At 48.4% G+C, this 286,759-nt stretch overlaps 2 protein-coding genes across 3 annotated transcripts; one reads left to right on the top strand and one right to left on the bottom strand.

Annotated features, from left to right (window-relative positions):
• Positions 1 to 61,788: 61,788 nt before the first annotated feature.
• Positions 61,789 to 233,665, top strand: TOX2 (TOX high mobility group box family member 2). Its single transcript, XM_058814981.1, has 9 exons — positions 61,789 to 61,925; positions 128,448 to 128,513; positions 159,808 to 160,053; positions 203,441 to 203,680; positions 209,396 to 209,623; positions 221,983 to 222,063; positions 223,989 to 224,396; positions 226,191 to 226,325; positions 233,603 to 233,665. The coding sequence occupies exons 1-9, from the start codon at positions 61,824 to 61,826 to the stop codon at positions 233,663 to 233,665; spliced, it is 1,569 nt and encodes a 522-aa protein (XP_058670964.1). The 5' UTR covers positions 61,789 to 61,823.
• Positions 233,666 to 271,048: 37,383 nt separating this feature from the next.
• On the bottom strand, positions 271,049 to 283,827 carry SNTA1 (syntrophin alpha 1). 2 transcript variants are annotated; one of them, XM_058814714.1, is made up of 8 exons: positions 283,563 to 283,827; positions 281,182 to 281,367; positions 274,099 to 274,297; positions 273,808 to 274,015; positions 273,611 to 273,741; positions 272,393 to 272,589; positions 272,132 to 272,319; positions 271,049 to 271,890 (listed from the first exon to the last, which is right to left on the bottom strand). In XM_058814714.1, exons 1-8 carry the CDS (start codon positions 283,825 to 283,827, stop codon positions 271,798 to 271,800), a joined length of 1,467 nt encoding a protein of 488 aa, XP_058670697.1. In that variant the 3' UTR covers positions 271,049 to 271,797. The 2 variants fall into 2 exon arrangements, with proteins under 2 accessions (XP_058670697.1, XP_058670698.1); XM_058814715.1 differs by lacking the exon at positions 272,393 to 272,589 and having other exon boundaries at positions 272,132 to 272,249.
• Between the last annotated feature and the right edge of the window lie 2,932 nt (positions 283,828 to 286,759).

Raw genomic sequence — 286,759 nt, 5'->3', positions numbered from 1 at the left:
CAGCCTCACAAATGTAAACTCTTCATTCTCCCAAACACTTCCCTCTCTGAGATCAGATATTGTCATGCATGATGTCCTGTGCTCATTTTTCTCTCATTATTTTCCAGCAGGAGCCATGTATTTGTGGAAGAGAAAAACTCCTAAGTGGCAGTGTTCTCACTGTCTCTGGCCATGTTTTGGGGTCATCATAGATCTGATTTGCTCTGAGGAAGGAATACATCAAATTGTCCAGTTTGGGACAGGAATTAACTCCTTGGCTCTGGGCTGGCCTGTTATAAAATCATGGAATATCCTTGGAGGAAAGGGATCCACAGGGATTATCCACTCCAGCTCCTGGCCATGTGCAGGCACCCCAAAATTCCCTCCCTCTGTCACAGAGCATTGCCCAAACACTTCTGGAGCTCTGTCAGCCTTGGGGCTGTGACTGCATCATACTCACCCCCAAATTTCCTGACCTGTGTGGAAAGGCCCCTTCCAGGTGAGTTTGTTTGCCCCAGAAAAGGAAAAATCCCAGGATTTCAATACCATAAGGCTGCAACATTGACCCCAGCCCTCACTGACAACACAGGCTTGGCACTTCCATTCACCTATCTGTCAAAGTTTTGGGGCTGTTTCTCTTCCAATCAATCAGCTCCAAAAGGCTGGGGAGAAAAGTGGTGACACCCTGACCTTTTAGGTTGGAGGAAAGGCAAAATATGTTTTTTGCAGACCACAAAAAGCAAAATTTGGCTTTTCCAGTGCCTCTTCATCCTGTATTTTATACCAAATGAGAGGTAATGGGAAAGAACTAAAGAAACAGTGGATTTCAGCGGGGGAAAGGTTTGGTGCTGGTGCAAACAAAGCAAAGTAGAAGGGATGTACAACAGGAGTGTACCTGGAAAAAGCAAGGGGAGTTCCCCAGTGCTGGTGGATCCCCAGGAGTCCTTTGTTGTCCAGAAAAGTCGAGGAGAGACTAAAAGAGAGCTTATATTGGATCCCTGGAATGGACAGATTAAAAAAAAAATTTGGGAAAAGTGTAAAAACAGAGATTATTTGCTCTGCACCTGTACCCCCTTGTTGCTAGCAAAAGATCACCCAAGCCTTTTGAGAGAAATCCAAGGGCTGTTGCTTGTACTCAGACTAATATTTGACAGTTGGAGAATAATAAATACTCAGCTTTCAGACAAGCAAAATGTTATTGTTTTACAAAATCCTAACTTGAGTGTGGTAATTAAAAGCATTTTCATCAGGCATTGCCAATTCCGCCTACACGTCAGCGCTCACAACAACTTGTCATCCGTGTGGGAATGGATCCCAAACAAGGAAAGGGCTTTTACAAATGGTTTTTCCCTATTATTTTTAGACTGTTTTCTACAGTTTTCTGGGCTGTGGGGGAACCATAAACCTGCAGCTGATTAAACCTGTCTAAGGAGAGGAAAAACAGGGAAAATGTTCCTCAAGTAAAGAGTTGGGAAGAGGAAAATGACTGACTCTGGTGGTGGAGAGAGCTGAATACAGAGGGCTTCTCTCATGCTGGGAAGGGTCAGGAATGCAGGCAGGAATTAAGAAAAAATGGCTTTTGACTCCAAGGATTTTTGGGGCTCTTAAGACAAAGGAGGAATTGATGAATTTGACTCCATGTTTTTAGAAGGAGAAGGCTTAACAAGACATTAATTAAAAACTTGTGACTTCTTCCAGAGTTCTGACACAGCTGGACAGTGATTGGTCATTAAGTAAAAACAATTCACATGAAACCAATCAAACAATCACCTGTTGGATAAACAATCTCCAGACCACATTTTAAAGCAGCAAACACAAAAGAAGCAATGAGATAATATTATTTTCCTTTTTCTCTGAAGCTTCTTAGCTTCCCAGGAGAAGAAATCCTGGCAAAAGGATTTTACCAGAAAATATAACAGTAACACAAGGATAGTGAAGCACTGGGGTGGATCAGCCAGCAGGGCTGGGGAGGGGGGGAAGACGATATGAACAGGAGGATCCATTACTGAACTTTACAAGAAATAGATTTTTTTAGGTTCCTGTCAGAAAGAGCAAATATGAAGGTAATATTGTTTGGGATTCACTTTGTGAGGTCCCTTCTAGTCCTAATTTTTGGGGTTTTTGCTAGTAGGTAAATTTGTGTGACCAGGTATTATGTACCTGATTCAGGGCACTGCTCCTCTTACTCAGCTCACTCCTTACACCTGATAGGCAAGCTCTGGATTCTGGAATAACAAAACCTGCTGAACCTTTTGGCTTTGCCATGTGCAGAAGACCCCACAACCTGCACTGGTGCCTGGTGCCCACCTTTAAAATGCAGGGAAATTGCACTGGCAGGGCTGGCATGTCCTGTGCAGGTCTGTGAGGGCAGGCAGGGCAGGCAGGAGCTGAGCTGCTGCATATGGAAAGCTGAAATCCCTGAGGGCTGGCTCAGTGTGTCACACAGTGCTCACAGAAACACTTGCCATTTGAGTCTAATTTATGATTATCCCACTCACTTCAGAAAATCCTGTTTATTTTTCCGAGACATTAATTTTTCTGACCGCAGAGTAATTTTTAACCCCGTTTGTAGTCAGATGCCTGGAATGCTGCTGCTGCTGCTGCCTGTGGAGCACACTGCTCCTGGTGAGCACTTGGCACTTGTGGGACACAGGAGGATGAGGACACAAGGACAAGCTCCCACCAAGCCACCTGCTCCCCTCTGTTCTGCCTGATCTGTTCCATCTCTCAGGGTCTCCATCCCTGTGCTTTTAGTGGAAAAATTTCCCATCATATAAGAGCTTTGTGTTGAAGTGGTGCCTCTTAGGAGAGAGAAGAGGGACAGATCACTTTGCTGGTTACTGTCCCTTGTCACAGAAGCTCTGGTGGCACCACTCTGGGCTATCTGACCATCCTGTCTGACTCTCAGTTTAAGCCCCTGAGGGCTTTGCCTTCCAGAGCAGTACAGTGCAGTACACCCACAATGATATTCCAACAGGCATTGCCTTGTTCCCAAATCCCTGTGTTCATCCTGCACCAAGAGCAAGGTCACTTGGAGCAAGCCTGGATTCACCATGAGCCTTTTCAAGCCAACCTGAGGAAGGTTTTAAACTTCCAGGTGCAGTACATTTTGCTATGAATACTCTTTTTTTGTATGAAAACTTTAATAGTTGACTGTTCTCCCCTCTGTCAGGAGATCAGCATTATAACCTTTGTATAATTTATGTTTTCATACCAGAAGGAGATGAATAGAAGAGGTCACATGTAGGTAACATTCCCATCACCACTGCCACTTTCACACTGCAGCCTCAGCACTGGAAAACAATTGCAGCCATCCTGGGCATTTCCTGATAATCAATTTAACCTCCTTTAATTAAAGCAGAAGATGGATCATCAAGCACCCATAACCTGCTATGAAAGCATATTTAAAAGATCCCTTCTAATCACTTTTTTGGGCTAATAAACTTAAATTTTTTCGTTTGGGAAGATATTATTCCACAATTCCACACCACCTGTGGGGTCAGGCTGGGATTTTAACAAGAGCTGGTTGCAGTGCTCTCTCTGTGCCATGATTTCTGTGCCAGTTTGTGTTGCTGGCAGAGCTGAAGGCAATGGCATTGCTTTTGAGAAATATTTTCAGCAGCTGAATATTTTATTTTGAAAAGTCTGTTATTGTTGTTAATACCAGTTTTTAGCTGCAGAGAGCAGGCATATTTTTCCATCTCAGGGGAGATGAAGAACCAGCCTTTGGGTGCAGTTTGGGAAATGCTGATGTTTGCCCTCACCCCTTACTGGCTCTTGCAGGTGTGTGACCTCTGTAGCAGATCAGCCCAATATCCAGTTTTCAGAACATTTTATTAGGCTGGAAAACACTCAACAGTGAATCCTGCAGGGAGCTGCCTGGAAGCCACACTGGGCTAAGGAATAAGGACATCCTAGGACACTGGTTTAATCCATGGATTGTAATCCAGTCCTTCTGGGCTGCTTTGAGGACAGGACTCCTCCTTTGCTGGGGTGGGGGAAAGAGATACCACAGCCCTCCCCTCCTGGGGCTGCAGGTCTGGACGCTGGGCACTGCCCAGCACTTCCTTCCCTGCCAGAAGAGAGAAAAATCTCTTAATTCCAGAGAGAGATAATTATCCCTGAGCAAGTCCTCAGTCTCTAATCTGCAAACAGCTGCCAGTACATAATCACCCAGCTCATTAAAAGTGACAGTGCTCCAGCTCCTTGCTTCACCCACATCCTCTCCTCCTGTACTGACATTCCCTCTCATCTCCTCCTGCTCCTGAGTGAGCTGATCCCTCTACAGCAGCACCACGGACAGGGAGAAGTGGAGATGGCTCATCCTTCTCGTGCCCTTTCTGGGAAATGAAGGCAGAGCTGCACCCATCAACCTCAGATCATCTCTGGCTGCCCCTTGCTGCCGTTTGGACCCAATCCTAATTCCCAACTGCTCCCCCATACACAAATGCTCCTCACTGGATCCCAGTGCCACAGCTGTTATCAAGGCCATCATGGCCAAAAGGATGGAATGTTTATCAAGGCCATCATGGCCAAAAGGATGGAATGTTTCTGTGAGTAATGACAAAATTCACTACAGGGGAGTGAAGTTCTCCTGCTGTTGGGACTGGAGCAGAGTGCTCAGAGCAGAAGCACTGGGAACATATAAGAATATTGGGGCCAGGAAGCCTCTGGTGTGTTGAAATTTAGGATATCCCTCTGGTGCCAAGACCCCTGCCAGGAGGCTCAGAGACCCTGGCACAGAGCCCCAGATGCCTGTGGTTTTGATCATGACCCATGGAGCAAATTACCAACCTTATATGAAGATCTGCAAGCCACGACAGTTTAAGTAGAATTATAATGAATCTATCACGGGGTGAAAAATAGATTTTTGGGGGTTTTAGAATGGCAGTTCAAGGGGCAAGATGGAGGGATCTGGGCATGTCCAGCCTTTCTCCTTCTTCTTCTTGGCCTCCATCTTCTGCTGTGATGTTGGCACTTTTGGATTGGTTTAGAGTAGAAGCTCACTGTCTAACATAGGTGATGGGTATTGGAAAGTAATTGTAAATATTGTATAAGTAGTTTTTAGTATAAAAAAGATAACACTGCCCTGGGGGCAGCCAGAGTGCCTCTGTCTGACCTCGGGTGGACAGGAGAAAGAATTTTATAGATAAGAAACAATAAACAAACTTGAGAACGAGAACTGAAGGGTTCTGACTCCTTCTTCGAGCGCTAGACTGGGAAAAGAGACTTTCTAATACATCTGGGGTCACTCTGAGCAGCAGAGACCCCAAGACTGGTGTCTCTGTGGCATTGGGACTGTCTCAGCCCTTCTTCCTCTGAACCTGCTCCTGCAGACACTGCTCAGACACAAAATGTGTGGGCATCTCTCCTCTTCTACTTTTACTCAGCAATACCTAAAGGAGTTGTTCATGTGGGGTGTGTCCCAGCCCCTCTGTCAGCACAGTCCCTGTCTGGCACAGGCTGAAACAGCAGCCAGCACTGATATCTCCCAATAAGCCTGTCTAAATTGCCCTGTTTATTTTGCAGATGTTCCCATGTTATTCTGAATTTAATGAGACACCAATTTTCTTTTTGGAGCAGGTTGATTTCTCAATCTGCCTGTTCCTTTTGGAGAAGAAACTAAAAAAAAAGCCCCACCTGCTGAATGGCAAAAACACCTCACTCTGTCTGTGTCTCAGGCAGAACTCTGTGTGCACGTGTGTGTGTGTGTGTGTGTAAAGCTATGTGAACTCCACTTGCCAAGGTGGAAATGATGACAGAAAGCCAGAGAAAGGTCTCATTGGCTCTAAAACTTAAGGTACCTGCAGGACTCTTGCATGTATTCCCATGGGAAGTGGGTTTTGAAGTCTCTGTGGACAATTTTAAGGTCTGAGTTTGGAGCAGCTCCAGGCTGTGTGGGAAAGGCTGCTGGAGCTGTCTCTGTCTGCTCTCCCTCATCCCTTCTGGGGCCAGTGCTGGGCCTGACATCCTAACAGCTGCACCATCCAGCTAATCCCATCTCACCAGTGAAATGGCCCTAAATCATCCCTGTCTGATTCTGGACTCCAAAGAGACATTTCATGGGTGATTATGAGTGATACAGTGTGTGGTAATGGATGTATTTAAATGGGATTTATGGGTGACACCTGTCACATAGAGCCTTCCATCAGTGACAGGCTGCAGAGATTTACACAGTGACACTGAGATGTGAGCTGCTGGAAGAGCTCCCTCGGCACTGTTGGAGCCTTACAGGGTTTGTCAGGAGCACAAACTGGGCTCCTTTGGCCACTGGCTGGGACAGCACCACACAAAATCTGTGCCAAAGGCTTGAGTGCATTTGGCATCTGTCCATAGAGGATTTCCTTAGCCCCAAAGCTCTGTTTGCCTTTTCCTCAAACATTGTGGGAGGTGTTTCGGTGAGTCTTTGGTCACAAGAACTTCACAGGGGCAAGCAGTATCCCAGAATAGCCCCACCACATGATTCCTCCTCCCTCCCATATGCTTCCCACAGTTCATAATGTCCTAGAATGGAAGGGACTTCAAAACTCATCCAGTCCCACTCCCTGCCATGGCAGGGACACCTTCCAACATCCTGGTCTGCTCCAAACCCCATCTCACCTGGCCTTGGGCACTGCCAGGGATCCAGGGGCAGCCACAGCTGCTCTGGGCACCCTGTGCCAGGGCCTGCCCACCCTCACAGGGAACAATTCCTTCCCAATTTCCAAGGTGAATCTTCCCTCTTTCACCTTAAACCATTCTCCCTCGTTCTATCACTGCTTGCCCTGGAAAAAAGTCCCTCTCTAGCTTTCCTGTAAGTTCCCTCCAGGTACAGGAAGGCTGTTCCTATTTGCTGATGACACCCCTCAGCTGTGCCAGGCTTCTCTTCCATTCCTGCACAGACCTCTCAGCCCATTCCTCAGCTTCCCTCTCCCCGTTCCTCCAGGATCCACCCTTATCCCTGGATCTCCAAGCTGTAGCTCCAAACACTCTCCTCACCTCCTGATTTCCTCCATCTCCAGCAGACATCCCTGCCAGCCCCATCCAGGAGATCCTTCCTGCCCTTCCTGTGGAGGATTGGTGGGGGTGTCTGCTGTGAGATTATTTCCAGGAGACTTCTGCCAGGGCCTGATGTTAACTCAAGGTGTCAGCTCTGCTCAGGCACAGCCGGGCTGTGCTGAGGTTCCAGCAGGATTTCCATTGTTTCTCATTTTATTTGGGGGCAGGGAGGCCTGGGAGATTGATTTTGTTTTTTCCTCATTGTTTTTTTCCCCAAGATCTGTCTTTGGCTGTTTACATGAGCGTCCTAGGGTGATGTTATGATGCTTGTATCCCCATTTGTGTGTTCTGTTCATGCTGGATATCATGTTCTATGCCTTCACAACTGGCTCTGAAGAGTGAAAGTTTTGTTTTGCTTTTGTTACCAGCCACTCCCCCACGGCTGGTGGGACACAGAGACAGGGCAGTACATGGTGCTGCTTTTGCTTTTTGCTTGGCTTTTCTCTTTGCTCTTGGTCTTGTTTCTGCTTTGCTCCTGCTTTGCTCTTGCTTTTACTTCTGCTCATTAGTTAGTTTAGCTAAGCAGTCTGAATTTCCCTGGACGGTTTTTCCTTTCCCTTTCTTAGAACCCCTTGAGCCTGCTCCAGACTGGGCCACTTTGGGGCCTACCGGGGCCTACTCTGGGCAGCAGCCAGAGGGACTGAGAACAGACCGACCACCCCCAAGAGAGACTTTCTGAATTTGTCATCTTTTTCAGAGCAGTGACAGAGTGGTGTCGCCTGGTACTGTTCATTTTGTGTGCTGGGGGTGCTGTGCCTGTTAAATAAACAGGTTCTTTCCACTTCTCTCTGAGGAATCCTTCCCAAACCGGTTGTGGGCAGGGGCTGTGTGGGTTTGCTTTCTGGAGGATTTCTCCCAGATTTGCCCTAAAGCAGGACAGTGAGGCAGTTCATATCTCAGCACTCCCAGACACACATACACAGGCACGGATCAAACAGCTGAAATCACCCACCAGTCTAAACATGCTCAATATTCACAATATTTTGCTCCCTGAGCTATCAGAGGTGGCTGGATACTACCTTGAATTGACCTGTGGGAGTTGACTGTGTGAGAACATTTTCTCAGCAGCAACATGATACATTTCTTGCTTCTTGGGCTTTTGGTTTTTTTTAATCTATATCTTTATAATTCTGCTGTAAGGCAGCCTTGGATTTGTAAAATTAGCCTGTCATAACAAATTTATGTCCTCATCAAAGGCTGCTGTTGTGCTTCCTCCCAGACTGGAGCATTCACAGACTAAAGCTGCATTATCACAGTAATTTCAAAGTTCAATAGTGTATTTTCAAAAGCAATTGCTTTTAAATGCAGTTTGTTACATAACAGCAAATTTAGACTTACACTTTTCCTCAAAACGAAAATTAAATTCTTTAAATAGTAAGTCAGGTCCTGTTCACTCTTGTCTTTGCTTTTCTTATTCTAAAATGATCCAGCTATGCTTGGTGCCCCTGAAAGTGCAAGGTTAGAAGGACTATATAAAGTCTTTTTATTAGAAAAAAATGGCATTTTTAAGCCCAGAGAAAACTGGATTCCATATTTTAAATCTCTCAAAATTCTCAAAAGTCTCTCACATGACTCTCTGGCCTGAATGAGAACCTTTTGTGCAGAGAGGTCCAGGGCTGACTGGGATTGAGAGTCATGGATGGCTGTGCTGGAGGCTGGGGTTGATGAGAAGGGGATATTGATGGAAACATCTCTGATCAGAAAGCAACCACTCAGCAACCCAAACCCCCTCCTCCTTTTGATACACGACACCACCTTTATTCTTCTGGATGAATCACAGCCCTCTCTTGTCAGGGTGGAACAAGTTCATCTCCTTCAAATCTTGTCTGCTTGCATTTCCTTGTTGGGATTTTCTCCTGGCCCCACAGCTCCTCTTTCATGGCATTGCTCAGGACACTGCTCCTTCCATGGGGTATCCATGGGGGTGCCCACTTTGGGCATTTTTTGCCCAACCTTTCCTTCCCCACCCACACACCACATCCATCTTTCTGCTTTGGATGGTCTTGCCTGAGATCCATCCCATTTTTTTGAGAGGTGCAGAGTTTGGATGCATGCAACCCAGTGACCATCCCTAGCTGGCAAGAGAAAGGAAGACCTTGAGAATCACAATTAACTTGACCTCTCTGTTTTATGTAATTGTCTTCAGAAATATCCTTAAAACCACCTCAATATCATTCTGCAAATCCATGCTGAAGACTTTCCTTTCCCCTGGCAGGCACCCACAGGTCCTGGGTGCATTAAAAGCACCATCTATCACATTGACCAATAAAATCAGGCTGTTTGGTTGTATTCCCTTCTCTTTCTGTACCCCCTATTTCAGTTTCCTTTGATTTGTGGTTAAATTGTAAGTTTTGGAGGTGCTGTCTTTTAATCAAATTCCTAAAAATAATAACAATTATAATAATAATTTGACAATACACATTTCTAATTAGTTGGGACAGATTTTGATTGGTGAATCTACACAGGAGGATGCTGGTTAATAAATGTTTATGTTACATCCCACTGGAATCTCGAGGAGATTTCCCTTTCTTTTCCACAGGTGCTGCCTTGTCTTGTAATATAATTTGGAGGCACAAGCACTGAGCTCAGTTACTGCTGAATCAACACAGCCATGTCCATTGTTATTTCTGAGAGCTGTGGCCTAAATTGTCAGCTCTGGGAGCCTGAAGGCTCCTTAACTCAAGATGCTGATCATCCCGAACCACCATCCATGTGCAAAAACAAATAATAATTTATATGAATGTGAGCTGAAAAGCTGCAGGAATTTGAGCCTGTAAGTCCAATACTTACTCTGCTATTAATTAAGGTTATCTCTTTATTAGTAATTTCCCTTGTGAGGGCTCAGACAGCAGCAGTCCTAGTGAATAGAAGATGCTCTTAACCTTGCTTTTTTTGGCAGTTTGGGAAATTAGAATTTATTGATTGTAAAGGAATTCTTACCAGCTGAATTATATGGGTAAAGAAATGAACTGAAGCAGATCTGGAGCTCTCAGGTCTCTCTGTGTGCTGGGGACAGATTTTATCCAGTCCCTCCCCATAAAATATGGTGAATAATCAGCAGAGATAATGTGAGAAGTAGCAGATGTGCTTTCCCAAGGAGCAGGCAGACAGCATGATCATGTGGGGCTTGGAAAGGGTGGCTGTGGAGCAGCAAGGAAAAGAACAGAAACAGGAGCTCACTTTTGAACAGTGATTTCTGGGCTTGGATGCTCAGAGGTGGCAAGGTGCTCCTAGTTCAAATCTGCAGTGGGCAGTGGGAACAGTGTAAAAAACAGAGGTGAAAAGGGTAAAAGTGGTTCCTGAGGTCACCATCACCCAACACCACTTGACTCTCGTGTAACGGTGCTCTCTCCCAAAAATGTGCTTGCAAACACAGGGAAATTGCCCAAGAGGCTCCCGTGTCCAAGGAGGACTGGTTGCTGTGGTTTGGAAATGGAGAAGGCTGAGAGCACCCATGGGTTCGCCACCAGAGTCATCAAGTTGGCTTCTTGTGACAGAATGACAACTTGGCCATTCAGAGAAAGTTCAGGGGCCTCTCAAGTTTTATATCTTTGCTAAAGGCTGATTCAATCACAGAAGAAATACAGTTTTGGCTCTTGGCTGTCTGTCATTCCTTGCTTAGTCATCTCAGCATCCAGACACACTGGAGCACCTGTGCTACAAGACAGAGGTGGACCAAGACCATGTGAGTAATGAGGAGCAAAGAGTGGAAGCAAAAGGCTGAGAATCTCAGCATAAAGTTCCCAGGATGAATAAATGCATGACTTTCATAGAGAAATAAGAACTATACTCTCCAAGGAGATTACTCACAATGAACAATTCGATCTGCTCCAGCCTGAAGAAAAGAAAAGGGAAAGAATAAATAGTCTTTCTCCAAAAGGAAAGGCTATTAATACTGCAGTGTCTTAATGGCTCACATGAGGACCATTGTTATCAAGTGTATTTATTAATAGCCTGGATGCCTGAACATTCATCTCAGTGCATGGGCAGTGAAAAGAAAATTTGTGGATAAATATGAAACTACGTGAAATGGTCAAGTCTTGAAAGCTCAGGGAGGAAATTCCACGAGTTCCATGATGGGGCAGTGCAGTGGCTGAACGAATTTGGTGCATAAAAGGCAAAGTAATGGGAATTGGAAGGGACAATCTGGACTATTTGTGTCCATTAATGGGTTCTAAATTGACTGTAACTGCCCAATAAAAGCTCATCATCAATGTGAAATTCAATGGGAACATATGCCTGGTGTGGTGTGCAGAAGCTGTCAAAGAGCAAACAACAATTCTGAGCTAAGAAAGGGAACAAGAAGACATGAAATGAAGCAAGGTCCAGGAGGGTCACAGTGCCAGAGACCTCTGTGCTTGGATGCTCATCCCCAGCCCCAGAGCACTGCAAACCCACTGCTGTCACCTTCCCAGCTCAGAACTGCAGGAGCTTAGAGAAGACAACCCCTAAACTTTCCAAACCTGAAAAAAGCTTTTCCTAATCTTTCCAAACTTGAAAACTTTCAAAACCTCAGTCCACCAGTATCTGGGAGACATCCCTGTTTTCCAGTCCTGACACAAGCATGTAATCTCTGCCATAAGGTCAGATCCCATCCTGCACAGGGGTATTATTCATAGAATCATTTAGGCTGGAAAAGACCTACAAAATCATTGATTTCAGCCATTAACCGGTGCTGCCAAGCCCACCACTATCCCATGACCCCTGGTGCCACATCTGCTCCTGGTGTTTCCCACCCTGACCTTCCATAAAAGAGTTCAGGACAGCAGCCATCAGCCCTGTGCACTGTTTGTACCAAAACAGCAGCCAGCACAGAGGGAACTGCCCCAAAACCTCTTCCAAAACTGCCCCAGAACCTTCCAGAGCTGGAGGTTCTTCCCTCCCTCTTGCCACAGGCCCTGGGACCCAGCAATGTCCTTCAGCAATCCAGGTTCCTTGTCTTCCTCTAACAGCATTAATTACCTGCTCACACATTGCACTGAACCATTTTAATGTTTTAATCCCACTTCCCCAGGCTCCTTCCTTTGGAAAATGAATACCCATTGTGAGGAGGGAATTTTGGGATTCCTGCATGAACATCCCTCCCTGTGCAGCAGCAAATCCCAGGCAGCAGCATGGATCTTGTATCTCACTCCTTTCCATGGATTCCTCCATCACTTGGTCTGCTGCTGTGTCTGTCTCCAGTGTTTTCAGAAGTCTTTTCTTGCCCTCACCTCAGTCAACAATAAATATTTCACATTTTCTGTAGGAGAAGAGGCTCTTCCCTCACCTGCCCTGACCCCTGATTGCCCTTGGGTTGCTTTCACACCCATGAGATGTGTTTGATTTGGGTGTTAGGGGATTTGGAATATAAAACTTTACATACAATTTCATCCAACCCTGAACTCAGTGCTGGCTTTCTGTGCTGGCTCTTTGAGCACCTATCAGAAGTTTCCTTCTCCAAATTTCCTACTTCAAAACCTTCCCTTACCCTAAGCCCACCATGGTGGACATGGATGTTTGGCAGAGTATTTTCCTTGGAGTACAACTTGTCTTCAAACCCCATCCTCATAGTGCAGCACTTAATCCACATCATGTAGCTCTCTTCTTTTCCAGCTGCTCCATGCACCAAGTTAAAATCCAATCTCATGCCCATTCCATAAACAAATTTCCAGCTAGAATTCTCTCCCTAATGTCCTCTATTCCCTGCCTGGGCACTTAAAATCTTCCATTACTCTGCTCTTTCTACATATTTTATTGTTTGTTCCTATCACCTCCCAGTTCAGTCTTTTTCTCCTGTAGAGAAAAGGAGAGATGATTTTCCCATCACCCCATTTATTGTGTTTTTATCTCATGAAGTCTGTCGCTAAGCAAATGCTCATGGTCAAATCTTTCAATAAAATGGATGTATATAAAATATTGTACAAGCAGCAGTAATAACTCCATTAAGGAAAGCCCCAAATCTGTATAATTCCACTGGCTTCACTGGAGTAGGTCTTCATAGGAACCATGGTAGATGGAAAGTGTTTCCAGCACTGGCCACATTAGAAATTGCTATTTTCAGGTTCTATTTAAAAGCTTGCAAAATGTTGTCCTTTGGGTTGAAATTGCCTATAATCAGCACCTATCCCACAGTGATTTCTCCCTTGTTTTGAAAGTTTGTGCAGAATTAGGAGATCTGCTTTTGAATACAGTAAAGAAGAAAATATCTTCTTTTTTAAAAGTCTTTCTGACCTTTTTCTTGGCAGCTCTACAGCTGAATTGGCTGTGGTTTGAAAGATGCAATTTGGCAGGAAAATAGCCCTCACTGGGGAGCAGTGCAGGGCTTTGTATTGCAGGAAATTGGGTTTGATTTGCCCATGCTAGAAGTATTCAAAAATTGCAATCTGACCATATGCAGTGGAGGGCTTTTGCTAAGCTGATTAGAGGACATGGAGACCAGGGAATAGGAGTCTGCATGAGGAAAAGGGAGTTCCTGAGGGATGGACAGGGGGACACAGTGTGGTGGAGAGGGATGCTCAGCTCCTTCCACCTTCAGCACAGGATCCCAGGGTGGGTCAGGTGGGAAGGGACCATGGTGGGCTCATCTGGCGGCACTCCCTGCTCAGGCAGGGCCATCCCAGAGCCCAGGGCACAGCAGTGTCCGTGTGGCTCTGGTATATCCCAGGGAGGAGCCCCCAGAGCCTCTCTGGGCTCTGCTCAGGGCTGGCTCTGCCCAGGGCAGCAGCTCTGCCTTGGGGCAGGGGAATGGCTGAGATCAGCCCTGCCCGGGGCTCTGGGGACATGACTGGGGTTGGGGACACAGGGATAGACAGGGACAGACAGACAGGGACAGACAGGGACAGACAGACTGGGCTGGGCTCAGCCCTGCCCGGGGCTCTGGGGACATGGCTGGGCCTGGGGCACACAGGGATGCACAGGGACAGACAGACAGGGACAGACAGACAGGGACAGACTGGGCTTGGCTCAGCCCTGCCCGGGGCTCTGGGGACATGGCTGGGCCTGGGGAACACAGGGATGGACAGGGACAGACAGACAGGGATGCACAGAGACAGACAGACAGGGACAGACTGGGCTGGGCTCAGGCCCTGCCCGGGGCTCTGGGACCATGGCTGGGCCTGGGGCACACAGGGATGGACAGGGACAGACAAACGGACACACAGGGATGGACAGGGACGGACAGACAAGGATGGACAGACAGGGATGGACAGAGACAGACTGGGACAGACAGACAGGGACAGACAGACTGGGATAGACAGGGACAGACTGGGCTGGGCTCAGCCCTGCCTGGGGCTCTGGGGCCATGGCTGGGCCTGGGGCAGGGCCTGGGCCTGCTCTGAGCTCTGCACACAGGGACAGACAAGGACAGACTGGGACAGACAGACAGGACAGACAGGGACAGACAGACGGGGATGGACAGGGACACCCAGGGCCACCAAGGGCCAGCCAGGGCTGAGGCCCCTCTCTCTCCCTGGGCTCCTCTCCAGCCAAGCAGCCCCAGCTCCCTCAGCCTTTCCTGGGCACGGAGCTGCTCCAGGCCCTGCCCCAGCTCCAGGAGCTGCTGGCCCTGCTGTGCTGAGGGGCCAGAGCTGGGCACAGCACCCAGAGGTGTCCCCAGAGCTGGACACAGCACCCAGAGGTGCCCCCAGGGCTGGACACAGCACCCAGAGGTGCCCCCAGAGCTGGACACAGCACCCAGAGGTGCCTCCTTTGATTTTCTGGGTTGAACAGTTCAGTTTCTGCACCCCAATGCTTGCACAAACATATTATTGCCATGCACAGCAGCCATCCTGCTATTTTCAGTGGCTTTTTCCTGGTTATTTGAGACCTTGTAGGATTAGATCCATACTGCATGATGAAATAATTTTTTTCCCTAGGCTTCATTGAACACTGGGAAAACTGAGTCTGCAGCAATAAACAGAATCCATATTTCTAATCCATTTTAAACCAGAAAGGAGATTTTTTCACAAACTTCCTCAGCTCTTCAAATCCTCTTCAGTCCCTTTAAATATTAAATCATTCTCATGCACACACCAGGCATAGCCCATCTCAAAAAGCAGGAATACCAGCAAATCATATTCACATGCACATTCTTTGGAGCAGTTGTTAAACTTGTGGGTGAGCTGACTGAATTAGTGGAACAGAATATTTGAGTAAAATAAAAATATCTTTGGGCCTGACAACTGGAAATCAGTTTGCTACAGTGATTTCTGATAGACAGTTGTACTGCATGAGCAAATTCCATGCTTGGGGAAAAAAGATCAAGAGACAGGATAAATAAGAGGTATAGTTAATAATAACTAAGGATTGAAAAATTATCCCAATGGTGCTGGCCATCCTGGACTGCTCTGCTCTCTCTGACCCACAACTGTGTTTTCCTAGCAGAAGTAATTAGGTTTTAATTCAGATGTAGTTTCAACACCCTTCTTTCAAGCTGGTTTGTAGCTTACTCTGAAAATCTCCCAGCTGAAACCAAAGTGTGGGGATAAACTAATGAGGGACCACATAAATATATCCCCAGAGAGGGAGGATTTGATTAACCTGAGCTCTTTGCATTACAAACACTGTGATTTGCCAGGGAGATGAGGATGAGTTGTTGCAGGATGAGTTTATCTGCTCCATGCCCTACCCACGGCCTTCATCCTTCATGGCCACTCACTAACATGTGCAATTCATCCTTTTTTTCATCCTGCTTACCAATACTTCCCTCCTTCTTCACAGCAGGAGACCACACAGAGCACAAAGAGGGGGGCAGTGCTATTCCTGCCCTGCACTGCAGCACAAAACCCTTTAATTGCACTTTTGGCAGTGAAGCCCAATGAGGTATGTGCATATAGGGCTCAAAGCTGTTTAAATATGCAGGAAATGTTCCCCTAACAAGCCTTCACTACTTGGGAGCTGCTCTGCAAAGTTCCAGTGGCAGAGGAGTGGCTTTTCTGAATTCAGTGTCATTGGGATGGGTGATTGTGCTTGGGGCAAAGGTAGCAGCAGCTGGTTCAGGCATGTGAGGGCTGGGGCTGCTTTTTAACCCAGTCCTGAGGAAATCCTGCACCTCCAGGAGTACTGAATATGGTAGCAAGGAGGATAATGATATGCAGCTTGATATAACTCAATGAAAAACCCATAGCAGGGCACCCTGAGATTAAACAGGTGCTCTTTGAGCCCCTCATGTCAATGCTCCATGGCTTTGCTGGATGGCTGCACTTCGAATAGCACCTCACAGTGAATCATATCGATGTCTTTCTCCCTTTCTCCCTCCTCCTCCATGACAGTGGAGACAAAGCCATGGCATGATTTCCTGCCTCTCCACCTATGTCACAGAATTCCAGAATCACAGAATAATGAGGTTGGAAGAGACCTCTAAGATCATCGAGTCCAACCTACACCCTACCACCTCAACCAGACTACAGCACCAAGTGCCATGTCCAGTCTTTGTTTAAACACATCCAGAGATGGTGATTCCACCACCTCCCTGGGAAGAGCATTCCAGTATAATTGGTTATTCTTTCAGTGAAAAATTTCTTCCTAATATCCAACCTACACCTTCCCTGACACAGCTTGAGACTGTGTCCTTTAATTTGGACCTAAAGTTGTTTTTTACTGCCTGTCCTCAGTTCTCAGGGCACAGCTGAAGAGCCCTGGGCTGGGTTTCAGGGTGAGGGGAGGTAACTGGTGCACCCAGCAAGCAGAGAGGAGCTCAGGGTCACCCAGTCCAGCTTTCCATGGCCAAGTTGTTCTTTGGGATCCAGGTGTATTAAACAGAAGGTGGGCTCAGGAATGAGACAGCAGCTCTCAGGAAAAGCTAATCCAGGTTGTATCCAATTCAGAAATGGCTGCTGATCCAGAGGAACTGGAAAGAAGAGCCCTTAAGAGAGTGAATTTATATTCTGAGCTTTTGCTTCTCACTCACAGCTGTCTGGAAAACATCACTCCCTCCCCCTCCCACCCTGAGCTACTCAATGAGAAGAGCACAAGGAGAAGGAACAGCTCAGATCTGGATGGGCTGTTTGTCAGGTATGAATTCTCTCATCCAGCCACTCTCACTTCTATTCAGCACATGTAATGAATGTCTGAAAAATCTGGAAATTTATGTTCAGATCAATGGGAGCTGATTAATTACCTAAGATGTATTCAGATAACAGAGTTGAGAGGAAAAGCAAAGGCAATGCTTTCAAAAATGCTCAATGAAGTAAACCAAGTACATTGGGAATGTGTTTAAAGGATAAGTGCAAAGACGACCCAGGCAAGCGAGGTATCAAAGAAAGGAGACATCCAAAAGCCAGTCTTACAATCAACAACATAGACATGAAGGAGAAAAGAAATCTCTAAAGCTATTAAAAATCTGGAAACCTATTAAAAATGGATTTAAAAAGGTACAAGGAAATCAAATCAAGAGACGTGGAGTGGCGCTTGCGAAAGAAACCTTAAACAGAGTGGAAAAATTACTCTGTGATCCAAGTGAATTTGAATAGTGGCTCCAGCCATGATGGAGAGCAGCACTTTCTTATTTCACAGATGGGATGTAGATGTGCCTCCAGTCCACAGCAGCACTCCAGGGGGTTCATCCTGCCTGTCCAGCTGTGGTTTCCCCACCTCAGGTGACCAATGACTCCAGAAATGGTTAAAAATCCAGGCTCTGCTCTGCCTCCTGCTCCAGCAGCACATCAGCAAACCCTGCCCGTGTCTCAGAGGTGTCTTTGGAGTGGGAAGAGCACAGGACAGCCAGAGCAAGGGAAGAGCTGAGCCTGTCTCCCAACTCCCTGCACAATTAACCCTCTCAACACCAGAAGCTGCCAGGGGCCCTACAGAGAGGTTGTGCCCGGCCTGCACTGCTGGACACAGCTCAGCACTGTGAGGATTTAATCTCTTTGTCAATGGAGCAGACTCTGAGCCATGGGCATGGCCATGAAAGCCATGAAAGCTGAGCTAATATTCACACAGAGGAAGCTCATGGGTTGATGTCCAGTCTCAAAGCACAGCCCTTCGACAAAGAACTAACATTTTATCCAGTATGTGATGGGGAATCTCTTCTACTGCAGCCTTCTAGAAACACCACAGCCAAGCACCAATACCTGGGCTGAAAGCAGGTGCTTGTGGAGATGAGAATGGACTTTCCAGCTCTGCCCCTTCCAGATAAATATTAACCAGATCTGCCTTTCTTGTCTCTCCCAGATGAAAATCGACTGGCAGCTCTAATTTCCCCACTTTCTCACTTCCAGTTTTATTTTGTCTGTACAAACATCAACACTAACACCCAAACATTACTTCAGTGGCAAAGGAATAATAAAGTTCCACAAACCAGGTGATTTTCCTAAGAGAATCATGTGAAAGGTTGAACATTCAGTGATACCAGAAGCACTTAGTGCTGGCCATCATTGCTGCACCTCCAGGAGAAGCAACCAGGCAAGTCTGGCTGTGCTGCAGGAATGCTGAGCCACACCCTTCACCTCCTGCCCATCCCCTTTTCTCACCTCACCCTCCCCAGCCAGAGGATGAGAAAACACCTCCAGCACCCACACCACAGCCCACCAGCAATGTCTCCATCTCTTCTCCAAGCCAAGGTTTAGTTTCTTCCTTCCCCTCATCTTCAGGAGACTTTCCCAGACCATTACTGCTCTTGTGTTAAAAATCTCCTCATAACTCCCTGAATGCTTTCATGGCCTGCATGCTGCATTTGTTCTTGTTCCAAGACAGTCCTTTAGCTTGAGTAGTTTCCTTACTCCTCTCTGTTTATTCCCCCTTCTCTCATTGCACTCAGGTCTTTTTTTGGTCGTTGTTTGCTCCTCCTGCACCAGCCAAGCTCTGGGCAGATAAGCTCAGCCCCTTCCAGAGCCTTTCCCTGCCCCTTCAAGGGGGGAAAGGTCTGCATATCTCCTGGCAGTGCTCACGCCTGGGCAGGGACACAGTTCCCACCCTCACCCATTCCCAATGGGATAAACATTGCCTAGGATCAGCCTTTTCCAGAGCTGCTCCATGCTGGCAGCTCCCCATCCCCTGTGACAGAGGAGTGGAAACAGCTCTCTCTCTTTCTCTCCTATTCTGCCATTTCCAAGTGATGAGGCCCAAGCTCCAAGCAGAAATTTGTGTTATTACTCCCAGCGTGCACAGCTCTGCACTTTGTACTATTACATTTCATTCTGCTTCTATTACTTCCCTTGTCAGGATCATCCAAGTGTTTTATTTGTTATATTTGATCCGATTTTCCATTTACCTTCGGGTCTTTAATTATTCTTTCCTTGCAAATTTATTCTGAGCTTTGCATACCGTTGATGTCTCCAGTTGCCTGGATCCTTTATTTCTTTTTTAAAACTGGCTTGTCATTTTTCTGCTTGACTTATGTATTAAAAATCCTGGAGAGTGGACTCATGATTTCATGTGCCAGTTCTTTTAGGAGTCTGGGTTGGATTATTTGTTCCCCCTGGCTTCAGTGCATTAAAGCTCTTTCAGTTTTGCTTTCACCTTGGATGAGAAATTTCCATTTTTATAAATCTCATGCCCATTAGTGATCGTCCCTGTGCCCTTGTGTCCTGCAGCAGCCTCTTTCTTGAAAATTGAAGCAAAACACTAATTTTTTTTGTTTTTTATTTCCTCCATCTTGCTTTCTTTTTTGTCTGTGTGATCTGGGATTCTTTAATTTAAAATAAATTTGCAAGTTGTAACTCCCCTTGAGTTTTGGGAACTTCTGCCATAAATTTGATGGAACAACCTTTGTTCCAGGGTCTGCAGATGACCACAGGCCCTTCCCCATAAGAATACTCTAAACACTACTTTTAACATTACTGGGCAGCTGAAGAAAAAGTAGTCAGATTCCCTTCTTCTGCTCTTATTTTGTAGCAATAAGAACAACCTTGTTCACCTGCTCACCTAACAGCAAAATCTGATGGCAATAATAAAGTAAGAACCGAAACAAGAAACCTTTCTGAGAAATCAGCAGCCTTTTCCCCTGCACACGTGGTTCCTGTGGTTGGATTTTTATTTAAAAGAGCTGAGGTTACTGATATTGCAATTTAGATCTGACAAAAAAAAACACCTCTCTGCAAAAAACTGAGGTTTGTGCTCTTCATTTCTTCTACTTGAACATTCCTCAGGTGCCTAAAAGTGTCTCTGGATGGCTTCTAAATAGCCCAACCAAGCAAAGAAAAAGCAGTTTTAAGGGGAGCCAGTGTTAGAGAAGAGAGCCTGGAGAGATTTGATCCACACAAAGATAATCTGCAGCAAAATAGGACATCCTGCATCAGCCTTTCCCATCCTCTCTTTTGTTTGTGTGTTTCTCATCTGGTTTGTGCTGTTCATTTTTTGGGTTTTGTTTTTGGTTGGTTGATTTGATTTGGTTTGGTTTTAGTGAGATTAATTCTTTCACTGAAATATTAAGTCTAGGGTGAGACAACAGGATCCACTCATTTTTAGTGTCCAGTGGAAAGCATTTCTCATCCCAGTGAAAAGTGCTGACACATCAAAGACTTTCCCAATTTATACTGAGATTAAACCATTTTAAAAACCAAAAAGAAGATAACATTATATCCCTGAGTTTAGGGCCACACAAACCTGGACCCAGGTCTGGCTTTTCCTTGAGCTAATCCAGCACCTCATGTCCAACCCAGTCCTGTGTTCCTTCAGGATTGTGCTGTCCCCAACACTTTTGGGATGTTCCAGGAGGGACAGGAGTCTCCTTGTGCCACACAGAGCTGGAGGTGAAACCAAGGAAAGAGGGAATTCCAGTGGGTGTAGGACTGGGGTGGATGGGAGAAGGCATCTCAGGGGGAAGGGGAGGCTGTGGGAGCAGCAGAAAGGGATGGCTGAAAGGCAGGGGAGGATCCTATCAATAGAGAAACACGTGAACTCACCATCTCTGGTGGTCAGAGATTCCCCAGCTCATGGTTTTCCACATGGGGCATCCTCACTGAGGAGTTATTGTGGGGGGCCCAGTCCAACCCCAGCTCTGCTGATGGTCCTGAGGGTCCTGCCAGGTACATCCTGCAGGTGCCACTGGGGTTTCCCAAATGCTGTCCAAGCCATGACACAAAGCTGTTAGGACATAAATCTGTGTCTTTGGAGCTCCTCCAGCTCTGCTGCAAAAGGAAACAAGGACAGAGATGAGTTCTTGAAAAGCATTTGGTCAAGAAAAGAGTTCTAGTTTTTGTCTGAACTGCTAACTTCCTTCACAGTGAAATAATTCCTTTACTAATGAGGTCCAGCCCAGCTTAGGAAAGTGAGTTAAATCAGCATTTGTTACTCCTCTGATTAACCAAAAATGTGATTTTAGGCAGTGATTTTTCCCTATCAGACCTCCCAGATGTGATTATTTGCCATGCAATAAAAGCTTTTTCTAATGAAATCCAACGTGCACTAATAAAGACTAACTTGGCCTTGACAATGCCACCTTTTGCTCCAATTCATGCAAAAGCTACCAGGGAATGATCTTAGGAGCACAGGGAAGTTCTGTGGGTGCTGTTATTGGAGCTCCCTTTGTGTGGGATTTTCCACAGGCTGCATTAGTGGGACTGAGCCAGCACAAAGGCTCCATCTGAGAGCTCATCACACACTCATTTACTGCAGGTCCTGCTATAAATAATGCATCCAGTGGGGAGCTGAACAGCCCTTCATGGAGTAATGCACTCAGGCTTCTTCCTCCCACAGAGGCCAAACCCCGTGTGTGTGCTGGGATCACAGGAGAACGTTCCCAAATCACCTCGGGGACTTGGGCTCAGGACAGGAAAACCTCTGGGATTCAGATCTTACATCTCAGTCAAGGTGTTTATATGTCTGTCAGGCTATTCCTTCCTTTATTGTCAGGAAATGCTGGCTGAACAGCAGAAAGCAGGCAAAGATCTGTTTGGATATTCCATAGGGATGAGAGTGTGTGTTCCCTGTGGGATTTTTCAGTCACTCCAGGGAGGGCCAGCAGTGGAAGGGAGGACAAGAATGGTCACAGCCACACTGTCCCCAGAGACCCTCAGGCTGCTCTTGGCAGGGATGGGGATGAGGAGGATGAGGACTCATCACAGCCTTAGTCCAACACCTGCAAAATGAGAAAATTATTGGTAAAATTGACTATGAGAAATGAGGTCAAAAGTTTTTCTGAAAATCCTTTTTTTTTTGCCATCCAAGAGGAGGATCCAGTTGATCCAGTCTTCCTGCTCTAGACCTGCCTGTGTGGTGAGGATGGAACCTGGAGCTGCTCCCACAGAGCTCTGCAGTCTGTGCCTCTCCAGGTTTCCAGCACAGGGGCGGTTTTAGTGACAGACTGGATATTTTTGGTTTCTCTTCCACCTCTTCTCTCTCAAGAATCTGAAGAGATCTCGGCTGACACCTTCCCTGCCTTGTGTGTTGTTTTGCTTTTTCCCCCCCCTCTTTATTCTTCCATTTAACCCCCTCTTGTGTCCCCTTACAAAACCCTGAGGGAGCTTTGGCCTCTCTACCCACAAACATGCCACAGCTGTGTGAGGTTTGTACCATTCAACATGAATCATGGAGATTCCTTGGAGTTTTCATGCTTTTCCTTCCCTTCACTAGCATTTCAACGGTGCCACAATTTTCTTGCAGCCTTCCAGTCTCTGACACAAGGAGCTCTCTTGCTGCCTGTTTCACTGGGGGCTGGTTTGGCTTCAAGTCCCCTCACATCCTTCACCAGGGTGGTTTCTTCTCTCTGTTCATGAAGTTTTTTTAGAACAGGAGAGGCATTTCCCCAGGACAGGGATCAGTTGTGGATGTGAGATCCTAACACAGAGTGTCCCCAAGGTGTGGAGGCTTCTCCTGGGCAGTGAGCTGAAAAAGCAAATAAAGAGAGATCTGTTCCCTGCTCTACTTTGCCTCCACCCTGGAAGGGTGTTGTGTACGTGCCTGGGTATGGAACAGAATGTGTTGGTGCAGGTGCAGGTGAAGGTAGCACACACCCAGGGATGGTGCTGATGCCTTTCTTGGGCAGAGATCCTCAATCCAGAACCACTTTTGCCCAGCATGGAGTGCAGGGGTGAAACAAAGCCATGCCCACACCTAGTGAGGGTGGCCTGAAGGCCAGTCAGACATTCAGAAGCTGATGTTTGCCAGCTACCATGAAGAAAACCCTTCAAACCCTCCTAAAAACCACCATAAAATTGATGTAGCTCTGTGGGACCCTTGAGATGTGTTCTGTTTGTACAACAGTGAGTTCAACAACAGCACATCCACAGGCCCTGAGCAACAGCCTCAGGTTGTCCTTGGGGTGCAGTTTGAGCTGCAGACACATCAGGGCACCCTCAGCTGCCCTGACACTGCCCCTGCCCCCTCCAGACCAATGTGGAGATTGTTTATCCAACAGGTGATTGTTTGATTGGTTTCATGTGAGTTGTTTTTACTTAATGACCAATCGCAGCCAGCTGTGTCAGGACTCTGGCAGAGAGTTATGAGTTTTCATCATCATCCTTTGTAGCCTTCTGTCTGTATCCTTCCTCTACTCTTTAGTATAGTTTAGTATAGTATTCTTTAACATAATATCATATAAAATAATAAATTAGCCTTCTAAGAGCATGGAGTCAGATTCCATCCATCCATCCATCCATCCATCCATCCATCCATCCATCCATCCATCCATCCATCCTCCATCCATCATCTGGGGCACCTCACAAATACCACATAAACCTGCTGGGATATCTGGGGAAAAGCCTAGCAGAGGCATCTGGAGTGGGCTCAGAGACAGGAGTGATTGTTTGTAAAGCTGTTAAACTGTCAACAACACAAGAATACACCACAACAGCTTAATCCGAAGCCCCCACCTTGCCCGTGGCTCCTCCTGCCCCACACACTGCCCATCCCCAAGGCTGAGCCTACAAGAGGCCCTGGGGCTGCAGGACAGGGTCCCACTCTGGGCAGCCTCCACCCCCAACTGGGATCAAAATTCATCCACTGGGAACTTGGGTTGGAATCAAATCCCTAGTTACACCATGAGAGTCCCCAGCTTATTAAGCAGGGAAGCATCAGCCCAGCTTTGTTTGAGAAGGGATTTAGGAAATGTAACAAGCTGTTTTGCTGTTAGATGCTGAAAGGGGAAGAACACAGCAGTAGTAGTTGTGTTTGTTGGTTGTTTCTTTTTTTTTTCTCAGTCCCTTTTTATCTTTTGGCAGCCCTTTGTACAATTAAATAGCTCCACAGGGATGCCATATGTTGCCAATAGTTTTACACTTCTCAGTAGTGGGAGGCTGGAACACTTTCCAAATTGACATGATAGGAACCCATTACAAAATTCTTCTCTAAGAGGAACAGCTAAATGTTCTGTCAAGGAACTGAATTAAAAATAGACCAACTGCTATTGTTATCTCCCCTGAAGAATGCACTTGGCATCACCCACAGTGTGGTACAGCTGGTGGTACATCTCTGCTCCTGGGAGCCCCAGCAGGAGCCTGCAGGGCTCTGAGGGGTGAGGGCAGGGCTGGGGCCATACCCAGGGCCAGAGGGGTGGGTTTGGGACCTGCCTTCCTCTCGGGTTGCTGTTGATAATTGCTGCCCCAAGATGTGCAGGATGTCTCTGCGCGGGCCCACGCAACTGAAGAACAAGTCTGGACTCTTCACCTTTCAGTCTTGAGGTTGTTTATTAATTCTTGTCTATAAAATTTTCTTTCTGCACAGCCGAGATCTGCTCAGCAGGGCAGCCACAGGCACTCTGACCGCCCCCAAGGCGGTGTTGTCCTTTTATACTACAAACTACATATAACATATTTACACTTAATTCCCAATACCTATCACCTATGTTAGACAGTGCACTTCTACTCCAAACCAATCCCAAAGTGCCAACATCACTGCAGAAAATGGAGAACAAGAAAAAGAAAGAAGAAGGGCTAGACACGCCCTGATTCCTCCATCTTGTCCCCATAACCCCCATACCAAAAAATCCTAAAATCTACATTTTCACCCTCTGATCATTTTGTTATTACATTATTCAAACCTGTGTGACTTTCAGGTCCTCATACAAAACTGGTATTTTGCTCCAAGGGTTATAATCAAATCCCCAGGTGTTCTGAGCTGTGTGCCAGGGTCTCTGAGCCCCCCGGCGGGGTCCTCAGGGATGTACTGAGTTCCGACACCTTCCCTTCCCCACATCAGCTGAACAACATGGTCCCACCAAACCCACTGCCCTGGGCAAGGTGCTGTCACAGCCTGTCCCTGCCTGCCACCACAGAGGACACCCAGGAGGATCTCACACGGCTGTCTGCCTTGCCTAAGCTCCAGCATCTCCTAGATGAGCTTTTCCTGGTGTGCTGGAGCACAGTGTCACCCAAGTGCTCCTTGGGTCAAAGCTGGGAAGTGTCAAATCCACTTCAGTGCTGTCTGCTCGTCCAGCACACAAAACCTGCTCCAGATGGATTTTACTTCTCTGTGAGGGTGGGGAGACCCTGGCACAGGGTGCCCACATAAGCTGTGGATCCCTGGAAGTGTCCAAGGCCAGACTGGACAGGGCTTGGAGCAGCCTGGGTGTCCCTCCCCATGGTATTTATGGTCCCTTCCAACCCACACCACTCTGTGATTCTACAATTCTATGAATTTATTTCCTAACAATCTCATGTCTTCATGAAAATATACATTTTTTGCCCTGCCCCATCTCGCCCTTATCTCTGACTGCCTTGTTCTTTACTTGTTTGCTCAGTGACTCCTCCTGGAGGGCTGGTTGTGCTGTGGGACCCATGGTGACACATCCAGCACAGTGCTGTGGGTGGTGCAAGGGGGATCTCTTAATAGCCTGATAACAGCTATTAGGTAAATACCACATACTGGAACAAAATGCTTCGTTTCAACCTCAAACAGGGTGGGGTTAACTACCAGAACTGAGTTGTTTACCTTGGGCTGAAATGCCTGAATGGGGGGACTTTGAAAATCTGCTCCCATTAATTATTGGTTTCCACAAGGGCTTCTCTTCTATGGTAGTGACAGCTTAAAGAAGCAGAAGGATTTTCTTTTCTGTCACAGTTATGCCTCTCCTACAATCCCAGAGCATCATTCACACAATCAAAAATTGCCAGTGTGCCAGGTACTACAATTGCAGTCAGAGCTGCCCCTTTATTTACTCTGATGCTGTGCTGACACTGAGTTAGTTTAAAAAAAATCAGATTAAAAAAAGCCTCTGTGATTCTTTTGAAGTTTGCACTAAGAAACAATAAACCAGCAGCAAAATAACCAGGTGGCAACGTTGGGTCAGGGTGAATTGATCTGGTTTTGGTTGTCTGGCCCTGCAGTGAGCCATGCCAGAGGATCCCTGGGATGAACCTGCCCTGGGGCCGTGTTTGTGGAGCTGTGCTGAGAGGAAAGGTGTGTTAACCTCACTGCACCCCACCTGAATGGGGTCTGCACACCTCTGTGAGCCCAGGGAACGTGTGTCTGTGCTTGCAGAATCTGCAGGTCTCTCTGGAGCCATGTCCAGGGGCCAGAGATGTTGCAGTGGTGTAAAACATAACCAGCGTCATATAATGCAGTAATTCAGACACCTGGGCTATCAGAGGGTCAGCTCCCAAAACAAGGGATTTCTCATGTGTCTGCCAAAAACCTCTCAGAGGTCAGTACCTAGTGGGTTCTGTGTTGTGTGGGTACAGCTATGAAAGATGCATTGTAGTAGTAGGACTCATGAGGGGGGATTTTAGATGATTTGCTTTAAGGCATTTACAGCATGGTGTAGCTAAAGCTGATAGGCCAAGAAACACTGATAGTGTATTGTAATTAAGAAATAGTTGGCTTCTGGTTGTGATGGTGTGAGTTAGAACATCTGTACTGTCTCACCCTTCACATGAGACTAAAAATAGAATAAAAGGTTTTAAAATGCCTCTCAGTTACCCCATCTCTGAATCAGAAAAGAATCTAATCCAACAGTAGAGCATATCCAGAACTATGCCATAGCAATGCCACTTTGATAAATTAAAACTCAGATGATAACATACTCCAATTGTTTTTTCCTTTTTGCCATTGGGGTCACTTGATCAAACACTGTTGGAATTCAGGACATCCCTCTGGCTGTCCTGGACTGCCAGGACGCTCAGAGACCCTGCCACAGAGCCCAAGATGCCCCTGTGGTTTTGATTATGACCCACAGAAAAAGTTACCAACCTTATATGAGGATCTGCAAGCCACGACAGTTTAAGTAGAATGATAGCGAAGTTATCACGGGGTGAAAAAGTAGATTTTGGAGTTTTTAGAATGGAGGTTCATGGGGCAAGATGGAGGAATCTGGGCATGTCCAGCCTTTCTCCTTCTTTTTCTTGGCCTCCATTTTCTGCTGTGATGGTGGCATTTTTAGATTGGTTTAGAGTAGAAGCTCACTGTCTAACATAGGTGATAGGTACTGGGAAGTTATGGTAAATCATGTACATGTAGATTTTAGTATAGAAAGATAACACCACCCCAGGGGCAGACCGAGTGCCTCTGATTGTCTTGCTGAACGGACCTCAGCTGGACAGGAGAAAGAATTTTATAGATAAGAAACAATAAACAACCTTGAGAACGAGAACTGAAGAGTTCTGACTCCTTTTTCAAGTGCCAGGTTGGGAAAAGAGACTTTCTAACACATCTGGGAGTCACTGTGAGCAGCAGAATCCCAAGAAAACACCATCTCAGCTCAGTCTCTTCCCTGCATCCCACCATGACACCCACAGCTCCAGGGAGGGCTGTCTCCAGCCTCTCCCCTTCTGAAGCTCACCAGAGAGCCTCTGAGCTCTCTGGAGGCCTCTGGGTCACCCATTTTGGGGGGGATGCTGCAAACCCGCCATGCCTTTAATGGGAGCAGGTATGGACCGCATGGAGGAGCTGTGGGGGAAACCTGAGCTGTGTCTGTGCAGGAGCTCAGGCTGGATCATCGAGCTCTGTCTGCTCTGAAGCTCAATGAATCTAGAAAACCATCTCCCCTTGTCATCTGTGCTGAGAGATTCACAGCACCTGCACAAAAGTGCTTTTATGTCTGCTTCATGCATATTGAGAGTTGACATTAAAAGAGGGGGAAAGAAAGAACGATCCATTAGGCTCTGTGCACTAAATCCTAGATTTCAAACTGACACATCTAAAAATACCTGTGATATGAAAGCAGATACAGCATGATAATTATATACTGCAGGTCTGTTGTACCATTGTGTTCTATATGGGATTCCAGGAGCAAACCAGCCGGGTTCAAATGGGGAACCTTGCTGCTGGATGGATTAATATCAGCAGCATCTCAAAATGCTCCAGACCCTGGACCAGGGCTCCTCAGTGCTGGGAGTTGGCACTGGGTGGCTCTTCCTTGCCCAGGTTTGATGGATTTCTTTGAAAAGTCTTTTGGTAGCTGGCCTGAAACCAGTTTCTTGTGAGAAGTGGCGAGCACCTGTGCCTTCCTAATTTCTGGAGAGATTTCTCATGTCCTCAGATGTGGTAGAAAGAATGGGTCATTAAACTACTGCCCTCAGGTTGGCATGGGGGAGCCACCCAGGCTCTCAATCATTTAACCATGGCAAAGGATGAATTTTGTGTGTTTCTGGCAATTTCCTGTAGTTAAAAACATCAGTGAAAATTAAGATTAAATTGTAGTCTCATTAGCTAATGATTTAATTTTATATAAATAGACCCAGTAAATCATGTTCATCATTGCATAATAACACAATAATGTGTTTGTTTGTGCTGAAAATGATCTCCAGAAGATGCACCATCCATATCCCTGCATACAAACCATCTCCCAGCTTTCCCACTCTGACTCAGTGACAACACAAAGACAGACTTGCCTAAAAATCAAGCCTGCTGCTAGAATTCTGCTTCCTGCCTGAGAAAACAAGAAATATCCCCTTCATCCAGGTGAAACAGAAACAGAGTGGTTTGGAAACAGCTATTGAGGGAGCAGGGTCGAGGACAGACCCACGCTGCAAAGTCCCTGGGGCTGGGATCTGTGCTGGCATTTTGCAGCTTGCAATGATTCTGAAAAGTCCTGGTTGGGTGGGGTTGGTGAAGGTCCCATTTCCTTGCTAAAGGTTTTTTGGGAACCTCTGGCTGGCTCTGCCAGCCTCACCTTCCACGTGGCCGTGTCACTGAAGGCAGCTGGGATCCCCCAGATGAAAGACTCTATAAAAAGTCAAGATTTTCCCTATATTTTAAAAGTATTGCCAACCCCAACTGTTAAAAACTTCTGAAGTTCCCAAAACCACGAAACCAGCCAAACTGTCACAAGGTTTTCACTTTTAATTGGAACTCCTCCTTATTTTCCTTCTGGTTTTTGAGCCTGGCTTTGGGACCTGCTCTCATTTGCAGGGAAAAGTCACGACGAAGCACAAAATCTCTGGGTTTCAGAAGTGAAACCCAAATATCTCTCCATCACGTGTGTCTCTCTTAGAAATGGGGTTTCTAAAATGTCAAAGAGGGGGGAGCATCCTGACAAGAGCCCAGAGAGGAACAGGTGCCTCTTTGCTTCCCATGCGTGGCTCCCCAGCTCTGCCGCTCCCAGAGGGGAACACAGACCCCCAAGGCAGCTTTGTCCTTTCACAGGGAGAGCCAGGGCAGCTCTGTGGGAGGAAATCACTCCTGCTGCTCTCTGAGAACAGCACCTGCATTGAAGTGGGTCAGAGAGAGCTGTGAAGTTCACACGTCCCTGCTGTGAGAGCAGGGGACGTGTGACAGGGAGGGTGCGGATCTCACCTCTGCTGCTGAGCTCTGCTGCCAGCAGAGGTGGCCAGCACAGGGCATGTGATTGATACTGGTGCTCAATGCCAGAATTGCTAGAAAACCCCTTGGGAAGAGCCCCAGAGGGAGGTGATTTGTTTTTGTAATTGCTTGTTGCCTAACAGGGATGGTCTCCCCAGCCTCTCCTGGCAGTGAGTTCTCTGTGTTTTAGGGGCACTGAAGCAAACACCACCCAACCACAGTGTTTCAGAGCTGAGGTTTGAGCCTCTTTGTGTCTCTTCCTGTGCTCAAACCACAGGTCAGGCTCTCTCTCAGCTGTGCTTCTGGAGGCAAGCAGAGTTTTGCTCCCACAGACGTACCAGGTGGCACATACAAGCAAGGGTTACAGTTCCTTGCCATGGGACAGAGCTTGGCTCGTGTCCCTTTCCTCAGGAAATGAGGGAAAACAGGTCCCAGGTGTCCTAAATCCTTGTCTCTAGCAGTAACTCCTGCAGAAGGCACGGCCATGAGTCTGGGATGAGCACATGGTGGGAGCAGGAGTGGAAAATGAGACCTTCATGGGCTGAGATGGGCCGTGCCCACTCCCAGTGATGGAGGGGCTGGAATGGCATCCCCCAAGGTGCTGTGGAAAAAGCTGCACCTCTGTGCCTCAGCTTCCCCCCCTGCTGCTTCTGGAGACAGGCATTCCTGGGAAAGGCAGGATTAGCAAACCCCAGGGGACAGAGCAAGACCAGATTTGCTCAGGAACGCCCCCGGCAGCACCAGGACCTGCAGAAAGATCTCTGAGGCAGACAGTCACGGCCCTGGGGATGGGATGCCTCAGCCTTTGGGGCTGCTTTATCATTATAGCTCTTTCTGTCAGGCTGCTTCAGCATCTGCCCAGAGCAATGAGGCTTTTCCCCAGCAGAGACCCCTTCTCTTAGCACTTACAAGACCCAGGCCTTGAAGAAGGAGTCATGGAGCAAAAGGCCATGAGGTGGGTGAAGGCAAAACACAATTTCAGTGACTGTGTAACCCTGCCTCTCTCCATATGTGCTTTTTCTTGCTTTTCCTCCCAGCTTTCAAGATTCTGTCACAACAGTTTTCTGCTGAAACACCTCTCCTGGCAGAAACCTGACTTCAGATACCATTATTTGTACAATTTCCTGAGAACACATGCTGCTGTAAGGACTTCCCTACTTGTTTAAGGTCACTCACCCTGCAGTGCATCTCCCTATCAGTGCCAGGTGTGTGTGTAACACAGAAATTCTCAGTGAAATCAGTTCTACAAGGAAATTAGGACAAAGGGAGATACTACACCTTCCCTTGTTATTTTGCAGAGAGAGAAAAAAGTTGTAAAGCAGGAAGAGAAAGGGGGTTGTGTGAGTGGCAGAAAAGGAAAAAAAAAAGAAAAAAAAAAAAAGAAAAAATGGCATAGAGAAGGAAAAAAAACAGGGGTAAAGGTGGGGGAAGGCAAAGCCACCTGTCCCATGGGCGGTGCCTGGGCTCCGTTACTGCATGGCTCTGCAGCAGGTGCTGCTTTGATCCCACATCCTGCCCTGCTCAGTGATAACAGCCCACAGGACCCCTGCCAAGGGCCTCATCCCAGAGTTTATGGCTCTGTCCTGTCCCCAGAGAATCTCTAGGTGGGCAGCCATGGTATTTGTCAACCACGTGTGAGGACAGAGCTGTACCGTTCTCCTCTGCTCGGCCTGGCTGAAGAGGGAAAGGAGGGAAATTTGGGAGATAAATGGAATAAAAATGCCCTGTGGGTAAACTCCAGAAATCCCATGTAGCTTGGCTTGCTTTTTATAGGATTAGCTATTCCTCTGCATCATCACACAGGGATAGATGTGTCAAAGCAGCAGAGATTACTGTCGCTATTAAGGTCACCTGCGGGAGCTACTCCGGATTCCCTCTGATAGCACCAACCCCGAGTCTATTCAAGCAACATAAAGTCAGACAGGCTGTGACAAATTTCTAAGCTACTTCCCCAGTGCTTATCCTGCCTCAGCCATGAATCCCCAGCGTTGGTGTGCTGAGCACAGGGAGCAGGGGCTGCTATGGTGGGCATGGCCAACGTTCAGGAAAATCCGGCGGCTTCGGTGTTTGCCGACAGGAATGGGAATGATATTTGTTTTCTGATAAAAAGGTTGGTACTTTGCACTTTTGCAAGGTGTTTTTAAAAGCAGGTACTCTAGGGAGGGATTTAACTCCTTCCAATAAGCTCTGTCCCTTCCCCTGCCTGCAGAGATTGTCATAAAACCTCGTGAAGTTCCTGAATACTCAAAGACATCCAGAAGAAAGGTCCATCCCAAATGAAAGTCCATCCCAAAGGAAAGCCATTACAGCTGAAGCTTTTAGGGTTCTGGCAATGACTGTGCCTCACAAAGCATCTCATCCCTGAGAAAAGTGCTGTTGGGCCTGGTGCCTCTCTCTGCTCTCACATCTCCCTGGTGGGAGAAAGAACCTGGAAGGACTATTTGGGATGAGAAGCCCATCCCCACATGGGGACTGATTCCCTGGTGATTCACGTGCTGTGGGAGGAGTGGTGGTGCCCAACCACCTCCTTTGGCTGAGGCATGAACTAGTTAATGAGAGAAAGTCAGCTAGGAAACAATTATATTGGTGAGCACTCTTTGCCAAGTGACAGAAAAAAGATTGGTGATTCATTTCAGGGGGTAACTGTAGTTCAAAGCTCCTCAGAGAAGGTTAACTACTTGTGACAATATGCCCAGAAATAAATTATTTGGCAGCAGATGAGAAAAGATTAAAAAAATAAAAAAGTTGAATAAACTATTTTTGGATAGTGCTGGACAGCCAGGACCGAGGAGCAGAACATAAGGATGGGTCTGTGCAGCCAAACCCCAATGGGGTGGTGGGTCCCACACACACCTGCACCCACAGAGCATTGCAGGGACAAGGAGGAGCTGGTCCTGCTTGGATCCTGTCCCTGGAGTGCCCAGCCCTGTCTCCCTCCCACCCTCCTGAGTTTCCATACTCCGTGGTGGGCACTGGGCCAATTTGCTGGAGGAGCCTTGCAGAAAGAAACCTTTGGTCAAGGGGTAAAATTCCTTGGGAGTGAGAGCTGCCATGCCAGGCAGCAGCAGAGCCAGAGCAAGAACCCCCTGATTAGTATTCCTAGAGCTCTGCACTTTTTCAGGAGAGAAGCACCTACATTTAGCAGGCAGAGTAAATATCAGGCCTTAATATTGTGTGTTAATAGACTCGCTTCTGCAGCTACTGATGAGTGTAGTTTTGGAAAATTTATTGTTGCTATAAAACGAGTCTCTCTCTCTCTCTCCTCCCTCTCCCTCTCTCTTCTGCTAATTGACAAAGAGGCCCAGTAATTAAAGGACAATAAAAGTTTTCCAGTAATTAGTTTCTGTTGTTTGGTTACAGGCCATCAATTGTTCTTTAATAATACCAATCGTTAGCATGCAGTAGTCAGTGGGCTCTCAAAGGCTTCTGGGGCACAACCACTTACCAACACTACACATTCCATTCCCATGACTGCATCCTGCATCCAGCGGGAGATTAACCCTCTCCTAGGATGAAGCACTCCTACCCTGCCTTCGTGTTTTGGGGTAAACAGCTCACATAGCTAATCACCAGGAGATGGCAATTAGGGGAAGGGAATTATCTGTACCTGGGGAGGAGCAGGGGGCAGGGCTCTGGCAGCGCTCCTCTCTTGGGAGGCTGCCCTTCAGCACTGCCCTGCTAAAATTCAGGGCAAAATATTTTTTCAGGGTCTGATTTTGCAGAGGGGCATTCCCACTGATTTCGGTAGGGTTAAAGGATGAAGTACTTGTCGGGGTTCTATAAGAAAGATGAGGACAGTTTTTTGGCAGGGGCTGTTGAAGTAGGACAAGAAGAAATGGTTTTAAACTAAAAGAGGGTCAATTTAAACTGCATATATGGTAGATTGTTTTTTGTTTTTTTGTTTTTCTGTTTTTTTTTCACAGTGAGAGTGGTAAAACACTGGCCCAGGGTGCCCAGAGAAGCTGTGGCTGCCCCATCCCTGGAAGTGTCCAACGCCAGTTTGGATAAGATTTGCAGCCACCTGGGACAGTGGAAGGTGTCCCTGCCCATGGCAGGGGTGAAATGAGATGAATTTTAAACTTAAAATCAGACTTAAAAATAGATGCCAAGGATTCTCTAACGGTGGAAGATCCCACATCCAGGAGATGTTGCCCCTGAGCTCCAAGATCCCACATCCAGGAGATGTTGCCCCTGATAGCTCCAAGATCCCACATCCAGGAGATGTTGCTCCTGACACCTCCTCCCTACTGATGGTGCAGGTATCTCAGCAGGCCTGGGTATCCAGCCTGGACTGAGATCCCAACCCAGCCAAGCTCCCTCCCACCCACCTGCCTAATTTTGGGACAAATGGATTTGAGGGAAGTATTTAACAGGCAAAGAAAAAAGCAAATCCTTCCCCTCCACAAGGTTTTTCACAGGCACCTTATTTATACACCTGGCTCACAGTTCATTTGGAAGTTGTCTCTCAAATGAAATCCTTTTTGGTTCTGTGAGTGCTGACAATCTCCACTGGTGTTGCTGATTTTTTCATCACAGGAGTCCTTAGGAAGCTGTGGCTCCTGGAGCTGGGCCCTGCTCAGAAGTGTCAGCCACCAATCAAAAAAAAAAAAAAAAAAATTGAATCTCAGCATTGCAGAGAAAAGGTTTAAAATATGGTCTTCAAAATTCAGCAAGAAAATTTAAAGCCCCTTCCCATCCTTTATTCACACTGAGATACAGATAAATACTAATGGATTGTTTTTGTAAAGCAGAGACCCAGTTTGGGGAGATACAACTCCCAGTTTCTGAATCCTCAGGGCTGCAGCGGAGGAAAATTTTGCACCACCGCCTCAAGCTGCAGCTTTTCCCTAACATTCACAGCAAGCTGATTTTTTAGTTTGTTCTCATATTTAATTTTCTCCTCCCTGGCTCCCACAGAAGGTCCAATGGGAGCTGGGAAAAGTTGTTCAGTGGTGTGATCCTCAAACTCACCTTCCTGATGGAGCTTTTATGGACAACTGCTCCCAGGGATGTGTCACCATGATATTTTCTGAAAAATCCCTTCACCAGGATTTTTCTCCTGAGAAGCTGAGAAGCCTCAGAAAAGAAATGTCAACAATAATGATCTGATTGCTTGGAATGTGGTCTGGAGGTTGCTTACCAACAGGTGCATCTTTGATTGTGCCATGTGAATTGTTTTTAAATAATGACCAATCCCAGTCCAGCTGTGTCGGACTCTCTGGTCAGTGATGGGTTTTTATTATTCATTCTTGTTAAGCCTTCTGATGTATCCTTTCTCTTTCTATAGTATAGTTTAAGTATAGCATTTTCATATAATACAATACAATACAATATAATATATCAGCCTTCTGAGAACTTGGAGTCAAATTCTCATCTCTCACCTCGTCCTGGGGACCCTCAACAACACCACAACAGGGATGGGGTTGAACATCAATGGAATTCAGTGGAAGCTGTTCCCAGGGGGCTAAAAGGATCCCTGCTCCCAAGCTGGAGTCCCTGCTGGTCAGGAGGAGCTCCTCTCTGTGTTTAACAAAGCCTGGATGTGGCACTGGGTGCCAGGGTTTACTTGAGGGGTTGGGGCTGGGTTGGACTTGATGATCTTGGAGGTCTCTTCCAACCTGGTCATTCTGTGATTCTCTCCTGCAGGCAGCTCCTGCCCTGCCTTGGCCTGTCTCTGCTTTCCATCACAGGTTCCTCACGTGCCACAGCTGAACAGCTTGGGAGGCTCCTGTGAAAAAACCTTGATTTTGCCTAATCAGAATTTTCTGACATTTCCTGGAAGATTCCCAAAGAGCATTCAAAGCCTTGAGGAGCCTGGATGCTGGACATGATTCCTGTCCATAAATAGCCATGCTGAATTCAGTTAAACAATCATGGCATCCAACTGTGTGGGCCCTGCCAGAGCTTGGCACGGGCTTGTCCCCCTGAGCCAAGCCCAGGGAGTTGTGCTGGGCTGTCTCAGCCTTCCCTTGCTCCCTCTGGCCACCATTTCTGCCCAGCTCCTCTTCTTCATCGTGTCCTTTGGCTCCTCTATCTCCTCCTGGGCACACCCTTGCCCCAGGAGGTGCTAAGGGACCTCAGCCCAGATTTCCCCCAGTGCTCCAAGGCTTGGGGAGGAGCTGTGGAGCTGCAGAGGAGGATGAGGGGCTCCAAGGTCTGCAGGGAGGTGATGAAGTGCGGACAAGTGCCAGGAAAGGCTCCCAAGGCTGGTTCGTCGTGCTGCAGGGCAGGAGGGAGATGCTGCTGGTGCACACAGGGGTGTCCTTGGGGCACAGGCACACCCCTGCAGTGCAAAGGAATTCTCAGCAAAACCCATCTCCCACACAGAGCCCAAAACCTCTTCCATGCACTCCTTGGCAATGGATTTGCCTGCAGTGAGTCCAGCTGGAGCTGCAGGACTGCCAGAGAGATCTGGTCCATAAAAGCTCGTTTCAAATTTAATTACAGCTTCTCCCCTTCTCGTTTCAGGCTTCCCTTGGTGCCCACCTTGGCACAATTTTCTGAGGGACCTGCTGGTGTCCCCAGGGCTCTGGGCACCTGTCCCAGCCTGGAGACCACATCCAGGTGGAGCTCTCTGGAAGGAGCCTCCAGAAATGAGCCCAGGGCACTGCAGGGGACCCTTCATCATCCCTTCCTGCTCCAGCCCAGAGAGTGCAGAGGTCTTACTGACACCTCCAAGGGATTGAGCTGCTCTCCTTCAGCCATGGGAGACTCTTCCAGGTCCTCTTTAAGTACCTGCTTTCCCATCTGTCTCCTACCTATTCTGGATTAGAGAGGGGCTGAAAATCATCAGCAGAGAAACAACTCTTTCGGAGCATCATTCCTCCTCTTTCTCAGCCTTCAACAGCTGGGAACAGAGGCTCAGAAAGAGGAGAAATGATGTTCCTCTTTCTTGATTTTTTCAAGGAATCAGTCTAGCTCCATCACAGCTGGTGCTGAGGCATGGAGCACACCCAGCACGAGGGATAAATCTGGAATGTGCCCTCCCTTGTGCTGACATGGATCAACCCAGAAAGACTTTTGCTCTGTTTGTCACTGTTTTCCTCTGTGGCATCAGATGTTGGGCCTCTTCCAGCAGTTCACTAATGGAAAAGATATAAATGCAAGGGAACATGTATAATGAACTGATGTCTCTGCTTTCACCTGCCTCCCTAAAGGCTCCCTGGGAGGGAGCTCATCAGAATTGGGGTTGCAGATTCTCCTTCAGACATCTTAGCAGCAACATCCTCTTCTTCTATAACTACACAGGTACCTGCTTGAGCAAAATGCTCAGCAGCCTCAAATCCTGCTGCAACCAGGCAGGATGGGAGCAACAACTTCTGCTGCCCAAGACAGGGCCCTACATGAAGCCAAGCACTGCCATCACTTCTATTTTTTTCAGCAAAGGAATGAGTGTTATCAGACAAGTTTTGTCAAGAAAATTGCCCAGTTCTGTGTCTGGTGAGGTGGGGAGATCTTAGAGACACAGGATGAATTCTTCTCTCCATCCACCTGATGCAGCCCTGGCTTTGAATCTGTACCCCATCCTTGGCTTCAGGGATTGCAGAGTGAAAGAAGAGTTGCCCATGTGTCTAAAGAAATAATTCTCTATTACCTGCCAGTCTGGATGGTGGGACATCTTCCTGTGGGCAGGGTTCAGTCTGTGCACTCCTCCCTTTATAAAATCTTTATAGAATTATTTTAATCTTCCTGTGGGCAGGGTTCAGTCCATGAACTCCTTCCTTTATAAAATCTTTATAGAATTATTTTAACCTCTGCTAATCTGAGGGGAGCAGGTTGAAAGGAAAAAAAAACTTTGGTGCATGCAAGTTATTATTTTACATAATAATGGAGTGTCCTGAGCTGGGAGGGACCCCCAGGATCAGCCAGGGCAGCCCCAGCCCTGCACAGACACCCCAACAGCCCCACCCTGGGCATCCCTGGCATCCCTGGCAGCTCCTGGAGCTCTGGCAGCCTCGGGGCCGTGCCCATTCCCTGGGGAGCCTGGGCAGTGCCAGCACCTCTGGGGAAGAGCCTTTCCCTGGTATCTACCCTGATATTTGTCAATATGACAAAGTGATAACTACCAAAATGCTGTGGGAAAAGCTGTCAGGGCAATCAGGGCATGAGAAGCTGCTGGCTCAGTGGTGGGGGGCTGCAAAGGATTAAATAAAGATTGGCTTTCCCCGTTCTCCCTGCTCAAATGAGCTTCCCAAAGTCTGGGTTTGGCCCTGCTGCTGGAGCCCTCCAAAAAGGCTGGACACATCCTCAGACTGCACAGATGTGGTGGAAAGCCAGGGGAGGAATGTTTTTGGCAAAACCTGAAGCATATCAGACAATCCATTTCTGAGACATGGGTCTTAGGGAAAATAAGTGTAATTCAGAGTGTTTGAAGCATCTCCTAATGCTTTTTCATGTCATAGCTCAGAAATGGCTTGGCCTAGAAACTTCAGATTTGTTTAATTCAAGAGCCCTTGACGTAATCTAGCACAGATGAGGGCTTCTGAGAGGCTGCAGTGCTTATTTGGAGTTATTCTCTTCTGAATTAAAAATATATTAGTGTTTCACCAGCTGTGACAGTGAAAAGTTAAGACAGGCTTTCCAGACTTTGTAAAGCAACCTTGGAGGCCTTTTCCAGGATCCCTGTGCCAGACTTGTTTCACCCACACAAAGGGTGCAGCAAGGCCTGCTGAAAAGGACTGGAAACCAAAGGCAGCCCTGGTGTCTTCATCTGCCAGACCTCCTCAAACCTGATTTTTTCCTCAGCTTGCAGGGAATTCCTTTCTCCTGCCTTCAGTGCCCCACTCTGTGTCACTGCTCTCTTGCCAGGTGCACCCACAGCATCACCCCAGAATGATGTGGGGTGAAGAGACCTTAAAAATTCATCTTGTTCCACTCCTGCCATGGGCAGGTGTAGGAGTGTTGGGGGTAGCATGGTCAGGACAGACGGACAGGAGAGATCTCTGCAGCCAGGGCTGGAACTTGGGGTTTATTGCAAAGGGCCTGGGGGCAGGGCCCTGCTGGGAGCTGCCAGACACAGCTCAGGGCAGGCTGAGAGAGGAGAGGGGAGAGAGGGTGAGAGGGTGAGAGAGTAAAAGCATAAGAGAGTAAAAGGGGGTAAGAGTGTAAAGGGGTAAGAGAGCAAAGTTCCCGTTCCAAACCAATAAATCTTCTGTGCTGAATATTCTGATTCTCACTAACCAATCTAGTACAAGATACAAATCCTACAGCATTTACATACAGCCTATAAGAATCATTTCATTACCATACTGTGTTACATTTAAAACCCTAAAAACTCCTCTTTAGGCCCCTTCTGCCAAGCTGCAGGGTCTGCTCTGAGCCTTGGGCCTGTCTGCAAGCAGAGGGTGTTGTTCCATCAAAAGGGGATCACCTTCAGCTGGCCACACCATTGTTTTCCAGTTGTTCAGTAACTGAGATATCTCAAAGCTTGCTTTCATTTCAATCTTGTTTATAGTTTCCATATTCTCAAAATCTTTGGCCAGACAATCATATTTATGAGGCTTTCCTGTTTCATCTTCCCCAACAGGCAGGGACACCTTCAACTGTCCCAGGCTGCTCCAATCCCTGTCCAGCCTGGCCTTGGGCACTGCCAGGGATCCAGGGGCAGCCACAGCTGCTCTGGGCACCCTGTGCCAGGGCCTCAGCACCCTCACAGGGAACAATTCCATCCCAATATCCCATCCAACCCTCTGGCAGTGTGGATCCCATCCCTGCAGGCCAGGGAATGCTGTTATGTTCATGTTCAATGCTCAGGCAGAACCTAATTCCCCTCCTCCCAAATGCCCTCAGGAGCCCTTCCCTGGGATTGCCCCCCTCTACCCCCCTGCCAAGCCTGTGCCACCTTCCCTTTGTGGCCAAGAGTGGGCTGAGTTTCCACTCGTCACCCACATCCCATTCCAGCCAAACCTAAATAAAACTAAAAAGTGTCAGACAACTCCTGGCACAATTCATCTTAGAGAAGGAAGAGTGAGCCAGCATGAAGTTTGGGAAGAGATCTATTTGTAGTAATAAAACTGGGGAAAAAAAAACCCCAATCCCTACTGAAATTCATTTCCTCTCTAATGTCTGGGGTGGCCTGGATTTTTTTAGTTTTCTTTTTTTTTTTTTTAAATAATTATCAGAGCTAAGGAGAGATGTTGCAGACAGGGTGTTAATTAGACCTGATATAGTTGGGTATGTTGCATTTCATTAGGAGAGTAAATAACCCCAGCAGATTTTAATCCTGCTGGCTGTTGGCCAAGTGCTGCAGAGGGATTATCTTGGGGGGTTCAAAGTAGGCCAAAGAGCTAAAAGCACCCTTTCACCAAAGAAGAAGGCCAAGAATCCAGGTTAGGAGTGGAAGGCCAAAGCTCTGGGATAATCAGATTGAATTCCTCAGCAGAAAGTACACTGAAAAGGAGATAAATCCCAATTGACTTTCTGGGGGGAGCAGGGGGGAGGCCAATCTGGGCACTTTCTCCAGCTGGAAGGGAAACGTGGCCTGGTGTTGTTTGTTTATCAGCCCCAGGCTGATGGAGCTGCTGAGGGTGATCCAGCAGCACTGCCACGGCGTCCTGAGGGCAGCAGAGACCCCACAGCTGAGGGGACAATGGTCTTGGGGTGCCACAGCACCTCTGAGCAGAGGGAAGTGACATTCCCATGGAGAGGCCACCCCAAAGCCTTCTGGTGCCTCACAGCTGTCACACATCTGTGGAGGTCCCAGTTGTGGGTTTCTCTGGGTCTGGACTGAAGGCACTTGAGGCAGTAATTCATGTTGGGACTCAGGTGTTTATTATTCCTTATCAGAAAAACAGTCTCACTACTGAGAGTTCTGCAGCTTTTCATTAGAAGGCACTAAATGGCCAACAATCTCTTGTTACAAGGTCTTTTAAGACTAAACTACCCAATTAAGGACTGACACCTGGATTATTTTCCCTTTTAACCCAGTAACTGATCCCAAAGAGCCCCCAGTGTGGACTTTTCTGCCCAGTTACAAAATGCCACCCAAACCCATGGAGAAGCATGAAGAAGAAACCCAGGATGACACCTTGTGCCCTCCATCTTGCTTCCATCCACAACACACTAAAAATCCACTGCTGCTGTCCACACTGAGGTGAAAACTTGTGTGAAACAACATGAAACACTCCCATCTTCAGCTCAACCAAGCATGCAATGGGCTTCCCTTTTTCCTCAGGAGCTGGTTTCACTGTTCAGGGCTGTTGGGGTTCCAGTTGTTGGTTTCCTGATCTCTGAGCCTCAGGCTGGGCCCTCCCTGGGGGCTCCCCTGTTGGGGGAGACCCTCCTGGGGTGGTTCTGTGTCAGGAAAGAGACACACTGGATATATTCCATCTTCAGGCTCTTGTTTATTGTTCTTATCTAGAGTTTTGCACACTGTCCACACCAGGCTCAGTACACTGGAAAAGTGAGCCACAAAATGGCCAACAATCTCTTGGTACAAGATCTTTTAAAGCTAAACTATCCAATTAAGGACTGACACCTGGATCACTTTCCCTTTTAACCCAATAACTGATCCCACAGAGCCTGCAATGTGGAATTTTCTGTCCAATTAGAGAACATCACCCAAACCCATGAAGAAGGAGGAAGAAGAAGCATGAAGAAGAAACCCAGGATGACACCCTGTGTCCTCCATCTTGCTTCCATCCACAACACACTGAAAATCCCAAAACCTCAATTTCTCACCAAGTGATACACCTACACTACTCTCTATAATCTATTGCACACTTTTGTGGGTTCCAGTCTGTCTTGAAGTCTGGGAAACTTTCTCCATGGATGAGGGTCAGAGTCAGTGCTCCCCTGGGGGTCAGGGCACCCCAGAGCAGACAGGGAAATATTCCCAGTGCCCTGGGTTCCCACACACACTGTTTGTGACCCCAAAAGGGTGACAGTCATTCACTGGGGAGGTGACACTCAGGGCAGAGGAGCAGAGTGACCCTGCTTTGCTTTGCGTGGGATTTTGGGGCAGCACTGACCAGCCAGCATTCACCCCACAGGGATTTAGTTACTGCTGAGCTTCTCTTGTAAAGGCACAGGTGGAAATGAAACCCAGAGATGAGGTTTTAAATTGACAGGGAAAAGTTCCCAGTCCTGCCTGGGTGCAATTGCTCAGAAATTAGGGGAGCTGACCCTGTGCTCCTCCAGGATTTAGCCCAGAATCACAGAATGGTGTCTGGTGAATCCAAAAAAAGTGTCAATCCCTCCTCTGGATATTCCTGTGCAATTATCCCCAGTCTCTGAAGAGGAATCTGGGTCCCTTCTCAACATTCAAGTGCATTTTAATTGAATTAAGCTCTGTCACAGCAATCCAGCCATCCTATCACCAAACTCCAGGAGCTTAAAAAACTCATCTTGTTCCACCTCTTGCCATGGGGAGGGACACCTTCTACTAGACCAGGCTGTTCCATCTTTTTTACTGCAGCTGCTGCTCAGGAGAGATTGATGGACTGAAAATCAATGGAAAAGGTGCAAATAAAAGCTAAAAATGAGACATTCTCTGAGCCTTCAGGAAGCAAAAGAGCTGAAGGAAGGGAAGAGGGCCTGCCTCTGGGCGAATGGCCATGTCCCACTCTTCATCTGCCTCCTTACTGCTGGCAAGTTTTGAATGTAGCAAATCACTGCTGAAAAAAATCAAGTTTTGAAACTTTTCAGCCTGGAAATGAAGGAGAAATTAATATTTGTCCTTTTCACTTGGGAGCATGACTTGTAAATCACTCGGAGAGCTATTTCAGGGCAAGGCTGGAGTTCAGTGATAGGATGGCTGGATTGCTGTGACAGAGCTTAATTCAATTAAAATGCAGTTGAGTGCTGAGAAGGGACCCAGATTCCTCACCAGTGACTGCAGAGAGCTGCACAGAAGTAGCCACAGGAGAGAATGACATGACATTCCATTCCATTCCATTCCGTCCCATCCCATTCCAGATCTCAGCTGTGAGTAAAGCTGCTCTAACCCTCCTGTGCCCACAGGTCATGACAGTGCTGGTCCCACAAGGATGCCTTGGTTGGAGAAACCATGGGAAAAGCAGTTTGCTTAACAAGTCCAAGAGCTGGAGAAGAACACAAACATCTAAACATCTCCATCCACTGCAGTGGGGATGAGAGGAGCTCACTGGGAAATGAGTCTCAGTGGCAGCTTTGGTGTCTGTGGTTCTTAACTGGGCTGGAAATCCTGCTCATGGGTCCTAGACTTTAATATTTAAACCAACACTTCCAGTCTGGATCTTCGCCATGTCTAATGTAGTGATCCTTTGGAAATGAGAGGGGAATGAAGCCAACCCAAAGGGAGGAGCAAATCCCCAGGATGAGTTTTGCATTTATTGAGGGATCAAGCCTAGGAAATTGCTTCCTTCCCACATGGCTGCTGATAATTCCCCTTTGGAGACACTGCTCATTAATGCCTAAGAGGCTTCAGGGCTGTAGGTGGATGTGAAAGAACAGCAGAGCATCTGTTAGGAGGTCTCAAAATACCTTATGCTTCCATATAATTATTTCTTCTTCCATATAATAATTTCTTCTGAAGCTGAACAGCAATTTGGAATGTTAAAACTTGGGAAAATAAATAAAATCTAGCTTCAGCTATGGGAAAGGACTAAAGGAAGAGGACTCCTATACTGTGCCTAAGAGTATGGCTGATCAAGTTTATTATTTAATCATAGGAGGCAATATTGCTAGAAAAAAAGGATTCTATTTATTTCTTTACATCTGTTAATTTAATTTATTTCATATATTTATTTGTATTTTATTCATATGTTCAGATATAAAAATATCTATTTACATTTATTTATAACATTGCTAGAAACAAAATCTTCTCCTGTGTCATACCTGTTACATCTCTTATTCAGATAACAATCCTATACAAAACTTGATTTTCATGATAGTTTTCTGAAATCACCACGATTTAATCACAACCTTAAAATTAAGAATATTGAAGTGTTTTCCTGTGCCACAGGGAGCAGCTCTTGGTGCTAAGTGGGGCTAAAAATGAGAAAGCAACACAGCTTAAATGACAAAAATATTTTTAATTATCTACAAGGGACTAAACTATTCATCTAATAAAGCTGTTCCTAAAAGCCCCAAACTGAGGTAAAGAGGTGATGGATGATGAAGCACAGAAAAGAATAGGAAGCAAACAGCAAAAAGGAAATTTAGGGGCTTTTATGAGTGGATTACTCAAAACTTTTTTCACCTGTGAGCTCTGACTCAGCTGCTGCTGGGGAATACTGGGTGGGTACAGTCCCAGGCAGGGTCTGAAAACAAGGATTTTAGCAGTGTCCATGTGGTGGGGGATTAGGTGTTTTATTGGTCAGTGTTTTAAAAAGGCTCCATATTCTAAAATATAAAGGAAAAATATATAAAGTATTAAAGGGGTTAGGTCTCCAGCTTTGTCAGGTGTGTGTGATTCCCTCTCTTGGATACCAGGTAGGTGTAAGCTACTGATTGTCTGTGGTTTTGGGACTATTTTACATATTCTGGGTTTGAGGTGGTAATACGTGGTCCAGAGAAGGGAAAATCAGGCTGCCATGTGTCATTAAAAAAGAAAAAATTTGGGAGATGGAGCATTAAGTTTGAGAGCAGAGAGCTGAGGGGATAACTTGTCCAGTAAAATGGCCATGGAAGGAAAGAGGGCCCTGAAGAATATCAGGAATGTTTATTCCCTGAAGTGTCTGGGTTGGAAGAATTCCTGCAGCAAGCATGGAAAGCTCTCTCTGCTGTCACTGTCAGCCACACATCAGGCTGCTACTGAATAATTTGTATTGTTTGCAGGTAATTCAAGAGTAGAAAAAGTTCTCCTAATTGAGGAACTTGGGGCATCTATTTAGAGGAACAAAACGAATTCCATGTGGTTGAGGTGGCCAGTCATAAAGCTCTTGAAAACAGTCAGAGAAATTCCCACAATGACCAGGTTGGAAGAGACCTCCAAGATCATCGAGTCCAACCCAGCCCCAACCCCTCACCCAAACCCTGGCCCCCAGTGCCCCATCCAGGCTTTGTTAAACACACCCAGGGATGGGGACTCCACCACCTCCCTGGGCAGCCATTCCACAACTTTATCACCCTTTCTGTAAAAGCTTTTTCCCAACATCCAGCCTGTGTTTCCCTTGGTGCAGCCTGAGGCTGTGTGCTCTGGCTGTGTCAGTGCTGCTGCAGACAGAGCCCAGCCCCAGCTGAGCACAGGCACCTTTCAGGAGCTGTGAGAGTGATGGGGGCAGCCCTGAGTCTCCTTTTCTCCAGGCTGAGCACCCCCAGCTCCCTCAGGGCTTCCTCACAGGGTTTGTGTTCCCAGCCCCTCTCCAGCCTCATTTTCTCCTCTGGGTGTGCTCCAGCCCCTCAAGGTCCTTCCCAAACTGAGGGGCCAGAGCGGGACACAGCACTCAGGTGTGCCCTCACCAGTGCTGAGCACAGGGGCAGAATGAGCTCCCTGCTCCTCTGGCCACACCACTCCTGATCCAGGCCAGGAGCCCTTGGCCTTCTTGGTCCCCAGAGCACTCTGCTGGCTCATGTCCAGCTGTCTGTCCATCAGTAGCCTCAGGTCCCTTTGTGCCAGGGCACTGTCCAGCCACACCATCCCCAGCCTGCAGCCTGACCCCAGCTGAGGCTGTATTAGTGCATTTGGGTGTGTTCAGCCAAGCCCTCCTGTTTGGTTCATGTCCAAATGGCCTCTGACCAAACCAGGGTCACACAAGTGTCCTCAGATCAGGGCCCACCTGATGCCAGGAAGGTTTGAAGCTTTGCTCAGTGGTAGAAAATTCCTCCTGTGGCCTGACTTGGGTTGGTACTTGGGGCGTGCTGTGGCAGTTGGGCTAAAATTGAGTTTTCCCATAATAATCTATTTGAAAAAGATGCTCAGGAGGAGATGCCAGTGGCTGTTGGAGATGAACAGGAATGGGCTAGGACAGGAGACAATTTGGTGCCCAGCTTTGCTCAGGAATCAACCCCACTTTGTCTCCATTAGCTTTGGGATGCAAATGAACAAAACTGAAGGCAGCTTTCAGGTTCCTGGGGATGGATGTCATTCATTCACTCTGGCATTCAGCTATTTCTGTTGTTTACATTTGATGCCTCTCATAAATACACTGTTTCTGATTAAGGAGAAATATTTTTCTAAAGGTCTGCTTAATTTTTCACTTCAAAGTCAATCTTTAAAAACCTCTCTGCCATTATCAAGCCTGCAATGGTTTCATCCTAATCCCTCTTACTCTCTCCATTCTTATCCTTTGCTGAAGGGAAATGATAAAAATTTTTCTGACACGGAACTCGGATCCAGTGCTGAGAGATAAGCTGTTTCAAAATAAAATCATGGATTTCAAGCATTGGTTAATATTGCCATTTTTATAGATCCTTTCCTACTGCAGATTGAACAAAGCATATTAGCTAAAAGGCCTTCTCCTGAAATAAGAGCTCATACTTTTCTAACCCTCCTTTTTCATTCTAAGTTTCCACTTCTAAGCATTGTCTTTCTATAGTAATGAACATCTAGACATCAAACTCAGCTTAATAATTATAAATTCAATCAAAAGTAGGGAAACTGGGAAGCTTCCAGTGGGTGAGAAAGCTTTAGGTGAACTTAGGTTTAATTGGTAGCTGGGTTTGTTCTAAGACTATTTTTAAGGTACTTAAAGCCTCCTTGTCTTAAAAACTGGCACTTAGATTTTGTCAGACACACTGACAAAAAGAGATTTAAAAAGGATGCACAAGTGGCCTTGAGCACTTTTCTTTGCAAATTTCACTGTCTTTCAGTATAGTTTGTATTGGAGTAAAGGCTGGGAGTGCTTCCAGGTAACCTCCAAAAAGCTCTGCCCAAGAGTTCAAAAGAAATTGTCTTGTGTATATTGGAGTGAACGGGCCCAGTGTAGTTTTTTTGGGGTTTTTTATGGGTATGACATGGAATATTTTCACAAGAGTCAATAGCATCACCAGCTGGGAGTGCTGAAGCAAAAATCATATGAAAATATGGGTTATAACACAGATTTAGTTAAATGTGCATGTTCTGATAGAACCAGAGGGTGGGAAGGTCTGCTCTGGCGTACACACACCAGCCATGAGCTGGCCTACAGGGTAGCATACATGGATTAATATAAAATACTAAGTTTTCTGCATCATTAATAACATCAGGGAAGTGTTAACCCAAGGAGGCAAAGGTAGTTCTTGGGGTTCCACTTTCCCTCACCTATCACAGACATGTTTTCTGAAAAATCCTTTTGCTAGGATTTTTCTCCTGAGAAGCTGAGAGGCCTCAGAAATGAAATGTAAACAATGATTATCTGCTGCTGTGGAATGCAACAGGTGCATCTGTGATTGGTCTCATGTGGATTGTTTCTACTTGATGACCAATCACAGTCCAGCTGTGTTGGGACTCTGGTCAGTCACAAGATTTTATCATTTCATTCCTTTCTTTTGCTAGCCTTCTGATGAAATCCTTTCTTCTTTTCTTTAATATAGATTAATATATCATTTTCTTTTAATATAATATATATCATAAAATAATAAATCAGCCTTCTGAAACATGGAGTCAGATTCTCATCTCTTCCCTTGTCCTGACATCTCCACACTATCTCTCCATTCCCTAATGGACACTAAGATGGAATTAGAGCCTGCAAAGAGCCAGAGACAAACCCACTGCCTCTGGGCTGCTGGTACCTTGTTCAACAGGCAAAAAACCTCAGCAGAGGTTTCCCTGAAGTTCTCGTGGCCCTGTTTGGATGGCAGCAGGGCCATGCCAAACCATAGACTGCCATGAACAGCCCCACAGTCACTGCCATGGCATCCTGCCCACCTAGAGCCATGGGACATCCTGAGCTGGGAGTGTGTCTTGGTTTGGAAAGCCAGGCGTCTGCTAAGGAAGGCAGGAGCCTCCCTGAAATGGAGAATGTAAACCCTCCCCACCCCTCCGAATTGCTATAAATTTTAAATTAAGGGGCTCTCAGGCAACAAAAAATATGGGATCGGGAAATAACAGTTCTTTATTAGGGAAGAAAATAAAAGGATAAAATAAACAATGCAGTAAACTAAACCAACACTGACTGTGACAGAACCCAACCTGACACCCTGTGGGTCAGGGCGTTGGCAGCAGTGCCATTGGAATTGTGGCTCAGCCCTCCTGCAGTGTCAGGGTTGGTTCTGCTGCAGCAGGGATCCTGCAGAAAGGTGCAGTCTCTTCCTCTGAAGACACCTTTGGGCCAGGGCTTGCAGGAGTGATTTGTGTAGGACAACCCTGTTCTGGGGGCTTGGCCTGACCCATGTGCCTGCAATGCTGCTCCATGATCTTACTTAGTGAACCGACCACAGCATAAGTATCTTTATATGGTTTTGGATGAGCTCTGGTGCAAACATTTCTCAGTTATTAATGAACAACCACAGCACTCACTGATAACTATGAAATTTGTAGTTTTTATAGCACTTTCCCCCATTCCTCACTCAGCACCTGTTTTCTTGTCATATTGAAGCCAGAGCTTGCTGAAGTTGATCACCTTGCAATCTGGAGACACCACCACCACCATGGATGGATCCAGAGGAGGAGCAGAACTTTCACAGGATCACTCCTTTCAACAGGACTGCAATCACCACTTGATAGGGCTGTGACCAGCCCCTAACCAACAGGGCTGTACTCTGAATTTTTGAGCTCAAGCCAGTTTCTTGTATCACTGTATTTATTGTAATCTTTCTATTAAATTGTAACTCTGACCTGAAATCTCTCTCAAGGTGTTTGTGTGGGTACATTTCTCCCCCCCAGTTTATTTTCAAAGCAGCACAAACATCTTTACCGGCATTTTCAGGTTTAGCAATGCTGAGGTAGGCAAAGACTAACCCTCAGACCCCAGAAAAATCCTATATTCAGGTGCCTGACCAGGAACTTGGACCCATGTGATGGACAGAGCAGATGCATGAAGGACTGTGGCGTTGCTGGGTGCAGCTTTTCCTATGGAACTTTATTTTCAGCAGAGGTAAATCCTGGTGGAATGTCAGGACTTTCAGCAGCTGGTGTGGAAAATAAAATGTTAAGACACAGAGACATTGAAGGGCTTATTTATTAAGTGGGGGTGCTTGTACAAGAGATAGGGGTGGAACATGAAGAGCCCCCTTGTCCCATATTCCAGTGTCTGTCGTCACCCAACATCATTCATGCTGTGTGTTCCTGTCTTTGATCCAAATTTTCACTGCTGATCAGATAAACCTTTTCCCAAGCAAATTTTTGCCAGAATCAATACATTCCTAGCATTTAGATGAATCCTAAATGTTTGATTTTTAAGAAGTGCCATCCAGAACCCCAGACCCAGGCCCAGCCTGATGTTAATGAGACCTGAATTGTTGCTTTCAAGGCGTGAAATTGGTGCTGATATCTCCAGACTGAAAATGATACACAGGCATCAACCCTGTTTAGTTTGAGAGGGGGGTTATGTTTCACAGCATTGAGGGGTCTTATTTGCTGTGTTTTGTACATAAAACCTCTTTACCCTTTAATGACACCAGGAGGGGTTTGTCCTCTTGGGTGACTTTTGGGTTTAGGGTTTGTAACCATCAGTTCCCGCCACGCTCCATGTTTTCTAGTAACCTTTGGAAATTGTTCACTTCAATTTTATTCAGCAGAGACAAAAATGCTAATCTGCTGGCACTTCACATGGTGAGGGAGAGAAGGAGGGGAAGAAAGGAAGACCTGTGTGATCTATTCATTCATTATTCCACGGTGCATGGGAAGTCATCTCTTTACATGATTGACCTGCCTGGGTTTGATTACAACACACAGCTAACCTTTTCCAAATCTGCTTGTGTCATACAAGAGAAGGGTTGAAGGCTGTTGCCATGGCATTGAGGTATCTCTTGAGAAAGAGGAAGGGGGGAAAAAAGAGAGAGAGGAAATGATGCTTCTTTACTTCCTAGCCAAGTATAAACAAGAAACACACGCACATGTTTTTGTTTTGAAAGGGCTTTCACCTTCTTATCCAGCCTCATCTCTGTGTTTCCTTGGGAAGGGAAGGAGGAATTGTCTGTTTTGCAGATCAGTGGGAGGGGGGGATGACAATTGGAGGGAGGAAAAAAAAAAGAAGAAATCAGTCTTGCCACCATTCATGATTTATTCATGAGACACGTGAGTTTTGCATTTAAATGTGACATTCTCATGATCTCAATATTGTATATGCAAATCTAAAGATTTCTGCATCTCTCCACATGCCCAGCTTAAGTCTCGCCTCAGATCCACAGCTCTGCAAATGTAAAACCAGAGAGGTTCACGCAGCTTCTGCTTCTCTCCCTGCTTGTTCTGTGCCTCAAAGACTGGGAGCAACACCAAACTGCTCTTAATAGCAGAGCTGTAATTTAGATGTCATTATTTTTTAATTTTTTTTTTTCCTCATAGTGAACGCTCACAGTCAGGAAATTACCTGTAGGCTCATGAATGGTTTAACTTTCTGAGTTGCCTTGCCTGAGCTTTCCCTTTCCTCCTAAGGCAGATCACTTGGGATTAGCACAGAGCAGGGCTGAGCCACCCTGAACAAAGAACTTACACCCTGAGCAGTGCCTGCTTCAGTGCTCCAACAAAAACCTGTCACTTGTCACTCAATAAATAAGGGCAATGACCTTGTCTGTGGGTTTTTAATTAAGATAGAGTGTTTTAATTGATAGAGTAAAACAGAAGTACCAACTCAGGGCCATGTGATGAGGCTTTGAGCACCCTGGTCTAGTGGAAGGTGTCTGTGGCAGGGGGCTGGAATGAGATAAGCTTTGAGATCTCTTCCAAACCAGACCATCCTGTGGCTCTGTGAAATGTGCTGATGTAGAGGGGACAGGCTCAGTTTGGGACAGAACCTGACCCTTGGTGACATCTCTGTCCCCAGCCAAGGCTCTGATCCACACATCAGCAGGAGGGGTGTGAAGGCAGGGCTCTGCAGAGCCACACAAACCCTGCTCCCAGCCAGCCCAGGGTGTCCCAGCCCTGCCCAGGAGAGACCTTTGGGCCAGGGCTTGCAGGAGAGATTTGTGGAGGGACAGCCCTGTTCTGGGGGCTTGGCCTCATCCATGTGCCTGCAACGCTGCTCTGTGATCTTTCTTAGTGAACCAACCACAGCATAAATACCTTTATATGGTTTTGAATGAGCTCTGGTGCAAACATTTCTCAGTTATTAATGAACAACCACGGCACTCACTGATAACAATGAAATTTGTAGTTTTTATAGCACTTTAGCCCATTCCTCGCTCAGCACCTGTTTTCTTGTCATATTGGAGCCAGAACTTGCTGAAGTTGATCACCTTGTGTTCGATTTCTGAGGTCAGGGCCCATATCAGCAAAGTTATTCCTATTGGTTTGATTATTTTAAAGCCATAAATGTTTTCTAGCTATCCATATAGCCTAATATCCCATCTCCAACAATGACTGCTTCAGGAAACTGGAAAGGAGACAGAGCTTGTAATGAATGACATTTCACAAGGGTTTAGGAAAATCTGGATATAGAGACTTCCTGATGTCATGTATTCAGGTTTAATTAATTGCTTTCAAGAGCTTGTCCCTTTCAAACCCAGCTGCATATTTGCTCCCCCAGCATGGCAATGGGTGTCAAAATTTAATTTTCTATGGGGTGGACAACTACTTAACTTTAGTAAATTTAATGCTCTTGATGCCTACTGTTTTATCCACTACAAGAGTTAATAAAATAGTTGTTACTGAGCATCCTTCTCCATGCTGCTCATGATTTTAGGAGCTTGTGTCAGAACTCCCTGCACAGTCTCATCCCCAAGCAAATATTCTTATGTATCTCCCTACCCTATTAGGAGCTGCTCCTATGGAAGCTGCTTACAACTCTGATGCTTTAAACCTGTCTCTATAAATTTTCCAGTTCTCTAACATCCTTTCTGAAAGGGAACATTAGGGCTGCCTGCAATATTTACGAAGATGGTGCAGCAGGAATTTATGCACTGGCAAAATGACTTTTTCTGTTCAGTGTCTCACCCCACAAACTCTGGCATTTGTGTTACATTTCTGACCATCCCTGATTGCTGAGCTGATGAGGGTTTTGGAGAACTGAGATCTTGGTGACACAAACAGCCCCAGCCTGTCTCAGGGCTGGGTTGCTGTGCTCTCATTTGCAGTACATGGAATTTCTTGCCTCTGAATTCCCTCTGCTGCTGCATCTGGCTTGGTCATTCGGGTGTCTGTCTGTCCCACAACATCCCCTCCAGCAGCAAAGCTGCTCTAGGGAAATACCTGGATACTTTGACTTGTGTGCAAACATCTTTGTTGTGTGTAATTGATCTTCTTTTCAAACCACACAGACCCCAGCCCTGTGGGGTTCCACCTCTTGCTCAGGTGAGACCATCCCCTTTTTCCTGTCTTTGTTTCCCATCTCTAAACACATTATTTATCTCCACAAGGCAACCTGCTCCTAGTTCATGACACTGGCTCAGAGCCCACAGTGGGACTGTGTTTTCCTCTCCCAATGATCTCAAACTTGCATTCAGCAGAAAGACAGGGAAAGATTAGCAGGGGAGGAAAAATGTCTGGACTTGAATATTTTTTTAATTTTTTTTTTCCCCCATCATTCTCACATCCTCTTATGCCATGTCTTCAATACTGCTACAAGCACCTGAAATAGCACAATTCATGACTGGCCAGACTGGGAGCAGTTTTAGCAGGCAGGGAAAAGAAACTCCTGCAGGAACTCCATTGTTATTTAAAGATACATTATCAGTTTTAGCTCCTATTTAAAAGCCGAGAGAGAAAAATATTTCTTTGCAAAGAAAAAACCCTAAACATGTGTTATCCTAAATTCAGACTGAGTTTCTTCATTTATTCTTGTTTAGCCTGGATTTAGTGGCTGGGGTCTGCAGCCACGGTCAGTGGGCTGAAACAGAGTGGTTTATTCCTGGAAACGCCCCAGTGATGCATTTTCTCCTGCCCAGGGCTCTCTGCCCTGGGGAATGTGAGAGCCTGTGTGCTGAGGGAACACCTTTGGGCATCATTTGGGGCTGCATTTGTGAAGAATCATGACACCCCAGAATGGTTTGGGTTGGAAGGGCCATTAAAGCCCATCTCATCCAGCCCTCTGCCATGGGCAGGAGCACCTTCCACTCAACCGGTTTGCTCAGAGCAAGGATGGAAGGGCAGGGGGCAAAAGCAGAGCTCACACTGATTTAATCCATGCAGGTGGGATTCACCTTGCTAAAGCCTCCTCATGCCTGCATTCACGTGGAGCAGGGGAGTGTTCTTCCCACACGTGAAGAATGCTCTGCCTTGCAGACCTTGCTTTCTGCAAACGTGGCCCCTGTGAATGTAATCAACGTTGTGCAGAGCTGCTAAAACTGAAAACAAAGCCAGAACGGTCATTGTGCTAAGTTTGGGTTCCTCATTGTTCATTGAATTACATCAGTGTTTTCTTTAGTTGCACAGTCAGCTGGCAGAGGGTTGTTTGAAATCTCGAGGCTCTCCCCTTTCAGGGAAAAACGTGAATTTCCGGAGATGTGGGCTCTGCTCTGCATCACAGCCTGGGGCTGCCCTGGCCCAGGACACAGCCCAGGCACACAGGGGGCTCAGCCAGCCCTCAGCCCTGAAAATGCAGCCACAGGAAAAAGATTTCTACTTCTTTTTCTTTGTATTTAGCTTAATCTAATCTGCTTAAAAAGAAAAAAAAAAAAAGTAGTGAATAAAATTTATTTTGTAGAGGATCCCTCTCCCCAGCGCATGGCCAGTGTTTTGTTTCATTTTGTTAAGGTGATCCCATGGGCTAAAAATCTTGCTTTCTCCAAAATTTTGGAGGCAGAGAGCCAGAAACACGTCCCCCCTGGGGCCATGCCTGGTGAGATGGTGAGTGGCAGTTGTGTCACTGTAATGTGGGAACCCCTGAAATTCCCCCAGGAATATCAGGATGGGAATCAGAGAGTGGTTTGGGTTGAAAGACACACTAAAGATTATTCAGTTTCAGTCCTCTGCCATGGCAGGGACATCTTCCACCATCCCAGGTTGCTCCCAGCCCTGTCCAGCCTGGTCTTGGGCACTGCCAGGGATTGAACAGCCCCAGCTGCTCTGGGCACCCTGTGCCAGGGCCTGCCCACCCTCACAGGGAAGAATTTCTTCCCAAAATCCCATCCAACCCTAAACTCTGTCAGTGGGAAGCCATTCCCTGTGTCCTGTCCCTCCAGGTCCTGGCCAAAGTCCCTCCCAGCTCTCCTGGAGTCCCTTTAGGCACTGAAGGGCTCTGAGGTCTCAGTGGATCCCTCTCTTACCCAGGTGAACACCCCCAGCTCCATTGCTCATTTGCATTTAAATAAATTTCCCTCTAAAATTCTGATTTTCATCACCCACACCCTAACTTCTCCCAGAATCACAGCCCATTCTGTCAGAGCAAACTCTTCTGGAAGGTGAAGTTGCCAGAAGAAGAGCTGCTGAGTGGTGGGGTTTGGCTTTCTGAAAGTTCTATTTTTCTTTGATCCAAAGGAGACCCTGAGGGGCTCAGCCTGCACAGCCCAGCTGATTGGAATCTCTTTGCCTTGCTCAGGGATGGGTTTCTTGCCTTTTTAACCTGTGGAGGAAAATAGTGATAAAAAGGCACAATCTGGGATGAAGTTCATTAAGAATCAAAGCAAAAATCCATCTTGGAGGAAGCTGTACAGCATCAGCGTTGTACAAGTTTCCTAAGAAACATGCAGAATTTATGAAACTCAGAAAGAAACTTTGTCAGGAGTTGTGATGCTGCTTCTGTTTGGGGGGGAGATCTTGTATAAAAACATAGAGAAGCTGGAACTGCAGCTTGGAAGACCAAGGAGAGGAGGCAGGAGTAAAAGGCAGGATGGAGAAGAGGGCAGTAAGGGCAGTGAGTAGGGGAAGAAAACCAGGAGCAGAAACTGAGAGGAGGAGTGTGGGTTGTGTTTCACCAGGGTGCCCAGAGCTGGGGACTGAGGTCTCCTCAGCTGGGCCTGAACAAGACAAAGCTCATCCTGCACCACTGATGGGAGGAGGCACCTTTGTAGTGAAATCTGAACTTACCAAGGTTAACCAGTTGTAATTTGTATTAATTTTGCAACTTCTTTCTGTAGAGAAAGAGAGGTGCAGCAAACAAATTGAGAATATTCACAATATCTCATTTCACATTTTAAAAATGAACCATTTTCAGTTTCCACTTGGAAAGAAGGCCTCTGTCTCCTCAGCAATGCAATTATTTCATGCCAGAGAGGCAGAAGTAACCTGAAACTGAGCTGCAAGTGCTCTGTCAGACAGGGACATTTTGGGGTTAACCCGTGATAATTCCCCACACCCTCCCTGGCATTGCTGGAGTCTTTAGTTCTGCCATTGAAATGAAAATCCATTATTTGTGCAGCTCAACTAATAACACCAACCAGCATTTCCATGGGCAGCAGAAACCCTGGAGGAAGGCTGCCAAAAGCCCAGAGAGTCGGAGTTCCTTTTCATGTTCAAAGCTTCAGCTCTGAAATGCTTTAGCAATGCCATTACCAATGCCTAATGTCAGACCTGGGCCCAGCCTCTCCTCTCCCTCACTCCATTAGCCCTGCAAGGATGATGACAAACCATCTGAGGAAGCAGGAGTCATCCCAGGTCAGGCTGAAGCACAGAAAAACCTCTGTTAATCTCCAGGTTCATTAACATTTTTGTTTTTAAAAAGGTAACTTTCTGTCACTAGGAATGTATAATAGATATATATAGAGCAAGTGGAAGCTGGGATGTAATTTTAGCCTTGATTCTTGAGGCTGTTGAGCAGGGGTGCAGCCTGTCTTTATGTGTGGGAATACATGCAAAACCATTTTTAAAGTGTACTACACGTGCTGTACTTCAGCTCAGAGGTTACCCTGGGAAATTCCCACCCTGCCCCAAAATGCCCAGTGATGATTTGTTGGGTGAAAGCAAAAGCAGAGACTTGGAAACACAAGAAAAAACCACAGCGATGAAACGGAGCTAAAATGCATTTTGACATTTAATCCTAGATCAATTGGCAAATCTCACAATAGATTTTTTTTTCTTGTCACCTTGGCAAGGCAGAGCCATAGGCAACTAACTTAAAAAAAATAAAAGAATTAATTTTGAAGATCAGCTGCCAATCTTCTCCCTGGGCTGAGACTGAGCATGGGAACTCTGCTGCACTGTCAAAATATTGAGTGCATTTAGAGAAAACCCAACTATTTCAAGCTCAGGACATCATTTATAAAACAAAAGCCACTCTCTTCTGCATTGAGAGCTGCTCTGAGACAGATTAATTCTCTGGGTAGAGAAGGGGAGCTTGGCTTCACCCCCAGAATGAACCTAGAGGATGATTCAATTGCTTCACTTTCCGAGCGCGAGCCCGAGATGCTCACGCAGAGCGTGGTGATAAGAAATGACTCCTTTACTTCAGGGGGAAGAAACTGAAGAAACTGTTAAACTTGGTCACAGTATGTGACATCCTTGAAATCAAAAGCAATACTTCTTCTCAGCGACTGCACAGTAAAATTAAAGATACGAAGCCAAATTCGTCTCTGGAGTAATTCTCTTGCCAGTGGCTGGGGTGGCACCTGGGATTAATTTCCTCTATTATGCAAGTGGCACAAGACCCTGACAAATTATTTTGGATGTTTTTTGTAGCACTTAGTTAACAGAAACCTTATTCACTATGTGTCCCACGCCTGGGAAATGGAGTGGCTCTGAATTTGCCTGGCTGAGGATGGGATGTGGGGTGGAGTGCAGATCCCACCCCCTTCACGAGGGCAGGAAATGGGAGGCCCATTTGTGAATTTACTGATTTCTCACAAAGTAAAAATGCTCCATGGGGAAACAGGTGATCAAGGAGGGCATGTGTGCCTTGGGGAAGGGACAGTCTTAGGCTGGATTGTTGCTCTTGCCCCAAACTCCTGGGTTGTCCCATGGCACCTTCCCCAAGGGTGACAGAGCTCACTCACCTCTCTATTCCTGCAATCCTTCTGTTTGTCTTTGGGGTAGACCTTGCAAACTCTGTGTGATATGCATTTCTGCTCCTGGACATACATTCCCATTCTCGGCTTACATTTTCTCTGTGAAAAGTTATGTTTTCCTGGAGGAATTCTGAACAGCACCGTGGTGTGCCAGTGCTCAGTGCGCCAAGGTGAGAGCTGGGGCAATGCTCTCCCAAAATTACCCCCAGATGGGTCCAGCCTTCATCTCCAAACAGTCCAGGGTCCTCCCTCCTCCCCAGAATGCAAACTCCTCTCTCCTCTGCAGCCATCCTTAATTTGCTGTCCCAAATTTGGAGGATCATCCCAGGCCAGGTCTGGTTTAAACAAGCACAAACCATTCAGAGTTTTTCCTTGCCATGGAGCAGAACAAGGAAGGAGGGAAGCTGTTACACTCCCCTGGGACATGAGGATCCCAGGCAAATAATGTCCAAAGTCAAATGCAAACTCAGGACACATGTGAGCACAGAGCCCAAGGTCAGGGTTTCAGGGAAGCCACCTGCAGCTGCCTCCCAAGGCTGCTGCTGGCAAGAAAATTCATTTTCAACATGTCTGGGAGGCTTTGAAAATTCAGGAATGGCTCTGGGTATGGGTTTAAGGAGGTGAGGTTAAGGACAAGGTCTCCATTGTCTCATGTGTTGAAACCGTGGGCAGCAGAAGTGAATAATGTGACTTTTGAGAAGATCCTGAAGGTCAGGAGGAAGGTTGCCCAAGGACTTTGTGGTTGCCCCATCCCTGGGAGTGTTCAAGGCCAGGTTGGATGGGGCTTGGAGCAACCTGAGATGGTGGAATGTGTCCCTGCCCATGGCAGGGGGTGAAATAAGATGCTTTTAAAGGTTTTTTCCAACCCAAAGCATTCCATGATTCTATGAAGAATGGTCCCAAGGTTTGATGCATCAAGCCCTTGCATCCTCTTGAACACAAGAAGGAACTTGCTGATATATTTTACAGTATTGGGACCTTGTGTCATTAGCATATTCCTGCTAATGAAGATGTTTTTGGAGGAGGAAATTATTTGCTTATATGCAGAGCCATGTTGGTGTTTGACCAAAGGTGAGATGTTTTCCCTTAGGCAGAAGAAAATTGTCAGTTGATGTTGTGAGTGTCCTTAATACTTCCCTGTCATGTTTGAGCTTGTTTTGTTTTGTTGTATTTGGGTTTCTGGAATGTTTTATCCTATCAATGACATTAATTATGGAGTAATTGCCTTAGTAGCATGTAACAACTCTCTTCCTTTTTTTTTTTCAAAGAGATTTTCACACAATGTGTAAACTTTGCTGTACATGTGCTACGTTTCTTGTGTCATGAAATAACGTGTAGACAAAATAATGTTTTTCCTGTCAGAAATTCAATGGGCATCTAAAGCATAGTGACAGGTGGTTAAATAGCTGCATTTAAAGGATGTCAAGAAGATTTTTTGGACAGGTACCAAAACCCAATGCCAAAAAGAAGGCCTAATACCATCTGTTTTGTTAGCAGAGAGATGCAATTTTACATTAGATTTTAAACGACACGGAATGCCAAATTCATAACCTTGATTTGTGGGTCAGATCTAGCTTATCTAGATTGTGAATGTTTCTATTTACCAGCACAGTTCCTGACCCAGAGCCCACACAGGTAAATGATGATGTTTTCAATCAGCCCCATTTTAAAGTCACAGGAAGCTCTTGAGCTGCATTTAATTTTGTTTTGTATTACATGTAAATCCAGATGCAATGTGGATTTAATTAATCCAATTTCACTGCATTTAAATGTACACATTTGCATTGTGTTTATTGGCAATTGGCTTTATCCATTTGTTCAGCATTTTTTATGACCACTGAAACTATTGAATATTTAGAGATCCCTCTACTTCCAAGTAGGAATGAGGAGTGTATCTCTGAATTAAATAATTCTCAGACATAAACTGGGGATAAGACTAAAATGTCAAAATATAGCTGCATAATACAGTGGGGAAAATGATATCAGTATTTTAAAGTAATAAATTGCACTGTGCTAAATTATTTTAAAAATTGTTCAGCAGGCTTTTTAGATGGTTTGTTGAGAGGAGGAGGACTACTTTGAAACAAATAATGAAACTGATAGATTTGAAGGCTTTTTCCTGCTTCTGAAAGGTGCCTTTGAAATTACGATTGTTCAGGTTTAGCCTAATATTTAGAAATACTTTTCCCTTCTTTGTGAGGAGTCCGTGTGGCTTAAATGGGATTGCTGAGATAATCACACTCTGCTCTTTCTGTTCCAGAGCTAATGTTAGCCATGAAATGTGACTTGTCATGTTGGGAGCTCCTTTTTCAGCTGCCCAGCCAAAGCAACTGCAAACATCCTGGGGTTTTGGGGGTCTCTGGGACAAGGAAGGGAAAGGTCCTGGTGTTTGCAGCCTGTTTGGCTGCTTGGCTCAGCCCTGATGGGGATTCTGCAGCTCCAGTGGTGTTGCTGGCTCCCTTCAGCCATCCCAGAGCACTCCTGTCACCTGTGCACACCCAAAGGCTTGACCTGTTGTGGTATCACAGCAAGCCCTGACAACAATAGACCTGTCCTAATCTTTCTTACAGGGTCCCTTCAGCACTGGAAAGAGCTCTAAATTCTCCCTGGAGCCTTCTCGCCTCCAGCTCTCCCAGCCTGGCTCCAGAACAAATGTCCTCAGCCCTGGGAGCACCTCCATGGTGCACTGTTGATCCTACATGGAGAGGGGCTGGAGGGGAGCAGGAGTCCCTACAAATCTGCATTGCCTAGTGGGAGCAGGAGTTCCCACAAATCTGCATCCCCTGTGAGAGCAGGAGTTCCCACAAATCTGCATCCCCTGGCAGACCCACATCTACACATCTACTCAACGAACAGCAAAGTGCCACCAGGACAGAACACAGGGAAAAACAGGAAAAACCAGGCTGGAGGAGGATTCAGCAGCAGGCACAAGTTGGAGACTTCCTTGGGCAGAGAACCCTGGAGGGAGGCTGGAGGCACCCATGGCTACCCAGGGCTGAGGCTCAGCTCCACTGTGTTGTCTTCTTCTGACAGCCTGGAGACACGAGGCGAGCTGTGAGAACATTGCTCTGATGAGGAGCATTCCCTCTGCCAGCTTCCCTTGGCATATATATGTATATAAATATATATACACAAATATATAAATATATATATATAAAAGCATTCTGGCTATTAATAGAAATAATTCTGTGGCACTGGGTGTCTCAGATCAGTCTCTAACAAAGGCAGATGAATTGGCAAAGATGGACAGGGCTGAGCTGTGTAAATCTGAGAAAATGGGGCTTCATTGGGGAAAAAATGAGCTTTGAGAGGGTCTGAAAGGGAGCAATGGGGTGGGTCAGGCGCTGCAAATAAATTGGATTGTATCAGCCAGGGAGGTGCTGCATGTTTGGTGATGAAATGTGTTCATTTTTGTAGGAAACAACAGAATTAAATCCTGCTTTTAGTGGGAAAGTCAATTCCACCTTAACTGCAAAGCCACTAGCAATGACTCCACAATATAAGAAATATAATTATGATAATTAATAAAGATAATAATACAGTCAAACCTTGCTAATGACTCAGAGGCTGCTTACTAAATACTGACTTTGTGGATAAACAAGCCAGAATAATGCATCATAAAATACACTTTGTTCCATTATTTTGACATCTCTATTATTTTAATTATTTATACTTCGTAATATACCAGTCACTCTACTTGGGAAGGTTTTACAAAAATAATGAAGCTCTAATAATGTGACATGTCAGTTCTGTATTTGCTGAAACAGGGAGACAGGAAAAGCAGTCCTTTCAGGGGGTGTGTAAATCAGGAAGGGCACAGATCAGTGGAGCTCAGATATTCAAAGTTTTAATGCAAAATATTAGACATCTCTATTATGCCTCTGACTGGGAGCCCTTGGAGCAGCTTCCCTGGTGCAGAACTCCTGAAGCCAAACATGCTTCCCTGCTAAATGCAAAAGGATCAATGCTGATTCTCCAGAAAAAAAAAAAAAAAACAGTTTGAAAAATAATAATACATGTGAAGTAGTTTTTGTGCCCAAGTCAATTTTTATCCTTAAATCAATTTTTTCCACCACCACAACAGCTGAAATCTTGTTTTTAATTTAAATGAGATCTGCAATTTTTACATAATCACTTGATTCCTGGAGCTGGCATTCCCTCGAAACCCCAGCCCGCCTCCTGCTCCCTGAATTTGGCAGGAATTGGCCCCACTCTCACAAGGAAAGACACTGGAGGAAGAACTCAGCATTTATTTAGCTCAGCTTTCCAGCTCCAGAGAGTCCTGAAGGGTGCATGTTAGAAATAAGCCTTCAGAGTCAGTCAGAAGGGGTTTTTCTAAGAAAATAAAAAAAAACTAGGCAATTTATCTTGGAGATTTGCCAGCAAACTGACTCCACCACCCTGTCCCAGCTCTTTGCCAGCCTATGGACCGGTTGTTGCAACTTTGAAGCGTTTCCCCCTGCCTGGGGATGGGATAACGTGCTGCAAAACCGCTCTGTACATAACATTCTCTCCACGGGCTGCTTTTCCACAGGGATCTGCTGGAAGGGAGCGGGAGAGAGCGGGAAGGGAGGGAGGGAGAGAGGGGGAGCCCTGCCCGCCCATCCTGCTCACCTCCGAGCATCCTCCCTGCCCTCGGACACCTTTGGGTTTTCCATGCGCTGTGCCCTGAACATCCCGGCCCGTGGGGGCCGCAGGGGTATGGTCATGGATGGAGCTGCCTTCCAGCCGCGGGAATTATAAAAATACATGGATGGGATGTGTGGGGGGACAATGGGGGTGCCCTGGGGAGCAGGAAGGCAATGCCAGGTGCAGGGGTTGAGCCTGGCCGTTCTCTCCAGGCTGGGAGAGAAACAGGGCGCAGTTAGGGCTTCTAAACGGGGCACCGCTTTGGGGTCCCTATGAGGGTGGATCAGCGCGCTGGACAGCATCCTTCACCAGCGGCTGGGCACCAGGAGCGGAGGGAAACGAAGCTGCCGGGCACCGTCCCGTGTCGGGACCGGGCTGTAGGGCACGGCAGTGTCCCCAGCGGGCAGGAGAACCGGCGGGCGGCTGTGTCAGCCTTCCCCTGACCGGGGATGGGGGCTGAGCAGCGCTCGGGGCTCCTCCAGCGGCGCTGCCCGCCGTGCCCGAGCCCCCGGCGCTGGAGGAGCCGCCCGGCCCCGCCGCGAACAATAGCGGCCCCGGCGCGGGGCGGTGCGGAGCGGGGCGGGCCGGGGCCGCCGCCGCCCCCCCGCCCGCCCTCTCCCCGCCCTCTCCCCGCGCCACAGGCACCGCCGCCGCCGCAGCCGGGTCCATGCCCGCTGGAGCCCCCGCCTGCCGCCGCCCGCAGCCCCGGCATGGACGTTCGGTTCTACCCTTCCGCCCCGCCCGCCGTGGGCTCGCTGCCCGGCGCGGACCCCACTTGCCTGGGCCCGCTGGATTATTATCACTGCAACAAGGTACCGCCGGCAAGGGGGGACCCCGGGCTCGGCGAGTCCCGCGCGGCTCCGCGGGGACGGGAACGGGGATGGGGACAGGGACAGGGACAGGGAAGGAAAGTGGCGGCGGCGCCGGTGCTGCGGGAGGGAATTTTGAAAGTGGTCTGGAAGCGGAGCGGGGGGAGCCGTCGGGTGTCCGGGCCGCCCGCAGCGGGCGGGGGGAGCCCGAGCCCGGGCAATACTCGGCGGGGCGGGCCGGCAGCGGAGCGCCGTGTCCGTGTGTCCGTGCGGTGTCCGTGCGGTGTCCGTGCGGGGCTGGTTTAACCTCCTCCGCTCCGGGAGCGGAACGCAGTGTCCGTGTGTCTGTGCGGGGCTGGTTTAACCTCCTCCGCTCCACTCCGGGAGCGCGATGTCCGTGTGTCCGTGCGGTATCCTTGTGTCCGTGCGGTGTCCGTGCGGGGCTGGTTTAACCTCCGCCGCTCCGGGAGCGGAACGCGGTGTCTGTGTGTCCGTGCGGTGTCCGTGTGTCCGTGCGGTGTCCGTGTGTCCGTGCGGGCTTGGTTTAACCTCCTCCGCCCCGCTCCGGGAGCGCTCGGCCCGGAGCGATGTGCGGTGTTGGGGGGGTTGTTGTTGCGGTTGTTGTCGGGTACTTTTTTCCCTGTTGTTCTTGGCCGTGTTGTTGTTTTGTACCTTCTTCACGAGCCGCGGAACCGCCGGGCCGGGTTGCGGCTCCTCCCGAGCGGGGTCCGGCCCCGTCCCGAGCCTCCGAGCCTCACCCGCCGAGGGGACACCCAGCTCCGGGCTGGGGGTGTCCTGTGCCCCCAGATCCCCAGCACGGCGGGGAAACCTCCATCACTGACATTTCCCCCGCTCGCTGCAGCTGCGAGGCGAAGCAGCCTGCACTTGTAACGGGAGCGGGATGCGCAGGGGATATTTGAGAGCGCGGAGGTGCTCTAGGAAATTTCCCTCATCCTGCAGAAAGCCAAACGAAGGGGATAGATGCTACTTCAGGGATAAGGAGTTTTCTGCCTTGCTCGCTGTGGGTAAACAGCGCTGATGTTTCAGCTGCAAAGCCCTGGGATCCAGATCTCTTTGGAGGGAAGGGGATCATCCCAGACGTAATGCTTGCTGCCTTCCGGGCCAAATTCGGGTAATTGCGTCGAAAAAAGTTAATAAAAGGAGAAAATGCTCTCCTGCGTTGGTACAGCAGCTCAGGATGCTCTCGGCTCACCTCACTGTTGTGATACTTTGGGATCAAACTCTTAAAACACAAGCAGAGGGAAATGCGTGCGGCTTCCCAGACGTGGCAAATTAATCTTAATGTATCAAGAGATGCATTTAACTGTTTTTCTGTCAGTGGGTTATTTATCTCTTTTTATTAAGTCGTAGCAAACCGAATAGCTCTCGTTTATTTTGAGATGCCGGATTATACTGAAAGGAAACAACTTTCGTTGTTTTCGCCTCTATCTGCGTACTGCGCCTGTATCTGCTGCCTTCAAAGTGTTTTATTTTCATTGCCGTTGCTCTTAAAACACTAAATAAGCTCTTAAAATACTGACGAGAGCCGGATCACCTGGGAGCAGGACATTTGTCCTGCTGGAACACCCGCCCGTCGTATGCGAGAGCAGAAACCTGGGATCGTGTAAGCCACTGGCAACTGCGGCTGCCCCCAAACCCTTCTGGCTTTCGGAACTCGCTTTTACCCAGAAGTTGTCGGATGCCAACACGATTCACTTTGCCTTGCGGTGTTCTGTGCGGGAGCTGGGGCTGGTGGCCTGCCAGCCTTGGGGCTGCGCGGTGCCCGTGTCCCCCCGAGCCTTGGGGCGCGGGGCCCCTCGTCCTCAGCTCATCCGTGGCCTGAATCCCTGAGATTAGTCCCGGATTAGGCGCTGGCCATTGATCCGCGGCTCCGGGGCTGCGGGAATCGCCTCCTCTGGGGGTGCAGCGAGGCGAGAGGGTGCGATGGGCGCTGCTGCTGCTGCTGGTCCTGCCCTGGGCGGATGGGACAGCGGAGAGGAGCGCCCCAGGTACTGACCACTGCCACCAGATGCTGCTGTTGTCACTGCTAGCGAGCATCTGAAGGCAGCGGCAGAAGAAAGGAAGTGACTTACCCTTTGCTGGGTGCTTTTTCCATCCCCCCCCCCCCCCCCTTTTCTTTTCTGAGTTATCAAATGACATTTTCTTATGCACAGCCGTGCACGTTTGTCTGTGGCATGTGGCTGGGATGAAGGCAGGGATGGAATGGGCTGACTCAGTTTCCCTGGCAGGCTGCAGGTGTAGCAGCTGTAACTTCAGCACCAAACCGTGGCCAGGAGAGGGGCAGGAGGAGCTGGCTCTGCTGCTTTTCCTTCGGAGAACTCCGGGCTGGGATCCGGCCGAGCATCACCAGCAGCGTGCTGTTCTCTCATTCTCATGTTCTCTGCCATGGAGCAAGGGTTCTCCTGCTTCCTGGTGCCACATGGGAGTCTCTGGGAAACTCCAGAGCCTCACACCAATCCCAACCCCGCTGCTCCTGGCCAAATCCCAAACTCATCGCTCCTGGCCAAATCCCAATCCCATCGCTCCTGGCCAAATCCCAATCCCATCACTCCCGGCCAAATCCCAACCCCACTGCTCCTGTCTGGTGCTGGTGGCTCAGCCCAGGGCTGGCTGACACAGTGTCTGCCTCAAAGCATTTCCATTTTAAAAAAGCTTCAGAGGAGGGTAGGGTGGACTGAAAAAATCAGAATTCTCCCACTGTAAAATGGATAAAAAATCCATCTCTGGGAAGGACCTGAGCAAGGAGCACTTACAGGCTCTTTGCTGTCCTCCTGCTTTGCTGAGTTCACGGAGATGCTCTAAAGCCATTTGACTTAAAAGGCTTGTTTTGTTCAGGGTATTTTTGTTTGGTTTGGGGTTTTTTTCTCCCTTTATTTATTTATTTCTTGAGGGGGAGGCAGCAAAGCTGGGCTGTGCAGTGTCACTGTGCATAAATAACTCGCTGGGAGCACGGCAGAGATGCCTTAGCCCAGAGCAGCCTGAAATGTTAATGGAATTGTTTTGTGCACTTACTGGACATGATATTGTTACCAGGAGGTCTCCAATCTCGCCTGCACGCTGCAGTCAGCCACAATTCCTCTCTGCAGCTATGCAGGGGCCTATTGCACATCAGCATTTCCATTTCTGAAAGGACAAGGGATGTTTAGAGGGATAATGAAATGGGAGTTTGTGCTCAGCCCAGGCCTCCCCAGAAAGGGGCAATTTGTACCCTTCCTTTAACTGCTTCCACAGCATCCCTGTTTTCCCTGGAAGGGCTGGCCACTGGCAGGGATGGGGAAGGTGGTGAGGGGCTGGACACCCACAAGTGGATAATGAGAGCCTTCCTGCCCTATCAGGCAGGGTGAGAATGAGTCCTTTTTGCTGCTGACTGTGTTTGGTGAGCCGTTCTAATGGATCAGGAGTACTGGTGGCATCAAAGCTGGGGAAAAGGGCTCCTTGTGTAAACCAGTCCCTGTTACTGGTGATCCTGCATGGAGCAGCCTGCCATGGCAGCTGGGGAGAGGAGCCAGCCCCAAACCCCCTGGTGCCCAGGGAGCTGCTGCTCACAGCCTGATGCTCCTTGGCAGGATTTTTAGGGCTGTAGAGTGCTCAGCCCAAGGTGTTGAGGAGCCACCTGAGAGGACAAGCTGCAACGAGCATTTCCCACTGTGGAGTACAGCCCCCCATCCTGTGGGCTGGATCCAGGACCTGCTCCACCTCTGGGATAGCAGGAACCCCTCTGGTGTCTGCACAGTGTCCACGAGGGACTGGGGAGGTTCAGCTCAAAGTGTGAGGAGCCCTCATCCCAACCTGTGACACCCATCCCTGTCATCGGCCACCTGAGCACTGCTAAAGGAAACACCTCTGGTTTGGATTCCTTGTTTAAACTTAGGTCTAAACCCCTTTTCCTGTCCTCTCTGGCCATTTTCCTGGTTCCTGCTGCATTCCCCTTCCTGCTCACTTGCCAGGAAAGCTTTCACAGGGCTCTGAGCTGCCCGTGTGTGGTGCTGGTGTTTTGGGGAGAGCAGCGTGTTCCTGCGCCACCTAAGGGGGTGTTGGTCCCTCCACCCTCCAATTGCTTTGAGAAAATCTGGGGATTTTTCCCACTTGAGTTCTAGGGAGATTCTTCAGCTCTATTTCACAATAAGTAAACCACAGTACAGTAAAAAAATGTGCATTTTAGTAACAGCAAGGCTTGTTCTGCTCTTAGCAGAGCTTTAGTGACAGGATCTGGTGTGCTGGCTGACACAGCAGCATGGAAGGGTTTTCTTCTAGATCCTCAATTGTGTGTGTGGGTCCACGAAGCTCAGGAGGGAGTTTTTCCTTCTCAGCCCAAGCAAAATTGCCTTGGCAAGGAAACACCTCTGGTTTGGATTTCTTGTTTCAATTTGGGTCTAAACCCCTTTTCCTGTCCCCTCTGGCCATTTTCCTGGTTCCTGCTGCATTCCCTTCCTGCTCACTTGCCAGGAAAGCTTTCACAGGGCTCTGAGCTGCCCGTGTGTGGTGCTGGTGTTTTGGGGAGAGCAGCGTGTTCCTGCGCCACCTAAGGGGGTGTTGGTCCCTCCACCCTCCAATTGCTTTGAGAAAATCTGGGGATTTTTCCCACTTGAGTTCTAGGGAGATTCTTCAGCTCTATTTCACAATAAATAAACCACGGTATGGTAAAAAATGTGCATTTTAGTAAGAGCGAGGCTCGTTCTGCTCTTAGCAGAGCTTTAGTGACAGGATCTGGTGTGCTGGCTGACACAGCAGCATGGAAGGGTTCTTTTCTAGATCCTCAATTGTGTGTGTGGCTCTACGAAGCTCAGGAGGGAGTTTTTCCTGCTCAGCCCAAGCAAAATTGCCTTGGCAAGGGAGGTCTGGGAGAGGAATCCTGCCAGAGCACGATACCCTGAGCTCTTTCATGCAGGGTGTGCAGGGATGCTGGAGGAGTGATCCTGCTCCCCAGGGGCATCTTTGGGGAGTGAATTATCATCTCTATTCTTCCTGCAGAAATAAATTTAAATAGAAATTCTGCCTGCTTGCTTCAGGTGCTACAATGGTCAGACTGGGTTAGCACGATGCCCAATTTGGAGCCAGTGGAATTGATGGGGATTGATGAGGATGATGATGATGATGATGAGGAGAACTCAGCCTGGAAATACCAAATCCACACTGCTGTGAGATTCTGGGAGTGCCTGTGGTCCTCAGGAATCCCCATGCTGGGAGTTCTGTTATTAACCCTGCAGGATTTCTGTAGGATTCGTCAGCACCATCAAACCTTTTCCCGAATTTTCCTTGCAGGATCCTGTGGCTTTGCCTCTCCAAACACAGCCTCTCTCTTGCCTTTTGGGCTGATAAATTGACAAAAGCTATTTTACCAATACACCATTAATATCTGCTAGTTATGTGATGGGTGTTAGTCTGCAACCAATGTTCTCTTCTTTTAAGAACCCTTCAGAAATGGGATCTGAGCTGGTACGAGCCCGAGTCGATGCAGCAAATGCATTTCTGTGAAATGTTCTGTTTTGATTTTTACAATAAATTGTACATTGCAGTGATAAACATGGTCCCTTTTTCCTTGTTCCAGCACTGCTTTGCCATTCTGGAAGATAAAATACATTCTTTCCCTTCCTACTTCCGAAGCCAACTCTGTTTTGAAGTAGCATAAATCTTTCTTTGGAGATGGAGGATTTTGGATGCAGAACAAAGTCCAGCAGATTTTTAATTTGGGGCCCATTTCATTCTCATTTGGCCAGCAGCTCCTGTTGATTTGCAAATGTAGATTTTTAAAATATTTTTTTTCTTTTAGGCCCTGAATATGGGCAAGGGCTTCCTCTGAGAAGTAGTTGAGTTACTCAGTGGGACAACCCTGCCTTCTCCAGAGTGGTCTTTGATGGGTTGCACAGCAGAGAGTGTTTGAAGCTCCTTTTTTTTTTTTTTTTTTTGCCTTGGGCTTTAAGTCAGGGATTGGGAGATAAATAATGAATGTCCATCCATTCATAGAAAATGTTGTTCTCTCTGCATGCACAGAGGGGAGGCTTTAATCTGGTTGTTTTGGGAACAATGGGAGATGTTTGGAAGATCAGTCTGACTTGTGTGTAACAACATGTTTGTTTGGGCTGCTTCTGAATAACCTTGTCAAGGACCTCATCCGTGGAAGTCCTTGTAGCAGAGGAGACATCAAGAAACAAAAAATTCAGGATCAAAACTGTGCAAGTTTCTCTGATTTATTTATGATTCTTCAAATCAATGACTGTCCCCTGAATTGGTGTTCCAGAGGTGTGGGTGTTACACCACCCTAACTGCAGAGGAAATCCCTGCAACAGGGACCAGGATCAGTTTGTGCATCCATAACAGAGAAAACATTCTGTTAATAAACTGTATTTTCTTGTACAAACCAGAGCACTCAATAGTTTGGAGGGTACATGGCTGATCCTGGTGCCAGGGCAGTGGGAGAGCACCTGGAACCCTGCAGAGCTCTTCCAGCTTTTCCTCCTTGTCAGGACAGGCCCTGCCAGCTCCTTTCCTGGGGGTCGTTGCTAACATTGTGATCTTCCTGCAGCATTTGCAGAAAAATCTCTGTTTTCATGCTGCCTTCACTTTGCATCTCCTTCCTGCTGGCTACAAGGAGCAGGAGGTGAGGATGCTCCACCACCACACACTGGCCCCACTGGGAGGGGGGAGCATTTTCCCCTCGAGGTGCAATTTTCCCCTATTACCTTTGTACTCCTCTGTTGTTTTTTTTTACAAAATGAGCTCTAAATGCTTTTACCATAAGTTGGGTTATATCTGGCAGTATAAATGAAGCATATAATTGTGTTTTCCTAACAGCTCCACATTAAAAATAAGTTATTGTGTTGCTAATGTGTTTTTCCTGACAATTTTCCATCCGGTGAGTGCAAGGCTTCTGTCTGAACTGTCGTGTAGCAGCACCTCTGCCTCCTCTTGAGATCTTATTCAGTATTCCTCAAGTCAGGCTGAAGTGTTAGTGTGATTAGAGCTTTCAAACTATTAATTCCTAATTGAAGGTTTGAGCTCTAATGTTCCACCTTTGTGATTTTACACTCGTTTTAATATAATTAAATAATGCATAATGTATGTTCTATAATATTACACATAAATTATAGATGGCATATACTATATTCTATGGTGTACATAAATTATCCATTATCTAATATATGATAGAAATTATATTATGCATTATATATGATATATTATATATAATTATAGTAATTGGGGATGCACAGCTCAGCTTCAGCAGGAAGAAATCTCTCAACAAAACTTACTGAACAAGCACTGATGACACCACTCTTTAAAAAATAATAAGAATAAAAAAGATAGAAAACAGCATTAAATCACCTGATTTTATAGCTGTATGACCAGACTTAAATATCTTAATTATCTGCCTTCCCCCCCACCTTTTCCTATTGTTTCCTTGTGGAGGTTTTGTTCTGATGGATGCCACTTCTTCCCTGAAAAATGGCCCTGGCTGCCGTGGTGCTGCAGGCAGAATCTCTGCCTTGTGCCACAGAACCTCTCCCCACCTCCCCCATCTTTTGCATGGATTGCTTGACCTCTGCAGATATAATTAAATCTCTTCCTGACGACTGTGAGATTGCAGCTCGGCTCCGTGGCGAAGGGAGCTGGGAGGGAAGTGTTAAACGGGGCCTGAGCCAGGAATTGCTCTTGTGGGGAGATTGTTGGGCTGTGTTGGTCACTGCACGTGGCTTCAGAACAGCCTGATCTGCAGAAATCAGCCCAGCCTTGGTCCCAGGCAGCTTATTCACCTCTGATTCTGGGCTGGACCTGGGCACAGGAGAATTTTGCCAGTGGTTAAAATGTAGAAGATTTAACTTTTTCTGCTGGTTTGAGGGCTTAGCCCCTTGCTCCCATGCTGCCTTTTTTTCCCTGGGTTTCTAAGGATCTCATGACTTAGCAGCTGATAGGAAAGGGGGAAAGGGGGGTGACATTTAAAGACCAGGTGGCAGAAATTGCTGCACTCTGCTCTGAGCCTTTTCTCCCCATTCCCAACGAGCATCATCTTCCCCAGCAGAGCCCCCAGCCTGGAGGGAAGGTCTGGGGCAGCCCTGGCACTGTGGTGCTCAGGGGAGGTGGAGCACGAGCCCAGGCACATGCCACCCTCCCCTCTGGTCACTGTCACCCATGCTGTGTTTTCCCCACAGCCCCATGGATCCTGTTCCATTCCTAGGGCAAGGAGCCCTTTTTATCAGATGAGCAGGATCATATCACCAGGTTTCTCTTCCCACAAAACCTGCTGGTGAGTCAGAGTTTCCATCCCCATCTGGGCTCCTCAGGGAGGCTCCATCCCCTTTCTTCCCAGCTGCCTGCATGTGCATGGTGCTTTTCCTCTCCACTTTAGAGAAAACAATCACCTTCCTCTCCATCTCTGCTCTTGCCAGTGGCCAAGCTTGGGAGATAAGAGCTGTGTCATGGCTCTGCCTTTTATCCTCTCCGGGAACTGGCCAAGCTCTCCCTCTCCAGCTCATTTCAGGGCCCCCCAGACATGTGGGGGTTATTTTAGGAATAATTTGAGGCACCCTGAGCACTGAGGACCCATTGCAGGAGATCCAGGCACATGGAGAAGTGCAAGCAGAGCCTGGGACATCTGAAAGGATTCTCTCTTCCATAGATGTGGATCTCCACATTCATACCCATGAAGGAAGTTCCACCTTTCCAGCCAGGTTCACCAAGTGTTTATTCCTGAACATCTCCCTGTCCCTGGGAAGGTGGTAGGGCTGTGCAGGCTCTTTAGGAGTTCTCAAGCCTTTTGAAAACCCTCAAATGCAACAGTTTTAGTGTGAAGGATGATGCTGGGAAGGGGAAGGGATTGTCATGGAGAGCTGGGCCTCGTGTGGAGCTGGTTGAGATCAGCCCTGTTCCAGCAGTGCAGGCTGAGCTCCCTTCTCCCCTGAGAGCAAACCCTTGGCTGAGGATGAGCTGTTTGATTCCATTCCTTTATTCCACCTTCACCTCTCCTTTATGCAGAGGGGAAGATGCTCCCAGGGATCTCTGTGGTGCTCGGAGGGCACAGGGTGGGTGGCTGAAGGCCCCCAACATGAGAAGGACCTGGAGCTGCTGGAGAGAGCCCAGAGGAGGCCATGGAGACCCTCCAAGGGCTGGAGCCCCTCTGCTCTGAGCCAGGCTGGGAGAGCTGGGGGTGCTCACCTGGAGAACAGAAGGATCCAGGGAGAGCTCAGAGCCCTTCCAGGGCCTACAGGAGCTCCAGGAGAGCTGGAGAGGGACTGGGGACAAGGGATGGAGGGACAGGACACAGGGAATGACTCCCACTGCCAGAGGGCAGGGATGGATGGGATATTGGGAATTAGGAATTGTTCCCTGTGAGGGTGGGCAGGCCCTGGCACAGGGTGCCCAGAGCAGCTGTGGCTGCCCCTGGATCCCTGGCAGTGCCCAAGGCCAGGCTGGACAGAGCTTGGAACAACCTGGGACAGTGGCAGGTGTCCCTGCCCATGTCATGAAGTCCAACCCAAACCATTCTGTGATTTTGTTGCATCATTTACAGTTACTAAACCCTAACGTTTTTATTTCTTTTTTGTCAATAAATAACAATTCCCTGTTTCTTTCCCATTCTTTGTTTCTTAGTTTTCTTGGGTGCCTCTTTGAACAGAGGGGTTTTATACATGGAGCCATCTCAGAACATTGTGCCTGAGGTGGAAGAATGATGTATTTTTAGGGAATTAGATCAGTTGTCCCTACTGTCAGAAGAGGGGCAGTGTACCCTGGAGTCCTCAACAAAAAGAAGAGAAATTTTGACAGCATGGAAATGAAATGTATGAAAACCTTAGTGAATTCTAGCTGAATGATATTGGTTTATTTCAGCTTATGCAATGGCCCAAAAAAGCATTAGAATATCACATAAAGAAGAAAAAGCAGAAATACTGGGAGGGGGGACACAAAGAACAGAAACTGGGGCTTGTGGCAATGGAAAATGTTCCCCCCCATCAGATCCTGCTCTGTTTGTTCATGCTCAACCCAGGGAGGCAACTTTTCCCCTGCCACATTATCTTGTCTCTAAATAGCGTTCAAAGGAGAAGAAGAATGTGCTGTTAAAAATATCAAACTTTTGGGAATGGCTGGCAGACTTTAGCACTGATAAGCATTGTTGATTGAAGATCAAACAGCCCTGGAAGAAAAAACCTTCCAGCAAGCACCGTGGGCCCAGCCCTGCAGCCAGACAGTGAGGTCAGCCTTCAATCCAGGGATATTTAGGGACTGACACTGGAATTATGGTCTGGGCTCTCTACCCCAGACGGATGTTGGTGACACTGTGGTTTCATCTTGATAAATCTGTTCAAGCTGAGACCAGCATTTATTCCGTGCCAAGAGTTTGCATTAGTAGGTGGTAGCTTTATATATCTATATTTTCCTTCATTTAAGATAAAGAGGGAAGGCTGCAGGTTATAATGTGAACTGAAGACTGCTGGCATTTGTTTTTTAATTAATTGACAACCTGCATTTCTGTGTCAAGGTTGCAAATTAATAGTGGGTGGCCATCTGTTTGCAAAGCAGATAGTTCTGGCTGTGCCAAACATGTGGAGTATTTAACCATTTGATTTAAATCAGAATGGTGGCTTTTTGAACACTCTATTAAGTTGGGTTTTCCATTTAAGAGTTGGCCTGTGAAAAGCATTGAAATGGTCTTTTTAGTTCATAAACTTGCAGGCCTTTAAGTGAATTGTTTGGCATATTTGGCCTCTTTTAAAGAAAGGCCAAATCCTGGTGGGAATAGCAACATGGAGCTTCAATCACCTGTGGAAATGGGGTACCAAATTTTGTGAGAGCACCAAAGAAACAAATACATGTTGAAAATCATAAAGTAACTCAGGCTGGAAGGGACCTCTGAAAGTGTATTTGAACTAATTTCAACAGCACCTTCTGGGATTGAGATGGCAGGAAAGAAAAATATCAATAGATTTTCTGCTCTAATACAGTGAGAGTCTCAGTGGTGGTGGCTGCAATCAAATGCTAAATAGAAAGTTTGCAATAAAAAGGGCTTTAGTTAGAATTAATAAAATGTGAAATGCCTCGTTCTTTGGAAAACATGTGGTATTGACTGAGATTTAGAATATGTCCTGGGAGCAGGGATCTGGACTGCAGGCTCTAGAGCTGACTCTGGCATCCTTTCCCTGCGTGCACTAATATTATTCATTTATTTATTACATTTTTTTATATTTTATTTTTTGCCTGGAAAGGTCACGGTGTGCCAGTTGGAGAGGAAATAAGCGAAGAGCTGGAATCAAGGGCAGCCTTGCACAAAATTATCATCCTCTTTTCCCACTCCTTCACCTTCCTGTGCTGTGCATGGCAGGGAGATGATCTTTAAGGTCCCTTCCAACCCAAACTGGATTCTAAACCAGGTTCCCTGTATCACAGGCACATCCAAGTTTATCATGGAAACTTTCCTGATAAGTTTGATTTTTAGTCCTGCTATCCAGAAGCTGCACGTGAAGCCACAGGTAGTTTCCATTTCCAGGAAAGCACTGCTGAATTCTCTGGGAAATGTGGACTGTAACATCCTCTTGTTTTGAGGAATTGTCTTAGGATGTTCTGAAGTTCAACTGGAGCTTCTCATTTGCCGCCAGAGCTGGAAATCTTGGCTGGCTCAGAGGCAGGAAGGGCCTGGTGCTGGATGTGGGGCTGGAGCTTGTGTCACTGTCATCGTGCCATGAGCACGGGGACGGTGCCAGCTTGGAAGGGACGCTCTGCTTGGCACAGAAAGGTCTGGAGAACAGGCTTGGCACACATACAGCAGGGAGGCTGCAGCACCCACAGGCTCCTGGAGAGCTGCTGGGGCTCTCCTCATCACTGAGACACCAGGCCATGGTCCTTAGGAGCTGTGAGATAGGGCTGGTGGCTGCTGTGCTGCTCTAAATCACAGAGATGTGATGCCTGGGGATGTGGTTTAATCCTGGCCTTGGCAGTGCTGAGTTGGTGCTTGGACTCTGTGATCTTGAAGGTGTTTCCCACCTTTAGGATTCCCTCAATTGCTGGTGGCAGTGTGGGACACAGAGTAGGACAGAGGCAAGCTGGGCCACATGAAACTCATCCCTTTGGCCATTGTGGAACCACTCACGAGGCTGGTGGGCAATCCAGTCTTCTCTGGGGCTTTTTCTGGATTTGCTTTGGGATTCTTGGGGCTGTCCCATGCCACGCCAGGACCTGGACTTTGATCATCCTTTTGGGTCACTTCCAACTCAGAATATTCTGTGATAAACATAATTTACCAGAGTGAAACCCAGCAGCACCAGGCCAAGTTGAGATAAAAATGAAGAAGTTTGTGTGACTGAAGGTTTTGGAGCATGGTGCAGTGATGGAGCCAGGCTCTGCAGGGTGGGCTGGCCACTGAACTCCATGCCTTTGGGACCCTGTGAGGCTCCATCCTTCTGGAGTCCTTTGAGGCTCAACTTTCCCTTGGTCATTACTGAGTGTGGCAGGCACGACTGGAGCACCTTGCTGAAGCACAAAGCTCGGTCCCATGGGGGTGGGAAGAAGGTGACAACAAAAAGTTTAATTCCCTGCTGGTCTCAGCCACAATTCAGGCTTGGTTTCCCTCTGTGGAGGCTTCCTCTCTCTCTCTCTGCTGTCCAAGTGTTGCTTCTTTTGCATTTGTTATTTATTTTCTTCCTAGCCCGAGGGCTGCTGCGAGAGGTGTCTCTTTGCTCTGCCGGCTGTTCCTGATGCTTCCTTTCCCTTGCTAATACCAATTGTTCCTGCCAAAAGCTCTCGCTGGTGTTATGTAAACCTCGAATCTCACGCTAACACTCCCAGCTCCCATCGGGGGCTCCCAGAGGCGCTGCCTGGGATTCGCCCCCGCTCTGGCTCCGCTGCCACCAGCCCTGTGCTCTGCCAGGGGTCCCTGGGCTGCTGAGCCAGCTGTCACAGCTTTAGTGAGGGCAGGAAGAATATATTGGTATATTCCAATAGGTACTGCACCCACAAACAGCACCCTGGTGCCGTTTGTGGGTGCAGTACCTATTGGAATATACCAATATATTCTTCGGGATGTGCCTGAGCTTGTCTGGCCCTTGGTGCTGAACCAAATAATGGCAATTGTAATGTTTCACCCCACAGACACTTTTGGCTGGCTGGGTGTGTGGTGTTTCACCCCACAGACCCTTTTGGCTGGCTGGGTGTGTGGTGTTTCACCCCACAGACACTTTGGGCTGGCTGGGTGCTGCACTGGGCCCATGGGGACAAGTCCAGGCCTGCAGGAGCTCTGGTGGTGCTGGGATGGAGCTTCCCCCATAACAGGGGCTGCTCCTCAGGTTTCCCTCTGCCAGGGAAGCTTTGAGGCGATGGTGAAGGAAAGGAGTCAGTTCTGATGGAGGGTTTGGATCCAGAGCTTTATTCTGGCCCTCCGAATGCAGCACCAGCTCCAACAGAACTCCCTGAGCCCGTGGTTGCTGCTCCTTTAACCCCGGGGAGAGGGGCAGGGAAGGGGCAGGGAGCCACCAGCCAGGGACAGGAGGGGAGGGACAAAGGGACAAAGGACACCTGGATGGCCCAATGCCCCCAGGGGTAGAGGGCATCCTGTGAATCTGCCAATCACTCGATGCCTTCTGGAATGCCAGGACTGACAGACAGTGCTGGGAGGGGAAAGGAGAGGGGACTGACACACCTGGGAGGGAATGATCAGGGGAGGGACCTGAGGTTCTGAGGTAAACCCTGAAATCACAACAGAACAGGTACCCATGGAGCAAAGCTGCGTTTTGGGCACATGTTGTGTCTTTTGTAGTGGTGTTGGTGGATGCTGTGGGGAGGGTTCTGCTACCCCTTGGTGCATCTCCACCCCACCCCTGCCCTCAGTACAGAGCAGAGCCTGCCTGAGCATTCCCTGAGCTTGTTGGTGCGATTGGAGCTCCTGGAGCATCTTCATGGAGACACTGTGTTCCTCCAAGGCTGCTGGGTGGGCACCTCTTCTCCTCAGCCAGGTGGTGTTCTGTCCCAACCAGTTATTTACCTGGAAAGTGATATTAACAAAATCCTAATGAATTTCCGAGTGCTGCTTTGTGTGATTTGGCAGCCAGGATTCACTCAAAAAAGAAATAAAATATAAGAGAGAAAGAGAGAGAGAGATCCACCATTGCTGTGTGCCCAACCTCTTCCCCATCCACTCCACTGCTTTTGAGAGATTAAAAAGAGATTAAATCCTGCTGAGCTGGCAGGTGATGTTGATGAGTGTTTGGAGGGGATTAGGGTAAATCCATTCCTCCTTGTGATTTAGCTCAAGATTTGAACTCATTGATAAAATTTGTCCAGGTTTTACCTCTGAAGCCTCCTTTGAGCTGGTGAAGGTGTAAATGAAGGCAGAGCTTGTTTTTGGAGCAGAAAGGATAATGAATTAGCCTTTGTAAGGCTGATGAAGGCTTAAGATTGCTGTGCATCTACAACTGATGCAGTGTCCAGTTAATCCTCACTGCTGCAGAATTAGAGGATGCCCAGGCTGGCTCCTTGGCTGGGGGAGTCTGGTCTGAAGGTCCTGCTGCAATGCAGCACAGCTGTGAGATGCTCTGCCACAACCAACCTGCCTGTGGAGGACACTGTTTCCATGTGGGACCCGAGTTCCCACCAAAAAATGCCATTTCTTAAACTAGGGATGGCATGGAATGGACACAGCTGTGGACTGGGGCTCAGGGGTTTCATCCAGCCAAAGCTGTCCTGGTGTTCTGGCACGGTTTGGGTTCTGTGGCGGAGGTAAACAGGATGTTCTGGCAGCCTCCAGCAGCTCTGGGACCTTCTGGTCCTCCATGCATCCTACAGCGCGGGAGCAGGGATGGTGGGACTCCAGAGGGTGTTCCTGGCAGGTGTCCCAGCATCCAGTAGATGGTCCTCAGAGTGTCTTGGTTTGGAAAGACAGGTGTCTGCTAAGGAAAGCAGGAGCCTCCCCTGAAATGGAGAATGTAAACCCTCCCCACCCCTCTGAATTGCTATAAATTTTAAATTAGGGGGCTCTCAGGCAAAAATATGGGAGCAGGAAATAACAGTTCTTTAATAGGGAAGAAAATAAAAAGATAAAATAAACAATGCAGTAAACCGAAACGACACTGCCAGAGTCAGAACCCAGCCTAACACCCTGTGGGTCAGGGTGTTGGCAGCAGTCCCATTGGAATTGTGGCTCAGCCCTCCTGCAGTGTCAGGGCTGGTTCTGCTGGAGCAGGGATCCTGGAGAAAGGTGCAGTCTCTTCCTCTGAAGATCCAGTGGGAGAGGCAGCTGCTGTTCCTCTGGGGAATCCAGTGGAGAAGCTGTGCTGGTGTTCCAGAACCTCCAGATTATATCCAGGTAGGAATGCTTGGCTCCTCCCTCTGGGCTCACATCTCCCAATGGGATGCTGTAGTTCTTATCAGCCAGGCAGGGACATTCAATAGCTGTTATCAGCAGGTGTCTCCCCTGAGGGAGGTGTGAATGTGGTCACTCAAAGAGAGAGATAAGGCAAACTGCCCACTTGACAAAAGATAATCTGCCATACAGATGGTAATAATAGAAAACATCTTGCATTGCAATCTGGAACACAGAGGAGCACTGGGACCTGCAGTGCTGCCCTTTGGGCTGGGGAGCAGAGCTGGGACTGGCAGCAGCAGCAGCCTGTGCTGGGTGTGCTGCTGGGGCTGCAGGAGAGGATTCTACTTCCAAGGACATACTTGGAGCAAGGCTCAGCATCAGCCCTGAGTGACTCTCCTGGTGCTGGGAGGAACAATCCTCACTGCTCTGTGCTGCTCATGGTCAGATGAAGTCCTTGAGGTGCTGGAAGATCTGCTGGCAGGTCAGGAGTGCAGTGTGGAGCCTCCAGCCTGGGCAGGGCATTGCTGCCAGAGCTCTGCACTGCCCGTGGCATCCTTGGCAAGGCACAGGGGGAGAAGCTCTGTGCAGAACCACTTGGGGTGGTTTTGGGGAAGAGCTCCCACTACTGCCCCATGTGGAATCTTCCCCTGAGACTGCTCATTCCAGAGGGCATGGCTTGGTCACCTCAGCATTCCATCCACCCTGTGCCCAGCTCAGCTCTGAGCTTCCTGCATGTGATAACTTCGGGAGAGCTGTCACCCTGCTTTTTAAAGTTTTTTTAAGTTTTTAAAGTTTTTTTTTAAGATTTTTGATGTTTACATTTTTATAACGAACTTTTTAATGTACTTTATGTAAATAATTCATTGTTTTGGATTCTTTTATGGAAGAAGAGAAATTTGATGGACTGTTGGTTTGTCCAGTGTCATTGGGAAGATAGCACTGTCATCCTCCAATTCACTGTCACTTTTAAAAGTCTATAAATGTTAAAGTCAAAATTAAACCTTCCCTCTTCTTTACCTTGGAGAATCCAGCATCCACATCATTTTATTTCATGTCCTGGAACAACAGAGAGCAGCTTTGCAGGTCTCCCTGTGCTGCTCAACAAAACTGACATTTAGAAACCCCCTGGGTACAGGTGAAGGTGCCAGGTGGCTGCTGCTGAGTGTGACCTGGAGCTCAGGCTCTCTGAAACAGGGCTGAAGTCAGGGATGGTCTGAAGAAGCAGATTTGTGGCAGGGAGGACACCAGGATCAGGCTTGATCCCTGTGGAGCAAATCCTGTGAGCTGCTTTGGATTTATGCAGTGATAGCAGCAAACACAGCCCCCTCCCAGCCCTTAAGGATGCTGCTGGGGTGGGTAGGAAGCCTGAGAATGTCACAGAAAACTGGGAATACTTTCAAGAACATAACTGGGAACAATTTAGAAATAATTTCAAATGAAAGTTTTTTTTTTTTCACTGTGTCATTGGAATGTATGCTTTTCTAGAAAGTAGGAGGAAAGAGAGCTTGAAATTAAATGTATTATTAAACAGACCTTTCTTAACTCTCATTAAGGAAGAGGATTTGGAGGGAAGCGTTTTACAATTTCTTAATCATGTTGCTGCACAAGCTGGTGTTTGCCAGGCTGGTATTCTTGACTCCTTCAGGAAGAGCAAAAATGAACCTTAAATTCCTTGTGTATTGGAAAAGAATATTTGGTATCCATTGTTTGTGATGCTGGTAGTCTGTTTAAAATAAAGTTACCTTTGTATTTGCTTAGTTTGACTCTAAACAGGAAAATAATGGCTTTTGTAATGTCTCTAATAGAGGAGTATTGTTTGAAAGCACTTTGGGCTTACATTAGTTGAGTGCAAAATGAATTCCAGCTCTGGAGCAAATAAACCCCAGTGGGGCTGGATGCTGGGAGCTGCCAGTGTGATGTGGGGATGTGCATCACAGAGGCCTCTGGGGGCCAGTTCTTGATGTAATTCTTCATGCTCCTCGTCTTCCCTTCTCCCTTCACTCACCCAGTGATGCAGCACTCACTCCAACAAACTGGTTTCACATTACAGCTGAAACTGGGGGCACTGGGCAGCATGAAGAGGGGGCCAAAAAGCTTTTCAGTGCTTTAAATAAAGCTTCTCCACGTGTCAGCATGTGAGTAAACAGACTTTGCTGAAATATCTTTAATTTTATCATCTGAACACCAAAAAACACTTGCAGTTTGGGGGATTTCTTGACTTTCTTTTTTTCCTAACTGTGATGGGAAAACGGGAAGCAGTAGGAAAGTGCTCACTGGTGGTGCTGGGTGTGCCAGGAATTGCAGAGGAGCTCTGGGGTGTGTGAGGTGCCTTGCACAAGCACCAGAGGCAGCTCCCAGAGCTGCAGATGCACACACAAGGTGTGAGCTGAGGCTGCTGGAACCTCAGCACAGTTTGGATATCCAGCAGTTCCCAATGATGTGGCTGCCCCTGGATCCCTGGCAGTGCCCAAAGCCAGGCTGGGGGGGGATTGGAGCACCCTGGGACAGTGGAAGGTGTCCCTGCCATGGCAGGGGGTGGGATGGGATGAGTTTTAAGTTCTTTCCAACCCAATCCATTCTGGGATGGATGCAGCAGGAATTAAGAGCACAGCATCTGGGGGCTCTGCTGTTCCCATGTCCACTGCAAGCAGCTGCTCAGACCTCAGTTTCAGTTTAGTCACATAGCAGCATGGCAGGGGACACATGACACATGAAATCAGGACCACCTGCTTGCCTCCTTTCACAGAAAATAATGAGGATGTTTTCATAAAAAGCAGCTAAATGCATTAGAAAGAGAAGCCAAAATCTCTCTGTGCAAAGGTGTTAATGCTTTTATTTTTTTATTATTATTATTTTAAGCTGAATGTTTATTCAGTTTGTTATCTACTGCTGTATTTGTGAGGTGCCTCGTGGCAGGGAGGAATGATGAATCTGACTCCATGTTCTCAGAAGGCCAATTTATTATTTTATAATACTATATTATATTAAAAAATACTATACTAAACTATATGAAAGAATACAGAAAGGATAGAGACAGAAGGTTAAAAAGATAATAACGAAAACTCGTGACTCTCTCCAGAGCCTGGACACAGTTTGGCCCTGATTGGCCAATAAGTCAAAACAATTCACATGAAACCAAGGAAACAATCATCTGTGAGTAAACAATGTTCAACCACATTCCAAAGCAGCAAAACACAGGAGAAGCAAATCAGATAATTATTGTTTTCATTTTTCACTGAGGCTTTTCGGCTTCCCAAGAGCAAAATCCTGGGCAAAGGAATTTTTCAGCAGATCTGACTGCCACAATCTCCAAATTATAAAATGTGGATGGGGATAACACTGATATACAGGAGGGATTAGAGCAGGAGGTGTTTTCTGTGCAGAGCTGGTGGGATGTGCTGCTGGGGCAGCTCTGGGCTCTGGAGCTCTGTCCCAGTGTTGGCTGTGGCAATGCCCCTTTCCTGTTCCAAAGCAAAACAGAGCTCCTGGCTGGTGGGAAGCTGTGAATTTGGAGGATAAAATGATGTGCAAGCTCCTGCTCTTCCATATTCAGTTCTTAAAGGGGTCAGTAAAGATGGGGACAAACTTTTTAGGCAGGGCCTGTTGCTACAGGACAAGGGGTGAGTGTTTTAAACTAAAAGAGGGTCAAATTAAAGTGGATATAAGGAAGGGGTTTTTGGTTGTTACAATGACAGCAAAATGTCAGACTATGCCCTTTTCTGACCCAGAGATGGGGCAACTGAGAGGCATTTAAAAAACTTTTATTCTATTTTCAGTCTTATGTCAAGAGTGAGACAATACAGATCTTATAATTCACACAATACAGATGTTATAATTCATACAAATGAGTTACAGATCTTATAATTTTTCTACAAATCCATTTCCTACAGTAAAACACTGGCACAGGCTGCCCAGAGAAGGTGTGGGTGCCCCATCCATGGGCATGTTCAAGGCCAAGTTGTGGCTTGGAGCAACCTGGGATAGTGGAAGGTCCCTGCCCATGGTAGAGGAGTGAAACTGGAGGGGCTTTAAGGTCCTTTAAGGTCCTTTTAAGGTCCTAGATGGGCTTAAGGTCCTTTCCAACCCAAACCATTTTTCCTGGCAAGGATGTGCCCAGAGGATGCCAACCTCCCTGGCAATGATGTGTGGCCAGCAGAGTTTTGAGGCCACAGCTGAAAAATGTCCTGCTGGGCACCTAAGAAAGGATGGTCCCTAAAAATTATAGCTGAGGTGGGCAAAGGGTGTGGATATGTGGGTGTGTACGGGACAGAAATCATACTGCTACCAGGGAATTTATCTCCAGGGTTATTTTTCAGAAGAAGCTGAAAAATATGGGTTCTGCAAATATTGGTTCTGCATTAGCAGTGAGTGTGACACATGGTGCCCCAGAGCAGAGCAGGGCCCTGCCCTGTGTGCTGAGAGAGGTGTCTGACCCCAGCCTGCTCCTCCCTGTCCTGCTGCCAGGGAAATCCGTGTCCTTGCAAGCCATGGGCTTGGTGGGATTGCAGAAATGTGGCCTCTCCCTCTGCTGTGATGAGGAGTTTGGCCTCTGGGCAATCATTAGGTAAGCACAAGAAAGCACAGGGGTGATGCAGGTGAGAAAATGTGGTTTAAGCTCAGCTCTAGTTCCAGAAGACCTCTGGGAACATCAATGCCATCAGCTGTGTCACCCAGGGACTGCTGCAGCCACCAGAGGTTTGCAGCATGCAGCAGCACTGACCTTGGGAGAGGCTCTGAAACAAATGGCACTGGTCAGACATCCCTGGTGGGCTGCCAAAAATGCGACTTCAGACATCAAAGAGTCAATTCCACCTCAGAATCCCTGGGCACTGTGGTTGATTAATTTGTGCAGTGGGTTCCTGGAGTGTGCTGAGGCACGTGGCTTTGGTTTCACCCAAATCAACAAAGCTGAAAAATTCAGCAATCCTATTCCTTCCTCCCAGTGACCACACACTTGGCAGAATTCCCACATTTTTCCTTCCTCTTTCTCTGTGTGTGAGGCGTGCCACCTTCCCACATGAAGGGCTGCAGGGATGAGGGTGCTGCCTGTGCTGTGGGAGGCTTGGACACTGCTCTGAACCACAACAGAATGGAGCTCCAGCTCTCCAGGATGCTCCCTGTTCAGCATCTTGCCTGGTTCTTTTCCTATTGGAAAACCGGGGGAAAAAATAGTAAAAGAGGAACTTACCCATTTTCAGGCTCTTGCCCTGCTCCAGTGGTGAGAGGATTAATGGAGAGGTGAGTAGCCATGATATTTTATGGGAAATCTTTTCCTTAGGATTTTTCCTCCTGAGAAGCTGAGAGGCCTCAGGAACAAAATGTAAACAATGGTTATCTGCTGCTGTGGAATGCAACAGGTAGATCTTTAATTGGCCCATGTGGTTATTTCTAATTAATGGCCAATCACAGTGAGCTGGCTCAGACTCTGTCCAAGCCATAAACTTTTGTTATCATTCCTTCTTTTTCTATTCTTAGCTAGCCTTCTGATGAAATCCTTTCTTCTATTCTTTTAGTACAGTTTTAATATATATCAAAAAATAATAAATCAGCCTTCTGAAACATGGAGTCAGATCCTCGTCTCTTCCCTCATCCTCAAACCCCTGTGAAATGGTCACAGAAGTGGCCACTGGAGTGGTCACCACTGTCCCCATGGGTTTTGCTGAGTTGCCAGCAATGGATTTCAGAGCTGGACTGGGATCCATGTTGTCAGTGAAGATCATGGGTTGCACAGCTGCCCTGTGCCCATAAAATGTAGTTTAGGAGGGAAAGCTGGTGCTGATAGAGGGAATTTCCCCAGTGACTGCTGAGTGGTGGATCAGAGGAGGCTCCCTGGAGCCCCACAGGGGCCAAACCTGGGTGTTGGCTTGGTGTCTCTGCATCTGTCTGGGGATGAGGGAGCCATGGAGGAAGAGGTTAAATCAGCACAGCTTGTCCAACAGGAGCAAGGACCTGGCTGGGCAGAGAGACTCTTCTGATGCATTGTGCCCTTCCCAGACAAAGATCAACCATGGAGCAGAGCAGAGCCCCCACTCCTGTGCCCCAGATCCATCCCCACGCCTGGGTCTGGTCCTTAAAGCCTTCTCTGATGCTCTGGGTCTCCAGCTTCCCTTCATTGATCCTGAGCACCAAGGAAAGTGTGAATGGGAAGGAAAGCAGTTCTAATTTACCACATTTGTAAATTTGATATGAGAAGGCTTTAATAATGAAAAAAAACCCAACAAAAACAACCAAAGAAAATCTTCTAGCACGAAGCCCACGAGATAGGTGGATTTAAGTGTTATTAAGGGATTACTGGTAATGCCCAGCTGTGTGTGTTGGTTCAGCTGCCTGGCAGCAGCAGCAGCACAGCCTCATTCTTCTTTCAAGTGCAGCTCATCCCTGAGCTGTGGAGCCCCATCTCTTCTTAGCAAAGTTCCTCTGGTGTCCCCATCTCTCTCTTTTCCTTTTTGCTTGTCCCAGCAGGGTCCATGAGCCCTCCAGCAGCATCCACAGGGATGGCAAGGAAGGTTTCCCTGGGATGTCCATTCTTTGGTCAAGATTCCCTGAGATGTCCGCTCTTTGGCCACTTGCTGTTGGACATGGACCCTGAGCCCCAGAGCTCCTGGTTCTGAGCAGTGAAACAGCTCCTGGCACTGCTCCTACAAGTGCCAGGCCTGAGGTCAGGGTGAGGAGCCTCAGCTGGAGGGTTTGTGTGCACTGGCTTTAGTTCAATCCCCTCACATTTCCCATCACAGCCCCTTGATGATGATGATGATGATGATGATGATGATGAGAGCTTCTCTCTCTTTTGGTGCTGAATTAAATCATGGCATCCCCCCCACCCCCTTTCCAGTATTCAGTGCTCTGAGCTAAATTAGAATAGGAGCCTTTTCAAACCATTCCCTTAATAAAAGTATTTAGTTAATAGATGATGCATAGCTCACAAAGCTTGCAAGAATCTGACACTGGGTATCACAATATTATGATATTTAACAGCAAAACCTACTGCATTATCAACTTACCTCTATAGCATGGAGGAGGCAACAGCTGAGGCATAAAAACTAATGCTTCAGTGTGACAGAGCTAAAATTGAACTTGGCAATTACTGCGTGCCTGATTCGCAGCATTGTGAAGTGAAGCTACTATATAAATCAGCTCCAGTAATCACAGGGTTTAAAATTAGTCACTTACTATTAACTCTGCCAGTGTTAGCATATGCTGAAGAATTATAAAAGTGAAAGGTATGGAATATCTAAAGTACAGGTTTAAAGTAAACCACTTGAACAAGCTCCCAGTGGGAGGATTTGAAGTTCATGCAGAAGTAAGGTTTTGGATACTCTGACAAAGGGTTGTGGAACACATTTAATTGCACATTGCTGTCTAATCTTTTGAATGCTTAACATCCTTTCCAAAGCACCTTTTCATGTTCCCAAGACTTTCACAGTTCACAGAGGGTAGAGTGATGATTGAATTTAATTTTTCCTCCCCTACAGGATTTTTTTTTTTTCAGAGCAGAGCAATTCAAATAGTTCGCAGAGCTCTTCAATACCAGGCATAGAAAAAAGGAAACAGCAGGATAATGTTTAAAAATCATTACAGGGAAGTGAAAGGCTGCTCTGAGCACAGCACAGAAATTAGCAACTGCTATGATTGCTAAATTTTTATTCCATGCAAAATTCATGGAATTTGCTGCTTTGAAAAATAGGGGAGTCAAGTTATTTAATAGGATTCTAAATTATGTAGGATGCACAAATATTTTATATGGGGCAGGGAGCTGTGTGTGTTTCTGCAGGAGCTGGGAGCAGCTCTGCTGGGGTCAGGTGGCTGCTGCCTTGTCCTGTTCCCCCATCCCTCTGTTTCACAGCAATGTTTTTATCTCCATTTTGGAATTAACTCTGATTTGGGCTCAGTGACACCTGGCTGCGATGAGTGTGTTGGGTTTGTCACCTCTGAAGGCTTCCTAGAAGGATGGGGACAGGCAGGTGCCTGCAGCAGGGTCTGTGCTCTAGCTCTGTGACAGGGACGTGTCACAGTGTCACCTCTCCTGGTCACAGGGACCCCGTGCTTGTGGCTTTTGTTGTCCCTGTCCCAGGGTGATTCTGAACGAGCCTCCAGGCTCAGAGTGATGGAAGGGTGGCACAATCCCCTCGGGGCTCTCAGCCTGCCCTGGGCTGGTCCCAAAGGATGCTCTGGCACTTGGTCTCATTTCAAACACCTCAATCTGTGGTTTGTTCTCTTCTCTGCTCCAGGGCTGCAGGCTGATGGGTTTCCTAGCTGGAAGCTTCTTTCCTTACTTCCCCACAGCTCGGGCTGAGCCCTGACACCCCACAGCACCCCCAGCTCTCCTGCAAGGCAGCTGCACCCCTGGCTTTGCTCTCTGCATGTCTGACCTTCAGACTCCCACAGAAGTCACCATGGCTTTTGTGGGTTTCCTTTCCCTGCTTTTCTCCTGTCCATGCTGTTTTGTTCAGCCACAGCCACATCTCGGTTTCCAGAACAGGCACCTTGTGTCTTGTTTCTGACTCAGTGAAGTGGAAACGTTGCAGCAAATCTGTGCTTCAGTCTTTCTTTACTTTTAGTCCCCCCATGTGTCCTAATTATTTAGTGCAACTTGTTCAGCCAGTGGTTTTGAAGATGTTCCTGCTCTGGCAGGGATAAGGATCAGATGACACTTTCTCTTTTTTTCCCTCTTTCTCTCTTGCTTTTTAAAATAGAGAGACCAGAGCAGTGGCAGCAGCTGGACCATGCCATGCTCCTGGCAAAGAGCACACAGAAGATGCTTCGTTAATCAAAGTGCAGCCTGATCAAAAGGAATTACAGAGTCACAGAATGGGTTGGGTTCAAAAGGACCTCAAGGCTCACCTTGTTCCACCCCTGCCATGAGCAGGGACACTTTCCATTAGCCCAGGTTGTGGAGGGTGACCCTGCCTGTCCAGCCTGGCCTTGGGCACTGCCAGGGATCCAGGGGCAGCCACAGCTGCTCTGGGCACCCTGTGCCAGGGCCTGCCCACCCTCACAGGGAACAATTCCTAATTCCCAAGATTTCATCCATCCCTGCCCTCTGGCAGTGGGAGCCATTCTCTGTGTCCTGTCCCTCCATCCCTTGTCCCGAGTCCCTCTGCAGCTCTCCTGGAGCCCCTTTAGGCCCTGCAAGGGGCTCTGAGCTCTCCCTGGATCCTTCTCCTCTCCAGTTGTGACGGTGTTCACAGGGGTTTTTGGATGAGGGAAGAGACGAGGATCTGACTCCATGTTTCAGAAGGCTGATTTATTATTTTATGATATATATTACATTAAAACTATACTAAAAGAATAGAAGAGCAGGTTTCATCAGAAGGCTAGCTAAGCTAAGAATAGAAAAGAATGATAACAAAGGCTCTGTCTCAGACTCTCCATCCGAGCCAGCTGACTGTGATTGGCCATTAATTAGAAACAACCACATGAGACCAATCACAGATGCACCTGTTGCATTCCACAGCAGCAGATAATCATTGTTTACATTTTGTTCCTGAGGCCTTTCAGCTTCTCGGGAGGTAAAATCCTAAGGAAAGAATTTTTCATAAAAGATGTCCCTGACACTTTGCAGCATCCCCAGCTCTCCCAGCCTGGCTCCAGCCCTTGGAGCATCTCAGTGGCTTCCTCTGAACTCATTCCAGCACCTCCACATCCTTCTCCCACTGGGGGCCTCTCTGGTGAGTGCAGCACTGGAGGTGGATTCTGGTGAGAGCAGTGAAGGGGTGGAAGCCCCAGAGGGATGGGGATGTGACCACCAGGGGCTGTTTGGGTGCTGCCCTGCCCAGAGTGATCACAGAGCCTGTCTCTGTGCTCTGGGATGAAGACTGAAGGCTGTGAAGGTCACTGTGCACTGATGAGCCTGTTTGCCACCACACTGGGGACTTAGCATTTTGGAAACAGGCTCTGTTATTGGCCTCGTTCCTTTATCAGTCAGAGTTAAACCTCGCTGCGTTCCATTAGAGGGGTTTGAAATATATAATTTTCAATTGACTGGTACAGGGTAAATTGCCCCCATTCTCTCTGCCAATAACTTTAAGATTCATGAAGAATTTATCAGTACATTTAACACTTCCACTGAAACTCTATTTCGGAGGTTATGGAAATGAGCTACAAATGAAAGTCACAATTCAGAAAGCAGGAAACATGCCTGTGAGTGAGGAAAAAGCTGTCACTGGCATTGTGAAGAAAGAGAGGTATAAATAGGGCACTGGGTTAGAAAGCAGGAAATCTGTGTGCTGTGGGTTTTACTTGGAATTTCTTCTGGTGACCCCAGATAAGATTGTTAACCCTTGGCTCTGCAGACAGCTGGGTGTGCTGCTCTGGGCTCTGCTCCTGGCTTTGGGGATTCTCTGCATGAGCTGGCCTGGGATTATCTGGGGTCCCCTGTGGCAGGAAGGAATGAATCTGACTCCATGTTCTTAGAAGGCTATATATTTATGATATGATATGATATGATATGATATGATATGATATGATGTTAGTTCCATGGTTGATTGGTTCCATGTGAATTGTTTTAACTTAATGGCCAATCACAGCCAGCTGTGTCAAGGCTCTGTAGAGTCACAAGTTTTTCATTAGTATCTTATTAAATCTTCTATAAGTATCCTTTCTCTATTCTTTAGTATAGCATTATAATAAATATAATAAATATAATATAATATAATATAATATAATATAATATAATATAATATAATATATCAGCCTTCTGAGAACATGGAGTCAAATTCTCATCTCTCAACTCGTCCTGGGGACCCTCACAAAGGCACAGAGGCAGGAGGGATTATTGCCACTAAATAAGGCCCTGTGCAGGATCCCACCCCAGCAAGGTGCAGGATGTGCACTGCATCATAGAATCAATGGTTGGGCTTGGAAGGGGCCTTTAAAGGTCATCTAGGCCAACCCCCTGCCATGGGCGCCTTCCACAAGACCAGGCTGCTTGGAGCTCCATCCAATCTGGCCTTGAACACCTGTGGTTCAAGGGTTGGGGTATCTTTGTTTTTTCTAAGCAACCAGTGTTGTACCACCCTCATTGTAGTAAACTTTTCTCATATCTTATCTAAATTGACCCTGTGGAAGTGTGAAGCCATTCCCTGTGTCCTGTCCCTCCATCCCTTGTCCAAAGTCCCTCTCCAGCTCTCTTGGAGCCCCTTCAGGCACTGGAAGGGCTCTGAGCTCTCCCCTGAGTGTTCTGCAGGTGAACACCCCCAGCTCTCCCAGCCTGGCTCAGAGCAGGAGAGCTCCAGCCCCCAGAGTATCTTGGTGTGCCCCTCAGGGGAGATGTGGCTGTGAGAACAGCCATCCCACCGTGGTGTTTAGTGCCTTAAAATCCATGCTGAGACAAAGCTGATCCTGTGAGAAGGGCCTGGCCTCTCTGACAGCTCTGCTTTCAGCTCCAGAGCTGTGCAGGTCAGGGGGTCGTGCTGGCCTTAAATAAAATGACAAGTGCCTATGATAGTCCTGCCTGTTACCAGTTGTAAATTTGGCCTAGGGAGTTATTTCAGGCCTGTGCAGCCTAAAATTTTCTCACAGCCTGAAATCACATCTCCAATAGCAGTAATAACCTGCAATTGCTGCCATCCCTGTAATAAACCAATGGTGCTGCCCTGGAGGTGTCACCCTGGCGGTGCTGGTGTGAGGAGTGCTTCTCTCATGGATAAAATTCAGGAGTCAGGATGCTTCCCATGCACCTCCTGCTCCTGGAGAAGCTGGGAGCAGTATTTTGGTCTTGGCTCTGTTCTCCATAAGAAAAAAAAAAAAAGGAAATGTGATGATTGCTTTGTACCTGGGTAGGAGGGGCTGATCAGCTCTTGCAAGCTAAGTCTGAATCCTCCATAGGAAAATATGAAGGATTCCCTATTGGATTTGCTGGCAATGTCCCATAAAGGCAGGAATAATTTATCTCACTCCATGTTCTCAGAAGGCTAATTTATTACTTTATAATACTATATTATATTAAAGAATACTATACTAATAAAGAATACAGAAAGGATACTTACAGAACGCTAAAAAGATAGTAAGGAAAACTGGTGACTCTCTCCAGAGCCCTGACACAGCTTGGCCCTGATTGGCCAAAGAGTGAAAACAACTCCCAGCAGAATGCAATGGAACAATCACCTGTGGGTAAACAATCTCCAAACACATTCCACGTGTGAGCACAACACAGGAGAAGCAAATGGGATAAGAATTGTTTTCCTTTTCTCTGAGGCTTCTTAGCTTCCCAGGAGAAAAACCTGGGCAAAGGGATTTTTTCAGAGAATGTGAATGCCACAATTCCCCATGTTCCTTATTCTTTGATGTCCCTTGTCCCCAACACCATCTGGCTGTGAATCCCAGTGCTTTCACTGGGACATTCTTGGTGTCAAACCTGTGAACTGGTGACTCCATGCAGGGAATCACTTTCCTGCCTTTGACTACAGTGAAATCCCCAGATCTAGCTGAGCATATTTGTGAAAGGCTTTGCCCTGCCTGCATGGCCCTTTGCAGAAACTGGTGGGGACAGAGCATTCTCACCTCTGTGCAAGCAAAAGCAGAATTTGTCCTGTCCCTGGAGCACACAAACATTTGCTCTGTGGGCTCTGCTCCTCTCTGTGCACAGGTTGTTTTGTTTCCTGTGGTGTCTGTGCTGCTGTTGAGGCAGTTCCACCAACCTCCTGTTTCTCCCAGGGCTTGTTTTCGTGGCAGGTGTTTGCTGTGATAAAATATTGATGGGGAGGAGGAAGGAAAGCTCTGTGGCCCTGCCTCTCGTTATTTTTCAGGTGGGAGGTACAAAAACGGTGACATGGTGATTTAAAAATCAACCAAGGTCAGGATGGAGAGTCTGAATGTGTGGAATTTGAATATAACTGGGTTCTGGTGCAGCTCAGGATAACTCTGTTAAATGCCTGAAGTGGAAGCTGGATTCTGGCAGCTCTGACTGACATGGCCAGAGGGGCAGGGGGGCAGATGCAGAGAGATGTCCTGTGATGATTTGGAGCGTCCAGCACCATGTGCCAACCTGCTGTCGCAGCAGCTGAGGTCCCCACATGGTCTTCAAAATGCCCCACAATGCAGCGTGTTCCAGCTCTTGCTGTCTTTGTTGATGTCACCAAGACCTTAAAACAGGTGGGCTCTGATGAGCAGAGCAGCTCTTGACCTCTGGCCTGCCTGGATCCTTCCAGGAGGTGACTCCAAAGTGATGCCAGCCCATGGCACGTGGTGGGCACAGACCGAGCCCCAGCCTGGCTGCCTTTCTGTGGCACTGGGGCTGGCACAGGGGCTGTGCTGCAGTTTCACCTGTTTGGCAGCTGGGCTGAGGGAATGAGCTGCTTTACATCCCTGTAGGACCTGCTGCTGATGGGAATGGGAGGCTCGTGGGGCTGGGAGGAGCAGTTGCATGAATTTCCTTTCAGACTGATGACATTGCTGCTTTTGTGCTCTTGCCCAACCCTCTCCTGCCTTTTCTTCCTGCCTACTCTTCCTGCCAGTTCTGATTTTCTGCCCCAGCAGGCTGAGGCTTCCCCAGCTGTAACTAAAGGTGAAACACAGTGTGTACAAAGTGATTTTGTGTTGGACAGAGATGCTGAGTATTTAATAACCAACCTGGAGCCCGCAAGCAGGAGAGGCTCTCCCCTGCATTGCACGTCACAGGTTGGGCAGGTAGGACCTTGCTCCACCACATTTGTGAGAAGATTCTCACAAATCTTCTCACATTTCTCTCTTACAGAAAGAAATTTCTTTCTATAAGTAAATATGTTGGACGATCCTGTTCCCTTCCCAAGAATGAACAAACCCTGATACCTCTGGACCTGTTTTGTGGAGTATTAAGAAACATCAGTGTGAACATGGTGAAATCAGGAATGAAGGGAAGCAAACCAGATGAGAACAGTGTGAGGGTGAGAGTTTCCTCTAGCAGTGGAGATGGGACCTTGCTGCACCAAATGCAAGGCTGAATGGGGTTTTGAGGAGCTGTGGAAAAGTTGCACACAGGAGGGTAACTTCCAGTGAGAACCAGTAAAGCTCACTGGGTGGCTGTGGGCTCAGCAGCTTGGCCTTTGGTGTTTTATTTTTAATACAGATCTGAAAATAAAACCTGCTTTTGTCTTAATTGAAACAAAACCAGGAGCTGAGTGCCCCAGAATTTCACAGTGCACAAGCTTGAAGTGGCTGTGGTTTTTGTTTCTAGATACTCATAACTATCTGATGAACCGTTTCTGCTGGGTTTCTTTTCTATTTTTTTTTTCTTTTTCTATTTTCCCTGCATGAAGAAAGGCTGAATTTTTTTTTCCCTGGCCTGTTTATAAATCTGCTGTTCCCAGCTTTTGCCATTAGCAGCTGTGTTCATCCCTGGTGCAAATGAGTGTGCCCCAAATCCACGTGAACGTGCCAGGTCTGAGTGTGACCTCCAGGGAGGACTTTAAATTACTCTAAAAGCGTTTCTGAGCAGTGCAGGTGTATCACACCATGGATTTGCTGTTTTCTCTCAGTGATGGCAATAACATGAGCTGCAGGGTGAGGGCTGCAGTGCCTGGAATTCCCAAGTGCCAGTGGGAGTCAGGTACCTCCACATGGGCATAAGGTACTGTCCACTCTTCTGTACTGTCCATTCCTGGTTTTGGCTAGGATAGAGTTAATTTTCTTCTTAGTAGCACAAAACAGTGCTGTGTTTTGAGTTCAGTGTGCCTGTAATGCTGATAACACACTGATGTTTTAGTTGTTGCTAAGCAGTGCTTACCTAAATGAAGGACTTTGCTTTGACAGTGTTCACAGGGGTCTGAGGATAGGGGAAGAGATGAGGATCTGACTCCATGTTTCAGAAGGCTGATTTATTATTTTATGATATATATTATATTAAAACTATAATAAAAGAATAGAAGAAAAGGTTTCATCAGAAGACTAGCTAAGAAGAGAATAGCAAAGAATGATAACAAAGGTTTGTGGCTTGGACAGAGTCTGAGCCAGCTGACTGTGATTGGCCATTAATTAGAAACAACCAAGATGGGCCAATCACAGATGCACCTGTTGCATTCCACAGCAGCAGATAATCATTGTTTACATTTTGTTCCTGAGGCCTTTCAGCTTCTCAGGAGGAAAAATCCTAAGGAAAGGATTTTCCATAAAAGATGTCTGTGACACTTTGCAGTTTCCCAGGCTTTGCCAGCCAGGGAGAATGGCCAGGACAAGTGACCCAGACTGGCCAGGGGGATATTCCATACCACAAGCCATCATGCCCAGTATAGAAACTGGGAAGAAGTTGGCCAGGAGGGACCAGTTGCACTGAGCACTGGCCAGCAGGTGACAAATGACAATTTTGGGCATCACTTGTCTCTCTTGGGTTTCATTCCTTTCTCCCTCTCTCCTGTTCATTACAATTGTTATTATTACTATTAAATTTTGTTTAATTTCAATTATTAAACTGTTCTTATCTCAGTCCATGGGTTTTACTTCTTTCTGATCCTCCTCCCCATCCCACTGGGAAGGGGCAGTGAGGTGGCAGCTTCCTGGTGCTGAGATGCTCTCTGGGCTTAAATCACCACATAAATCACTGCCACTAAATATCTGCTAAGTTAACTAAACATTCACTCACTCTCAGTACCAAGGAGAGACAGACCTGTGCTCACCTCAAAGGGACAACCAGTAACTGATCCATGAGTTTGGGGTTTGGATTTGGCTGTTACAGTGAACACTTCTGCTTCACAGGTTATTTTCTTCATTTCTATGTTCCTTTGGACTTGCTGTTCCTGTTCCTTGTCACTCATGGGCTGTGTTTCCCAGGGACTGCTAAAACCCAGCAAGAGCTTGTCAGAGCTGATCCTCAGAGTTGTTTCAGCAGTTCTAGGCAATACGTGGGTTAAATTTGTCATTATCCAGACACCTTCCTATATGGGGAGTTTGGGACTTTTTAAGCCTTCCCAAAACAAGGGTTCTTTCCAAATAAAAGGTGTTGAGCTAATTGGCCTGACCAGCTGCAGCAGATCCTGCAGTGCAGGATTCTCTGAAACCAGACTGATGTGACTGCTTGGCTAAGTTGGCATGTGGGTATGGAGGGGAAATGCTGGAGCAGGGAGGAAGATCTGGTTGGAAAATGGGAGACACTTAATTCTCCTCAATATTCTGCTGTTAAATGATGCCCTTTACTGGAAGCATAGGAAATGCAACAAATATTTACCTGGTTGTAAACCTAGATCTTGTTGAGAAGGGGGATCAGCAGCTTTTGGGGAGTGAAATTCCAGCTGGTTTCAGTTCTGTCTTCCTTGCACAGTCTCAAAGTCACAATACCCAACTACCAGCTTGATAAACCATGGATTAAAAATGCCAAAGTCCTGTCTAAACCTTTGAATCTGGCAATCAGAGAATCACAGAATGGCTTGAGCTTGAAGAAACCTTAAAGAGCATCTGGTTCCACCCCCCTGCCATGGGCAGGGACACCTTCCACCATCCCAGGCTGCTCCCAGCCCTGTCCAGCCTGGCCTTGGGCACTGCCAGGGATCCAGGGGCAGCCACAGCTGCTCTGGGCACCCTGTGCCAGGGCCTCACCACTCTCTGGGTAAATAATTTCTTCCTTATATATAATCTAAATCTCTTTTCTTTCATTTTAAACCCATACTTCCAGCAACTGATGGAGCACAGACTCACAGCTTCATATTTCCAGCGCTTGGTTGTGGTTTCTGCATTGTTCTGCTGGGGCCATGCTCAGTGTTGATCATAATTTGTGGCTGGCATTGGAGCAGGCTCAGGGAGGAGCTGGTGGTGGTGAGCAGAGGCAGGGAGCTCACCTCTGAGGTGGGCATGTCCCCCCAGCACAGTGTGGTTTTGTTCACAGGGGTCTCCAGGACAAGGGAAGAGATGAGGATCTGACTCCATGTTTCAGAAGGCAAATTTATTATTTTATTATATATATTATATATATATTTTATGAAAAGAAAATGATATAACTATACTAAAAGAATAGAAGAAAAAAAATTCATCAGAAAACAATAATAATAATAATAATAATAATAATAATAATAATAATAATAGTATCTTGCGACTGACCAGAGTCTCAATCCAGCTAGAACTTTGATTCATCATTAATTAAAAACAACTACATGAAACCAATCCAAGATGCACCTGTTGCATTCCAGAGCAACAAATAATTATCATTTACATTTCGTTTCTAAAGCCTCTCAGCTTCTCAAGATAAAAATCTTAACAAAAGTATTTTTCAGAAAATATGTCCATAATACACAGGGATAACACACAGGGACCTCTGTGTCCTGCTCTGTGCTGAGGCCAGCTCAGCCCTGGGGCACTGAGCTGTGCTGACTCTGCTCTTGCCCAAAGAGATGCCAGCCCCCTCTGTCATTGGCATCTCCTGACAAAGAACCACAGCCACACCTTATCAGATAAGCAGAGAACACTTCTGATAAAGATATGAAGACAAAGTCCTTTAGATAAGACGTGTGTTAATTATGAAAACTGCTTGTTCTTAGAGGTTTGTGTGATGCAGGGCAGAGTCCTTGTGCTCAGATGTCAGCTGAAGGATGTGCTGAGCTCCACTGGCTCCCTGTGCCAGCCCAGCTGGCCATGCCTGGCACCGTGGGCCAGCTCCCTGTGCCACTGATTGTCCTTGGTGTCCCCAAGCTGGGTGGCAATGCTGCTGTGTTTCACTGCGACGCCCTCCAGGTGTTGTTTGAGGAGCAGTCTGTGTGCCTTGCAGCCTGCTGGATGTTTGCAGGCACTTTGGCCTGGTTATTTATTGCTTTTTCTGGGGCTTGTGCACAGCTGAGCAAACCAATGCTCCTTCCTTGGAGGGTTTTTGCACGAAGCACCTCGGGGCCAGCTTGAACAAGCAGCCCCAGCCTTGCTCTGCATCCTGTCAGCTGTGCTGGGCTGCACCAGGACAGGGGAAAGCAAAGTGCCTTCCTGCAAAGGAGAGTGGAAAAAATAGGCAATTGATGTAACTTTTAAACTGGCAAACTGGTTACTTTTAAATTGGCAATTGACGTAACTTTTAAACTTTCTTTAAGGTAATTTTAAACTTACTTTGTAATGTAATGTAATGTAATTTTTAAACTTTCCTTGTGATGTAATGTAATTTTTAAACTTTCTTTGAAGGCTGCTGACACAGATTACCACTCTGTAGCCCTGCCAGTTTTGGTCAGAGGTGTTGCTGCCTTGTGCCCCAGTCTGAGTTGTGGCTGTTCCCCCTGGCCAGCTCGGGAGGTGGGGTCAGCCCTGACAGCGTGGCTGTGGCTGCATGTGCTGGCCCCATGAATGTCTGTAAATGGAAATACTATTTATTACAGAAAACAAGAAAGTGAAAGATATTTAGGAGTCATAAGGCCATCAAATTATGTCACGGTCACCAAATGTTTGAGCATCACTTGTGGTGAGGCCCTCACAGCTGCAGAGATCCGTGTCTGGCTGACACAGCTCTGCTCTCCTCACTCACAAACTCATCCTCCTCGTTCAGAGCTCCCTGTGCCAGCCCTGGGGCACAGAGGGAGTCCCTTACCCTGCTGGGGTGCTCAGGGAGAGCCCTGGCAGGAGCTGTGTGCCCCTGCAGCCCGAGGTGCAGAACCACACTGTCAGCGTGGGGTTTCCTTCTGATGCTCTCTATCTCTCTCAGTGGGAAGGATGCACCCTGTGAGAGGGGCCAGGGTGCAGCACCTTCATTGTTCTGGCCACCACACAGCCCAGGCAGCCCAAGTCATCACTTGCAGATGGTTATCCTGTGTTGTGTCACGTCCTGTCACCACCTGCAGCAGCAGTGCCAGATCTGACAGGGCAGGGCCCGAGAGGGTTTAAGGGTTTAAACACAATTAGCTTTGATTCTTCTGTGGCCCAGGGTGGGACTCAGAGGGCAGCAGCCCCCAGCTGGGCCGGTTTCAGTGCTGATTTAAGCCTTTCCATGGGGCACGAGGCATTTGCTGTGATGCTGTTAATTTAACAAACCCTTGGAGTGATTGCTGCCCTGCAAGGCACCTCAGGATAACAGCATCCCCCCGGGCAGGCAGATCAGCATCCAGCCCAGGAGTGGCAGTGGAAGGAGGGCATCCCTGAATGAAACACTCTGAGCAGAGATGAATGAAATGATGCTAAAAGCCATGGGAGGGGGGCACGGTGCTGAGCATGGGGGATCCTCCTGGCTGGGCCTCAGGTGAGCTCCTGGCACGATGAGCAGGGCTCTGTCTCTGTTAGCAAAGCCTACAAAGAGCACATGCATTATTTATGCAGCCTGGATCCCGGTGTGATGGCACAAAAGCTAAAATGACAGTAATTAGAATGGATCTGCACTCAGTGACCCAGGGAAAAGGGAAAACCTGGGAAGATAATCATGAGTGAAAGAGGCAACACACACCACAAAACAGCGATGCTTACAGTCTGAATGAGGAAACAAGCTCCTAAAGCAAACTAGCTCCTGGAGATCCCATTAATGCTGACAAATATCCAGCTCCAGCATTCAGGAGGTATCACAGTGAACATCTGTTCAGGTAAATAATGAGCATGAATCCAGTTGCTGTTTGGAAACGCTGCCTGCTCCGCTGCTTGAGGTGAGCCTGGTAATGTTCTCTGCCTGCTAAAAGCACCTGTGCTCGTTACAGTGCTAACAATTATCACATTCTCTGTGCTGGGGATTAGGGAACACCTGGCTCCCACATCAACTGCGGCCGGGATAACCCCACCCCTCGTATTAGGGATGATGGATTGCCAGAGGAGAGCTGGGAGTGGCTTTAGACTGAAAGAGGAGAGATTTAGATTAGATGTTAGCCCTGGCACAGGGTGCCCAGGGCAGCTGTGGCTGTCCTATCCCTGGAATTGTTCAAAGCCAGCTTGAACAGAGCTTGGAGCACCCTGGTCTAGTGGGAGGTGTTCCTGCTTGTGGCAACCAGATGAGCTTTGAGGTCCCTTCCAACCTAAACCATAAAAATGGGTGAGATTACAGTAAATTCAAGTCTGGATTCTGTTTTGGTATGTTCACTGCTCCAGCTGACTGTTTCAGGTCAGGTTTTAAATCTGAGCAAATTTTCTCCTCTGATGTCTCTTGAACCTGTCTTGGGTTTGTTTACTCTTCATAAGGAGGCTCAGCTCACGAGCTGAAGAAGTCCTGAAAGGTCCCAGCTGGCTGGAGAAGTGATTTATTTGGCATCACCATTTTGCAGGCATCCAGCATAAATAATTTATAGCCATAAAAACAACCCTGGAAAAGTGCCCTTCTCACCCAGGAGTGCTGGAAGCATCACACTGCCTTTGGACATGGCAGCCCTGTGGACTCTGAGGTTTTCTGGTTGTCTTTTAGTTTTGTGAGGACAAGTGGAGGTGCCTCAGCCTTGTGACTCCACCAGGAGTGTGGGAGCAGCCTTTGAAGAGCAGCACCCTTGGTGACACACCACGCGGCACTGTCCCCTTCAGTGCAGGAAAATAAGGACAGCTTGGTCAGAGAACAGAGCTGTAGCTGGATGGGGGGAATGTTCCAGGCTGCTCCACATGTACAGGAGGGGCAGTAGATCAGGGCTGGTCAGAGGCTGTTCCAGGGCTTTATTGATGGGTGAGGCCCATCCATGTGTGAAGGAAGCTGGCAGCTCTGTGTGAGCCCCATGGTCCTGCCCTGCACCCCCACGAGCAATGGGAACATTTTGGGGACAAAACCTGCTGCTTTTCAGGGTGCCAGAGAGAGCAGGACCTCCTGAGCCATCACCCAAAGGTGCCTCCTGTTTAATTTTCTCTGTCATTAGTCCCAGGGGGGCTGAGGGGCTCATGGTCCATCCCTGTCCACCCCTGGTGTGGTGGTTTCCATCTGGGACAGGCCAGTGGGGCTTGGGGCAGCCTGGGAGAGTAGAAGATGTGGAATGAGGTGACCTTTAAAGTCTCTTCCAACCAAACCTTTCCACAATTATATGATAATAAGAGTGAGTGAAGAAGGGACACAGCTAAAGAGAGAAGGCTTTTTCCTGGGTTGGGATGTTTTGGCTGGAGCCTGGTGTGCAGAAACCAGCCCAGAGAGAGCAAGCTGGGATCACTTTGATCCGCAGAGCATGCAGAGCTGCATTTCCAGGTCCTGATGTCATCCCTGCCATCCTCCATGGGGTTCTTTGCCTGCAATAAGACAGCAGAATTTCTCTCTTGGCTCTCTTTGCTCACCAAGGCAATGCTGCAGCAGGACAAACTGCAGGAAGGAAGAGTTGGAAGAGATCCTACTTATTTTCTATTGTTTTAGCCTTGTAGTAGGAATTTTGTTTTCCTTTTCATGTAAAGTGTGTTAAATGTTTCACAAGTGACAGGGCTAGGCTGGGACCCAGCACATGCAGGAGAACAAAGCCTGTCAGTGAGTCCCTGGTCCCTGGGCTGGCTGACAACCCTCTGTTCTGGCTAATTTTTGGTGTCATCAATCACAAGCAGCCTCAGTGTGCCCTGTGTGCTCCTTGGAGCTCATTGAGTGACCTATTAGTGCTTCCAGTTAATTCTGGCGACATATTTATAGCAGGGAGATCTACAGCACCGATTTCCTGCAGGACACATCAGCCTTTGACATCAGATTAAGTTATAGAGTCCCTTTTCCTGGCTGGATCAATAGGCAGAGTCAAACAGAGCCTCGTCTATATGCAGATGAGGAGGATTAGATTTAAATTGGCAAATGTCAGTAATGACTGTTTTTCCCACCAAGGGAAAAATAGGCAAGGAAAAATTTCCATCATTAATAATTGAAGTTTATAGAGGGGGGGGAGAAAAAAAGAAATTAACGTATCATATACCACTCCTGCAGATAACAGGGCCCTGCTTTTGCTGATAATTCTGTCTGGCAGACAAGTGCTAAAAAATTATTATCATTATCACTGGGTTTCTGAATCTGTTATGAGTCTTCTGCAGTCATGGAATATTTTAACAAATACCCTTTTGTAGCACAGCTGAAAATACTATCAGTAGCACGAAAGCATTCATAGAAAAATAGGGACAAAATAGTTGGAAAAGAGAGTTGGTTTAATTTGCCAGAATGGGGAGAATAGCAAATTCTGGTGGAAAGCAGCATGGCTGGAGTGGGTGGCTGTCTCCCTCACCAGCTCCCAGCATGGTGGGCACTGCCAGCATTCCTTCCCTGGTACCATGGGATGGCACTGGGATTGCTGGGTGTCACAGTGCTGCTCCAAGGGGCTGCCTCTCGCAGACATCTTTTCATGGAAAATCCTTTCCTTAGGATTTTTCCTCCTGAGAAGCTGAGAGGCCTCAGAAACAAAATGTAAACATTGATTATCTGCTGCTGTGGAATGCAACGGGTGCATCTGTGATTGGTCTCATGTTGGTTTGTTTGTAATTAATGGCCAATCACAGTCAGCTGGCTCAGACTCTCTGTCCGAGATAGAAGCTTTGTTATCATTCCTTGCTACTCTTAGCTAGCCTTCTGATGAGATCCTTTTCTTCTGTTCTCTTAGTATAGTTTTAATGCAATATATATGATAAAATAATAAATCAGCCTTCTGAAACATGGAGTCAGATCCTGGTCTCTTTCCTCATCCAAGAACCCCTGTAAACATGGTCACAGGCTGCCCAGGGGTGACAGGAACCTCCAGAGGCAGTTCAAAAAGAGCCTTTTGGATCTACTTGCAGCACAATGTGTGAAAATGCAGAATTCTACTGGCTTGGGGAACACTTTCCTGCTCTTTTTTGTGTTTTCAGGGAAGGCTCCCAGTGGTAGCCCAGGGTTTTTATGTGCCAGCCATACCTGTCCACAGTGCTGGCAGGGACCCATCAAGTGTCCAGAAAACATTTTGGGCGCTCCCCATCGCTGCCACCCCTCCTGCTGCCAATGATTTCTCCAGGCTGCGCAGCACTAGAGGTTGTGGTGTCTGCAGCAAATTTCTCTGCTCCCTTGGCTTCCAGGAGCCTTTATGCCAGCAAGCATTCCAACAACAACAGCCCATGTAAATCATGGGCAGGAAATAATGCATGGGAAGGAGGCAGCATGAATTTCTAATTAACTAAATTTGCAACTGCTACACACAAGTTAAAGGGCATGTGATTTATCACCTGTCAGTAAAAATATTGGTTGTAGCTTGTGCTTCCAGTGCTGTGGTGTGTGCAGAGCTCAGCTGGGGAGTTAAAGGGCATCTGATTTATAACCTGCCATGAGCCATACTGGTTAGAGCATCACAGCTGGGGTGGCACAGGCACCACGTGCCCATTGTCACCTCATGGACGTGCCTTGGGCACTGCTCCAGCAGAGAGAGGGGGGATAGGCTTGGTTTCAGTAAACAGGTAAAGAAAGGAAAGAGTGACAGATGCTCAACCCAGCTGAAAGGGAGGACTGGAGAGCTGGCAGTGCAAGGTGAGGCACAAAGGGCTTGTGTCAGAAGCCAGGACATTCCTCTGGCCACCCTGGAAGACTCAAGACCCTGGCAGGGGGCTCAGAGACCTTGGCACGGAGTCAGAGACACCTGTGGCTTCCATTTTAAGCCCATGGAAACAATTACCAACTTTGTGTGAAGATGTGCAAGCCACAAGGGTTTGAGTAGAACGACAGTGAATTTGTCACGATGTAAAAGTAGAATTTTGGGGATTTACAATGGGAGTTCAAGAGGGAAGATGGAGGAGTCTGGGCATGTCCTGTCCTTCTTTTTCTTCTTCTTCTTGTCCTCCATCTTCTGCTGTGATGGTGGCACTTTTGGGTTGGTTTAGAGTAGAGACAAACTGTCTAACATAGGTGATAGATACTGGAAAATTATTGTCAATAAAGTACACCCAGTTTTTAGTATAAAAAGCCAACACCACCCCAAGGGCAGGGACTGTGCCACAACCCGACCTGCTGGACAGATCTCAGCAGGTCAGAGAAAGAATGGAATAGATCAGAGAAAATAAACAATCTTGAAAAGCAGAGCAGACAAATCTCAACTTCTTTGTTCATGGGGCTTGGAAAAAAGAAACTTTCTGATACCTTGGGTTCATTTCAACCACAGAAACCCCAGAGGCCTGGTGGTTCCTCAAGGGTGTTTGTTCCATCCCTGGCAGTGTCCAAAGCCAGGTTGGACTGGGCTTGGAACATCCTGGTCTAGTGGAAGGTGTCTCTGTCCATGGCATGGCTGGAATGAGATTATATTTAAGGTCCTTTCCAGCCCAAACTATTCTATGATAATTCTGTAAATTAACTCCTTTGTCCATGGATGTTTGAGTTTGTTGAGACCAGACTTTAGGAAGCCCGTTTAATTCCAAGCTTCTTCCTATGTATTAGGAGCTCTGCTTGTGCTGAGCCTGAGCAAAGCTTAAATTTTTAATACCAGATCCTTCCTATTCCAGCAAAAAGATGAAGGAGCTCAAGCTGTGTGTGGGATGGAGTGGCCTGTTCCCTGTTGGATTCCAATGCCATGGGTTCATGCAGGAAGTTCAGTGCCATTTTAGCATGACCAAATCAGCCCAGTTATCTCTCTGTGTCAGATTAAAGTTTCCAGGGGTTTATGAAGGAATCTATGGGAACCAAGTGTTCCCTGTGCATGGCCAAGCTGGATTCCAGCCTTGGGCATCAACAGGTACTTGCAAGCGTCACTCTGCGTTGTTGTGTGTGTGGTCTCCTCTTTTGACACCTGCTAGACTTGACGAAAGGTTTGAATGTACATGTTTCCTCAAGAATTAGATGCTCTCTAAGAAGCATCTGTAGGTGGAAGTGGAATGGATGGGTTCCTGTTCTTCCTTGTGAGTCCACACAGAAACTGTGGTCCTGTCAGCACAGGAGTTGTGCTGCTGGAGAGGAATCCTGTGAAATGCTCCTCCCAGCTCCTTGTGACCCTCAGCAGCCACTTTGGGTAGCCCATTATCGCTGGCTGGGGGCTCTGTACAAATCACAAACAGGACAGGACTGCTGTGGAACGTGCCTTGAGCTGTGTTATTTTCCAGCATCAGCCTCATTCCATGGTTATGACAATGGGAAGATGCCATCAGCTCACATCCCAGGCAGCAGACTAAGAACTTAATGTTACAACTCACTTTATAAGTTTTTTGACCAATCACACAAAGCAAAAGCACATTGACAGTAGTTCTATCCAACCACTATAAGCACGGGTACCTTTGGTTAAACAATGCTGCTTATTTCAAATACAATACCTGCTTGTGAGCCTTAAAACACAATGCACAGAGCTCCATTATTAAGCTTCAAACTTCCTAATATCTCATTAGATAAACTTTTCTGTAGCTTAGGGAGTTATTCTAGACAAATGTTAATACACAGACCGTTGTTCTATTTGTCCTTGCTTTTCTACTTTTTAAATAATTTTTCTGCTGACCTATCTCATGGCTACTGCATAGCTCTAATCACAGTTCTGCTGTCTCTGAGGCCTTTTGCAGCTTTCCCAAAACCCTCTGATTTTGTGGATTCCCACACCCATCACCTCCTGGGGTTTGGTGGGGTCTGCCACATCTCTCTCAGATTTGGGGATCAGTGGTGTGAGAGGCCAACACAGTTCACAGAGCTCGGGTCCACCAGAACATCAGCCTGTTGTGCCTGGATCATTCTAACCATGGCTGTTAAGATAGATTGGGGTAAGGTTTGTGTGTGATCTGACACTTTCTGGAGTATCTGATGGAAAATCCTGACAACTTTTCTCTCAGTGTTTGTGTGTGCAGTCATTGCTGTTGGCTGCAAACTCAGAGAATCAGTGAGAAAGCTCTGTGGACCACAAAAACCTCATTACCTAATGTCTGGAAATACAAGACATGTATGAGTTCAAGCAGGAGCTACAGTAAATCACGAGGCTCTTGAGGATGGAGGAAACTCTTTTAAGTGGGTTTGAATTACCAAGCTCAAAAAATCTCCCAGCCCAATGCTGAGTAGAAGTCGGTGCTGACTGGAAGGGTTGGGTGCTGAACTTGATGTTCTCAACTGAATCAGTTCCTGGATGAGGCTCCAAAAAGTTCTCAGATGATAAGCAGAAGCTGAGGGTGGTGGGAAATTGTGTTCCTCACCTGGGAAACTGTGTTCCTCACCTGGCTGCTCCCCATGCTGCAGGTGGGTTAGAGCAGGTCTTGTGAGGGGCAGGGAGTGAAGCTGTCTCCAGCTCATCACCCAGCTCTTCTCCTGGGCTCTCCACTGTAGTCTTGTCCTAGTTCCATGTTTTTTCTGTGTCCATCTCACCTTTAGGTTTGCTCCTTACAGTCCCTGTGACCCATATGTCAAGATTTAGTTGCTTTGGAGTTTGGTTTTTTAAAGTTTTTAGTCTTCCTCTTGCTTTGTGTTCTGAGTGTTTTACAAACCTGGGCATCTATTTATCAGGGTAACCAAAATGCCCTACTAACAAGGGAAATATTCACATAATATTCCAAGTTGGAAGTGACCCAGCTTTGTGTCTTTTTTAAAATAAAAGTCTGGTGGGATCTTCCACATTCCAGGGTCTCAGAAGGAGTGCAGGAATGAAAAATGGGTAATGCAACAGCATTGTGCTGCTGCCTCAGCTGAAAGATGGAAGGAATCAAGGTAACACGTTTGTTTGCCAAGGAATACTTCGTGTTCTTGTGTAATCCATTGATCTGAAAATTAAATCATTTTCTCCTTCATCTCCCATGCCATTGATCTCAAGAGTCATTATTGGAGGTACAAGGCATCAAGTGACATGTCCCCTGCCTGGCACAGCCCTCAGGGAGCACAGCCTGCAGCAGCAGGTGCTTGATTTCTGTGACTCACACTGGGCTGGGCTTGTCCCAAACTACTACAAGGAAAAAGAAAAAAGAGGAGTTGTGGACTCGTACAGATTCAGTCAATTTTCCCCAGCAGTTCCCCTTGCCCTGGTTTTGGAGCTGACTCCCACGGTGGGCTCTTCTCTGCTGCCTTCCAGCTGGGTTTGTGGTTTTACAGTTGGGTGCCTGTGGCTGTGGGGAGTGGGGGCAGTGGGGTGTAGGGCTCAGGGCAGCAACCACCCATCCCACAGCTCCTGGTTTCCCAGCCCTGTGCCTGCCAGACCACTCCAGCACCCAAGGTGGGGTATTTTCTGAGACCCCTGTTGAAGGGAGGAATGATGAATCTGACTCCATGTTCTCAGAAGGCTCATTTATTACTTTATGATCTATATTATATTAAAGAATACTATACTGTACTAAAGAATACAGAAAGGATACTTACTGAATGCTAAAAAGATAATAATGAAAACTGGTGACTCTCTCCAGAGTCCTGACACAGCTTGGCCCTGATTGGCCAAAGAGTGAAAACAACTCCCAGCAGAATGCAATGGAACAATCACCTGTGGGTAAACAATCTCCAAACACATTGCACATGTGAGCACAGCACAGGAGAAGCAAATGAGAGAAGATTTGTTTTCCTTTTCTCTGAGTCTTCTCAGCTTCCCAAGAGAAAAACCCTGGGTGAAGGGATATTTCCAGAGAATGTGAATGGCAAAAAACTCCTCTGGCCCGAGGCAGCTGTGTGAAAGGAATCTAACAGCCAGGACAGAGGGTGGCCCATTGCTCCTGTCCCCTCTCCATCCCAAATCACAGCTCACCCTGGCTGTGTCCCACATCCCTCTCCAGGCACAGGGCTGTTCCATCATCTTTATTTGCCCACTCGTGGCACTGGGGGAAATTCCAAAGACACTTTTCCATCTTTTCTAATAAATCAAAACCAGCATTTCTCTGCCAAGAAGAGAGCCCTGAGGTAGATCTGATTAGTGGCACCCAGCACGTTCCCCTGCTCCCTGTCTCAGAAGCAAGCAAGGATCAGAGCAGTTACACCTCAGCTCCTCAAGGCAAACCTCCCAGGTGCCTATTTTGGGAGAGGGCTTTGCATCCTTTCTCACTTCTGGAGTTTGTGACCCCAGAAAAAAATAAATAGCATGTAACTGCTCCTGCTTTGGGTTATTTCTGGCAGCACCACCAAGTAACTGAATTTCAGAGGGCTGTGAGTGTGTGTGTGTGTGTGTATAAACCAGTAGATCTCAGTAAGATAATCAATTACATGCAAGAGGAAACCAGAACTTTTTCCATTGGTTTTATCAGATATTGTGGTCAGTCGAGGCAATTCAGAGCAACTCGGAACCTGATTACGTTCATTCTTCCTATAATCACTCCATCTCTGTTTACCATATTCAGTTAAAGTGGCTTGTCTGCTACATCCGCCCTGCTGCCAAAATAACCTCATTTACTGCTACAAACGTCTCTGCTGCTGCTGCTGCAGCGTTCCTGCCTTGCAAATACACCCCTGGCCACAGCCCTGAGGTTTGGATATGCTGTTCTTTGATTCCTGACTGGGAGATGATTGGTTGGCGGCTCATTCACTTTCAAATACCAGTTGAATGACAGGAGACTGGTTTGGGTTTTTTTGGAAACATGAGCTTTGGTTTCACCTGCTGAGGAGCTGAGCAGTCTCTGAGCTCCAGCTTCCTCGGGGTGTTGGTGCTCTGTTATTTTTGGTTTTTTGTTGCTTTGTTTGGGGGTTTTTTTGTGGTTGCCATTGTTTTTGTTGAGTTTTGCAAATTTAAGCTTCAAACAGAAGAGTCTGTTAAAAATACTCAGGTTGCTGCTTGATGGAAAGTTGAACATGGAGCTGGCAGGAGCCTGCTGCAACTGCAGGGTGCAGGGAAGGGTTTGCCTGCACAGCCTGAAACCAACAGCCTGGGCTCTGTGGGACTGGGTTGTTCTGATCCTTTCCTCCTGCCCCTTGTTTTTCTTGGAATCACATGTGGGAAGTGCCACTGCGATGGGTTGGTTTGGTGTGAGGTGTTTGGGTGATGCTGTAACAGCTGTCCTGCTTGGGGGAGTCCTGGCATGGTTTGGGTTGGAAGAGACCTTGAAGATCTTGTTTTAATCCCCTGCCATGGGCAGGGACACCTTCCACTATCCCTGGAAGTAGAAGCCCCATCCAGCCTGGCCCTGGACACTTTCAGGGATCCAGGGGCAGCCACAGCTGCTCTGGGCACCCTGTGCCAGGGCCTGCCCACCCTCACAGGAAGGAATTTCTTCCTAATATCCCACCTAACCCTGCCCTCTGGCAGTGGGAGCCATTCCCTGCGTCCTGTCCCTCCATGCCTTGTCCCCAGTCCCTCTCCAGCTCTCCTGGAGCCCCTGTAGGCACTAGAAGGGCTCTGAGCTCTCCCCAGAACCTCCTCTCCTCCAGGCTGAAGAACCCCAACTCTCAACGTGTCTTCATGGGAAAGAGTGCAAGGAAACCTGGCCAAACCACTTAAACCCTGGATTTTTGCCCTGAATTCTCTCTCTTTGCCATGGCCCAGCCTCTGCTCCTCAGCCTGGCATGCTGAGTGAACATGTGTGAGCATTGTTGGTGCAAGCACAATCACCTTGGCCCAGCATCTCCTTGGTCTCCAAGGACCATTGGCCAGGTTGGACAGGGCTGGGGGCAGCTTGGGACAGTGGAAGGTGTCCCTGCCCATGCCAGGGGTGGAACCAGATGAGCTTTAAGGTCCCTTCCAACCAAACCAAGCTGGGATTCTGTGATATCACCCTGTGCTGCTCCATCTTCTGTCCCACACCTGGAATGGGGGAAGCTGATGATGCTAGACACCAGGAGCTTGCATCTCATGGTGGGATTTCATGTGTCCCTGCTGGATCTTGTCCTTTTCCTCCTAGTTAGGCTTTGCTGCCCATGTGAGGTGCCCCATCACTCGGTGGGAAGAAAGAGCTTTGTCTTCTTGAAGCTCAGGAAACCACCGTGGAAACAAAGACCCCAAAACAACCTGAAACAGGGATGGTTTCATGGTGCTTTTGAGTTTCTCACGCCTCTTGGCTCAGAATGTGATTTTAGTGCTCCAAAATGAAACCGTCTTGAAAACATTGTGGGGGTTTTTTGGTTGTTTAGGTTGGCGGAGCGAAACTGCTCATAGAGAGAAATCTAAAGCTAGAGGTGAATTTGTCCCTCTTTGCTTTCCTATAAGTATTACCCTCTGCTTCAATATATATAAGCATTTTTTCAGCCTGAAATTCTGCTTTCAGTGTACAGAGCCCTGATTTGTTTCACTATGAATGGTGGCTCTGACCCAGCCCCAGTGGGAGCTGCATCTGCATTACAGAACTGGAGATGGGAGGCTGAAGTGCAGGACAGGGGATTCTCCTTCCAGTGAACCCCCAGGCTTTGCTCCTTGCAGGAGCACCATGAAGTGATTCATGGCTGTGCTGGAGATAAACACAGTTATCTGCATTTCACATGTGGGGACATTGATGGGTTCTGAATGAGCCCATCTGGGGCAAGGTCCGAGCAGTTTTTCCCAGGGCGCTGGGACTCCCACCAGCTCCTCAAGCCACTCTTTCCCAGGAATAGCCCCATGCTGGGGACTTTCATCCCTGCATTGAATGATTTGCCAAAATTAATGATTTTACATATTGTCATAGGTCTCTGCCACCTCCTTTTTTGAGCAAACAAGGCCTTTTCCTTTTTTCTCCATGAAATACCTCAAATGTTTCAAATGTCCTCTCTCACCCCAGGGCTTTGGTTTCCCGTCTTTCTTCCCTTTTCTCATCTCTCTTTGCTGAGATGGGAGGAGTGGAACTGAATTCAGCACCTGGAGCAAGTGTGTGCTGACAGGTTGGGTAACAACATTACAGGATTTTCTGTGTTCTCTTCTGACCCTTTATTTTTGCTCTCTATCATTTCGATATTGCTGTGCTCTCAGTGCAGGTTTCATGGGGCAGCTGACATGATGGTTGCTCTTAACACTCACTGCTCAGTCAATTTACCCCCTGCTAAAGTCTAGAAGGATTTCACACCCCTCCCTCCTGCATGGACTGTTTTGGATTTGTCAGCACAGGGTTTCTCCTGCTCTGATGTTCCCTTCTGCTTGGTTAGGTGGCTCAGAAATTCCCAAGACTTCATCATTTTTAATTAACCTAAATAATGTTCTTTTCATCTGCAAACTTTGTTTCAGTCTGCAGCCTAGTTTTCAGGTCATTAATAAAGATATTGAGCAACAGGAGACCTGGTTAAATACTCCTGCTTGTGTGTTGTTAATTATTTCCCTCTCAAAATACAAGTTCCAGGCTTAGTTTTGTCAAGCAGCCTCAGGTCTGTGTTCAGTGTCACCTACATCTAAAGCCCAGTTTGGTTAAACCAAAGCTCAGCTTGCTATAGGAAGTCTTCACACTGCTGAGATCAGCCTGCTAATAATTTAGGCTTAAGTCAGCTCCTCACAGAGCAGCTGAACTGAAATGAAATTTCAGTTGAGAGCACCCACAGCAGTGGAAAATGCACCTTTATTGAAATGGGCTGAAACTTGAATGGAGGTGGGTTCAAAGCTTTACATGTTCTTTGTAGAGAACTCTGAGAAGAAACCTTGGAAAGCATCAACACACTGTTTTTCTGAAAGCCCTCATGGCTGAGGGTGAGCCCCAGGATGCTCTCTGGGACCATTGTGATCTCTTACAGCTCCTTTGGCTCTGTTTTGTTGTCACCAGTCTTCCTCACCCTACCACAGTCATCCTTATTTTCAGTTTGCTTTCCAAGTCTCTCTTAGAGCCAGATGTGGCATTTGCCAACCCTGAGCTCTTCTTCAGAGCAGCTGTTTTTGCTGGTGATTTTGTGCCTGTCACATTTTACAGGCTCCCTTGGGACTGTTGTGCTTGGAGAGGCAAAGCTAAAGATGCTCTTGCTATGACATAAGCTGGAGTTTAGGCTGGTGATAAAATGCTGGTCCTAATGGGATGTTTGGGGTGAGTGGTGAGAATCCTTATCCTCCAACATCATCAGAAACCCTCAGAGAAGCACAGAGGGTTGTGATTGCTGCCATCCCCTTCACTGGCTGATGGGACCATGGCTTAGCAGTGGTGGGAGAGCAGAAACTCCCCAGGAGGGGCACAAGGAGCCTCATTTCTGAATTCAGGAATAATTAAATGCTCTCAGGTATCAGAGGTTTGCCAGGTACTGTGGCCCAGGCTGCTCTGAGAGCCAGGAGATGGATGGATGGATGGATGGATGGATGGATGGATGGATGGATGGATGGATGGATGGATGGATGGGTGGATGGATGGAAATCATGTACCGAAATGATGGTCTCTGGGCTGCCTGCAGTAAATATCTCCTGCAGGCTTAAACTCCAGCCCTGGCAGCAGCAAAGGTGAATGTGATTTGTGTTTGCTGGGGCTCATCTGTGTCAGCACTTGCAGCTCCTTCAGAGGCAGCCACGCTGCCACTTGTTTCCGCTCTGACTTGCAAAGATTTATAGATATATTTTTAGACCTAATATATTAATACACTCTTTTCCAAGAAATATAAACTATGAGTTTCCTGCTCTCTGGGAGATTCATTATGTTTTGCTGAAAGCAACCGAAGTTGTTTTCCTTTCCAATGAGCACACGAGTGTCTGGTCCCACTTAACAACTGGAGAAGGTGATTAATTCCTCTGGTTTTGGAGGCAGCAGCAAAACAGAGTCTGGAGATGCAGAACCACCCTGCAGCCTCACTGGGGCTGAATTATCTGGCACAATGGAGCCTGTAATTAGCAGGTGGAGAAGATGCTGCACGTGGAGCATTAGAGGATCACAGAGGGACAGGTTACAGGGCAGCCGAGGGAAATAAAAGATTAGACACAGGCAGTAACAAATTAAGTGTTTTCATCTCTCCAGGATGTTTAAATCTCTATAATACAAATTTGAATAAAGAAAACCTTCATTGATGTAAAAGAATTCAACCAAAACAGAGTCTGGGGCTGTTGTACCACATAAATGCAGCACAGATATCATTCCTGCTGCTCTCTGTCAAAACTGGGAGGATTCTTTCTCTTGACAGGTAGGAAAATTTTGGAAGTGGGGGAAAAAGGTGTCTTTACAAAGGTGCAGGTGAAATGCAAAATGGAACATATTCACTGGAGGGCCTGAAATCTTGGTGTGACTTCCCAAATCAGGATGCAGAGTATTAGTGGAAATCACTTTCCCCCACTAAATGGTTTTGGAGAAAGTGTGGGATACTAACCATTAGCTAGTAAATGGGATTTTTTTAGGTGTCTGACTTGGGCATGGTGAAAACCTGAGCAGAGAGTCCTTTTCTCTGGAACATGGGGATCAAAATAATCTCATGAGATGCCAAAGCTGATAAAGTGGGGCAATGCCATGGACACAGCAATTATGGGACAGGGGGGCATGGACACAGCAATTATGGGACAGTGCCATGGACACAGCAGTTATGGGACATTAGGGCAGTGCCATGGACACAGCCATTATGGGGCAGGGACAGTGCCATGGACACAGCAGTTATGGGACAATGCCATGGCCACAGCAGTTATGGGGCAGGGGGCAGTGCCATGGACACAGCAGTTATGGGATAGGGGCAGTGCCATGGCCATAGCAGTTATGGGGCAGTGTGACATGGCCATAGCAGTTATTGGGCAGAGGGCAGTGCCATGGTCACAGCAGTTATGGGGCAGTGTGACATGGCCATAGCAGTTATGGGGCAGTCCCTGTTGCTAACCCCACTGGCACAAACAGGGTGGACATCCTGAGAGGTGGGCAGTGGGGCTGGCACCGATCTCCTGAGGCTTGCAGCCCAGTTTGGAGCTGTTTGCTGCAGGTGTGGATGGGCCAGGATCCATCCCAGGGGTAAAACTGTGCTTGCAGGGATGAAAACCAGTCCCAGCAAGTCCATACAGAGCATCCCTGATGCATGCTGGTGGGAAGTGCCCCATGGTGGGCAAGGACCTGGCCCTGGAGTCCCTGTGGCTCCTCAGGTGATGTTTTCTCCATGGCCATGCAGGTGACTGCTCTGACACCCCAGCCTACACAGCCATGGACTGGGTGGACAGCAATATCCCATAATACCCCTCCCAATTGTTCCTTTAACGGGCGTTGCTTGGATTATTTATAAGAATTAATAAATGTTAGAGTGGATTTAAGAAAGTGGATTTAAGAAAACCCTTTGGGTGTTGGTAATTGTGACTGGCAGCCAGCACCACTGAGCACAGCTCCTGTCAGTGTGTCCTGAGCATGAGCTTCTTTTCTTGTAAAGCCCATGCTGGGCTCCTCAGGGCCATCCTGGTGGCAGCTCCAGTGTCACCTCTGTGGTTTCTCAGGCAGGTACAGAGTGCTGGAGCACAAGGATTTCAGCCATTCAGGGGTTAATGTTCCTCATTAGTGTGGCTGTGCTGATTAGTGCCTGCACCCAGCCAGGTGACAAGAGCCAGGCCTTGCTGTCCCCTCCCCATGGCAAACCCACAGCAGGTACTTTGGGGAGTGTCACCAACCCTGGAAGGGTGGCACAGCCAGAAATCCTCCATGATCCAAGGGTGAGGGCTGTGGGAGGGAGATGGGAGTCAACTTGTCAGGGCAGCTTTTGCATTTTCCCTTTGTCAGCGGGAGCTAATGTTGAACAGGGCAAATCCTTCCCCCCAGAAGGAGCCTGGCAAGACCTTCCCTGTGAATATATGAATAGCACTTGGGTAAGCAGTGCATCTGAATTTATGAATGATTTGACACCAACAGGCTGGAACGAACTCTGTAATTTTATTGTGGTAGATTTAGTGGGTCAGACATATACATGCCAAGTCAAAATGACCTAGAAAACCTTTCTAGGTCAAATTATTGCTTGAAAACTTCTCTTTTTCAAAGGCAAGGCCAGAAGTTTTCGTGCTTACTCTGACACATTTTCCTTCTGAAAGTGCAGCATGAGTCTTCAGGACAGGATTTGTCATGAACTGAGAAGAAAGAAAGAAACCTGAAGAAGGGGGACACTAATTTCTTAATGAAACAAAAACTATTCTGGCCACCTCTGTTGTCCTGAGACAGAATGTTGGATACCTGGCTGGCAGGAATTCAGGGCAGAAGTTGCAACACTGACTGTATTCACACTGTGCTGTTTCCAGTGGTTGCTAAAACCTTTCAAACTCCTGGGTCCTGCAGCAACCAGCACCTCCAGCCTGCCTTGGGAGCCCTAACCCTTCATGAGATGGGAAATTGTTTATTAGGAGCTTTTCCTTCCCTGGAGAAGTTCAAAGGAGGCTGCTGAGGTTTGGATGCGATGGCTCCTCACTGGAGCTTTGGGAACACTCCAGCCTGGGAAGCACAGGGGTAGGTGAGGATAGAAGGACCCAAAATTGTCATCCTGAAGCTCCTTCCTGCCCTGGTAACTCCTGGGTGTGAGCAAAGGCAGATTTTGTGCTATTAGGAGGAAGCCTGGGCTGCTAATAAAGGCTCAGCTCTTGTTGTGGGTTATTTATTTCTGAGTGCAAACAGAACATAACAGAGCCAGGGCTTCAACAAGGAGTGCACAGGGCTCCTCACCACCCTCATTTACCTTGGGCTGGGCTGAAACCTTTTTGTTCTGTGGTGCTTGTGGCCATGCTGTGAATGTGGTGGTGTTTGCAGGGGTCCCCAGGGCAAGGGAAGAGATGAGAATGTTGATTCCATGTTTCAGAAGGCTGATTTATTATTTTATTAGATATATTATATTAAAAGAAAATGATATATTAAAACTATACTAAAAGAATAGAAGAAAGCATTTCACCAGAAGGCTTGCAAGGAATAGAAAAGAATGGAATGATAATAAAATCTTGTGACTGACCAGAGAGTCTGGACAGCTGACTGTGATTGGCCATTAATTAGAAACAACCAACATGGACCAACCAAAGATGCACCTGTTGCATTCCACAGTAGCAGATAATTATTGTTTTTCTTTTCTTCTGAGGCTTCTCAGGAGAAAAATCCTGGCAAAGGGATTATTCATAAAACATGTCTGTGACACTGTGCCATGTGGCTGGCTGAGGAGCTGGGCTTGGGCTGGCAGAGGTGCCCAAATCACGGAATCTTTAAGGTTGGAAAAGACCTCCAAGATCATCAAATCCAGCCTTCCACTGAGTACCACCATGCCCACTAAACCACAATGGGACACGTCACCCTGGGACATGCCACAATAGGACATGCCAGCCTGGGACATGCCACCTCTCTCCTGTTTTTAACTCTCCCAGCCATGGGGATCCAGCTGTGCTGCTCCCAGCAGCAGCTCCCAAACACAAGTCCTGCTCCCCAGCTGGAGCCAAAGGCAAGCTGTGGCACACCACCCCTCTGGCTTTACTGCCCATGAAGGGTGGGCATCCATCCCATTCCCTCACGGGATTCTGCTGCTCACAGTGACCCCCAGATGTGTTAGAAAGTCTCTTTTCCCAGCCCAGCCCAGCCATCAAAGAAGGAGTCAGAGCTCTTTTTTTCTTGTTCTCAAGGTTTATTGTTTCTTATCTATAAAATTCTTTCTGTGGCCTGCTGAGGTCCATTCAGTAGGTCAGACAGAGGCACTCTGCCTATCCTTGGGGCGGTGTTATCTTTTTATACTAAAAACTATGTGTACATTATTTACCATAACTTCCCAATACCTATCACCTATGTTAGACAGTGAGCTCCTACTCTAAACCAATCTAAAAATGCCAACATCACAGCAGAAGATGGAGGCCAAGAAGAAGGAGGAGAAAGGCTGGACATGCCCAGATTCCTCCATCTTGCCCCCTGAACCCCCATTCTAAAAACCACAAAAATCTATATTTAACCCTGTGACAAACTAATTATTATTCTACTTAGACTTCCATGGCTTGCAGATCTTCAGATAAGGTTGGTAATTTTTCCATGGGCATAATCAAAGTCACAGGTGTCTTGGGCCCTGTGCTAGGGTCTCTGAGCCCCCTGGCAGGGGTTTGGGCAATCCAGGACAGCCAGAGGAATGTCCTGAATTCCAACAAATCCCCATCCCACACCCAGAGCTCCTCCCTGCTCCCTCCACCTGCCCAAGGTGGGGCTATTAGAAATAAATTATTTAAAGGCCTCTCAAGCCAAAGCATTCCATGAATCCATGGTTAACCCACCCCAGGGCTGGGTGCAGGTGGGACCCATCACTGTGGGCATCCCACCACTCCCTGCCAACCCTCCCACTGCAGCAGCACAACCCAAACTCCACAGGCTCCAAATGGATTTTCCAGCCCAGCCCTGACCTACTTGAAAGTAGCTTTTGCCATCCCAGGGAAGTGGGTAATGGGAGGCTGCAGTGCCTTCAGAACAATTACAGCTCACAGCAGTTCAAATGAAAATGTTTGTTGAAAACAACATGTGCATAATTAAGGCTTAATGAGCCCTTGTCTGTTTGGAATCTGCAATTAGATTTATAATAGAAAATACCAGCAAATGCCAAATAGCTTTAAAAGAAGACGAGATAAAAGATAATTTTGCTGCAAATCTATAGTAATACTGTAATTTAATGAGCTGGAAGTGGTGCAGAGAAAGACTGTAAAAGCTTTGGACAAGTTTGTATTGTGTGTGTTTATCTTATCTGCCCATTTCCCTATCTATAAAGCTGTCAGTCTTGCTTTTAACTGCTTGGAAAAAGGCAGGACTTTGCTAAAATCAGGAAGACTCCCTTTGTTTATTTTTATTTAAGTCATTAATTAGTCAGGCAAAGCTGCTCTTTTCTCTTTCTCATCAACATGCTCTAAACTTCTTGTTAAGGTTAATAATAGTAATAATAATAACAGTCATAATAATATCTTTATTCAATTATTTACAGTGAGGCAGGGGCATAATAATAATCAGAGGTGCTTTTTGCTGGTTACTTTCATTAATTTTAATGGGTTTTTAACTGTCTTTTTAATTTTCAACGCTAAGGGAGATATTGAACAAACGAACCTGAGGTCAGCTTGGCTGCAGTAAGCACAGAATACCTTTAGCCCTAATGAAAATGTTAGAGGGTAGTAAAATCTGGTGGAGTGATGAATAAAGTGAACAGAGAGGTAGCAACAAAAAGGAAGAGAAGCTGAAATTAAAAGTGCTTGAGGGAGATGGTTGGGGTTTTTTTTCATATTTAATAGTTGAGAGTGGGAATGAAGTTTTAGGTGTGACACATGGACCAAGGCAGGGCAGTGGGGGTGCTGGGGCTGTGATGTGCTCACGCCCATGGAAACACAGCTCAGCAGCTTTGTGTGAGCAGCCCAGCTCAGCACTCGGTAGAACAGGGCCACGAGGATGTGGTGGTGCTGCCTGGGGAGGGAGGCACCTCTCACATGAGCTGTTGTGGCCCGTGGGAAACCATCCTGGGCCTAAGCCCTGTCCAACCCCACTGGGCCTGAGCCCTGTCAAACCCTGCTGGGCCTGAGCCCTGTCCAACCCCGCTGGGCCTGAGCTCTGTCAAACCCTCCTGGGCCTGAGCCCTGTCAAACCCTGCTGGGCCTGAGCCCTGTCAAACCCTGCTGGGCCTGAGCCCTGTCCAACCTCGCTGGGCCTGAGCCCTGTCAAACCCTCCTGGGCCTGAGCCCTGTCCAACCCTGCTGGGCCTGAGCCCTGTCCAACCTCGCTGGGCCTGAGCCCTGTCAAACCCTCCTGGGCCTGAGCCCTGTCCAACCCTGCTGGGCCTGAGCCCTGTCCAACCCTGCTGGGCCTGAGCCCTGTCCAACCTCGCTGGGCCTGAGCCCTGTCAAACCCTCCTGGGCCTGAGCTCTGTCAAACCCTGCTGGGCCTGAGCCCTGTCCAACCCTGCTGGGCCTGAGCTCTGTCAAACCCTGCTGGGCCTGAGCTCTGTCCAACCCTCCTGGGCCTGAGCTCTGTCAAACCCTGCCTGGCCTGCCCTGGGTCCCCTGCATGGTGTGAGCTCCAGCCTGGGGCTGTGTTTGCAGCTGGGCTGCTGCAGCTCCAGCTCAGCCTTGCCAGCAGTGAGGGGAGCCTGTGCATCCTCCATCCCCTGCACCTGCCCAGCCCTGACCTGCCCACAGAATCACAGAGTGAACCAGCTTGGAAAAGATCTGTGAGATCATCAAGTCCAACTTATGACCTAACACCATCTCATCAACTAAACCAATCCCTGAGGGTTTTACTTTTGCTATTTTCCATATATTTGTAACTACAATTCTTTAGTGTATAACTCTAAACCCCACACTCAGTGTGAGCTGCTGCTTTCCCAGCTTGGGCAGACACAACAATTCCTCTCCAGGCCTGGCAATCAAGGACACCTCACTGCCTCAGGGCCCAGAGATGGAAACAAAAGGGAGTTGGGGGAGCAAACTTGGGGTAAATGACTTCATTACTTGATGCTGTAATTGGAAGATTAACCCCCAATATGCAAATGGACCAAATTTATAAAAGTGTAAAACCCGTGACCTGTGATCCATTTTTGAGTGGATCTGGGGGGGCTTTGTCTGCCCTGGATGTACCTGAAGGCCCTTCAATAAATATAACTGCTTTTTATTCGCTTAACTTTGTCTGGCCTCTGGTTTTAGGTAGTCCCAAAAAGGCATCAAAACCATGGCACTGAGTGCCACATCCAGGCATTTTTTAAACACGTCCAGGGACGGTGACTCCACATGATTCCAGTACCCAATCACTCTTTCAGAGAAGAATTTTTTCCTAATGTCCAGCCTAAACCTCCCCTGGTGCAGCTGAAGGTTGTGTCCTCCTGTCCTGTTGCTGGTTGCCTGGGAGAAGAGACCAACCACGCCTGGCTACAGCTTCCTGCCACGGAGTTGTGGAGAGTGATGAGGTCTCCCCTGAGCCTCCTCTTCTCCAGGATAAACACTCCCAGCTCCTCACAGGGTTTGTGTTCCAGACCCCTCCCCAGCCCTGTTGTCCTTCTCTGGACACGCTCCAGCCCCTCCATGTCCTTCCAAAATTGGGGGCCCAGAACTGGACACAGCACTTGAGGTGCTGCCCAACCAGAGCCGAGCACAGGGGACAATCCCTGCCCTGCTCCTGCTGGCCACACCATCCCATCCCTGCTTCCCAGGGTTCTGCCCTTCTCAGGGACATGGAAACACATGGCTCCTCTGGATCACGTTGCCCCATCCAACCTGACCTTGCAATTTCAGAAACTGCCTTCCTATCATCCTTGGTTTAGGACTGGGTTTTATTTAGTCTTTAAAGACCTACCTTTTCATTAGTTTTATTATTTTTGAGTCCAGAATATGTCCAGACACTGTGAAATGGATTTTACTTTGTCAGCCCTTTTCTTCTTTTTTTTTTTCAAAGTCATTCTAAGTGCCACTGCAGGAGCATATTTGCATACAAAGTGGAGTGCAGAATCACAGAAAGCAGGTTTTTGCTGGTGCCAAATATCTGTGTCTTGGAAACTATTTTCTAAATGACTGGCATGGAAGATCTCTGATTATTTTTTTTCCCCTCCCAACTAACTGGTTTTGCATAATGTTCCCCATGGTCTTGAAAAATCAACTATTTGTTTCCCTTATACTTTGCAAGAGAAGAAAACAGACAAGATCTTGAATTCTGGGGACAGAAATGTCCTTTTGCTTGGAAAGAGGTTTGAGTTGGAAGGCACCTTAAAGCTCATCTCATTCCACTCCGTGCCATGGACAGGGGCACCTTCCACTATCCCAGGATGCTCCAGCCTGGCCTTGGGCACTGCTAGGGATCCAGGGGCAGCCACAGCTGCTCTGGGCACCTTGTGCCAGGGCCTCACCATCCTCTGAGTAAAGAATTCCCTTGTAATATTTAATGTGTGCTGAAAGAGCAGGGACTGTGGGGTGAATTAAAGCTCCTGTTTTTCTTTGTGAATATCCATTGAGTAGCACATGTGATTTTAGGAATTACTGGAGTGAGTTAGGAGGTGCTTGGCATCCAGGCTGTTTACCTGTGCAGCTGCCAGCAAGGCATTGGGATTAGAAACAAAATACACTTAGGAAAGTGCCCAGCATTAAGGCATCCCCTCCTCACTCCTCTGACAGCTCTGCTTCTCACATCATTATTTACTCACCATGCAGTCAAGAATAGACAAACAGAGATTTCCAAACCCGTTCCCACTCCGTGTGCATCACACCCAGCGTCACCCAGCCCCTGCTGCTGCTGCTGGGAGCTGCTGCTGCCTCACTCCCCAGGGAATGGCTTTGATTCCATCCAGGAATTCACCTCAGGTGTGTGGCTCAGCATCACTGCCTGTGCTGCACACTCCATGGGCAGAGGGGACCAAATTATAGAGTGGGAAATCTTCCCTGGTTAAGGTTTCCTCATTCCCAGCTGCTCCCTGGTGTGACGGTGTTCACAGGGGTCTGAGGATGAGGGAAGAGACAAGGATCTGACTCCATGTTTCAGAAGGCTGATTTATTATTTTATGATATATATTACATTAAAAGTATACTAAAAGACTAGAAGAAAGGATTTCATCAGAATGCTAGCTAAGAATAGAATAGGAAGGAATGATAACAAAGGTTTGTGGCTCGGACAGAGAGTCCACAGCTGGGCTGTGATTGGCCATTAATTAGAAACAACCACATGAGACCAATCACAGATGCACCTGTTGCATTCCACAGCAGCAGATAATCATTGTTTACATTTAGTTCCTGAGGCCTCTCAGCTTCTCAGGAGGAAAAATCCTAAGGAAAGGATTTTTCATAAAAGATGTCTGTGACACCTGGGCTGTTCGGGGAGTGCTGGCTGCTGTTCTGCTGTGCAAATCAGCACCTCTATAAAAGACTCCCAGAGCAGAGCCAGGCTGGTGGCTGCTTCCCAGGCACACAGGTACCAGCTCTATTTTTATCTCAGCCCCGAGGTTTTATCTTGCAGAAAACATTGTTTCTCAGTGCCTTTGACTGTTCTAGCACAGGGTCTCTGTGGCTTCTTTTAGATCTTTGCGTGTTTTCTGTCCCTCTTGGTTTCCTGTGTGTTACAAGTGCTGCTGGAGGAGCAGACAGTGCAGTTGTTGCTTGTTAGCACTTATTGTATTTATTTTACACACACCAGCCCAGTGCCAGGATGGGGCTGCATCCCTGTGCCCTCTCCTCACCAGGTTCCTCAGCTCTCCCTCTCACTCAGCTGCTGATGGCTGAAGGACCAGCTCAGCAAGAGCTTGGCATTTATATTTTTTTGCACATACACTCCTCGAGCACCTGTGATGAACAGCTCCAGATGAGGTTGTTTGGTTTTGAGGAGGAAGTGATGTACATGCCAGAGACTTGCACCAGAAGCGCTGCAAAACCAACAGCACTGAGCTGGTCAGCAATGGGCTGGGGAGCTCCTGGCTGAGAGCAGTGGGTGCTGCCCCTCTCCCAGCAGCCTGATTTCAGTATCCATGCCCACATTTGGAGAGAAATCGGAAAGGATTTGGGGTTTGGCTGCAGCTCTGGTGAGCTCTCAGTGCCACGGAAAAGGATGGAAATGTGCTGAGCACTCCGTGCACCGGGGCAGCTCAATGCAACGGCTCACCCCAGCAGCATTATTACACCAGGCTAAAAGCTAAACACAATCATCTGAACACAGTCAGAATGTATTAGATCAACAGCTGCCCTCAGGAGCAAAACCTGCTCAGCTGAAACCCCAACCCCTCCTCCGTGCACCGCGAGGTGCAACCATGAGTGACTTTGGCCTTTAAATTAATCACCTTTCTCTGAGCATCCTTCTCCTCAGTGCAGCTGGGGGGACAAGAAGAGGAGGCTGGATGGATGGATGGAGGATTGTCTATTCTCTGCTGCTTTCACTCCTTTTTGGAGTTGCACAGGAAAGGGTTAAGGAGAATTTTGATCTCTGCAATATTTTCATGCTTATACATTCTGTTTCTCATTTCCATGACAAAGATGGTAGGAAGAGCAGAATAAGGTACAGAATTTGCAGAGCAATTTTAAGACTGTAATGAGAACAGAAAATAGTAGGGGGAGAAGAATTGTAATTAGAATATGAAATGGGAAAAAAAAATTAATCTATTTCCATGTCAGTCTTGAGACTAAATTCTGCTGCTCCCTGTAGCTTTCAGTGCATGGGGGTTTTTGTGTGTGTGTGTGAAGAGCTTGAACTCCTCTGCAGGCTCTGAAAGATCCAGGTAAATGAGTTTAAGGCCTCATCCCCCCCAAATAATGTAATAACAATAATATTGTGTGCAGCGTTGACAGAAAGCCAGGCAGTCTCCCAGATAAATGAATGCTGTCACTCGAATAGTGGTGGCATTGCTGGGGAATAAAAGGGGATGCTGGAGATGCTTTTGGGGTGGAGGTCTGTGTAAGTATCACACGATCACATATCACAGAAGGACCCAAACAGTGCCTGGTCCAGCTGAGCTCTGAGGCTCTCCAGGGATGGAGGTCCCACAATGGTATTTGATCACCCACATGCTAAAAAATGAATCTATCTGCCCACAGCTCCCAGGAGCCCACAGGTCAGGCTTTTGGTTCTGGTTTTGAGTCCAGTATGAAGAACTTCTCTGGAAGGGTTTAATTTCACTTGCTAATAATCTCAGTGTCTGTCTCCTTGATTTTAGGCTGTTAGAACCCTGCTTTCCTTTCAATTTTCACATACATCTTCATTGAGTCCATCTAACACCCTTCTATCCCTTCATCCCCCCTTTTTACTCACCCACATGTGCCATCCCACACCTTGGATCCTCTTTGCAGTTATCATCTCTCCTTCTAACAGTACAGATGGTAAAATAATACTTGGTCTTTCCCTCTTTTCTCCTTTTGTGATTGCTTCCAAAACCTGAATGGCATCTTTGGCAACTGCTGAGGACTGGAAATAAATTGGAAGTGATCTCTCTAGAAAAGTTTCTCTTCTGGACAGCAACATCAATTTTAAGGCTCATTGTCATGTCTGTCGTTGGGATTGCTTTTCCTCAGTGCATTACTTTGCATTTATTGACATTAAATTTAATCTTCCATTTCCTCAGTGCCACTTAGTGCAGTGAGAGTCCTAATGCAAAGCTATTCAAAGTCGCTTTTAGTTTTGGCTGGCCTGAATAATTTCTGTCTCATTAATAAGCTGAGCCCTTCCAGATCAGTTATAGGATGAGCTGGAGAGATTTTAGTGCAGATGGATCATGGACCATGATATTTTGCTTGCTAAAACCTCCTGAGTGTCTGGCTGTGAGTAAAAGAACCTTCCCTTGGGTCCCATGAAGTGTTGGGGTTTGGGGTTTAGAGGTGGTTTTTGAGGAGCTTTGTGAAAATTTCAACCAGAGAGATCAGTTCATCTTTCCTAGGGGCTTGCTGACCCTTCAGCAAGCTCCAAGCGGGCTGTGAGGGACAAGGTCCCTCTTCTTGGTTCCCTCTGGGTCCCCTTGGGGTGTGTTGGAGTGTGATAGGCTCACACTGAGGGAGTTGGACGAGCTGGTTTGGAACCTTCCCCTTCCCGCTCCTGTTGGTTTGGGCACAGAGACAGAAGGTCAGACATTTAAAATCACTGAATCATTTAGGTTGGGAAAGAGCTCTGGGATTATTGAGCCCAACTATCGATCCAGCACAGCCAAGGCCACCTCTAACCCATGTCCCCAAGTGTCACATCCACGTGTCTTTTAAATCCCTCCAAGGAGGGTGTCTCCACCATGCCCTGGGCAGCTGTGCCACAGTTGGACGACCTTTTCAGTTAAGGAACCTTGCCTAATCTCCCATCTAAACCACACCTTGAGGCCGCTCCCTCTCCTCCTGTCTCTGTTCCCTGGGAGCAGAGCCCAACCTGGGGCTGTCCCCCCCCCTGTCAGGAGCTGTGCAGAGCCACAAGGTCCCCCCTGAGCCTCCTTTTCTCCAGGCTCAGCCCCTTCCCAGCTCCCTCAGCCCCTCCTGGAGCTCCAGACCCTTCCCTAAGCTCCATTCCCTTCTCTGGACATGCTTCAGCCCCTCAAGGTCTATCTTGTCATGATGGTCCCAAAGTTCTCTCACATTGTTTTACAGCAGGTGGGTGATGGGGGTTCCTTAGCATTTCCTTGGTTGGTTTTATGTTTTCCTTCTGGCCATCCCAGTGTGAGAGCTTCTCAGATGGGTCTTTCCAAGGGAGATGCTCCAGTTTAGGAATTTCTGAATACTCCCTCCATCAGTGTCCATCAGGCTGGTGCAGGTCATTCCTTTCTTTCCCACCTGGCTGTAGCTTCCTGACAGTCTCTACCATACCTTGGCCCCATCAACTCTGCAGGTGTCCTCTTCATGGTATATTTGAGAAAAAAGACTCCTACCAATTTAAAAGTAGGTTTTTATCCTACTTGTAAGCTGTTCTTAAAACAAACAAACCAACCAAACAAACCACTTTTTACTGTAAGGCTTTAAGCTTCAAGATTTCAACTGTATCAAGCTGAATTTCCCCTGGGATAAAGGGTGACAATATTCAGTGTTTGTAGGAAACCCAGCCCCTGAGAGCCCCGGTGGCCACTGTGGCTGCTGGATTTGTGCTGTGCCTCTGACACCTACTGTGGGGTCGTGCTCCCTGTTAATGCCATTTGTCCCCAAACAAATCGGGGATGGACACACTGACTGCCCCTGCAGGGCACTCCTGGGGAGAGTGTAAATCTCCTGCTGAACTCCTGACCCTCCCTGACAGCATCAACCCGGGGGCTGCCCAAGCATTTCAGCACACAAATAAATAATGCTAAGTAGATCACTCCGGGCCAGAGGTTGTGTAAAGACCTTAATGGGGGAACTGCAGTTAAAGGGATTAAGCCAACCTCAGCCGTGTATTCCCTGAAGAGGTGGGATGCTGAATTACTCCTGCAGGGATTTACAGTGGCAGCTTAGCCATGGAGCAGGGGGCGTGCTGAGGTGAGGATTTCACATCCCAGAGGTGTGCACAGAGCATCCTTGTCGTAGTTGAGATGGTCACTATGCAAAGAAACACTCCATTTTCAGAAGGCTTCAAACCTGGTTTTATTATAGCATGCATGCTTTTTGTACATTCTTACAAAACTCCTAAGTTTACACTTTACTCAATGGTCAGGAAAGACAAACGAAGTGCTCATCGGAACAGGGAGTTGCAGGTTCCTCTTATTTATCCTTCTTTCTTTCTTGGCCTCTATTAACGAGCTTGGTAGGAAGTTCTTTCAGGGGCAAACATGGATGCTCCTATCAAACTTCTCTCTGGCTCACAGAGGTCACTGTAAAACCTCTTCCACAAATCCTTACCAGGATCAGCATCCTTGGGTGTGGATCCCTCAGAGGGCTGAGTCTGGTGTGCAGGAGCAGCACTGCGAGGATGCAGGGCTGGGAAGCACCAAAGGGCACTTACAGCAGGATGTGCCACGCAAATAATACTGATAAAAATGAATTGCTGATAAAACCATTCCTGTAACACTTTCTAAAGAAGACTTATGTTTCCTCATGATGGGAATGGTGCCATTGCATTGCCCATTCCCCATGATGGGAATGGTGCATTCCAGTGCTGCCATTGGAAGCAGCTGAATGAAGCCCACCAACACATGGGCTGCAATGTATTTTTTTAATTTTTTTTTTTTTTTAATGAGAAGTATTAAATACAAATTAACTGTGTTGCACAAGTTTTCTTGGGTTCACTTTTACTCACTAAAAACCTAAAGGCATTCCTTGCATGGCATTAGTTTGGGTCTGATGCCTCAGGTTTTAGCTTTTATATTTTTCACATCCTGTGCTGCTTTAGTGTGTGGGTCTGGGCTTCATATGAGGGGATGGTGAGCTCTGTGCACAGAGCAGGGAGACAAAACAATTCCTGCTCCAGCTGGGCACCAAGGACAAATGATCCAAATCTCAGCCCAGGAGCACAAACACCGTGGGCTGGAGAGAGAAAAACAAGCAGGGTGGGACTGCAGGGGCTAAAGCTGGAATGGGACAATGAACTGCAAGGTGCAAATGGAGCAGAACTGATCACAGTGACAGACCCCGTGCCCGGTCGTGCATTTTGGGGCCATTTTGGTTCATCTTGGGTGCAGCCCTGGCTGGGCTCTTGTGCTGCCCAAGGTGGATCCATGGAGGCCTTTTGATAAATCCCTGCTTTATTCTTTAGCTCTGCCCAGCCTCTGTTCTAGGCCATCAGGTCACTCTGTCTTGGTGCTGGTGGTGGCTGAGCTGGAGCTTGCTGGGAAACAAACCCAGATGCATTCCAAGAACTTCCAGTGAAATGTGGCAGCCCCAGTGCACCCAGTTTGGAAATGAGCTTGCCATGAGAGGGAACCCCCTGCCCATCTCCTGTGTCCTGGTACAGGAAGGCAAACCAGAGGCAAGTTTTTATAGATCTGAGCAGTAGGAAACACTGGAGGCATCCAATTTGTTCTTAACTGGCCATTTAGTAGCTCCTTGATGGTGATGGCTCTTAATTACTGCTGGATTTGTATTAAAAGGCCACATTTTCAAGCTCTAGAACCTCAATGGACTTGCAGTTATAGGGTGGTCTGGTCAAGTATTGCCAAAAATGAGTGTCAAAATACAGGTAAGGAAAAAAAAACCAGACCAAAAGAACCACCAAACCCACTAGACATAAAATAAAATTAAATAAAAAGTTTGGAAGACTTTTGAGATTTTGCAGGTGTCACATAAGGTATTACTGGTATGACTTTTGCCCACATATTCAGGTCTAGGGGAAGGTGGCCCTGCCCATGTCAGTGGAGTTGAACTGGGTGATCTTTAAGGTCCCTTCCAACCCAAACCAATCTCTGATTCCTCATTTTCATACAGAGCTGAAGTTTCCATCTCAGTTCGTGTCTCCCACAAAACAAAAAGGATGTGATGAGATTCATAATAAAATTGTACAAGCTGGTAGTGCCATCCAGGAAAAAGCAACACCTTCTTGGAATCTTGGCAGCAGGTTGTGTTTCTTTCCACTGGGCCCTTCCCAGTGAGCAAACATTTGTTCTCCCTGTTTTCACAGAGCTGGAGATCCCCCAGCTGCTGCACTTTGGGGTCTGTCCCAGCCTGCTGCCTGCATTTGTTTTTCCTTTTCATGTTCATCTGGCTAACAGGAGACCCATGTGACCTCTGGGCACATTTACAGGTTTGAGAATAATGTTGTGGAGCAAAAATAACAATCCAAAGTGAGTCTAGAAAAGCAATAAAGATTTTAAAAGTGTTTAGTACAACAACATCTGAATTGAGCTCCGTGTATGGGCTGATAGAGCAGTGCCAGCTGCAGCTCCCCTGGAAGAGCTGTAGGAAAAGAATTATATTTTTAATTAAATTCTCCATGAAAAACTGGATTTCAGAGGGTGCTTTCTCACACTTTCCTCTTTTGCTTGGACCCAAAATGCTCGGTAGGTTGTCCCATGGAGGGATGCAGGCGCGGCTTGCTCTCCATCACCCTGATGTGCTTGGATTCCCTCTCTGAATGGGGCTGGCAGCACCCCTGTCCCCATCCAGTGCCAGGCAACGCCTCCTCCTGTGGCACAGATGGAATCCTGCCTGGAGCTCTGTCACCTGCACACCAAGGCAGTTCAGTGGTGTCCATTGGACTTTGTTGCCAGAATTGGTGGAATTTGGGGCACTTTCCCTTCTCTCTCACCCTTTCCCTTTCACTTCCCCCTTTTTATTTCCCTCTTTTCTTTGCCCTTCCCTCCCTGGCTTTGTGCTCATTCCATGCAGGAGAGAATCGGCCACAGCCACTGATTTGTTTAATAGGCTGCTCCTATTAACCAAAAAATAATAAAATTAACTAATTGCAACAGAGCAAAAGTGATAAAGTGATTAAGACAACTGCACAAGAGGATGTTTCTTTTGAATTAGGACTTGAAAATGATCCCTGCCTCATCATTCAGTGTAGGCTGGCTTTTGGGGTAAGGATGGTGATGAATGGCTCTATCCAGGTTTGAACAGGAGCTGGAGTGAAGGAGAAAAAGGGAGGAGGTATTTATAACCAAGGGGAAATATTAAAATTTCTCTTTCTATCATAAATCTACCCAGTATGATGGGGTTGATTGTTTTGAAGTGCATTCTGTAGCAAAACAATAATGAGAAGAGGGAGAGAACATTACTTATCTGCTCTACCTGGCTGCTGCATAACTGGCAAACATCTAATTGAAAAAATATCCTGATGGGAGAAATTCTAATAAATTTGTTTGCACCTTCACAGCCTGGAGGAGAGGGGGAAAAAATCCAATCAGCAGTGGGGAAATTCCAAAGTTCCCATTGCATTTTGAGGCTTGATTTTCAGGCTCGCTGCTCAGCCTGGAAATCAGAGAAACAGTAATTTTGAAGGCAGGATTCATTACAGTTGTTATGAAGGCATCAAGGGCAAAAAGAATTGTGGAATGGAGGTAGAGGAACAGTAAAAAACCATAAAAAATATATTCTAACAAACAGAAGGATGTGGAGACAGGGGAGAGTTTGTCCTGCTCTGGGCCTCCCTACTGAATGATACTTTTGGTTTGCTAAATGTAATTTTCAAGGTAATTTTTTTTTCCTGGAGAAAAAGGTGGTGGCCAGGTGTGGGTTGGTGTCTTCTTATGGGAAACAAGGGGTAGAATGAGAGGAATCAGGGCAGGTTTAGATTAGATAATAGGGAACATTCCTTCACTGGAACAGTGGCCAGGTGCTGGAACAGGTAACCCAGAGCAGTGCTGAAGTCACTGTCCCTGGAGAGATCTGTGAGAGGTGATGTGGCACTTGGGGACATCACTGAGTTGTGGCCTTGGCAGTGCTGGGGAATGTTGGACTCAATGATCCCAGAGGGCTTTTCCAACCCTGGAGATTCTGTGATTCTCCACCAGCCTGTGGCACCTCTGCTGCCAGCCCAGGTGGGTCTGGTGGGAATTTCAAAGGGTATTGAGGTGTAGCCAGAGGGCATTGAGGTAGGGCTAGAGGGTATTTAGGCTGTAGAGGGTATTGAGGTGGGGTCAGAGAGTATTTAGGCTCTAGAGCTAATCTGTGTTCCTGGAAGCTCCAGCTGCCAAGAGCTGGCTGTGCCAGTGATCACCTGCCAGGTAGAGGGAAATCCAGGTTAAATTGCATGGTACCCAGCTGCCTTCTGAGGAAATTGTTTGTCCCACAGCTCCTGCCTCACTGGTGGATCTCACAGGATGCAGCAGTTGCACAGGAATCCTCTCCCACCTGCTGCAGCTGCTGCTGCTGGTATTACTTAATGAATGTCACAATACCTGCTCCAATGTTACAGCTTTTAATTGGTTTTCTGTGCCAGAGGACAGTTTGGCAATTAGAGGGTGTCTGAGGCCAAGCAGAGCCGTGTTACCCCCACTTGGCTTTACTAACTCTGCTGCCTTTAATAGCTAATCCTGTAGCACTCTGAGAAATGGAAGCATAATTAATTGTCTAGGCTGAAAATCTTCACCTGGTTTTATTTAGATTTCGCTTTTATTGCTCTTAATATGGCCAATTTCTGTTAAGGCATAACTGGAAGCAGTTTCATATCATAGAGTGGGAGGACAGGTGAGGGGTGAACAATCTCCAATTCATCATCCTGCTGCTAAGGGCAGGAGGGCTGGCTCTTCCCCTTGTTCAGTGCAAGGTGTCACTCACAGCTGGTACCTCCACCCTCCTCTCGGGAGTGTTTTATGGCTCAGCCCGTTTTTATTGCCATAATTAATTTGTGAACTCAGCCTTGAGGCCTGCCCCAGCTGTACTGGGGCACAATCCTGGAGGGTTTTTTTTCCTTCCTTTGGAATCTGAGTAAGTGAAAAGCTCCCATTGCTGCTAATTAGTGAGAGGAGTTGTAGCTCTCCATGGGTGTTTTGTGGCCTGATAAGTGGATTAACAGCTGGGGAGGGACACAGGAGGATGGGCTGGGCAGCCCCAAGCCCACCCAGCCATGGAGCAGAGTCCTGGCAGGGCATGCAGGAAAACAGGAGAAGAGGGGATGGATGTGTCAGGCTGGGCACAGAGACCCCTCCTGAATGCCCCATGTCATAGTTGAGATGGTCTCAATCCAAAGCAACTCTATTTTCAGCAGACTTCAAACCTGGTTTCATTTTAGCATCTTTTTATCCATTCTTACAAAACTCCTACGTTTACACTTTACTCATTGGTCAAGAAAGTCAAAGTGCTCATTGTAATAGGGAGTTGCAGGTTTCTCTTATTTATCCTTCTTTCTTTCCTGGTGTCTTGGTGGAAAATATATGGTAGAAAATTCTTTCAGGGTTAAACATGGATCCTTGATAGAAAATTCTTTCAGTGGTAAACATGGATCCTTGGTAGGAAATTTTTTCAGGGGTAAACATAGATCCTCCTATCAAACTTCTCTCTGGCTCACAGAAGTCACTGTGAAACCTCTTCCACAGCTCCAGAGTGATTCTGCATTGTTGCAGGAGCTTTGCTTAATGTTGATGTCTGTAAGAGGATTGAATGTGACCTGTCCAAGTCTGGACATTTCCACTGATGGAAGTTGGTTTTTTACATCACACTGATGCTCCAGTAGGAATTTTAGCAACAGCTTCTTTTGGGTGATCTTTGCTGCAGGGTGCATCTGTGGGTTCACACATTGGAATTATTTCTTTGAATTGGAGTGATTAATTCCTTATTTCACTGAAAAAATCCCATCTCCATGCTAGGTTAGCATATCCCATTGCAATAACTGCGGTGAAGCTGTGCTCATACACTCTCAAAAGTGTTCAAACAGCAGCTCAGGGTATTCCTCTGGGAATTCTGGCTCTTGATGTGAAGAGCCAGGAAGGTATTTGGGATGCGCAGCAGCATGGTGTGCAGATGGCATTTTATTAACTCTTTCTTTTGCCTTTCTAGTTTGATGGGGAGAACATGTACATGGGAATGAACGACAACACCCAGGAGTTTCTATCAGCCAATCAGGTAAGAGCTGTTTTGCTGGGGTGAGGTTTTTAGGGGACCAAAGCATAAATTCCAGGAGCTGTTTGTGAATCTGCCCTCCTGGGACATCAGGAGTGTCCATGGAGGAGGTCAGAGCCCAGATGCAGCACTTGGTGGAGGGGTTGGGATGCATTTCCATCTGGAGCCCATTCCCAGCCCAACCCCATTCCACTCTGCTGAAAAGCTTTGCCTCAGCATCCCCAACTCCAAATGAAGGTGCATTTGGGTGTTTCTGGCCACAGTGAAGTTTCCAAGTATTGTGTGCAGTTCAGGTGTCTCCTTCCCTCATGTGGAGTATTTCCTGTAGCTAAATAGATTAACAGGGGAGAAAAAGAAATCCAAGGGTTCCTGTTTTGGAGCTAGAAACCCACGTGTGGGGGACCAGAATAGAAGTGTTCATGTCTTGCAGGTTCCTGAGGCTTCTCTGGGCTTGGATACACATGGAAAAAACATGGAGTGGGGTCCTAAACCTGTGTATGGGCTGGAACATCATCTTTAAGGTGATCTTCCAACCCAGTTCTGTGATTCTGTAAAGTTCATATTTAGGTCTTGCTGGGACAGGAGGACTTCAGCACATGCTTTTCTGTCCCCCTGACCTGGAGATGAGAGGGGTGGCCTGGCATGGTTAGAGGTGCTGACCCTCAGCACAAAGCATCTCATCACATGCAGCCTTTGGAGGGAAGGTGGCAGTTCCTTCTGACACATCCCAGAATCCCAGTTTTGGTTGTTTGGGCTGTTTTGTTGACCACAGACCCAGCCCCACAGAGTGCCTGGGGTTTGAGACATCACTGTGGTGCTCCAATGGCAGCAGGGGTTAAACTCTGTCCATGTTACACTGGGAATGGGATGAAATCCTGCGGTTTGCCTCCTTGGAGCAGGGCAGGGCATTGGCTCACGGCTCAGGAGAGCTGTTCCTGCTCTGGCTCTGGCAGGTGTCCCCACTGTGGCGTGGGGAGAGGCTGTTCTTGCATGAAGAGGAATTCCAGGGTGGGGAAGGAACAGCAAACTTTGTGCTGCCGAGTGATTCAGCAGAAACAAATATGTGTTCAACCAACAACAGCGTGGGGGTGATCATTAGAGCCAGGAATTGCCAGAGGGTTAGTAAATATGGGAAAGAATGGGGTGATCCCTGAGTGCCCCATGCAGGGGTCAGCCCTGTGTCCCCAAATGTGCAGAGCCAGGTGTTGTGGATGATCACAGGGCAGTTGTTGTGATACCTTGCCTTCAAAACCGCCCAAGGATGGAAGTTGATTTTTATATCACATTGATGCTCCAGTAGGAATTTTAGCAACAGCTTCTTTTGGGTGATCTTTGCTGCCGAGTGCACCTGTGGGTTCACATACCAGAATGAATTCTTTGAGTTGCAGTGATTCATTCCTTATTTCACTGAAAAAATCCCATCTCCATGCTAGGTTAGCATATCCCATTGCAATAACTGCGGTGAAGGTGTGCTCATACACTCTCAAAAGTGTTCAAACAGCAGCTCAGAATTTCATGGGGAGGGCTGGCAGTGCCAGGATTCCATGGGAAGGGCTGGCAGTGCCAGGGTTTCATGGGAAGGGCTGGCAGTGCCAGGATTCCATGGGAAGGGCTGGCAGTGCCAGGGTTTCATGGGGAGGGCTGGCAGTGCCAGGATTTCATGGGGAGGGCTGGCAGTGCCAAGATTCCATGGGAAGGGCTGGCAGTGCCAGGGTTTCATGGGGAGGGCTGGCAGTGCCAGGATTTCATGGGGAGGGCTGGCAGTGCCAGGATTCCATGGGAAGGGCTGGCAGTGCCAGGGTTTCATGGGAAGGGCTGGCAGTGCCAGGATTCCATGGGAAGGGCTGGCAGTGCCAGGATTTCATGTGAAGGGCTGGCAGTGCCAGGATTTCATGGGGAGGGCTGGCAGTGCCAGGATTCCATGGGAAGGGCTGGCAGTGCTGGCACAGGGAGCAGCCCCAGCCCCTGGCCATGATGTGCCTGCAGCACCAGGCTGGATTTGGGCAGAGCCATGGCCAGCATGAACCATTGATGTTTCCTGCTCAGCACCTCTCTCATCCCTTCTCCCTCAAGATGAGCATGAGAGGGAGGTCAGCAGGGCTGCTGTGGGGCTGGGAATGGTTTGGTGCATCTCAAGGAGAAGGGTTGGCTCCCAAAGGAAAGCAGGGATTCCCGTGTGGTGGAGGAATCATGTCCTGAGTTTGATTCTGGAGAAGGATCAACCAAAGCAGCTTAGATCCCTGTAACCTGGGCAAGAGGAGTTCACTCTTCATTTGCTCTCTGGTTACTTGCTATTTCCCATTTTGGAGCAGAGTGGAGAGGGAGGAAAGTTCTTTCCCTGGGCAGAGGAGGGCAGGAACCCCTCACTGCAGGGATGGCCTCGTGCACAGGGGCTGTGCTGCTCCTTCTCCACCAGCAAAAGCACACAGAGAGTGATATGGACAATAAATGGGGATGTTTGATTGTTTGGCATCCCCAGCTCCCTCCCTGGCTGGTGTGGGGCACTCAGAGGGGAGCTGGGGGCACCTGGGCTCTATGGGAGGCTGCAGTGACCCCCAGAACCTCCTCTGGGGTGGCAGGAGTGCAGCTGGGAGGGAAGGTGAGGATCCCAGTTCATGCCCTGCAGGGATGTGGCTCACACCCAGCATGAGCTTTGGCCAAGGAGGATGAGGAGCAGCTTCCTCCTCGCCCTCCTTAGTGCACCATCTCCCTTTATTTACCTGCACATCAGCCCTTGTTTACTGGTTTTACAGCCCCAGCCATGACTACAGCACTAATGACACAACTCTGTTATTTAAATGGGGCTTCCAGATGGTTTTTATTGTTTGCTAAAGCTGTTGTAACGTGAAGGAGTACATTAAACAGCAGGAGGAGGGTTTCACAATCTCACCTCAGAGGCTGCTGAACCACCAGATTCCTTCACAGCCCATGTGGGACTTCCAACAGCCCTTGAGTTCCTTCAGGACAAAGGCAAATTGAACACACTCAGGGCTGGAACCTCACACTGCAGCAGATGGGCCTGGTGGGTTGGGGTTTATCTCCATCAGGATCCTGCAGCTCCCTAACAGCAGCTTTGTCTCAGCCCTTTGTCTGGTTTTTGATCCTAAGGAAGTTCTGTTCAGCCCAGGGGAGAAGTTCCAGGGAGAGCTCAGAGCCCTTTCCAGGGCTAAAGGGGCTCCAGGAGAGCTGCAGAGGGACTGGGGACAAGGGATGGAGGGACAGGACACAGGGAATGGCTCCCACTGCCAGAGAGCAGGGATGGATGGGAGATTGGGAATGAGGAATTGTTCCCTGTGAGGGTGGGCAGGCCCTGGCACAGGGTGCCCAGAGCAGCTGTGGCTGCCCCTGGATCCCTGGCAGTGCCCAAGGCCAGGCTGGATAGGGCTGGGAGCAGTCTGGGATAGTGGAAGTTGTCCCTGCCATGGCAGGAGTGGAATGAGATGAATTTAAGGTCCCTTTCAACCCAAACCATTCTGGATTTCTGCAGTTTCTCATGGCAGGAGTGTGGTCAAGCCAGGATCAGGATCCTCCTGCCTTGTGACAGTGTTCACAGGGGCTCTTGGATGAGGGAAGAGATGAGGATCTGACTCCATGTTTCAAAAGGCTGATTTATTATTTTATGATATATATCACATTAAAACTATACTAAAAGAATAGAAGAAAGGATTTCATCAGAAGGCTGGCTAAGAATAGAATAGCAAAGAATGATAACAAAGGTTTGTGGCTCGGCTCTCTGTCCAAGCCAGCTGGACTGTGATTGGCCATTAACTACAAACATCCAACATGGGCGAATCACAGATGCACCCGTTGCATTCTACAGCAGCAAATAATCAATGTTTACATTTTGTTCCTGAGGCTTTTCAGCTTCTCAGGAGGAAAAATCCTAAGGAAAGGATTTTCCATAAAAGATGTCTGCAACACTGCCTCTCTTTCATTATTCCCCGCCTAGCTGCCAGCTTGAGGGAAAGAGAAACAAAACCCCACACCCAAGCCTGTGTAAAACCCCCACAAAACACCATCCACAACATATGGAAGCCAGGTGCCCTCTTCCTTCCCCTGATCCTGCTTGTTGGGATGGCTTTTGTGCCATGGCTGCAGCTCTTGTCATCCCAGAGGGGTTGGATTCAGCTGAGGACAAAATGCAGAAATAAAGGAGCCTAAAACATAATGAGAGCACTGACAGCTCACAGCAGCACAACCTGCTTGGGGAAAAGAATTCCTCTTGTTCCATCAAATAGGAGGGACATTTGAGCCCAGAAGTGAGTCAAATGTGAAATGTAATTCAACCTCCAGCAGAGGCCAGGGTATAAATGCGAGCTGACATCTGATCAAACCATTGTGGACATTTGACCCTCGAGATGAGTGAGGTATCTCTTGTGTCTTGTGGAGTCAGCAGAGCATCATTCCTCACCCCTGTCAATTTTCCTTCTTTCTTCCCCCCCCCCCCTCAAACAAAGACAAGGAATTAAGTAATGTGAAAAATCCCAAGGAATCCCAGGTATGAAGTGCTCTGAAAGATCAGTAAAAATGCAATGGTGCTGGTAATATAAATAAAAACACCTGAAAAATCAGTGGGAAAAGATATTTATTAAGGTCATTGTGATAAGGACAGTGACACCAGGAGAGGGAAAGGTTGAGGAATAAGGTTGGTTTTATTTTGCACTTGCAGGAGGAGTCCATGGGTGCTTTAAAAACGTGGATTAACTCTGCCTGTGAGAAGGTATCATCATCCTCTGTGCTGGGTGAAGAAATGCAGGAGCTGCCTTGTCAGGGAGCTGGGGGTGATGTGATGGAGTTGTGGGGACTGCCAGGCCCTGGCATGGCCTTGGGGACCACTGTTCCCTGGCTATGGGATGTGATTGTGTGCCTGCTCAGTGTGCACCCACTCAGTGAATTATGGAAAGCCTTTAGGGGGGTGTTTCTGCATTTCCCCCTCCCTCCAAAGTTATCTCTGGTTGTTAGCAGTGCAACAGGCAGCTTGAAGGAGGAAAGAGCTGATTTATTTATCACTGGGCAGTTTGGATCCTGTGCTCTGCCTAATCCCAGGAGATTTCAGTGCATGGCTTATTCCAGCTGAGCAACCAGCCCATTGTTGTTTGTCCCAACAAGTTAATTTGTGCGACTCCTCATGGGAAGGCTATTCAGCACCACTGTGGTTTGTTCAGGCCAGGGAGAATGTAAAATCAGCTCTTTGCTTTTGGAAGTGAGGGCACAGACAGGACCCACTGCTATGAAGTGTTGAAAATTTGAGAGTTCAGTTGAAAATAGGAGAGTTAAACTGACAAAGTTCTCCTAAAGCTGTTCCTGTGTGTTGCTCCTGCTGCCCATCTGTGTGTCAAAAATGCCAGGTCTTGGCTGCCAGGTTTGCACAGCAGCACTGAGCAGCCTGGAGCAGTGGAAGTTGTCCATGCCCATGGTGGGGGTGTGGAACTCAATGGTCTTTGGGTCTAACCCAAACCATTCCAGGATTCTACTGCTGGAAAATGAGGATGCCTGGAGAAGTTGTGGCTGCCCCTGGATCACTGGAAGTGGCCAAGGCCAGGTTGGAGGGGATACCTCAGGTTTAGCTTTTATATTTTTCAGATTCTGTGCTGCTTTAGTGTGTGGGTCTGAGCTTCATATGAGGGGATGGTGAGCTCTGTGCACAGAGCAGGGAGACAAAACAATTCCTGCTCCAGCTGGGCACCAAGGACAAATGATCCAAATCTCAGCCCAGGAGCACAAACACCGTGGGCTGGAGAGAGAAAAACAAGCAGGGTGGGACTGCAGGGGCTAAAGCTGGAATGGGACAATGAACTGCAAGGTGCAAATGGAGCAGAAGTGATCACAGTGACAGACCCCATGCCTGGTCGTGCATTTTGGGACCATTTTGGTTCATCTTGGGTGCAGCCCTGGCTGGGCTCTTGTGCTGCCCAAGGTGGATCCATTGAGGTCTTTTAATAAATCCCTGCTTTATTCTTTAGCTCTGTCCAGTCTCTGCTCTAGGGCAGCCTGCACAAGGTGTCAGATGGGGCCTGGAGCAACCTGGGATACTGGAAGGTGTCCCTGCCTGTGGCAGGGACAGAATGGGATGAGCTTTGAGGTCCTTTCCCATCCATCCATCCATCCATCCATTCTGGGATTCTATGGCAGAAAAAGGCAGGATTTCATCCAAGCCTGGTGAGACACCTGCTGCAGGTGACATCCAGTGCCTCACCTGATGTGTAGAGCAGCACAAGGGGCTTTAATCTGGGCTCTGGGCATTAGGGTGAGACTGGGTAACTCCTGGATGGGCTGTTCACACTTACACTGCCAAGAAAGCCAATCCATGGGCAGGGATGTGTTTCTGGGGGCTATGGGTGTGACGGTGTTCACAGGGGTCTTAAGTTGAGGGAAGAGATGAGGATCTGACTCCCTGTTTCAGAAGGCTGATTTATTATTTTATGATATATATCACATTAAAACTATACTAAAAGAATAGAAGAAAGGATTTCATCAGAAGGCTGGCTAAGAATAGAATAGCAAAGAATGATAACAAAGGTTTGTGGCTCGGCTCTCTGTCCAAGCCAGCTGGACTGTGATTGGCCATTAACTACAAACATCCAACATGGGCGAATCACAGATGCACCTGTTGCATTCCACAGCAGCAAATAATCAATGTTTACATTTTGTTCCTGAGGCTTTTCAGCTTCTCAGGAGGATAAATCCTAAGGAAAGGATTTTTCATAAAAGATGTCTGTGACTCTATGGATATGTGTAAAACAGAAGGTGGATTTTCCCTGGCTGTGTGTGACTCAGGACAGGGCACAGGGGCATTGCTGGCACCTTGAGGGAGATGCAGCTGTGAGAGATGATATTTATCATGTGCACAGACATCCCCAGCATCTGTCTGCAGCCCTGCTCCAGGATGAACCTGAGTGTGGGGTGAGCCAGGGCCGCCCCTTCCCACCCACGTGGGATCCATCTCCAGGTGTCCCCCTGTGCCTGCACATGGATAAATCAACATTTATCTCCTGTATCTATTGCCCTTTATCTCCCTGCCTCCGTATATCTCCATGCTGGGGCCTGTATTAGCCATAATAGATACAGTGAGTCACTGATCTGGTGGGTCAAATGGTCAGGGCTCTTTGATCAGCCGTCAGGATCCATTACCACCAGGGCCTCTGCTGGGGCTGGAATTACAACTTGCATTTGACTCATTTCTGGGGTCAAAACGTCCCTCTTATTTGATCGAATGACAGAAATTGTATAATTTGTATATATCCCTGAGCCATATGTGCTCTGAGTGCCACCCTAATGTGTTTTATAAAGGCACAGCTGTCTTGGTGACTTATTTAAAATGGGATTTTGAAGTAGTGTTCTTGCCGTTTAATGTCCTCATTCAGGGTTACACGAGGTTTATCAAATAATAAATAACATCTAGAACATTGCTTTTAACATAACAATGCCTTTGCTGCTTATAAGGAACTGGGAGGTCCACTAAAGCTTTGTTTGGTAAATAAGTGATAATGCAGAAAGCAAAGATAGGATAATTAGAAATTAATGATGTGTAGGGAGCTATGGATACCTTCCTCATGTTCTGCTAACGCTCCAGACGAGACAGAGCTCCTCTTGGCAGCCTCTGCTATAAAACATGCCTTCAAACCTTGTCATAATACTGGCAGACGTGTTGTTCCCACCAGTCTTGACTGAATCACAGCAAAATGTCAACACTTGATAAAATAAACCTGGGGCTGGGGCAGACCCACGTGAGTGCAGGGGTTCCCCATCCCTGCTGGGGACCACAGAGGCAGCGCACAGTGACTGAGGTGGCACTGAAGCCCTGGGCAGAGTGAGGGTAACAGGGTGCTGCTAATGAAGGTGTGGGGTCACCCTGCCCTCATTCTTGCTCCTCTCTCCAGGACAGGAGCTGGAACCAAGGTGGTTTTCAATCCAAGGTGGTTTTCAGTCCATCAGTGATGGGGTTGCTGCCCCACTGATAGTGAAGCAACAACATGCAATTGCTCAGGTGTGAGATGTCCTTCGAGCAGTTGGTCCCTGGCCTACCAGATGTGTGAATTTGGAGGAGCTTCCAGCACTTTGTTTGTCCCATAAAGTGCAGCAGGCTGCTCATGGTCACCACAGCCACTGCCTCAAACCTGGGATGGCTTGGGAAGAAAGGCAGGAACAGCCCAGGAGATCATTAAACTTGGCTGAGCAATTCCTTAGGGTGTCCTTCTCTTGAGTCTTGTAGAAAGGTCTGCACAGAAAATCAGAGTCTTTGGTGAGGTTATTCTTTGTGCCATTTCCACTCAAGTCCCTTAATAAACTTTGGTGTTTCTAATTAATCCTTTGCACATGAAGAAACTTGTTTTAGCATTCATAGAATGGATTAGGATGGAAGGCACCCTTGAAACTCATCTAATTCAAGCCCTCTGCAAGGAGCAGGGACATCCCAGTGAGATCAGGCTGCTCAGGGCCCTGTCCAAGCTGGCCTTGGATGTTCCCAGGGACATCCACAGCTTCTCTGGGCAATCTGTGCCAGTGTTTCACCACCCTCTGAGTGGATAATTGAGGAGGAAGAGTTTGGGGGCTCCATATTCTGTTGATTTTGTCTTGATCTGTTGATCACAGGAACAGATGATATCAGAGGTTTGGCAGTGTTAAAGAAAGTCACATGTAAGTGAGGGGTTAAATAAGGGGCAATATGGCCTGCTTTTTTTAAGGCATGGAGAGCTCTGGTTCTCCTCAATCTCCAGCTGCCTTCTGCTCTTTGGACTTTACTCTCTTGTGCCCGTGCAGAATCTTGGTCTCTTCCAATCTGCAGATAATCTGTATTTTTGAAGTGTGGAATTGGCCCTATCAGGGGCAGAGCACACCTGAAAGTAAATAATTACTGGCTCCCCACTCCCTCGACAAGGATACATTGCAAATACTGCAGGAACACACAGATATAGGAGTATAAAAGACCCCTGGTGAAGGGAAGAGAGAGGTTTGTGTAGACTCAGTTTTAAAGAGGATTACACAGAGTTTGGGAGTGTGCACTGCAGGCCCCCATGCTAAGATACAGATTTTTGCTCTCTCCCTGCTGTTCTTTGAGTAATACTGTATAATTTCATATGTTGTGCTGGAGAAGAAAAAAAAATAGAGGGGAGACATTGATAGATCCTAAATGCCTTTCTCAGCAGACAATTCAGGAAGAATCTCATGTGCTATTTTAGAATGAACAATAGAGTGTTACATGTCATTTATTATAATCAGCAGCTAATGGAAATCCTTCCAGGAGGGGCCTGGGACTTGAGCACAACTACAGCTGATGATCCAGGCTCGTGAATTTTGCATGAACCCCTGTGTGACAGTGAAATGTTTGAAAGGTGCAGTCAGGATGTGATTCCTGTAGCTTAGTCATAGCAAGAGGAGGCTTTACTGCTGGTTCAAGGCTGGCTATAGTGTTTAAATAAAATAATAATAAAAAATCCCTTTGTATTACAAGCAGAGTGAACATCATTTTCAACCCTTGGTCTCAAGGGACTCCTGAGTTTTTAGCAATAGGGTGTTTGAAAAACAGCCACCAAAAGAGTGAAAAACTAATGCAATTGAGCCATTCCTAGACCAAAAAGGATGGTCTCTGCTTTTACTGCACTCACTCTGGGGAAAAAAAGAAAAAGAAATAGCATCTCAAACAGCTGAGGACACCTGTCAGGTGGCACAGAGCACCTGGTAGGGGTGGGAAACACTGAAAATGTTGTGGTGGTTGGGTTTCATGGGCAGATCTTTCATCAAGAGATTGCTGAGAGGTTTAGGTTTAGGGCCAAAGGCAGGAGGGAGAAGGAGATCCTCAGGGGCACTGGAGGACACACACCACACTGGACAGCCTCAGGGCTGGCCACAGCATCCACCACTCTCCAAGGGCCCCTGGAGACCATAGCCAGCCCCAGCAGCTACCCTTCCCTGTCTTTTCCTGTGTCTGTCCAAGGGTTTCTGGGATATGAATCAGCTCAGAGAATGTTTTTTACCCAAAAAAGAGTGTCTGTATAAAGCAGCACATCTGGCTGTAGCCCTTGTTCTGTGAGATGTGGAAACAAAATGTCCCTGAGGATTTTCAGCCAGAGCTGGGATTTCTTTTGCAGTGAAAAGGTCTGTAAACAATGAAACATTTAAAAACTGATAATAAAATCCAGTCTGTGCAGGAGATTGGCCCAGGGGTGGAGGCAGCAGAGTTGGGGAGGTGGTGGGAACCTGGGGGTGGCAGAGAAGGAGCAGCAGGACCATGTCCATCCCCCTGAGAAACTGCTACATCTTGATCTGAAGGGTTCCACATAGAAAATACCGGTACCAAGATGAGTTCTGATAGAGGATTGGACATGGGTGGTTCTTGGTGCCGAAATTCCACCGTGCCCACCAGTGGGGCTGCAGGAAAGGTACATCCCAGACCCCAGGAATGCCTCCTGTGCTGGAGGGTGAAGGAGATGGAGTGACTGGGAGCACAGAGCACCTCGGGGCACAGTTGAGGTCCAGTCAGACTGAACAGGATCTGCTGGAGTGCAGGGTGGCTCCTGTGGCATGAGGACACGTGGCCTGGCCGTCCAGCAATGCTGCTGGGCTTGTAAAGCCAATGGCTCCTAAAAGAGCAGCAGATGATAGAGGAAGGTGATGTGCTTTAGGCAAGAAAGTGCCACTTTATCAAGGATTTCCCATGTGCTTTTACTGCTATAAAGGGACTGCACATGGTGTAAAGACAGCCACTGTCTTTGGTGGTCAGCATGGCCCAGGGCCAGGTGAGACCTGCATGGGGGACAGCCTGGAGCAGCCCTGGAGAGTGCAGACCCCCTTTAAAGCACAGCTCTCAGGTTGATATGGTGCTTTATGTGTGCTTTAAACACTCAGCAGGGCCACTCCTGCTGCTCCTGGGCTGGCCTGGAGTGGTGGCAGCCAAAGGCAATCCCAGAGCTTTGATCCACAAGCTGTTTGTGCCTGTGGATCCTGCAGCTCCTTGTGTTGAGCTGATTTCTCGGTGTGTGTCCTGAATTCCTGCTGTGACAGCGTGACAGGGAGCCCTGTGCCTGCCAGGGACTGGTGCTGAGCTCTCACAGTGCAGCCCCATTGTCCTCAGGGAGCTGTGATGAGCAAGGATTTCCTCCCATGCGTTGGGGAAGGTGAAACGGGAAAGCTTTATCAATATGATTGCCTGGCAAAAGATTTTGAGAATATGGAAACTATAAGTGAGATTGAAATGAAAGCAAGCTTTGAGATACCTCAGTTACTGAACAACTGGAAAACAATGGTGTGGCCAGCTGAAGGTGATCCCCTTTTGATGGAACAACACTCTCTGCTTGCAGACAGGCCCAAGGCTCAGAGCAGACCCTGCAGCTTGGCAGAAGGGGCCCAAAGAGGAGTTTTTAGGGTTTAAAATGTAACACAGTGTGGTAATGTAATGATTCTTATAGGCTGTATGGAAATGCTGTAGGATTTGTATCTTGTACTAGATTGGTTGGCGAGAATCAGAATATTCAACACAGAAGAAGATTTATGGTATTCATCCTCTCTCTTTTACTCTTTTTCTCTCTCTCTCCTTTTTACCACGCTCTTGCCTTCTCTCTCTTTACCTCTCCCTCTCTCGGGCCTGCTCTGAGCTGTGTCTGGCAGCTCCCAGCAGGGCCCTGCCCCCAGGCCCTTTGCAATAAACCCCAAGTTCCAGCCCTGGCTGCAGAGATCTCTCCTGTCCCTCTGTCCTGACCCCGTTGCTCCTACACCCGTGTCCTGTTGGGGGGCTGGGTTTGGCTCCTGCACAGGGTGGTTTGCTTCTCTAATGGACCTCTTGGGAGCTGCTCTGGAAAACTCTGTTTATTTGTGGAAATGCAGCTCTGTGGGCTGCAGCAGTGTGGAAGAAAATACCCAGCCCATTGCTCTTGGGATTTCCTTTCCCAACTGATTGATTACCTCTTCCCTCCTCATCAGAGACCCATCCCGAGCTGCTGTTTGGATCTGCTGTCACAACACAGTGATTAACTGAGGAGCCACTCACTTCCAGCAGGAAAATGTTATTTTCCACTTCAGCATTTGGATGAAGGCCTGGGCAGAGAGGAAAGCCCCTCTGACAGAATGAGCCCTTCTCTCTGTGTCAGCTCTGGGGCTGCCCTGGGCACGTGCAGGGTTGGGCTCCATTCCAGCCCCATGAGGGCAGGACCATCAGCAGAACATCTGTACCCAAAACTGAGAGGCCAGGAGCACTAGGACAGTGACTGTCCCCTGTGCTGGCTCTGCTGGGGCACCTCGAGTGCTGTGCCCTGTTCTGGGCCCCTCATGGGAAAGGCAGTGAGGGGCTGGAGTGTCCAGAGATGGGAACAGAGCTGGGGAAGGGGATGGAGCACCAGGAGGGGCTGAGGGAGTTGGAAAGGGGCTCAGCCTGGAGAAAAGGAGGCTCAGGAGGGACCTTGTGGCTCTGCACAGCTCCTGACAGGAGGGGACAGCCAGGTGTGGGCTGGGCTCTTCTTCCAAGGAAATATCAATAGAACAAGAGGAAATGGCCTCATGCTGTGCCATGGGGATTTAGAGTGGATTTCAGGAGGAATTTCTTCACTGAAAGGGTGGTCAGACATTGTCAGGGGCTGCCCAGGGAGGTTTGGAGTCCCTATCCCTGGAGGTGTCCAAGGAACACCTCACTGTGGCACTCAGTGCTCTGGGATTGGGACAAGGTGGCCATTGGTCAAAGGTTGGACTTGATGATACTGGCTAAATTCAGGCTTTTCCTCCCTGAAGGATTCCATGATGTCAGGCCCTGGAGGATGATGAGCGCTGTGGATCCCAAGTGCAGCCTCCAGCTCCTTCTGCTCAAAGCCAGGCTCTGTTCACTCCGACCTCCCCTCGCTCATGAGGCTGGGCAGGGTAGGGGACGTGAGCTGGCTGGGGAGAGAATGCCACCAGTCCTTGTGCTCCCGCTCCTCTGGGGAATGTTGTATTGCACTCAATAGTTATTTAGTTGTTTGCACTGGGTGTTTGGGGAAGGCTGGGATCTTCCCTCTCAGGTGACACACCAGGCCAGGCTGGGCAGAGCCGTGGTAGGAACCAAAAATCAGGAACAGAGGACCTGAGCTGGCTGGGGAGAGAATGCCACCAGTCCTTGTGCTCCTGCTCCTTTGGGAGGAGGCTCAGATCTTCCTTCTCAGGTGACACACCAGGCCAGGCTGGTCAGAGCCATGGTGGGAACCAAAAACCAGGGTAGGCAGCTTCCCCAGGGAGCTGAGCTGTGACACAGGACCCAGCTGAAGGGCGGTGGTCACAGCAGCTCCACAAGCTCCACGTTTGGCCCATGTTCCATCACCTGTTGGACAGTTCTGCCGAGGGCTGTGCTGGGTCTCACCCATCACTGCCACCACCATCAGCCAGCCTGAATTAAACTTATCTCAAAGCAGCAAATCCATCAGCTGCCATCAAGAGCAAGAGTGCTGGGTGTGAGGCTGTCTAGCTCAGGTCTATACATCTGTGTACACCGTAAAGGGCAAAATATGACTTGGCTTTTATTACTTTAATTAAAACATGAGTGAAGAGTATGAGATTCATATTAAATTGTATTTTCCTGGCTGCTGTGGGAAGGAGCTAACTGATCTGATTACCATGAAGATTACAAACTATCAAAGTGAAAAAGAGCTTTTTGCAAGTATTTCATATTAAACCTTCAAACATAACACTTTAAGAATAATTATAGTTGTATTACTGGAAAATGATTCATGAATTCTGAATAAATATAAGGCCCTTAAAGGGAAATGTTCCAAGACCACAGTTTTCATTCCAATCTGATGAAATTTAGTATCATTTTGCAGCTGTAGAATAGAATGAAAAAAAATATGTACATAGACTGTATTGAATATATGTCAGACTAAACTAATGAGATTTTTTACATCAACTCTGAGCACGAAGGCAGACAAATGGAATAGCCATCCTCATTTTCTATAATAGAAAGCACCAAAAGGGAAGGCAGAAAGGATCTTACTGCTCACAAGTCTTTATTCCACCCTTGATTGTTAAATAATATATTTTAAGTTCTCATATCTCGCCCGCAGAATGTTTGAACTGACACTAATGGGTATGTAAGAGAAAAGAGTGAGCTCTAAGAAAAAAAAAAAGTGAGGAAAGGCTAGGATTGGGAATTTTATCAGTATTCCCAGTGGGCTGTAATAAAGATACTTTTCACACAATACAGTGAATGTTTACAGCAGACAGTTTAGTTTCCTTCCAACAATTATGAGGAAATTGAATCTCAGGAAATGTTAGTTTTGGCTAAAATTAGACATAACAATAAAGATACCCCTGAAAGTTTATTAAGGAGGGAAAAAAAAAAAAAAAAAGAAAGAAAAGAAAGCCATCAGTCTCTGGAAGACAATTTAGCAAATTTATTTTAAGAATTCCAGATGACTTCTAAACAAAACCACACACCTACATGGTGCTGAGGGCTCAGGCTCCCCATGGGAGCTGCTTTTCTCCAGAGGAGCTTTCTTTCCCAGGCTTCATGGATTCCTGGTGCATTTTGGAAGCAAACATCCAAAAGGTGCTTGTTTCCAGGCTGGATCCAGCTGCAGGACAATGCCCATCACTCCTGCAAGCAGATGGAGCAACAGGTCACATTTTTGGGTACAAACCAGGGAACCCAGGCTGGTATTGAGAGCAAGTTACTGAATGCACTTGAATGCAACTTTAGGAAGGATCTTACCAGGATCTCCACAGAGATGCTGGAGATCCAAAAAAAATTTTAAAAATAAAAAAAAGAAAGATGTTCTCTAAAGTGCAGGAGACTCTGGAGTGCTGTGAGCAGCTCATGTGATGGTGTTTAATTTTTGAAGCACAGCAAATGGATCATGCAGTGGAATTCTGCCTGTCCTGATTTCCAGACTTCTGCATGGAGGAGTGCTGCAATATCCCTGTTAGAGATACCTGCTTTCCTCCCCTTTTGTCCATGTAATTCTTGATTTTTGACTTCTTTCTCATTCTGTTTCAGTCTGGAAAGAGATTCCTGTAATTTGATATCAAGAATAGGGATGGGAGGAGAAGTGGTGAAAGCTGATGCAGTTAGCTTTGCAGACAATGTGTCCCATTTTGGCTGTGTTTGGGGTCGGACTGGGCTGATGCTTTTTGGTAACACCAAGTGGGACTCGAGGTGCCCAGTTTGGTGCTGGAATTGGCAATAGAAGCACTTGGCTCTGAGTCATCCCAGGTTTGTGGAAATATCTAGGCCTTGTGTGGGCTTGGATTTGACAGATAGCAGCTGCAACCCTTGAGTACACTGGGAAAATGTGAATTTTTACCATGGGATTGATGTTTTGGCTCTGTTATGTGCAGCCTTGTTGTGCTCAGAGCCTCCCCTTCCTCTCCATCAGCATCTCTCCCTCGCATTTTGACTCTTCCACTTCTGCTCAGTTTTTTAGATCAGTTCAGGTTCCTGGTGTTTCTAAACCAGTGAAAATAACAGAAACACCTCTGAAGCTGCTCAATGAATGGAGAGTTTCAGGTGGTTTGGCCTCTGGAGAGATGGGGCTGGGTTTCTCTTCTGCCCTCATGCCTTGTGTGTTTTGTTGGGTGGTGTGATGAGGATAGGGCTGGTGTGGATGTGAGCCCTCTTGCACCTTCTTTTCCTCTGCACAGCCATTCCCTGTGTGCACAAATGTTGTCCATGGCCTCTGGATCTGCCAGTGCCAGCACTGGAGTTGGTCCTTGATGCAGGCTCCTGGCTGTGAGCAGCACATTGATGCCCTGGCTGTCCTCCTAGATGGACAGTTGTCCTTATTTTAGGGAAAAATCACTATTTTGATTATTAATGTGGTGGTTTTCCTTTTTGCCTTCCTCCTGAAAGGATGGTTCCTATCTCACTGCTCATTTTGTCCAGGTTGTTTAATGCTTCAGAAGGAATTTGATGAGTGTCTGATTGAGGGCATAGATGAGCCTCTCCCAGCCATGTTGTGTTCCTGCCTTTTTTTAGATACCATATATAAGCCTGGCTTTATTAAAGAAAAAAAAAAAAAAAAGTTGTTAAAAATGTTAAAGATAAAATCTGTTTGTTTCCCAAAATTCACATATTGGAGGCTTAAGGCTGAGATTTTCACACCTACTCTGGGGATTTGGATACTTGGCCATGCACCACGTTCTCACAGTTCTGTCACGAGTCTCTTGGTGCTTCCTGCTTTCCCTAACAGCCCCAGCACCTTTGTGCTCCTGTGACATGACAGCTTCTGCTTTGGGTAAGGGAGGAAAAAGAACAAAATTCTTGGAGCTGTGGTTGTGAAGGAAGAGTCATAATTGTGGCTCTCAGCAAATGCAGAGGAGGTGCAGAGAGATCCTGTGTGATTATCATGGAATGCTTTGGGTGGGAAGGGACCTTGAAGTTCACCTTGAAGTTCCATCCCTGCCATGGGCAGGGACACCTTCCACTGTCCCTGGTGGCTCCAAGCCCTGTCCTTGGGCACTGCCAGGGATCCAGGGGCAGCCACAGCTGCTCTGACTTTGACATCACATGGACTGGGAGTACTGGGTTCAGGGGGTAGGGGCAGCCAGAGGTTGAGCTTGATGGTCTTGGAGGTCTTTTCCAACCTCAGTGATTGTGTGATTGTGTGATTCTCTTGCTGAGTTGTGCATATTTAGGATCTGAGACATTCCAACCCCATGATAAGTCTGTCACAGACCTCCCTTGGCCAAATATGACCGTGTTCACAGGGGTCCCAGGAAGAGGGGAGAGATGAGGATTTGACTCCATGTTTCAGAAGGCTTGATTTATTATTTTATGATATATATTATATTAAAACTATACTAAAAGGATAGAAGGAAGGATTTCATCAGAAGGCTTGCAATCAAAGGCAAAGAATGGAATCATAATAAAATCTTGTGGCTGACTAGACAGTCCAAACCAGCTGACTGTGATTGGCCATTAATTAGAAACAACCACATGAGACCAATCACAGATGCACCTGTTGCATTCCACAGCAGCAGATAATCATTGTTTACATTTTGTTCCTGAGGCCTCTCGGCTTCTCAGAAGGAAAAATCCTAAAGAAAAGATTTTTCAGAAAATGTGTCTGTGACAGCCACCCACACCCTGTCCCTGCCACTGGAATTGGGTCCATGCTCTGTCTGTCCCACCTCAGGGTTTGCTTTGGCAGAGCTGTCTCAGAAGTGTTTGGCTTTGGCACATGTCCCACGTGCCAGAGCCAGGTTTGGGGGCTGAGGGCCTTTGGGATAACGTGGGAAGCTGATTTATCACCCTGCTGATTTATCACCCTGCTGATTTCAGTTCATTTCCTTTCCCCATTTTGGCAACTTCCTGGCAGGCTGAAATGTTTGGCAGTGGATGGGTGGGTGAAGAATTTCAAGCTGTTCCTGGGGGTAAAGAGTAGAGAAGGGAGGGAAGAAGGTGGCGTTTTACAAAGCTGTGTTACATTCTTAATTTCAATAAAATAAATGTTAAAATAAAAAGGTAAGCAGCACCTCAGCTGCTGAGGCGACAGCCACTTAAGAAGCACTGAATAAATACATAAAACATATTTGCTGAAGGCATTTGTTGTTGGAAGTTTAAACATTAAATATGCCTTCTTCTCTGATACCGTAATAAAGCAGGGATGTTCCAAGAGCCATTAGTGGTGCTCTGACTGCAGCTTTACATCTTCACTCGTGTACCAGAGAACCTGCACTGCATCAGCAATGCCTCACTGAGCTTTGCCCCCAGAAGGGAGGGGTTTCAGTGTGGGTTTGGGGTTATTTTGTGGTGCATTTCCCTTTTCCCATCCATGGATGTGGATGTTTTGGTATTGTTTCCCTTGTAAAGTGCTGGGGCAGGTCCAGGGGGGGCAACAGCTCTGCCTTTGTCCCTCTGTGCCCAGGCTCACTAAGTGCTGGCTGGGGGCCTGATGAGACAAATAAACAGGTTTGTGTATTTAGGTTTTTAAATTACAGGCTAAGGAGGAACACAGATACTCAATCCATTAAGAAATAACTAGGTGGGTGATTCAGTACCATTTGTGTAAATGGCACTAACTCTGGTCTGCCTGCACAATTTATTAATACTTCACGGGATGAAAAAAAAAAATTATTTTAATCTCATAATGGATGATGAGCTGTGAAATTGCTTCTGCAGCAGCTGGGCACCCTGGGGGAGGTGCTAGATTGCACCACATTATGCAAGCCATCCCCACATCCCTGCCTCCCTTCCTCGTGCTAATCACACACATCAGATCTGGATGGTGGCAAGGAGGGGGGCACTGCTTCTGCTGGGCTTTATTACTTTTTGATTTTTTTAATATATACATTACTTTTTGATTTTTTCATATATGCATTACTTTTTGATTTTTTAATATCTACACTTTTCTTGTCAATTTGCTTTGGGGTCCCAAGCCTGGCTTGGGAAGGGTGAGGGCTCAAATCTGAGTGGGTTTGTGATGATGCTTTGTACTTCAAAGGTGTTTGCAACAACAAATAACAAGAAATTTAGCTAAAGTACCAGGTCTGGCCCTGTTAATGAAGATTTCATCTGGCTGATACCCACACTGTGAAGGAAAGGGTACCAAGAGCTGTTACTGCTCTTTGCTCTGCTGTTATAGGATTGGGACCATGAGCAGGACCAACATGCCAAGGGCTATGGAGTTCCCACACTAAAAACAGAGCCTGGGCTTAAGGACTTTGGTTCTGTGTGGGAAGAGGGAGCAAAGCAAGGGGTAGAGTGGGACATTTAGGAAAAATTTGCAATTGTCCCTTTAGCTCCATCACTGGTGATGAGCTCTTGGTGGTGCCTCTGGTGCCTTGCCCACATCATTTCTGGTGTGCCCTGGGTGGTGAGGGCCATGCAGGGCTTCTTTGGAAAATGTCTCTTTGCTGATGAGAGAAAAAAACCCAAACAGGATATTTGGGGGAAAAAGTCTGGATTGCAGATGGGTTGTGTTGCCCACAATACCCCAGAGCAGGGGATGGCTGTGAATGCCACATGCCACATGTGGGACATGCCTTCTGAGATGGAAAATGTGGTGCAAAAAAATCATCCATGTGAAGTGTGGCACAAAGGATTTGTTTAATCCCTTCACTCCTTCAGTTTTGAGCACAAGGGAAATACTCTAAGAGAAAATCTGAAAGGGAACAAGCGTGGTACAGAGTGTAGTTTCCTTCCTGCTCTGCGTCCTTCTGGCTCAGCTGAAGCCAGGTTGAATTAATTTCTTAGAGTGCTTTTTGCTAATTCTTCCTTGCCTGTGCCTGTTTTTGGGCTTCTTTATCTCCTGACCTGCTTACAGTGCATTATCCACCATTGTGTAACACACCCTGGGCCCAGCACCCTCCACCAAATCCATCCAGCCCAACAATGGATTGCTGTGAGTGCACTGAGCTCATTATGCAAGTTCAGTATGCCATGAGACAAAAAAGCCAATTATGTAAAATCTGTTCTCAAATAATTCCCTGAAATGCATGATGTTCTTGAGCAGAATATGATATTCCTTGTATTCACTTCCAGGAGAGATCCTAGGAAAGAAAAAAATGGGTTTATATTTGTCTGGCCTAGTCAGTCTAATTTTAGATCCCACTGCGCTGGATGTACAGCATCTTTAATACATTTTAAAACCAGGCAAAAATCGTTATAAACAATTTTAAGGAGGCTGATTTTGAGGCAGATGACAGAGGCTGCTCTCTGGCAAGGTGGAGCAGAGCTTGAACATCTCCTGGCTTTGCCTGGAGCACTGACACGATGGCTCTGAGAGCCTGGGGAAAAGCAGGGAAAGGAAACAGGCAGGGGAAGGGAACAGCAGGGAAAGGGAACAGCATGGAAAGGAAACAGGGAAAGGAAACAGGAAAAGGAAAGAGCAAGGAAAGGAAACAGGCAAGGAAAGGAAACAACAGGGAAAGGAAACAGCAAGGGAAGGAAAAAGGCAGGGAATGGAAACAGCAGGGAAAGGGAACAGCAGGGAAAGGGAACAGGCAGGGAAAGAAAACAGCTCCCTCAGCAGCCTGGGGAGGTAAGGAAAACACAGGTAAGCTGAGCTGCTCTGGGTCACCCAGGTGCATCAAAGGTGCCCCCCAGCCCAGCCCTGCATTGGAGCACAACAAAAGGTTTGCAGAGCCCTGGGTATTGCTGGTGTTTGTGTAAACCAACTCTGAATTCTTCTGGATATGCTGTCAGCAGAGGTTGTTAGGAAAAGCAAGGATGTTTAGGACCCTGTGTGGACAAATGGTTTTATGAAACGGACATTTTTGGAAAATGTGTACAAGAGAGACCTTTCTGAGCTGTCAGGGTTGGTTGAAACCATCCAGGCTCTGGGAAGAGCTGTGGCTCCAGGACTGCATGGGATCCACAGGAGATGGAGAAGGTCTGTAAAGTTTAAAGGAATTGAGCCTTAATATCCCATCTGGATAGGGTTGGAGCACCCTGGGGTAGCAGGAGGTGTGGCAGGGAGCAGAGCTGGGTGACCTTTCAGGTCTCTCCCAGCCCAAACCCCTCAGTGATTCCATGATCTGTGTATCCAGCAGTTGCAGGTTTCTGTGCAGGAACGTGGTGCTGTGTCACAGACATATTTTATGAAAAATCTTTTTGCCAGGGTCTTTTCTCCTGAGAAGCTGAGAAGCTTCAGCTTCTCCATGTTTTGCTGCTTTGGAATGTGATCTTCAGAATTGTTTACCCAGCATGGGAAATTGTTTTTACTTGATGACCAATGGCAGCCACCATTGTGTCAAGGCTGTGAGCAATCACAAGATTTTATTCTCATTCCTTTCCTTTCTATTCTTTTCAAGCCTTCTGATGAAATCCTTTTTTCTATTATTTTAGTATAGTTTTAATATATCATTTTCTTTTAATATAATACATATCATAAAATAATAAATCAGTCCTCTGAATTTTGATGGTGTTCACAGGGGTCTCAGGCTGAGGGAACACAAAAGGATTTGACTCCATGTTTCAGAAGGGTGATTTATTTTTTTATTATATATATTATATTAAAACTATACTAAAAGAATAGAAGAAAGGATTTCATCAGAAGGCTGGCTAAGAATAGAATAAGAAGGAATGATAACAAAGGTTTGTGTCTCAGCTCTCTGTCTGAGCCAGCTGACTGTGATTGGCCATTAATTAGAAACAACCAACATGGGCCAATCACCTGTTGGTGATGCATCTGTTGCATTCCACAGCAGCAGATAATCATTGTTTACATTTTGTTCCTGAGGCCTCTCAGCTTCTCAGGAGGAAAAATCCTGAGGAAAGGATTTTTCATGAAAAGATGTCTGCGACACTGAAACATGGAGTCAAGATTCTCATCTCTTCCCTCGTCCTGCGACCCCTGTGAACATCACAGTGCTGCCATACAGAGGTGGCACCTGGTGGCATCAGGAGGTGGCTCTGGAGGGACAGCTGGCCCTCGTGGAGCTCCCTCTGGGACATGTGGGGCTCTGGCAGGGTCCTGCCCTCCCCTCTCCTATGAGGCAGCTGATGCCATGCCATGCAAGCAGGAAAGGCTGAGATTTGGGTGATTACATTTTTCTTCCTCTTTATTCCTGAGGGTATCTACTTCAAAACTCATTTTTGTCTGTGTCACCAGGGAATTAGGGGTCTGTCTGTCTCTGTTTCCTCAGGAGGATAAACACAGCACTCCTAATCCTCTCTGCACCCCTGCCTGCTGCACTGCTGCCCCTTCCATCCATAGCTGCCTTTATGGAAACCATAACCTTTGCTTGAACCAGAGATTTTCCTGAGCAAGAGCCCTTTGGGATCTGAGTGGGCTTTCCTGGATACATTTTTAATAAACACAATAATTTGACTGCAAACCCATTACCCATCCCCTGTTTGTTCTGTGGGATAGTCATTTCCATGCCTGCAAAAGCCACTAACTCAAAGGGCAATCAAAGGAGGAATGACAAGCAGGATAAAATCGGTCTGTGTTGTGATAAACCCGTCCATCTTCACCTCGTGCTCTGCAGCTTTATGGACTGCCTATAAATAATGGCCTCAAAAAGATATTAAATCTTTAGGAAAAAAATCAAGCCTAATTGTAACTATATTTTTGTTTTCCATTTTGGTTTATGTACAGTATATGACTTCTGCAGAGACATTTTTATTCCAGGAAAATGACAGGCCAACAAGAAGCCATAATTGCACTGATTTTTAGAAGTGCCTGCATTACTACAGATCTGATGTACTGCAAGACATGAATCAGAAAAATTCTATTAAAAAATCTCTTGAATGGCTGACACAGGAGTATTATCCATGATGATTAATTTGACTTGGTCATTATGAACACAGACAAGTCTGACAAAATTGCATTTCATTCCCCACTGAATTCATAAAATCACTATACACATAATAAGAAGTTATAGTTCCCTGCTATCCACTATTCTTGACAGGATTCCAGTTCTGGATAAGATACTGATTAAAAAAAAAAATAGAGGGAGAGAGAGAGTTGGGAGCCTTTTTAAAAGCCTACAATAAGGCTGATTTCTTTTGCTCTAAATTGTTCATAGAACTCCATTATTTTTAGCTTTTTTTGGTGAAGTGGTGATGCAGGTCAAGAGCAGCTTGGACAATATCAAACCTGACTGTGAGCTTGTGGTGCCATGGGAGGGGATGCAGCAGAATGGCCAGGCTGAATCTCAGGGATTGTCTGTCCTTCAGATAATTATAAATATTTGGCACCTTATTCTTCATTTCCTACCCACACAACAGACAGGTTGGGGCCAGAGGGTCCTGACAATGTTGTTTCTGGCTTTAAAAATATGTATGTAAAATATGCATGTAAAATAACCCCCCAAAATGCAGAATTAGATGCAAGCCTCAATTTTTTTTTAAACTTTATTTTGGTGTGAACTGAGATTTTCTGTCCCCTGTGGATATTTTTCCCTTTATAGCCCCTTCCTGCTGAGCACCACGCCACAGCCTTCCCTTTGCCACTGTGACAGCTTCCCAAGGACACCCAAGGTTATTAGGACAAGCAAGATTGTTTAGGACCCTCTGTGGACAAATGGTTTTATGAAACAGATATTTTTGTAAAATGTGTACAAGAGAGACCTTTCTGAGCTGTCAGGGTTGGTTGAAACCATCCAGGCTCTGGGAAGAGCTGTGGCTGCAGGAGTGCATGGGATCCATAGGAGATGGGAGAGGTTCAACTCATGTGAAGTTTAAAGGTATAAACATCCTGCTGATTCAAAGGTGAAGCCATCCAGAAGAGCTGGGAGTGAGTTTGGATTGGATTTGTGCTGCAGTTGTGGTGTAGAGTCTGCATCAGAGCAATGCCCATGGAATGGGGAGGTGGGGAATTGATCTTTGGGACAACCAGCACTTGCTTGGGGTTTTTGGAGAGAATAATCTTTGCTCTGAGCCAGGCTGGCAGAGCTGGGGGTGCTCACCTGGAGAAGAGAAGGCTCCAGGGAGAGCTCAGAGCCCCTTGCAGGGCCTGAAGGGGCTCCAGGAGAACTGGAGAGGGACTGGGGACAAGGGATGGAGGGACAGGACACAGGGAATGGCTCCCACTGCCAGAGGGCAGGGATGGATGGGATGTTGGGAATTAGGAATTGTTCCCTGTGAGGGTGGGCAGGCCTGGCACAGGGTGCCCAGAGCAGCTGTGGCTGCCCCTGGATCCCTGGCAGTGCCCAAGGCCAGGCTGGACAGGGCTGGGAGCACCTGGGACAGTGGAAGGTGTCCCTGCCATGTCAGGGGTTTTGGAAAAAGATGAACTTTGAGGCCCTTTCCAACCCAAACAATTCAGTGTTTCTATGATTTGAAACCCAGGAGAACACACAGGAGGAAGAGCCCACTCTCCCACAGGTTCCCTGCTGCTCTGCTGTGCCCCCAGCCTCTTGCTGAATATTGTGCAGACACTTCCAGGGCACATTTCTGTTCAGGCAAGAACTCATTTTCCCTTTTCAACAGCATTCCCCTAGTAAAAAAAAAAAAACTGAGCATGTGAAAATTAATGTAGTAGGGCCTGGGAACATTTCAAAGACAATTTGTAGATTGTATGTGACTGACTGTTAATAAATACTTCTTTCCAGTATTTATCCACCTCTCCCCACATAATTCATTGACCCTGGTATTCACACAGATCTCGGGGTGTGAGGATGAGGCAAATCAATTTCCATTCCTAAAGCCCAGAGCTGCTGATGCAGAAAATCAGCCCTGCTTCACTTCTTGGCAAGAATCCCTGGATTTGGGGGATCCCAGGTGTGAACAGGTGCCCTCTGCCATCCCTGCCTGCAGAAGGGGTGATGGAAGGGGCACCCCACAGCAAGCACCCATCCATTCCCCTGCTGGCCCCAGAGCATTCCTCTGGAGTTTGCAATGTCCCAAGGGAATTCCACCTTCTCCTGCCACCTCAGCTGACATTTCTGTCCCTGTGGCTTCAGTGCCATGAGATGAGCACAAAACCCCTCTGGTTTCTGTGCGGGAGAACTGTATCAAAATCCCATTCTGGCAAATAGGATTGTGCCTGTGTGAGTAATGGGTGCAGTGGGAGAGGAGACCAAAGGCTTTTGGGGAAATACGGGCAGCTGATCCTCAGGAAGCTTGGATTTTACCTTCTTCCTTGTGTTTGGACTCTTTCTGTGGCTCAAGGTGTTCTCTCAACCTGATCCTTGCAGTTGCTGTGGTCAGTGGCACATTAGAGATGCTGTAGGGAATAGGGAATGTGTGTGTATGGCGACTCTATCCATGTGCTTCTCTGTCTCCTCACTGGCATATCATCCAGCTTTGGAGAAATCAAGATACCCCCAAAACCACCTGGCTGCTTGTCTGCAGCTCCTTCCCTGTGGTGCTGGTGGCAGAGTGCTGTCCCTGGGACTGGGATGGGGGGATTGCCATCACAGCTCATGGGATGGGGTGGGCACCCCATAACCTCCCTGTGCACCTTGTGCCACCAGGAGCCCAGGCTGCAGCACCTCCCAGCCTCACAAATGTCAGTGTTTTCCTCACTTTGCAGACTTGCCAGGCTGGTTTGGGTCTCTTTAGAGCCATCTCACCTCTAAAGTGTCAGGAGTGTCACTGAGTTTTTGCATTAGCTTCAGGAAAAGCCCAGTTAGATGAGGGATGGCACAGAGTCCATGGTTGTCGCAAACATCTTTTATGAAAAATCTTTTCTTTAAAATTTTTCCTCTTGAGAAGCTGAGAGGCTTCAAAAACAAAATGTAAACATTGATTATCTGCTGCTGTGGAATGCAACAGGTAAATCTTTGATTGGCCCATGTTGAATGTTTGTAATTAATGGCCAATCACAGCCCAGCTGGCTCGGGCAGAGAGCCGAGCCACAAACCTTTGTTATTATTCCTTCCTATTCTATTCTTAGCCAGCCTTCTGATGAAACCTTTTCTTCTATTCTTTTAGTATAGTTTTAATGTAATATATATAATAAAATAATAAATCAGCCTTCTGAAACATGGAGTCAGATCCTCATCTCTTTCCTCTTCCAAGAACCCCTGTGAACACTGTCACATATGGTGTTTGTATCACCTGGATAGATTGCAGCAGCCTCTCTATTTCCTTGTACCTTCCCAAGAACAAATGTTCTCTCTCAAGCTCACATTTACTGCTGAATGCTTTTTGACAGGGCAAATATTTACCTGCAATAATACTACAAATCTTTATTCCTCTCACTGTGAAGAACATTTCTCTGAATCAATGCTTGGCTGCAACTCCTGGATCCTCAGGGGTAATCACACAGAACATGACTCAGTGGAGAATTGGGGTCACTGGGCATTTGCCATGCTGCCAAGGAGGACAAAGGTGTCCCAGGTCCTTGGTGAAGCCATGTCCTGTGTGATTAACACCAACAGGCAGTGCAGAGATGGTGCTGCCTGGCTGTGGGGTGGTTTGTAAAGGAGGACAGGAGGGGAAAGGCAGGAGGAAGATGAAGGCATCATTTATGGGCATGCCCAGCACTTGTCTCTCCCTCCTGAGTCACCTGAATGAGGATCTGCAGCGTCTTCTGGAACATGGCTTTGGCTGTCTCACAGCTGGTCCCTGAGAGCTGTGTGACATTCAGACATCTGGATGTCCTTGGCTGGCTCACAGCTGGTCACAGCTGGGTCACAGCTGGTCCCTGAGAGCTGTGTGACATTCAGACATCTGGATGTCCTTGGCTGGGTCACAGCTGGGTCACAGCTGGTCCCTAAGAGCTGTGTGACATTCAGACACCTGGATGTCCCTCAGCTGGGTCACAGCTGGTCCCTCAGAGCTATGTGACATTCAGACACCTGGATGTCCCTTGGCCCATCATCCCCTTTGCTGCAGTGCTGGGGATGCTCCCCCAGGCTCTGTTATGGGATGGCTGGTGGGAGTTGCTGGGGTTTGGCTTCATTTACAGTGGAGGAGGTGCAGCACAGGAGCAAAAGGTGAAGCAGCAGCTGCAGCAGCATCAAGGGTGGTTTTGGGTCCATGGCAGAGGGTGACAGGATTACTGTGGCCATCAGGCCACAAGCCCCAGATGTGCCCTGTGTTTGCAGCACTGGAGCCACCTGCCATGGACAGGCATTCCCCAGAGCTGCCTCCCACCTGAGAGCCCTCTCCTGCAGGTCCTGGACACCTGAATGCCTCCTGTCCATCTCTGCCTCCCTGTCCTGAAAAGCAGCAGGGAGTGCAGCAGGTCTGGGAGGTCGGGGCAGGTTGTCCCTGTGGTGGGGAGCAGTGTTGGCAGGAGACCACACTGGGGTGTCTCCAAGAGCTGCAGGGGCTCCTGGCAGCTCAGCAGTGGGGCCTGGCTGTGCAGGCCAGGCCCTGCTCTTGCAAGGAATTCAGGAATTCTGCCTTTCCTCTCAAATCATTCCCAATACCATGTCCCCAGCCCCGTGCAGTGAGCTGGGAGGGAGCAGCCAGTTCTGACTCCTCTTGGTGCTGGACATGGCCTGGGTGTCACCTTGCCAGGAGCCAGAGCCTCTCTCCCCATTGCAGCCCCCCAACATCACCTCCCCTCCAGCTCTCTGTCTTCTGACCCTCAGCCTGCTGTTGGATGGAGATGGTGCAGGGACCCCTGCTCAGACCTGGATTTCAAGATGGAAGAAGTGTTTCAAATAACAATTTTGTATTGTTAGTTAAACAATAAGTATTCAAGATGGAGTAAGTGTTTTAAAATACAATTTTACTGCAGGTGGAGGTTAGTTGTACCTGGTGTGATGCCATCCTGTGCAAGCATGGGGCAGGAGCAGGTTTATGAGGTGCTGAGGCCCTGGCACAGGGTGCCCAGAGCAGCTGGGGATGCCCCTGGATCCCTGGCAGTGCCCAAGGCCAGGCTGGATGGAGCTTGAAGCACCCTGGGACAGTGGAAGGAGGCAGGATAGTGGATAGTGCCATGGCAGGAGGTTTGGAATGAGATGATCCTTCAGGTCTCTTCCCAGACTATTTTATGATTCTGTGATAATCCTGGGGCCATGCTGAGGGCAATTGGATCCTGTACAACCCCTACAGCTGGTGCTCAGGGATACCTGTGAGGGTGAGGAGGGCACTCAGAGGAGGGGCAGTGTCCCCTCTGTGATGGACCTAGCTCCATCCTGTGTCCCCACCCCACTGCAGGGCTTCCCTGCTCCAAGCATCCCCTGGCATCTGCCCAGCAGCACCAGCCACGAGAGGGTTTGCAAGAAGAGCCTTGTTGTTTCAGCTGATTGCAGTGTTTTAATTTGAAGAGGAATAATGTGTAATCACAACAACTGTCATCTGTTTGACAGTGGAAAATCCTGGAGCCTTTTTTGTGCACAGTAAATGGGCAGGCATTCAGCAGCACGAGCTGCTCCACGCTCGGAGCCCTGGTGGGATGAATGGCTTCAGACCAGCCCGCTAATCTAATTTGTAATGTATCCTTAGAACCCATAATTGGCTGTTTAATTTAATTCAAATTAACATAAGAATGGGAAATATAATCTGCCACAGAGCCCACATGGTGGTGGAGAGGAGCTGGGTGTTGCTGCAGAGGGGTTGAGGGCATGGATCTGTGCACAGAGGTGTCACTGTGGACACACCAACAAGCACTGTGTGTGACAATAAATCACCTTTTCCCAGCCTTCTGAGTGTCTGTGTGCCTCATCTCCCCTCCTTATCTCTCTGACCATCTATTTCAAGCAGCCTGGAGTGAGGGCAGCCTGCTCTGGATAGCACAGGGTGTGAAAGCTGGCAGGCGCCAACGCTGATTATGTTGATTGGATATTGTCTAATCTGATTTTGATTGTGTACAGCTTTGATTGTAATTTTGATACGTCTGCAAAATGCTGTAGCTGTTGGGAAAGCTTTGTGATTTAAACAGGTCTTTTTTTTCCTTTTCTCTCTTTTTTTTTTCCCCTGGGTTGAATAGAACAGAGGCAGAAACGTGCCTGGGGGTGAGCAGGGTGCTGGAGCTTTGGCACCCTGTACAAAACCACCTCAAAGCCCTTGGGTGAGCTGTTCTGCAGCAACACAGGGGACTCGTAGTTTTGAAGAGAGCTTCAGGAAACTTTGAGTGGGTTTTACATAATTTAGTTAAGTACAGCAAAGCCACTTGCTTATATACCTGATACCAAAATAAACCAGCTGGAGGAACAAGTTTGCTGTGCGCTGATTTATTTAAATCCCTTTCTGTAAAGCATGGACAGAAATCCTCTTAAATAACTGGGAAAGAATCAGTGTACCTCGAGGAGTGGAGCCCAAATGGAAACACAGCTATGAGATGTATTAAATGGGATCTCTCTGTCTGCATTGAGTACATCCCCTCAGCCCACTGCTTCCCTGGATCACAACAATGACAGAAGCTGCCTGGGAAAAGAGATGAGCTTGAATTTCCCCTGAACAGTAACAGTGGGTACAGAGAGCCTGTCATGCTTCAGGCTCTCTCTTGTGTTTCTGTTGTACTCCTGTTTCCCTACAGCCAGTGGGAATCTCAGGTAAACATAAAGGTTTGGGTCAGATATGCAGAACCTGCCCTTGAATCACAGAATCATCAAATGGGTTGGGTTGGAAGGGACATTAAGGTTCATCTCATTCCAAATCCCTGCCATGGACACTATCCCAGGTGGATCCAAGAGGGGCTCTTGGACTCCATGGTTCTCTTGGCAGTGCCCTTTCACCAATCCACAGATCCCTCCTTGCTCCCTGCTGCCTCTCCCACTGACTGCTGTGCTCTAGTTAATCACAGGCTTTTTTTTTTTTTTTTTCATTTCATTTCATTTCATTAAGGACTTTCTCCCCCACAGTGTGTGGTGATGAGGAGCACGAATCCAGGGGTGAGCTCTGGGACAATGGATTATTAAAGCCTACAGTGCTAAACTGGTTTTTTAACATCTGGGGTTTTGCTCTTAAATCAAGTATTAAGTCCAAATCCAACCATGAAACTAGGTGATCTGGGAAATTTAGCTTCAGCATGTGTGTAATGCTGGAGCTAATCAGAATTTCATATGCTATAATAATAGGTGAAACAGTTGATGTTTAGAATAAGCCTCCTCTGCCAGAGACTCATTATATTCTGTGTTGGTAATTAATAATTTTGGATAGATTCACACGTTATGAAGAAAAAATGGTTTTGTCTGAAGTGAAAATGATTGCACAGGTGCGATAACAGATTTTTATAGAAATGGGAATGCTTAGAAGTAAACAAGGCATGAGAAAACATGGGGAGCAGACAGAGTTTCAACATCTCTGCATGTTCATGTCACCTCGAGGGAGTGTCAGTAGGGAGGTGAGGAAATGCTTTTCCAGATGAAATTTGGGAGGGGATGTAAGCAAGGACAAATCTCCATGTGTGGTGGAGTCATACAGGCTTTCTTTAAAGGGTTTTTAAAGAGTGATGGCTGTGTTTCTAAATCCCCCTCCTTGGTTGTAGCTCCTGTGCTGCAGTTTTGGAGGATTTTGAGGAGTTAGGATGAGAGAGAATGGGTTTAACCTGACAGAGGGCAGGGTTAGATTAGATATTAGGGGAAAATGCTTTACTGTGAGGGTGGGCAGGCCTTGGCACAGCTGTGGCTGCCCATGGATCCCTGGCAGTGCCCAAGGCCAGGCTGGACAGGGCTTGGAGCAGCCTGGGACAGTGGAAGGTGTCTCTGTCCCAGGAATGGACTGGATGGGCTTTAACATCCCTCGTAACCCAAACTGTTCCATAATTCTGTGAATTTTGATCCCAAATAATTGTTATTTCTACAGTTCTAATTCTCAGAAAAGCTCTTTAAAATACCAGCAGTAGATTGAGAGCTGAGCTGGGTGCCCAGAGAGAGACTTTGGCCTAGGAGGGCAGCAGCTGGTCAGGGGCAGCCCTGCCCTTCCATGGCTGTGCTCCACATATGGGGGTTTCTGCTGAGGTTTTGGGGCTCAGAGATGAGCAGGGATGCAGTGAGGGAGCAGGGAGCAAGGGGATACCTCCAGGGGTCCATGGTGTGCTCCTGATGGATGGAGCAGTGCTGCCACACTCACACCCTGGCTCCTACCTCGTTACAATCTGACGTGCAGGACTGGAGGTGCCTTTTTATCACAACAAACCCATTTTCACTGGAATCTGTGTTTCTCAGAGAAACTGTCATTTTTCTTTGCCAAAGTAGTGAGGCAGTGATGATTTGAAGAATAAAGACTTTACAATTAAAAATTGTATAACAGGTATGTTTTATTCCAGCTGAGACAGATGGGGGTATTTCCATCAAAGACATGGGAATATTTCCACAAAAGACATGGGGGTGTTTCCATCAAAGACATGGGTGATATTTCCACCAAGGACATGGGAAATATTTCCACCAAAGACATGGGGCATTTCCACCAAAGACATGGAGGGCATTTCCACCAAGGACATGGGAAATATTTCCACCAAAGACATGGGGGTATTTCCACCAAAGACACGTGTACCTGTTGAGACAAATTTTGGGTTTAAATACACATTGACACCCCAAGCCCACATCTCCCTTCCCACCCATTCCTTGCCCAGAGTATTGGGTGGTGCCACACTTCCTGGTGGTCCTGGGTGGGTGTCTTTGATGAAGTAACATCATCTTCCTCAATGTTCTCTGCTTCACCCTTTCTTCTGGGCAGGCACAGTGGAGGTCTGGCTTTCTCTCAGGTCAGTTTGTCCTGGCCAAAATCAGGAGCTCCTTAAGCAAAAGATTCTGCTTTATGGGTTTCAACAATACCTAAGTCTTGCTTCACTGAATTTTTTTATCTTTACAGCCTCTACCTAGCAACTAAATTCTTATGTGTTCTGCTACTAGTTGTCTCTACCTAGAAAGTTACATTCATGTTACGAACTGTCTTCTGTACTTTTGCAGATTTGTTAAATAAGCAAATTTGTTAAATATATTTCTGTTATTTCAATATATTTCTGTTTTCCTTCACCTGCCTAAATACATTATAAAATTCTGAATTTTCATACATATCAGTGTCATGTTGCAAACTGTCTCTTTGGTGTTTCAGACGTACAACAGTCAGAATGAGAACAACGAGGACTACGAGATCCCTCCCATAACACCTCCCAACCTCCCCGACCCATCCCTCCTGCACTTGGTGGAGCATGAAACTGGATACCACTCTCTGTGCCACAGCCTCCCTCCCAACAGCCTGATCCCAGCCTATCCCTACCAGAACATGGACCTGCCGGCCATCATGGTGTCCAACATGCTGAGCCAGGATGGGCACCTCCTCTCCAGCCAGCTGCCCACGGTCAGTGCCTCTCCTTTCATCCAAAGCACTCTGTGTTTCCAGCAGTGAGCTGAGCTCACCACTCTTGGTGATGAGCTGTTTGCCATGAGGGGTGGGAGGAGCTGGTGTGGTCACCGTGCTCATGGTGGCAGTTTCCTGCTTCCTTTGGTGTCCTCCTGAGCCTTGTTAACCACTCAGGATCAGGGAAAAGGGTTTTTTCCCTCCCTGTGTGGAACATCCTCATGTTGTCTTTTCCTCCAGTTTGGAAATGAAGCTTGAGATCATTTTAGTAAGGAGGTAATATTTTGGGGGTTGGGCTCTTTCTCCAGCAGCACTGACACAACCAGAGCACACAGCCTCAGGCTGCACCAAGGGAAATACAGGCTGGAGATTGGGAAAAAGCTTTTACAGAAAGAGTGATAAAGTTCTGGAATGGCTGCCCAGGGAGGTGGTGTGGTCCCCATCCCTGGATGTGTTTAACAAAGCCTGGATGTGGCACTGGGGGCCAGGGTTGAGTTGAGGGGTTGGGGCTGGGTTGGACTCGATGGTCTTGAAGGTCTCTTCCAACCTGGTCATTCCGTGATTCTGTGATAAAGGGGGGTTTTTATTTGAAGGTTTCAGGGGCAGTTATGGAAAGATGTCCATAAAAGGCCACCCCCATAGGGGTGAGTACATTTTTATAGGTCTTAGGAAATTAGCATAGTTGATTAAAAGCACCAATTAGGAGCACGAGTGGTGAGGCAATTCCCCCCCAGGTCAAGCCCCTTCTCTGGAGTCCCCCTTGGCACTGGCTGTGCTCTGTCCATGGAATGGATCTCCAAGAGTTGTTCTCAGCCTTGTTCTCTTCCCAGGAAGAACCAAGAAAACACTGGGGTCCTGTACTCCTGGGCCTTGGAGCTCTGGATTTTGTTTTGTCTTTCTGCTTAGGGAAAGGTCTCGGAAAAGCACTGGGAAAACTAGTCACTGATACAATGTGCTACAGAGCTATGAATATATGTGTTGTGGTGGGTCCCCAGGATGAGGTGAGAGATGAGAATCTGACTCCAAGTTCTCAGAAGGCTGATATTGATATGATATGATATGATATATGATATGATATATGATATGATATGATGTTATGTTATATATTATATTATATTATATTATATTATATTATATTATATTATATTATATTATGAAATGCTATACTAAAGCTATACTAAAGAATAGAAAAAAAGATACATCAGAAGGATACAAGAGGAATAATAAAAGGATACAAGAATGAATAATAAAAACTTGTGACAGACCAGAATTCTCACACAGCTGGACTGGGATTGGTCATTAAGTTAAAACAATTCACATGCTGGCTAAACAGTTCTCCAAATCACATTCCAGAGCAGCAAAACATGGAGAAGCTGAGGCTTCTCATCTTGCCAGGAGAAGAAATCCTGGTGAAGGGATTTTTCAGAAAATATCATGGTGACATATATGAGTGAAAAATACAGAGAACATATAAAAGAAAAAAAGGCAAAACCAAACCAGCATCACTCCCTGAACCAAGCAAAGTGCATGTGCCCTATCCCCCATGGCAAGGTGTCCTTTCTTTTCCTCCCTGTCACCCCTGTGCCACGGCAGGGTGGCTGCAGCAGGAGGAGCAGGGATGAAGGGAAAGCTCTGCTATCAATTTCAGGGGGAACAGGATCCCTCCCTGCTCTCACAAAGTCCAACTGCCTCACTCCTGGGAAGGGGATACCTTGCAAAGTTTCAAATGACTCGTGCAGGGATAAACAAGGCAGGGATAATGAAGTAAAGTGAAGAAACTCCAGGGCTAATTAGAGCTTACAGCGCTTCTGCATCAGCAGCACTGAGGAAAGGTTGGGGCTTGATTTTGACAGTGATATTGAATTGATACTGCTGCTGTTTAATACCATTTTCCTCTCCAGCAGCTTCAGCCCCGTGGTTGGTTTTTGACATTGTTTCTCTCTAAGATCATTGATTTTGAATGCCATTGATATTAAACAGAGTTAATTTCACTTAGAGAGCGTGGCTGGGAGCCTGGCCCTGCCTAGCTGGGGAAGGCTTGGTGTTGATTGCTTCAATAGATAAGGGTCTGAAAGGTAGTGATATTTAAATATTTAAATGGCATATTATCTCTTAGTCTAGGAAAATCCCAAGGCTTTCTGAAGTCCTGATGAGTCTCTGAGTTTCATTGTTAGTGTGTTTAAGAGAAATATCATGTTCTGCCCATCAGTATTGAACAGAGGCATATTTCTATGGAATTAAATATTACTGAGGGCTCTGTGTTACCTTTTAGGTTCTTAGGTGATTAAAACATTCATTTCTGAGACAGAAAGAGTCAATTTCAGATGAAACATTTTTCCCTGGTTTAATTTAAAGCACAGCCCCTTTGCCTGACCCCTATTTTCATAACACGACAATTTTATCCCGTGTTGATTGTCTCATTTTTGAGAGGTGATATTGCACTTATAAATCACTTTCTAAAATACCTAAAGAAAAAAAAAGAAGAGGGGGATTTATTAAGCAGCTCCTCTGTGTCTGAAATAATTTATTTTGGAGTAGTCCTTGGGAAATGTTCTCTTTCTTACTTTATGGTACTGTTTTACAAATGCAGCTCAGTGATGATAAATCAGGGCTGAGTCACAGTAGATAAGAAGGGGACTTAGTGGGCTGTAAATGTAGAACAGAGAGATTAAGATTTGTTTGCCCCTTACCACAAAAATAAAAAAAGTCCAGTGAACCCTGAATTTCCCAGGTGAGAGTGAACTGAAGCTGTTCAGTTTTGGAAACCCTCGGGGCTGTGTTACATCTTCAGAGGCCCCAGCAGCAAAGGGGACAGGGAGGGAGCTGTGTTGCAGTTTTAGAATTAAATCCTGCCTTATGCTCCCATCACAGCCATTTTTCCACTAAAGGGTGACACCTTCTGTCCCTTTTGGTGGGGAACCAAGTTCCCTTTGTTCTCCCCCAGTCTCCCTTTGCTGCAGCAGTAGCCCACGATGGCAGCACTGCTCCCAGGGCACACCTGCAGCTCCTGGGGGTGCTGAGGGAGCAGCACCTGCACATCAGGGCACAGAAGAACCCTGGAGAGAAAGCACACTTTAAACTCATCTGGTTAATAGCTAATAGCACCTTCCAGTGCCTACAGGGGCTCCAGGAGAGCTGGAGAGGGACTGGGGACAAGGGATGGAGGGACAGGACACAGGGAATGGCTCCCACTGCCAGAGGGCAGGGATGGATGGGAGATTGGGAATGAGGAATTGTTCCCTGTGAGGGTGGGCAGGCCCTGGCACAGGGTGCCCAGAGCAGCTGTGGCTGCCCCTGGATCCCTGGCAGTGCCCAAGGCCAGACTGGACAGGGCTGGGAGCAGTCTGGGATAGTGGAAGGTGTCCCTGCCATGGCAGGAGTGGAATGAGATGATCTTTAAGGTCCCTTCCAACCCAAACCATTCTGGGGCTTGTTTGCCAACATTTCCAGAAACAGAGGGATGATTTCACCCAGGCAGTGATGAGAGGCCAGTCTGGAGTGAGCCCTGCTTGCTCAGAGCTCAGAGAGGTGGCTCAGAGTGCAGAGGTTTTGGGTTTGTTCCAGGACCAGCACTGCTGATGCAAATGCTGGAGCTGGAGCCTCTCCCCTCCCTGCTGCTCTCTGCTGTAGCTCACACAGGTTTTTGCAAACACAGCTATTTCCTGCCTTGGTTGCCATGTCTGTATGTTTGAATACAATGAGAAACAACAAGCGATTCATGGTAAAATGTTTAGACATTGGCCAGACTTCTGCTCTAAAAATGTAACTTGAGCCTTAGGATTTTTTTAAGTCAAAAAGAAAAAAAAAAAAAAAACCAAATCCCTAACTGCTGATACAACATGAGGCAGGATTCACCAAGTGCCATAGGATTGGTATTTTTTTCCTGAGAGCTCAGAAGTGAATAAAGAAAATCCAGCTGCAGGTTGCTGTCCCCTGTGTATGTCTCTTGTGCTGGGATGTCCCCCATTACCCTCAGACTGCATTAAACCTCCCAGTGTCTCTCAAGGATTACCCTCCTGCTCCCACTGTGCAGGTAACCAGTGCCAAGGGAGTTAAATCAGCACAGAAATTCCCATGGCAGGATGGGAACTGGGAGTGAAGGAAGATGTGCTGTGTGCCAGCCCCTGCTCCTGGCGCCAGCTCACCCATGGGCTGCCAGATGGAGACCCTGAAAATCCCAAACCCATCATCTCTTCTGTTTGCTCTGGGCCGTCACATGGAGACCCTGAAACCCCAAACCCAGCATCCCTTCTGTTTGCTCTGGGCTGTCACATGGAGACCCTGAAACCCCAAACCCAGCATCCCTTCTGTTTGCTCTGGGCTGTCACATGGAGACCCTGAAACCCCAAACCCAGCATCCCTTCTGTTTGCTCTGGGCTGTCACATGGAGACCCTGAAACCCCAAACCCAGCATCCCTTCTGTTTGCTCTGGGCTGTCACATGGAGACCCTGAAACCCCAAACCCAGCATCCCTTCTGTTTGCTCATCCCTGCAGTAGCACCACCCAGAGCACCCTCCACACCACTGTCACCATTATATTTTTTGAAAAATCCCTTCACCAGGATTTCTTCTCCCAGGAAGCTGAGAAGCTTCAGCTTCTCCCTGTTTTGCTGCTTTGGAATGTAGTCTGGAGATTGTTTATTCTAGCATGTGAATTGTTTTAATTTAATGACCAATCATGGTCCAGCTGTGTCGAGGCTCTGAGGAGTCACGGGTTTTTCTTTATCATTCTTGTTAAACCTTCTGATGTATCCTTTTCTCTTTCCTTAGTACAGTTTTAGCTTATAATTTCTTATGATATATGATATGATATGATATGATATAATATAATATAATATAATATAATATAATATAATATAATATAATATAATATAATATAATATAATATAATATAATATAATATAATATAATATAATATAATATAATATAATATAATATAATATAATATATATCAACCTTCCGAGAACTTGGAGTCAGATTCTCATCTCTTCCCTGATCCTGTCTGTGGACCAGCTCCACATTTCCATGTCATAGCTCTTCACTGCTCTTTCTGTCACTTAATTTCCCTTTTTTTCCCCCTCTATGAGTTTTTAGAAGTTAAGGGAGTTTTCCATGGAAAGCAGGGATGGATGGACGAGAGTGGACAAAGAGTTGGCACAGGATGTGACGAGTGAAGAACTGCTGGAAGGGGTGAGGGAGAGCTGGGGAGGAGGCAGAGCTGGCTCATTTGGGGAAGGTTTGTTGGTTTGTTGGGGTTTTTTTGTGTTGATGACAAGAAACAAACAGAAAATTCTTACTGCAGTAGAGTTTTCTTTTTTAGTGATCTCTCTTTTCCTCTGGGAAAAAAGGAAGGGAAGAGAAAGGAAAGAGGAGGAATGGCAGGAGGGAGGGAAAATAGGAGAGGTGTGACTGTCACTGAGAAATGGGAGTGATTAGGGAAAAGTAATCAAAGAGGGAAAAAAAAACATGTTTTCCTTGGGAAGAGAATAAGTTTGCTCACTGTGAACATCCCAGCAGCAGCTGAGCCTCCCAGGGATCCACAGGGAGTCCTACTGGGCTGGGATCACACTGGGGTGGGATTTGGGGCTGTGGGGAAAGCAGGGGAGGGGGCAGAGATGTGCTGTGGATCAGTGGGGAGGTGGGTGAGTGCTGGGTTAAGGAGCTGCTGGGAATAAATGAGATTTCAGAGTGGATTTGGCAGAACATTTTTGACAGAAACAAAGGGCGATCAAGGTCAGAGCCCAGGAATGTCCAACGCAGCACAAAAATATTTCCATAAATATTGGATAGCAGCCAGGAGGGCTGGGGGAGCCTCTGCTTATCAGGTGAGGGGAGCCAGGAGCCCCTGCCTGGGGGGACAGCACTGCCCAGAGCCCTCCAGCACTGCTCCAGGACCCCAAAACTGTGCTCCCCCAAGCCTGGCCACAGGATGCAGCAAGAAGCAGCCACCCTGCTTCCTCCTGCTCTGCCCTGGCCAGGGGCAGTGTGGGCACAGCCATGCATTTCTGCAGGTGCCTAGCATCCTATTGGGCATGTGCCCAGCACCCTTTTGGGCATGCAGCTGGCATCCTTTTGGGCATCTTCTTGGGTATCCTTTAGGGCATGTGCCTAGTACCCTTTTGAGCTTGTAGCTAGCATCCTTTTGGACATGTGGCTAACATCCTTTAGGACATCCTTTAGGGCATGTGGCTAACATCCTTTAGGGCATCCTTTTGGGCATGTGCCCAGCATCCTTCTGAGCTTGTGGCTAGCACTCTTTAGGGCATGTGTCTAGTAACCTTTAGGGCATGTGGCTAGCATCCTTTAGGGCATGTCCCCAGCATCCTTTTGGGTATGTGGCTAGCATCCTCTTGGGTATCCTTTTGGGCAGGTGGCTAGTACCCTTTTGGGCATCCTTTTGAGCATGTAGCTAGCATTCTTTTTGGGCATGTGGCTGCATCCTTTTGGGCATGTAGCTAGCATCCTTTTGGGCATCCTTTTGGGCATGTGGCGAGCATCCTTTCAGGCATGTAGCTGCATCCTTTAGGGCATGTGCCCAGCATCCTTTTGGGCATGTGGCTATAGCATCCTTTGGGTATACCTTTTGGGCATGTGGCTATAGCATCCTTTAGGGCATCCTTTTGGGCATGTGGCTATAGCACCCTTTAGGGCATGTGACTACTATCCCTTTGGGCATCCTTTTGACCTTGTGGCTAGCATACCCTTTTGGGTATGAGGCTAGCATTCTTTTGGGCATGTGGCTGCTCCTGTGAGCCAACATGAGCTTTGTAGGTGTAACAGAGCTGGTTGGAGAGACTGACACCTCTCCCTGTGTCTGCCTCTTCCCATTGCTTCTCACAATGGGAGATTTTTGTGGCTCCTCTAAAGGCACTAACATTTCCTTCAGCCCACTGGGGTGCCTTTTTATGCTCTCAGCAAGCTGGTGCAAGGGCAGAAAGGCTTTAACCACAGCCTGAAAGGTTTCATTTCAGTTTGTTGAGTGGAACAGAGTTATTTGAAAAATACTGAAAATCCTCCGAGGCAAAAAGGAACATCCATGGTGTAAAATGTCACATTTCCAGTGAGCTGGGGAACCTGTTTAGGTAGAGGTGAGAGAGTAAAATGGTGAATGGGAGTGAATTGTAGAAGAAAGGCGATTGCCACCGTGAAATTCCAGAAGGTTTCAGTTGACTTTGAACAGCTGCTTCCCAACACAATGAGGCTTTGGTGTGGAACAGAGAGGAGAGCAGTAAAATAAACCAGCAGGAATCCAGCTGCCTGTGTCCCATGTGAGAAATGGAAAGGAAAAGCAGCTCTTTCCCAGAGCTGGGATGGGCATTCCTGGGATGCTTTAGGCTCCAAGGACAAGCTTGGTGCTCACCAGCCTAGAGTGAGGCTGTCCTGTGTCACCATGATATTTTCTGAAAAATCCTCTTTGCCCGGGATTTTCTCCTGGGAAGCTGAGAAGCCTCAGAGAGCAATGAAAACAATAATTATCTGATTGCTGCTCCTGTGTTGGCTGCTTTGGAATGTGGCTTGGATGTTGTTTACCAACAGGTGAATGTTTGATTGGTTCCATGTGAGTTGTTTTAATTTAATGACTAATCATGGTCCAGCTGTGTTGAGTCTCTGAGGAGTCACAGGTTTTTATTATCATTCTTGTCAAGCCTTGTGATGTATCCTTTCTCTATTTCTTTAGTATAGTTTTAGTACAGCATTTTTTAATATAATACAATATCATGAAATAATAAATCAGCCTTTTGAGAAGCAAGAGTCAAATTCTCATCTCTCACCTTGTCTTGGGGACCCTCACAAACACCACAATCCTGCAGGAAGATTGGAAAGCCAGAACCCAGATTGCTCCAAACCCCCTCCAAACTGGCCTGGGACACTTCAAGGATGGGGCAGCCACAGCTGCTCTGGGCAACCTGTAGCAGATTTTACCACCTTCACTGTAAAAAACTCCTTATGTCAATTAAATATTGTCACAAAAACCAAGTATGCTGTGCCAGCCTTTCCTCCAGGCTGCTGGAAATCCACAATCCCAGCAGGCAGAGTGGTTTACATGCTGTGGGCAAATCCTTCCAATGCATCAATATTTCAGTAATTTTGAGTCACTACCTGCTAAAATAAGTTATTTAAAATAATCCATACCCCAGTGCAGTGTACAGGCAGCATTGCCCTTCAAAGCAAGTTGATGCTCTTCAGAAGAGTGTTTATAAATAATCAAACCAACAAGAGCCTTGCTCAGGTCACCAGCAGCCAAAACTTCCCTGTTTCAGTCCTGGATAAGTTTTCACTGGCAATTTTGTGCTGTGAGCTTTAAGGTTTTGACTAATTTGGCTTTCTGTTTATTAATGGTTCAGTATTTAAAAACTAAACTTCCAAACATGAGGTGGAAAATGGTAATAATACAACCCTACATGAAGGGTTCTTTGTATTAAGCAGAGCCCTGTTTGCAATTCCCTGCTAGTGTTTTTCTCAGAGGCAATAAATGAAAGAAATATGTCTTTTTAAATTTTATAAAACTCAGAAAAATGGTTTTAAACAGCTTTTCTTCACCTTCTATAATTATTTATTTTCAAACAGTCCTTCAGGGTAATGTTCCGTTTTCTTATTTCACACTCCTTTTTCTCATAAATGAACCATCACTTCAATAAATCATTATGAAAACAGAGACTAACACAAACCCTGAAAGGTTGAAAGATTTATGTAACACATTTATGTTTTCCATTTTCTCATTCTGGTACTCCACTGCTAAAGCTAAGCTAATAAAAGCTGCTATTAATATTTCTTGTTGCCTGGCAACCACTGAGAGGGAGTAATAGCTTTAGCTAGAAAAATAGATGACCGATAAGGAAAAATTCAATTCTTTTATTATCTCAAGGGAAAATGGGCTTTTACTGGAACATTATGATGTACGAGTGTGAAGTTGAATACAAAGGGTATTTTTTCAGTTGTTTTTCTATTTTTAATGAACATTATTTTACCTTCACAAACTCGTTTAAGGCATTTGCCCCACCTACTTGTGAGCTTAATTTAGCAACACCCACACACTCTTCTGTAAGTATCTGTTGGCATTTTCACTTGGAAGCCCCTTCCCTCCTTGCCTCCCCCCAGGCTGGTGGGCTTGGTCATAAAATTTCACTCCAGGTCGGAACCTGGGAGACAAGATCCAAAATCAAAGAGTAAATTGTTCCTGTGTGTGTTCAGAACTGGCTTGCTCAGAGGAAGGGGCTTGTTTGGAGAGGTGTTTTCTGAAGTTTGTGGTGTGGTGGCTCAGGGAGAGCAGGAGGCACTGCTGGTGCTGGGGTGCCAGGGCAGGGCCTGTGGGCAGGGCCTGTGAGCAGGGTGTGCTTGGATCCCTGTGGAGACACCAGGGCTGGGCATGAACAGATCAAAAACAGCCCTGGGAGGAGGATTTGGTGGGTGAGAGCTGGACATGTGTGTGTGCCCAGAAACTCCCCAAGCCCTGGGCTGAGCCCCCAGTGTGAGCAGGAGCACAAGGGGGTTCTTTCCCTCTGCCCCACTCAGGTGAGACCCCACCTGCAGAGCTGGGCCCAGCACAGGGAGGAGCTGGAGAGAGCCCAGAGGAGGCTCCAGAGATGCTCCAAGGGCTGGAATCCCTCTGGGGCCAGGCTGGGAGAGCTGGGAGTGCTCACCTGGAGAAGAGAAGGATCCAAAAGACCTCAGAGCTCCTTCCAGGGGCTAAAGCAGCCTATAAAAAATATGGGGATGGACTTTTTGTCAGGGCTTGTAGCAATAGGACAAGTGGGAAAGATTTCAAACTGAGAGTTGGTTTAAATTAGATATAAGGAAGATTACAGTGAGGGTGGGGAGGCCCTGGCACAGGGTGCCCAGAGCAGCTGTGGCTGCCCCTGGATCCCTGGCAGTGCCCAAGGCCAGGCTGGGCAGGGCTGGGAGCAGCCTGGGACAGTGGAAGGTGTCCCTGTCCATGGCAGGGGGTGGACTGTATGACCTTTAAAGGTCCATTCCAACCCAAACAATTCTGCAATTCCATGAACACAGATCCTGTTCTGTGGGAGAGGTCCTCCCTGAGTTTTCAAGTCATCCTGGACAGCAGCAGAAGCTCCCTGCAGAGCAGCAGCCCCTCTTTTCACATGGCTGAGGCAGCTTCTGCCTGGTCCCTTGCCAAGTGAGAGAACTGGGGGGATGTGGGTCACTCTCAGAGAACAGCAGAACTCGTGAGGACTGGGCTGTGCAGGAGGGCCAGGAACCTGAGGAACCTGGATGGTTGTGTGGCTGGTCTTTAGGTTCACCCGTGGGTATCCCATTTCTGAGATCTCAGTAACCAGGGTGTCATGATACACTTTTCACACAAAAGGGAACTGTTGTGACAGCTGAGAAGCAAAGCAGATGTGGGCCTTGCTGGGTAATGAAAGAATTTCTCCCTGAACAAGGGAAAAGAAGAAGACAAGGTGTCACTTGAACTGGCAGGAGGTGACTGTCACCTGCCAGGGTGGGAATCTCACATGGGAATCTGCCTTTTTCCCTGGAAAGCGCTCACAGCCACCTCCCTGCAGGAGAGCTCCTCATCAGGAGATCCCTCCAACCCAAACCATCCCAGGGGTCTATGTCCCAGCGCAAGGGGAGGCAGGAGAGCCTTCAGCTGTGCTCTTACCCACAGCACCTCATCGTACCTGCAGGAAGGGCCCTGTGATGCCGAGGGAAGGCTGCCCTAGAACAGAGGCTGGACAGAGCTAAAGAATAAAGCAGGGATTTATTAAAAGGCCTCCATGGATCCACCTTGGGCAGCACAAGAGCCCAGCTGGGGCTGCACCCAAGATGAACCAAAATGGCCCCAAAATGCACGACCGGGCACGGGGTCTGTCACTGTGATCAGTTCTGCTCCATTTGCATCTTGCAGTTCATTGTCCCATTCCAGCTTTAGCCCCTGCAGTCCCACCCTGCTTGTTTTTCTCTCTCCAGCCCACGGTGTTTGTGCTCCTGGGCTGAGATTTGGATCATTTGTCCTTGGTGCCCAGCTGGAGCAGGAATTGTTTTGTCTCCCTGCTCTGTGCACAGAGCTCACCATCCGCTCATATGAAGCCCAGACCCACACACTAAAGCAGCACAGAATCTGAAAAATATAAAAGCCAAACCTGAGGCACCACCTGCACAGTGAACCAATGTTGTGTGTATTTAAGCCTGGCTGCAGAATTGTCTCTGCCTGTGCCCCTTTAGTTTTAGGCTGCAAACTGAGTCTTTATCTCCCCGTACTCATCTCGTGTCCAGAAGCCAACAGGTCCCATCCCAAGGTGCACCTGCTGCTCTCAATCAACCAGCAGCTCTTCTTCACTGTTTGCACTCCTCCTTTTAACTATTCCATGAAAATTAATCGCCCTAAACTTTCCTTTCCTCTCCTTGAGTTGGTCCCTCTCTCTCTGATAAGCCAGTACCCTGGGGACAGTCCCAGTAGGGAAAGTTCCTTATCAGCCATACAATTCTCAGGGAGGGCACTGAGTGGGACAATCCCTCTTGTTCTTTCCACAGCTGCCATTAAGCTCTGGTGACACAATTTACTTTGCTTTCACAGCACTTTCAGATAGCCCTGACTGCACTTAAAGCTGCGCTTAAGCAAACTCGCGTAGAGCTCAAATAACTCCAGGAAATGTGTTGAAGGAATGGGATGGATCTTTTTTAAGATCTGATTCTGATCTCAAATGTGTTTGTCTCTAGTGCACAGACATGCAGGTGGATGTCTATTCTTAGCCCAGTTTTAACCCTTAAGTTTAGGCCATGTCCACCTTTGGGGTGAATTTTATTTTCTTCTTCCTAGTAAAAAATCCCACTTCAGCATTTTTCCTTGGTGCAGTTAAAAATCAATTTTGCCCCCATCAAAAAATCCTGCAAATGAGAACATGCAACATGGTTTGCAAATGAACTAGAAATTTGGAAGAGAGTTTCTCTGGAGTCTGGGATGTGGCTTCAGGGAAAGAGTGTCCCATCATGGGCAATTCCCCATTTCCTGGTGGGGGATTTGCCAACTCAGCCCCAGGAGCTGGAACCCCTCTGCTCTGGCGCCAGGCTGGGAGAGCTGGGGGTGCTCACCTGGAGAAGAGAAGGATCCAAAAGACCTCAGAGCTCCTTCCAGGGCCTAAAGGACCCTATAAAAAATATGGGGATGGACTTTTAGACTTTTATAATGGAATAATTACCAATATAGCCAGACAGGATGTGCCTGAGCTTGTCTGGCCCTTGGTGCTGAACCAAACAGCAGCACTGTGGTGTTTGACCCCACAGACCCTTTTGGCTGGCTGGGTGTGTGGTGTTTCACCCCACAGACACTTTTGGCTGGCTGGGTGTGTGGTGTTTGACCCCACAGACCCTTTTGGCTGACTGGGTGTGTGGTGTTTCACCCCACAGACACTTTTGGCTGGCTGGGTGCTGCAGCTGGGCCCATGGAGACAAGTCCAGGCCTGCAGGAGCTCTGGCGGTGCTGGGATGGAGCTTCCCCCATAACAGGGGCTGCTCCTCAGGTTTCCCTCTGCCAGAGAAGCTTTGAGGCGATGGTGAAGGAAAGGAGTCGGTTCTGATGGAGGGTTTGGATCCAGAGCTTTATTCTGGCCCTCAAGCCTCTGAATGCAGCACCAGCTCCAACAGAAGTCCCTGAGCCCGTGGTTGCTGCTCCTTTAACCCCGGGGAGAGGGGCAGGGAAGGGGCAGGGAGCCACCAGCCAGGGACAGGAGGGGAGGGACAAAGGGACAAAGGACACCTGGATGGCCCAATGCCCCCAGGGGTAGAGGGCATCCTGTGAATCTGCCAATCACTCGATGCCTTCTGGAATGCCAGGACTGACAGACAGTGCTGGGAGGGGAAAGGAGAGGGGACTGACACACCTGGGAGGGAATGATCAGGGGAGGGACCCGAGGTTCTGGGGTAAATCCTGAAATCGCAGCACTTTTAGATAGCAATAGGACAATTGCATCTGGCCTTGCGAGGCCGAAGAGGAGGAGGAGGAGGAGGAGGAGAAGGAGGAGGAGGAGGCTCACTGTGAGCAGCGCCCGTGTATCAGCAGTGTAATTAAAATATCAATTACACCGTACTGACAGTGTGCCAAAGAACTGCCTCTCGTGTGTGCACTAAACTTCATCACTCCAAAGTCTCCTCACAAGACCTGACGCAGTCGTGGTGCCAAACACAACACAAACCCGGCCTTGCTAAAGCACAGCTGAGATATTACTTTGTGCAATGGTGCCGTGCTCCAGAGCTGGGATCATGTTCTGGAAATTATCTTTTAATGTACGATTTGTATTGCTGAGAAATGTCACTTACTTTGCAGAACGTCTCGCCGGCATAAAACCTAAGATTTATTCCTGTCATTTTTTTGTCTCCTCTGCCATGTTGATAATAAGAAGTCTATTTTATGTGCGTAATGCCTGTGTCAGTTTTGAAATTTGGGGTTTCATGAAAGACAGTGGTACAAATAAAACATGATATAAATTAAAAATATAGTGGAAAATAAAATCTCTGAATTACGGGAGCAGATGAGATGAATGCAGCGTGAAGGAGGTTTGCAGAACAATATCAAATAACTCCAGTAAATATGTTCAGGGAATGGGATGGATCTTTTTTTCAGATCTGATTTTGATCTCAGATGTGTTTGTCTCTAGTGCACAGACATGCAGGTGGATGTCTGTTCTTAGCTCAGTTTTAACCCTTTAGGTTTAGGCTGTGTCCACTTTTGGGGTGAAATTTTTTTCTCCTTCTTAGCAAAAAATCTCACTTCAGCAATTTTCCTGGTGAGGTTAAAAATCCATTTTGCCCCCATCAAAAAATCCTGCAAATGAGAACGTGCAACATGGTTTGCAAATGAACTAGAAATTTGGAAGAGAGTTTCTCTGGGGTCTGGGATGTGGCTTTAGGGAAAGAGTGTCCCAGCATGGGCAATTCCCCATTTCCTGGTGGAGGATTTGCCAACTCAGCCCCAGGAGCTGGGGTTGGTGCCTGGATGGGCTTTTCCCCAACCACTTGGGTTCTGGTGTACTGTGGGACAATCTCTGTATCATAATTTATAAAAACACAGGAAATTCTGTCAAAAGTAGGCATGAGGAAAGATTTAAAAATTGAATAGATAAATAATGGTCAGAAAGTGTTGGGATTACCCATGTTCATGCTGACTAATCTGGGGCATTGTGAAATGTCTTGCCTTTAGTTGCAGCATGAGATAAATGATGCCAGATCATCTGTGCTTAAAGACTGGTTGTCTTTGATCCAGCAATTTAAGGTGTGTTTGAACCTCAGGGATCCGAATTCCTTTGGGAACAGTAGGTAAAGTGAACAATAATGTGTTTGTAGGGTCTCTGCTTATCAGGACATGGGTTTCAGCAGCAGCCAGGAACTGCAAAATGTTCATGTGAGAGGTGCAGGAAGGATCTCCCTCCTTCCTTGAAGTGTTGGACATGGCTTGGAGCAACCTTGTCTTGTGGAAAGCATCCCTGCCCATGTCAGGAGAGTGAAACTAGATGAGCTTTAAGGTCCTTTCCAACGCCAACCATTCTGTGATTCCTTTGCCTCTTGCTGAATGTACTCAGCCCTCTCTCAGCTGATTAACCAGAAGCTGCTTCAGCCTCCCCAAAATGCTGCCTTTGTGCCTTATTTTGTACATGTGACCAATGGCATGGGTCATCTGAGGGCTTGGTTTTGTTTGGGTCACACAATGAAAACAGAGGCATTTCCAGGCAGGGATAATCCCCCAGGCACGTGTCCCTGCACCTTCTCCTGCCTCCCATTCCTGCTCCCTGACTGTGCCACCAAAGCTGAGCTTTCACTGCCACCTCTGGACTGACAGCAGGGCCCTAATGTGAGGAAGGGGGTTCTGCCAAGGAGATGGAGCTCCCTGCATCCTCCTGGAGCTTGCAGCATCTGCCCCCGCTGTTTGCTGTCCCTTCTGCCCCATGTTTCTCCTCTCTTTTCTCATTTCCATGGGAATAACGAGATGGGGTGGCTGTGAGTTCAGTGCCAATGCAAAGAGCCTCCAAAAGACAAGTGAAGGGTTTTAATTTTCATCATAACCTCTGCCACACCATCAAATGTTCACATTCCCATGTGTGTTCACATCTCACGTCATAATGTGGCATAAAATCTTCCTTGAAGTGCATCAGGCAGCTGTAAACAGAACGATTGTTTGCCACTTTTTAACCAGCATCACCTGTGACACAAGAAAACCCAAAGTAGCATGTCTGGCAACTCTTTGCCATCCATCTTGTGCATTTTGATCAATGCTGCAGCCCATCTTTAATTTCTCTTATCCCTTAGATCAATCATATTTGTCTCACAGCTATCACTGGCCTCCCCTTTGCACAGGGTGCATTACCCTGCTCCAGCCATCACTCACTGCCCCACGCAAGGAAGGGCTGTGGAACTTTGAGGTTCATTCCCAATCCTACACATGCTTTGCTTTCCATTTCCATTTCCAAACTTTTCCAGAAGTTTCAGCCCCAAATGGCCTTGCAGTGGCTGGTGTTGGTTCCATTCCTGTCCTGCCTGGGGCAGGAGAGCACAAAAGGATGGAAATTTCCATGGCTTTTGTTTCAGCTGTAGAAGTTATGATGACTGTTCAGTGCTGTAGGTGTGTGCACGTTGAGTGAGTCTCTTTGTATTATTTCAATGGGAGCCGTTTTTAGAGGCAAATAACAGAAAGTGCTTACAATAAAAATAATGGGCTGTAACAGGCTTTGTTATGCAATGAGGAGATCAAAGAGCCACATCAGCCACTCGGCTGAGCCCGGAGTGACAGGAGGAATGGTCCCTAATTGGTAGGTAACATTTCCTCAGCTGCTAAATAGAAATGGTAATCCCAGCCCTTTCAGAGTTTTCCCCTGCCAGTGGGGTTTTCTGTGAGTGTGAGTGATGGTGCAGAGGGAGGGAGGACACAAACAGCAATCCTGAGGCAGATTTCCTTTTCTTCAACAAACACTCCCCATCTCTACCGGCCTGTTAGGTGTCAATCTGGCAAGGTCCAGCTGCCAAATTCGGACCCCACCCCAGAGGACTGAAAACTCTGAATGTGGGAAAAGCTGGAAAAGCTCTGGCAGCCCCTGCTTCTGAGTGGTACAGGCTGAACCACTTCACATCCCCGTAGCCCTGAGAAATCAAAGTTATCATTTAAATGAAGAGTGCTACTTGAGTCCTGCCTCTGTGAAGAGGTGTGGGATGCAATGTCAAGAGAAATTATAATGATTGCTACAGATGCAGCTTGTCAAAGAAAGAGAAAAATATTTCTGCATCTGATGCAGGACAGCGAGCCAGTTGGTAATGTTAGATGTCCGAGTGTTCCACTCGGGCTCTGCTGGCAGGAAAACATTCCTTAATGCTCTGCCTGGCTGCTCCATTTGTCTCCCAGCTCTGCAGAATCCCATTAGGAACCTTCAGTTCCCACCGTGGAAATTGTTTGGTCTCTGCTGAGGGCAGCATGAGGAGGGAGCTGGGTATTGCTGCAATCCCTCACCACCCACAGCTATTGCCAGCTGTGTTTCTCACTTATCCCTGCTGCTCTGAGCATCCCTCACCAGGGATCCACTGTTCTGGAAGCTGCAGCAGGCAGCTGTGGGACACCAGGGTGCTGCTGGAGGGAGTGGGATCTGCTCCCTTTTCCCAGGGCTGACCCCAATATGTTTTAGTCCAAAGCCTGGGTATGAATTTGGAGTTAAAGAGCCCAAAGGTGGGTATGAGTGACCAACATGGGCAATCCTGTCCCACTAGGGCTGTCCCACCTTGTGTTGGACATGGCTGGACATGGTTTGGACATGGTTAGACATGGTTGGACATGGTTTCCCCATGGACACCTGTCTGGTCCATGTGGAAATGGCCAGCAGGGCAAGTGGAGCTGATGGAAGTGGAAGTGGCAAACTGGGAGGAGCGTTCCTTCTGCTTGTGCTCCTCCTGAGGCACAGGTGGATGAAATCAGGGCACTTTGAGGTGCTGCCACCAAAAAAGGAACTAGCAAAGTGTCAGGGAGTGGCTGCCCTGAACCAGGACACTTTCTGTAGGGGAGAAGTGGTTTTTACCAATCTCTTCCATTCTTGATATTACTTGCAAACACTAGAAAAATTAGTGATTAAAGACTTGATTTGTGAGGGTCTCTCCAGGTTTTGTCATTGCCCTGGATGCTCTGTTGTTTATGTTTTTTGCATTAATGACGTTGAATGTAGGCAGTGAGGGATAAAACTGGAGGGTGACACAAAGAAATTGGACGTATTTGGGAGAGGAGAAAGGAAATTCATAGAGATGTAAGCATAGGAGGGAAATGGACTGCAAGATTGCAAAGACAGTTTGTTCAGCATTGATAAATGTGGAATTAATTCATGTTGAGGAGAAAAATATTCACTATTCATAAAGCTTGCAGTGCTCTGGATTGACTGCCTGAAAGAACCTCAGAAAACCTTGTGCAGGGATAGAGGACAGGAGAAACTCTTGGAGGGGGGTGGTTTGGAGAGTTGTATACTCTGTACTGTGTTGGTCATCCCCTCTCAGGCAAGAGGGATTAAAAAGAGGCTCAAAGAACAGGAATTATTATGGTATGGAAAGATTCTCTGTGATGGCAAATGTTCAGTTTAAGAGGGAGGCAAATAAAGTAATTGAAAGCATAAAAGTGCATGGAATACACAAGTGAAAGCAGCTACATCAGGAAACTTCATGGGAATTGAGATTTGGAATTTCAAAGCAATAAAAAGGAATATTTTTGTCCACACAGGCAAGGATAAAATCTGTGACTTGCTCAGAGTAAGGGTGAAAATGAAAATGCCAAAAAGATATTTTGAAAATGCTTATGGATCTACCAAAAACATGGGGAGTTGTTGTAGCAGATGTTAAAATGTGTGTTGGTGGGGAGGTGGAGGTAGTTGTTATACATAATAAATCCAGAGCTGAGTTCTGGCTGGAGTTAATCTGAATCTGGGAGCACCAGGTCCCATCTCAGCTGGATTGTGTCTCATTCCAGGGAAGGTGGGGTGCAATGGGACCATCTCTGCTTTGGGCTCCTGGGAGCACTTTACATGTCCTGGTTTTCCAATAGAATACTGTTAATAACCAGTGGCTGAATCAACTCTGGCTCCAGTGTTACACAGAAGTGCAAGCAATGTGTTGTTTCCTTGTGCACCCAAACCCTGGATCTTCTCTTCCTTGACAGGGTAGGAGTGGTGATTTGGGCACATTCCCAAATTAAACTTCATAGTATTAATAATGTAAATCATTTTTAATACATCTCATCAACATCACCTTCTCTAGCATAGAGAGAAGGTCTGTCCCAGTACCTTTTATTCCAATTCCCACTGCTGCCAACCCCTTGGGACAGAGCAGCTTTCCTAAACCACCTCTTTGAAGGTGCACTTTCCACATGGGCCTGGCTTGCACTGATGCCTCAGGTTTTAGCTTTTATATTTTTCAGATTCTGTGCTGCTTTAGTGTGTGGGTCTGAGCTTCATATGAGGGGATGGTGAGCTCTGTGCACAGAGCAGGGAGACAAAACAATTCCTGCTCCAGCTGGGCACCAAGGACAAATGATCCAAATCTCAGCCCAGGATCACAAACACCGTGGGCTGGAGAGAGAAAAACAAGCAGGGTGGGACTGCAGGGGCTAAAGCTGGAATGGGACAATGAACTGCAAGATGCAAATGGAGCAGAACTGATCACAGTGACAGACCCCGTGCCCGGTCGTGCATTTTGGGACCATTTTGGTTCATCTTGGGTGCAGCCCTGGCTGGGCTCTTGTGCTGCCCAAGGTGGATCCATTGAGGCCTTTTGATAAATCCCTGCTTTATTCTTTAGCTCTGCCCAGCCTCTGTTCTAGGGCAGCCTGCACAAGGCATCAGCACGTGCAGGACTGGCCTCTGGAAGAGCCCAGCTTTAATTGTTAGCACAGGTTTTGTGCTCTTGGTGCACAACATCCATCTGCCACTGCCAACCCACCTGCTCCACCACAGAGGGTTTCTGCCCAGTGCTGGAGACAATCCCTCACACAGCTCCAAGTTTCACGCTGGTTGGGCTTTTCTGTGGCGCGTTTCCAGTTCTAAATCAGTTCTCTGTGTCAGTCCTAGAGACTCTCAGATTATTTCAGCCTGTGTTTTTTAGCAGCAGTCTGCAGGCTGTTGGCAATAATCTGAGGGAGGAGGAGGCACATTTACCTGCAGGAAAATCACTTCCCTTGCAAAATGAGTCCTGTCAACTTTGACATTCCTCTTGAGCTGAACCAACAACATCCAGTTCTGGTGAGAGAAGAAAATGGGATGGCTGGGAGACAGTCCCTGCCTAGCTGTCCCCTGCACAACCCAAAGCTGAGATCATTAACTGAAGTTGAGCATTTGCATTGATTTCCATGACTTGACACCTGGATGAGGTGGAAGCATGGTGAGGCAGGGGCAGGTCACTGCTCAGCCTCCACACCAGCTGAGGCTAGCTTGGTTGGTGGTGTTGGCTGATTCTCTCCTTTGAGAAATCTGCTCCTTTTTAAGCTCATTTCTCATGGTGGCACGGGTGGAATTCTTGGAGTTGTCCTGTGCAATGCCAGGATTTGGACTTCAGTGATCCTTGTGGCTCCTTCCAGCTCAGGATACTCTGTGGTAGGATTTGTGGCTACCACAGCCTCATGCCCTTACAACTGCCCCATAAGGAAATACATTTGGGGTTGTTTTTCCTGAGCTGAGGGTACAATTAAGCCCCTGTGTGGGATGTGGGAGGTGATAGGTCCAGAAATAAACCACATTGTGGAGATCAAAGCTTCTGTGGACATTGAGTGAATATCTGCTGGTGACAGAAATGTCTTCATGGCCCAAGAAGTTATTCCAGGGCTCTCCTGGGGTGTCTTAGATGCCAGGCAGCTGTAGGTAAAGAAGAAGGTTGATTTTAAGGCCTTCACACTACAGGCTGAAGGACAGAAATATCTGTGCTTATGGATCCTTTTATTGCCTCCATTCCATCAGCTCACCAAGAGGACCCAGCATTTCTTGCTCAGCTTTGTCCTCCTGAAAGGGGTTCATTTCTTCTTCATCATCTGCCAGTTTCACCAGAATTTTAGCCCCCTCATGGAGGCCAGGAGATGCTCTACAGCATCTACAGAGAATCTGAGAGTTGTCCTAAGAATTAAACTCAAACAGCAGAGACCAAGACAGAAAAAAAAGGGAGTTAAATCCTTCCACCAAAGCAAATACTGAATTGGTGGAGTCCTGCTTGTGCCAGGAATCCCTACAACTCATTCCAAGAACATCACAAGGTGGATTAGACATCCCTGTCCCACCTGGGGTATGGCTGATTTTGAAAGTCCTTCTTTTATATGTAGTTCTGCCATGGCCATGCTGGTTCACAAGGCAGAAATGCAGTTCCTGGAGGGCTGGAAGCCCGAGTTCAGCACAAAGCATTCTGCCCTGGTGAGGAAATTGTATTGATGCCAAGTGGAAGAGCAGTTCCACTGCTAAGCAGCATGAGGTGAACATTTCCTTGTTCACCCCGTGGCTCCTTGTTTTACAGTCAAGATCTGTAAAATTAATCTGCTGGTGGAAGGGCTCCTGTGTGGAATTCTGCCAGCAATTCCAGCAAGTGGGACTTCTTTTAAATGTGGTTTTTCTCTGGCTTCTCACAGTCACAGAGCATTGATGAAATGAGACCTGATAGAGCCTCCCTGGTGTGGATTTCCAAGGAATTTGGTGGAAAAGGGCCTGGATCTGCCAGGATCACACACAGCTGTGCTCAGGGCTGGTTTGTGTGTGCCTGTCTGTGCACTGATTTCAGGCCTGCATAGGAGAACTTCTCTCTGTGCCAATCCTGCATTTTGACTTTATGCTTTGCATCTTGCGCCTCAAAAATCCAGGACTAAACTGAGGCCCCTTTGACAATTTGGATTTCCTGATCCATAATGCTTGATGGGAGCTAGAATTCTCCTGAGTGACAGTTTGCTTCATTCCCTTTTGCTTTGCTTTCTCACTGAAGTAGAAAAGTCATACACAGTACAATGACTTTAGTGCAGTCAGCAGCATTTCAACCATGCTGATTTATTTGAGCCATTCACCAAGAAGTTCTGCCCTGCTCTGGAAGGGCTGGTGCCTGTGGATTTCATGTTAATTTTTACTGTTGCCTGTGAGTGGTCAAAGGTTTTAGTTATTACAAGCAGGTTTTTTGCTGTTGTGTTCCATGGGTGATGCTGGGTTCAGTTATCCAGCTGTGCTTGGAGGATGCATGGGTGGAAGTGGATCTGCCTGGAGGTTACTGCAATTTGAAATGGAGCTCTTGCAGTGATTTTTAATCATGTTCCATTGTATTTACATTCCTGCAGTGCTTGTGTTGTTGTTGCCACATGATCACTGTAAATGGGTGTGAGGAAACAACCAGTAACATTTTTAGCACCCAATCAATCACCTGGCACACTCAGATGCGTCTACACCATGAATAATAACAACTGGCCCTCAGTTATAGCTCACACTGAAGGTTCACCAGGGACAAATTAGAGGAATAACTGCAATTATGGCTGTAGCAAGATGGCTTCTTTGTAGTCCATCATCTACAGTAATTTAAAATCATGGACCATTAAAATCAATACATGTTGCAAGCAGACCTTAGGAGCTCACACAGATGTGTCAGTCCTGTCAAAGCTAGCAGCCAAAGTTTCAGGACACAGCATTAGGGAAGGTTAGACTTACTCTTTCCTCTAAGAAACCTTTTCCTAGTTCCCTTCTTCCCTGTGTTTATCACTGAATAGGAATGCAAGTATTTCATTGTAGTGGTTTTAGTTTGCCAATTTGAGATTTTGCAAATTTTGAGATTTCCTGGCCAATGTACCAATGAGTGTGGTGGGTTCAGTGCTGGCCAATCCCCAGTGCACTCTCTTCCTCCTGTGAGATAGGATTAGGAGAAAGGCAAAGCAGGCTCAAAACTTCAAAAGGATATAAAGAAAAATATGTTAACAGTAACTAAAAGAATGAATAATAAGAATCAGAACAAAACCTTCAGAACACTTCTCCTCCCTCCAAAACCTTTTTTTTCCCACTGACAAGGTAAAGGAACAAAACCTAAAATTTCAGTCAGTTTGCCACCTCTAGAATAGTCTTTCTTCAGTTCAGTTAGGGAGAGAAGTCCCTCTTGTTAATGTTACAGAGACTTCTTCACAAGATAAAAACAGTTCTCTTGTGGCTGTCCATCTTCTCACGAACAGCAGCTGCCCAGGGAAATCTGTCATTGTGAAGTCACTCCCATTTTTCACATATAATTAATCATAGAATCATTTAGGTTGGAAAAGACCTCTAAGATCCTTGAGTCCAATCACTAACCTGACACTGCCATGCCCACCACTAACCCATGTCCCAAAGCACCTCATCTCTATGGTTTTTGAGCACTTGCAGGGATGGTGATTACAACATTTCCCTGGACAGTTTGTTCTGATGCTTGACTTCCCTTTCAGAGAAGAAATCCTTCCTGCTGTTCAACCTGTCCCTCCCCTAGTGCTTGAGGATGTTTCTTCACCATGGAGAAACTGAGGCCACCTGGTCACTGTACACTTAGGTGACTTATTTAGTGCCAAAACAAGAAACAGAGAGGGGAAAGGAGAAGTCACCTGCCCTGGTGGAAATTGGGCCAGAGGCACTGAGTACAAACAGGATCCTTCTTGAGTTATGAAAAGTCCCTAAGAGATAGCAGCTTACAGAGTCCTTAGAAAAAAAATTCACACTGAAAAAACCAGGGCTTTCAGCCAAAGTCAAGAATAAGATTCCCAAGTGTAGGGCAGTGTCAGTGTTTACTGTAGACCATAAAAATACTAAGTACTGAGCCTGGGTATTTTTTAGAAGCATTCCAGAAGTGTAAAACTCCACATAAATAAGCCAGCTTTGTGGAGTGGTACCCAGGGTGGGCCTGAAAGAGTGCCCCAGGTTTCTTTCACAGTTAGAAGCTCTCCTGGAGTGTGATTCATTGAACTGTGTGAAACCCCTTCCCTGGGATAAAGCAAATGTCCCTGTAGGGATTGAAGGAGGACCAGACCCCCAGCTCAGACACATTAACCCACATTTTGGGTGTCTGTGTTTGCATACCTGGTAATTTTTCCAGGAAGAGTTTCATGTTGGAACTGAAGGTTAGTAAAAAATTCACATTCTTCCCTGGCAACACACTGAAGAGATGTGAGTAGATGTGAACATGGCAAGGAACAGGTGGAGCTGGGAGTGAAATCCTGGCCCTCAGAGGGCAAGGCAGTGGTGGGGTGGGATGAGCAGGGGCTGAAGGTACAGAGGATAGCTGGGACTTGCAACCTCTGCACCTGATACACAAGAAAAGGACTTCAAAGAATCATGGAAAATCAGGATGACTTTTGCCAGCTTCCACTCAGCTGGCATCTCTCTGGATTCCCAAGACTGCTCAAAAATCAGTGAAAGAGGTTTTGTGATGATATCAGCAGCAATTTGAGGATTCTCCCATAAATTTCAGCAGGCCCCATGGATTGGTAGAGGTGGAGCTGGAGCAGCCATTCCTGCACAATTCCAGATCAGCTGGGAGCTGATCATTCTCACAGTCCTGATCCTCCAGCTCCAGGCACTGACACCCCCTTGGTCCATCACCTGTGTTGAAGACAGAGGCAAAGAATGCATCAAACACCACTGCCTTGTCCATGTCCCTGCTTGTGAGGGGACATCATCATCCCCATCCTGGAATCCATTGATTTATTTCTGCACTGCCTTTTGCCATTAATATATTTGAAGAATCTTGGCAGCATTCCTGCTGGTGTGACATGAGGGACATTCCTTGGTACATCATCCCCTACAGCATCAACTGCAAAGGCAAAGCAGCAGGACACAGCCCTGCAGCTGGGCAGCAAGGGAAGTTTCCTGAGTTCACCTTGTGTTTCTCAAGGGTTGGGACAGCCAAGAGCCTTGTCCATACCGTGGTGCTGCAGCCCAGCCCTCCTGGCTGAGCTGGATGTGCCAGGTGTGCCTGGAGCTGTGCATCAATCCCATCCAGCTGAGGAAGAATTTTAGAGGGAAATATTGACACTCTTGTTCGTTAAAATTTAAAGAACGAATTTCTTCCATGGACTGGGAGTTTCCTTCCCACTTCCTCCTACATTTAAAACCTGGCAGATTTCACTTTCAATGGACTGTCCTTCCTGCCTCTGCAGATTCTGCCTCTGGAGTGGAGGCAGCTCTTAAAGCCATCAATCTCACTTGGGCCATGAGATAAGGAGATCCAAAGGGAGCACAGGAATGACCCACCCCATTTAGGGTGCTGGATAAAAGGATCTACCCACTCCCAGTCCTCAGTCTCAGAAGGTTGCAGTTTATTGCAGCCCTGAGACACGTGAACAGTCTCTGTTTCGGCCCGCACATTCAAAGAATGAGTTGGAGTTCTTCAGTTCTTGGTTTCAGAGTTGTTTATTGTATCTTATCTATAAACATTTTTCTCCTGCCCTGCTGAGGTCTGTCTAGCAGGACAGTTCCAGGCACTCCGCCTGCCCCCGGGGTGGTGTTATCTCTTTATACTACAAACTATGTATAACATATTTACAATTACTTTCCATTACCTATCACCTATGTTAGACAGTGAACTTCTATTCTAAACCAATCCCAAAGTGCCACCATCACAGCAGAAGATGGAGGTAGAGAAGAAGAAGAAGAAAAACTGGACACGCCCAAGTCCCTCCATCTTGTCCCCAAGACCCCTGTTCTAAAAACACCAAATCTACTTTTTCACCTAGTGATAATTTTATTATTACACTGCTTAAACTTCCGTGGCTTTCAGGTCTTCATACAAAGCTGGTAATTTGCTCCACGGGTCATAATCAAACCCACAGGTGTTCTGGGCTGTGTACCCAGCCTGGCAAGGGCTCCAACAACTCTGGACACCCGGAGGGATGCACTGAGTTCTGACACTTCAGGGCTTCCAGCTGAGCAAAGTGCCTTTTCCCAGTGTAGATTGCAAGGCTGGGTGAATGATGGCAGAGTCTGTAGGAGCTGAGGCAGCTTCTCATTTTTCAGGGAAGCAGAAGGAGCCCTGGATCTGGGAGCATAAAGGAAAACATGTCTGAATCATGCATTGACATCACTGGGAGTGATTCACGTCAGAGCTGGATTGATATGGTTACAGCACAGTGCTTGGCTTTTGGTATTCTGGGAGAGCTGCTGCTCTGGCAGAGAAAATTATTCATGGATCCAAAAAAAAGCAAGGCATGAGCTGTACAAAGTGTCAGGATTGTCTGTGCTCCACTGCGGGGCTGAAACAAGGCGCCAGCTGTGGTACATGAGAAACAGCTGGAAGAAACACCAACAAAAATGCACAGATTAGTCTTGAAAGACCCTTGCAACTGAAGCCAAGGTATCACTTACTAATTTATGGGGAAGTATAGCGGGTACAGAGCCCTGAGCTGACTCACAGGAGGCTGATCTGGAACAAGAGGGATCACAACAGAGGAGAGGAGCAGTCGGATGCTTCCTGTCACTGCAAATAAAGGCTGAGGTGAACAGATGATCTGCCAGGCAGCCACAAAGCCGTAATTAAGAGATGCCAAAACAGCCTTTTGTCCTACAAGGGGTGGGAAAAGGGAATGCAAAGATCACAGAGGAGATGGTGGTTCCTGCCGTGCACACAGGGGAATGGAGGAGGGAATAATCTTCCCCATGAGGAGTCACATTCAGATTGCAGCAGGCAAATGCTGCACAGAACGTTGGGTCCTGTGGTGGAGGCATAACATGCAAAAAGGAGCAGATAGAAAATCACCTTAATGCCTGAAATCTTTTAGTAGGATCAGTGGTGGAGTGTTAAATTGGCAGTGGAGCTATGGGTGGTCAGCAACAACCCACTGGTGGAAGTAAAACTGCTTGTGAAATATGTGTAGGTGTCTGCAGGAGGTACCATGAGCACATTTCAGGGTCAGGAACATCCAAATACACTGCTGGAGGAGAAAAAACACATGTGGACCTCACTTTCCTTGAAACTGGGTCTAAAATCCTTCAAATGATCCCAAGCGACAAAAATGCAGAAACAACTTTGCAAAAACATTGTTTCAGTAAACTTCTGCCGTTTTGAAGTCGTTCATTCAGCTAAGCCATAGGTAATTAGCGTTTAAACACTCTGTGAATATTCATTAGCTTTGCCAGCCCTCCTGGCAGAGGAAAATCACTCCTGGCATCCAGGAGGGGTCGGGGTCAAGGCAGGATACCTGGGATCAGGGATATCCCCTGGCAGGGATGTCTCTGGAGGGAGCTGGGAGCTGCTGGGGACCCTCCCGTGCCTCTCCCTGTACTCTCCTCGGCACATGGAGCCTCAGAGCAGCTCCTGGGCACAGCACCATCAGCCACATCTCCTGCTGGGATAAACTGCTTGGCCTCCGGTCCTTCCTTCATCCATGTGCCAATGGGATCACTCCACACCACACAGGGACAGCGATATTGTCCCCTCAGCAAGGCAGCAGAGTTTGGTGTGTCCCAGAGAAAGTCCTGGCTGGTGTTTGCTCCAGAAAATAAAATCCTGTTTCTTCTGGAAATAAGGCAGTGGCTGCTGTTATCTCCCACCTGGCAGCTCTGATCTGAGAGGGTGGGATCAGTGCACAGGAGGGAACATTTGAGTCTGGGGGTTTTCCTGGAGCTCACCACACTCCTGGGAGCACTGGGAGAGTGTTGGGGAAGATGAAACAGGAAAGCTTTATCAATATGACTGTCTGGCAAAAGATTTTGAGAATATAGAAACTATAAGTGAGATTGAAATGAAAGCAAGCTTAGAGATCTCTTAGTTACTGAAGAATTGGAAAACAATGGTGTGGCCAGCTGAAGGTGATCCCCTTTTGATGGAACAACACTCTCTGCTTGCAGACAGGCCCAAGGCTCAGAGCAGACCCCACAGCTTGGCAGAAGGGGCCCAAAGAGGAGTTTTTAGGGTTTAAAATGTAACACAGTATGGGAATGTAATGATTCTTATAAGCTGTATGGAAATGCTGTAGGATTTGTATCTTGTACTATATTGGTTGGTGAGAATCAGAATATTCAGCACAGAAGAAGATTTATTGTATTGGAACGGGAACTTCGCTCTCTTTACCCTCTTACTCTCTTTCCCCCTCATCCTCTCTCCCCCTCTCCTCTCTCAGCCTGCTCTGAGCTGTGTCTGGCAGCTCCCAGCAGGGCCCTGCCCCCAGGCCCTTTGCAATAAACCCCAAGTTCCAGCCCTGGCTGCAGAGATCTCTCCTGTCCGTCTGTCCTGACTGTCCTACTCCCGACACTCCAAAAGGAGAGCCTGAACCTCCGATACCTTCAGACTCATGTCAAAGCCCTGTTTGCAAGGAGGGAATATTCCCTCCATTGGCAGTGGGGAGGAATATTTTAATTTCTAAACTAACCTTGTGTGTTATGTGGTGCTGCTGAGAAGCCACAGCCACCGAGTGCCAACATGTCATTTTTACAGTCTCTGGTCAGAGCAGGATCTCACTTTGAAATGAAAACGTTCAGGCTTAAAATAGAAACCCCCACAGAATTGTACAGCCTCTTGAGAATGGCTTTTTAGGGCTGCTGCTAAAAATGCCCCATTAAAAGCCTGTAAGGTGCTGCAGAGCCATCAGGCTGCCACATGTAGGGATTTTATGGTGGCTGCATTTTATTTCCTAATTTTGATGGACCAAAGGCTGGCGAGCAGAAAGCAAATATTCACAGTATCTCCAGTTATCCCTGTGTTTCTATCTCCTGTGCAGTGGGAGCAGGGCACAGTACAGCTGCTGGGGTGCCAGCTCACACTCAGGCCAGCCCACAGTGCCACCTGTGAAAAATGCCAGTCACTTGTTTTTAAAATTTTAAAAGTTCAATGATAATAAAATGGTTATAAAAATAGTAATACAATTAGAGTAATCATAATTTGGACAATTGGGATTAGGACAATGCAAGACAATAAAAACAAAGAGTTATGGACAGTCCAGGTACTTTTCTGGGCAAAATAAGCTCCAAAAAGGACCCACGTTAACAGAGGATTAACCCTTAAAAGCAACAGCCTCTTGCATATTCATACACCTCATACATGATGAATAAATTCCATTCAAACACAGGATTCTGTCTGGTCAGTGTCAACATCTTCCTCTGAATCCTGACAGCGTCTTAGGGCTGAGTGAAGCAATAAGAAGTTAATTTCTTCTGATAATGGGGCAATAAATTCTCTTTCTCTGAAAGATTCAGGTGTCCTGTGGCTGCTATCTCACTGCGAGTCCTCTCTTTAGAAAAAAAGTATCCTACATAGCATCGTTTCTACTTTAACATTATGTTATAACTATATTTAACACACTACTTAAGAGAATTAACACAGCATAACTTTCTAACACAACACATACAATATTCAGTTGAATATTTGTGAAAAACCAATCATAAAATAGGCATTTTTCAGCCACCCAAATTTGTTCTGGGCAGTTGGGAGAGCTGTGGTGCCAAAGCTGTGACGTGGCCACACGTGCCAGGCTTTGAAATCCTGCCAGTCCACGTGCTCAGAGCAACCAGGAGGGAAAGAGCCACCCAACATTAATTATGACTTTTGAAGCTTTGCCTAATTACATTGTCTCTCTTAAGAAAACGACACAAATATTTATGAGTGGGACTTTTAATTCTCATTGTAATCAGTGACATAAATAGGTAACACCTTTATAAAGAGTTAATAAAAATGTGTCAACACAAGCTTCAGCACAAACTATTGAGCAGTGTGCAGTAAAACATTCCCGTGTTTATTGTATTGATTGAATATTCATGAGATGCCAATTTAAATTACAGTTCACAACTGTTGCTGTGTCTAATGAATAATTTAAACAAGTGTGGCCAAAGAGATTTCAACGCTGCATTAGCAAACTGCAAGGGATTAAGCAACAGAGAATTTATAATTAGCTTTGTATATCCTATAATAAATTCATTGGAAAGATGGTTTTAATTATCCCACATATTAATTCAGAATTCAGTGCATTAATTTTCGATTGAAAAGTAACCCTTTCTTCCCAGATATATTTGGCTCTTCTTCATCTTCTGCATCTCAAGAAGAGAGAATTGAAAGTATGGAATGACTTAATTTTTGCAAATCTCATCCATCATGACACAGCATTTGTACCTGTCCATCTCGGGTCTGGAGCAATTCCCTTTTTCCATTTCCAGCTGGGGCAGCTGAGACCAATGAGATCAAATCCCTTCCTACAAGCTGGATCCCAGAATCCTGCTGCAGCTTCTCCCAGATCTCTGTATGCTGCATATCCTCTTTGATCCACTCCTGCCTACTTGGGCAATATTTTGTGCTCCTGGCAAACGAGTCTGTGACAGTGATGGAAGTTTTTGGCAGTTGTCTCCTATAAGCAGCTCTAGGGTTTTGTTTCAGAAAGGAGGATGTGTGTAGATAACGAGTGTAAACCTCAGAGTTGGAGCTGAGATTGCTGCATTCTTCAGAGCCAAACAGGGATGGTTTTGTCTCTATTTGGCAAGTCCATAAAGGGCTTTTTCCTGGGGGAGATTGGCCCTTTTGCCCATAGGGACAGGGCTGCAGAGTCCCTGCCATTTGTCCATATCCAAGGTGAGGAGCCCTGTGCCTGTGAGGGGCTGGGGGCTGCACTCACAGCGTGGCTGTGACCTTGGGAAACAAGGGGACAGCAGTGTCCCCAAGAGCAGAGAGGCCTGAGCTCCTCATCAGCTGATGCTCAGCCCCTAGGAAGTGTGAATATTTCTTGTGCTTTCCCTCCACCTGCTCTCCCTAAGCCATCCCTTCACCTTGCTGTTTGTCCCCAAAGCCTGTCCATGTGTACAGACACAGTTGTAGCTCTTGCAGAACCCCAACACTTGTGCTGAAACTCCCTGGCCAGAAAAAACTTGGCAAGTATTCCAAGGAGCATAAATCCTCAGTCCTCCATGCAGCCACCTATGCTCAAAGCCTGGCTGGGGAGCTCCAAAGGTGTCTTGTGGTGCGTGTGGGGGAGGAAAGCGCTGCCTTTCCAGGTGGTTTTGTTTAATTCCAGGGCAGCAGGTTAATGAGATTGCTGGGATCTGTGACTTTATCTGGAATGTAAACACGAGCCTGGCACGTGTGCTCGGTGTCTGATCAGATGGAAATGCAAACGCAGCGCCGAGCCATCCAAAATGTTTCGGTGACACAACGTGCAAGACAAAATAACCATCACTTTTTTTTTAATTGAAATGTCTTCTGTTGCATTTGAGTCCTGCCATATCCATCTAATCAACAACCTGGCACTGAGGGAGATGTGTCTGAGCTGGAGGTGGAGGCTCATTCAGGATCAGGGAACACCCAGGGCTGTCCCAGGAGCCACTGGCTGTGTTCGTGTCACTGACATATTTTCTGAAAAATACCTATGCCAGGATTCTTCTCCTGAGAAGCTGAGAGACCTCAGAAACTAAATGTAAACAATAATTATCTGCTACTGTAAAATATAGCAAGTGCATCTTTAATTAATCTCATGTAAATTGTTTTTACTTAATGACCAATCCCAGTCCAGCTGTGTCAGACTCTCTGGTCAGTCACAAGATTTTATTATTCATTCTTTTGTAACCTTCTGATATCTCCTTTCTCTCTATTCTTTTAATATAGTCTTAGTATATAATTTTATTTTAATATATCATAAGATAATAAATCAGCCTTCTGAAACATAGAGCCAAGATTCTCATCTCTTCCCTCATCCTGAGACCCTCAAACACCACCACACACTCAGACTTCCCCCAAGACTTTAATTGCTGCTTTAGTGCCTCTGTCTTCTGGGTGACTGGAGTTACTTAAGGTGATGAATGGAGAGCACGGCTGGAATGCAGTAATGTTGCTGTTGGCACGTATTGATTAAACCTCAAGGCTCAATTGATCAAGCTCCCCAGTGCTGCTGTGTAATCCCAGGGGAAAAAATCAAGCCTCTAATGGGGTTATGCTTTACTCTTGGTTTACCACTTGGGGTTATGTGTTTTGGGAGGGAAGGAAGTGTTTGTGATGGCCTGAATCCCTGCTGTAACCAGGATTAAATGAGGACTGGCAGTAGGAACACTTGTTATTGTGGCAAGCCAGTCCTAGGCAGACCCAAACTTCATTAAACATGGCATATCTCACCTCCAGGAACTGAGTGCCTGTCTGGGTGTTAGAAGGAAATAAATGAATCTCTGAAGTGTTTGTTATCCATTATGAGAAAGCCAAAGAGGACAGAGATGCTGCCGGACTGAATATTCTTCCCCTGGTCTCCCTTAATACACTACATTTAATCCAATAAACTGCATTGCACAGGGCAGGCAGAGCAGCATCAGGTTAAAGTTGTGCTGGAACCTAAGTGAGCACTTCCTAAATCTGTATGGCTTCAATCTGCATTGATGTAGATTTTGGCCTGTCTGTAACTTGGAAGAGCAGTTGTATTGGCTGGCTAGGAAATGAGATGGGTTTGCCATTGTCAAGAGTCAGAACAGAAGTTACAGCATCTGACTCTGGAGTTTCCCTTTCCTCTTCCCTCCTGCAATTAATTTTGTATGTACAGAATCATTTGGGCTTTTCACACCTAATTTAAGAGTGTTCAGCATTTGCTATAATTAAAGGCAGGAAGATAACTGGCTGTGCCTCCTGGTAACAGTTTGTGTGATGCAGGGAGGTCGGGGCACATCCTGCAGTTCTCCCCTGCAGGCCAGGAGCATCACTGTGCTGGTGGGGAGCTGGTGTGCTGGAGGTTCAGTTTTGCCTCAAAGTGCTCCAGCTTTGAAAATCCTACAGATTCCCAACCCATATTGAGCCACAGAGCCATCCTCCTTCCCTGCACACTCGTATTCCTGGTATTAAGAGGCCCTTATGAAACACTTATTCCAAACTAACACAATAATCCCAGCAATATCTGCCTGCAGAGGGAAACTGAGTGGGGGCAAAAAGGGGGCAGCTCCTTGCAGATGTGCAGAGGAGCTGTGGTTTGTGTGCAGATGTGGGATCAGCACTGGGGACCCAACTCTTTCTAATGCTGCAGCATTTCTTATGGTGCTTAAAAAGTGGGCTGTGAGACTTTGAAATCAAAAAAAAAACCCGTTAAAATTCATTCCCAGAGTTTAATCCCACTGGGATGAGTTTTCTATCTAGTCTTCCCAGTTTCCTGTTGTGTTCTAAAATTGCTTCTTTTTGCCTTCTTCTCCTTCTCCTTTTTTTTAATGCTCCATGCAATAAAACGTGGATGTCTCTCATTACCTGTGAGTCTATTGCTTTATGTGAATGTAATATCTAAAATGTGTGAAAAGAGCCAGGAGAGACAGAAAGCAAAGGGAAGCTGGGAGTGCAGAGAGGCTTCAATCAGCTGCACAAGGCCAGGGAGGGGGCAGTAAATGCTGGGGAAGATGAGGGGGCCAGCTTTGGGATAGGGGAGTGTTTGAGATGGGTCCCATGGCAGCTGGAGGTGCTCTTGCCAATGTGAGTTTTTATCCCCCTGAGAAGGAAACACCTGGATTTACACAATCCAGCACCTTCTGCAGCCAAAGGGAAGCTTCTTGCTGCCCTGCCAAGCTGGGCACAGTTCCATGGTTATCACCAGGGGTGTGCCAGGGTGCTCTCCCTGGGGAAGGGCTCAGTGTGATCCTGCCTTGGCAAGGACACACAGCGCAGCACACTCTGGCCCTGCCCAAGCTGCTTCCACAAAAAAGAAATTAAATTACTGGCCCCCAACCCACCTGGAGCAGAACTTTAGTCCATCCCAGCAGTTCAAAGTCTCATAAGGAGGCTGAGCTGTAACACAGCATGTTAAACATCTAATAACACCAAGGATGTGGCAACCACCAGGAAAATCAAACCCCCCAAGAAATCTCTGTTGAGCTGAAGATGGGGAAACTTTCTGTCTCTGGTGTTTTCCTGTTTTTCCTTATGTTTTTTAATGCCTAGGGTTATTTCCATGACACCAGATCTCTGCTTCTCAGGAGTTTATTTGTGTCTCACATCCCATCCTTGGCCTGTGGGATGGCTTTGCTGGGCAGGTGATGGTGCCATGGAGTGCACAGCTCAGCAGGATCCCCAGTTCCCATTCATGAGCAAAAGGGCACCTCAGACATGTGGCCAGGGACCACCTCTAGCCCCACACCACCTGTGGAGTGTCACCCCAGCCTTGGAAGCAGCAAGTTCTGTTTATAGGGATACTGATTGTAGAAGCTTTTAACACTGACTCCATGTTTCACCAGTGTCTTTGGGATTCAAAGGTGAAAGACAAAAATGAAAGAAAATCTGATGGATAAACAGGTCTGATACTGAAAGATATTTTCCCCTTGCTTTGGATGGTTTGGCCTCACCATTACACCCAAATAATGCAACAAAAATACTCCATGATCAGTTTGTCTACTCCTCCCTCCACCTCGAGTGTGGAGACAGAAATCCAGATTAAGGGAATCATTCTGGATGGGTTCAAGGCTGGTGCAGACCCTTCTCAGCTCCCAGCACCATCTTGGCCCCCTCAGCCCCTCACCTTCACCCATGGATTTTTATCATCTGCTCCTTTTGCTCCCACTCCCCTCCACAGCTGCTTCTCCCTGTCTTTCCAATACACACATAGGGGTTGTGACAATTTTATTAAGCTTTATACCCCCCCATGGGCTATAAAAAAAGGGGGGTCAGGGTCTGCTGCTGTTTAATTACCTCCCAGTGCCCATTCCAGGGAATTCTGCCCCAGCTTTTGGTGGTGGTGTTATGGTGTTCTGCCTGGATGAGTATCAATTCCCTTCCTCTACAAATGGGTTTTGCAAAATCACTAAATAACGTGTTCAGAAAACAGGCTGGAAATTAATGGGATAGATTATTTGCAAACATGTTCACTGAATTATCAGGCTTGTTCTTTATCTGTAAAATAATGCACTTTAAAAAAACATGGAGTTTATTGAAGATGTTATTTACAGACAGTTCTCCAGCTGGGAGCTGCAGGAGCACTGATGGGGCATGTGCACAGCCCAGCTGCTCTCCCAGTGCCAGGGGCACCCTGATCCTCCAGATCACTGGATCCTGGGATGGCTGGGCTTAGAAGGGACTTAAAAACCATGCAGCCCCTGCCATGGCAGGGACACCTTCCACTATCCCACGTTGTTCCAAGCCCTGTCCAGCCTGGCCTTGGGCACTGCCAGGGATCCAGGGGCAGCCACAGCTGCTCTGGGCACCCTGTGCCAGGGCCTGCCCACCCTCACAGGGAACAATTCCTAATACCCAATATCCCATCCATCCCTGCCCTCTGGCACTGGGTCTCGGGTTGCTGTTGTTAATTGCTGCCCCGAGATGTGCAGGATGTCTCTGCTTCGGTCCACACAACTGAAGAACAAGTCTGGACTCTTCACTTTTTGGTCTTGAGGTTGTTTATCAATCCTTATCTATAAAATTTTCTTCCTGCCCAGCTGAGATCTGCTCAGCAGGGCAGCCACAGGCACTCATTGTGTTGTCCTTTTATACTACAAACTACATATAACATATTTACACTTAATTCCCAATACCCATCACCTGTGTTAGACAGTGCACTTCTACTCTAAACCAATCCCGAAGTGCCAACATCACTGCAGAAAATGGAGAACACGAAGAAAGAAGAAGGGCTAGACATGCCCTGATTCCTCCATCTTGTCCCCATAACCCCCATACCAAGAATCCTAAAATCTACATTTTCACCCTGTGATCATTTTGTTATTACACCGTTCAAACCTGTGTGACTTTCAGGTCCTCATACAAAGCTGGTAACTTGCTCCAGGGGTCAAAATCAAATCCCCAGGTATTCTGGGCAGTGTTCCAGGGTCTCTGAGCCCCCCAGTGAGGTCCTTGGCAGCTCTGGACACCCAGAGGGATGTGCTGAGTTCCGACAAGTGGGAGCCATTCCCTGTGTCCTGTCCCTCCATCCCTTGTCCCCAGTCCCTCTCCAGCTCTCCTGGAGTCCCTTCAGGCCCTGGCAGGGGCTCTGAGCTCTCCCTGGAGCCTTCTCCTCTCCAGGTGAGCACCCCAGCTCTCCCAGCCTGGCTCCAGCCCTTGGAGCACCTCTGTGGCCTCCTGGGTCACTCCAGGCTCCACATCCTTCCTCCTTTGGGGTCCCCAGAGCTGGGGGCAGCTCTGCAGGTGGGGTCTCACCAGAGCAGAAGGAACATGCTGCCTGTCCTGTCCCTGTCCTGCTGCCCTCCCTGTGGGATCACCCCGGGCTGCAGTTGGGTTTCTGGGCTGCCAGTGCTCATGGACAGGTCATGCTCAGCTCCTCATCCACCCATGTCCTCCTCAGGGCTGCTCTCAGTCCATCCCCACATAAACACAACTGGGAGAAGCCCTGGGAGCCTTGTCTGGGGACATTGTGTGGCTTTAAGGTGAAGCTTCATGTTTGGGAGCGTTGCACCTGAAACTGCCAAAATTCACTGGAAAGATCAGGGGTTTATTTAAAGCACTTAAAGCAGAAAAGTTTCTTTTCTCATATTTGTCTGCTCAGGTTCCCTGTAAGCCATCAGGCTGAGCTTGTCTGTACATGGCTTCTGATAACTGAGGAGCTCTGCTAATGCTGGTATTTAATAATTTAATAATTCCTGGAATATTGGGGAAGCTCTGGGGGACTAGAAAAGAGCTAATGTGCAAATATTTAAAAAGGGAAACAGAACAGCCCTGGTAATTACAGACCTGTCAGTCTGTCATCAATCCTCAGCAAAATAATGGAGTGGCAGATCCAGGCCTCAATTAATAAAGAATTAAAGGAAGGTAATATAATTAATGCCAATCAGCATGGGCTGATGGAAAACAAATCTTGTCAAACTGACTTGATATCTTTTTTGATGAGATTACAGGTTTGGGTGATAGAGGTAACAGTGTTAGCATAACACACCCAGACATCTGCAAGACTTTTGACTTGCAAGAGCAAAATTTATTGAGGAATTTGAACAATACAAAGCCAGTGTTACACAGGTTTGGTGGGCTGGTTGTCACTCTGTCTTGCTGGAGGGTTTTTATGTTTCTGCCAAAGGAAATAATGAATAATTTCATTAAATAATTTCCAGTGGAGTTGGCAGTGATGCTGCAAGGAGCAGGAAGGTGGCACAAGGCAGAACTTTTGGCATGGTAAACAGATCCCCAATAAAGAATGTGTGTTTGGGAAAACAGCATTGCCCCCCTTGCAGAAGCAAAACTGATCTTTCAAGGTGAGGACTCCTCTCCTTAGAGATGGTGGCTCTGGAAAAGGGCTGGGAGATGTTTTGGGTGGGTACTGCTGAGGGAGATGTGCAAAAAGCATCCAGAGCAATGAGCAGGGTGGGGAACATGAGAGAGGGCAGAGCTCTGTGTCTTTGGCCAGAGCAGGAAGGGAATGGTGCTCTGCAAGTGCTCTGGGGAAGGAGAAAGTGTGAGAGCCCTCCAGCCTGGCCAGGGATGGGCTGGGAGCTCCAGGGCTGTGAGCTCCAGGATGGGCTGTGAGCTCCAGGGATGGGCTGGGAGCCCCAGGGATGGGCTGTGGGCTCCAGGATGGGCTGTGGGCTCCAGGATGGGCTGGGAGCTCCAGGATGGGCTGGGAGCTCCAGGATGGGCTGTGAGCTCCAGGGCTGTGAGCCCCAGGGATGGGCTGTGGGCTCCAGGATGGGCTGTGAGCCCCAGGAATGGGCTGTGAGCTCCAGGCTGGATTGTGAGCTCCAGGATGGGCTGTGAGCCCCAGGGATGGGCTGTGAGCTCCAGGATGGGCTGTGGGCTCCAGGAATGGGCTGGGAGCTCCAGGGATGGGCTGTGAGCTCCAGGGATGGGCTGTGAGCTGCAGGATGGGCTGTGAGCCCCAGTGATGGGCTGTGGGCTCCAGGAATGGGCTGTGGGCTCCAGGAATGGGCTGGGAGCTCCAGGGATGGGCTGGGAGCTCCAGGAATGGGCTGGGAGCTCCAGAGATGGGCTGTGAGCCCCAGGGATGGGCTGTGGGCTCCAGGATGGGTTGTGGGCTCCAGGAATGGGCTGTGAGCCCCAGGGATGGGCTGGGAGCTCCAGGCTGGATTGTGAGCTCCAGGATGGGCTGTGAGCTCCAGGGATGGGCTGTGACCTCCAGGATGGGCTGTGAGCTCCAGGATGGGCTGTGAGCTCCAGGGATGGGCTGTGAGCTCCAAGATGGGCTGTGGGCTCCAGGATGGGCTGGGAGCCCCAGGATGGGCTGTGGGCTCCAGAGATGGGCTGGGAGCTCCAGGAATGGGCTGGGAGCTCCAGAGATGGGCTGGGAGCTCCAGGATGGGCTGTGAGCTCCAGGGATGGGCTGGGAGCTCCAGGATGGGCTGTGGGCTCCAGAGATGGGCTGGGAGCTCCTGGGCTATGACCTCCAGGGCTTGCAGCACAGGCTGGCCATGGAGGCTGCATTCTGCTCCAGGGATCAGCCACAGGGGGATATGATAAGGATATGATAAATTAATCCACCCCCTGGGCAGGTTCTGACCCCCACATGGAGGAGTTCCCCTCCTTGCCACCCTCCTCTCACCATCCCCTCCCTGTGTGGTGCCCCAGGGGCTCTCAGAGGTGCTTTAGATCCCCCATGTCACAGCCACCACCATAAAAGCAGGAAGGCTCATGAAACCGAGGGCTGGGGAAAGCTGTGCCTTCAGACCTGCCCCAGGGCATGTCTGTACCTCAGAAATGCTTTTATAAAACCTTGGATGTGGATTCTTCCTCTTTGCTGCCTGGCTCTGAGTTCAGAGATGCTCCTTCAGATCATGTTTGCAAGCTTGAACCTGTAAAACCTTTTTTCCCACTGTGTTCAATGAAGACAAACTGTAATTTCAAAATATATCCAAAAAATTTCCATGTGCCCAAACCCCCAAATCTGGCACCAGCAGTTCCCATGGGCTCCTGTGCTGCTGCTGGGCCCCCCCATGGCATCCTGGTAGAGGTCCAGGTGCCCAGGAGCTGGCTTAGTCCTTCTGGGAGCTGGACACAGCCAGGAGGGAAGTGACAGCCACAGCTGGGAATGCCAGAGCACAGGGAAATCCTCTGCCCTGTGATAAATGCCCCCCACCTCCTCCAAAATAAATTACTTCCTTTTTAAATCCTTCCCAACTGCTCCCCTCGTGTTCATAATAGGATGATCGGTGGAACCAAAGATGTGGCTGTTACTTTAAAGGATAAATTAGTTTGACTCTTAACTCAATAATTAAAACTGTTATGGCTATGAGCCTGCAGGGATAATGTACTATTATTATAGTCATTTGTTTCAATTAAATGCTTACTGATTTTACAATAGCAGCTGGGCACCTGTGTGAGATAGCTATTACTCTGAACAAGACATCTCAAATTCCAGCAGAAATTTGTCACTGCACTAAAGCATTTTACACAGACCATGAAAGTTTATTAGGAGCAGTTACAAATCGGGAAGAGGAGGGGTGGTAATTGGGGATATATTTTCTTATCAGCTCCTCTCTCTCCTGCTCTCTCTCTTTTTTTAAGTAAATCATCTTTAAGTATTTCAGCTATGGTGATGCATTTACATTGAAACTTCAATACAGAAAAAGCCTGCTGGGAAAACTTTGCTTCAAAGCTGTTCAGCAGATAATTCCTCTCCCTGGCTGATTGTGATTATAATGGAATGGCTTCTTCTTGGGAACAAACCCAAGGAGAGGAGAGCTGTGCTGGGGATGAGCCTGGTGGCTGCCCCTGGAGTAGCTGCTTGCCTTGCCTGGAGAGGAAGACCTTGGGTGAGGAAGGCTCAGCCCACCTGTGTTGACCCTGGGAAGGGTGGTATTGTATTTGCAGGGATGTCCCAACAAAGGCAGGAATGATGAATCTGACTCCCTGTTCTCAGAAGGCAAATTTATTATTATATTATATTATATTATACTATACTATACGATACTATACTATACTATACTAAAGGATACTCACTGAATGCTAAAAGATAATAATGAAAACTGGTGACTCTCTCCAGAGTCCTGACACAGCTTGGCCCTGATTGGCCAAAGAGTGAAAACAACTCCCAGCAGAATGCAATGGAACAATCACCTGTGGGTAAACAATCTCCAAACACATTCCAATGTAAGCACAACACAGGAGAAGCAAATGAGAGAAGAATTGTTTTCCTTTTCTCTGAGGCTTCTCAGCTTCCCAGGAGAAAAATCCTGGGTGAAGGGATTTTCCAGACAATGTTAATGCCACAGGGTGGGAGTCATGGAACCATGGAATGAGTTGGGTTGGAAGGGACCTTAAAGACATTTCATTCCACCCCCCTGCCATGGCTGAGACATCTTCCACTGTCCCAGGGTGCTCCAAGCCCCATCCAACCTGTCCTTGGACACTTCCAGGGATCCAGGGGCAGCCACAGCTTCTCTGGGCAGCCTGTGCCAGTGTTTAACACCCTCATCATAAAAAGTTTCTTGTGTACATCTACTCTGAATCATCTCTTTTAGTTTAAAACCATCACCCTGTGTCCTGGCAGAACAGGCCCTGCTATAAAGCCTGTCTCCATCTTCCTCCTAAGCTCATGTAGGCACTGGAAGGGGCTCTCAGGTCTCCCTGGTCCCTTCCCTTTTCCAGGTGAGCACCCCCAGCCTGGGAGTGCTTTTTACATTAGAATTTTGGGGAATAGTGCATTTGAAGCTGGGCTTGGCTCATTTGAAGCATTATCTGTGTTAGCAGAGCACCCCAGTCCCCAGCTGGACTGTTCCTCATGGCATTTGTCACTCCTGAAATTCCCCTTCTCCCCACAACAGGGAACATGGACCATGTGCTGTTTGTCTGCCTGTTTTTCTCTCCTTCTCTGGATTAGCTGGAGCATTTATGGGCCTGATATGCATATTCATTAAAAGAATTGAAATATTGTGGGAAAAAAGGAGCTGTCTTTGAGTTAGCACAGCCTTTGGGAATCTGCTAAGTAAGGTGCACTTAATTACTTCAGCTATGACTGCATCACATTGCACTCTGGCTTTCCTCTGAGATGCAAAACATGAAAGATGTTTGCAGCACAGGCTGCAAACCCATCCTGGGCCTTTTGCAGCACCTCGTGGTGAGCTTGCAGTGCTGAATTCCTGGGAAGGAGATGGGGTTTGACCTGCCTCTCCCAGCCTCTGCTCCTGGAGAGGGAGCTGATCACATTTCTGGGGATGTTTAATTCCACTGTGTTTCCATTGGGTTCTGTGGGGCAGGGAAAGGCATGGGACAGCCCCACTGAGCCCAGGGCTGGGACTGCATCCCACAGGAGCAGGTTGTTTTCTTTCACACAGCATTTATTACCTCCTTTCACTTTGGTTTGCCGTGATCACAGTTTCATTCATCATTTCCTTGGCTAATTAGGCAGTTTGCTGCAGGGAATCATCTCAAAATCCTGCTCCTGGGGATCTCTCTTTCCTTGGGTCTTTTTAGGGGGGATCACCTGCTTTGGGTGCCCCTGAAATAGCTCAGTGTCAGCAGGATCCTGCAGGGGGAAGCAGGAGTAACCCTTTCCCTACCTTTGATGCTATTTAAGAAGCTCCAGTGCTGCACACAAACAACTCACCTTCATTTTCACTCCAAATATTTTACAGCTGGAAAACTCAAGTGGCTTTTCCACCATGCCTGGGGACACCAGGAGCCGTCACCAGGAGTGATGGAGAGGTGGCAGCCTGGCAGGCTGCTTCCAAAATTGCATGAAAAATAAATAAATAAAGTGGAGAGAAATGCAGTGAGTGCCTTATGGTGGGGGCAGCTCCTGGTCAGCAGGGTGCATGTGAGGAGCTATGCATGTCCTGCAGAGCCTCCTGGACTGGGGGAGAAGAGATGGAGATGTGGGAGAGGGAGAGAAGGACCAACAATATTCAACTAAAAGCACTTTTTTATCATACAATTGTAGAATGCTTTGGGTTGAGAGGGACCTTTAAGCCCATCCACTGCCACTCCTGCCATGGCAGGGACATTTCCACTGTCCCAGGGTGCTCCAAGCCCTGTCCAGCCTGGCACTGCCAGGGATCCAGGGGCAGCCACAGCTGCTCTGGAAAATCTGTGCCAGTGTTTTAGATTCTCCATTGTAAAAAACTCCTACATTATATCTAACCTAAACCAACCCTCTTTTAGTCTAAAACCATTCTCCTTGTCCTATCACCTCAATAAAATCTGTGCCCATCCTTCTTATGGGGTCCCTTTAGTGATGTAAGTTGGGAGAAGGCATTTAGGCTAAGATATCCTTGGAAGAAGAATGTGCCAGGAAAAATGCTGTCTCTGCTCCTTAAAAGGGTTCTGTGATGGAGCTGTTATGAGCATGGGGCTTCATGGGGCTCTCTGAGCCAGGCTCAGGTTCCTGGGTTTTTCCTACAAATTTTCAGAGGCATTTACAGCATGTGGCCCATATCCATAATTGCACTCCTGGACTTGTTCTGCTCTGATGCATAAATAGCATGCACTGTAAAGAAAAATGTGTGATTACATATTTAATGGATAAACAGAGCTGTTGTGGTCCATTGGCCACATAATAAAAGTTTCAAAAAATTGTCTTAATACAGTATTTCCTCAGGAGACTACTGTGGCTAAAACGTGAGCAAGCTATTTTAAATTTTAGAATTTTTTAAGCCACATCTCATAGCCTGCCCCATTTCTCCAACACCCGTCTTCTAAACTTTCCCTTCATTTAAATTTAAAATAAGGACAATAAATTATTCTTTTTCCTTAGCAGCTGGCAGATCTTCTCCAACATGAAAGGTCTGGATTAAACTGACAAAACCCAAGACAAATGTACATTTTTTTGGCTGGGGTTTGGGAATGGCTGGCTGCTCAGCAGATGGGAGCTGTGTCCCCACTTTGCACAGTCCCTGTCTCACCCAGGCCATTCCTATGACTTCTGCAAATTTGGTTTAAATGCAAAATTTACATCTCTGGTGCCTCCTGTGCTGGCCAAGCCTGGTGTCTGTCTCCATGGGTGCATCATCCTCGATGTCTTTATGACCAGGACAGCCAGAGTTCTGCAGTAAGACACATATTCAGGTTTCAAGGGCACATTAGAAGGTTTTAAGGGCACACAAAATTTGCCATAGTTAATCTCTATGCCCCTAACCAAAGCATAATTAAGCTCTGTGCCCCTTTGCCTCTAAGCAAAGCCAGCCCTGCCGCCTCCTTGACACCACCAAAGCCAAGGGCAGCAATTCAGTGCGGCCCCTAAGTCAGCCTCAGTCAGACTCTGCTGTTGAAATGCAGGAATTTATTTAATTCCTATGAGTTCAATCCCTTCACTTCACAATTAATCCAGGAAAAGGGCAGATCCAGGGAAAGCTGTTCTGCTGACACTGCTGGAGAGTCCAAAGGGGAGCAGAACATTCTGTCTGTGTAAATGTGTGGTGTAAAGCTCTTGATTCCTGACCTGCAGCAGTAAATCAGGGTTTGTGTTTGGATTTGTGTCCTCTGAAGCCTTTGGAGGCCTCACAGGTCTTCCCTGGGTTTCCTTCTGTGTGTGCTGCTGATGAAGCTGGCAAAGCTCCCCTGGTAATGAGGGATTGCACCTCAGTGGGCTGATCAGGAGCTCAGGCCTTTAAACTCGTGTTAGCATTAATCAGATTAATGTAAAAGGGAAAAGGCCTGGCAAGTGTTTCAGGCAGGGTTTGCCTCCCTCCCACTCCATGGCTGGATGAGGCTGTGCAGGAACCAGGCTCTACTGGATCAGCAAGGATGGATCCTGGGGGGAAATGGGGTTTTGGGGAAAATGATTCAAACTGGGAATGGGGTCTTGGTGCAGATAACAGCAGGGTTTGTAATCTCATCTCATCTCATCTCATCTCATCTCATCTCATCTCATCTCATCTCATCTCATCTCATCTGCTGCTTGGTGAAGAGGGGCTGGACATGCTGGAATGAGTCCAGAGGAGCCACAGAGATGCTTCAAGGGCTGGATCCCCTCTGCTCTGGAGCCAGGCTGGGAGTGCTGGGGGTGCTCACCTGGGGAAGAGAAGGCTCTGGGGAAACATTAGAGCCCCTTCCAGTGCCTAAAGGGGCTCCAGAAGAGCTGGAGAGGGACTTGGGACAAAGGATGAAGGGACAGGACAAGGGGGAATGATTTTAATTTATAGGACGGTAGGTTTAAATGGGATATTAGGAAGAAATTCTTCTCTGTGAAGGTGGGTAGGCCCCGGCACAGGGTGCCCAGAGAAGCTGTGGCTGCACCTGGATCCCTGGAAATGTCCAAGGCCAGGTTGGATGAAACTTGGAGGAGCTTCCCTTCTCCTGGTGATTTTGCCATAAATCACTTGTTTATGAACTGTTTTTTTTCAGATCCCTGATAGGTGCCAGCCACCAGCGATCCCTGAGGCAATCAGGGGCACCTTCTGGGCACACAGCCCCACACACAAAGCTGATTTAGCACCTCTCTGTCTGGCTCATGGGCACAGCAATGGGTGCACAGTGCTCAGCCCTCGCCTCGTTCAGGAGCGAGCTCAGGGAAGACTTTCCCACCCATGTAGAGCAATTTAAACAATAAATCAGCCTTGAATTGTTTTCGCAGTATGGAAAATTAATAAATTAATGAAGGAATTAATGTTGTAGTGACAATGATCTCCTCCTCCTCCCTCAGATCCAGGAGATGGTGCACTCGGACGCCGCATCCTACGAGTCCAACCGCCAAGTGCCGCTGCTCAACCGGCCCGGCATGCTGGGCGGCCCCATGGGCGCCCTCAGCCAGTCCCAGCTCATCTCCCAGATGGGCATCCGGAGCGGGGTCACCCACGGCTCCCCCTCGCCCCCGGGAAGCAAGTCTGCCACCCCATCTCCCTCCAGCTCCACTCAGGAAGAGGAGACCGAGTCGCATTACAAGGTACGCGCAGTCGCGCCGCATTCGGCGCTTTTCGGGGAGGGGTAAATTGTGCTAAATAAAACCACAGACTTCTGGTTGTTGTGTGGAAACCCAGGGCACAGGGAATATTTCTCTGTCTGCTTTGGGGTGTCCTGATCCCCAGGGGAGCACTGACTTTGACCCTCATTCATGGAGAAAGTTTCCTAAACTCCAGAATAGACTGAAATCCACTCTGATGTGGATTCTAGTCTATAGAGAGTATATAGAGAGTATATAGGTGTATAGAGAGCAGTGTAGGTGTATCACTTGGTGAGAAATTGAGGTTTTGGGATTTTTAGTGTGTTGTGGATGGAAGCAAGATGGAGGGCACAGGGTGTCATCCTGGGTTTCTTCTTCATGCTGCTTCTTCCTCCTTCCTCATGGGTTTGGGTGGCATTTTGTAATTGGGCAGAAAAGTCCCCATTGCAGCTCTTTGGGATCAGTTATTGGGTTAAAAGGGGAAATAATCCAGGTGTCAGCGCTTAATTGGATAGTTAGTCTTAAAAGACCTTGGAACAAGAGATCATTGGTCATTTTGTGCTTTCTAATGAAAAGCTGCCCAATTCACAGTAGTGAGACTGTTTCACTGATAAGGAATAATAAACATCTGAGTCCCAACATGAACTACTGCCTCAAGTGCCTTCAATCCAGACCCAGAGAAACCCACAACTGGGACCCCCCAGTATTGTTTTGACATTTATAGTGGGAGACTTTCCCAAGGATGAGGGCACAGTTCCCAGCCTAAAGTGAGGCCCAGCATGGCAGGCTGGCACTCACCCAGCAGGTTTGGAGATCAGAGTTGTTCTTCTGCCCCCACATTTTACCAGTTCCATCAGGTCACAGGATTTCCTGGGATGATGATTGCCATGAGCAAAGCAGCATCAGGGCTAGGAGTCTGCAAAAGCTTGGAGCTAAATTAGATTTCTGGTAGTGGGTAGAAGAGACTGAAACAGGGAAGGAAAATAACTCATGGTGGGATTTAACTGAGCTCATTGGACATGGCTTGCTAAGGAGAACAAACAGGAATTCAAAGAATCTTCTGCCTTTTAGTTCACCAAGGTGGTGTTTTCAGTGGTCAGCAGTGTCCCAAATGGTCTCTACAGCCAACACAACTGCTGCTGAGTGTAGCACCAACAAACCCAAGGAATTCCTGGGGGTTTGGGCACACCTTGGTTGTTGTCCATCTCTCTCCAAGTGCACCAGCAAAGCCAAACAACATGTGCCATGTTCAGGAATCTGTGGCTGTTATTTACTGAGGGCAAACTACAGCAATCACAGTGCCTCTGTGCCTGCAGGTGAATTACTGGGCTCCCTGGGGACTTTGATTAAAGCCTTCCATCGAAAACCTTCTCCTGAAGGCACTGCTATTGTAACCTTGTCCCACCCAAATAGATGTTGTGACAGGGTTTGAATGTATAACCAGAGCAGCAAACAGTACATGGGCTGGAAAACTAGGAAAATGATAGGACAGAGCAAAATCCTTTCCCTTTTCATGGAAATCTAGGAAAATTGATTCCCATAAATCCTGTATTTTTTCATCCATTGGCAGATTTTACTTCAGATTGGGGCATTTCAAAGCTGAGTGCTCATGTGGGTGGAAACACAGTTTCAGTGGATAAAACTGTACAAAAAAAGGGATACATGAGGTTAAAAACAAATGGAATTTTTGAAACTCTGTGATTCCATGTTGAGGGAACACTGTGGGAGGGGTTGTGCTGCTGGATCCCACAGCCTGCCATCTCTCAAAGCTTCATCACAAAGCTCCAGGCTTTGTGCACCTGGGAGCTGAAATCTTCCATGTCAGGAGAAAATGAGTTTCAGTGTAGTGACACACCAGCTTCTGTCTCTATGTCTCCACCAGCATCACCCAGCTTTCCTGGCAGCCACCCAGGAGTCCCTGAGCAGGGCACAGCTTTGGGGCTGGATCTTCTGCTTCCCTGAGCCAGGGGTGCCCACAGGGTAGGAAATTTGGAGATGTCCAGATGATGACAGCTCGCAGAGATTAGAATTTTCCTAATCCTTAAGGCAATCCCTCTTATTGTTCTGTCCTGTAACCCCCCAGGCAGGTGGGAGTGATGTGTTTGAGGGAGGAGGAGATGCTGAGTGTGAGGAAAGCAGCGGACCCACACTGTGGCCTGCAGGTTCCTGTTTGCTTTCTCTGTCTGCACAGCTGCTGCCTTCACCCATCAGTAACTTTTCCACGTGACCATTGAGGGCTTTTCTGCATCAAAACAACATCTAACAAGCAGAAAATAATCCTGTGAGCTAGAAGGTCACAGGTTAAAGAAATGAGTCCTTCAGGTCCTCTGAGCCAGGGAGCTTTTGAATTTCAGAGGTCTCTGAGCCTCACTGGTGTATTCACCTGCTTCATAGCTGGGGGGTGGGTGCACATGACTGGGAGGGACAGGTGGGTACAGCCCAAATTCCAGCTGGGTTAGTGGCCACACTCCATGGTTATTAAAATCTGTGCCCATGAGGTTTCAGCTCTTCCTGGGTTCAACATCTAAGGCAGCACCAAGTTTTGGGATCACCTCCTTGCCCCAATCCGCATCTGCCACCAAACAGACCTTCTGCTGCCTCTCCAGGGCAGCTCCAATGCCAGTGGCCACCTTGGGCAGGTGGCCAAGCTCCTCCTTCCCCTGCCCAGCTTCCCTGGTCCCCTTGACCATAGGGATGACCCTTGGGGCTGCAGATGTTCTGGGCAGTGAGGCACCAGCTCTCTGGGGGTTGACCAGCATGAACATGGTTTGCTACATAAAAACACAAACTTCTGGTCTTGTGTGGAAACCCAGGGCACAGGAAACATTTCTCTGTCTGCTCTGGGGTGTCCTGACCCACAGGGTAGCACTGACTTTGACCCTCATTCATGGAGAAAGTTTCCTGTACTGGCTCTCTGGGGGTTGACTTCAGCCATGAATGTGGTTTGGGTTAGTCAAAACTCCTCTGAGGTCCCAGCCCAGGCTGTTGTCTCATCCCATGTGTGTCACACCTGGAACACATGAATACCAAATCCTGCTCTGCTCCCTGCTGCTGTTTTCCTTAAATCCCATGTGCTCTATGTGACCATGGTCACAGGGGTTTTCAGGTGAAGGAAGTGACGAGAATGTTGACTCCATGTTCAGAAGGCTGGATTTATTATTTTATTATATATATATATTACATTATAACAATACTAAAAAGAAATAGAAGGAAAGATTTCCTCAGAAGCTAGCTAAGCTAAGAATAGAAAAGAAGAGAACAATAACAAAAGGCAGCTCTCTCAGACTCTGTCCGAGATAGCTCTGTCTTGACTGGCCATTAATTATAAACATTCAAGATGGCCCAATCAAAAATCCACCTGTTCCATTCCACAGCAGCAGATAAGCATTGTTTACATTCTTTTTCTGGCGCCTCAGCTTCCCAGAAGGGAAAATCCTAAAGAAAGAATTTTTAGTGAAAAAGATGTCTGCGACACTCTTTGGTGCTGCCTGAGCTGTAATGCAGCTGGGGTTGTGCTGTTCCAGCTCCTTGGCTGTGGCTGTGTGGGAGCAGGTTCTCCACGGCACTCCACTGAGTCCAAGGGGATCACAGTTAGTTAAAATACCATCTCACTTCCTAATGGGCTGAAACCCTGTCATGCATTTTTTTTTTCCTCCTAATAAGCTGGCCTTTCACCTCCAGGCCTCCCATTCAAGCCCAATTGGGCAATTTTAAATTAAATGCAATTTTTGTGGTCTCTCTGCTCATTCACTAATGGTCACTGTCTGTTTGACAAATGTCACTGCGCTGATACTGAAATTAATGATCAGTCAAGAGCTACAGAGTGGAGAGCAGGAACGCTGCTGCCCTTTTCCTCCCCGTGCCTGGCCTTTGCCAGCTGAAGGGAAGCCTCTTAAATCCTGGCACCGCCAAGCACATGCTCCAATTGACCAATGGCACATGCTCAAATTGACCAATCCATCAGGAGAAGGGGCTGTTTGTCCCCAGCTCAGCTGGAATCATTGTTTTCACAAGATCTTGGTGTTTAGAGCTGTGGCTTTCCAAGTTATTCAACAACCTGTGCAGCTAATGGTGGTGCCTTGAGCTCAGGGCTGCAGGTGGAAGGGCTGGTGTGCTCTTTGCCCTCAAGGATGCAGAGATCCAGCCAGTGCTTCCATTCTCTGCTATCTGGTGTATTTAGGTTTTCCTTCGCTATGAAATAAGGGTAGTGGTGCTTCCCTGTAGTGCCACCTTCCACTGGCCACATTAATGCCAGTTGAGAGCTTTGATGGGTAACCAAGTGTTTTCCAGGGGTATTATATTATATTATATTATATTATATTATATTATGTTATGTTATGTTATGTTATGTTATGTTACGTTACGTTACGTTACGTTACGTTACGTTACGTTACGTTACGTTACGTTATGTTATGTTATATTATATTATGTTATGTTATATCATATCATATCATATCATATTGCTATACTAAAACTACACCAAAGAAAAAGGATACATCAGAAGGCTTCACAAGAATGATAAAAAAAACCCATGACTGACTCAGAGTCCAACACACCTGGCTGTGATTGACCATTAATTAAAAACAATTCACATGGAACCAATCAAACATTCACCTGTTGGTAAACAGTGTCCAAGACACATTCCAAAGCAGCAAACACAGGAGCAGCAATCAGATAATTATTGTTTTCACTCCTCTCTGAGGCTTCTCAGCTTCCCAGGAGAAAATCCTGGGCAAAGAGGATTTTTCAGAAAATAACACGGTGACACCCAGATCAGTCAGAGGAGTGAACAGCACAGGCAAAGCATTTAATTGGTGTGATTAAAATAGTTCAATTTTGGATGTTTTTTTGGATAGGGCACATATATGTTAGCAGGATGAAGCAAATTTTGGCTGGCCCTGGTGTGATGTTTAATGTGGTGCTGGTGCTGCTTGGTCAGTGCTCAGAGCCCTCCTGGAATGGGGAGGGGAGGGAAGTGAGGAGCAGATGCAAAGGGGGCTCAGTGGGGTGGAAATCAGAAACCATGTGGAAGCCAAGTCTGGAAAATCCATGGATTGCTAAAGCAACCTAGCTGGGAAAGCAAGGCAGGTGGAGATGTTCCAGAAAAGGATCAAGGAGTGAGTGAGCTGGGGAGGAGAGTGACTGAGGACTGGAAAGCCTCACATCTGGAGCAGGATGTCGCAATAGGACACGAAATGAACGATATGCACATGCTGAAATGTCCAAGGTAAAAAGAGCATAGTTTATTTCCAAACTCCAATATTTATAGACTTTAAAAAGTGAACATGGATTGGAGGATGAAATTGCCACCTCTCCAGCCACACTGGACAAACCAACAGTCCATCAATTCTCTCCTCCTCCAGAAAGGAATGCAAAACAATCATTATTTACATGAAAAGTGTGTGAGAAATTCCACTACAAAAATGTAACATCAGAAGGCTTAGAAGAACTTTAGAAGAACAGGGTGATACAGGGACAAAGGGATGAACCCAAGCTATGAGCTGCTCTGAGAGGAGACACCAAAGCAGGTTCAGGCACCCACCTGCAGTTTGTGCAATGATCCAAGAGGCTCCTGAGGGACAGAGACCCCCAGAACTGCTGCCCCACTCCACACTGGGACATCTCCACTTCCCATATCCTCTCTCATCTCCTTGGCTCAGCAGCTGTAGCAGGGTCTGGTATCAGACCTTAGCTAAGCTTCATCTCTTGCTTTTGCAGGCTACTGGAGAGAAAAGACCCTCGACAGACCAGGGCAAAAAGCCCAAAAGCCAAAAGAAGAAGAAGAAGAAGGACCCCAATGAGCCCCAGAAGCCCGTGTCAGCCTATGCCCTGTTTTTCAGAGACACACAAGCAGCCATCAAAGGGCAAAACCCCAATGCCACCTTCGGGGACGTGTCGAAAATCGTGGCATCCATGTGGGACAGCCTGGGAGAAGAACAAAAGCAAGTGAGTTACTGAGTTATTTATTTTTGTCTTTCAGCTGTTGAAATGTGTGTTTCCACGGTGCAGGAGTGTTCAGGGTAAGGCCAGGGGCTTCCACAGGCTAAAAAGCTGTTTTTAGGGGCTGTGCTGAAGTGCCCATGTGCAAAATTGCTGTTGTAGCATGGGGAAGAGCAAAATTTTTATGACAACTAATTATTTTTGATAAGTTCACACTCTGCACAGCCATCAGTGGCCTTTCCCTGACGTGGGGTTTTCCAGCTTGAGATGGGAGATGGGTTTGTATTTGCTTATTTACTTACAAGGAGTGACAGCCAACAGGCTAAACACCATTAACTCCCTGTGCTGCTGGCTCCAAACCCAGCAGTCAGGCTTTAAAAGCTTCACAAGGAGATGTCTGAAGTGGCCTCACAGAGGAAACCTTGCTGCCCCCAAAGCTGTCAGCCACTTTGTCTGCTTCACGTGGAGAATTCCAGCTCCTGCTTTCCCTCTTTGGCTGCTGCTGAGTCAGTCACAAAAGCCTGTAATTGCTCATTTCCTATGGAGAGAACCCCAGGGAGCACTTCCCAGAGCAAGGAGGGCTGTTGGTCAGGCAGAGTGAGACCTGACATGGTGTGGGATGTGTCCTGCCCCCAAAAGGGCTTTAGCTGGGAGCACTTCTGGCCACAGCTCCAGCTGGGTGTCCCTGGCCAGCACTGGGAGCAGTTTCATCTGGGGAGAGAGCAGCAGGGATGGAAAAAGCCATTTAATTTGAAGTTCTGCTGGGATAGAACCTTTATTTCCACCCCACAGCGATCTCCAGGGATGAAAGCTCTTTTGCAGCTCCATTTTCTCCTCTTTGGGGGGATCACTGTAGGATCATGCAGGCAGAAATTCCCCATCTGAAGAGGGGAGGAAAGTCAGAAGGGTGACCCCAGCAGGACAGGGGCTTGGTTTTTGCTGTTGCTTCAGCATGTGGGGGTTTCAGGAGTGAACCTGAACCAGCAGTGGACCAGCACTGACATGATCAAGAGGCATCTCTCATTATGGAGAAAAATGGAAAAATAAACTATAATTCACAAGTGGAAAAGCTTTGTGTCACTGGGTGTCCATGACCAGCACTGGGGAGACCAGCAGGGAGGGAAAAAGCCATTTAACTGGAAGTTCTGCTGGGACAGAACCTTGATTTCCACCCCACACTGAGTCAGGGGTAAGAGCAGAGGATCTCCAGAGATGAAAGCTCTTTTGCTGCTCTCTTTTGGCAGGATCACTGTAGGATCATGCAGGCAGAAATTCCTCATCTGAAGAGGAGAGGAAGGTCAGGAGTGTGACCCCAACAGGACAGGGGCTTGGTTTTTGCTGTTGTTTCAGGGTGTGGGTGGTTCAGGAGTGTGGAAAAGCTTTGTGTCTGTGGGTGTCCCAGGGCAGCACTGGGAGCAGCAGGGAGGGAAAAAGCCATTTAACTGGAAGTTCTGCTGGGATAGAACCTTTATTTCTACCCCACACTGAGTTAGGAGTAAGAGCAGAGGATCTCCAGGGATGAAAGCTCTTTTGCTGCTCTGTTTTCTCCTATTTGGAGGCATCACTGTAGGATCAAGCAGAAAGAAATTCCCCATCTGAAGAGGGGAGGAAAGTCAGGAGGGTGACCCCAGCAGGACAGGGGCTTGGTTTTTGCTGTTGTTTCAGCATGTGGGGGGTTCAGGAGTGTGGAAAAGCTTTGTGTCACCACTTTCTCCTGCCTGCATCCCCCCAGCATCTCAGCCTGGCCCTCCTGTACGGCACTGGAAGCAGTTTCATCTGTGGAGAGAGCAGCAGGGAGGGAAAAAGTCATTTAACTGGAAGTTCTGCTGGGACAGAACCTTGGTTTCCACCCCACACTGAATCAGGAGTAAGAGCAGAGGATGAAAGTTCTTTTGCTGCTCCATTTTCTCCTCTTTGGGAGGATCAGTTTAGGATTATGCAGGCAGAAATTCCCCATCTGAAGAGGGGAGGAAGGTGAGGAGGGTGACCCCAGCCCTGGGAAGGTGCAGGATAGGGACTTGGTTTTTGCTGTTGCTTCAGGATGTGGGAGGTTCAGGAGTGTGGAAAAGCTTTGTGTCTCTGGGTGTCCCAGGCCAGCACTGAGAGCAGCAGGGAGGGAAAAAACCATTTAACTGGAAGTTCTGCCGGGATAGAATCTTAATTTTCACCCCACAGGGATCTCCAGGGATGAAAACTCATTTGTTGCTCCCTTTTCTCCTCTTCGGGGGCATCACTGTAGGATCATGCAGGCAGAAATTCCTCATCTGAAGAGGGGAGGAAGGTCAGGAGAGTGACCCCAACAGCATAGGGGCTTGGTTTTTGCTGTTGCTTCGACAGCAGGCAGAAATCTGAAAGAGATGAGAAATCTGAAGAGGGGAGGGAGGTCAGGAGAGTGACCCCAACACTGGGAAGCTGCAGGACAGGGGCCTCGTTTCTGCTGTGTGGTTCAGGAGTGTGGAGGAGCTTTGTGTCACCTCTTTCTCCTGCCTGCATCCCCCCCAGCATCTCAGCCTGGCCCTCCTTTACTCCACCGAACATCAGCACAGCTCGGGGAGTGTGAGCACTGCTGCCACCCTGACTCAGCGCAGTGCAAACGCTCAGCTCTTAATTACCAGCAGGGATTAAACCAGCCCGTTTATCTCCCCTGCTAACTCTCCCTCCCTCCTCCCTCTCTTCCACGAGCTCGCAGCAGCCTCCCCGTCTCTTTACACACGCTTTCTAAGTGGCTCCATTTCTCCCGCTGTAATTGATTTAATTAAGTCATTTGTTCCTTGTCTGAATGCTTAAATATTAACTTCCTGCCTTTGTCTCCAGCTGGATGCTTCTCTCCCACAGCAGTTACCTCCCTGCCCGGGATCTGGCTGCAGGGACACGATTTCTCCTTGGCTCTGGCAGCCTGGGGTGGTTTGTGTGGTGTGGCACGTTCGCTCTGCAAGTGTCTGGCTGCAGGAGAGTTTATTTAGCCCCTGTTTGCTTCCCTCTGCCAACACCCCTGAAGCATTTTTTGGATTCGTGAGGCAACGCGATGGAAAGGGGAAAAAGGAAAAGAAAATTTTGAAATGCCTGTAATGAGTGAAAACAAGTGGCTGGGCTGTCGTGTAGGTGTTTCCTGCAGGATGTGGTGCACACATTCCCTTCCAGGGGCTCTCCTGGTACATCTGGAGAGGGGATGGTGTCCAAACAGCACAGCCAGCATCCTGCTGCAGCCTGGTGGTCCAGCCTGCCACACGGCTGCATCAGCCCATCAGCAGGCAGGATTGTGCTCTGGGAAGGGGTGGAAAAGCTGGAGAAGGGAAGTGTTTCATCAAGGACACTGCTTTTAGCTTTGTGGACAAATGTGGCTTCATGTCGTCGCTGCAGAAAGCAGCCTGGGGAAAAGCCACACAGAGGTGTTGGAATCTTTAGCTGGTCAGAGTGACCCAAAAAAAGTTGGAAAGTTTCTTTTCCCAGCCTGGCCCTTGAAGAAGGAGTCAGGGCTCTTCATTTCTCGGTCTCAAGGTTGTTTATTGTATCTTACCTATAAAATATTTTCTCCCGTCCAGCTGAGGTCCATTCAGCAAGACAGTCAAGTCCAACCCTGCCCCTGGGCAGTGTTATGTCTTTATACTAAAAACTACCTATACAATATTTACAATTACTTTCCAATACCTATCACCTATGTTAGACAGTGAGCTTCTACTCTAAACCAATCTGTAAGTGCCAACATCACAGCAGAAGATGAAGGCCAAGAAGAAGAAGGAGAAAGGCTGGACATGCCCAGATTCCTCCATCTTGCCCCCCTGAACCCCCATTCTGAAAACCCCAAAATCTATTTTTTTCACCTTGTGATAAATTCACTATTATTCTACTTAATTTGTCATGACTTGCTGATCTTCATACAAGGTTGGCAGTTTGCTCCACGGGTCATAATCAAAACCACAGGGGCATTTTGGGCTCTGTGCCAGGGTCTCTGAGCCCCCTGGCAGGGGTCTTGGCTGCTCAGGACAGCCAGAGGGATGTCCTGGGTCCTGACAAGAGGTGGCACAGCAGGCAATCAAAAGCCAAATCTGGGTATTTTGGCTAAATTATGACCAAAGTTTTAGAGAACAGTTCCCCTCTTCCTGGCTTGAGAAGGGGTGGATGTGAGGCTGTAGGATCTGCTCCGGAGCTGGTCCCTCACTTGGATCCCAGAGGGGCAGAGCCCAGCCCCAAGGTGTCCCTGAGCAGTTCTTTACATCCCTGGAGTTTCTCTTCAGAGAAGATTTACAAACCTTACCCCGTGCCCTCCAGTGGGCCCCAGTCCTGGGGGTGTTTTGGTTCCACCTTGTGGAAAGCAGCAGGGAGAGGTTTCCAGGGCAGCTGCTCCACAAACCCAGGGCATTTTGTGATTCCCCCACATGTGAGCAGCCCCTGGCACGTTCCTGCTGTGTCTGCCCCATGTCCATCCGTGCCCAGCTCCATCCTGCACACAGACTGGGCTGCACAGAGCTGTGCCAGGGCCAAAGGGCTGAGGGCAGCCCAGTGCTGGTGGCCTGTAGCCATGCCAGACTGGGAAGGATGGTCCTGTGCCCCCTCCACAGACACCTCCTGGAGCATTTCTGCTGGCAGCAGGGACGTGCCAGCCCTTTGCCATGTAGTCCTGGCCAGCACACAGGGGGTTAATCCTCTGCCATTTGTGCTGCTAATGATTATATGCACTGTAATATCAAAGCTGGAGCTATTTATTTGCCATTGAGCAGGTGCTGCTGCTCCCACAAAGCAAATTTGCTTTCTCCTCCTGATGAAACAAGGAAAATAAAGGTTGCTCACGTCCCATTTCAGATATGGTTTTTTTTTCCCTGTGCACCAGTTGAAAGACAAACACAGAAAGGGAAGCAGAATGCATATCATGCAAGAAACCATATAATCTAGCAGCATCTTTGATTTGGCTGCTGCTGTCACAGACATGCATTTCACAGAGAGGCTTTTTTCTCCCCCCTTTCTTTTGTTCTTACTGGTTTATCATTTGTGGCTTTGTCATTTTGTTCCTTCTTCTTCTTCTCTTCTCAGCCTCTTCACAATGAATCTTCATTTTCCCTCTGACACACTTGTATCTAAATTTCCTTATTTCCTGCCTTTTTTTATTTATATCTGTTGCCTGGTGATTTGATCATGCTGTGGAATACAGGATTAGCAATCTCCGTGTCCTTGGGTACTGCTCAAGGACACCTGTTCGGCAAAGCACCATTTTCTTCCCCATTTTAACCCCTTCCAGCGTGGCTGTAGAAAAGAAATAAATAACAATACCTTAAATATCCCCAGCGCTGCGTTGGCAGGACGTTGTAATCTTCATTCTTCAACAGCTGCCGTGGCCTTTCCTAAGGAGCTTACACGGGAATCTGAAGAATGTGACTCGAGGAAAAAAAAAAAGGAAAATGAATACATTCTCTTTGAACTTTGCAAATAGTTTAGCAGCTGTTCCTGTAGAGATAGCTCCGACTCTGCTGCAGAGTGAAATGCTAATTCAGCCATTAGCATCCAATGGGGTACCTGGCACAGGAATCCTCCAGGTCCCAGCTCCAGCATCCCGTTCCTCTGTGGGAGTTTTTCCATTAGCAGATCTCAAGCAGAGTTCCCCAGCATGGTTTAAAAGGGCTGCCTGATTTGGCAGAAATTAGGAGAAATTGAGCTCTAGATTGGAGCAAAGCTCTGCTAATTCCCCAGGAGGATTTTCCCCTGGCACAACAGCCCAGTGCCAGGCTGTGCCACCCACAGGGCCACCATGGGCCACATCTGCCCCAGAGCAGGGGACATAGCCCTGGTGACTGCCCTCCCTCAGGGGGAATTCCTGGGGGTGATAAGGCTGGAGACTCTGCAGAGAAGTCACTGGTGGGATTCACTCTCCTCTGCCAATTTCTGCTTGTCCCTCTCTGAGCACCTCCCTGTTCCCTGCAGTATTTTGGTGAAGAGGAGGTTGGATTGGAGCCAAGCAATGGTGGAGATCAATGCCAAGGTGGCTGCTGCAGGAGTCTCTGGAACCAGCTTCTCTTTGTCAGCAAATCCAGCCACAAATCAAAGCCCTGGGCAGGTGTTTCCATAGGCCCCAGAAACTGGGAGCAGAGGAACCAAGGAGCTCCCAAGCAATCTGCTGGGTGATCCCCAGGCTAACCCAGAGCTTCCCATCTGAAATGAGCAGAGATTGGACAAACCCAGCATTTTCAGTTGAGTTTTTGAGCCTGGGACACAAAGATACCAGAGATGAGTTCTCACTCACGCTTCACCAGGAGCAGTTCAGTAATGCTGAGTGACTCCATGGCCAAACACAAATGGGATTTCCTGACACAGATGTACAGCCTGGAGAACAACACAGCTCCAGGGATCAAGTCACACTCCAGGGGTAAATTACCCAGCAGAAGAATTGCTCAGCAGAAAGTAATAGATCACCCATTTAATCAGATCCATCTGCTCATTGACCCTGATCCTTCAGCTGCTGACAGGACACTGCAGGGTCTGTGGTGGGACAGAGGCATTGAGAACCAGCTGTAAAGTTGTTTTATGGAAGAGCCACCAGAGGAGAGAGATCCACACAGGAACAGCCACGCTACAACTGCCCAATTCCAGCTTTGTACAGAGCTGTCAGCCCCAGAGCCACAGCAGGATGCACTTTCCTCCTGCAGCCCCAAAGCCCCGGCAGGGAGGGCTGGAAGGGTCCAGGCAGCTGCCCTGGCCTGGAAAGAGGCTTCAGCATCTTCTGGGCATCAAGAAAAGCCATGCACCAGAGAGGGATCAAAGCACCAACCCCAAACAAGGCTTCCAAAGGGGTCTGGTGGAGAGCAGGATAACAATGGGGAGGATGGGAAAGGTCAGATCTGCTTTTAACAGCTCCATAGGTGTCACTGTCCTTCTTGGAGAGCAAGATCAGAGGTTTGGAAGGTGAATGGTGTGTGGTTTTCATTGGAGGCTAGGATTTGGATTTGTCACCCCCCTGTTCCCTTTGGAATCTTCAGTGGATTGTCCTGGGAATGCACTTGTGCCCTCACATGGAGTGAGGGATGACTTCCACCCTATTATCTTTGTGGGGTGCCCTGATGAAGGCAGGAGTGATGAATCTGACTCCAAGTTCTCAGAAGGATAATTTATTGTTTTATGATACCATATGATATTAAAGAATACTATATTAAACTATACTAAAGAATACAGAAAGGATACTTACAGAATGCTCAAAAGATAATAATAAAACTGGTGACTCTCTCTCCAGAGTCCTGACACAGCTTGGCCCTGATTGGCCAAAGAGTGAAAACAACTCCCAGCAGAATGCAATGGAACAATCACCTGTGGGTAAACAATCTCCAAACACATTGCACATGTGAGCACAACACAGGAGAAGCAAATGGGATAAGAATTGTTTTCCTTTTCTCTGAGGCTTCTCAGCTTCCCAAGAGAAGAATCCTGGGTGAAGGGATTTTTTCAGAGTGTGAATGCCACACCCACCCCATGAAGTCGAAGCAGTGGAGAGCAGGAACCCCTCAAGATGCTTTAACCAATGGCAATTCCTGCTTCATTGCAGGCTCTTACACTCATTCTCCAAAGGAATTGCTTCCCAGCACTGTGTCTCCACCAGGATAAAGCAGGAGCTCTCCTGAAACCATGGAAATAGTTCCCACAGCCAGGGTCTTCCCTGGAGGTACCCTCAGGGATGTTGATCACAAGACTTGCCAGATAATCCAGACCACAGGCTTTATTCTGGAAGTGTAGCTTGGGCTGGTTGGTTTTAATGGTGGGAAGGACAGAATAAGTCTTGAAGGGCATACAGAATGGGATGCAAGCAGGAAAGGAGGATCTGGGAAGGAATAAGGATAACCTGTCCATGTTTCCTATTTGCCTTTCCAGTGGCTGTGGTAAGGATGTGTGGAGAGAATGGGGAATGTGCAGGGAGGACGTGCTTTGAGACATCTTGTGAATAAGCCATAAGTTATGGTGGTCTCAAGACATATCTTGCAGGAAAGTGTATAATAGTTACAAGAAAAACCCTGCAGACTTACAAGCAGAATAAAAACCAAATTTACACATTTGGGAGAAGAAAAAAACCAGTCATGGAATCATAGAAAGAAGGGCAAAGAGAGACTTAAGAGGTCAACCAGCCCATACTCATGCCTGAAGTCAGGATCATCTCTACTTAAGCCATTCCTGATGGATGTGTTCCTAATCTGTTCTTAAACCCTCAGTGGTGGAGATTACACATCTCCCCAGGCAATGTCTTCCCATGCTTAATTATCCTTACTGCTCCCAAGCCTTCCCAGTGCTTACCTAACATTTCCCTTGGTGTAATTTAAGCCTATTTTGCTTCTGTTCCTACATGCAGAGGATCACCCCATGCCTCCTTTGCTACATCATGGTGGCTCCTCTTGGTCTTCCTCCCCAGCTTTCCTCCTGGACACCTTTCCTGCACTTCCCATCTCTCCTCTCCTGATGTTTTACCTTTTTTATGAAGCAAAACACCCCAAAATCCACCTGGTGTTGCAGCAGAGACCCTCCCACTTGGGCTCAATGTACCACTCGATTTTTTGGGGGAGAGTTTGAGCCTTTCCCTCATTCCCCAGGCTTGGGGAGCAGGATTCCTGCTGGAGCAGGAGGGCTGGGATGCAGAGGTGACAGAGAACAGCCCCGGCTGTCGCTCAGTGCCTGCGCGACGCGGAGCCGCTCGTGGGCGTCAGCGGGGTTTGCAGTAATTGTCTTCTCTAATTAACTTGTTATCAAACAAGAACATTTCATTATGCTACAATTACTGGCTGCTTTGCTGAGACACAGAGGTGTCAGGATTACGATCCCGACATATGCTTCTTACAGCTCTGGTTTTTTTTTTTGTTTTCATAATCACTAACCATTTTTATTTCCTATCCCCCCCCTCCTCCCTCCAACCCACCCACTCACTTAATGACTAATGAATCCTCCTGCTAATGAATAAGGAAAATAAATCAGTGGGCATGGCAGGTTAGGAAGAAAAACATGCAAAATGTTTTGAGGATCCTTAAATCTGATAAATTACTTCAAAATTAAAATCCCTGGGAGAAAATGGGATTTAATTAGAAAGTAACGTGGTTTTGTCAATGTTTAAATTAAAATTTTAAAGGCTATAAATGCTGCACTAGAGCTGCCTTTCCACAGAGGATTTGTGAGGAGCTTTGTTCAGATCCCACATCAGTGTGGTGATTCCCTGGGGACAGGCAGGGAGCCCTGTGGGGGTGCAGGGCAGGACTGCAAAATTCCCAACAGGAGACCCTAAGGGATGGTTCTTTGCAATGAGGGTGGTGGCACATGTCACCCAGAGAAGCTGTGGCTGCCCCTGGATCCCTGGAAGTGTCCAAGGCCAGGCTGGACGGAACTTGGAGCACCCTGGGATGGTGGAATAACCAATTCCATGGAATGGTGGAATAGACCATGGTGAGACACCATGGAAGGTGTCCTTGCCCATGGCAGGGGTGGATCAAAACAGTGCCTTCAAACCAAACCATTCTGGGATTCTATGATCAAAATCCAGATAATCCACCAGGAATCTTCCAGAACTTGCAGCTCACCAGAGAAACATCAGAGAGCACAGTCCCTGAGCACACCCTGCTGGTGGCCAGGCTTGAGCTCCAATGAGCCACTGGCTGCCCCTGCCCAGTCCTGCACCAGGCCCCACCCAGCAGCACATCCCAACACAAGATCTCTAAAAGAGACAAGAACAAATGAAGAGTGGCATTAAAAAAAAAGGAATTTAGCAGGAAAAGCAAGTGATGGGGATGAAGATAGGCACAGACTTTATTGGTTATTTATTTATTTGCATTTAGCTTTAGGAAGTCTAATTTACCTGTCCAGAAATTGCAGGTTTTGCTCCAGGCAAGTCTTGCTAATAATTAAATTTATCTTTGCATAGCTCTGAATACTTTGTTTTCCCACCATACTGGGGGAAAAAAAGGTAAAACCACTCTTGTATTTTGCTGTTATAGAGGAAAAATAATTTAAAATGTTCTCCATAGAGCAGCATCCAGCTGTGCCCTCTCTTAAACACTGAGATACAGGAATTCCTATTTCATTGCTGTGAGGGCTTTAGGTACCACATTTAAGAGCATCCACCAGCTCTGCTGCTGAACACAATAAATTCTGTGATGCTGTGATGGGCACAAACCTCCCCAGTGGAAGGTGTACCTGCCCATGGCAGGGGGATGGAACTGGAGGAGCTTTAAGGTCCCTTCCAACCCAAACCACTCTTTGATTCTATAACAAAAGATCTGGAGATTGTAGAGAAAGGTAATAGCTTTTATTAAGGGAACTGATACTGTTTGAAGAAATAGTTACTTTTCACAGGCAAACTCTTCTTCAGGCTGACATTTTGAAAAGTAATTTTGTTCTGAATGGAGCAAATGTAATATTTCCTGAATGCCATAAAGCCAAAGACAAACGTAGAGAAATGCTCCATTTCAGAAAATTGCCATCTGAGACCTCCAGTGTGTCGAGTCAAAACGTTTCATTACAGGACTCACTGTGATTTAGCAATGAAAATAAGACTTTCAATCCATTTTTAATAGAATTTATCTGTACTGATTTTAAACTCACATTCAGTTCAACTGCTGGAAGGTTACTCTCCCTTCAGAGGTCAGTGCTGGGAGGGAGTCTGCCATGGCCATGGAAATTTGCAGGGGAAATAAGCTAAATCATAGAATTGTGGGATTGTTTTGGTTGGAAAATACCTTCAGGATCATCCTGTCCAACTGTCAGCCCAGCACTGCCACAGCCACCTGTTGTATTTGGGTTCTCCCCAGACGGAGGCAGGAGTGGTGGATCTGACTCCATGTTCTCAGAAGGCTCATTTATTACTTTAAGATACTGTGTTATATTAAAGAATACTATACTATACTAAAAAATGCAGAAAGGATACTTACAGAATGCTAAAAAGATAATAATTAAAACTGGTGACTCTCTCCAGAGTCCTGACACAGCTTGGCCCTGATTGGCCAAAGAGTGAAAACAACTCCCAGCAGAATGCAATGGAACAATCACCTGTGGGTAAACAATCTCCAAACACATTCCACATGGGAGCACAACACAGGAGAAGCAAATGAGATAAGAATTGTTTTCCTTTTCTCTGAGTCTTCTCAGCTTCCCAGGAGAAAAATCCTGGGTGAAGGGATTTTTCCAGAGAATGTGAATGCCACGGCACCCAGTGCCACATCCAGAGGTCTTTTATACACCTCCAGCAATGGTGGCTCCACCACCTCCCTGGGCAACCTGCTCCAGGGCTGGGCAACCCTTTCCATGGAGAAATTCTTCCCAATATCCAACCTAAAGCATCCTGAACACAGAATGTGCCCACCAGGCTTTAGCATTTCAACTGCTGAAAGCTGTTGATGGTTTTAAAGCTGAATTAAATACATGCAAATCTGTTCTAATTGAAATCAGCTTTCAGTGCATCACCTGAGGAAGGCTTTGGGTTTCCAGTGGAGAAGAGGGTTGGTGGTTATTTTCCCTGGGAGTTCCTGCCTTTATCCTGAAATTTTTATTCAGTTTTAAAATAACTCCTTTGCTCAGTTTAATCTGTGTAATCCTATGGGGAATCATGCTGGGGGCAGAGTGGATCGCACCATTATTTATTGCAGGTCTTCACCTGCATGTGGAGGACCAGGATCCAGGCAGGAAGGGAACCAGCACTGACATGATCATGGGGCATCTCTCATTATGGGGAAAAATAAACCATAATTCATTCTTCCAAATCTTTATTTTCCTTAGGGAAGTGAACTCTCCTGGTACTTACTGCTTCCCTGCAATCTCCAGCTCACCAAGTCATAACACGAGGCCAAAATCTCAGTTTTTGTAAGATCAGAAAGCAGTTCCCAGCTGTCCAGACTGCAGGGAAGAGCTGGGGTTTTGAGCTCTAAAGGAGAATATTGGGAAAACCAAGAAAACAAATCGATAATTTAGGAATTCTGACTGTCTCAGGTGTTTTTAAGCTGGTCGTCATCACAGAATCATAGAGTTGATTGAGTTGGAAGGGACTTTAAAGACAGTCCTGTCATTTGAGGATTTGGGCTTTTGTCCTGCTCTTCCAAGAGCCTGGATCACTCTTTACTCAGCTTCCTGTTGGGACGGGATTTCACTGTGTTCACCTTGTAAATCAGACTGTGTCTCTTACCTGTCTAAACACACAGACCACTCTGACCAGAGATCCCAGCACAGGATCAGATCAAAAATCCCACCATGGTCCAATCCAGGGGTTTCATTTTCTTGGTGTAAATTCCCCTGCAGCAGAATTGAGTTTTTCATGCACAGAGCCCCACTGAAGGCGCCTCTCACTGAGCAGGTGGGTGCAGCCAAGGCCAGCAGCCCCCTGTTCCCTCTACTAATGGTTTTCCATCCCTTGGTCCTTCCAGGCATACAAGAGGAAAACAGAAGCTGCCAAGAAGGAGTACCTGAAAGCCCTGGCTGCGTACCGGGCCAGCCTCGTCTCCAAGGTACAGCACGCTCACACACAGGGTACAACCCACAGCAGCCCCCAGGGAGGAGCACGTTTATCAGAAATGCTGTCTAATTGTGATATCAGAGCTGATCAAAGCATCAGCACCTTCCCAAGGGGCTGAAAGAGGGGCTCTGTGGCATGGTTAGGGCAGGAGCTGGGCTGTCATCTGCTTTAGAGAGCTGCAGTGAGGCCCCACTTTGGATAGGTTTACTTTGGGGGGTTTCATCAGTGTCCCTGTGTGGGGTGAAGGGAGGCATGTGCTCTATGGCTTTGGCTTTTTTTCTCAATTTCTCCAATTTGCTCTTCTGCAAAACTTGGTTTTCAGCAAAGCAACACAGTGTGGTTCTGACTGCTGGGTGAGAAAGGATCAGGACTATCATCACAGGGCCCATCACAAAACCCTCATTGTCCAACCCAGAAAATTTCCCCTTGTCCTTCTCTCCTTCCTGCCAAAATGATTGTCCTGTGCATTATAGACCCACCAGGGCTGCAGGGATGCACAGGATGGGGAAAGCAGAGGGTTTATAGACCCATTTATACTCTGCTGGAAGCAGGATGGGTTTGTCAGCCACCCAAAGCAGTGACCTGCTGGGGGCAGTTTGTGTCTGCACTGGTTTGATGCCTTGGGATGGCTGCCCTAGAACAGAGACTAGGCAGAGCTAAAGAATAAAGCAGGGATTTAATTAAAAGTCCTCCATGGATCCACCTTGGGCAGCACAAGAGCCCAGCCAGGGCTGCACCCAAGATGAACCAAAATGGCCCCAAAATGCACGACCGGGCACGGGGTCTGTCACTGTGATCAGTTCTGCTCCATTTGCACCTTGCAGTTCATTGTCCCATTCCAGCTTTAGCCCCTGCAGTCCCACCCTGCTTGTTTTTCTCTCTCCAGCCCACGGTGTTTGTGCTCCTGGGCTGAGATTTGGATCATTTGTCCCCAGCTGGAGCAGGAATTGTTTTGTCTCCCTGCTCTGTGCACAGAGCTCAGCATCCCCTCATATGAAGCCCAGACCCACACACTAAAGCAGCTCAGAATCTGAAAATATAAAAACTAAACCTGGGGTGTCAGGTTCACTCCCCCTGATGCTCCAGGCTCTGTCAAAGGCACAGCTGAGTTACTGGGGTTAATTTTCCAGCTATGGAAACAATCACCTGTGGATAAACAATCTCCAAACACAGGCTGTGGGCACCCAGCTGCTGCAGGGCTGGCAGTTCATGGGGCAGGTGGGAGAGGAGCAGGATCCATGGGGATCCATGTTGAGTGGAGGGTGCACCCAGTGAATAGAGGGAATCAGTGGATAAAGCCTGCTAGGATTGCAAATACTGCTCCTATAGACAGTATGTAGTGGAAGTGGGCTGCCATGTAGTAGGTGTGGTGTAGTGTGACCATGTTCACAGGGGTGAACATCCAAAGATGAGGGAAGAGTTGAGGATTTGACTCCATGTTTCAGAAAGCTTGATTTATTATTTTATTATATATGTTACATTAAAACTATACTAAAAGAATAGAAGAAAGGATTTCATCAGAAGGCTGGCTAAGAATAAAATAGCAAAGAATGATAACAAAGGTTTGTGGCTCAGACAGAGAGCCCGAGCCAGCTGGGCTGTGTGTGGCCATTAATTACAAACATCCAACATGGGCCAATCACAGATGCACCTGTTGCATTCCACAGCAGCAGATAATCATTGTTTACATTTTGTTCCTGAGGCTTTTCAGCTTCTCAGGAGGAAAAATGCTAAGGAAAGGATTTTCCATAAAAGATATCTGTGACAGTGTAGGGCAATCTTTAGTGAGGGGTTTGCTAAGACAATCCCTGGCGGGGATAGCCCATGGGTGGCTATCTGCACTGATGGATATCTCAGGATGCATATCACTGTTTCCTCTTTCCCTTCCTCACCACCTCCCTCTCTGTTTCCCCACAGAGCTCTGCCGACCAGGGGGAGACGAAAAGCACCCAGAGCAACCCCCCTTCCAAGATGATCCCTCCCAAGCAGCCCATGTACCCCATGCCGCCTCAGGCATCCTCTCCCTACCCTGGCCTGGGCTCCTTCCTGTCCCCATCGGAGCTGCAGAGCTACCGTGGGCACCCTCACGCGGGGCTGCCCCGCACGCTGCCCTCCAAGCCCCTGCTGCCCAGCATCAGTGCCTCCCCTCCTCCCTCCTTCCAGATCAGCCCCCCGCTCCACCAGCAGCTGTCCTTGCACCACCCGCAGAGCTCGCTCCTGCCCCAGCCCCTCAGCATGCAGCAGGTCCCCCAGCAGCCCCTCCTGTCCCCCCCCATGGCACTACAGGTACAGCCCCCCATCAACGCCTCGCCGCCCGGACAGCAGGTCAGTGTGGGGCTCCGTGGGGATGGGGGCATGGAGCACCAGGAGGGGGTGAGGGAGATGGGAATGGGGCTCAGCATGGAGAAAAGGAGGTTCGGGGGGGAGCTTGTGTGTGAAAAATGCTAATCTGTTGTTTTTTAAAATTTTTAAAGTTTAATGATAATTAAATGGTTATAAAAATTGTAATATAATTAGAGTAATAATAATTTGGAAAATTTGGATTAGGACAATAAAAACAAAGAGTTATGGACAGTCCGGGTAACTTTTCTGGGCAAAATAAGCCCTAAAAAGGCCCCACGTTAACAGAGGATTAACCCTTAAAAACAACAGCCTGTTGCATATTCATACACCTCATACATGATGCATAAATTCCATTCAAATACAGGATTCTGTCTGGGCAGTGTCGGCTTCTTCCTCTTAATCCTAACTCGGCTGAGTGAGGAGGGAAGAAGTTCATTTCTCCTGATAATGGAGCAATAAATTCTCTTTCTCTGAAAGATTTAGTTGTCCTGTGGCTGCTATCTTGGTGCAAGTCCTCTCTTTAAAATGTATCCTACATAGCATAGTTTCTATTTTAACATTTTGTTATAACCTAAACCTATATTTAACACACTACTAAAAAATTATTACAGCATTACTTTTTAACACAACACATATAATATTCATTTGAATATTTGAGAAAAGCCAATCATAAAATACACATTTTTGACATTGTTGGCTCTGCACAGCTCCCTGACAGGAGGAGACAGCCACAAGTCAGGTTCTGCTCACAGGGAACAGGGACAGCACAAGAAGAGATGGCCTCAAGTTGTGCCAGAGAATGCTTAGATTGAAAATTAAACAAAATGTCTTTGTTGAAAGGGTTATCAGGCAGTGCAACAGCTGCCCAGAGAAGTGGTGGAGTCACCATTCCTGGAAGCTTTCAAAAAATGTGTAAATGTGGCACGTGAGGACAGGGTTTAGTGGTGGGGTGGCAGTGCTGGGTTAATGGCAACACAATGATCTTGGAGGTTTTCTGCAACCTGAATGATCCTAATTTCTCCAGCACAGGGACTGGGCTTTAGCTCTGCACTGCCAAAGTGACTTCTGTAATTTGGTGAGAGCATTATTGGGGATCCTCACAATCACTCACTGGGTTAGGAGCTGTTGCTGAGGGCAGCATTTTGTGAAACTCCATTCCACATGGTTTGTGAACAAAATACAGAAATAAAAAAATACCTTCCATTGCCCTAATTTGGGTATTTTCAAACAAATCATGTTCTTTGCCAGGTAACTCTCATGAATCTGGTTTATATACATTGCCTAATGGATATAAATTTAATTAAACTCACCCCCAAAAAATGGGGAACACTGATCAGCTTTCAGCTGAGCAGCCCCTCAGTGTCCTGAGTTGCCAGTGGTGGCAGCTCATGGGGACAGTATTGATTGTGTGGCTGTCCCTTGTTCCTGAGCACTGGGGTGGGGAACTGCACAGGACTTAGGCTGTACTGGACACTGCTTTGGTGGCCAGACTGCAAAAACCCAAAGGATTTTGTGGCTGTGTGTCCCCCACAGCCATTGCCAGTCCCAAGGAGGGGGATCCTGACAAAAGGAGCAGGGAAAAGGGATGTGAAATGTGCTGCTGCACTGACACCATGTCTGGGCTTGGACCTCCCTCTGTCCCTGGGGCTCCTCCTGTGCTCTAAACTGACAGGTTTGGGGACAATGCCTGTAAATGTGATTATGCACTCTTTTTAAATCTGCTCTTCTCCTGCTTTGTATGCCCCTGTAAACCTCCTTTTGCTCTCCACCCTGCAGGACTTCTCCCATATTTCGTCTGAGTTCCAGAACAGCGTTGGACCCCGTTCTCCTGGAGCATCAAACCCCCCAGGAAGCACTGAGTGGGACAGCGACTACCCCAGCAGGGAGTGTGGGGTCAACCACTGCAGGCCAGTACACAAAACAGCTCCTTGCTCCTGCACATCTGGACTGGGACAGTGACAGTGCCCCACAGCTCCCTGCTGCCCTAAAATGTGTGCCCAGTTGTGCTCAGGGGAGCTCAGGGCTCCCTCAGCTCTGTAGGCTCGCTGAAGTGATGCCATGAAGGAGGTAGCTTAAAAATCATGGATAAATTCTTCATTGGATATGAAAAGTTGTCCTTTTTTCCCCTCTTTTTTATTTATTTCCATTCCATGGGAGGGTTAGACACATTTCTTTCTGTAGCAATTCCCCCAGCAGAGTTCCTGGAGGTTTGAAAGCAGCCATGTCCATAAGGGCAGGCCTCAATGTGGCCTTCCAGTGCTTAGAGAGTCTTATTAATCTTATTAGAGTCTCTCTAACCTTATTAAAAGGTTAGAGAACAACCAATTGCAAAGGAAGATAGTTATAGGACAAGGGGGAATGGCTTTAAATTGAAAGAAAAGAAATTTAGATTAAATGTTAGAAAGAAATCCTTCCTGTGAGGGTGGGAAGGCCCTGGCACAGGGTGCCCAGGGAAGCTGTGGCTGCCCCCGGATCCTTGGCAGTGTCGAAGGACAGGGCTTGGAGCACCCTGGGACAGTGGAAAGTGGATGGATTGAGATGGGCTTTAAGTCCCCTTCCAACCCAGACTACTCTGTGGTTCTGTGATAAGCAATGTTCCTCTGTTCCTAAAGCAATTGCTCTTATCACTGAGGCCACAACCTCCCAGAATTGTGTCTGCCAGCAGGACCCTTACCATTCCTGGGGCTGGTGTACAAATCCTCCATCCTCCCTAGAGCCACACAATGCTCCATCCCCCTGCCCCATGCAGGAAAGCCCCACTCGTAAGAGCTGAAATGAGAGATGCAGGACTCCAGGGGCTCTCCAAAATTGAGTTCATTCCATCCAAGATGTTCCAGCAGCCCAGGGTTGTGGGTGACAGAGCTGAGCCCACAGCTGTCAGCTCCAGCTGCAGGCAGGCCTGGAGACCCTTTGGTTTTGGTTACAATGCATTATAGACTTTTCTTTGCTGAGCATCTTCATACAGTAGAACCAATCTATACCTTAACTATTATCTATAGCCTATCATAACTACTGTAATTACCATATTCATGTTACTATTCTCCAATCACTAAAAGTTAGTACATTACAGTTTAAGCTAGAAGTTGTTTTTCAGTTTTCTTGCAGTGGAAAATTCTGAGACCTTTTTTCTACTTGCCACATTTGCTGACTTGTTTGCCTGTGCTATCTTTCTGCTTGGTAAAAAACTCTTCTTGTTTGGGGTGGGTTTATCCTTTGCTCTAAGCCATAAAAACCCCTTCTAACTAACACACCCTTTGCCTCCTTGGTTATCCAGTGAGACTGGCTCAGCAATTCTTTTCTTCTATATCAAAACTTGCTTCCATCTCTATTCCTTCATCAGACTCTCCATTTAAAAATCTTTCTGCTAAGCACACATATCTGTGAGACTTCCTTGTCAAACTTTCATCCTTCCCAACACCCACTGATATCTGCACACATCTTCCCCTTATGCCCTACAAGCTCTGACATGAATGTGCCAGCGTGAAGGTCTGGAAATCCCCAATAAATGAAAACATCAGGGCAGTTTTAAGCTGGGGTGCAGGGAGTGTGTGGAAGCCATTCCCAATCTCTGCCTAGCTCCCTGCTCTTGACTCATGGTTTGGAGGCTCTGTTGTGCTCTAGAACATTCCTGGGGTTCTCTCTGGGAGCAGGCTGGGAAGGAGACTGGATATGGTTGGAGTATTGATTTCCTTCAAGTGCTGGAACACAGTGCTTTCACGAGAAATAATAAAAAAATAACCAGCTCCCAGGCTTTTCAGAGCACAGCTCTGTCTGTGCCAGCAGAGCACTCACCACTGCTGGGCTGGGCACAGAGTGTACAGACATTTATTTCTTGCAGAGCAATAAATAACTGCCTGATCCATTAGAATATCCCTGCTGTCTGCCTGCCCCAGGGGCTCAGGGACATGGATAGCTCAGACCTTTGCATGCTCCTTCCTGAAGTCTCTGGAGACAGCCTGGAAGAGGGAACAGGACCAGGAGCTGATTGTAAAAGTCACTTCACATGTCATGGGTAAAATGCTGAAGGTGCCTGGGGGGCTGTGGCACACGGATCCCAATTTCCAGAGGTGCTGGGCAGATCCCAGGAATGAAATTCCCTAGAAATAAGCATCACTTCTAAGGGATCAGCTGGGAAAACATTTGATTCCCTGTGCAAATCCCACTGCCTGGGTCCCATGCAGAAAGCCCAGGGCACTCCAGAAACAGGTGAAATGTTCCCATAGCAGTGGGGACTGAGTTCTGTGTTGCTAAAACAAGCTCTGTGACATCTGGCTGCAGTGCCACACTGTAAGCAGAGGGCCCAAAAGCTCATGCATTTCATGCCTTTGTCACAGCAGAAATATCAAATTTCATGGGTTTATCACAGCTTCCTGGGAAAAAAAAAAAAAAAAAAAAAAAAAAAAAGAAAAGAAAAAAAAAAAAAAAACCAGACAGATTATGCAGAGACTTCCAGATAATTATTATAGTAGATAACAGCAAGGAACTCAAATGGATAGAGATCAGTCCTGCAGAAAGTGCTTAGTGCACTTGAAGTATCATAGTGTCTGCTGAGGAAGGAGCCATCTCCTGTGACTGAAGGCACAGCAGTGCCCAAAGCTGGATTCTTCTCATTTATTGTAAATCTAGTGTGCCAGCAGTGCCCTCACCTCCCACTTCTGCTGCCCTGGGATTTGCAGCCTCAGTGCCCCTCTGCATCACCTGGAGCAGTCACAAACATCTGCAGCTCCCTCTGCCTCAAGGCTGCTCACAAGCCAAGAGAAGAGATGATCTGGATCTCCACAGCCAGGGCAAGGAAGGATGGGGCAAGGGGGAACAGCTTCCTGTTGTCATTACACTGCAAAGGTTCCATATTGTTGTCTCCTTATTGCAAGAGTTTCACACCTCCTTGATATTTCTCATAGGCATCTCCTCTAAGCACCAACTCTTCCTTCTTCTCACAGCAGCCAACTGACTCCAGTTCCCTTCTCAACCATCACCCCACTCTTTTATAGCACTCTTCTTCTCGCTGGTTACAATTGTGGCCTGTTAAGGTCAGGCCTGCTCCTAATCTTTGATAATTAACCCAGCTGCAACTCCTTGGGGGTAAGATTACTTTCTGTACTACCTTTATTTTCTTATATTCTATCCCCCTACAGCTTCTCGCTGCCAGGGCAGGGTTAGATGTGATATTGGGAGGGAATTGTTCCCTGTGAGGGTGGGCAGCCCTGGCACAGGGTGCCCAGAGCAGCTGGGGCTGCCCCTGGATCCCTGGGGATGTCCATGGCCAGGCTGGACAGGGCTTGGAGCAGCCTGGGACGGTGGAAGGTGTCCTTGGGAACCAGATGAGCTTTAAGGGCCATTCCCACCCAATCCACTCTAGGATTCCATGATCTCCCTGAATCTTCTCCTTTGCACTAATTTCCAAGTGACATTCAGAGTTGTCATGGGGCTCCTCCACAGCACCTTTCATTAGCTGGGTGGGTCCAACCCTCAGCAGATCTTGGGCACAGCAGTGATAAAGGGATGTTGTCTCCATGGGTTTGGTCCATCAGTGCTGCCCTAGGAATATTTGGGAAGTCTCTGGACCATCTAATGGCCCATTTCAACCTCAGAAGTGCATTCAGCTTAATTGCAATTAAAGCAGCACTGTGAGGAACAAAACCTGGCTGGAAAGAGAAGGGATTGTTCTTGATGGGATGTAACTGAGCTGCAGAGCCCCAGATTCCTGGCAGAGAGGATCATCCCAACCTCCCCAGCACACAGACAGCCCTGCTGGGTAATGAATTTTATTTCATGTCTTACCTTGATATTTCTTTAACATCCAACATCTGTTGGCACTGGGTTAGCTGGGGTAAAACCTCCCAAGCCTCGTTTTCTTTTGTGTTTGTCATCCAGATAACTTCAGAAAAACTGACAAGGTTGTCTTTCTCTCTGTCCTTCTCTATCTAATCAGGGAACTGCTGTAGGGATTTTTGTTTCCCAGCCTATGCTTGCTAGTTAAAATGCCATCAAATGACACTTCTTCCCTCATGCCCTGCAAATTCTGGGATGCTGTGAGCAGACACTCCTTAATTCATAACTCAGCCACGCTGCAGAGAGAGTTTTAAATGTTCCTTACCTCCTGCTCTCCCTATTCTTAATGACTTTGTGCTTACTGACTTCCATCCAATTTTCCTGGCTCTTTCTGGGCTGAAGCCCAAGCTGTCCTAGATTGTGAGCAAAGACATGGGAGCATTTCTCAGCTCCTGCTTGGTGTTTGACTATCACTTCCCACAAGTGACTGCAGCACACAATTTCAGTGCTTTTTTGCCACCACATCACAAATTCCTTTCCCAGTCCCCTGTCTCCCTCACCTGACAGCCTGATTCTGGCACCTGCTCTTTCCCAGCACTGAATTCCTCTGTTCCACGGGAATTTTCCCCACGGGAGCTGCCTCACCTCTACCAGAGATGCAGCTTGGTTTACAATCACTTGCAAAAGTTTCTTAATCCCTAATTCAATCTTAACTCCTCAAAGCACCTCCCTTGTTTTTCCTGCCTTGTTTTCTGATCACAAATCTCTCCACAATCTCCTTTCTGATTACAAATCTCTCAAAAAAAAACTTTCTCCAGGGGTTGTGTCCTTTCCATCCTAAAACATTCTATGATTACCTTTGTCTCCTCTCACTTAGGTATTTTTGGGACAACACTGAACTGGATTCATCTTTCTACATCCTTCCTCTTGTTTTAAGGCATGGATTAGGTTCTTTTTGTCATTCTTCAGCAACAACTTTTCCCCCCTCTTTTTGTCATGCTTTAGCAACTTTTCCCCCGTCTGATATAGACTAAAAGTTGGGGCACTGTCCATGACACCTTGTCCAGGCACAAAACCCAATGTACAGCCACTAGATCCAGGCATTTATAACCTCCCTAATTCCTTCCAACAATGAACTGATCCTCTCCAAAGGGGGGAATTTTCCAAATCAGCAGCTAAATGAGCAAACACTATAAAAAGGCAAAGATAACCCATCACAACTGCACTTCGTTTGGATTCAATTATTTATGGTAATACTTCGTAATGAACTGGGAAATGCTCTGCAGCATGCTGTGTAAAATTAATGAAGTTTTAGGACTAGAATACCTCGCTGCTGCTCAGTGGCATTAAATCTTTTCTGAGTGCAGGAGGGAAGACTGTGCATTTTAAATGCAGATTATAAAATGTGGAGATTAGCAGAGGGTGGGCTCTTGACTCTGTCAGAAGACAGCTCTATCAGCACCAGCCCTGCTCTGCTGTCTGCCCCTTCTCTATTATTCCACTCACAAACACACCCACACCAGAACCTCCCAAGACTTTTAACTTGAACTTTTAACACTTTTTAAGGCCAAGATGTCTTCATGGAGCTGGTGATGTTTCCATTGTGTGTATCCCATTGGAAGTCCTAAATCTCAGACCAAAAGCTCCACAGATCATCAGCCAGGGGAGAGGGACTTCAGCCACTTCTCTCTGTACTATGTCCCAGAAAAAAAGAGCATCTGGGCTCCCTCTTTGGGCTCTCCTGATGCAGTGTGAGAATGAGCACATTTGATCCAAAATTCACTCTCTAAACCTGCTTGGCTCAGTGTCAGGTGTGATGAAGCAGGGGATGGTGGCCCTGGGGCTGATCCCAGGCACAGCATTCCAACATGCTGCTGGTGGGATCTACTGGGACCCCCAGAGCTGGCCCTGCCCTGCAGCCCCACCAAGCCACAGGAAGAAAATGATGTTGTAGCCTTTATAGCTGAAATTCAGGAAGAAATAAAATTGCATCCAACTCTCAGGGGGACCTTCTCAATTTCTACAACTACAGCCTGAAATTTTGGGTTGGAGTTAGGGTTACCTCCTAGGGTTAGGTCAGGGCTACCCCCTGACAGAGGTGTGGGCAGGTGAGAGCTGGGCTCACAGGACAAGATGAAACAGCCTCAAATTGCACCAAGGGAGGTTTAGATTGAGTATTTGGAAAAAAAATCGGCAGAAAAAGAGTGGTCAAGTATTGGAAGAGCTGCCCAGGGCAGTGGTGGAGACACCATCCCTAGGGGGCTTTAAAAGGTACGTGGATGTGACACTTGGGGACATGGTTTGGCAGTGCTGGGAGAATGGTTGGGCTTGATCTTAGAGGGGTTTTCCAACCTGAATGATCCTGCTGTTCTCCCTCTGTGTGCAGCCCACCCTGTGTTTTGTGCCCTTGATGCCTTTTTCAACCTGTACATGAAACAACACTCACATTTGAAATTATATTAGTACAGGAGGTGATATGAAAGCTGGTCTTTGTTGGAGGCCTTCAGGGGAACTTATGGAATAATGTCCACAAAAGCCCACCCCCATGGGGGTGCAGGCAGTTCTATAAGTTTGGTAAATTAGCATCATTGACAAGAAGCACCAATTAGGAGCACAAGTGGTGATGCAATTCCCACCCATGGGTAAATTCCCTTCTAAGTCTTCCCCTCCCTCACATGGGACTGGTACTTTGTTGATGGAAATATCTCTGAAAAGCTGCTTTTCCACCTTGGTTGCCAGAGAGAACCAAGATAGGACAGGAGCTTTGAAATATGTTTCATCTTTCTACCTAGGGAAAGAGCATGGAAAACTACAGGGAAAACTGGCCACTAATACAACAAATATATGTGTAAAGAATACAGAGAACAAATTGATGCCTTGGAGAGGCTACCTAGAACAGAGGCTAGACAGAATTAAAGGAATAAAGTAGGTATTTACTGAAGGCCTTCAATGGACACACCTTGGGCAGTGCAAGAGCCTAGCAGAGGTTGCAACCAAGATAGATAAAAGTCATGAGTTTTTCAGATATAAGTTTGGTCTAATTGCATATCAGGGGTTAATTGTCCAATTTCAGGTAATGAAGTCACATTCCCCCAGTTTGCTCCCCCCAATTCACTTTTGTTTATACTTTTTTGGGCATGAGGCTGCAGTGATGCCCTTGGTTCCCATCTGGAAAAGGATTGTTCTGTCTGACCAAAATGTGAAGAGAGCTTACAGACACTCTACGAGAGTTCAGAGTTATACACTAATGCAGGATCTAGAAAATATAAAAGCTAAAAACTTAAGGCATCAAAATGAAAGAAAAACAGGTAAAAATGAAAACAGCATCACCCTGAAAGTCAGGGCATGGCACAAACCGTGTGCCAGCTGTGCCAGCCCCTTCCCTGCTGTCTGACTGCCTCTGCTCTCTCTTACAGCATGCTGCCAAGGGACAAGGCACTCTGGAACTGTCTGACCAAAATGTGAAGAGAGCTTACTGACACTCTACAAGGAGTGTCACTAGAGTTATACACTATTGCACTACAGGGTCTGGAAAATATAAAGCTAAAAACTTAAGGCATCAATATGAAAGAATAAAAATGAAAACGGCATCACCCTGAAAGCCACGGGGTGGCACAAACTGTGTGCCAGCTGTGCCAGCTGTGCCTTCCCTGCTGTCTCACTGCCTCTGCTCTCTCCTACAGCATGCTGCCAAGGGACAAGGCACTCTACCTCACCTAAGGCTCAGCACCCCTTGGAGGAGGCTCACCAGAAGGACACTTGAGAGGGTCAATGCTCCAGCCCCCGGAGGCACGAGCGGTCGGACGGGCGGCGCGGCTCCACCGCACCTCGGCGCTGGCTTCGTTTCCAGGCTCTAAGAGCAGTTTTCTCTTTTTTTTTTTTTTTTTTCCCTTTCTTTTTGAACTCTAAACAAAAAAAAAAGTCTACTTTCTGTGGAAGTTTTCCCCCCTCCCACCCCCCCCCCAAAAAAACCCCACCTCGTAAATCGCAAAGAACAAAAAAAAGAAATAAAGAGAGAAAATTCAAATAAAAATAATAAAACAAGCGCAAAACCAACAAAAAAAATGATGAAGTTAAACTAAGGACACCGTTTTTCTGCTTGCCATCAGCTTAGCTACGGACTGTTTTCCTAGTGAACTGCTTTTAGACGCAGCATAAACCCAGGTCTGGTGTCCTGCAGCATTAGGCCAGCTCAGTAGGAGGATGCACTCTTTTGACTTGCTAACAGCACTAAACTTTGTGCAAGAAAATGTGAAGTTTGTGTGAATATTGTACATGCAAAGGCCTTGGATGGTCTGGCGAAAAAAAAATTACAAAAATAAATAAAAACTATTGCTAGGTAGGTGGGGGAGAGAGCAGAAAGCAAACTATGAGAGGACAAATGTGAAAGAGATCATGAAAATATAATTTGTTGGATAGTTGTAAGTAGTTTACTAAGTGTTTTAGAGCTGTGCTAAAGACATCTTTAAGATTTTTTTGTGAAAGAAATTAGTAGTTTACTTTATAGTAAAAGCATTTTATATTAATTGTAGCACATTTTTTAGTTATACATAGAAGGGAGATGTGTATAAAAAAACAACAAAAAAAAGCCTGCCAAACTTGTTTCTATTATTTGTACAGCAAGAAATGGACAATTTATATCCATGTTGTATGGCATTATTATTTTTTTCCGGCCATATGTCCATCTATTTAAAAAAATTGCTGACAATGATTTTTGTCTATTTATGAAAAAAATAGAGAGCATAATTACACTTTCTCATAAGGTGCATTTTTGGGGGTTTTTTTATTTTTTATTTTGTTTGAGGGTGCTGCTTTAGCAGCACCTGGCACATTCGGTTCACAATGCTTATCTTACCTTTCTTTATAATAAAACATATGAAAAGTAGAGCTGAAGCAGTCTCTCCTTTTTCTGGGGGACATCCTGGATGTGGCCTCTGCCTTGTCCTCCTCAGCTTTCCAACCCTCTCTCCTGTCCCACCACATCCTCACCTGCCCTGCCCTCTTCTCACTCTGCAATATCAAAGTAATTAATGTCATAATAAATACACAATTATTAAAAGAAGGGGGGGAAATGGAATATTATGAAAACCTTTCTGGAGTTATCATGGCAAGGTGTGACCGTGTTCACAGGGGTCTTGGGTTGAGGGAAGAGACGAGGATCTGACTCCATGTTTCAGAAGGCTGATTTATTATTTTATTATATATATTACATTAAAACTATACTGAAAGAATAGAAGAAAGGATTTCATCAGAAGGCTAGCTAAGAATAGAATAGCAAAGAATGATAACAAAGGTTTGTGGCTCAGCTCTCTGAGCCAGCTGGGCTGTGATTGGCCATTAATTACAAACAACCACATGAGACCAATCACAGATGCACCTGTTGCATTCCACAGCAGCAGATAATCAATGTTTACATTTTGTTCCTGAGGCTTTTCAGCTTCTCAGGAGGAAAAATCCTAAGGAAAGAATTTTCCATAAAAGATGTCTGTGACAGCAAGGAGACAGGATTTCCTCCAGGGAGAGCTTCTGGAAGGTCTGGAAGGGATCATCACTGGGGGTCTTGGTGCCACCAGGTGCCTGTGGTTTGTCCCTCTGAAGGAAGGTGGGACAAACTCTCCATGCTCTCCATCCCCCTGATGTCCATCCCCAGCTCTGTCACCTTTGGGTCACTGTGGCCATGGATTTGGAGCCCTTGGGAGGCCTCCCCTGAGGAGGTTTGTTGGGCATCACCCCAGGGAGCCACTGAAAGGTGACCTTGACAACTTAGGGGCAGCTGTGCAAAGCTGTAACCACAAATTGACAGCTTTCTGGCCACCTCCCTACATTTCTGCAGAGCAGAAGAGAAGCACTTCTGTTTCTCTCCAAGGGCTGGTGGCTGCCCTGGGGCACCACGAGGGCACAGTGACCCATCTCCAGCCCTGGGCATGTGGAGCCATATGGGGAATGGAGGGCAGTTGGCTATTAGAGGCCCTGGAGAATTAATGAGAAATTGTGGGGCTTTCCAAACCACTTTAATCCCTACTAATCTCTAAATTTGCATGATGGCAGCTGTGCTTAAATGGTATTCCAGCTGTTGGCTAATTGTCACGGAGCTGGAATTGCTCCAGGGAAGGGACTGGGAGCTGAGCCTGCTGTCCACCATCACAGAGACAGAGTGGTTTGGGTTGAAGGGACCTTAAAGCCCATTTCAACCCATCCCTGAGGTGGTGTTCGCAGGAGTCCCAGGACCAGGGAAGAGATGAGGATCTGACTCCATGTTTCAGAAGGCTGATTTATTATTTTATGATATATATATTATATTAAAACTACACTAAAAGAATAGAAGAAAGTATTTCATCAGAAGGCTAGCAAGGAATGGAATGGAATGGAATGGAATGATAACAAAATCTTGTAACAGACCAGAGAGTCTGAGACAGCTGGACTGTGATTGGCCATTAATTAGAAACAATCAACATGGACCAATCACAGATGCACCTGTTGCATTCCACAGCAGCAGATAATTATTGTTTTTCTTTTCCTCTGAGGCCTCTCAGCTTCTCAGGAGAAAAAATCCTAACGAAAGGATTTTTCATAAAATGTGTCTGTGATGATGTGTTCATAAAATATGTCCATGGGCAGGACACCTTCCACTATCCCAAGTTGCTCCAACCTGGCCTTGAACACTTCCAGGAATCCAGGTGCAGTCACAGCTGCTTTGGGCACCCTGTGCCAGGGCCTGCCCACCCTCACAAGGGAAAAATCCTTCTCAATATCCTGAATTTCTTCTCTTTCAGTTTAAATCCATTCCCACTTGTCCTGTCGCTATCTCCCTTTCCAATTAGCTGTTCTCCATTTTTACCTCTCTGCAAGTGCTGGAAGGGCACATCCAGTTCAACCATGGGGTTCAGCCCAGCCTGGAGGGTCAGGACCTGGGGCCCTGGGCCAGGCAGGGCTGGTGGGGCTGGGGGAGCTTCCCCCTGCCTTGAACCCTGGCTCTGTTATTAACAGCACTGGAAAATTCAGTAGCAGGGTCTCAAGAAGCCTCAGGGCAGGGTGAGCTCTCCCTAAACCTTGCCTGTGTGCCTAACCTCCCTTTAAAAACCTTTAAATTCCAGGCAGATAACTTAAATCTCTCTCCCTACAAAGCAAATCCCTTGCTTTTGAACGTGGGGAAGAATTAATTGCTTTCCTTGTCGCGGTAATTTTTTCCATATTTGAAGAAGGATATTGGCTCCCCTTCGCCTCCTCTCCAGTTGCCCCAAAGGCAGGGTGGTGTTCTGGGGCAGGATGAGCTGTGGAGCTCCAAGTTCAAGTCAAAGAGCACTGGTTGGGTCCTCAAAAGGCTCTGGAACAGCTTTGGGGCCAGAGTTTGCAGGGCAGGACCAAGGCAGGAATTCCCAGACTTTGGGCTAATGATGGACAGGGATGTGAAGAGGCAGGGAGAGCCCTGGCTAATTGACTTTGGTTAATTAACACATAATTAGCAGTGCTGCAGGGTGTAATAAGGGGTAATAAGCTCAGCAGCAGCATCTCGGTGCTGTTAACCCTTCGAGCACTGCCCCAGGGGGGTGCCATGCCTGGCTCCCACAGAAATGGGGAATATCCACCAACATCCCACAGCCCCAGCAGGACACAGCCCCCCACACTGCCAGGGTATGTGGGGAGAGTCTTGTCCCCACCTGTGCATCCTCCTGTGGCACCACCCTGAGCTGTGGGGCTACCAGTGCCCCAGCAGTGCTGGGAGGACACTTTGCTACATCTGTGTTATCATTGCTAAGGTGATGGAGTGGAAGGGAAGTACTGAGAGAAGGATCAAAGGAAAGAACTTCCTCTGACAAACCCCAGGTAGGTCCCTGAGAGCTGCAGCACATGCTGGGAGCAGGGGCCTTGTGCCAACCTTGGTGAGGTCCTGGTGCCCACCCAGGGCAGACCTGAACCTTGGCAGGTGTCCCTGTTCCCAAAGGATCTGGGATGCAGAGTGAGTCCATGATGAAGGACTGTCACAGACACATTTTATGAAAAATCCTTTCATTAGGATTTTTGCTCCTGAGAAGCTGAAAAGCCTCAGGAACAAAATGTAAACAGTGATTATCTGCTGCTGTGGAATGCAACAGGTGCATCTGTGATTGGTCTCATGTGGTTGTTTCTAATTAATGGCCAATCACAGTCAGCTGGCTCAGGCTCTCTGGTCAATCACAAGATTTTATTATCATTCTTTTCCTGCCTTTCTTTGCTAGCCTTCTGATGAGATAATTTCTTCTATTCTTTTAGTATAGTTTTAATATAATATATATCATAAAATAATAAATCAAGCCTTCTGAGACACGGAGTCAGATTCTCATCTCTTCCCTCCTCCTGGGACCCCTGCGAACACCACCACAAAGGACATGAGCTGCAGCCCTGGGAGCTGGCTCTGGGCACCAGGACCCTCAGGCTGGGCAGTGCCAGGCACAGGTTGGGTGTCAGACCCAGCAGGGGCTGCACAGCACCTCCAGCTCCTCCTCCTCCTGTGCCTGACCAAGGTGGGGCCACCAGAACATCCACACTGCCACCGTGGCATGGCCCAGCCCAGAGACAAGCGTGGGATCATGGAATCACTGAATGGTTTGGGCTGGGAGGGACTTTAAAGCTCATCATTTAAAGTTCACCTTCCACTGTCCCAGGCTGCTCCCAGCCCTGTCCAGCCTGGCCTTGGGCACTGCCAGGGATCCAGGGGCAGCCTCAGCTGCTCTGGGCACCCTGTGCCAGGGCCTGCCCACCCTCACAGGGAACAATTCCTTCCTAACATAATCTAAATGTCTCCTCTTTCAGTTGGATCCCATTCCCCTTGTCCTGTCACTGCAGTTCCTGAGGAAGAGCCACTCTCCTGCTTCCCTGTAGCCCCTTCACACCCTGGGAAGGTGCTGGGAGGTCTCCACACAACCTTCTCTTCTCCAGGCTGAACAGCCCCAGCTCTCTCAGCCTCTCTCCACAGGAAGCCTCAGCAACTCCATGGCCTCCTCTGGACTTCTCCAACAGTTCCACATCCTCCTTTTCCATGCACCAGAGCTGCCCCCAGTGCTCCAGGAACAAGGGCTGGGATGGGAACCTCCTCAGCAGGACCAGCTGTGCTTCTCCTGCCCTCTGCCCACTGCTGTCCCCAAGGGCTGGAAGGGCTCTGCCCACCAGGCAAACACAACATGAGGCACCTTTGCCATCCTTCTGCAAACTGGAGGGCCCAAAAAGGAGCCCGTGTCTCACAGGGGTGAAGCACAGGCAGTTTGCCTTCCCTCCATGTGCTCCACCCTGCAGCAGGAGGTTTGTGATTCCCTAAACCTCAGCATCCCCTTGGCAGCTCCTCACAGAGTGCAGGCAGAACACAAGGAGTGCAAAATTCCCAGTCTGAGTGATGATTTTTGAAGATGAAGAGAGGAATAACAATTGCTCCGGATGAAATACTGTGCTGGCCAGGAGGGTAATTGAGAGTCAGAGTTGAGATCAGATGTTTTATCACTGTCTCCTCAACTCTTCTTGACTTTCAACTGCAATTTGATAAATCAGCACAATAATACCTGGCAGGGTAATTGCTGGACATTTTATTCCTAGTGGGGTTACTTTATTCCAACTGCAGGCACATTAGAGAACTTTCTGTTGCTCTCCATTATTATTGTGGGCACAGAGGTCAGATAAAGCAGGGCTTGGGAGGTGGTGTTTGTGCAGATGAGACTGCTGAGCTCATTTCAGGTGTTTGGGCAGCTGAGTGCCTTCAGCAGAGCTCAGCCTCCCCTTCTGCACCCCCAGGGCTCCTGTCCCCACCCTGCCTTGCTCCTCTCCCTCTGTTCATGCTCCCTTTGTGGCTCTGAGGCACCAAAACCTGGGAACACACAAAGAAGCAGCAAGGACTGGGAGATGCTGCAGTGCTCTCCCTCCTCCTTTAAGGGCAGCCAGGTGGGGACCTGCAGCTGCCTGAAGTCACTGCCAGCACTCAGCCACAGAGGCAAAATGCAATTCCTCAGCCTGTGATCCCATTAAAATTTTATGATGAATGAAGCTTCCTGCACTGCGAGTCTGTGGGAGAGAGGAACACTTCCACTGCTCTTCAATGTGTAATTAATGCACATTTCATTGCTTCCCAGATGAAGTTTTGGTCACGGCAGGTGGGTATGGCTATAAAATTACACTTATTTTAGATGGGATACAGACCAAAGGTCAATGCCTTGTGCAAAGCCAGGAGAGCCATGCGTGCCCTGGGCCGTCCATCTCCCTCAGAGCTGCTGCTTGTGGAGGGAAAACAGATGGAAAATGTGGATCCATCTGTCCTAGAGGGTCTGCTGGAGCCTGGTGTGACTTCACCCTCCTCTTACACCCCCCTGTCCCATGGTTGAGCATCCCTGTCCACACTGCCATAGGGACACCCTTCAGCTGAGCAGCTCCTCCATAGCCAGGTTCCTTCAGCTCCTCAACCCTTCCTGTGGCTCCTGGCAAAGGGGGAAGTTAAAAATGTCACCTTTTAGCAATAAACAAGCTGAAAATCCTGTTGCTGTCTGAGAAACTCCCAGGCAAAACCAGCAATTCCCCTCTGGATTCCCTCCTGATCACCCACAGGTTGGTCACAGCTCACTGTGGGCACCTCTGGGGGATGTGGCTCCTGCTCCCTGTCCTGGTTTGAACAGACCAGTGTCTGCTGAGGAAGGCAGGAGCCTCCCCTGAAATGGAAAATGTAAACCCCCTCCCTCTGATTATTATAATTTTGAAATCAAGGGGCTCTCAGACAAAGATATGGGAGTAGGAGTAACAGTTCTTTATTTGGGAAGAAAATAAAAATAAAATAAACAATGCAATAGTGCAAACCAACCCTGCCAGAGTGATCACAGGCCCTGCCCCTGTGTGTCAGGGGGGTGTCCCAGCCCCATGCCATGGGGGCTCAGCCCTCCTGCAGTGCCAGCTGTGGCTCTGCTGCAGCAGGGATCCTGCACAAGGGGGGAGTTTTCCTCTGCAGCTCCAGGGCTGCTGCAGATGGGCCTGGGCTCCCTCTGGCCATGCAGGGCAGCAGAAAGCTGCTCCTCTGGCAATGCAGGGGGCAAAGGCTGCTGTGCTGTGCCAGGCTCAGATTGGATCCAGGTAGGAATGCTTGGCTCCTCCCCTGGGCGGAGCATCTCCCCATGGGATGCTGGGATTGGATCAGCCCTGCAGGGACACTCAGTGGCCATGGACAGCAGAGATCTCCTGGAGGGAGGGTTGGCTGTGGGAGAGATAAAGAAAAAACTGCCCAGGAACAGCAGAGAGCTGCCCCAGCTCTGACAGATGGGAAATAGAATACACAGCCCCAGCCACATCTTGCATTTCCAACCCGAGACAACCCCTGATTTAAACCCCTCCATCCCTGATTTAATCCTATATTTCAGCCCCATGGGGAGCAACAGGACCACTGGCTGGAGAGAGCCACCTGGGCCACCTGAACTGCAGCCAGCTTCACCCAACATCCCTGTGGGCTCCATGCAGCAGGAACACCTAGGGTCGGACTGCCTCTCTCCATCCCCTTGGGCACATGGAGTGTGTCATCATTTCTGTCGCCTGAGTAGGAGCTGGTAACTCCCACAATCCAGAGGAGGCCTGGAAGAAGTCCCAGGGATTTGGGATTTCTCCAGGAGACAGACTGGCTTGGGGGAAGTTAGCACAGAAACAGGATGAAGGAATTTCAGACCATATTGAACCTTTTTTTTCCTCTTTCTGGAGTGCACAGAAACAGGATGAAGGAATTTCAGACCATATTGAACCTTTTTTTTTCCTCTTTCTGGAGTGCACAGACTGTCAGAACATGAGATAGCATCTCCAGAAGCACTACACTGCAAGGAGATTTATTGGCTTGGTGCACAGTTTATAATAAAATTTTTTCCCCAAGCAATTTACACCAAATATTTCAGTAGTTATGCAGGGGAGTTTTTATAATTAGATCTTTATTTGAGTGCTTTAATTGTGGCTGGTCTTTTGAGTAGTCCTGCCCTTCAGGAAGCTCATCCTGTCTCCCACTCTCCTCAGTGAATGTGGGATACAGAGGGAAAAAGGCCAGAGGCACTCTCCCCATTTTCCTACCAACACTCTGGAAATGGACTGTGGGGATGCTCTTCCAGCTTCTAAAATTACCAAGGAAAAAGGTGGGGCAGGATGGATTTGAAGGCCTTTTCCACCCTCAGATCTCATCTCCTGGGACCTCCTCCTTTCACCTCTCTCATGGATTGTCCCCTTTGCTGATGTCACCCAGGTGGGCAAGTCCCAGCTTCCTCCTGGAGCTGCAGCAGTGCCCACAGGGACTGTCCCCTTCCATTGAAATCACAAGGAAATAAAAGCCAGCCACAAAAAAACCCCTAAATATTTGAGGGTATTTCTGCCAAAATACCACAGGCACTCAGAGCCTCTCTCAGTACTCAATAATTCCATTGGGAACATTCACAAAATCTACACCAGGTTTGGTCTCCGACTATGAAGAGGAAAAAAGCAGCTAAATATCTTATTTTGAATAATTGAAAAGCAATCTAAACTCATGTTGCAAAACAAATGCATGGTTCCCATTTTACAGATAAGAAAAATTTTATTTCTTGACACACCCCACCCCCAGTAATTCAAACTCTCAATCAAAAGTTTCATGGGTTTATGTTGTTTTGTATTTCCTTTGACCCCTTCAAAACACTGAATTCATTAAAGCAAGAAATGCCCAAGAATTGATTTCTTTTCTTTCCTCTGCACTGAAATGTCTCAACACTTCACTTTTTCCCTTTCAAGTTGCCATTTTTACACAGTTTCAGGCATTATTTAGAGCTATAGAGTTGAAAAAACTCAAAAACCTGAGAGAGTACATCTCCTCTTCCCTATAAACATTTGCCATCCATCCCTTTGTATTCTCATTTTTGGCACAGAGGAAGAGAAAGAGAGAAACGAGCGAGAGCGAGGGCAGGAACTGGAGACATGAATAATTTCTTCTTTCTCAAAACCCAAAATGAAAGGAATGCAGAATGAGACATAAACTTTAAATTTCTTTCTTTCATCTGTGAATCTCCCATGAAAAGATAATAACACACCTCCAGTACATCCTTTTCTTCAGCTCCTCTGACACACAGATCCCTGGCAGGAAGGCAGGGGAATATTTGGGTTCACAGGGGAGTGACCAAAACCCTTTTGAGGGGATCTGGATTTGAGAGATATCAACACCCTGGGGAGACCTGGGCTTCGCAGGATGTTCCAGGTAGAGTCATGCAAATAATCAGTGCAGCTCTGTGAGGGTGGGGTGAGCTCAAAATGGGGCATTTCTGCCATGCCGGGATGTTCTCCTTGGGGACACTTGGCTGCACTGGAGTGAGCTGTGGAGTGTTTCTTTTTGGAGGTGGAAATAGCCACATTCTGCTGGATGTCAGAGCAGAAAGATGAGCTCCTGGAAGGTTTAGCACAGGGAATGGTTTGGGTTGGGAGGGACCTTAAAGCTCAGCCCATTCCACCCCTACCATGGCAGGGACACCTTCCACTGTCCCAGGCTGCTCCCAGCCCTGTCCAGCCTGGCCTTGGGCACTGCCAGGGATCCAGGGGCAGCCATCCTCTGCCAGTGAACACCTTCTGAGTAAAGAATTTCCTCCTAAATCCTAACCTAAATCTCCCCTTTTTTATTTTTAAAACTAAAAATATTTTCGTTTTAGACTTTTCCTGTCCCTGCTGGTGTAAGGAGCTGCTCTCCCTCTTTTCCACAAGCCCTCTTCAAGGCTGCTCAATGCTGTCCCCAGAGTCTTCTCTGCTCTGCACTGAACCACTCCAGCTCTCTCAGCCTTTGCAGGACCATCAATAACAGCAAGTGAGGGTTTTAGCAAAGTGCCCCAGAAGGAACAGCTGATCCTTAATGCATTTGGAGGGCTTACATCAAGCCAGCTTTATGTTGTAGCATGGTGAGGTGTTTAACTCTGTTAAACCACCAGGCAGGTTTATGTCACCACAAGCCCCCACCTGGGTAATAATTAGCATTGAGTCCATGATTGCAGAAGGCTGATCAATTGCTATATTATATTATATTATATTATATTATATTATATTATATTACATTACGTTGCGTTGCGTTGCGTTGCGTTACGTTACGTTACGTTACGTTACGTTACATTATATTATATTATATTATATTATATATAAAGGATACAGACAGAAGGATAACAAGATACTGATGAAAAACTCATGACTCGCCAGAGTCCTGACACAGCTGCCTATGATTGGTCACTAAGTCAAAACAATTCACATGTTGGATAAACAACATCCACCCACATTCCAAAGCAGCAAACACAGGAGAAGCAAATCAGATAATTATTATTTTCATTTTTCTCTGAGGCTTCTCAGCTTCCCAGGAGAAAACTCCTGGGCAAAGGGATTTTTCAAAGAAAATATGACAGTGACATCCCCCAGCCCTGCTCCTGGGGACAGCCCATGGCCCTGACCCTGCACAGAGAGCTCCAGAGGCACTCGAAGCTCCTTGGGAGCCCCTTGTCTTATCAGCACCTAAGTGTTTGCCCTGGGATAACCTCCAAGAACCAAATCCCATTAAGAGTTGCCTGTCTGGGAGCTGGTTTGACTTTGCCAGGCACAGAGGAAGAGTTTGGCTGTGAAAATCCAACAGGAGAGAAGGTTTTCCTCGAAGCTGAGCGATACAAAGCTCAGCTGGCAGTTGCTGGAGAGCCACAAGAGCCTTCTGTTCCTGCAGCTTTTCACCATTCCTCCTAATTATGATGTTTTAGGCATGAAATCTGCTCTGGGGTTTGAAGCAGCAGTGAGGATCATCCACTGCCAGCATGACACTGAATGCACAGCAGGCCAGGGCTGGGACACGTGGGCTGCCACAGGAGCTTTGGGTAACACAGCCCAGCAGATGTTTTATCCCCACATCCCTTCCTTGCTGATGGTGGGGCAGGGGTACATTTCCAACCCCCAGCAGTGCATGTGGATGTTGCCAGCCAGGGTCTCTGTAGAAATCACAAACAGGACAGGACTGCTGGAACGTGCCTTGAGCTGTTTGATTTTCCACCATCAGTCTCATTCCATGGTTATGACAATGGGAAGATGCCACCAGCTCACATCCCAGGCAGCAGACAAAGAACTTAATGTTACAACTCACTTTATAAGTTTTTTGACCAATCACACAAAGCAAAAGCACATTGACAGTAGTTCTATCCAACCACTATAAGCACAGGTACCTTTGGTTAAACAATGCTGCTTATTTCAAATACAACACCTGCTTGTGAGCCTTAAAACACAATGCACAGAGCTCCATTATTAAGCTTCAAACTTCCTAATATCTTGCTAGATAAACTTTTCTGTAGCTTAGAGAGTTATTCCAGACGTGTTAATACACAGATCATTGTTCTATTTTTCCTTGCTTTTCTACAATTTAAATAATTTTTCTGCTGACCAATCTCATGGCTGCTGCATAGCTCTAATCACAGTTCTACTGTCTCTGAGGCCTTTTGCAGCTTTCCCAAAACCCTCTGTTTTATGGATTCCCACATGTGGAGACACCCAGAGCACCTGGTGTGACCACAGCAGGGTTTGTTGTGTGTTTATAGAACCATGTCACACAATCACAGAAGGGTTTAGCTTGGAAGGACCTTAAAGCACAGCTGATCCCATCCCTGATGTGGGCAGGGACATCTTCCCCTGTCCCAGGGTGCTCCAAGGGCAAGAGTGACCATCCCTGTCAGTGACCATCCCTGTCAGTGGCCATGACTCTCTGGTGGCTATCCAGGCCACAGAGTGTTGGGGATGGAAGAGCCATGTTTTGCACATCTGTGCACATCTGCAGCACTCTCAGGATGAGGCCTGGGAGATGCATTCAGCTCTTTTGTTTGGGCCTTGTCTCTGTGAAAACCCTGAGGAGTTTGTGAGGCTGCTGTTAATGCTCTTCCTTCCACAGAGGATGGAGAGGGAGCAGAGGAGCACAGAGACAAAATGCTTTGGCAGGATGCCTGAAAACTGCCAGTGTCCCATCCATGGAGGTGTCCAAGGCCATGCTGGACAGGGCTTGGAACAACCTGGCCTGGTGCAAGGTGTTCCTGCCCATGGCAGGGGGAGGAACGAGCTGAGCTTTAGTGCTCCATTCAAACCTGCATCAGAGATGACCACCAACACCTGGGGGAGAGACAAGACTTTCAGAAACTCAAATATAATTCTTTACTAAAATAAACACTGGTGAAAACACAGTGAGGAGCTCCCAGGAGCAGATCAGCCCCACACCATGGGTCCCACAGCGAGGGCCAGATGACCACAGAAGGCTGGACAGGGTCAGGGCAGCCCTTTGGGGTGACCAGCCCAGCCTGGTTATGCAACACAGGACAGAGGTTTCTGGTGATATTTGCAGTGCCCAGGGGCCAGATGACCACAGAAGGCTGGACAGGTTCAGAGGCTGGACAGGTTCAGGGCTGGGGACAGGGCTGCCCTTTGGGGTGAGAGGCCCAGGCCGGTTATGCAACACAGGACAGAGGTTTCCGGTGATATTTGCAGTGCCCGGGGTGCAGGGCCCGCCTCCCCCCGCACTCCCAGCTCGGCTGCTCAGTTCATTATCTTGCGGTTTGAAACAATACAGGAAGGATGTAGGTGTTTGCAAGAAGGGGAGGAGGAGGAGGAGGGGGAAGGGAGGGAGGCAGGCTGGGCCGCATCGCTCAGAGCGCTCACCCACACATGCTGCTTGAGGGGGTGACATTAATTTGGTGCAGAAAAGGGCAGAAAAGGGTCAGGGTGCCACCAGAGCTGAACTGGGAGGGGCAGAGATGCCATCCTGTGTCACCCATGGGGATGGGTTATTGGTGATATTTTAGCCTGGGAGGAATGATTCATCTGACTCCATTGACATCAGAAGGCTAATTAATTCCTTTATTCCATTATATTATATTATATTATATTATATTATATTTATTATATTATATTTAAACTGAATCTGCACAAGCACCCAACTCACCTGCCCAGAATCTCATGACTGCCTGCTGACCCACAGTCTGCACACATCTGGCCCTGACAGGCCAAGGAAACAAAACACCATCACTGTGGGTAAACAATCTCCACATTGCATTCTGCTGTGGCACAACACAGGAGCAGCAAATGAGATAAGGATTGTTTTGATCATTCTCTTCTCTGCTTCTCTCAGGTTCAGAGGATGTGAATCCCACAATGGGGACCTCATGGTACCTCATGCCACCCTGCAGTCCATTCCTCTGCTGGAGGGATGAACTGGGAATGCAGCAGACAGGATGGAAGTGAGGATGGCTCTGTGGCTCTAATTGAACAGCTGGGAGCAGGATGAGGTGCAGGCAGCCCCTAAGGTCTGTAGGAGGCCCAGCAGTGTGCAGAGAGCCTGAGGCTGACAGGAGCTCAGCCCTATGGAATTGCCATGGGATATTTGATGATGAAGGGATGGATGGACCTGGCTCATACAGCCCCATGGGTCCCAGGGAGCTGTGACTGCCCTGGGCACTCCAGAAGGAGTGGGAGATTCTGAGGAGCAGGCAGATGTGAGCGCTGCACCTCACCTGGTAACAGAGCACATGGAGGAACAGCAGCAAAGGGGTGGGAACCAGGAGCATTCTATATTTCCCATCTACAGCTCTGACATTCCTCCTGAAGCACAACTGTCCTGCTTCCAGCTGGGATGGAGTTAATTTTCCTCTCAGGAGCTGGCCAGTGCTGTGTTTTGGGCTCGGTATGAGAATAATACTGATAACACACTGATGTTTTAGTTGTTGCTAAGGAGTGCTTACCCTAAATCAAGGGCTCTGCAGTGTCTCATGCTCTGCCAGCAGGCAGGAGGAGCCAGGAGGGACCATGACCAGGACAGCTGATCCCAAGTGGCCAGAAGGATGTTCCATACCATAGACCGTCATGGCCAGTAGAGAAACTGGAGAGAGACTGGCCAGGAGGGCAATCACTGCTGGGAAATGGGCTGGGCATCACTCAGGGTTGGTGAGTGTCTGTAATGGGCATCACTTGTCTTTCTTGGGGTTTATTTTTGTCTCTGTTTTTTTTTTTTTTTTTTTTAATTTCCATTTTAACATTTCTTGTTGTTGTTATATTATTATTTTACTTTATTTCAATTATTAAACTCTTTTTATCTCAGCCCCTGGGTGTTTTATTTTTCTGGTTCCCCTCCCCATCCCAGGGGTGTGGGGGAATAAGCAGCAGCTGTGTGGTGCTGAGTTACCAGCTGGGGCTAAACCACAACAAGAATAAAGCCAAATATTTGGGGTTGTACATTTTGTGTACAAGAAGAAACCACACCAGACCAGTGTTATTTTGAAAGCTTCACTTTGGAAAAGTACTGAATTGCTTTGTGGAAAGATACCCTCATTTTAAAAGTATTTGATGGCATTGGCATCATGTTGCTATCGTATCTAAAGTTGGGCTTGTAGCAAGACAGCAACAGATCAGCAAATGAGTAATTTTATTTTTTTTTCCATGGAAACCCTTCTGGAGTGCACAGGGCACTGTGGCTGATCCCCAAAGTCCCAGGCAGCCCCTGTGCCCCCTTCCTGGGAAAGCTGACCCCAATCTGGTTTTCTGAACAGGGTTTTGTCCCAGCCCTACAGCAGGATCACAGCACCAGAGCAGAATCATAGGAGCCTCCTCCAGCCGGGTCTCTAGAGCTCTTGGAGGTCTATAACACACCCAAGATAGCTCAGCTACCTTTGGAGGCATAAAAATCAGCAGGATGGCTTCTGTGGTAGTGTTGGAAACAAAAAGGTTTAATAAAAGGCAAAATAATAAACTCTTTACAGAGAAAAACTGATCCAGGTGCAAGAGGTTCTTGTTCTCTTCTTTTTCTAGTAAATTGCCCAGGTGGGACTTTTTGGCTCCTGTCCAATTGGCTATCCTTCAGTTTGAGGTGAAGTCCCCTAGGCCTATGAGGTGTCTTTTCACCTAACTGAGGAGAGAAGCTTCTGGGCTTTTTCCCTTTTTAAGGGGACAAAGGAGAGTTTTGTCACTCCATCAACAGGAGGCACACTCCTGTAGAGCAGAGCCATGGGACACCTGCAGTGCCTGGGGCCAGCACACAGCCCTGGAAACCAGGGGGCAGCTCAGCTCAGCCTGGGCATTCCGGGGTGCCCCTGGCTCTGGGGAGGGAGCTGGCAGCAACCCAGAGTGGGATCCAGTGAAAGGTGTGTGCCTGCTGCACTGACAGCAAATCTGTTCTCTCCAGCAGCGTTATCTCATCTATTTTGCAAATACAAATGTGATAGAAATCTGCAAAATAAGGAATATGCATTAACTTCTGAAAAGTTTTGACTACATATCATTATCTGTAATTTCACTACTTTGATTTGCATATTCATAAAAGAAACATGCAGCTCAAATGTGTCAAAGGCTTTCAGATGAGCATGAACAAAACCAGCAGACTTGCAAGCTCAGTGCTGAACTAATTGCCAAAACACCTTTGCTTTCCCTGCTGTCAGAGTGATTTTACATCTCTGGGCTGGCAAAGCCCTTCCTTTGGTCCTGCTTGGATGAGCTCAGCCCCAGGGTGTGAGGAAGAGCTTTGGCTGGGCCTGGTGCTTGTGCCTATGTGAAAGAGAACTCTGCTGGAGAGCACAGAGGCCACCAGCACCAGCAAAATGGCTCAGAGCCTTTACAGCCTAGATGCCGCTTGCCCAGAGCAGCTGTGGCTGCCCCTGGATCCCTGGCAGTGCCCAAGGTCAGGCTGGATGGTGTTTTGCAGAGATAAACAAAACTCCACAACTTTTGTGAAAGTTGTAAAGCCAGTATGTTTATTCCAGTGCTGGACACGTGTGAGAATCATTCCCCTAAAATGACGTGTACCTCTGGGAACTCCAGATCCTTTTTTATTTTCCTCTCAAATACATATGCATGCATGTAGGGGAATAGACTATAAATAAATAAAGGTAGTATAGAATGTAATCTTATCCCCTAAAGAGTTGCAGCCTAACCAATTACTAAAATTAGGAGCAGGCCTGATGTTAACAGGCCACACCTGTAGCCAATAAGAAGAATGTTATAAAAGAGTGGATTGGTGGGAACTGGAATCAGTTGGCTGCTGTGAGGAGAAGGAAGAGTCAGTGTTTAGAGGAGATGCCTACAAGAAACATCAAGGAGGTACGAAACTCGACTCTGGAACCCTTGAAGTGTAATGATAACAAATGGTGACCCCGATGTGATTCAGAAGAAATGACCCTGTGCATTTGGGACTAAGCTGTAATGACAACACATGCAATTTCACAATAGGTTCATACATATTCATTCCACTGATTTTGAGTGACACTTGCCACTAATTCTTCAGAAAGAACTCCTGGGTCAGGTTACCCTGCTCTGTCTGCCCCCCCTCCTCCCCCCTTATCTCTTGTCTTTCAGCTCTTTGAGAGAACAGGCAGTCAGACCAAACAGCAAGCTACAGACTTAACTCAAAGATGTACAATCTACCTAAATCAGAATGGATCTCTAGTCTAGAAAATTTCCACTCTGCCTCAATGGGGCTTGGCACCCTGGGACAGTAGAAGGTGTCCCTGTCATGGAGAGGGTTGGAATGAGCTTTGAGGTCCCTCCCAACCCAACCATTCCGTGATTCTGTTCAGGCTCTGGGCTGGCAGGAGATGCCAGGTGGGCAGGCAGAACCCAGCAAGGTTTTCTTCAGCCCACCTCTATCTGTGAGCACATTCAGGGGAGTTGTGTGTCCCTGATTTTTCAGCCAGGTGACAAAACCAAGCAAACCTGGAGCTGCTGTCCCTGCAGGTAGCATGGAGGAGGCAGCACCTGTAGCACAGCTGATAACAGGGTGATAAAATGTGCAGGTTAAAATGGGCTTTTAACTTCTTTCCATGCTTTCAAGCTGCTGAGTAGGTGGAACCACTGCACCCTGCCACCCTCCGTGCTGTTCTCAGGGTCACAAGTGATGACATCCCAGTGATTTTGGGGGTCCTGTGGCTCGTGTCTGAGTGTTTCAATCTTTATAACACCTGAGCTACACCCTTCCCTTCCTTTTCCTCATGCCATCCCTTTACAGAGGAAGAACTCCCAGAGGTGGAGTCCCTGTCCCAAAATGCACGACCAGTCACGGGGTCTGTCACTGTGATCAGTTCTGCTCCATTTGCATCTTGCAGTTCATTGTCCCATTCCAGCTTTAGCCCAGGCAGTCCCACCCTGCTTGTTTTTCTCTCTCCAGCCCACGGTGTTTGTGCTCTTGGGCTGAGATTTGGATCATTTGTCCCCAGCTGGAGCAGAAATTGTTTTGTCTCCCTGCTCTGTGCACAGAGCTCACCATGCCCTCATATGAAGCCCAGACCCACACACTAAAGCAGCACAGGATGTGAAAAATATAAAAGCCAAACCTGAGGCATCAGGTTCAGCCTTTGCAGCTGGAGTAGGGCAGGTCCAGCTCAGCCCTTTCCCCTTGCAGGGCTCAGCTCTGCAGCCCCTGGGAACCTTTTTTCCCCCAGCTGCTGATTTTGGGGTACCAGCTGCCCCTGGGCTGCCAGGGAGGCTGCAGTGGGATGATGCAGCGCCCAGGATCCCACCCAGGCATTTGTACCCAGCTCCAGCAGCACCCACTGGCTCAGACACTGTCAGGATGCTGGAGCAATGCCAGTTGCTGTGGAAGGAAAGCAGGTGTGGCAGCGGGAAAAGGGGAAAATGTTATTTTTCAATTTCCCTCTGACATTTTTTCAGGTGGGGAGCAGTGGGGTTTTTTAACAACAGAGAGCAAAGCAGAGCTGACAAGCTCAAATATACACTGGTCTTCAATGTTGGTTTGGGTGGAGAGTGTGAAGTTTTGCTTGCAAAAATAAAATGTTCTGGTTTTGAAAGCTTAACCCTTCCCCCCTCCCAGCCAGCAGAGAGTTAACCCTCAGCTTGGGGCTGAAATGTTCTGGCACTAAAGCATCTTCTGTCCTAAGGGATCCCAGGTCTGGGGGAACTGCAGACTCTGGCATCACCTCAGCGATGTCCCCCTGTCACCCCCATGCCACTGCAGCTCCCTGGCAGCCCAGGGGCAGCTGGTACCCCAAAATCAGCAGCTGGGGGGAAAAAAGGTTCCCAGGGGCTGCAGAGCTGAGCCCTGCAAGGGGAAAGGGCTGAGCTGGACCTGCCCCACTCCAGCTGCAAAGGCTGAACCTGATGCCTCAGGTTTAGGCTTTTATATTTTTCACATCCTGTGCTGCTTTAGTGTGTGGGTCTGGGCTTCATATGAGGGCATGGTGAGCTCTGTGCACAGAGCAGGGAGACAAAACAATTCCTGCTCCAGCTGGGGACAAATGATCCAAATCTCAGCCCAAGAGCACAAACACCGTGAGCTGGAGAGAGAAAAACAAGCAGGATGGGACTGCAGGGGCTAAAGCTGGAATGGGACAATGAACTGCAAGGTGCAAATGGAGCAGAACTGATCACAGTGACAGACCCCGTGCCCGGCCGTGCATTTTGGGACCATTTTGGTTCATCTTGGGTGCAGCCCTGGCTGGGCTCTTGTGCTGCCCAAGGTGGATCCATGGAGGAGATCCTTTGAATAAATCCCTGCTTTATTCTTTAGCTCTGTCCAGCCTCTGTTCTATGTCAGCCCTCACAAGGCATCAAACCCATCCCTGAGCACAGAGGGGCTGCTGCTCCCTCTGCCTTACAGGGCTCAGCATTTTCTTTTTCCAAGCAGCAGCAAAGTCTCTCCTCTGGCCAGTGGCCACTTACTTCTGTAAGGCAAAAAATGAGCCTTTGGTTTTAAAGAGAAGGCTGAAAATGGAAATGCTGCACGTTCAGAAAGCAAAACCAGAAAGCACCCAGAACTGAAGAAGTGTGACTGCAAATACAGGCTTTTCTTGCCATTCACACTATGGGTGTCACAAGTGAGATTTTCTGAACATTTATCAGCTCCAGGGTACCAAGCTGTGCCTAAAACTGCTGGGACCAGGGCCTGGAGGGTCGCTGAGCAGTGAGAAACTGGGCCAGGGATGTGCCCAGTGCAGTGGGGGTGACCTTGGCTACAAGAAGGAAATTGAGGGGTTGGAGAATGTCCAGGGAATGCACCAGAAGGGGCTGAGGGAGCTGGGAAAGGGGCTCAGCCTGGAGCAAAGGTGGCTCAGGAAGGACCTTGTGGCTCTGCACAGCTCCTGACAGGAGGGGACAGCCAGGTGAGGATTGAGCTCTGCTCCAGGGAACAGGGACAGGAGAGAGGGAATGGCCTCAGGCTGGGCCAGGGGAGGATTTAACTGGATAGCAGGAAACATTTGTTCATGGAAAGGGTGGTCAGGCAGTGGAACAGCTGCACAGGGCAGTGGTGGTGTCCCCATCCCTGGAGGTGCTCAGATGTGTACATGTGGCCCTGGGGACATTGGTTAATGATGAACACCCTTGGCTGGGTCAGTGCCTGGACTGCATGGCCTTGGAGGGCTTTTCCCACCTGTGTGGCTCCATGGCTGTGGGATGCAGTGGGCAGGATGGGCTACAGGGTGCAACAGCCCAAATCTGCCCTCCCTGGCCCATGGTCCTGTTGGATCTCTGTCCTCCTCCACAGGGCAGGATCACCTTCCCCAACACCAGCTGCTGCTGTCTCCCTTTTCCCATCTTCTATCTTTGGCCCTTGGACAATGCCCAGGTGTCAGAACCTAGGACATTCCTCTGGCTGCCCTGGATGATTTGAGACCCTGGGAAGGGGCTCAGAGACCTTGGCACAGGGTCAAAAACACCTGTGCCTTTGATTTTAGCCCATGGAAACAATTACCAACTTTGTGTGAAGAGTTACAAGCCACAAGAGTTTGAATAGAATGATAGTGAATTTGTCACAGGGTGAAAATGTAGAATTTTGGGGTTTTAGAATGGGAGTTCAAGAGGCAAGATGGACGAATCTGGGTGTGTCCTGTCTTTCTCCTTCTTCTTCTTCTGCTTCTTCTGCTTCTCCTACTCCTCCTTCTCCTTCTTCTTCTTCTTCTGCTTCTCCTTCTCCTCCTTCTCCTTCTTCTTCTTCTTGTCCTCCATCTTCTGCTGTGATGGTGACACCCAGGTTCTCTTATTCAGTCCCAAGTTTCCATAAGAAGAACTCTTCACCCACTCCTTCCTTTCCATGTGTCCCTGGGTAGCAGCTCCTCCATGGGTTCCCAGGTGACAAGGACACTTCTTGACACTCCTGATAGTCCAAGAGCACAAACCTGGTGCCACAGGTGCCACATCCAGGTTCTCTGAGTCTGATCCCTGCATCTATTTTGGCCACTCACCTGTTTCCCTTACAAATAATCACACATGACATTTTGCAATAAATTGCAAAGAAAAGAATTCAAAAGCTTTTGTTAAAGTGAACCATTTCTTTCCAGTGAAAGAGTGGTGTTTTCATTGAGCTTTTCAACAGCAAAAGGAGGGGCGAAAAGCACATTCAAGAGCTTTTGAAACCAAGAAAGTTCATATTAAAGCAGCAAACAGACCAGGGACTGGAAAGTGGCATCAGCTGAGCATCAGCCTCCCTCCATGGGCCCATCGCAGGACTCCAAAGGCAAAGGAAAGGATTTGATGTGTAAGATTTGATTTCATCCTGCAAGCCAAGGGCTTGGACAGCCAGTGCTCCTCATTCCTGCCTGAAACCAGCATTCCTGGGTGCACTTTCCAACTATGTTTTGTTGGTCTTTGTGTTCTCTGAAGCTGCTTAAGCCTCCAGCACTTCCATCCAGGGCTGCAGTTCATGCAGCAGAAGGAACTGGTCCAGCTGGCTGTGGGAACAATCCAAATTGTCATTTAAAAAATAAATTCCAATTTATTCCCTTCTCTGTGCAGCTCAGATGGGAGTTAAATTGATTTTTTTTACACTGCCTTCATTTAATGTACACAGCTCTCTCTCTCTCTCTCTCTCTGCATCACTGGAAGGAACCTATGAAAATCAGTTAAACAAACACATCTGTGCTCAGAGCCCTGCAAACACAGAGTGGGGACTCCCAGGGGAAACCAGGGTTCTGGCAGAGCCCAGAGCTCCAGCTGTGGTGGGGCTTGAGGACATCACACCCAGAGCAAGAGATAATCCAACCCTGATCAGCTCCAGGGATGGGATTCCCTCTGCTGAGACAGAGCTGCCTCCAGCTCTGGGGTCCCCAATGTGAGCAGTTGGAACAGTTGGAGCAACCCAGAGGGGCCACAAGGTTGATTAGAGGGATTGCTGTGGAGAAAGGCTGAGGGGATTGAAGTCCAGGCTGGAAAAGAGATTTTGGGGTAACCCAATTGTGATCTTCCTGTGCCTGCAAGAAAGGGGGAGAGAGACTCTTGACAAGGGCCTGCAGGGACAGGACAAGAGGGGATGGCTTCACACTGACAGAGAGTGGGCTTAGATTAGATATTAGGAAGAAATTCTTTACTCAGAGGGTGGTAGAACCCTGGCACAGGGTGCCCAGAGAAGCTATGGCTGCCCCAGGATCCCTGGAAGTGTCCAAGGCCAGGCTTTATGGGGCTTATGAGTGACCTCAGAGCTCTGATGTCCTCTTGGAAAAGGATAACACCTGGAACTGCTCCTATTGCCCTGGAGAATCAACCCAAGGTTTCAGCCAAAGGTTTCAACCAAAGGCTTATGGACTTTTCTGCTTGGAGAAACACCGTGGCACTTTCTCTGTGGGTGCCAAGAAGGGAAGGAGGAAAGAAACAAGGAAGGAAGGAAGGAAGGAAACAAGGAAGGAAGGACACAAGGAAGGAAACAAAAATGGATGGATGGATGGATGGATGGATGGATGGATGGATGGATGGATGGATGGATGGATGGATGGATGGAATGTGGGTGGTTATGGTGACAGCATGGATTGAAAGAAGGTGCTCCAGCCCCAGGTCTGGGGCTGTTCAGATAACTTGCAGCCTCCAGGGGAACTGGAACAGCAGAAGCACCACCCTGAAGTGGAAATCATCCCTGGATGTGCCCCCCTGGAACTCCAGGAGTTACACAGGCAGTGATGGATGTTTACAGGGAGTTGGGAAGAACACAAATCTCCCTTTTTGGGGCTGTTTTCTGTACTGACTCTGAGCGTTTGTTGCATGAAGACCACGCTCCTGGAGGTATGGACCTAATGGCTCTCAAGGAGCACCATCTCTCTGCTGATGGCTCATAAAACTCAGCTATTCAACCACCAGGAAAACATGAACAGAGGCTTTATAAAGGAACATTTCCAATATACAAAAAAAAATTAATGAATTTGTCCGGTCTCCTGCCTGCAAGACACATTAATTTCAATAGACAGCACTCAAGGCTTTGAGAGCCAGTGCTGCAGAGGGTGGACAGAGTGAAAGCAAAGGAGAGTAAACAGAAGAGAGATTTCTAAGTGCCCATGACATTTGTTCAAATACTTTATTTCAATCAGCTTAAAAGGGAAACATAAAGCTGAGCTTGCTCCTAGGGAAGGGAATGAAATTGAAAACCAAGTAATGCACTGAGAGCAATTCAAAGGGAGCCGAGAGGCACCATCTGCTGCAGAGAGGGCACAGGCAGCCCCAACAAGGGCTGGGTTCTGCTCTTCTCATGGTATTTTTGTCTCCAGACACCATCTCTCATTGTCTTGTCTGGAGAAGAGAAGCCACTCCAAAAAGCAATGTCTGAGCAGCACTTGGGAGAGTTTCACCTGCACAGAATAAGGGATTTCACATTTATTTTGCCACATCCTTGGGGTGAGGGTCCAGGCCAGACTCTGCTCCTCAGGAGACCATCCAGGGTTCAAAGCTCGTGTTTAATTCAGTCCAGAAACACCAAGAACCATTAGCAGGAAAAATGGGGGGGGAAAAAGCAAGAACTGAAATGTCGTCTCAGAAAAGGTGTAAAATTCCACTTCAGGGCTAAAAACTCCTCTTTCCAATTCTCCAGCCTCTTCCATGAGCACATGGAGGGGAGGAGCCGTGTGTGATGTCTGATCTGGGTGCACTTCCCTGGGCAAAACCTTCTGGTTCCCCTGGGAAGGAAGATTTGGTGAAAGCTGCTCTGATCCAATCCCAACCCCACAATATCCCCTCTCCAATTCCCATCACAGCCCCACCATGGCAAGGCAGGGCTCTGCCTCCAGGGCATCAAACCACAGCTCCAAGGGGGATCATGAGGTGAAAAAGTGGATTTTGGGGCAAAGAGATACCTGTGGCTTGGTTTCCAAAGAAAATTGTGATTTTTTGGTTTTTGTTTGAAAAATAGAAACCAGTCAAGCTGATGAAGAGGAAAAGCTTTTTGTGGCCACAGTAGCCTGTGGGGTAAAAAGTGTATTTGTTCAGCAATGTAATTTACTTTTAGTAACAGAAGAGAAAGGTGAGGCTATTGATTTATCATTATTTTCTATTTGTTTGCTCCTTTTTTACATCCATTTCACTCCCTGGGTTTCCTTTATCTGAAAGCTGGCTCTGACAGGACCCAATACATCCAGCATTTCTATAAATATGTAAATATAAGATCTGTATGTGTAAACACACCCGCATAAATCAAATGGTAATGATGTGTGTATCTATATTTGTGTACATATAAAAGCTAAATTATCTCCAATTTATCCAATGCCCTTTCTATCTCCTATGTGCTTCCTATGTGTATATACAGTCTTCATATTAATGTGAAAACAGCACCTATGAGGAATACAGATCAAAGACTAAAGAGCCTTGCTGGTGGATAAGTCACTCCTAATTCCTTAATTTCTTTCTGCTTGTTCCCCAGAGCAAGCAGTGGAAGGTACATAAATAAGGCTGCAGATGTTTATTTAACCTCCTTGTTCAGCCAGGTTTCATGGGGTTTGTATCTGAGGTGGCTGCACTGGTGCCAGGAGGAGGCTGTGGTTATCCCAGGAGCTTTGGTCCTGATCCAGAGCAAACCTTGGAATCAGGAGCAGGAAAATAAGGATGTACCAGACAAGGTGAAGACTGGGAGGAATTAAAACATAGAGCAAACCTTGGAATTATGAGCAGGAAAATAATGTTACCTCAGACAAGGGAAAGGGTAAGAGGAATTAAAACATCCCAGGGAGATCTTGAGCTGAGTGGTCCTTGAGAGGAATTTTCCTTGAGCTGAATTTTTTCACTTTCCCCCCTGCACAGAGTTAATGCTCAACCTTCTCTGGCTGCAAGGAAAGTAAAGCAGAGGAGGAAATTCCCCCTCTTTGTTAAAATTTGGGAGATTCCCAGCAGTGTATTGAGATCCAGATTTGGTCCCAAAGGGTGTCCTGGGGTCTCTGCTGCCCCCTCCACCTTTGCCCATCTCCCAGAAGTTTTTAGTGGAGGGAGGAGGAAAACTCCTCCCATAAAGGGAAGCCCAGGGTCTGTGGTGTTTTGTGTCAGCAAACACTCAAAGGGCCAAATGCTCCTTCTGGAAATGGGCACAGGAACCCAGAAAACCAGCAAGGTCAGCTCAGATGGTGCCTGAGCATCTTGAGCCTGAAACCTGCAGCTCATTCTGGCTCTTATCATGATTTAGCAGTGGCCCAGCCAGGCTGAAGCCCTGGATTCATCACAGAATCATCCCAGAATGGTTTGGGTTGGAAGGGACCTTAAAGATCATCTCATTCCACCCCCATGTCAGGAACACCTTCCTCTACCCCAGGTGGCTCCCAGCCCTGTCCAGCCTGGCCTTGGGCACTGCCAGGGTTCCAGGGGCAGCCACAGCTGCTCTGGGCACCCTGTGCCAGGGCCTGCCCACCCTCACAGGGAACAATTCCTTCCCAATCTCCCATCCATCCCTGCCCTCTGGCACTGGGAGCCATTCCTTGTGTCCTGTCACTCCATGCCTTGTCCCCAGTCCCTCTCCAGCTCTCCTGGAGCCCCTTTAGGCTCTGGAAGGGGCTCTGAGCTCTCCTGGAGCCTCCTTTCCTCCAGGCTTTCCCAGCCACAGCTGCTGCTCCCCACCGGGCCGTCTGTCCTGGGCAGCAGCGGGACAATCCGCAGTGAGACCCCACCAGCCTCAGTTTCTCCTCAGTGACAGGCAGGATCCGAAACTGGGGCTCAGCTGGGACAATTTCCCATGAGCAGAGCAACAGCGGCAGGGGAGCAGCAGCAGTGCAGCAGCAGCAGCGCAGCGGTGCAGCAGTGTGGAAGCAGCAGTGCAGCAGTGGTGCAGCAGCCGTGCGGGTGCAGCAGCAGCCGTGCAGCAGCAGTGCAGCAGAGCTGCAACAGTGCAGCGGCAGCAGTGGTGCAGCAGCCCTGCAGAAGAAGAAGCGGCAGTTCAGCAGTACAGCAGCAGTGCAGCTGCAGCAGAGCCACAGAACTGCAGTAGCAGCAATGCAGCAGGAGCCGTGCAGAAGCAGCAGCAGCCGTGCAGCCGTGCAGCAGTGCAGCAGCAGTAGCAGTGCAGCAGCAGTAGCAGTGCAGCAGAAGCAGCAGTGCAGAAGAGAAGCAGTGGTGCAGCAGCAGAGCAGAAGCAGCAGAGCAGCAGCAGTTCAGCACAGCAGCAGTGCAGCTGTTCAGCAGTGCAGCAGCAGAGCAGAAGCAGTGCAGCAGTGCAGCAGCAGCAGTGCAGCAGTGTAGCAGCAGCAGCAGAGCAGCAGTGCAGCAGCAGAGCAGCAGTTCAGCAGTGCAGCAGCAGCAGCAGTTCAGCAGTGCAGAAGAGCAGCAGTGCAGCAGTAGTACAGCACCAGGGCAGCAGTAGATCAGCAGCAGCAGCAGTTCAGCCCAGCAGCAATGCAGCAGCAGCAATGCAGCAGCAGCAGCAGCAGCTGTTCACCCAGCAGCAGTTCACCCAGCAGCAGCAATGCAGCAGCAATGCAGCAGCAGCAGCAGTTCAGCCCAGCAGCAATGCAGCAGCAGCAGTTCACCCAGCAGCAGTTCACCCAGGAGCAGTGCAGCAGCAGCAGCAGCAGTGCAGCCCAGCAGCAGTGCAGCAGCAGCAGTGCAGCCCAGCAGCAGTTCAGCACGGCAGCAATGCAGCAGCAGCAGCAGCAGCAGTTCACCCAGCAGCAGTTCACCCAGCAGCAGTGCAGCAGCAGCAGTGCAGCCCAGCAGCAGTGCAGCAGCAGCAATGCAGCAGCAGCAGCAGTGCTGCAGCAGCAGCAGTTCAGCACAGCAGCAGTGCTGCAGCAGCAGCAGCAGTTCACCCAGCAGCAGTGCAGCAGCAGCAGCCCAGCAGCAGCAGCAGCAGTGCAGCAGCAGCAGTTCAGCCGTGCACCCCGCGGGATGCGCAGCGCTGGCGCTGCCGCACGCCACGAGCTCCCCCTGCAGCGCCCAGGGCGCAGCGGCTGCGGGAGCGGAGCCAAAACCCGCGCTCGGAGCCCAAACCCGCCCCTGGCCATTGGCACGGCGCCAGGCTGAGCTCGGGTGACCCCCGGGGTGGCAGGAGATGCTCGCAGGGTCCCAGTCCCTCTCCATCCCATTTGCTGTGCCTGTTTTTAGCAGTGTCTAAAGGAACACAGCCAGAGCGGCGGGCTCTGCTCAGGGGTCCCTCAGTGAGGGTGACAGGGACAGCCCAAGCCCCCACATCCCCTGCTGCCACCTGCCTCCAGCTCCCACCGGCCTGCCCGGGCCAAGCTGCAGGAGTGTTTGTGTAAACTGGGCTTATTCTGCACTCTGTGTCCATAGAGCTATTGGAAGGGAAAAAAAAACCTGATATTTTGGGATGTCTTTTTCAGAAACAGAAGTTTCCAAGATTTCCAAAGTCCTGGGATCATTTTAGCTGCAGAGCTGAACTCTGGCCCATTGCTGGTGGCTTTGGATGCAATTTGGTCTCTAATGGAGAAGGGAGCTATTTATGTATTTATGTGTATTTATAGCTCTGCTGGGCTGTGCTGGGCATTAACATCATCTGGAGCCAAGAATCTCAATTCCTGCTTTGGGCTAAAATGCCATGGATATCATGGATAGCAGAGCCACCCCACAAGGGAAAAGGGCAGGCTGAGGTTGGAAATCATGGCCAGAGGAAATCCCCCCTTGGCTGGCAGGATATGGAGGTGGGGCTGGAGCCCAGGTTATAGGGCTGGGATTCCTCAGCTCTCAGTGTTTTGGTGGGAATGTGAGCAAAACCACAGCAGCACAGGGGATGCTGGACATGCAGTGGCACTGCCAGGAGCTCTGCAGGCAATTTGTGCTTCCCTTGCTTCCTTCTAAACATAAAGGTTGTGGGAATTACCATCCTTCACCCTCACTGCCCTGAGCTGGGACAGCATCCCTGGGTGGGGATGGGATGTGGGGTGGTACAGATAAGCTGCAGTGCCCAGTCCTGTGCTGTCCCTGGCTATCAAGAGATCCAGGATATTTCCTCCAAGATATTCATGGGATGACTTCTCCCTGCTGCAAGGATATCCATTGATGCCTTGTGAGGGCTGCCCTAGAACAGAGACTGGGCAGACCTAAAGAATAAAGCAGGGATTTAATTAAAAGTCCTCAATGGATCCACCTTGGGCAGCACAAGAGCCCAGCCAGGGCTGCACCCAAGATGAACCAAAATGGTCCCAAAATGCACGACCGGGCACGGGGTCTGTCACTGTGATCAGTTCTGCTCCATTTGCATCTTGCAGTTCATTGTCCCATTCCAGCTTTAGCCCCTGCAGTCCCACCCTGCTTGTTTTTCTCTCTCCAGCCCACAGTGTTTGTGCTTCTGGGCTGAGATTTGGATCATTTGTCCTTGGTGCCCAGCTGGAGCAGGAATTGTTTTGTCTCCCTGCTCTGTGCACAGAGCTCACCATCCCCTGATGTGAAGCCCAGACCCACACACTAAAGCAGCACAGAATGTGAAATATATAAAAGCTAAACCTGAGGCATCACAGTGGGTTTTTCTCTGGGCAGCAGATTACTCCAGCCCCAGGTCTGTGCTCTCCCCTGGAGAGAGGGGGCACATAATGGCAGCAGCACCCGGGGATGCCATCTCCCTTCCCTCAGCACTCAGGTGAAGCCAGAAATATTTCCAGGTGTTTTTCCAGGAGAGATTTCCTGGGACAGTGCTGCCAGCCTGGCCTGGGTGGGTGTGAGCATGGCAGGGTCACCACAGGCAGTGTGCAGCAGCAGCAGCAGCAGGGAGAAATAACAGCTCACAGATTCATAGAATCACAGAACATCCTGAGGTGGAAGGGACACACAAGGATTATGGAATTCCAGCTCCTAACCCTGCACAAAACAACTCCAAGGATCCCATTAAGGTGTCCCAGCAGCAGAGGTGTCACAGCAGGGAGGATGCCGCCTGTAGTTTTGGGTCAATCTTTTCCCTTTCTCTCTCCATTCCTAGGTCAGGTTCCCTCCTCCCTAGGGCAGAGAGCACCCACAAGCAGGATTCAGGCTGGGGTACCCCAAGGGGGTGTTTTTACCCCACACCTCAGTGCTGTCAGCAGGCAGGACCCTGAGATGGCCCAGACTGAACCCCAAAACCCAGAGAGCGCCATGAAACAGCCCCAAAACTCCAAGCAGCCCCAGCACTCACTGTGGCTGCCAGGAATCCCTCCCTGCCCTGTGCTCCACATCTGCTCCTCCCTGCACAGTCCTGCAGCCACCAGGACACAAACTGTCCCTTGTCTGGGTGTGCAGGGCATGGGGACATGGAGCTCCAGCCAGCTGCTCCACACATGCAGTGTGACCGTGTTCACAGGTTGAGGGAAGAGATGAGGATCTGACTCCATGTTTCAGAAGGCTGATTTATTATTTTATGATATATATTACATTAAAACTATACTGAAAGAATAGAAGAAAGGATTTCATCAGAAGGCTGGCTAAGAATAGAAAAAGAAGGAATGATAACAAAGGTTTGTGTCTCAGACCCTCTCTGAGCCAGCTGACTGTGATTGGCCATTAATTAGAAACAACCACATGAGACCAATCACAGATGCACCTGTTGCATTCCACAGCAGCAGATAATCAATGTTTACATTTTGTTCCTGAGGCCTGTCAGCTTCTCAGGAGGAAAAATCCTAAGGAAAGGATTTTTCATAAAAAGATGTCTGTGACACTGCAGCAAGGTGGTTTTCCAGGGGTATCCCTCCCACACCAGGCAGGTTCATACACCTGGACTTTTCCACTCAGGAGGTCACCCCAGCCTCTTGCTGGGTACAAAACCCTGGGTATCTTGTGGGGAAAATACAGCTTTTTTCTCCTCTCCCTTTTCCCAAAGTTTTCTGCAAACACACCCTTTTTTCACCACTGGGGAAATGCTGACTTGCCAGCACTGTTTTTTAACCCATTTACAAAACTCAAACCCAGAAGAAGTTCAGCCAACATGCTTGTTCTCCATGATTTTCTCTTTGCCAAAAGCTCAAAGCCTTCCCCAGAAGCTGCTGCAGCTCACAGGGCTGCACGTGTCCCTGCAGTCCAGGGGGATGTGGTGCCATGGGGATGTCCCTGCTGACAATGGACTTTGCCTGCTGCCACCACACCCCAGCAGGGTCCCAGGGCTCCCCTGCCACCCACCCTACCCTGCACCAGCCCAGCCCCTCCATCTCCAGCCCTTTCCAGTGGATGGGGAGGGCTCCAGGTGCACTGCAGGGCTCAACTCATCCATGCTGCTCCCCAGGCATGGTACACATAGAACATAGATACAGAACAATTCTGGTTTTCACTCCAGCATCTCCTTACAGACAAGTGCAATAATATTTGCATTTGGAAAGGGATCACTCATGGACACATTACAGGAATTTTCCCAAAGGTTTTCGTCCCTTGGGATATTTGGAATGTGGAGGAGCTGGAGGCAGCTCCTGGATCACAGAATATCCTGAGCTGGAAGTGATGCCTCAGGTGTAACTTTCATATATTTCACATTCTGTGCTGCTTTAGTGTGTGGGTCTGGGCTTCACATCAGGGGATGGTGAGCTCTGTGCACAGAGCAGGGAGACAAAACAATTCCTGCTCCAGCTGGGCACCAAGGACAAATGATCCAAATCTCAGCCCAGGAGCACAAACACCGTGGGCTGGAGAGAGAAAAACAAGCAGGGTGGGACTGCAGGGGCTAAAGCTGGAATGGGACAATGAACTGCAAGGTGCAAATGGAGCAGAACTGATCACAGTGACAGACCCCATGCCTGGTTGTGCATTTTGGGACCATTTTGGTTCATCTTGGGTGCAGCCCTGGCTGGGCTCTTGTGCTGCCCAAGGTGGATCCATGGAGGAGATCCTTTTAATCAATCCCTGCTTTATTCTTTAGCTCTGCCCACTCTCTGTTCTTGGTCAGCCCTCACAAGGCACCAGAAGGTCCCTCAGGGTCAGCAAAGAGCAGCTCCTGCTGTGGCCATGGTGCCTCCCCATCCTCCTGCCCGGGCTGTGTCCTGTGAAGGTGGCAGAGCTGCTGGCATCACTTCCTGGGCCCCTCTGGCTCGTTCTTCACTTTGCTGCACCATATTTCATCATCCACCTCACTGAAATGTATATTTCCCTTTTAAGAGCTCCCCTAGAATAATATATTTTTTTATTATCGTGACAGTGAGGGCTCCTGTTGCCATGGCTACATGCCCTTTGCTGGAGCAGGAGCTTTCTGGGTATTGGAAATTCTGCAATTTTTCCTGATCTACATGGTTTGATTTTATTTTATTTTAATTTGATATTTAATCCTATTATCATCTGCTGAAACAACAGGTCATTTATGTTGCATGTGGATGTGTCACCAGCACAGCAAAGCCTTCAGAAACAACCTTCTGCTTTCAGAAGGAATTATTTTGGGGAGGAAAAGATCTCCCATGCAGAATTGATAATATATAATATAACAAAACCACAGGAACTCTGAATAGGTCTCATCTGTATCTCACCACATCATACATTAAATCCCATTTCTGGACTCCTGAATGAGTGTTATAAAACCAAGCCAAATTTTCTGTGCTTTTCATCTCATTGCTGTAAAACAAACCTTTATCTTCTGGTTGAAAATTGAGCCCCACTCTGGACTGAGCATCTTGAAACCTCATTTATTTGAGAACACGTGGAGGGAAATTAAATGGATGTATTAAATTGAGATACAGATGGATAGATAGAGAGATAGAAAATTAGATAGATTGGATAGATAGATGATAGATAGATAGATAGATAGATAGATAGATAGATAGATAGATAGATAGATAGAGAACAATTCTGGTTTTTACTCAATTCAGTTTTTTATTCCAGCATTTCCTTACAGACAAGTGCCACAACATTTACATTTGGAAAGGGATCACACATAGACAAGGACATTACAGGAACTTTCCCAAAGGTTTTCATCCCCTGGGATATTTCATGGTGCAGGATTGTGCTCTCCTTCTGCTGTCAATACACACTGGGAGAGAGCAAGGATGTGCCCATTATACAGAAAGGGAAACTGAGGCACAAAGCCAACCCATCCCTGCTCCCAAAGAAGATGAGTAGCAGTGTTGGGGTGAAAAATCTGAATTTGTGCTGAATTTTTCCCCAGGAGGATGGTCCAGGTGTCACCTGTGGGTTCTTCTCCCTGTTTCATCAGCACCAGGGATGCTGCATGAGACCCATTTGCTTCTCTCCCTCTGTACTCTCAGCTTTTATTGTATTTTATTTTTAACGAAAAATATTATAAATAAGACAGCAAACAGTCAAGAAACTTGAAGATTTGCCTACAGTAAAGCAAAAGGTTTTTTACAGAAGTCTTCAAAGGAAGCAGGTGAAGTGAGCACTGAGTGGATTTAGCTGGAGCACGCAGGACAGTGCTGGGGGGGGGGAACCTCCTGGAGAGTGTGATGGCAGGGAAACTGCAGCTGGGGAGGGGAAACAGGGCCCAGCCCAGGAAAAAATGGGAATGTCCTCACCTAGGGATGGGAAATGAGGGAAAATGTGTTTATATCCCCACCTCAGCCTTGTGGAGAGGCCAGCAATGGAGGCAGGGAGAGGCAAAGGGAGGTGCCAAAGGGACGGAGGAACTCAAAGCTCCAGCTGCACTGAGGCCCCACCTGGGCACAGCCTCTCCCTGCCCACTGCAACCTGCTCTGGGTCCCCAAAACAAGCTGTGCCAAGGGAAATAGAGGCTGGATACTGGGAAAATGTTCTTTACAGAAAGAGTGATAAAGTTCTGGAATGGCTGCCCAGGGAGGTGGTGGAGTCCCCATCCCTGGGTGTGTTTAACAAAGCCTGGATGTGGCACTGGGTGCCAGGGTTGAGTTGAGGGGTTGGGGCTGGGTTGGATTCGATGATCTTGAAGGTCTCTTCCAACCTGGTCATTCTGGGAATTCTGTGATTCGGTGAACAAGGAGATTCCCACCAAGGACACACTGAAAACTTCCCCCACCAGCTGCCCTGTTATTTTGGAGAGAGTTCTCCCTGAGAATGTCACAGGTTAAAACATCTTCCCCCAATTTGCTTTGCCTCCAATTCCAACAGGAGAAGAGGGTTATCCATGACTCATTTCTCCTGCCATCCATGAGTTTCCACAGCCTGTCCTGTTCCCATGGAGATGTCACATGAGCCACCTGGAAGGGACCCAGCACCCAGCACTGGGGAGGCAGAAAAGGAGGAACAGGCATTTTCCAGAGGGAATGAGAGGAGCAGGAACATGGGAGAAAGAGCAGGAACGTGGGAGAAAGCAGCAGCCCAGTGGGCACAAGGGAAATTCTCAATTATCAGGTCCTGCTTCCCATCCCTGGCCCCCATGGAGCAGGATGGGGTGTTTGGGTACCCTAAGCACCAACCCACATTTGAGAGCTGGCCACATTTAAAGTGGAAATTTTAGGTGCAATTTAATAAAGGTGAGAAATAAGCTTTTAAAAAAAATTCTTTTCATAGAATCATGGAATATCCTGAGTTGGAAGGGACCCACAAGGATCATCAAGTCCAACTCCTGGCCCTGCACAGGACAGCCCCCAGAATCTGTAGTTGTGACACAAATGCTGATCCCAGTTCTCATATCAAATCCTAATGGGATTTCCCTGAACACAACTTTGGTTCTTAGGGAAAGCAGCACATGGAGCAACACTGGGAAAATACAGTAAGAGTGTTCTATATAGCTCAAGTTCTGTAATTAAAACAAATATATTAATTTATTCAAGTATTGTATTAGCAAAGGAAGAAAATATTCAGAGTATTTTGGAGCATTTAAGGCTATATCTGGGATGAGGCTGTTCCCAGACAGGGGAGAGGGGGCTGTGCTGTCCTGGTTTGCAGCCTGACTGCTCTGTCTGGAGGAGGCAGGAGGAGCACCGAACATCATAAGCAGCATCCAAACATTTCCTCAGTGGATTTAACTTCATAAAGTGAGAATCTATCCCATGGGAGAAGACACTGCATGAGGACAAGGGGGATGGATGTAGGACCTGGGGGCTCCCAGAACACCCCAATGTCCCACAGGTTTTATCCTCACCAGGCAAACATTGGGCTTGATTCCCCTGGAGAAAGGTCTGGAAAAGCCCATCCCTGTCCAGGGGTGTGCACAAGGATGGCACAGCCAAACTGCCAAACTGCCACCATGGGCACATATGGGGCCGGGGAGCCAGGGATGTGCCACAGGATGCACTGAGGGATGTGCCATGGGATGTGCCATGGGATGTGCCCAGGGATGTGCCATGGGATGTGCCAAGGGATGTGCCATGGGATGTGCCATGGGATGTGCCCAGGGATGTGCCATGGGATGTGCCATGGCATGGACCATGGGATGCACTGAGGGATGTGCCATGGGATGCACCAAGGGATGTGCCACAGAAGGCACCAATGCTCACTTTCCAGGCAAGGATTCAGCCAAGGCTGAGAGAGAAAACATACTCATTACAGCCTCAGAGCCCTAACATTTAACACAGCTTCCCCACTCCCCCAGGGCTCCCTCCTGGGGAAGATCTCTCCAGTTTACACCCATCAAATGCCAAATCCAGTTTCTCCTGCCCTGATGGGGTGATGTGGGTGGGATGACAGGAACTCCAGGTGAATATTGACTTTCCAGTGTCACTGTTCCAGCCCAAACACCACCCTCTGCACCAGGCAGCCGAAGGGGGCTGGCATGCCAGTGGTGCAGCAGAGGAATTATTTGATTCCCCTGCCCTGCAGCATGCTGTCTGCCAGGAAATTTTCATTTGGTGTCTCCAACTCGAGAACCAATTGTAAATGTCAGTGCTAAACACTCAGATTTAAGTGTTGGGTTGTCTTGTTTGATTACAGCACTGAAAGGTCAGAGCTGACTAATGGAAGTACAAGCGGTGTCAGGAGGGAAACTGTGTTCTGATGGGGGTGAGCAAACACCTGGGGACAACCTAATCACTCTTCCTGCTGCATCTCTCTCTTCCCTCTCCAGCTCCCTCAGTCAGGGCTGGTTTTAAGGTCTTACAACCTAGAAAAGCCATTTCTGGGGAAAATTCCTGCTTGTGACGTGTCTGGCTGGGATGCTGACAGCGTTGGGTTTCCCTGTGGAGGGAACAGAGCTCATCTCACCACGGCCTGCCTGGATTTTCTCCCAAAGGGGAAGGGATTGCACCAGAATTGGGCTGCTGCCACCCCCACTGGCATCACCCACCTTTGATGCCAAAGTCTCTGGGCCTCCACTTCCATTCCCCATTTCAGCCCTGCTCTGGCAAGCAGCACCCCAAGAGCTGCACAGAGGAGAGAGCAGAACTGGGCTGTTTTCCCTCCTCCCTTCTCACACCTCTGAATTCCCCTTGCCCTGAGCTGTTCCAGTTTTGGTGACCAAATAAAACTCCAGCTGCCTCAAAGTGACCGAGCTGAGGAAATCTGCTTTAACCTGAGCCTATTCCCATCATTCCAGCTCTGCAAGCAGAGTTCATTATATTTATTTTAAAGCTGCTTTTAAGAATATTAGTCCATCTGCCTGGCAGAATAAAACCCTTAGGAGCTTCTGCTTCTCTCCAGAGAGCAGCGTGGTGGTCCCAAGCAGGAATGTTCATCACTCCATCCAGATGCCATCCTGCACTGGGATCCAGTCCCTGCTGCCAAGCCCAAAATCTTTCCTGGGCAGAGAAATTCAGTGATTCCAGATGTCTGAATGTTTCAGGACATTTACATCAATGAGCATTGGAAATCTCAGGAAAACTAGGAATGTAAGGGAGTAACTACAATTTTCCCCAAGAGTCTGGGGTCTGTGATGAGCACAGTCTGGAAAATATCCAGGGTCCCCAGGGTGCTCACAGCACCTCTCCAGACATCTTCCCAGGAATCCAAGACCCTGCTGGATTTTTCTCGAGGCTTTTTCTCCAGGCTGAGCCCCTCCAGCTCCCTCAGCCCCTCCTGGAGCAATTGTCTAATTCACAGCCCCCTTTGCAGGAGCATCCCTGGGAAAAGGATCCTGTTAAGTGAAGGATGGTGCCAGAAGGGTGAAGAGGATGAGAAACCACCATGAAATGTAGAAGGGCGAAAAAATCCACACACCATCACCCCAAATACAAAGAAAGCCAAGAAAATAAATATCCAATTCCAAATGGAGCTATTTCCTCCCTGGCTCAGGCATGGAGCAGCAGCACTGGGAAAGTCAAAGCAGTTTGTGGTCCATAAGATTAATAGGAAATCTGCTCTGGATTGGGAACGATTCCCTCTTTTATTGCAATGAACCCCAAAGAGTAATGGCTGCAGGGCAAGAAGAGGAAGGTAAATTGCAGTAATAATGTGTTTCCTTGTGCTGACATGCTTTTGATCATAGAAAAATACACCATCTGTTTCTAAATTACTTGTTGTATTGATTTAACAGTTAGGAATGGGGGCGGAGGGGATCTCTTTTTTTTCTTTTGCAAATCCATTTTGTGAGGTCTCCTGGAAATCTGACAGTTATGTGCAATAAGAAGTAAGGGTTTGTTCATCATAAAAGATTCCTGCTGTCAGCCATGGGGCTGTGCTGGGAGGAATAGGACATCCCCTTCCTCTCCATCAGCCTGTCCTGCCAGGAGCTGTGCAGCTGAGTGCTGATGTACTCAATAGGAATTATTTGTTACACCAAATAAACTCTTACTGTGCTGCTTCCTCCCTGTGAGGGTGGGCAGGCCCTGGCACAGGGTGCCCAGAGCAGCTGTGGCTGCCCCTGGATCCCTGGCAGTGCCCAAGGCCAGGCTGGACAGGGCTGGGAGCAGCCTGGGACAGTGGGAGGTGTCCCTGCCCATGGAATGAGCTGCAAGTTCCTTTCCAACCCAAAGCTGTGGTTCTGCAGTTCCTCGCTGCCCAGATCACACACAGCTCACTGCCCTTGGTGCTCTCAATTTCTGTAAATTTCCTTCCTTTTTATAGAACTCCTCCCCCTGAAACCCAAAGGCTGCCACTGGTGCCACTGCCCTGGGGAACAGGTCAGCAATGGCAAAAGCACCAGTGTCACCCCAAAACCTCCCTCAGGGCTCCCCCCTTCACAGGGCAGCAGGGAAGGTACCTGACATCATTAAAAACCACAGAATCAGAGAAGCTCTGGGTTGGAAGGGAACTTAAATCCCAGTTCATCCCACCCCCTGCCTCATTCCACACCTCCCCCTATCCCAGGCTGCTCCAAGCTCCATCCAGCCTGGCCTTGAACCCTTCCAGGGATCCAGGGGCAGCCACAGATGCTCTGATATTATTTTGCTGCTAATCAGTTGTTGTTCCTCTGCCTGCAGCCTGAGTGTTTTAGTCCCTGGCCAATGGTTTTCCTGGGAGACTCCAGGTGCCCCCATGGACAGGGCCAGTTTAAAAGGAGTAGGTTAGCCCAAAATTTGGCACTGCAGTGATGCAAAAAGCCTTTTCCTGTGGTCCCAGCAACTTTCCAAGCCTCTGCTGCTGCTCAGCCAGGCAGCTGCTCTCACTGGAAAAATATAAAAAACAAAACATAACTTTCTTGAGTTTCGAGGATCCTGTGAGCATCTCAAAGTGCAGGGAATCCAAACCCACCTGATATCACCAAAGCTAGTGCTGGCATCAGCATGTCCTTCTCTGCCACTCTCAGCACAGTGCTGGGCACCTTAAAGATGTTCTGTTCCCACCTGAACCCCTCACAGTGTCCCCAGCACCACCAGGCAAATCCCTTCCTTCCCCTGGTGGAAAACACCCCAAGGCTCAGCCCAGGCACCACCCACAAACTGATTTTCAACTTCTCCAAGTGAAACCAGAAGACAGATTTTGGCTCCTGCTGGTTGTGATCTGCAAAGTTTATTTAACCCCACAAAAAAGGCATTTCCATGCAGAATCTTTTGGTTCATAAAAGAAGTCATTGGGCAGCAGCCACCTGACATCCCTCCCCCCCAAACCGAGAAATAAAGTGACCCCAGAGTGCACAAAACCAAACGAACCGTCCAACTCCAACAGAGAAAAGTGGCTCCTATCATTCCATACAATATGGAAAAATTTGGCAAATACAGCTGATCTTGCAGTTCCTGTCCCTTAAGCACTTTAGAGCTGGTTTGGCCTCCAGCCCTTGGGGAAAAAAGACTCAGGGGTCCTTGTGCTGCAGGATCTGGGGATTCTCCCAGGGGTCCAACCCACGTGTGGAAGAGCTGCCACATCAGCATTTGCAAGTGGGCAATATAAATATAAAACATGGATACAAATGGGTTCTTTGTACAGAAAATATCATCTCTCAAGGCACTGGGGTGATGGCCACCTGTCCACTGGTGGGCTCCCAATGGCCTTCTCCAGCCACCAAGGCAGGAGGGGAGGAAGGCACCGGAGAAGTCCTGGTGCTGCCATCCAAGGGGGGTTTCACCCCACAGCTGCCCCCAAATGCCCCGAGAGGGGTTTTCCTGGCTGGATGGGGCTTTTCCTTGGTGGGGTGACTGATCCCATGGGGCTGCAGTCTCCTTGGGATGCCTTGGGGCTGGGTATGGCCAGGAGGGAGGTGCATAGATGGGCCAGGGGCCTGGGCTGCTCCGGCCGCTGCTGGGCTCCCTCGTCATGCCAGCAGCCCCAGCCGGGTCACCTTGGCCGACAGGAAGGAGTGGATGATGAAGACGATGGTCTTGGGGCAGGAGTGAAGGTCCAATTGCTGCAAAACAGGAAAGGAGGGATGTTTGTAATGGAGAGGGCTGTTCCTGCAGCAGCCAGCTTTCAGGCAGGTACCATCCAGAGCTCCCCAAACCCACCACAGCTTTACTGAGGCCCTGGAAGGGCTGTGCCCACCAGCTGGGGTGGGCAGGCCATGGGTCACCCCTGTGCCAGGCAGGATGGGTGCCATGAGCAGGGTGGGTGCTCTGTGGGTGGGGCTGCTGAAGGCAAAGCCAACTCACAATCTCTCCCTCAGGTCCACCAAAGTCCAGGTAGAGCATCTTGGTGCCATCATCCGAGGACATCTGCAGCTTCTCAAAGGGCTGCTGGAGCAGGATGGTCCTGCTGAGCCCGGGCTCGCTGGTGGAGATGGTGAAGCCCTTGTCGATGTGGACGGTCAGGGTGCAGTCCTGCCCCTTCCACGTGCACGCTGGGGACAAGGACGGGACAGGGGTGAGCCGGGGGTCCCGCCGCACCCCCCGGCCCCCCGGGCCCCCGCTGACCTGCCGAGACCTCCTGGGCCAGCTCTGCGGCGCCGTGGGTGCCGTCCACCAGCAGGCGCGTCCAGAGGGCGAGCTCCCGGGGGCTCTCCAGGCTGAAGAGATGGGTCTGCACGCCCAGGCGGCCGCCGGCGCGCAGCGCGAAGGAGCGCTCGGCTTCGTACAGCGCCGAGCCCTTGGCCGGCCCCGAGTGTACCAGCCTGCGGCACGGCCACCGCTCAGCACCGCATCCCGCAGCTCACCCCGCACCACGCCAGTGCTGGACCGCCCCAGCGCTCCACCCCTGCACCGCAACATCCCAGCGCCAACACAGCACCGCACCCTGCACTGCCCACACACCGAACATCCCAGCACTGCCCATCAGCCCCGCACCGCCTCAGCACCGCACCTCAGCACCGCTCCTCACACGGCTCAAGACCTGCTTCGCATCCCGCAGAGCCCCAGCAAAACATCCCACATGGTCCCGGCACAGCCCCAGCATTGCCCCGCACCCCGCACAGTCCCGGCACAGCCCCAGCATTGCCCCGCACCCCGCACAGTCCCGGCACAGCCCCAGCATTGCCCCGCATCCCGCACAGCCCCAGCATTGCCCCGTATCCCGCACGGCCCCAGCACAGCCCCAGCATTGCCCCGCATCCCGCACAGCCCCAGCACAGCCCCAGCATTGCCCCGCATCCCGCACAGCCCCAGCATTGCCCCGCATCCCGCACGGTCCCATCGCCTCACCCCGCTCCGCTCCGCGGCGGCCGCGCACCGGGGCCGCCAGGGGGCGCTGCAGTCCCGCGGATGAGGCTCCGCAGTTCCCGCTCTGGAGCCGCCCCCGGAGCCGCCCCCGCCCCAAAACCCCGCCCCGAGCCCACGCCCTACAACCTGAAACCCCGCCCCAACCCTGCCCCGCATCCCTCCCTCAAAACCCGCCCTGAAAACCCGCCCCATCCCCGCAACTGAGCACCACTGTGCCCGCTGCCCTGACACCACCCCGGACACTGTCACCACCACTGTGCCCACTGCCCTGGCACCACCCCTGGACACTGTCACCGCCACTGTTACCATTGCCCTTACACTGCCCCTGGACACTGTCACCAACCCTTGGATACTGTCACCACTTTGTGGGTCTGACACCAGCCCTGGGTTCTGCCCTGACTCCCAGCGCTGCCCCCAGGGACTGCCACCACCCTATCCTTGAGCAGAGCAGGAGGGCCCTGAGCTGGTGGCCCCTACCTGGTGGCGATGAGGGGGTAGCTGTGCGTGGGCTTGCCCAGCGCGTCCCGGCTCTGCGGCAGGCTCCCGTACAGCAGCAGCTCCTTCTCTGTGAGCACGGCCAGGAGGTTCCTGGTGCCGGCGCTGGGGAGCTGAAAAGGGACCGGGTCAGGGCCACCGCAGCATGGTGGCACGGGGTGGCGGGGGACGGGGGGTACCTGCTCGGTCAGCCAGCCCACGTGCTTGACGTCCCGTCCGGCCACCGTGCCGGCCCCCGCCAGCTGTGCCCGCAGCTCCTCCTTCACCCGCGGCAGCAGCGCGGCCGCGTTGGCCTGGATGGCACCGAGCCACGACTGCGCCGTGGCCTCATCCTTGGCCCGCAGGAAGAGGGCGACGCGCCCGTCGGCCGAGCACACCTCCAGGTACCTGCAGGGACACGGCCCCGGTGAGCCCCTGCCCGCCCCCGGCTCCCCGGGCACCGCGGTGGCACCGCCCGCCCCGGCACTGACCTGTGCTCCGGGTCGGTGGGGAGGCACTTGCGGGACACGTAGCACATCTTCAGAGGGACGCTCCGGCTCTCCCGGAGCTCCCGAGGGGGCAGCAGCGGGGATGATCGCTTCTGCTGGGCGGCAGGAGACGGGTCCCAGCTGACGGTCGCCCCCGCGGAGGAGTTCTTGAAGTAGGGCGAGATCTCCTTCATGTACTTCACTGGAAGAGAGGCAGCACCGCTGAGGACACGGCCCAGGCCAGGGCAGCCTCGTCCCACCCTGCTGAAACCCCCACAGTCTCTACATCAGAGCTGCTGACCCCTCCATTAGCACCCCAGAGCTGCCACCCATCCTGCTGCAGGTGGCACTGGTGGCCAAGGTCACACAGGGAGTGACACAGAATGCTTTGGGTTGGAAGGAACCTTAAAGATCATCACATTCCAACCCCCTTGTTCCATTTACTGGGAATTTCAAGCAGCATTAAAGGGACCTTCACGCTGGCACATTCATGTCAGAGCTTGTAGGGCTTAAGGAGAAGATGTGTGCAAATGTCAGTGGGGCTTTCCTGCATGGTGCAGGGGGATGGAGCATTGTGTGGCTCTAGGGAGGATGGAGGATTTGTACACCAGCCCCAGGAATGGTAAGGGTCCTGCTGGTAGGGACAATTCTGGGAGGTTGTGGCCTCAGTGATAAGAGCAATTGCTTTAGGAACAGAGGAACATTGCTTATCATAGAACCACAGAATAGACTGGGTTGGAAGGGGACTTAAAGCCCATCTCAATCCATCCACTTTCCACTGTCCCAGGGTGCTCCAAGCCCTGTCCCTGTCCTTGGGCACTGCCAGGGATCCAGGGGCAGCCACAGCTTCTCTGGGCACCCTGTGCCAGGGCCTGCTCACCCTCACATGACACCTGGAACCCTCACAGTACCTCAGCCCCACCATCCCAGCCTGGGGAGCTCTGCAAGAGGCATAAAAATGGCCTTTCCCCCCTTTTTCCTTGCCTTTAACCCAGATCAGTTCACAGATCCAGGCCTGAGCAGTTCCCTGGGGCAGCACACACAGCCAGGGGTGGGGAATGGGAAAGAGTCCCAGGCCGAAATTACACAGTCCAAACTGTGCTGGTACAGCCAGTCCCGCTGCCAGCTGAGGAACAGTGCTCAAATACCCTGGCTTGGCCCCAGCATAAGCCCTGGAGAGCAGAGCAAGCCCTGCCCCATGAGCCTCAAAGCAGGGACAAGAAACCAGTCCCCACTGAGCCTGGCTCCAGAGCCAGAGCCCTCAGAGCCACACTGGGATGGCAGCCAGCTCCAGAGGTTTGGGGAAAAGGGGAGATGAAAGGCACCACAAATTGATGGGGCCCCACAGCCACATCCTGAAAATGAGTTTGGCAATGCTGGCTGAAAAACTCCAGCTGAGCAGGTGGGATGCCAGTCCTGGTCCTGCCCCAGGGCAGTGAGGGACCAGCTACTGACTTCAGGGAAGGGTTTCCCTCTGGAGGCCCTTAGGAAAACACCAGGGAACAGACACGTGCCTGCAGCCACGTCCTCAGCCACCCTGGCTGCTTCCACACCAGGTCCAAGCCAGCAGAGTGGGTGGCAGGATGGGGACACGAGCTTGGCTTTGCGGCCAGCCCTTGTAGGTGGCTGGATGGGCACAGCTCCATCGCTGCAGCCAGGCCACAGCAGCCTGATGTGCTGCCAGGACATCCTTTTCCCACCAGGAAAGAGTCTGCATGCACCCACTCCCAAACTTCACCTGGCCACAGGATGGGTCATCTCCCACCCATCTTCCCCCGAGGTCACAGCCCCAAGGCTGCCGAGCTCCAGGAGTGTTTGAACAATGCTGTCAGGGATGCACAGGGTGAGATTGTAGGGATGTCTGGGTGATCCTGGTGGGTCCCTTCCAACTCTGCCCATTCTGTGCTCTCCCCTTTCATTCCTATCCCATGAGCTCCCTAAAACCCCTAAATCCCGACAGCCCGGCAGGAGCAGCGTGGAGCCCCGCGGGTGCTGTGCGGGTACAAACCGCTATAAATGGCCACGCTGCTGTGCCACGCGGGCCGGGTCACCCCGCGCTGGCCCCGGGGCCAAGGCGGCGGCGGGGGCCACCAGCCTCGTGCCCCGCGCCTCCCGTTACAAAAATAGCCACGTTCCCGCAGGCATCCGAGCCGCGCTGGGTCTCACCCGAGCCATTAATCTTGGCAGCGGGGACCTGCCATTATGGCGGTGCCTGGGAACTAATTGGAGTTCAGAAAGATGCCATTGAGCCGCTGAAACCCGAGCGGCGTCCCTGCGCCAGCCCCTGGCTCCCCGGGCACGCGGGGGACGTCACCGGCATTAGCGGGGCGGTGGCGGGGTCACGTCCCGAGGGAGCCGCCGAGGACAGCAGCAGTGCCCAGTGCGGGACAGGGCACGGAGAGTGAGGCAATAGGCAGGCTCTGATGTCTCGGCTACGTGGCTTTAAGGAGGCTTTCAGGCTGGGCGCAAAGCACGGGGAGTCCTGAGCCAGCAAGGGGAGCTGAGAGGTGCTGGAGACTGTGACAAGGCCAGGTCACCATCCCATGGGAGCTGCTGTCCCCTCCAGTGACCCCAGCACTGGCTTCACAGTGGGCTGACTTAAATTTCTGTCAGTCCCTTCACTGCAGTTGGTATTGAATGGATTAATTAATTACCTCCACCTCATTAAAGCAAACAACTCAGACCACAGCATGCTAGTGGTAACTGTAATTCTTGAACTGTTTCTTCTTTTTAATTACAACCTTGCAGTGCTGGGGCTTCTACCTGCTCCCTGACAGCCTGCACCCTCCAAAAACCACTGGGCAGCAATGCTGCCTGGCTGCTGTTGATTTAAAGTCACCTACAGCAGGCACACGGGCCTGGGTGGCTGCTGGGCTGATCCACGTGGCCTCTCCAGGGAGGGAGCCTGTCCCACTGATCCTCTCCAGAACAGAGGACAGGGGACAAACAGGACCTTTAAGTGCTCAGGGCTTTGCATCAATGTACACTTTATTTCAGAGTTATAGGGAACAGCAAAAGTCTCTGGGTGTGCAGCCACCATCCCATGCCAGGACAGTGCCTATGGAGGGGCCCAGGTGGTGGCACAGGGGCTCCCAATCACTGGAGCACCCCATGTGTCCTGAACCCTGCAGTGAGCTGCACCAGGGACACGTTTAACCAGGTCTGCCTCTGTGTCCCAGCTGTTTTTTTTTTTCTCCCCAGCATGCCAGAAAGGAGCAGAACCATCAAAATTCCTTGGTTTCATTTCTTGGGTAGAAATTCTCCCTCTCCATCAGCCCATTCCTCACAAGGATGGAGAACAATCACAAACCAAGCACTCCTGGCACCCTGGATCCTGAGTCAGCACAACCTGTCCCACACATCCTCACTGCTCAGAGCCAAGCCTGACTCCACAGAGCTTCACTGAGGGGCCACAATGCTTCCTCCAGGCAGGAAAACAGACATGGACACCCAGAGCAGGGTCAGGAACACCCTCTCACTGCTTGGGTCACCAGCACACTCTGCTTCACCTGGAGATCACAGTGTGGATTCAAAGAAGAAGTTCCAGACACCATTTCTGGTCAGGAGTAGGATGGTGCTGCTGTTTCTCCTGCCAAAATCTTCCCAGCAGCATCTACACAGCTCAGCAAGGCCTTCACATCATGAAATGTTCCAGAGAGCTCCTGGAGACTGAGTGCTGGCCCTACAGAGATGCTAATCTCACCTCCAGCTGGTCCCTCTCTGCCTTAGGATTAATGAGCCAAAATTGGCATGTTCAACTGGGGGCTGAGCAAACACACACCCCAAACACACACCCTGAAACGACCTGCCAGCTCCAACCCAATGCTCTGATGTGCTTCCAGATGGGCCAGCACAGTCCCCAGCACCCCACCCTGGGACCATGCCCCGTCCCTGGCTTCCAGCATGAACATGAGCAGCTCCTGTCCCAGCTGCCCCAACTCAAGTCCTTCTACCCCAGGGAGGAAGATGCCATGGGATGCTGCAGGGTGAGGCTGCTGCTGTCCCTGCTGCTCCAGGATCCCGTCCCAGCACTCAGTGCCACATTCCATGCCCCAGCCCTTTGCTAAACATTCCCCTGTGCTGCAGTGTCAGCAGGGAGATCATGGGACAGCCCTCCGTGTTTCCAGGGAGGAGAAACAAACCCAGCAAACTCCCCAGGGAAAGCAAAGCTTCAGAGCAGCGAGGTGTGGAGGTGGCACATGTGCCCCATCACCTCCTGGCATCATCCCCAGGGCAGATCCAAAGCCTTCCTTCCCACAGATATGGCAACCAGCACTCTGGAGAATCCCCAGCCCCACTCTCTCCCAGCACCCATTTTTCTGAATTTCAAACTTCCAAGCAATTACTTGGCTCAGCAAATCCTAAAAAGCAGAGCCAGCCCCAGGAGCACCCCTGTGGCAAATAAGTCATGGATGTGAGACCCCCACAGCTACCCCAACTCCTCCTCCCCACTGCTCCCAGTTCTTCCCCAATGACAATACAGCTCAGGGGCCTCACCAGGAAAGCCCCTCCTGACCCCAGAGCCCTTCCCAGGGCAGCTGGAAGGATGTTTATCAGCCCTCCCCCTGCCATGGAGAGTCTCTGGATTCCAAGCAATGAAAATAAGGAAAAAAAAACAAGGGAAAAATAAGGCAAGGGAGAGAGACTCTCCCTGAAATAACAATGTAATATAAATACAGTCCAACTCCTCCTGTAAATACCAAGAGAGTAGTTTGGCACATTCAATAAAAATCTTGGCAGGACACAGCGAGAGGTATCTGCATGTCCTCACGCCTGGGCAGCAATGACACCCAGGAGCCTGAGGCCAAGCTGAGCAGCCCAGGGTGAAATGTGGCACAGGGAGCCACTGCTGATGCTCACATTAAAACACATCAGCTCCCAGCTCTGTCACTCTGGGGAGCCTCAGCCCAGCCCACTGCCCTCTGAGGAGGTGCCAGCTCCCCCAGTTTTGTTACCTGCTGCAATGCCACCTGCAAACCACCCTAAAACCTCCAAACCCCAGGAACAACTTCAGCCAGGAGCAGCACGGAGTGAACAGACACTGGCTGTGCCAAACACTCTGGTTTAGCACTCAGAGCACCATAAGGAAAGCTGGAGTCACACCTGGCAGCATGTGGGGGGCAGAAAGTGTCTAAGTAATGTTAGGCTGCTCTTTTTTAAGCCCTGCCTTCTCCAAGCAGAGAACATCCCAGTTTAACACCCTTCATGCACTTTAGGCCACCCCCTGCCCTTCAGCCCTGCCACCTCTCCCTGGGGCAGGGGGTTTGGAAGCCACTCCTGGAGAGCCACAGGGGTGGCAGGTACAAGGCAGGGCCACCACCTCCACAGGGCAGTGGCAGCCTGAGCACGGCACAGTGGCAGCCCCACCACCCCCATGGCAGAGCTGCACTGTGCCAGCAAACCCAAAAACAGGGAGGGGATGGAGATGTACCACGTTAATCAGTGATCAGATGAGCAGCAGAGATCCCCTCCCTGCTCTGGCTGGACCCAACAACATCAGATACAAACTCATCCCAGAGCTCCAGAGTGCTGCAGTGGGAGCCAGCACAGTCTCAGTCTCCTCCCAAGGCGACCTGCTGGGAGTTTGAATTAATTAAGAAGCCCAGCAGGTCATACTTGAGCTCAGCAAGCTGCAGCAAAGGCTCTGCCTGAAACTGCCTCCCAGGAGGGGGACCTGGATCCCAGGGGATGGAGGAGGAGGGGTCCAGAGAGAGAAATTCTTCTCTCCAGAAAGGGCAGCTCCTCTCCACCTCTGGCAGGAGCTCTGGCAGAAGGGAAACCCACACCAAAGGATCAAGAGAAAATAATGGAGGGAGGGTGGTCCAAGAGCAGCAGCTCCAGGCAGGAATTTCACAGACTCACAAAGAAAGAAGCTCTTGTATTTTTCTTTGGTCAGAAAAAAACAATAAAACCACCCCACCACCAACCCTATCTGCTCCCAGCAGCTGTGCAGAGCAGCACATTCCTCCAGCTGAACCATGGTCCTCAGGCTCCCAGGAGAGGAGGAACCCACAGCAGAAAGGGCTGAGCAAAGCTAAAAATGAAAATCTGGAGCTGAGACAATCTGGGGAAGGCACAGGAAAGCTGGAGCCATGGTGGTTACTGACAGCACAGCACACAGAACTGCTTTGCTCAGGGACAGCCCCGAGCACTGCCCCAAATCAAACCTCACTCTGGGACCTGGGAAGAGACTCTGGTGCCAGGACCCCCCTGTTGAACAGGGTGACCCCAGGGACTGGTTGGAAGTGAGGGGAGGGGAAGGCTCCTTTCCTGAGGGACAGATCTGGAATGCCCATCCCAGCCTGGCCAAGCTGGCAGAGGTGGGCAAACATGGGCAGATGTGAGGTGAAGGGTGGCCAGAGAAGAATGGGGTCTCTCCCTCAGGACTGCCATGCTCCCAACCCATCAACCCTCACCCAGTCCTCAAGTAGGGCTTGAGGGGCTCCTACAGTGTGCAGCCCCCTCAGGGCTGGGAGACAGCAGGGACCATCAGCCTGGTACTGAGAGGGAGCCCATTCCCAGGGACCAGCCTGCTCCAGGGTGGTGAAGGCTGCATCCCTGGGATGTCTGTGGCCTCAGCTCCCAGGGATCACCTCCATGGGCAGCATCCCCTGGATGGGTGGCTCCTGAGCAGGCCCTGCAAACCCCAAGGTGCTCAGCAGGAGTGGGCTCTCCCCACTGGCATAAACCTACACCAGCCAGGGATGTGGCTTTAAATTAAAACCACGAAAAAAGCAGAAAATGTTTTCTCTTGCCCCAGGAATTGCAGGCGTGGGGGTGATGCCGTGCAATGAAAGAATCCCAAATCCCAGAAACTTGTCCCACACCTCCCACTGCTGCCTGCCTGAGGTCCCACAGAGGGAGACAGAGCCTCTGGGCATGGAGCACTGGCACACACTCAGGAAGGAGACAGGGAGATCCCAGCAGTTACCTCCAGCTCTCCGGATGAGCAGACAAATTACTCTGCATATGTTGTTTTCCATTTGAAAGAGTATGCAAATGCAGCTGCAGATGATATGCCACCCCTGTGTCATCCCAGAACAGGAAGGAGAACCCTTCTGTCCCCATCACATCCTTGTCTCCTACCTTCCAGGATCACCTCCTTGCCCGTTTTCTTCAAGGCCTGCACGGCCTCGTCGTGGGTGGCCTCGGACAGGTCGGTGCCATTGACGGCGAGGATGGCGTCCCCCACGAACAGCGCCTCCGTCTGGTCAGCTGCCAGCCCCTTGAAGATCTTGGAGATCAAGATGGGCATTTTATTCTCTCGGCCACCTTGAAACACAAGAGACAGGGAGAGGTTGTGGCTGTAGGAGTGGGTGGGGAGGGGGATGCTCTGGTAGCAGATGGTACCAGCAAGGCTGAGCCTTTCTGCTGGCACTCAGTGCCAGGTCAGCCCACTGCCCACTCCCCCAGATACCCACAGGACACCTGTACCAACCATAGCACAGCCAAAGTACCAGGAGGCTGTACAGCTGATGAAGTGATTGCTCCAAAACCACTCAGATTGGTCACAGATTATTCACAGAGAGAACACATAACCTGGCCATCTCCCCATCAGTTTTGGCAGGGAAGTGTATCGTTATTTGCATTATTAATCATGTGTGCTGAGCAACTATCCTGGCTCCCAGGACTTCATGATCTCAACACATAAGACAGCTGAATGTTTTTGGAGAGGCCAAAGAGGCAGGGAGAGGTGAACCAATCTGCCTGCATGTTCCTGTCCACACAGCAGCCCTGTTTACCGGCTGCTCCCCGCTGTCCTGACTAAAAGAATGCTATTCAAACTGCCGGCGGCTTCAGGAGATCAATTTGCACATCGACTCTTGAACCCGCAGGGAGATCCGAGCTGCCTCCGTGCCAGGGCTCAGGGATGCAGCAGCCACTGCCCGCGGCAGCCGGGGATCAGCAGTGCCCGCTGTGCCCCGGGACAGCCTGTCCCGAGGAGTCTCCAAGAGATAATCCTCATCCCAGAGGGAGATGCTGAGCGCAGCCCGCTGTCACTGCCCGCCCCGGGCTGCTCCCAGCCGGTGCCACAGGCATTTCCTCGCTCAGCCGCTGCCAAGCCAGCGAGGGCTCCGGTTATCAGCTGTCAGAGGCCCCGGCGGGGGCTGCTCCGTGCGGCTCCTCGCCCGGCTGCCAGTGCCGAGAGCCCTGCCAGAGCTAAAAACCTCCGCCAGCCCGGCTCCCGCTTGGCTCCCCGCTGTCCTGCCAGCCCCAAGCCACGTCCTGTGACAGGACACTCATCCCCCGAGTGAAACACGGCTGGCCCATGAACAGTGACATGAGGAGTGATGCCCTGCCCTACCAAGGCTGCCCCACCCTCCACAGCACCTTCCACTGCCCAGTTTTGATGGCAACTACTTCTTTTCCACGTACGTCACTGGAAAAGTAAAGTTTTAACTGAACCAAGGGAAGTTTCTCCTTTCCTGGGAGAGCCACAGAGCAAGCAATAACTTGGCAGCCAAGGGGCGGTTACGAAAGGGGGTTTGTGCTTCCCAAAAAAAGGGCTGGCACGCTGGGGCACCCTGCAGACACGGCCAGCAGTGTCGATCCAGTTCCAGCACCCGCTCATTCACATTGCAAAATCTCCCCGCTTCCAGAGGGAGCCGGAGGCTGCGTCCGTGTCCGCTCTGAGCTGGAAGGAGAAGCCACGTCAGGAGGCGAGAGCTGCCCTGTCAGTGCCCCCGGGGCGGCCGAGCCGCTGCCTCTCACAGCCACGCTCCGTGACAGCCCTGTCCCTGTGTCCCCGCTGCCCTTTTCATCCTGCTTTCACAGCTCCCAACACGCTCGGAGCCGCGTGAAAATCAAAGGCAGGCAGAAAGGCAGGAACGCCATCACTGCCCTAAGAAGTTTCCAGCCTGAAGTTCAGACGAGTCACTAAAGGAGCAGGACAGCTCGGGAGGGAAAACAGACATTGAACAGGGAGGCTTCCCGGGAGCACATATCTCCAAACCCGAGCGCGCTGCTTTAACACCGCACCCAGCGCCGGCAGATCTCCGGGGGCTTTACATCGCTCCCTTCGTTCTGCTGACAGTTTTAAAGGGGCACTTCCCAACTAAGGAACACGGTGGGACAAGGACACGCCGGCCCAAAGGGCAACTTTGGTGTAACCGGGTGCCCCGTGAGACAGCACCCTACCCGTGGGTGCGGGGGACAGGGGTGGCCCCTCCGGCTCACTAACCCTGGGGTCCCTCAGCCCGGCCGGGGCACGGCGGGCAGGCACTGGCCGGTCACTCCGGACCCCAAACCATCGCTCTTTCCCTAGGCTGGCAATGGTTCGGGTCCCGTCACTGCCACGTATCCCCCTCCCAGTGCCGAGCTGGGGCTGGGGGCTGTGAGGATCCCGACCCCAGCCCCGCTACCTGCGGGGTCCGCTCCGAGCGAGCCGCGGAACGGCAGCAGCAACAGGTCCCGGTGCCGATGCCCGTCTCCCCCCGCCTCCCCGGGACCCCTGGGCCCGGCCTCACCTTTGATGCTGATGCCGAGTCCCCCCACGTCCTGCTTGACGACGCGCACGGTGCGCCTGATGTTGGCGAGCGCCTCGGGCGCGGAGGAGCCCGGCTCGCCGCCGTTCAGCTGCGCCGCCGGGGCCTCGGGGCCGGGCCCGGGGCCGTCCGCAGGGCTGACCCCCAGCACGTCCTCGGCCAGGGTGAGCAGGACGCGGAGCCATTGCCCGCTGGGGCCGCGCAGCTCCAACAGCCCGGTGCGCGGGGCGCGCCTGCCCGCCGCCATCTTCGCGCGCTCCGCGTCCCACACCGCCCCGCGCCGCCCCTCAGCGCCCCGCGCACCGCCCGTCTCACACCGCCCCTCACTGCACCGCCCGTCCCACACCGCCCCTCACCGCCCGTCCCACACCGCCTCTCACTGCACCGCCCGTCCCACACCGCCCCTCACCGCACCGCCCGTCCCCGTCCTACACCACCCCGCACCGCCCCTCAGCGCCCCTCACTGCACCGCCCGTCCCACACCGCCCCTCACTGCACCGCCCGTCCCACACCGCCCCTCACCGCACCGCCCGTGCCCGTCCCACACCGCCCCGCGCCGCCCCTCAGCGCCCCGCGCACCGCCCGTCCCACACCGCCCCTCACCGCACCGCCCCTCACTGCACCGCCCGTCCCACGCCGCCCTCACCGCCCCGCACCGCTCGTCCCACACCGCCCCGCACCGCACAGTCCCGCACCGCCCCTCACCGTCTGTCCCTGTCCCACACCGCCCTCAACGCCCCTCACCGCCTGTCTCTCACCGCCCCGCACCGCCCGACCCTCACCGCCCCTCACCGCCTATCCCCGTCCCATACCGCCCCGCACCGCCTGTCCCCGCCCCTCAGCGCTGCACACCGCCTGTCCCGCACCGCCTGTTCCTGTCCCTGTCCCGCACCGCTCCGCCCATTGCCCCGCACCGCCTTTCCACACCCGGCACAGCCTCTCCGCTCAGCACTCCGCACCGCCCCTTAGTTCCCCGCACCGCTCCACGCCCCGTCCCGCCACGCACCGCCCGCCGGACCGGGACAGAGCCCTGCGAGAGACCGACCCCAGTCCTGACCCATTCCCCTCCGGGACAGGGCACTGGGATGCTCCCCAGTGCTCCCCGCACCAACCCTGGACAGGGCACCGGGAGGGGACACGGCTCCCCGGTGCTCCCCATCACGGAATGGGGCACAGGGAAGGGCACAGCTCCCCGGTGCTCCCATCATGGAATGGGGCACAGGGAAGGGCACAGCTCCCCGGTGCTCCCATCATGGAATGGGGCACAGGGAAGGGCACAGCTCCCCGGTGCTCCCATCATGGAATGGGGCACAGGGAAGGGCACAGCTCCCCGGTGCTCCCCGCTCCATCCTGGGACAGGCACCGGGGGGGCACGATGCTCCCAGTGCTCCCCAGGACTCCCTTCTCCAGGCCAGATGGAGGGGCTCCAGAGGGACATGGTGCTCCCCAGTGCGCCCCATGCCTGCCCACGAGGGACACAACTCTCCTCTCCACCCTGGGATGGGGCACAGGGAGGGACACAGGGCTCCCCATTGTATCCAAGGACAGGCACCTGGAGGGCCCAAAGCTCCTTAGCTCTCCCCATTCCAAACTGGGATAGGGCAAGAGGAGAGACACAGCGCTGGCCTGGATGGAGCATGGGGAGAGACCAGGACAGCAGGGCCCCACTGCTCCATCCTGGGATGGGACTCTGGAAAAGCCTGGTTCTCCCCTCACCATCCTGGGATGGAGCAGCAGCAGCGACAGAGCTCCTCAGTGCTCCCCAGTTCTCCCCAGTGCTCCTTGTGTGGGGCACCAGCAGGGACACAGCTCCCCAGAGCTCCCCAGTGATCTCCAATACTCCCAAATGCTCCCCAGTGATCCCCAGAGCTCCCCAGTAATCCCCAGTGATCCCCAGTACTCCCCAATGCTCCCCAGAGCTCCCCAGTGCTCTCCAGAGTTCCCCAGTGCTCCCCAGAGCTCCTCAGTGTTCCCCAGTGCTCCCTAGTGCTCTCCAGAGCTCCCCAGTACTCCCCAGTTTTCCCCAGTGCTCCGCAATGCTCCTCAGTGATCCCCAGTGCTCCCCAGAGCTCCTCAGTGTTCCTCAGTGATCCCCAATGATCCTCAGAGTTCCCCAGTGCTCCCCAGTACTCTTTGCTCTGGCATGACACAAGGCACCAGGAGGACCTGGTGCTTCCCAGTGCTCCCACTCCATCCTAGGACCAGCCTGGGGAGGGACACAGGCCCCCATTTGCTCATCCCAAGTCTGGCCCTGGACATTTTGGGTGTCCCTGTGCTGGGCTGTCACAGGAGGAGCAGTGGGAGCTGACACAGAGCTGTGGCTCACCCCAGCAGCCACAGCCAGGGCAGGAACCTACCAAGAGTCCCGATGGGTTAAACAGGGGGAGATGGTGTCTGCAGACATTCAGACCAGTCTGCATTGCTTTTTCCTTACTTGCCCTGGATATTGAAAACAGGAATATTTTTACTTCCTTGGCAGATACCCATTTTTACTGCATTAATTAGGAGTAGAAAATACCTCCAGGAGCAGCAAACCACTCTTGGCACATCCCTTCTGCCCCTTGCAGAGTGCTTGTAGCAGCTCCAGGAGCCTCTGGGACAGGACTACTGAGGTCTCAGCCCCTCTGGAAAGCACAGGGATTTGTCAGAATTCTGTAACATTTCTGGCTGGCTGGGAAGGGGGTGGAGAGAAGCTCTGGGCACCTGGGGCAGGGGGGCTGCAGCATGTGCTGCTCAGCACAGCCCTTGCTGGCCAGGGGCTGGGCCAGCCCTGAGCATCAGCCTCACACAGAGGAGAAAAATGCTCCCTGGGCTCCCTCCCACGCAGTAGCAGCTGTGGAATTTCTTGAGGTTGCAGCAGAGGAAACCCTGAAGGTTATTTCTTTGCAAAACAGACTCTTTACATATTCCTGATTTTCTCTTTGCTAAAATGTCCAGGGTTTAAGTGACACTTTGCCTTTGCAGTACAGTGCTGCTCACTGTGGCAAGCACTTCTACATCACCCCAAGGGTATTTCCCTCTGATCCCACCCCCTGTCCAGCCCCAATCTGGCTGCCAGTGCCTCTCGGTTTGGGAACAGCAAGGGGAATTTGGTTATTCAGTCCCCAAGTGCACACAGAGCTCATTCCCCCTGAGCTGCATGCCCTGGGAGCACTCACTTTATTTTCCAGCCAGGCAGC

This window comes from Ammospiza caudacuta, chromosome 15 (assembly GCF_027887145.1).
Source record: "Ammospiza caudacuta isolate bAmmCau1 chromosome 15, bAmmCau1.pri, whole genome shotgun sequence".
Taxonomy (NCBI): Eukaryota; Metazoa; Chordata; class Aves; order Passeriformes; family Passerellidae; genus Ammospiza; species Ammospiza caudacuta.
Note: the sequence above shows the minus strand (reverse complement) of the source record. Positions and strands in the feature narration are given on the sequence as shown.

What these genes read in the sequence shown, in the direction of transcription:
- SNTA1 (XM_058814714.1), bottom strand. Translation starts at nt 283,827, where the DNA reads ATGGCGGCGGGCAGGCGCGCCCCGCGCACCGGGCTGTTGGAGCTGCGC. An exon ending in ACTCGGCATCAGCATCAAAG is followed by an intron (nt 281,368 to 283,562) that starts GTGAGGCCGGGC and finishes TTGTGTTTCAAG; the next exon opens with GTGGCCGAGAGAATAAAATG. An exon ending in TACCCCCTCATCGCCACCAG is followed by an intron (nt 272,590 to 273,610) that starts GTAGGGGCCACC and finishes GCCGTGCCGCAG; the next exon opens with GCTGGTACACTCGGGGCCGG.
- TOX2 (XM_058814981.1), top strand. Translation starts at nt 61,824, where the DNA reads ATGGACGTTCGGTTCTACCCTTCCGCCCCGCCCGCCGTGGGCTCGCTG. An exon ending in ATTATTATCACTGCAACAAG is followed by an intron (nt 61,926 to 128,447) that starts GTACCGCCGGCA and finishes TTGCCTTTCTAG; the next exon opens with TTTGATGGGGAGAACATGTA. An exon ending in TCTCCAGCCAGCTGCCCACG is followed by an intron (nt 160,054 to 203,440) that starts GTCAGTGCCTCT and finishes CTCCTCCCTCAG; the next exon opens with ATCCAGGAGATGGTGCACTC.